A 236912-nucleotide genomic window follows, 5' to 3' on the forward strand; every position below is an offset into this window, starting at 1 on the left:
TGGATTGCCAGGGAAAAGGTATTGTGCCAGACATTTCAGAGATTGCACAGATCAACTGGCACAGCTACACTAAAGAAGTCTTCTAAAAGGACGCGTATCTAAGCCTGGCTGCAGCATTCTTCATTTGCTAGCAAGTTTTCCTTCTGCATGACTTTATGCATACATGCTGTTATTTTTTTTTTTTCTACATTATAGCTGAGGAGTGTAAGTAACTGATCTGAACCTTGTTTTTTGTTACAAATTTCAGGAGACCAAGTCCATTTTCATGACTCCTTTCCAAGGTCATTATTTTTATTTTGTTGCTTTTAGAATAAGGCATTCCCTATGTGGGCAAAACTCTCCTTTTATTTGGAGAGAGTGGAGTAATCCCATTTGTGTATTAAGGTAAAATATTTTAGCAACTTCCTTACAGAATGAGTTGCCATTTTGTGTGAATTTCATTTTTTTTCTAAAATAGAAGAGACTTAAGCCTGACAACTCACAGATGCTCCATGAAGCAGGTATTTTCCTTGCTGATGATTGCTGACAATGCTGACTTCCAAGGACAACTGAGACACATAGGAAGAGAAAATCATGACAGGTCGAACGCAGGTATGGGAAGAAAAGTTCCAAGTGTGGGAAGGCTTTGAGGGCTTTATAGATGTGGAGAAGCCAGGTTTGAAAAGAAGAGAAAAAAAAAAAAAAAAATAAAAAAAACAAAAAAAAACAAGGAAAAAAAAAAAAAAAAAGATGCAAAACACTCTACAAGACAGGGAGAAATTAAGTACCTGTGTGGAAGAACAAAGATGACCCAGGACATAGAAGGTGAGCCTGAACAGGAGAGGATTTAAAGGCTCTGATTTTTATAATGTGTGCAAAAAGAATCCCATTGATTTTAAGAGACTTTTGATTGTCCGCAGTGAGAAATCAAAGTCAGGAATGCTGTTTCTGCTCTACTAAAAAAGAAAGATGACTTTAGCAGCACTGATGTTTCAGATAAGGATTCTTTCAAATCATCTTACTTCAAAACAAAAATAAGACAACACAGAGATAGAAAGCATAAGTTAAACAATATTGGAGTTAGAATAAGACATTAATGAGGCAATAAATGCAGCAGAGACCCTTACTTGAGCTACAGGGATGTGACTCACTATTAATTTAAGAAAATATTTAGGAAGGAAGCAATGCGTGCATGTGAGAAGTATATAAAAAGAAAGCTCAGAACCTTCGGAAGACACCAGCCCTGAAGTACTCCTAAGATCTATGCAAGTGGAGTTGTCCCAGAAACAAAATGAAGCAATTCAGAAGGGGAAAAAAAGGCATTAAAAACAAAAAATCTACACCAATGTAGTAGATAAACCATGGAATTAGATGAGATTCTACTAAGAACATAATGCGTGGAAAAAAGTGTGGGAAGGGGAAAAGGAGGGAACTAGGATGGTGTTGCAGAGATATCATTAAGAAAATTTGAATCCAGGACAGCAATGGATTAACAGCATCTCCTCCATAGTCACGTGATCAGTAGTTTTGGCTGTTTCTGGTTAGTAAGTGCTAACAGATCACCAAAAAGGAATTTCTGTAAGCAAATTACTGCCACTATTTGACATTAAGTAGCAACTTCAGTAGCAGTTCATGTTAAGGAAGGTAGTTAAGGCAGCAAACTGTATGCTGTGGTTTGAGATGATTCAGGGTTAGAATTCCTAGTTTAGTTTGCAGAAGTAGCCCTGGAGTCTGTCTAGGACTGCAGGAAGCTTGGAATCAGAGAAATTTGTATGGCTGAGAAGCGGTATCTTGTGCCTCCAGCACAGGCAAATCCTATCTCTTCATGGTTATCTTCAGTGCACAGGCATCTTGGGGGACGATACTGGGAAGAAGACAATGCTATGCACACACCAGTAAGTTACCCTACAAAAAAATATAGTGGATGTTCACAAGCACTGGCCTGATAATATTGCAAGGGTTAAAATCTAGAATGGTATAAAAATGCAACCGATCCTCTTCTGTTCAGAAACCAAAAGGATGGAGAAATTGCCCTCATGGCTGTAGCTGTTTCTTTGAACTACCACTCTGCAGTTTAATCATGCATTTATACAATTAATTATAAATTAGCAGAATAATCAAATACTGAACGCAAAATGTTTTTTTAATCAGCTTAATAACAGCAAGCTAAAAGTTCTGTAAACCATATTTTATGATATATTAAGATGGTTGTTAAATAGAGATAAGCTGTATTTTCTTTGCACTATACAAAGATTACATACGACCTGTACTTTACAACAGATTTTATTTTCTGCGTACAAGATGCATGTGCTTTACTGACCTTAACATTACTTATGTTTTTAAAGGCAAATACAGATAAACCAGACAAAAAACCATTAGGCCTTCTTGGTACTCCAAATATGTTTATCTTGATACTTCAGAAGGTATATATTAAGGTAAAGCGAATATGCTTACAACTTTCAATTAAGGAAAGGAACATAGCCTGGTGGCTATGTTCAATGCAGGTACATTTGCCCTGTACTTACCCACCTCGTTGTAACAGCAGGTTGAGTAAAGATGATGATCTATCTGTTTGTTCCCTTTTGCAACAAAGAGACTGTTAGCTTCTACTATGCAAAGTGTCCTGGGTACACTTACAAAGTTTTTTAATAACAGCAGCTAGAGTACCATAGTGGAAACTACCCAGTTTTTCCTGCTTATGTAAAGATACTAAAATCATCTGGAAAATAGTGTTCTTACTGTGGAACAAATTACTGAGCTTCCATTTAGTAGTGAATTTTACTGACTGTGATATATTCAAGAATACAAGCTACACTGGGTATTTGATAGAGATCAGTATCAGGACAAATTAACTAAAGCCTGGACAACTATAATAAACAAGAATCCTCATGTGGATTTGCTGACTGAGCAGCACTTTCCCAAACAGAAATGGCAGCCATTCAACCTGCTTCTGCTGTTGTGAGGAAACTTCTTAGAGATTGGCTTTTTCTTTTTATTTTTTTTAATGAATGGATGTTTATTGACTTTCCAGATGACATTACTAATCCACGTAAACAGGATGTTTACTTTGCACATAATAGAAAGTGTAAACAGAAATATGAGCATCAGTATATGCTCACTTCTTCAATGGTGACCCAGCACTCGCCTTCTAAAAAACAAGTCCTCTTGTTGTCAATTTGCACTTCCATTCTGAACCATTTGTAGATACTCCTTGTGTAGTTTTTCTTGGGTTTCATAAACTTTCTTTAGCTTCTTAATTTGTCCTTTGCTGAGTTCTTTGCCTTCTGCATCATGCGTGGGAAATCCCTGAAATATAAAAATAATATTTAAGATAAATTCTTGGACTGTTTTTGCTCCTTATAGAATTCTCTTCTCTGCAGATGAATCATGTTTGAATAAGATAGGAAGAAAATGTCATAAGTAATGACAAACTGTCAGGGTAGGGTGCAGCATGGTTAATTTTAGTCACCCAGAAGTTTGACAAGTAACTTGGACTACTTGCTTATGTTCCCTTCCTATTTTCTGTCCTGGACTAAGGGAAGTTTAGGCAACTAATTTCTAGATGGTTATAGTTAAGAGAATAATAATCCCTAAACAGATGGTTAAAACACCACTTTTAATTATACTAAGATATTAAATCCAAGGCTTAAAGCAAAAGCAACAAGAGAAGAGATTTGTGTTCTTGATGGAGAAAGTATGATCACAGTTTCTAGGAGACCTTCTCCTTGGCTTACGTGCCTATTTTCCTTATTTATACTCTATTCTTACTTGCCCCCAGGGCCTGAATTTGAATGGGTGAAGAGGACAGGCAGAAATAGAATCAATGTCCCAGATCAAGCACTCAAGTAACAGTACTTTGTTTTTCCAAATAATGCCTTTTATCCTCACAGGAGCAACCAGAGCCAAGTTGCCAGTACAGCTCCTTCAGAGATCCCTTGCCAGGGGGAGCAAAACAGTGAGCGGAACCAAAATGGAAGCACAGGGTCTCTCTGAAAAACATGCCTGTTTACATCAGTTCTGGCAGAGCTGGGGAGCTTGAGTGTAGAGTGTAGAGCTTGCCCTGAATCAGGATAATAAATCTGTGAACAAATATTATGCATGATCCTAGCCACAAATCTTCAGGGAATGTTGCTTTGTAATTGGAAGGCCAAAGGAGACCAATGTACAATGAAAATACCCTTGAAATGACTATCAGTTTGATGGTCTTGCTCCCCAGTGCAAGGTATGTGCAAGACAATATACTGCTTTTTCTTTCTCCCTCCCCTATATTAATAACACTGCCTTAGAGGTTTTGGAACAAGATCAGGTATGTACACATACAATCAAATATGTACAGGTGGGGTAGGAAAACTACTCCCTATTTAAAGAAAAATCTCTTACATTTTCATCAAACATAGAATATTTGTCGCGCTCCAGTTTAAACATTTCATGTGGTGGAATCTTCATTTTTGCCAGTTTTGCTGCCTGTAATATAAAGCATGCATTAACTGCATTAGCATCACAATTAATTACTGACAACCTGGTTTTTTTAAATAGCCATCTCTGAATGTGTGCAAGTGGAAAAATAAATAATTTGCAAATCAAAGAACATTTAATTCACCATTATTTATCATGTGAAAATAAACTTTCAGTGAGGAACAATTCAATAAATCATAGCTGTGCTTTTCTAGGAAATTAAAAAATAAGTTTGTTTTAAATTTGGGCAGAACAACTTAATACAGTAATTGCGTTGCAGACATGCAAAACAACTTGCTTATACTTTCAGAAAACTACATCCGATTTCTGCTCATTTGGTTCCTTAGTGTTTTAAGTGTACACACAAAGCAAATACTGCTATTTATAAAAACGTTAAGCAACAACCTCACTGCAAAGGGAACCACCTTTATCAACATAATTCCCTGCTGGCAAGAACAAGTTTCTGTGCAGGTCACAGCAGGATCAGGATCCAAGTAATTGCACTGAAAATAAATTGAACTTTCCTTTATTTGTGAACAAGCACATCTCAGAATCCTTTCCAAGTAATTTATGCCCAATGCAAGGGAATCACCTTCTTGAAAGAATGAAGAGAACTACTTGCAATCTGTTGACGATAACTGCTTTTTCCCCCCCCCCCCCTCTGTATGTGATACTCTCTAAAAGTTTACTTCCTCTTTTAACTCAAGAAAGCATTTCCTGTACTGTTAGTCATCAGCATGCCAAACAATCCTTTCCTCCTCCAAGTTCACCTACTCTGGCTTCACCCAAAGCCTAAAACATTTAAGTGATCACAATTCCAGCTAGCGAGACTAAATGTGCTTTTAGAAAATACCGTATCTCAGAGTTCAAGCATAGGGAACAGAGATAAGACAACTCAAAGATAAGACAACTTGTTTTTCATGTATATGTGACACTGGAAAGGGAACCAAATTGTAAGTGACACAACCAAAATCTTCTCTAAAAGGATAAGATACTGCTTTGGCAATTAATAAAATAATACTGTCTATAGACTGAATTATTTGCTACAAGATCTGAGAAGCTCCTGCTATCTTCATTCTTGTTTTGAAAGATGGCTGCTCTATAATAACAACCATTAAGGGGATGAGTATTCAAATTGCAAGCCAAAGCCATTCTGAGCAGGAAAGTGTAGAAAAATAAATAAATGGAAGCCCAGTTAATGTTGAGCTGGTGTTCTAATGCAGTCTTTCCTGCACATGACTACTGCTGTTAATTCAAAACCCAATTAAAGGAATTTGAACACTTACTTCCTGCTCTTGTTTTTTCCTGGCTGCTTCTTCTTTCTTCCTTTTTTTCTCTTCTTCAATCTATGAAAGGCAGTGTTAATGATCAAAAGGTAACTATTTCAGGTAACTACTTCATTTTGTTGTTTTCTATGAATCTGAGCTGGCTAGCTAGCTCCACTGGATATCTAATTGCAGACAGAACTGGCAGCGTAACCTACAGCAAAAACACTATGCCTTGTAATTAGGATTGTCTGATACCTCCCACTGGAAGACTTTGTTTTCATTTGCTTTTATGCACAGATAAACCAGTTTTAACTGTTCAGAATGTGTTTTGCATACAAAGTGTATACCTATGAAAGAATATAAAACTTGCAAAAGAAATGGTCCTGCCATTTCACAGGGAAAATGTTTTGCAAATGTCTTTAATAAGACCATATTCCTCTGATATTTTAAGCTCTTGCCTCAAACTGTGAAGATATTACAGTTTCTCAAGTAGTTGCATCCCTTGATGTTCCTAGGGAAACGACTATCCAAATTTAACCAAGTTAAAAACCTTTTTTTAAAATAAATAAATAAATAAATAAATAAAATAAAAAAAAAACCTTGTACTTGCTTAGGAGACCCATTAGTTTTCTAAGGGTTCTGCCAGTACTGAACATAGCACTGTTTCCAGGGAAAACGTACTGTAGCTGCAGATTATATACAAACTGCCCTCAAATGCCTTTTTGATGAAAACACCTGGAACTGGCTGCAATCATGTCTTATTTTTCAATTTAAAAAAAATCCACAGGGAAGGAGAAATATTGGGAAGTCTTCCAAACATTTCTAGTCATGATAGAATTTTTTATCTGTTAAAACTGAAGCATTACTTTAAAATACTACAGAATCAAACATTAACACTAAGAAGTGCAAACAGGAGGGTATCTGTACAGACCTTTTCTATGTGATTTATGATTCCTGATGTTTACATAGCAACATGTAATATCTTGCCCTCACACCCTGAATATCACACTTACTCATGCCACATTAAGATCTGGCCAGTGCATTTTGTTTTCATATAGCAAATAAACACAGTCTAGTTCTATTGAAAATGCCAATTTCATTTGTACAGATAAAAAAAGTCAGAATCAATTCTTCATTGGAATCATTCATTCAGAGAGATAAGACAGTATGTATGCAATACTCAACATCCCTTAATTAAATGAAGATGAAAAAACAACAACAACACACCTTAGAGGTATTCATTACATACCATAAAGAATTTTCTAGCAGCTGCTGTTTGAAAAATCCTTTTCCTGAACACCCTTCTAAATTTAGTATGTACTCTGGAGTATTATTTCTATTATTATTGCTAGGCTTACAAACTATCAGGGAAATATAAAGGTGTCCATAGGTTCTACATTACTTTAAACATTAAGAAAAATTGAATGCTTAAAATAACAACCTTTTTCTTTTCTTCTCTTTCTTTCAATAATGTGTCCTTATCCACTAATTTAACCACAGTTGGAAGTCCTGAAGAAGCAAAAACAGAAGAATGAGTTTCCAATGCTTGAATAGTGAAAGATAAGCCTTATATTACCTTATCAGCTTTTTCAAGCTGAATGCAAATACAACAGAATGACTACTTCAAAAACTAAGCAATTAGGTACTATAGAAAAAAACGGGATATACATTTTTATTCTATATATATTCCAAAATACATGTACATAATATGTACTTAAAAATGAAATCCATTATGTTATAGATTTGCAGTCCTTGAGTATTGTGGATTATTCAATATTAGTCTTGACACCTCTTTTTCTCGCAATAAAATAAGATTATAAAACCAGGTACCTAAAAATTCACAAGATACAGAATTGGGTACCTTCATGATCTTCAAATCGAACGCCAAGTTCAGGAAGGATGTCATCTCGAAGAGCATCACTCAACTGCAGCACTTCAATTACTATGGAGCATGAAAAATACTTTCAGTTAAGTAAGATTTGGTGAAAGTATACTTCTATCCTGATACATACTTATTTAAATGCAATTAAGAAATGGCCACTCTCTCACATATGTTGCACAGAAAGGTCTTTTGTTTTAAAGCGATATATGTTCTTAAATAAATTCTGCCTTCTTTCAGCTACAGGGAGAGGAAGCATGTTTCTTTGCAGGAATTCATACATTTCCTCTAAGATACCGCTATTGTTCCTGAAAACCATAATGAGAATTTCAGTTCAGTACCATAATCCCATCAAAGCCCCAAATCCTTCCTTTCCTTACTAAAAAAAAAAAAAAAATAATTTAAAAGAAAAAGAAAACAGGAACTTCTAAGTCTGTACTTGTTTGTTCTCTATTACAAGAGCACACTGTTAATTCTCTGTCTCACCACTTCACATTAGGATGAAAAAAGTTACACTGTTGGAACACAACAGATTCATATAATGAGGAGCATGGAAATTACTGAACTGTAGTGGATTGGAAATTAATTAATCCTACAACCCAATGCTACACACAGAGAGTGTTCCTTGCAGTGTAAGTTCAATACTCCATGGAAAATACTTATACTGTATAACTCTGGATATTTTAAATACCCACATAAAATATGCAGCATACCCATTAAAACAAATTTTACTGAGTTCTGAGTTTTAATTTTTTATGACAATTTTTTGGATTAAAAAAAAATCATTTTTAAGTTCCAAATTTCACCGAAGGTCCCTTTTGCCTTGTGTTACGAGACACAACCTTACTTTCATAAAATTAATCATAACTGTATACATATATATACATGTATACTTCTGAACTAGTTCTCTCATTTGTTTCCTGAATCAAATTTGTCACTGTAATTTCTTTCCTCTCTTTACAAGACAGAAAGGTTTTGCTTACAAAAAGTTGAGTTTTGAAAAATGTACCACATGTAGAAATGAAACAATAATATACACGTTTCAATTAGGAAAACAAAATAGAGGAAACTAGATGTTGTTACTGCAACAGAAGGCCAATACAAATACCAAGCAAATTAAATTGTTTATCTTGTCCTGCTCTTTACTGCCTTCATTACATAAAAGTCTCTCAAATCACCAATTAGATAGCAAGATCCCCTCATGTAAGCAACAACAACAAAAAAATAAAAGTTTGCCATAAATCTCAGTCACACAATGCAGCAGATGTCAGTAACAAATGTTAAGCTATGAACTGCAAGGAAGGAAGCTATCTTTGTTGTAAAAGCCTGCTTTCAGTTAGGAGGAACATGCTAACTTCACAGACAGGGAAATTAATGTAATACACTTTGAAGAATTTTCAAAATAAAGGTAACTTAGTTCTTTATTCATTTTAACTCTGCCACAACAAATCTAACTTCTCAATCAAATGTACACTAAGCTACCTCTAAAATCTATTCCCAAACCCTTGAAACAACTCCTCTGAGCTTTGCTGAACTATGGAATGGAAAGGGAAGAACAATTTAGAGACAGGAACAGTTAGTACTAACAATGATTTTTCACAATTCATCAAGGCCATAAAACACATCTTCACTGTTGGTTTCCATTACGACAGTTTAGTTACTATTGTGATGGGCAGCTTTGCAGGCAGGACTGCCCATTTATGAGTTCTGGCTTGCAGAGAGGGTATATACAAAGCTGCAGAGGAAGTCAGGCTGGTGACAGTAAAAATAATTACACAAGGCTTACTACATCCCAGATTCTTGCTTGCTTACCTACCCAAGCATTTGGAAAAATAACCCCCAAAACATCACATCATGTCATAGCAACTTTTCTCAGTAATACAGTTGTGCAAGGCACTGAGAAAGGAATTAATTTTTAAGGAACAGGAGGGGAAACAGGCAAGAAGGGGACAAGAAATAAAATCCAGGCTAGTTCAGGAATGATGCAACAAACAGTTCTGCCAAGGTACAATGGATGGGTGCAGGACACAGGAAGATGCTAATGGCTGCTGGAGGATTTCCGCTAAGAAAGGTTAAGAAGAATCACATGATTTTGTATCCTGTGCTACATCTAGCAGTGACTTTGAAGGATTAGTATTTTATTGTTTTGCTAACTACACATAAATTTGTCAAAGCAATTGCAATCCAAACATCCTCTGGTTCTACAGATCTTTCCTGTTGTGTCTCTGCTTATCACCTGTTTGGACCCAGCTGTTTTTTCAAGCAAGACAGTTGCAACAGAACAGTTTGAATTTGTGTTTCTGGATGGCATCCTGGCTACAGAGAGCAAGTTATTAGGAACTCAAGATTTAGCTGAAGTAGATGCTATTAATTCTTCAGAGGAAAATTATCTTCATACAACAGATTTACTACCTATTTACTCAGGTAAGGAATTGTATCAGGTGAGAAATAGCAACACAGTTACAAGGAACCAAATGGACCATGAAGATCCTTGTATGTTGCCCTTATGAACTCAATTCAGTAGCAGTACTTGATACACAGTCTTGCACTTAGGAGGAAACACAAATATAAACAGATAGATTGGGTTAGTAGGTAAGTGTTCTTTCTCCCTTTTAGCAGTGACTCTGAGATGGTTAAACATAGGCAGTAATTAAGATCTCAAAGCTAATAATTCAGGCAGTAAAAGCTTCCACCCAGACACTGGATTTAAGCACTGCATGTTTTAGTAGCATCCCTTGGTCTACACCTTCATCTCTTCCATAATTGAGCCTCAGAAAGCTGAACAGTGGACAGAGCACTGACTACCCCAATACCATAGAAAGGAACAGCCACATTGCAGGGCAGCTTTCTTTTCTGGGCAATCAGCAGAATGACTCTTCGGATGACAAAACATTGAATTTTATAGGAGCTGTTTAGTCTGCTGAGAACTAAGTCATTACTTTTCTTTGCCCAGAGCAGTTACACACAGTGAACCATGCTGATGTTTGATGCCACTCTAAAGAAGCCATTAAGATAACAAGCAATAAGATTATCTCACTGGTTGTTAACACTAAAAAGAGTTGACTCTGACCTATGCAAGGGAATTATGGATGTCTTATCAAGGGTGTATCAGATATACTTATTGCTTATTCAATAAAACAGCACAATCAAAGCTTTTCAAAATGGGATGGGGTGTGTGTGTCAGGTGGAGCCCACAACAACTTCAAGGAAACTCCCAGATGAATTTCCAAAAGAGAACACAGAATTACCATCTTTGGTACCACAATTCCAATTGTGCTAACAGCTAAGAATGAACATCTCAGCCTATTTAAACACAGACGCTATCACTGTGTAGCAATCTACATTTCTAAGAGAATGTGTTCTCCCTGCAGGAGATGATGGCTACTACTTTCATACCAAGAAAGCAGGGAGTGCCCTGAACTAGAGAAACAACAGCTCATCCTCTTCATTCCTGAACTTTTGGAGTCTTTAAGCAATTAAAAGAAAATGAGCTGAGTAGCCTGTAAATGATTCCCAAATTAAAGAGACATGTAGCAGAGGCATAAGTATTCAAAGCAACTCTGATTTAAAATGCCTTACCTTTATTCTCTAAGCAAAGAAATTGCAACAGCCAGATCCTCCCTGTCCTCTCCAGTCCCACATCTCCCAAGTCTCATGTGCAACAACACAGGAAAAAGTAAATTCTCACCTTTTTTCTCTCTGGCAATTTGTCGCACTCCTTCTCTGAACTCAGAGAGAACTTGTAGGTATGGCATCACTGTAGATTCAATCTGTAGGGTAATTATTTCTACAGTTAGCTAATCATAATTTAGATTTAAAACAGGTCCTTATCCACTTCATATTTATGTGCTTTTGGATAGAAGTTGACCCTTAGATAGTGTCATTGTTCTATTGATGTCAAAGGAGAGATGATAGTTTGCATTAACTGACAATTCTCCTTTTGGGCTGATAAAATCACCTTGCCTCTCCCCATTCCTTTTTTCTCTCTTTGCAGTTACAGATACATCAGTTCCACGCGGTTATGCTATGGCCCAGCTGACTATAATGCAGTACACCGGGGTAAAAACAGCTGCCAAAGATATGCAGAAGAGCTACACTCGGATGAATTTGCCCCTTCATGTTCCATGTTGTCTTACTTAGGTGAAATTGCTTGTCACAAATAAATCAAATGAAGCTGATGTTAAGACTTATTTGCATTAGAACATATCTGAAATATCAGCGTATCCTTACTGTGTTTGTTTCCAGTACAGTGCAGTTGTCTGTACTCCCCCCATGACTCCCTGCTCAACACAGAGCACGGGGAGACTACTGGACTACTGTTGAAGTATTTCAGGTGTGAATAAATGCTGTTCATGAAAGCTCAGACAAGTCATCCTGAGAATCCTGCTTTCAGCGGTAGCGAATAGCAACAGCAAGCTGTCTGTGAACACAATGAATGCTTACAATTACAGATCAGTGCTGTTTCCCATCACATCTCTGGAATCCCAGGAGGAGAAGCTGGGCACCCAGGGGACTGCTTATTTTAAAAGTTTAATTACTTTGAAGTGTGGGGGAGAGATAGAGAAAAACATAAACACACACACTTCTGTTTCACCTACAGTTTCTAAGTGTCTCTCCCATCTGTTAAATCTCTGTGACATATTTCTGTGCAATGTGCAGCCCAGAGAGGATGTTATGCTCTAAAAGTACCCACGCGAAAGGACCTGACAAGCTCAGATAAAACTTTTTGTAAATGTGAATGCTACATGATCATCTTCACAACCACAAGAAAGTGGTTGTGCTAAGTCTGGAAGAAAGAAGAGACCCTGGAAACTACATGAGCTACCACCATGTCTCTGCTACCCTCTTTATACTGAAACTACCTCAACATGCAAATGAAGTGGCATCAGGAAAGCATGTGCCACCCTTACTTTATATACCAGACATATATATATACACCAGACATCATATATATATACCAGACATCAGATATCATATATATATACCAGACATCTAAAGATGAAAAATTTTTATTTCCAGAATAACTAACTTGACAGAAAAGCTTAAGTCATTTGGAAAATGAGACTATGGAATCTAAGGTTTTCTGACTGCACATCTCTCCAATTCCCTTTCAAGTCGATCAGTGAACCATGGTAATTATGCTAGTTTTTCTCTCTGAGCTTTTGAAGAGGATTAAGTCTTTTTTGGAGATAATGACTTTCAGATCTATTGATTCTTTCATCTTTTATTTGGACACAGAAGCAATAGGCCTGATCCACAGCTTTCTGTTTTAATGACAAGTTTTCCAACTCTGAATGTTCACTTGGTAATTTTTGCTAAGAAAAGTAAGTATCTGCAGATTGAAAGAGCCTATATAACAATTAATGGAAGAGCCAAAACATTGTTGATATTATGTATCTTTATGCTATAATGATTAAATCAGGAATGTCTTGGGTGATAAAAACAGGTTTGTTTGTTTTTTTCCTGTAAAATGCAAAATAAGCTGCTCTGGGTGGGTACCTGAATACTGGTTTTCTTTGAACTGACTGCATACAAAAACAAGAACAACAAAAAACATATACGTATTTCACTAACAGGTGTTGAAATTCCTTTTCTGCACCAGATTCTTTTGACTCTACTAACCTCAACAACATTACTTTAAAAGAGTGTAAGGCTTAACTTCTTGTTCCAAGCTACTGCCAATCTTCCTCTAAAGTTCTTACATATACTGCTTGAACAATGTGTTAAATACATAATTAATTTTCATATTACCTAAAAAGATAAGTGTTAAGATGCTGTCTTTCTCCTGAAATTCAAAGTAATTTTGAAGTAAGCTAAAATTCACTACTGATGGCTTTTAGCATGGAATGCTGCGCATCTTCCTTATCCTTTGTATATCATTATTAGAGATTTCCACAGCACAGTAATGTAAGCATTTGCATGAGCAATTGCTAGATGAGAATTCACTGACATTCAGTGACAAGCAAGTTTTTCTCTTCCTCTGGTGAACTAAGGGGTTTTGTTCGTCTTTTTGTATTGCATTTGTTTTAATTATTCCTTCTAAGGAGGAACAGAAAAACACATGATCACAATTTTGAATGCAAAACTGCATGAGACCAGCACTAGAAGCTACTCAATATCAGCTGTTGTGCCATATCAGCATCCTTTCTCATATCAAGATTTTCTCATGAACAGAAAGAGCGAAGTTGATGGCTTTTCAGATGGAGTTATTTCTCCTGCCTGCCCCACGAAACATTACTAGTATTACGGGGCCCATCAACACTCTCAGCAGGCATCTCCCACATATTTCTAGGAAAATTCTGCATCACAATGGTACTGCTGAGTGACCAAAGCAAAACAGCCTTCAAAAGCCAGATAAATACTGTGGCTACAAAATGAGATCAGAAAAAGAGATTGAACTGAGGATGAAACTCCGGCTGCCTCCAGGCTGGTTTTTGGTGTACCACAAGGAACTTTAATCAGTATAATTGTATTTTTGAAACTACTTAATATACAAATCCTTGTAATGAGTCTTTATACGGTAGCATGTGCTGTCTGTAGTTAATGTGGTTTCTTAAACAGATTCATCATTCAGAAGACAAGATAATTCTTTTTCTGGTTGCTGTACAATTTGTCTGTCATTAAGTCAAACAAACCTATAAAATAACAACTGTCATAAAAGAAAAATCCCACTTCCTTAGCCAATTAATTATATTGTTTCTACTTATAACATTTGAATCTGAAGTAACTCAGCTACATACCAGTAATGTAATCCCTTTATCTAACCTAGACTTTCAAAAGGACACAGATTAATTTCATGTAGTGTACTTTGTCCTTCACTTACATTTATGTTTTGACTATTCCCTCCAACAGGAAAACCAATTGCGTCATCACTTTCTATGGCACCAAAAATCTGGTCAAGGGGAAAAAAAAAAAAAAAAAAAGGAAAAAAAAGAACAGGTTGTATACATCAAGTCACAGGTATGTGAAGACTAAGCAAAATCACATGTACTAGGGTTTTGAAGCCGCCTAGTTCATTTAACCCACAATTTACTGTGTTAGTAATAATTTGTTTTGCTTTTTAATTGATACAACATATTAAGCATTGGCTTTCAGATTTAGGTTTAATGCAGTCAGATTGGACATTCTGACTTCATTTTTTTTAATGTCTAATTTTCTGTGTATGTAATAGGGGCTTTCTACTATTGAGCAAAACATTAGCTGAAATTATAATGGACTATAAAGGGTTCCAAATTGTTTGTGCTGCAGCATGCACTGCAGTTTGGGATTGTTTTGGTTGGGGTGCGTGTGGAAGATCTCTAGTTTCCTACATGATAAAATCTGTTTTTCAGATTTTATGTATTTGAAAAATACATCCCTACGTATTTGAAAAATAAAACAGTTAAAATTGCACAGTGCAATAGCAACTTTACTACTTTGCTATTACATACCTTTAGCATTTGAGTGAGATAGGAACTGATGTTTTCTAAAAGAAGTCTGTTTGGCATTTGTCTGGAAGATTTCTTTGCAGCAATATAGGAGTTTGACTGACTGACTAACGAACGCATTTCTTCTAAGACAGAGCGAGTGTCAATATTGTCACACAGTGCTTCATGAATTGCTGCTTTCTTGTCGTAAAAACTAAGAAGAAAAACATTTTTTTTTTTTACTATTTATGTCAAAAGTATCTGCAATCTACTCTAAAGAACTTCTGTTAGAGGAGTGAAGGGAGCCTAAAACTGAGATCGTCTTTTGTTGGCCAGAGTTTATATCTGAAGGGCAAAAAAAAGATGAGCAAGAGAAAGGCATCATCACCATGATGCAGCTGTTTTGCTACTACAAACAAAGGCAGGCAGGATAATCTAACTGGTAACAACTATCCAAACAAATTACATCTAATACATTTTCAGCAGCTGACTTTTTAATACCAGTTATTAAAAGAAGTTCAAATTGCTTATTTAGTACTTATTATATTTTTTAAAGTATTGATCTCCTAACCCTAGGTACCAACTTAGGAATCTGTTTACCATCTTTCTAATGTGGAACACCGATTTAGAAATTAACTTACCATAAAGAGTAAAGAAGAGTAGCATTATGAAGCTGCTACAAGCAGACACAAGGAATAAATTCATGCAAGCTATGTAATGTTTATAAATAGGCATAATAAGTAATGTATTATATTAAGCACTGTTTCATCACACATGTTAAGACTTTTTCAAACAACATACTTTTTTTCCAGAGAAAAGCAAGTGAGAAGTGGAAGATAAGACAAAAACAAATATTCATGAAACATAATCTTCTGTTTCTCCCATTTCTTTGTCCCTTTCTTTTGGCCTATTACCTATTCCCCCACACACACCCTTTTTATAATTTTAAAGGATTCTCTCTACCAACCCTGAAACGAAGATCGAGTTTTCACTGAACAGAAGCATCTGCACTTGGTCTTACAATAGTCAACATCTCTGTTCATGACAGTGAACTGAACTAGGAAAAGTGTTAGTACCACATCACAAGAAGCTTCTTTTTTAAATTTTGCATGTAATAGAAGTCATATAGGAAGCTGTTCATATGACAAACAACAAGGATAGTTTGTTATAAATGTGAAAGACTGCTACATTGATATCACTGTTTCTCTCCAGTCAATAACATTTTCAAATATCAGCACTTGGATCGTTTGTACTTTTAGTTAAGTCATTTAACTTCTGTTTGTCTTCAATTTAGTTACTCCACTTTGAAATTAGTAAGATATTATTTTTATGGTTGTAAAGACTGTATAAAAAATATCACTCACTTCTCAAATAGGACAACAGCATCTCAAGTAGTGAAGGAAATTACAACTATCTAAGAAAGGGTTTCTATTTCCCTACACAAGTCATGAAATGTACTTAACACAAATGAAAGGAAAATCAACAATTTCATCTAAACTTCATGAAGCTGCCTCAAGATTAAATTCACTATCTTGTATAGAGCTGAGATACTCAGTGGAAATGCTACCAGACTTGTAAATACCACTAGTAAGTCATTTTGTAAAGCATAAAACATAAACATGCAGCTACACAACTATTCAGAGAAGAAATGGGAATGCTCCACTCACTTTTTATTCAGCTCTGCTTCCTGATTTTCCCATTTCTGAAACTGGCTTGTCACATCAGTGGGAGCTCGAAGAATATCCTTCACATTTAAAAAGAATTCCTAAAGAAGAACATAGTTCAAAACCTATTTAGATTACACACAAACAGTATTTACTATTTAAAAAAGGCATTATTTTGAACTTAGCCTTGTAAAGCTTATGGTTTCAATGCTATTTTGGCTAGAATCTACTGAATAGCTCTCACAAGAGGGAACCCCCGACTTTTCACATAACTCTATAAATCACAGTCAGACTAATTCAGTTCTGTGTCTCGTCTGTACCACTGCCTGATACAACAATGATACTCTAACATTAAGCTGCTCAAATACAGTACCATTTAAAAAATAATTACATAGGAGTTCTTATGTCAGATTTTTATGTGTTGCCAGGAATGTAAACAAGGAATAAAAATAGCTATATAGCAAGGCTTTTTTTCATGCAGGCATCCAGCTTGGTGAAAAGTCATTTTCACTTATTGTGTGTCCCAAGCCAAACATTTTACGTAAATAGCAGAATAGCTTCATCTGGAAAGACCAACATCAACAATCTCAAAATGCTGTACAGCCTCCTTGTGGGAAATGTGTGTTTAACTCACTGCTCCAAACTATGCAGGGATAGAAACTGTGCCTGACCCCTCACCTTACAGCTGACAGGAATAAAGTCAAATGTTCGATGTATGTGGTGAAGAAGACAACATAGGAATAATATAGCCCTTTGTCTATATGTGCAAAGTCTGATCCGGTAGAGAGTGTCTGTTGGACTCAGCCCTGTAAGCAAGCTAAACTGAGAAACTATTCTTGCATGTAAGTGCCAAGATGCTCAGAGATATCAAAACTTGGACAGAGCACGCACCTGCAGAGAAATGTAGCTGTGGAAGTTATGTGACTTGAATGTTCAATGGTAGCTAAAGAAATACTGTAAGATCCCAAACGATGAATTCAGAAGGCAAACGTCTGGGGATATTGGCCCGTACTTCCTTCGGTTCTATTGCTTGAAACATGTTACAACAATACAAAGTTTAGAGAGCCAGAGGAAGAATTGAAAGCTTACTTACATTCATAAACTTCTCATATTGAATAGCTGACTCCATGGTGTTGTTTGAATAATCCAGTGTATCCTTCCAAGAGTGCATGAGGAAAGCCAACCGTAACTGTCGTGCTATGAGGAGTTTCAAAATAAACAGGGAAAATAATAATACACTAAATAAAAGTATTTTTATGGCCTCCAATACTGTAATGGCTAAGTACATCACAATTTTTAGTATTCTTACTCTCAGTACATCTACCAAAAAAACAAGACTGTTATTATCCATACAGATACCAATGAGGATCAGGGTAGCTGTTCTAAAGTGACTGAAGAAAAGAAATAATACCTGCAGTCAGCCAATTCTGGAAACTCCATTATGAATTTCAATTACCATAGTCATCACTCCAACTGTATCAAAAGTACTCAAATTCTCACAGTTCTGAAGTAATTTTTACCTGTATGTTTCTTCAGTGCATCTTTTATGGTGATAAAATTCTTCAAAGATTTGGACATTTTACAGCCAGCTATTGTTAAGTGGCCAGTATGCAGAAAATACCGAACCCAGTGATCATTTTCAAAGTATGCCTGCAGCAAAAACAACAAAAAGACAATGCTGTACACATATATACCATAAATTACGATAATTTTGGAATAAAATATTGAGGGGAGAAAAAGTTATGCTTATATGAAACATCCACAAATTAAAAAATAACACAAAAAAAGGATGGATTTGTGTAAGTTACTGTCAAAGCTAAGCACACAGCTTTGTCACTACAGAAACCGAAAGTCAGTGACAAACAGTTCACTGACCTCAGACTGTGCCAGTTCATTGTCATGGTGGGGAAATCGGAGATCAAATCCTCCTCCATGAATGTCCATCGACTCTCCCAGAATGGATCCAGCCATTGCGGAACATTCAATGTGCCAACCTGGCCGGCCCTGTTAAAATAAAGACATTACTTGGCTAACAGTTAATTGTCTTCCTCTTCTGCCTATGTATTATTAGCTCGTTAAATCTAACATGTCATGTACATCTGTGATGCCTTAATTATCATCCTCCTTATTTTTGATCACATGGAAAAAAAAAGGATTGAGAAATCTCTGTAGGTAAAGACTACAGAGAAATATAAGACAACGGACCAGTAAGAGTCATCATAAGCCTGCATGCTGAATTCTGTTTAAAAAGTATTGAACAGGCAGATTGAGCATAGCAACGGAACCTATTGAATGTAAGATCCTCATAATCTAGATATTAATAATGAGGTGAGCTACAGTATTTGTTTAACATAAAACATGCTATTTAATAAAGTGTAGAAGATCTAAATCCTGTAATGTCCTTACCTTTCCCCATGGAGAGTCCCATGAAGGCTCTCCTGGCTTGGAGGATTTCCACAAAGCAAAATCATTTGGAGAATGCTTCTCACTTAGGCGATCAGCTGAGATACTGAGGTCACCTTTCAAGAGAGAAAAAGTAAACATTGACATTTTATTTAAACACCAACATTATTGATTTTTGGTCTCGCTGTGCCTCACACCATGTGAGGTTAAAAAAAAAACACTCAGCACTTGCAAGTCCTCATAATTAACTGTGACAATCCTTTGGTTTTTGATTAATGTTTGCTTGACAGGAAAGCTGACAAGTACCAGCTGCACTGCTTTCTAAGTTTTGACATGAGATTCATCTATATTCTCTCTACAGACACAATTCCAATATTCCAGTTGCAGAAGGAGAAATATTGAAATAATAATAATAATAATAATTAAAAAAAAAAAAAACCCTCTGTATTTATAGACAAGTAAGACTGCAGAATCACTTCAAAGTTATAAGTATCAAAATTAGGACTAATTAATCCGTCTTAATATGCACACACAACATGATCCTAGGGTATCTCTTGTATGCCCTCTCTAGGCCGCCCCACAGAATGGCTGGTAGCTGTTCAGTATCTACACATTTACTGTTACGTTTTTGTCATAGATGAAGTGTATACTAGTTGCCCTTAGCTCTTTATGATCTTTTGATTAGTACTCTCATTACAACATCTTTAAAACACTAGGAATTTTCCATTTCTTCAGTACTGCTGAAAATTACATGTGGTTAACAATACCACTTAATGCATCAAAACCGAGACAGAGATTAAAGCCAAACTTGTCAAGGGGAAACTTGTCAAATAATTTTGATGTACAGGTTGAGATACCTGCAATCTCAGTCTTTTAGAACACTTTATGTTCAAAGCACATAATGACAAGTAGTATTATACTTCTATACTTCTATATATACTTCTATTTACATTAATTGCAACTTCTAAAGTTTAGCATTTCTGCTCCCTCTGCTAGTTAAAATGACATTATCTGTTAGGATATGGACAATTATGACAAATAAGTCAAAGCAACTGGGCTGACAAGAGATCTAGACATATGCGTAGTCTCAATTAGTTACATTAACCACTCTGCTTTAGTTCCTATTTGCAAAAGCAGATATTGTTTATGTGGTGACAATGATGCATTCATGTTGACGCAAAGACAATGGTTTAAGCTCTCACCTTTTATTCCACATATACACAGAAAATCTCAGTTTATAAGGGTTTCAAATAAGAAAAGAAATCACATGCAGTTTAATGTTCCATCTCAGATACTGCCAGTTACCTTAATTTCACCTACAAGTGTTATATAAAAACCTTCTAATATTCTTCTGATACATTTTGTGGATGATTTTCTACTAAAATGGTACAACCTTAGGAAGAGATAAAATGCTCAATGAAATGTGATTGATTAGTTAAGCTAGTCTGCTGTTAAGGCTCTAATTAAAAGATCTATATTTGGATTTAGTTCAACACAACAAGGTTAACAAAATAAAGAGTTTTCAGTACGAGAGGATAAAAAAAAAAAAAAAAAAAAAAAACACAAGACCAAATATTTGTCATAAAAAAGCCATAGCCTAGCAGGGAGAGATTTCACCTGGCACGTGGAAGACTCGGCTTCAAGTCTTTGCTCCCCATACTATGAAGCAGATGAAAAGCCATATAAGTGGGCTGTACTCAAATTGGACCATTCACAACCTCCTTAAGATAATAAATAACACACAATAAATAAAAATGCGATCCTAGAATGAATAAGATTTGTTGCTATTTTCCAGTTACAAACTTCAAGCGCTGGCTCAGGTAAAAAAAAAAAAAAAAAAAAAAAAAAAAGGAAAGAAATCCTGAGGCAAAGGAAGCAAGCAGGTAGACCATTCAAGTCTGACAATAAGTTTGATCCAAACATCAGTAGAATCATCTGAAGAGATCAACACATCAGCCACTTAAGCAAACATTATTTCCCCTTTTTACCTTCACCCTCTTGAAGAGCTTTCTGATCACCTACAGCTTCAGGAACCAGTTTAGCATAGGAGTGTTTTTCACTGGAATCAAACTTCATAGTATCAAAGTATACAGATCCATTGGAAACATACCTGAAAAGTTAAAGATAATTATTTAGCTAACTTTCTAACAAGACTTAAGTAAACTGTACCCGCAAAATCACTATCCTACTTTTTCTAGTGAACCCACATACAGTATGGTACTGTTCACTGTGGTAAAGATGACTTAGGTGAGCCTAAGTTTGTTTCAGAGTCTATTTGTCCTCCTTCACTTTGCTGATTTTGTCCTACTGCTGCCATGATAAAAAGTCTGAGACAGAAGTTTTAGTACCACCATGAACACTAATAATTCAATGTCAATGATTTTAAACATTTTTTTTTTTAAAAAAAAAAAAGAAAAACAGATTTTAAGCAAGAACATGCAAGAAAAATTATAGGAGTCTGAACAACAGGTTTGCTTTTTCACAATGAAAATATCTTAAAAACTTTAGACTAGTAAGAGAAAGGACACTCAAAAATGTCAGTCAGGAATGTACTATGATATTAGGAGCTTCTAGACTATTAGCCTGACTTTCACAAGCATTAGACAACGTCAGAATATCATTTCAAGAAGACTTTTTTTTTAACCTATGTTATTTACAACTGATTTCCAGCAATCCACTCAGGGATCCAGTTTTGAAATCCCCTGCTGACAGTTAGAAGTCAAACCCAGTTCAAGTGAATTGGACTTTGACTATTTATTTTAAGGAATGAGGTTTTCACCCTACTAATTTTAATAATCTAACCTGTTTCTTTGTAAGACATTACCAGAAGTATATAGTAGCACATTTTCATCAGGTTATACATAACAGATCTTGCATAAAGGAATTTGAAATTTCTTTACTGCATGAAACACTACTGGAAAAGAATATTGTTGCATATGAAAACAGTGAAAAGAGTGTTCACAGTAAGTGTTGACAGCAGTCTAATACAGTATAAGCATACAACAAAAACACTCAGTAGTGAACTTACCCATAACCATTATCCACGATCTTTTTCACAAATGCTACAATTTCTGGCACATATTCACTAACCCGCGTTAAAACATCTGGAGGTAAAACCTACAAATAAAAAGTAGCATTTTATACTTAGACATATGTAAATACATGTGTGTGTATATATATATATAGTATATATTTGAAAGTCTGTATATATCTCATACATTCTTCAAGTGACTTGCTCAAAAGCAAGAGACAGTGGAATCTAGGACTCCTATTTCAAGCTCTATGCTCTGCAACAACGTGCTGTGGCATTTTTTTTCTCAGCCTCTAAGGTGACGTTATCAACACACTACTGCAGCAGATAGCCCCTATTCCATTTACTGCACTTTTGGCAGAACAGGCAGTGTGTCCCTATGATTTGGAGGTAAATAAATAAACCCTCATCGATCTGATCCACTGCATATGACATAGTATTTCACCTGGAATAGACAAATCTAACCTTGACTTTTGTCACCGCCACACAATTTTAAGAGTATTCAGTAGTTGATCTACATGCTTAGGGTGATAGGGCTGTCTTGTGTACCTAATGAACTACCTGAAACTTCTGGATCCGTTTATAAGCCCATTTTAGACCAAGAGAAAAGATGGAGTATACACACCAAACTTATCTCCAGCTCACTTGCACTGGTAACATGCACAAAAGTTTTAAGATAATTAAATAGCTACCTATTCACATTGAAGATTAAAGGAAATATGTTATCAATACCATTGAAATACAAGGCTTTTGAAAGCTATTAAAGGGTTTGTATTGTATTCTGGGTATTATGAGGCACGGCATATACACTTTCAAAACAGAAAATAGTTTTGTTTTTTTTTTACTTACATTGAGAGCTTCCATATCTTTATGAAATTCCCCTTCCCAGAATTTGGGGAGCTTTGAGAATATGGAATTGTCAGTCACCTGACTGCCAAATTTTGAGTCCAACCAGTCAGACAGCAAATCTTTGGCTTCTTCCAACATTATCTATAAAACAATTTTAAGTGCAACTGATGAAAGACTTGCCTTGTTTAAACTGCACTGAAAGATCTTACTCTGAACAGAGAGGTTCACTTAAGGAAAAAGACACTTGGCTACGAATACAGTCATCTGTGCTTCTATCACATTGTCCTTTATATATATGGATGAAACATGCAGAACGCAAACTGGTAACTGACATCTGTTTTGATATCAGTCACTTAAATAAGCACGTGGAATTTATATTGTAAACACTGGATGGGCTCTGCAGTTACCATACCACCCATTCCCCCCCATAATTGCTGGACAATCCTAACAGAAGCCTTTCTGTGCACATGAATAAAAATTGTTTGAAAGACTGATTTGAACCTCAGCAAGGACGCATTTCTCAGTCCTATACTAAGAGGTGGATTTTTAGTTATTTACTTATTTACAACAGCATATAGCTCAGAAGGTGTGATTGTTTAGATTTTAGTTGCTTTTCAAGTTCTTTCAGGTCACTATGCACTTTTATAGAGATTCGACAATAGATGGACTTTTTTTTAAGGTGAGTTAGAGAGAGGTACTTCTCTCGATAAGTTTTATATATTTTTTTCTCTCATCAGAGACAAACTTTTGTGTAGAAAACCACACATAGTGGAATGTCATATACAACTGCACAACAATTTATAGTACAACCGCTACTGAAAACAATTTCATCCACCAAAATACTATTTAAAAGTAACTATTATGAAAATAATAGTTACTATTATGAAAATAATTTTAAAAGGAGCTCAAACTGACCTCATGACATCTATTGATCTCTTCCGCAGGGAGTTTTGCTTGCACAGCTGCTTGTAGAGGGTCAAAAGCGGACTTCACTGCATTTTGAATTTTTTCCAACATTTGCTTTTTATCTGGGTCTGTCGTCTCATTTAATTTAACTGAAAAGAGCTACAAACAAAATAAAAGGTTTAAAAAAAAGCAACTTTCAGTACAGTAGGGCTATGTTCCACACACAACGTACTATCTTTGCCATATTAGTACCTTGCTTTTGATGAATAATATGTTATGCTTTGGTATCAGACTACTATAAACAGCTTTGATATCAGACTACTGAAATGTAAACACATGTATTCACTAGTCTAAGAAATGTAGTTCATATCTCAATTTAGTTTTTCAAAAACTTTATAAATCACTAAACCTTAATTACTGTTGTTTAGTAATTTTTACTTTCTATGCAGTTGATCACTTCAATTACATAGTTAATTAACCCAAATCTGAAATGGAGAAGCTTCAATTTGAAACACAAAGTGATTAAATGCTGTGCTTAAAAAGTATGTCAGACAATGACAGCTGGGCAAAATTTCCAGGCCTCCTAATTCCCAGGCCTGTATTTCATTCATTAGACCAATAATCCCTTTGTGATCTGTAGTTCTAAAATGACCAGAGAATCACCTTCCCCCACGTTTAGTCCAGCATATATGAATTATTAAATACTTTAAGCTTTCAAGACTTTTTGCTCTTTCCAAGGCCATCAGTGGTACAAAAGGGAAATATCACAGATATCTACAGCTTTAAAATGTTATGGACCACCATTTGAAAGCCTATTTTAAAAGGCTACTTTTGAAGTTTGCATTCTAACAAATAAACATACAAATGTGTTTTGATTTTTTTCCCCCCATCACATCAACACCATTATACATGTTTACATACATGGTATAAAACAATATACAAACAACTTTTCTAGACATAAAAAGTCAGGAATGCCTTTTACATGGATAGTTCTTGTCAATTCTAAGATCAGTGATAAGCTATTCCAGTAACACTTCTAATTTGTGTGATAGCAGTTCAATAGAATAAGTGAAACAAGCAGAAAGTTTAAACCGGCAGCAAAGTCAGAGGCATTTTTTAGATGCTTTGCTATGTTACTGAGTAAGAACCTAAGACACTAGCAGGGATTAAATATTGAGCCCACCTCTGAGGCAGTTTTAACATCTTCAAGTAGCTGAGCTGGTGTTATTTTGTTCTCCCTATACTGTTCAAAAAGGTAATTCTGTCTTGCTCTCTTGATGATCTACAAAGCAGAAATATGGAAATATTCTTGTGAAGCAGAACAATAGTTATAGAAAGTGCAAATAAAATCTAATGTTATTAGATATAAAACGCTTTTCAAGATCCATACCAATTTAACAAGACACAAGAATCACAAGCAGTATTATAATGTAAACACGCCATATATAGTTAATTAGCTACCTCAACAGAATTAATTTGGCATGTCAACAACAGACAGTGAAAGAGGCAAATAAAATAAGTTATCTTTGTAAAATGTTTACTCTTCGTGATTTATAACAGCTCTCGTTTATATATGAATAGTTTGCTAACACAGGAAAGTCACAGAAATAAATGACTGTGTACAAAATATGTCTCAGTAAGTATATTATTCATCTTGGCTTTCCAAATAGCAATTACACAATTCTCTGACTTCCATGCACAAACTACAGTATTTTAGATTACAATTTAAGCAGGACTTACCTTATCATCAATATCTGTAATGTTCATACAATAGAAAACATCAAATTTAAAATAATCCCTGAAGATTCTTCTCAGGATATCAAATGAGATGTACGATCTAAAAACAACAGCAACAAAAATTAGCATTAATGTTTAGTGAATACCTCAAATGTATTTCTATTCCATGCAAAAACTATTTCAATATCAGACAATAACTTTACAGCAGTTTCAATTCTCCCTCATCCTCTAGCAAGTTTTCCCTCACACAATGACAAAACATAATATGCTTCTAACCTTAAATCTTGATCATTGAGACTAACAAGACAGTAATACACTTATTAAGGAGAAAAATGTAGTTTATTTAGATCTTTGCTTACTTATTAGTGCTGTTACTACTTATATCAAGTGCTGTTATTACTTTTATCAAAATAAGCAACTACAGTACCTGGCATGTCCCATGTGAGAAGCATCATATACTGTTGGGCCACAACAATACCATGTCACCTTTTTTCCATTCTGTGGCTGAAATATTTCCTTAATTGAAAGGGATGGTACAGTGAGTAGAAAGAATTGAAGACACATGCTCTCAGCGAAAAACACCACATTTGGAAAATCAGAACATGAAAAACATGGATTATATATATATTAAAAAAAAAAAAACTTACTCACTCATAGTTTTACTGTAAGAAAAGATCATCACTAGCACTTAAAAGCCACCACACATAAGCCGCCACACCCTGTTATCTGCACCCTCATCTATCGAGATAATAGATTACTAAGATTTGGTTAAGGTAGGCCATTGTTCAAGATGTGTTCACAAGGAAGATCAGTCTTTCTTTTGCATTGAAAAAGGCTATACACTATTGTCATTCCATATATTCTTGAATATTACATACTGAATAACATTAGTATTCCTAATATTTCCTCTCGTCCCCCAAGAACCTTCAGCCAAGGCCACAGGAAGTTTTACCTCTCTGTATAGCAATAATATAATTTGCAAGATTATTTTTTTTTTAACACAACATCTAAAGAAAGAAACTGTGTTTCTATTTTGTTCACACTGCCTATGATTACATGTTTTACAGTTGAACCACTGGCTATTTTGCATGATGATAACTTGCTATTGCATGATATATATTAAGCAATACACACATGCATACACATACTTGTATATTTATTGTGTATATTGTAGCACTTGCCTCACCAATCACACTCGACTGAGGCAGGATTTCTGGCACCTGCTTGTCAGAATCCCACAAAATAAACCCCAGAAACCTGTGTACTAATAAGGAAGACGCTTAAGAAGCAAACATTTGATGACTCCTCTGTTTGTATTTTTAAGGAGATCCTCACATTTCCTTCATTTAGTCACCTTATTGCGAGTCAGGCTGTTGTAGAGGCAGAGTCTAGAATGTTTTGTCCCTTCTGGGGGAGTCCAGGGGGGCTGCATACGCTTGCCTTTACCTAGAGGAAAAACAATTTAAACAGAACTGAAAATATAAACAGTTTTGCAGTATAACATTTCCTTCTTATCACATCATTAAGTTAGTTCAAAAGAAAAAAATATATAGAATTACACAAAATAGCTCCAATCTTAGTAATCCAAACTACTTTTATTAGAGCTAAAGCCACTAAAAAGCCACTAAAATATTTCAATCATTTATTTTCCACCCTCAGCCTTGCCACACCTATTACCTTTGACTCGAGTAACAGGAAAGAAAAGGGTATAAAAGTGAGAACATGCAATTCAGTTAAAGCATTAACAAGAGCTTTGAAACTTAATAAAATATTAATAAAGTGCTAGGGCAGTCCTGGGCTTTCTGCAATGCTGCTGACTGTATGTACTGAGACAGCATATAGATATCATACAAAGAATTTGCAAAAAATCCAGAGACCAGACTTAATCTCTAGAGCCAATATTGACAGAGTTTGTGTACTTAGCGTGAGAGGGAGAGGAGACCAAAAGGTTTAGAAAGAGCCTCAGCTTTTAATCATACGTGGTTGCTATGTACACAAGGCATTTCTGAGCACTCTCATTTACCAAATACGCTCCAGTTCATCAGCAGGTTAAATTTTGCCATTAGGGAAAACAGATAAAAATCTGAGTAATATCAGTGATAATATTCAAAGGAGATGGGAAGAACTGCAATTGCTGTTCTTTGGGGAATTTCAACATTTTGAAAACTGCTTTTGACCTAAATAGGAATAAGCATTCGATACTTTTTAACTTTGAATAAATTCTTAAACAATGTTACACATACACAAATAGTGTAACACAAATTACAAAGCAAAAGTAAAGTGTTGTCAAAACAGAAAGTTTATATTTCATCGCTACATTTCAAAGTATTTTTTGAAAATTTTTCATTTTTTTCCTTTGGTGTTTTTCTGCATGAACATCACTGTGATAAATGTATTCAGAAAAAAATCTGATTTCAACAAACCAGTGTCCACAGAACTACAAGGGTTTGTTTTAATTCATATTAGGCCACCATCATTTTAGGTGGCAGGACAGTAAGCCAAAGCACCACACTTCAAAACACTGAAGACTCACTCAACATGGAACACGCTGTATGTGGGTGGGTTTTGGACGCATTTCAGTTTATTTTTGGAAAGGTGGCATGTCCCTTTTGTGCTGCTGCTTTCAGCTCTTCTACTCTGCTGCATGAACAGTTTGGGAAAGTGCAGGCTTACTTTTGCATTTTTTTTCTTTACAATTTTTAACACAATTGTTAAATGTGTTTTCAAAGAAAGTATGGGCATGTCATCTGTCAAAGAGCTGCAGTTTGCTATGCACAGGGCTGCTTGCAGCTGTAATGATGTCAAGCTAATCATCAAATTAACCAGGAATGGTAGCAAAACAGGAAATTCAAAGATACACCAAAGGTACCAGGCTAATACATATAGTACTGTCTTTAGGAATTCTCATGGTAGGCATTTTAACCGCAATTAAAATATTATACAAACTATTTGTTTTGACAACAACATTGCCTTTCTGATCCTGTGTTTCAGGATGCTGCTATTCATTAACTCTGTTTCCCTAAAATCCTCATATGAAAATTTAGACAGAAAACCTACAAGTAACATACATTTCCACAGTATTAAAAAAATTAATCTCTTCCTCATCATCTTTGAGTAACTGCCTAAATAAGAAAAAAAAAATGTAAAAAATGACTTATTTCTGTGGATCCGTAGCATGCAGATTAAATTACGTGTTTATTCTAAATATTTACTATATGTTACTGACCAGAACAGTTCAAGTACAGTAGCAGTCTCTCCATAACACAGGCCAAGGTATGGATTTGTTTACGCTTTGATTTACGAAGATTATACTGGTATGCTTAATTGCGGCTAATGTTTCCCTCAGGGAAGGAAGCCTATGTGGGTTACTCTAATAAAAGATAAGTCACTAAAGCTTTTTTTCCTTACAACCACACTAAACACAAGGAAAAAAAAAAAAAAAAAAAAACACAAGCTAACAACAACAACAAAAAAAAAGATAACTGACCCTTAAAGGTCTCAGTTTATAAGTTGTGTCACATATATATATATATATATATATTTATATATATACACACACGTTATATATACACATGGATACCAAGGACAAAATAAAGGCATGCTGTTCAGTCTGCTCAAAGGCATCCCTGCCTGCAGCAGCCTTCCCCTGGCTGAACTGAGGTTCATTTGCTCTAACCCACCTCTGGGGCTCTCAGATACATCCAAAAAACCACTGTTAATATGTCCAAGGCTTAAGAAGCATGGCGGATCCATGCATTATTTCATCCTGAACATTGCAGAACACCATTTCAGGACTTCTGATAAATATGCACAGACCAGAAAATCAGAAAGCTAATGAGACGACTCTTCAGAAAGAGAGACTTAACATTGCAGATTTTATGGACAGGAAAAACTGAAGCCTTTTCTCTGCTTGCCCCACCCTGATCCATGGCAAACATTCTGCAGACAAATTGTAGTTAGTGGTGTTAAATCTGCTACCAGAGCCAGCAGTACAGCTGAGATCCCTTCCCTGCTGGAAGGAAATCAATGACCAGCACAAACACATGCAGGCACACACAAAATCCACTCTCAGCAGCCTGATTTTAACTGCTGGTCTGCTAGGAACTGAGAACACAAGATGACACGTTGTAAGAAGATGGCATTGGAGTAGTATTAGTCAACTGTCAGCCAAAATGACAAACACATTATGCATTCATTTACAGATATTGCAAGCACTATACAACAGCTCTGTGTTATTATTATTAATTACTTCATGACTCCCTGAGGCAGGCTCTCACTATAAAGTAATTAAGTTAGGCTAGCTCACTGGAAATCATGGCAGGAGTGATGCAGCTCCCAAAAATGCCAGCACCCATGCTTACTCAATGACCTAGATCAACCAGTTAGTATTTCCTCAAATCATCAGCAATCCCTAAATTACCAGGGTTAAAAAAGAACCCATAACATTCAAGTGTTAAGAACCCCCCCAAAAAAACAATGGTAATAAAATAACCTTAAGAAGCAGCATGCAGTTTACTTTATTATGAATTTGTACATTATACGAGAACTATTTAGTTACTCCTGCATGGAAAAAAGGGTGGATTGAGAAAATCCTGATATTTTAGGGAACAAAGCAAAACCCATATACCCATTTACTATTCAGTTGCTAGCTTTTTAAAGAAAACACAAATAATCAAATTCTGCATATTGAAGAATTTTAAAATTAGATATGGAAACAGCTGTAACATTCAAATAGTTCACGATCTGAGTATTACACAGAAACAGTATGCAAGAAGAATTTCACGAGCTTGAATACTAATGGATCGTCAAATTGTAAAGTGTGACAGAGTATGAAAGGGAACTTTTAGGACTGCTCAGCAACAAAAATCAATACAATGTCATCTAGTCTACAGCCTGGCCACCAATTTCATATTACTCACTTGTTTGAAGTTTACAAGGGTCATTTTTTTCACTGCTGCCATCATAGATTGCTTCTATGTGTCTGTACCACCGGACAACATGGAAATACTGGTCCACAGGTGGCCCCGAAAACTTTCTGAATACCTCCACATCTGCATGTGAAAATGTGAACCCCTGGATATAACTACGAGTGCTCAGGTACTCGTTCAAAGCCTTCACCCTGGCTTCCTCTTCACTAATGCTCAGAATAAAACTGTAGCTGGAAGCTGTAAAGACAGAGGCACAGGACATTTGGTGAGCATTAAAAGAAGGAGATCCCATGACCAAAATATATCCTTATACTATACATCACCCCCTCCAAATCAGCTCTGGCAACTGAGGAAAATCTTTGAGGAAAATATTTTTAATACAAGACACTGAACAACTAAATATTTTCTATTAATATGATTATGTTCACACCATGGTAAGTTTTTTGGAGAAGTCTTTACAAAAGTAGTAAGGACAAAAGCACAGGTCCTTTTCCTGAAGGAATATTAGCTACTTGAAAATGGAGAAAAATCTCCATGCACAACAAATTTAACCAGTCTCTTTTCCATGCTGCTAAAATACTCATGCAGCAAATATTTACATATAATTAATTTTATACATTGTGGATAGGCTGTGGATACTTCTACTGAGCTGAGCACATCCTGAAGTCTTTACAGCACTGGTGCGAATGTGCAAGCTCCCAGCACCAAACTGAGTTACTCCCACTTGCTCCAAAAGTTGCAAACACTTACGCTGTTGCTGTATAACCCCACATTTCTCCCAGACCATCCTCTCTCCTCAGAGGCATGAGTAACAGAGAATACAATGAAGAAAAGGAACAGAAAAGATATTAAAACATGCTTCTCCCTCACAGTATTTTAACGGCATGATTTATTTGGTACACAGGCAATGCAGGTTTAATTGCACCTCTTCTTTGCAAATGCAGGAACGTCTTCCTATGGAGGAAGCAGCCAAAGGGTTCTGGTAGGGATGCTCACAGTAATAGCATGCCTTGTGCAAGTCAGTGGGTACAAGGCCTAACACTGGTGTTTCCCTACAGTGATTCAACATTTGTAACTCCATTGATGTTCAAAGCAAAGTAAACATTAAACCAATGTCCTGCTTGGGTAGTCGGCCAAGAGAGTAATTTAAGACATAGTCAAGGACATTGTGCAATAATGTGAGAGAGAGGCAGTATCAGAACACCTGCCCCTGCTCCCAAAACCCATAAGGAACCGCTGTTACAAGTGCTGCTTCTTGCATTGGTAAACACCTTTTTCTGCACACCAAAGAACTGGAGGTGCTCTTGGAAAGAGAAGGATGAACGGGGACAGGGGAAGAGATGGTTAGGAGAGGGCGTGAGTAATTGAAAAGTTTTTACAAATGCATGCCAATATCATCAGATAGAACTTTATGAGCAGCCCATTTCCCCTATGGAAATCAATTATTAAAACATCCTAGTAAAAAGTAAACAGCTGCTCTCAAGGAGAACAGGAACTCAGATAACAGCGAAATGGCAGCTAGATAGCAAGTACATTTGTGTTTGACTCTTGAGCATTAGTAAGTCCAAGTGGCACACCACTTCAGAGGCCAGCAGAACTAATAAATGAACAGTGATAGAAAAAATAAAAGGTCACAAAAGATATTTAAAATACACACACAAATGCCAAGACAGATTTATGTAAGTTCTCGATCCTTTTCAAGAGCTATCCACGCAATTGTTCATTAAAAATAAGGAATAAAGAATAAATAATGGTTCACAGCTAGACCTTACGAGTTAGTCTTACCCAGCTGAATGGGATTCAGCTTTGGCTCACATAGTTAATTTTACTATAAACTGTTCAGGTTCCTAAATATTTACTGATGTTTATCATCACAGGACTTCACATGTTTATACACAGAAAATAGTTTGAAATAGTTATGTTCATTAACTATGGAAACCTAAGACAGAAGTGAATTTTGCATCCATGTATCATATGAGGGAACCCCCCCCCCCCCCCATACTGCAGGAATAATCTGTGCAGAAGTGAAACTGTATCTCAAAGAAAATATCTTTAAAGATCAGTTGCAAGGAAAACAACACTCCACTGGCAAAGTATTATTAGGGTTATTATGACCATTAATCATACACCAGGCTGCTAATGGGAAGCAACTCACTGTATCTGAAACAATGTAAGTGCTTTCCAACCACATCTATAAACCGATCTAAAAGGGAATTTGTACAAACTAACACACAAATAAAACAAAGATGACAGAACCTATACATGCTACTCTTAGTGAGGAGAGGTAGCAAACACTGTCTGTGATCGTTGGTACCAGTTCAGCCCTGATAAGCAGGGCAGACAAAATTACTTTGAACACTCTTGGCGTATGCATTAATACCTGAAATTATACAGTTTGACGTTATGTCTCGGGGTAAGAGCAGCAGACTTTAAAGTGCAACACATCAAAGAAACCAGTTATCCCAGGGGACCTCATAGGAGGATGTCTTTTTGTTGAGACAGATCACTGACTCAAATTCATCCCGAACTCCCCACCTGTGATTACACACCAGGCAAGAGTCACACAGCATGAGCACACCTGGGCAGATGTTGCAGGGTTTTTCAGGGAGCTGCAGTAGCTGGGCCACAGCAGCCTCGAGCTCCCAGCAAGCTTTCTGCACACATACAAGTTCCCCACGCTGGTTTCTCAGGCTGCACTGAGCTCTAAACTTCCTTTTCTAAACCGAAGGCTGCTTTTCAAACCCTGACAACTACTGTACAGCTAGCGGGGTTGTACTCCACTACACTCCAGTCAGATTGAGAGATACAAGTACATCTGCTGTGTTGGAAAAAGTGCTGAGTGATCTGTGTCAATACGAGCATCCCATTTCAATATAGACAGACCAAAATCATTCCCACTGCTGGCATTCATGTGAGTAGCTCTGACTTAGACTGAACTAACAGAATGAAAACTCTTCTCCTGAACTACAGGGCATTCTCCTGGGAAGACAGAATGAATACAGTAACAGTGTATTTGGAAGGCAACAAACCACAGGGAGGTAGCGTCACTTCTTTATGTGAAAGAACTCAGTCAAAATTATCTTTATATAGAAGTCTGTTCCAGTTTCATTGATATCACTACTAAAAACAGGAGTAGTAAATCTGCAGAAGCTTTTTTTTCCTGTGATTTACATCCTGCACCCTCAATTCCTGCCCATGAGTCTCACAGTACCTTTAATTCATAACACACTCCCACTGAAGTGTTTCCTGTTGTCTCTTAAGTGCTTCAGCCCCTCTCCCCATACACTTCGGTATCTCCAGCCTCTCGTTTCTCCAACCCACCTTTGCTCAGTGTGCCAACTGCATGCAAAGAGCCACTGTTGAATTTAATTAATACCAATTGATGGATTCAAAAGCTACTGAGGTAGAAGGGTCAGTGGACCACATAGGACCAAGTCTCCTAACCTGTCTGCTTTAGAAAACTAGGCTAAAAATCAGCCTCTCCCTTGGACTGTCCTTTTTTTCCTTTCCTACTAGAACAAAAAATACAGTTGCTGCTACTCAACAGCATTAGGAAGCGTCTTCCTGACAGCAAAAAAAGCAGGAATACTACAGAGCTGTTGCATAACGCTGGTTGTTAACTAATGTGAATGGAATGATCCGAAGACACCAAGACATCAATCGAGCAGCTGTATTCAGAAAACAAGCACCGAGCATGAGTCTTGGAGAGGGAGCAAAATAACCTTCAAAAATCCCAAGAATGAATATTACTGATGTGACACTCTCCCAGCATTAAAAAGTTGTTTTCAAAGAATTCCAACGTAGACATTTAATACAGTTCTCATACAGTAATTACCAGTGTACAGTTTGGACAATATAATTTGTCACACATTCTTCCTTCCATATACAGAATGCTTTGTTGACCGCTGGAGGACACGAGGAATTTGTCTCGAAGACTGCAGCAACACGCATAGTCAAAGGCATAAGATTGTTCCTGCATTTTATTTGTATATAAAACAGCTTTCAAAGTTGACGATGCGAAACCTACACAATATCAAATTTGATGGAAACTGTTCTCTTTTATTAACCTGAAAAGGAAAACGTTCTTCCAAAGATCTATGTTCCTTGAAGGAGTTGACAGCAGAGTAAATACAAAAAAGCCATAAAGCAGGCAGTAAGCTAGACTAAATAAAAACAGGGAGTTACTTTGCTTCAGGGAAAAATTAGTCTTCCTGGGCATCCCTGAACCTGCTAACCTTGTCAGTCATACTTAGAAGTCAACTGAAATGCTCCAGGATTTCTGCAGACGCATTCTCTGAGGAAAGCCCTTAGGCTTTTCTGAATATTTCTTTTCCAACCGGGCTTTCGCAAAACAAAATGATTAATAACAGATAACCGTAACATGTCAATATTACTGTGGTCTTAAACTGGGGAATAGACCATGGCTCAGAACTGGAGAGAAAGACGACTTTTCAAGACTCACACAGTGGGATCAAGAGGCTTTTAGCAGAACTAGGATTTTTAAGATGGGAGTAGCCTACCACAGAAGAGCTTCAGTCATGTTCACTTCAGCCCCCCTAGTTCCACTTTCATTTTTCCCAAACTGAAACCAAGTGTAATAGCTGCAATCCAATGGCTACTTGCCCACTAACAAGTTTAACTAAAATGTTTCTTAAAGTACTCCTGAACTGAGCCTTTGTTGTCCTCCCACTACCGCCCCTTAAACAAAATACAGAAGATACATCTGAAGAAGACAGTCCTTTGAAAAGTATAAGCATTTTTGGACTCCCTTGCACAGGAACATTACCTGTGATAAGCAGAAAGGAAAATAACTCCCAGCAATAAATAAAAGGGGACAAAATATTTGAATCTACAGATCCTTAACTGGAATGACAGAAATTTCTAAACCCTTACACACCATAATGGTATTTCACACTTGTACGACTGGTACGCCAAGTTCCCATTTGCTACAGTAGTGCCAAAAATTACAGGACTACCCCAGTCCTCCTTCCATATGGAAGGCAGCGCAACCCATCATTAAAATACGGCTACAAAAAATAACAAAACTCTGGAAAAAGCCAAAGTTCAGAGCCGAGCTCAGGGGATAACAGGCAGAGATAGGGAAAGAGAACAGCGGGGAAGAGGGCAGGTGCCGGGGAGCCCCAGCGCCGGCCGGCAGCAGGCGCCCCCACCTCAGGGAGCCCGCGCTGAGGGGACGGCCCCGCGTCACCCCAGCCCCGCCGCCATTTCGCGCCCCGCCGCCCCCCGCCGGCCGCCATTTTGCGCCCCCGAGCGCCACCGCCCCAGGGCAAACGCCCCCCGCACCGCGCCCGGCGCGTGACGTCACGGCGCCCACCTGACGCCCTGACAGCGCCCGGCCGTGACATCACCCCACCGTCAGGGCGCCGTGACAGCCCCGGCGGACACTTGCCCGCGCCTCATCGGGGTCCGCGGCACCAGCCCCGCGCCTTACCCGGCTCAGCCGCGGCCGCTGCCATCCCGCCGCTGCCTCCTCCTCCTCTCGCTGCCGAGCTGATGCAACAGCGTGCCCGGAAGCAGCACCCCGCCCCGCCCCGCCCGCCCTACGTTACTTCCGACCGCCTCCCCGCCGTCACCGCGGCAACGGCAGCCGCTGCCTCGCGCCGTGCCGTCGCCTGGCCTCGCCCGCCGCCATTTTAGCCGCTGAGGCAGCCCCTCAGCGCCCGCCGCCCAAGAGCCAGCCTCAGCTTTTGTTTTTACAGCCTTTTTATTTCAGTGCTTTGAACAGAACGCTTCTTCGCATACCGCGTGCTCTCACCACAACAAAATGCGATTAATTCGTAAACAAAAACGCAGTTCTGTCAAAAACAAGAGCAGGCACTCTGTTCTCACAGAGCACCCGGCTCCATACAGCACACGAAGGAAGGGTCCTTCTTCACAGACTCTTGAAGACAAGGCAAACTAAAACTTCTCACTCCCACGTTGCCGTCCAATGCTTGAATTTAATACAGTCCAACTCAAAAAGCACCTTAGTCAATGTTGCAGACGGAGCCTGTGTCACGATTAAGCATTGACTGTTAAATCACTTCTGACTCCCTGGAGGAAGGTGAGGGCATCACGTCCACACTGCCACTTCTATGAGCAGTTTTTGTCATCCTTAATTACAGGAAGTTTGTAGACATATATATGTACAAGAGCATTTTTTAAGTTCATTGAAAATGTTAATCTGTAGCTACTATTTTACTTATAATGTTATTACTTGTTAAAGTGTTCATTACATTATCATAAGCCTTGGTATCTAGATACCTTAACTCCTCCAGTAACTTTATAATAGATTGTTTCTCTCCCAGTGTGTTTCTCCAGATGAGAAGCATCCGGTAAGATTGTTCTTCTGTGTCATTAGGCCAGTCATACATAATTTTATCAATATCATTTTCCTTCAGGTGAGTTCTCATAAAACGCCTCCATTTTTTCACTGGTACTTCATTTATGAAAGCCCAAAAACTATCTCTCAGTTCTGGGGAGAGGAAAAAACAACAACAACAACAAAAAAAACTTATCAGTTTAGGTTCTAAAATACAGATTTATTTTTTTTTTTCCACAGATAATATACACATTTTCCAATTACTTTTTAGCAAATACATGTACAGACCAAACAGTAGCAGCAAGGCTGGGTTTGGGACCTAAGAAGCAGAAGGACAAATAGGTCCCCTATTTATCTTAAGAAGCTAAAGACACCACTCTACATATCTCAAAAGTAGTTTCTTCAGATGAAATACCATTCAGTAAAGGTGGTTTGGGGGAATGCATGTTTCTGCGTACCCTTAATAAGGCTACTCAATAGTAGCCTTTAACCACCTCAGTCAGCTAACACTACAGGTTTGCCACACCAAGACCAGCATTAGCAAAGCCATCACTTGGCCATTTCAGCACGTCAACATATTAGTTACTAGTACACATATGTGGTTTTGATGCAGTCTTTCATTTAGCAGAGATCTGACAGAAAGACTTCCTGTTCTGACCTACACCTCAGTCATTAAGGCAGTATCCCACTGCCGCACCACAGACTTGTTTAAAACACGCAAACAAATTCTGTACCGTGCTTATTCTTAAAAGCACAACTGCATTACACTGCCAGAAAAAGGCATATTTTAAAGTAGATCAATCCATCATCACAGTGATTGAAACTTTTCTTAAATGCAGTAATAATCATGTTTCAGTGTATTTTACAATTAACTGAAAACCTTATATCTTTAAGCAATAGTCGCAAGCCACTCTAAACTATTGCTTAAGTAGACTAAAGTCAACAAGAAAAAAAATCAAAGTACTGACCATTTATAGGATGCTTACCTTTTTGAGAGAGATCTTTAACAATTATTTGATATTTTTGTTCTTGTACCTGTAATACAAAGTTGGACCATTACTTCTGGCATGCCAGAACACTTAATTCACTTATGAGTTTTTCCTGAGCTATGTGATAGCTTGCTTTCACAATACACATGCCAATAACGGGGTGGGTCCGATTTCACAGTACAGCTGAAAGTGAGCATGCTGAAAACAGCTGTGCTACTAGCTTGTAAGTGAAGCAACAAGACAATGTATTTTGTCATATTGCTAAAGAATGGCTTCTGGGTCAATATTGAACGGGAAGATGAGAGAGGTACAGCAGATTAAATGATGGACTGAAGTCTGCTTTCCCAAGATATCACTCTCCCTGTGTTCTGTGATACCTTTAAGACAAAGGTTCCTCTATCTTATCATCCTGCCATCTATTACTCAAGGAATAGTTAAGAACTCAACTCAAATTACATATATCAGAGAACATATGATGATATTTTTCCCCCAACTTACCATATGATTTGCTGGCATCCTACCACTCAATCCTTTAGATTGTGCATTCTGGTAAAAAGCAGGATTCTGTCCAGTTTTTGTAGATAATGAAGTGTCTGAAGTGATCTTCTTCCAACAATCTTGTATGGAACACTTCAAATTCTGCAGGACTGTGCCCCTCCCAGAAGGCACAACACTGTTTTGCTGTGTTTGGCATTTTACATTCAAGTTAACACTAGCTTGTTCTTGGCCTTCTGGACTCTTAACAGAGTTTTCACCCTCTGGGTTGGCTGCATTATTTGCAATTTTCACTTCTGATAAAATTAGGCTTTCAGTACTACTCTCAGTTGCCTGTAAAAAATAAAATATTTGGGAGACATTTCATAGGTAGGTCTTCAAGAAGAGTTTAGGTGAAGGAAACAGAATACTTGAAATCACCAGATGTCAAAGGAATAATAGAGCTGCTGGTTTGTCAAAATGAAAAGCATTTGGAAGCCACAGCTTTCCAATTGTTTCAAAGCCTAAACCTTCATCTTGCTGGCTGTTCTGCTCCCACTAGGCTATGTAGTAAACACAGATTTTTTCTCCTCAGGTTTTCACTGGCATGCATTATTGCTTGCAGTATCTCTGGTTCTGAAAGTTTTGGTCTGGAAGTACATGCTCCTCCCAAGGCAGGAAGGAATTAAGTTGCCATGGTGCACCCAAGCTGAGCTGACCTAGCAGCCTGCTAACAGTGACCTCAAGCCTGTTGTTCTGTGAAGGCTGATGCTCTCAGAGCTTTTGCTGAGCTGATAGAGCATTATTAGTTCCACATAAAAGTACAACCTTGGGGTTTGTTATTATTTTTTGCTGAATTAGTTTTCCTCAAATTCACACAATCAACTCCGTTCAAAGTGGGTATCAGAGCACACTACATATAGCTTTAGGGAGGGAAGCATCAGTTCCAGTATTAGCAATATGTTAAACAAGCCTGTGCCATGGAGTTTACATCAGGCTGATGGTGACCCACAAAGAACAGTAAAAGTATGAAACAGACCAGGATATATCTAGCATATCAGCTTTTGTTGAAAGTGGAAAGTTTTAGGCAGGTTTTATTATTATTTATTTTACAAGTAGAAAATGAGGGCAAGTATCAACTGTTTCTCCAGTGTGACTTGAGTTTAAGGTACATTTCCTGCATAAGCCAGTGTGATTTCTGTTTGCACAAGGTCAGTGACCCATGTGACATCACCATGTTAGCAGCATGTGTAGGCAGGGATGTGACGCTACCGCACTCAGCACACATAATTGTACACCCTTCTCCTTGAATTCACTTTGAGGGTGCAAACACGTTAAACAACCTGCTTCCATTTATACAGCACAGTTCTTAAATAGGTAACCTAGTGACTGAAGGTTTACAGCATGGCTAATGTAGCCGATCAATTTTGGAAAGAAATCGTGCAGGAGCAATATATTTACAATATATATATTTTACAGCAGTGTAAGTTCACTGGTACTTCTTTGGAAGGACAGCATGCTGGTGCCAAAATAACTAGTCTCAGGAATGTATCAGAATGCAACTCTCCAATTAACCTTTTTACAGTAGCACAAGTACACAGGTATTACAACTTAAGCTCACAATAGTATTATTTTGTGATAGTATTATTTCAGACCTATATGTTACCATGCACCATTCATTATTATATTATTCTACTACAGTAGATTCAGAACGTTCTGTCTGCCTATTCCTATGCTACAACACTTTGACTAGGTTTTCTGTCATGTTCCTTCATCAGCTTCTATGAATGTATGAAACACTGCGAATCTGGCCTGGGTGCGGGAAGAGAGACAACCCAACTAAACCCAGTGGGTGATTCAGATATTTGAGCCACTTACGGACCTTAAAAAAAGAGAAAAGTTTAAGGTAATGTTTTTAACTGATCTTCCAGCACCATTCCTTCAGTTTTCAAACATTACAGTTAAAACATTTAATTGCTTGAACTATTTTACTGGTAAGTTAAGTGAGCTCATGCATAGAGTACAACTTGCTTTGGGTGTGGGACAAGGAAAGAAAGTAGCAGGGGGAAGAATGTGCTATGTGTGCTATGAGAAGACATTGGATCCTTAAAGATCTCTCATCTTCAAAATCTATTTTAGAGATTGATGCTATGTGCGATTAACTACATTAGTCAGAAGATCAAGCTCATTTCTGCCCTGTTGAGCAGTTAGGAGTATAACTTCTAAATAGAAAAGCTAAATACAAGAGTACTTAACTAGTCTAGCTTCCTCTTTCTAAATAGAAGACTAGCAATAATAGTTCAGTTAGAATGGACCTACAGAGATCATGCAAGTCCAACTGCCTGACCACTTCAGGGGTGACCCAAAACGTTGGAGCATATTAAGGGTGTTATTGACCATGTGTAACTGTAAGATTCTAAAATAGTCTTTGACCACAAGAGGCCAGGGTAAAACTAGCTTTAACGGTTGAACATGTGTCAGCAGTCAGCCTTAGCATGGTAAACACTTTTCAGGACATACTTCTGAACCAACATTCTCTGAGCCCTGATCCCCTTGACTTATGGGACAGCCTGTGATCAAGACATTGGACTACAAGGTCCTGGTCTGTAGCTTGAGATGTAAGTTTAAAGGCAGGACACTCAGACACTTTGTCCACTGGATCAAGAGAAGTAGTCTTATAGATTGGTGTTGTAGCTTTCCTTGCATTTTGTATGAAACATCACACAGGAAATTGATAGCTGTCATTCCCTGGGGACTATGGGCCTGAAGCAGTAGAGAACTAGTTGAACGAAGGCACCACTTAGCAACAGTTTGAAGTGAAAGATAGTGCTGCTCATTTTTTCCACTTTCCAAACATTCTGGCCACATGCTCTGTAATGTTTTCAATGCAAGTACTAGAGAGGCCAACTCCACTGGATGCATACAAGTAAAGAATGCATGAGGCCCTATACGAATCAGGGCTTGTTACATTTCAGGAACATGCCCTACCAGACATCTACAGCAAGATAAGAATTAAGAGCTGTGTAACAGGGAAAATTAATAGTGCTTTAGTTGCACAAAGCTTTGAGATAAAACAGTATATCCATTATATACTTACCAGGCCTTTTTCTATTTTGTCAGGTGAAGTGGCTGGAAAATAAGATTAACATTAGGAGACTTACTAGGAATTGCTGCAAATTAGATTTCATACAAGATTTACATACAGTAGAAGCTCTTTACACAAATCAAAGGCCCACTACAAGCCATATAGTTCCTTGAAGTGTCCAAAGTTCCCTAGGAGTACCCCTAGCTTCTGTCTACAGTGGAAACACTGCCTTCACACAGGCAAGCTGTAAAACATAAACATTAAGATGCAGCTTGGATTTTAAGCCCCTCTTTCAAACGAAAGAATTCCCAATTCCTGCACCCCTCTCCCCCCCAGCCTATGCTTCTTAGCATTCTCATGGGTTATTGCAATACAAAATGAGGCAGTAAATTTGACTGCAATACATACAGTAAATCATGACTTGAATAAAATTTACCTTTAAAATTCAGAAGTGCTTTCAATATCATCTAAACTAGTTGCAAAAATAGCTTAATATTCCGTAATGGAAAAAAGTATTTATCAGCAGAAGATATCCATCTTCACAAAAAAAACACTATGTGCATTCATACAGGGCTAATCAACCTAACGCTAGGAGGCTGAAATGATGCAAGGACAATGATGTATTAAAAAAATATCTACAGCCAAATACAGTGAGTGAAAAATCAGTAGTTTGATACTTCTTGTCCCATGCCTCTGAGCTCATGCACAGGGTTTTCCTCACTCTTTACTAAAACAGTGCAAGTAGGTGGGGGGGGGGTCCTTTTAAGGACACTGTGTTAGCCTTTGAGGCCAGGGCATCTGTTCAGTTAAAACTTATGCATTTTGTTTACTGAACAAAACTAGTCTCAATTTTACTTGAGTTACTTAATTGAATCACAGGCTAAACAAGTTGGAGCTTATCTATTAAAGAGATTCCCTATGAAGTAACACCAACAGAATAGCCTTAGTGCGTGTTCTGCCTAGTTCTGGAAAGTTTATGGGTAGTAATCAAGCAGAGTTACCTTTATCATGTCTCAGCTTTTTAATTATAAACACCACCACCACCACCAAAACAGCAACCAAAAGAATTGTAGTAATCCAAATAAGAGATGTGTTTCCTGCAAAGGAAAAGGAATAAAATAAATGCCTGAAATACTGAAGCAGTTCCCACATACGACATTCTGAAGCACATTCTTCCCTGCCACCCTAGAGAACAACCTAAACTCTACATTAGTAGAAGGACCCACCTAGCCTGTCCTAGAAAAGGCACTGGGACTATCAACTGACCTGAATCCAAGTACCGGTTTCATTGCACATTATTATCCCAGTAGCAGTGGGGGATTCTGTACAGAGCTGCAAAGAAAACTCTACAAGGCTTTCAAAAGAAACATTTAAGTGGAAGAGGTATGCGAAGGATGGCAGATTGATGTGCTATAGTGTTGGTAGGGCCCATTCCTTCCTTCTCTAGTTAGGAAAAGAGGAAAGTCACACTACACACAGATTCTCAGACATGCTAAGTATTAATGAAATGTTTGTACTGGTCCTAACTTTTAACAGTGAGGATGTTGCAACTCTGAAAACCCTGGCAATATGTATGGCTTTTGACCAAGGTAGGTGCTCTTTTGCTTGAGGTGAAGTTTAAGATGGTTTGTCTCCACCAACCCCTTTGAGAACTTGTCTATAAGTAATTCCCAGACTGACATACAGAAGCTCTTAAGTATGCTACAGAGGAATTTCAAGCCACTATTTTTACAGACCATTTCTGTGTTATTAGCTAGAATTCGTACACCCACCAGACCAAGCCAAGCAGTATTTATATTCCAGACCTTGATCAGGTAAGCCACATCCTAGGTCCATTGTAGCATTGCAATTCTGCACAATTTCCTTCCCTTCTGGACACCTGAAGTGGATGGCAAAACAGTTTTATCAACATTTCTAGAGTGATATACCAAACCTGTTCACATTCAGGCAGAGCTTAGAGACATAAGCAGAACACACAAACAGATTTGTTAGAAATGCACCTTTTAAATAACCCAATACCTTGTAAGGTTAAGTAGAAGCAAAACAGCTTATGTATGTTGCCTTTAAGTGGAACAAAAAAAACTACCAACAACACATGTAGTGTATGCATTATTCATGCATAGGGAGTTTTCCCTCAATAAGTGGTTCTACCTCCTAAAGTTCAGGAGTGGCTGATACAATGCTTATCCAATTGTGAATGTGGGGAAATACTAATCTGAAGACACAAAACACATAAGCATACAGATATAAGCAATAAGCACAGTGGAACCAACAATCTGTATTATCTGGGTCTCAGCTTCATGTATTTTGACACCTAGAATTTAGATGTATGAATAATGCTATTTGGCTTTGAGGGAATCATTCAGTCTAGAGTGACGTGGTAGGTACTAACACAGATCGGGCCACAGCTCTGAAGTCCACTAGAAAGAAAAGATTAAATTAAGAGATTAAAATTGCTTATGTTCATTATTGAACTTACGTTTTAGTGCATCTTTGACATATTTCACAGCCCTCAGCAGGGCAGAAGTATCCTTGTTTGCACTGGCATTCAGTGTCACGCGTGAGAGTACAGGCTCTCAAGGTTATTTGGTCTAAAAATAAAAGTTAGAAAATGAGTATAAAAGTTGTAGCTTTATACAACTGTGCTTAAGTTATACCCTGGCCATAAAGACAACATTTTCCCCCAACTTCGTTATTCTCAACAACCAGAAGTGCGAAAAAAAAAGAGCACTAGGCTTTTTGCATTAGATTAAGGGCACAAGGGTTACAGTTTCATTTACAGTACCATCTTTGCACTGTCTGCACAGCAAGCATTCTTCCAAGCCATTTGCATGAGCAGTATAATCTTCCCCCTCGGTGCAAGAGACACATCTTCCTTTTGAGTGTGGAATACTGCAGTGCTGAGCAACGTAAGTACCTGTGGAAGTGAAGAACCAGCAGCAGCAGCACTCTCAAGGGATTATGCAACATACAAGTTACCACAGCAGGATGTTACAATATAAAACCATTTTGGTTAAAGTCCAACCCTTCCTTGCAAGCAAGTAGCACATCACACGGGAACTTATGTGACGCAGCATGGCCAGGAGACACACCTGAGCTTGCTGCTCAGACAAGGGGCAGTGGCAAAAAAGACAGCCATGGCAGGCCTGCACTGGGACACACCAGGGAGCACACAGGATTCACTGCAGCTGCTCAGTGTCACTTGTTCAGCCAGCACCACCTCACTGGAAGGGGTGTAATGGCAGACATGGAGAGAATTGCTTGTACAAAGAAAGACTAACAAGAAGACCTCTTGTCCTTCCTCTGAAGGCTCTTCAAATACACCAGATAGCCTTGTGATACTACCCAAGGGCAGTGCACTTCTTGGCACAAAGCTGAGTTAACTTCACACATTGAGCGAGGCAGGGAGAGCACAGCAAAGCAAAGTTCTACATACAGAAATCAGAATTCCTGACTATTGTTAAAAAGCAAACAAACAAAAAACACAGAAAAAGCAGCCTGACTTTGAACATTTCATCCCAAAGAGCAGGCAGAGACTTTCTGAACTGCTGCCAAGATATCACTCCCAGTCACCACGTGTTACGCAAAAAGCTCTCACTTAAAATGGAGTCCAGCACCAGGAAGCCATCACAGCATCAATTGGGCTTACAATTCCACCAACTGGAGTGTAACAACAATAATGAATCACCTCAGATGGTGAATACGGAGACTATTTGTCCAAAGTCTTACCTGCTGGGCACAAGACACAGCAGAGACCTTTGTGCAAGTACTCTCCCTCTCCACAGTCCTCTGCTCTGCTTCCAGACATTATCAACAGTGTAACCTACAGCAAAGACAGACAGGTGTTTAAGTGATTCAACCTGCCAGGACATGATACTAATCTTGGGGAGATGTTCCTGCGAAGACTTGAAAACATATTCAGATGTTCATGGGAAGCCACAAAGGAAACCCAAACTAATTTCTGCTAAGTGTGCTGTTCACAGCAGTAATTACAATCACAAAGGATGGGTTAGAGCAGCACCACACGGTTCCAGAGCAGCAGCTGAAACGTTTTAGGAAACTATTACCCAAGTCCCCCACCTCCATTTTAACTTCTCTCTTCCTTTCACTCACTACAAGCAAACTCCAGAGGCCGAGGTTTCTGCCTGGTGCAACGGATTTGTTCCAGTAACCCTCGGCCCATCTTTAGCTTAGAAAAGTTAGAAGGGTCGAAGTCTGCCTTCAAGAAAAAAAAAAATAAAACGGATACGCCCAACGAGTTTTCACGCCGCGTTTCTCACTGGCTCCAATCTTCCTCAGAAAGCAAGTGAATGAGTCATCGACAACGAGAAGCAGACACCTTATCCTCACTAGAGGACCACCAGGAAAAAAAAAAAAAAAGTCTTTTTTTTTTTTTTTTTTTAAATAAAATAAAAATCCTGTGCGACTACAGTCGCCCGAAGCGCCAAGGAGCGGCGGCCCCGGACCGTGGCGGCACCCGGGCACAGTGCGTTTGGGCCCGGGCACGGCAACAAGAGGGAAGCGGCTCCCCTTCTCCGTACGCAGCGGATTTAAAGCTCGCCCTCCCGCAGCTCCGCTCTTCCCACTTTCCCCTTACGGGACACCCAAAACCTGCCCGATAACGGTGGGGTTCACAAAACCACCCTCTTGGCAAGCGGGACGGCGGGGCTCTTCGGGCTGGCTACAGCCCCCAAACCTTCCCCCGACGGAGAGCAGAGTCCGGACCGCGACCCGGTGCGCGCCCCGGCCCCGTTCGCCTCCCCAGGAGCGCTTCGCGAACTGCCTTCTCACCCTCAGCAAGCACGAAGTAAAAGCGAGGTCCCAAAGGAACTGCTGAAGAGAAGGCAGAAAACCGCACGGGGCAGGACGCCCGGCTCCCCGAGAAGAAAGATTCCCGCCCCCCATACACCCCAAAAGGAGAGAGCTAGGGGTCAGGTCCCGCACTCACCAGCAGCAGCCCCACCGCCCTGCCTCCCATTGCGTCGCCCAGCGCTTCCTCAACGCGTTCCCGCTGCTCGCCCGGAGCAGGAGATGGTGCCACCGCGCCTTTATCCGCCCCGGGGCGAGCCGCCCCCGCCCCGCCCCGCCGCCTGCCTGCCGGGAAGCGGCTCCGGTGCTCCCCTTTTCCACCCTTTCCATCCCCTTTCCACATCAGCCGAAGCGCTGATTTGCAACGGCAAGAGGGCAGCCAGGTAGCACGGAAGGGACTGGCCCCAGTGCGAGCAAAGTGAGGAAAAGAGGGTAGAGCGGTAGGATGTATCCTGGTGGCGTGCTTCATACCGACTGGGAGCAAGAAGAAACTTTAGGAAACGGCTCAGCTCCTGGCTTCCTCCCAAAGCTCGCGTCTGGCTGCTAAAGGGCTACTTGCTGACCACAAAAAGGAGGGTAGAAGAATATATATATATATATAAAACTGGCTGCAAAACCGGGTTTTCTTACTCCCCCAAAGAGTTCTCATTTTTTTTTCAACAGCAGGTATTGCTCTGAGAGAGATAGCAACAGCCATGATTTTCTTCAAGAATAGTTTTCATCCTCCGCATGCACATAACTGGCATGTAGGAACATTCACCTCCAGATGCTAAAATTGGATTAAAATTAATAGCACAAGGATGCACAGAATTTCCTTTTGGGATTATTTTTAATCCCTTGCAGCAGTGGCAGTAAATGTTGGATTCTTCTCTTCTGCTGATGTATAATTAGTTCATATAAGTTAATAGTTTCTTTCACTGAACTGCTCCTCTCTTGGTAATGTTTGTTTTATATGACTGCAGTAATAAGTCCTAGTAAAATCCCTGTGGGTGCACAGTTTTGTAAAATGGAAAAGATCCAAAGAATGTTAAACATTCACCTAGTAATGGCTTCCTGTTCAGCACTATTTTTTTTTTCAGTAACTATGTTCTCAAACCCAGATTATATGACATACCTGACATGTAAATATCCCCACAGAAGAGGAGAGGCTCCTTGCAGTAACTTGAATACATGGTCCCAAATGGGGGCATGTCTGACAAGGAAGGCTGTGCTGACAGGCCAGAGATGTGCTGACTTGCTGAAGCATTTAAAGTGAGATTTAGGCAGGAAATTAGTAGACATGCTTGCACAACTTTAGGAGCAAAATTTTTAAGGCCCGTACAGGACTTTGCGTAGCCAAACAAGTCTTAGGAGTGACTGGGCATTCTTCCCTACGTAAAGGCCAAGGGACCCACTCCTACCAAGTTTTAAAGTGCATATAATGCGTGTCAGACTTCCTTTGAAAAAGGAATGGACAGGATGCTGTGCTTCAAAAAGGCATCCGATCTGGATTGAAAATGGTGACATTCTTCAAGGATGAAGAATTCTTTGTTTCTCTGGAGACTTTTTGCTAATAATGAAATCACTCACTTCTTACAACTTGTGATTTGTTTCTTACAAGAATGTCATCTTCTGGGCGCTGGCTTGTATCCTGTCCATGACAGAGACCCGTGGTTTTCTCTCCACACAGCTATCCCCTATTATCAAGCCACCCCCTTCATGTAAAGGTTTTCTAACTCTTAAGGCAAATCTGTACATTTATGTGTGACAAATAAAAGTCATGCACCATCACAGGCACCACTTCTACTTTGAGGAAGTCACTATAATTAAAAGACATGGACAGTTTGAGCCAGATGCTTAACCATGTAACAACATGCTATTGCTGTTCCAAATTACTGAGTATATATCTGAGATTCTTGAAGGCCTATTCCTGTATTTTTTTTTCCCTCTAAAAAGCATGACCTAAGAGTGGTTTGCTTGTAAAATGCTGTAAAACACAAAACCATGGTCAAACACAAATAATTTCTCAGACAAACTGCCATTGAAAGTTGTGTGTAGTTTTATTTCAACATATCAAGCACAAACAGGTATTCCCTACTTGGGGAATATGACGAGGAATGTAGTTAAAAATTTGGAAACATTTACACTGAAAGATAGCCCAGACTGGCACCACCACTAAATATTTTAAGGCTGTATATATAGCAGTACTTACCACTTGGAACTAGAACGGCTTAGTATTGTCTGCAGTCTACAGGAAATATTGCAAATCTTTAAAAAATGGTGTAAGGAAGACTATTAACAGATTTGAACAATGCAGTGGCACAATCCTTCCTCCTTTCTGACCTTTGACAATAAAAGTGCCTACAACCAAACACATGTACACCCATATTGCTCCTGTCCTTCTCACCTATTCTGGGGCAGTGATTCCTTTCTACAATGCATGTGTGTGGTATTATAAAACAGCCATATAGCAAATAATAACAATAACAGTAAGTGACCGGGTTGTACGAATAGGTTTGTCTGATGTGACGCTCCATGGTCCCAGTCCAGGACGCCAATCAGCTCTGTAAAGGTATAAGGAGCTTTCACTGAACACTTCCTGTTTCCTGAAAAGGAACGGTGCTAAGAAGTCACACATATTTACAGTCCATGTGAAATGGAAAACATAACATCCTGAGGTCCCGTTCTGTGTGTGTGTGCTGACAAAACAAATTATGACCTAATATCCTGGGGGGTTGATTTTTTGGACCAAGTGTGCTCCATCACTTAATTAAATGCAGCCAGACAGGCACTGTGAACATCAGTTCTTTACAGCTCCCCAACTACAATCCCTGTCTCACAGAGCTATAAACCACGCTGGTGTGGCTTTTCCAAAACGCTGGCATGTTTACCATTTTGGGGTACCAATACTGTTGGGTAATTATTAATTGCATCAGAAGAGGACAGACATAGAAAACAAATTGCACAATTAAAGCTACATTTGGCTTCAGCATTAAGGCCCATACAGGTTAAGAGGTCCTTGAAGATGTACATGTAAAAGGCAAAAATGACATAATCTGCAGGAACAAAGTTCCTAGGTCCCTTTTCCACCTTTCAACTTTCTTCCACCTCTGCCGCGTTGGTTCTAAAGTGCTTTGGTGCCTCGCTGGGCTCCTTGCGTGAGTGGCCCCCCCCTCCTGCAGCCAGTAATTCTTATTGCTGCCAAACGTAGTGCTTTTATTTGAAGACATAATTAATGAATAGTTGACATGTAAGAAAGATGCAAAGGAGAAACCAGTAGCGAGAGTCCAGGAGGAAGCTTTCAGAAGAGACCTTCCTGTGGAAGGATTTTTTGTTCAGTGCGCTGAGGTTTCTGGAAAAGAAAGCAGTATGTTTATTTGTGTGTTTGAGGGCGTGGCCAACACCCAGAGCCCCAGAGTTTCCACACAGACAGGGATCCCATGACTTCTGAGGCACCCTAATGGGTATGGCACTGTGCCACATGGACTCTCCTCCCCTCTTTTTAACAGAAAAAAATGAGTACTTCTGGGTGCTGCTGGGACAAGCAAAGCACAATGGCTGGCATGAGAAGATGTAAGGGCAAAAAACCCTAGAAATCTCTTTCCCCAGCACCCATTCACAAATGTATGTCCTAACCTTCCCAAATGCAAGAATCAGCCCTGGACACCTCAAAGAGCAGCAGAGAAGAGCTAAAATCATGTCACCAATTCCTCCAGCTTCGAGAAACGGTGGGCCTAGTATGTGATCCTGCTCCACTGATGCTTCTGTAGGGCTGGATAATATGCCTCACGCCTGAAGGATTCAGCAGGGCTCCCTGGATTGGATGTAGCAGCTAATACCTCCCCTACCCTCCCCAAAGGAGTCTGCAGTGCAGAGCACCTTAACAGCAGTTGGTTAAGCATCTGTGTACACCACTGCCCTCAGACGGCAACTAGCAATTTACACAAGAAGAGGGAATGTAGTGCTTTTCACCCTGTGGAGCTCAGTATTCAGACCATGTGCCTACGTCTCTGCAGCAAACTGAGCAAATTCAAAATATACCCAATGGCTGATAAGAAGGGAGATCCATGCCTTCTGGTGCAGCAGAGTTTTATTTATAACCAGCAGAGCCCAGCCCCTCCCAGCTCCTGCAGCTGTTTTGCAGTTGGGAGTGCCAGGAAATGCGTAACACCCTGAGGTGATACTTTTTGCCCCCATAAAGAGATTCTTCAGCAGAAGAGATTACTGTTTCAAGTCAGGGTTTTGCTTTTCTCATGCATAACCTTTTAAGGTTATCTATTGAAGCAGTTGTTCGCTGCACCCCTGCAGCTGATAAGGACACTCCAAAGGCCACAGGTTATTTTTAGCCCATTAAGATAATTGCTTTGATGAGAGAAAATGGTTACCTGTGTATGTCCTGTTGGGCTCTCTGTAGGGATAAGACAGCTGAATGAATTTCCTTCAGGTGATTCATTTCTTTCCCACACTGAGTGCACAGACTTCCAGACCCTGAGGCAAAGTATTAATGGACATTATGTTTTACATCACCATCTCTGGTGGCCGTGATGAAACACAAACCAGGTTCACCCAGCAAGTAGCTGACTGTGATCAAATTGTCACAGCTAGGGGGGGACACTTTCAGGAGGAAACATGGGAAAAAGGGGAGTGGTGGCCGAATCTTCCACCCTGAGGACAGAGGTCAATGGAAGGGGTCCTGTGACATTAGTCTGGGGCCCCTTCTCAGCTGTCACAGAACTCTTTACAGCAGTTAAGGGGAGGGGGATAGAGTGCTCACATCTGCTTCCATCTCTGAAATATTCACGGTTATCTTCATCTCCCCAAAAGGGAATGAGAAATGAAACCTGTTTCCCATCTACTGGAATTTCATCGTATTTTCCCAGCATATTTTTTCCAGCTGTTGGGAAGCCCTTGCCAGTATAGATAGCATAAGGCAGAAAGAGGAGTGCATAAGGGAAGTACAAAAGCAGAACATTCTCTTTGTTTGCCCGTGGGCAATGGGCTTGCACCAGGCTGGCAAATGTCCAAGGAATGTTCAAGGAATAAGGCACCAAAGGAGGACAAAAATAAAAAGTCCAGCCCAATGATATCCGAATACTTGCCATCATCATCTGACAGCTCCTGTACGGATTCTGGTGTTGAACAGCTGCTCTCTGTATTCTGGCTGTGGTTGGATGGCTGATCACTGGTTTTGCGGCGTCTGCAGTCTTTGGCAGATCTCTGAATAAAACAAGGATTAAAAGACTCAGTCACTATCAAATTGAAGACTCTTGTCTTTAAACAGTATCCTGTAAGGTGCTGAGGCATATCTGTGAGGTTGCAAAGTTCGATTGCTTTTTCAGCAGCTCCTACTAGTTGGACTCCTGGCAGCTAGTTACGGATATTAAAAGCTCGTTAAGGGTATTATACACATGCCCCGTACAAAAGCATTTCCTCAAATTATAACATCCTTAAAAAACCCATACAAATTATTTTTGTCTTAGCTACAACTGACACATACTAGTGATGAATTTTATAGTTCTTTCACTGAGTCATATAGCCACCACACAGATACATAAGAGAATGGGTGAGAAGAAAAACTGAGAACCAATTTTCCTGTAAAAGATATTTCAGAAGGTGACTGAAGGATTTAAACACTGAAGAACTTTTATACCTGATTTCTTCAAGTAGATTGGAAAGTTTTTCCCGACATCTTGAATGGGTAAACCAAACCCACTGTTTCCTAAGTTCTTATATGAAGGCCTGAAAAGCAGTTATGAATCTCAGCTTTCCCACTATTTGAGAGGTGTTCAGATTTGGGATACTATCAAATAGAAGCCTATGTTCCTAATAAGACACAAGTTCTTTAGTGTAATATGGATTATATCTTGCTAGTTCAGATGTTCTACATTTACAAAGCATTTTATGAGTAACATGAATTACTCCAAAGATGGATGCAATGGTATCATTCCCACTTAATGTAAAGGATGGACACAGGTTTCTTGTCCTAAGAGGAAGCAAGTGATAAAGGCAGATGGCAAGGACTGAAATTTAAATTGCAGGACCGTGGCTGTGCAATCCAATACCTTGGTCACATCCTCACTATGGAAAATTTCCTGTTTGGAAACTCTGAACGGTGAAGCTCAGCTCAGTCACATGCAAAACCCAGTATAAGAGTCAGTAACACTGTGTGGGAAAAAAATACCAGAAAGGATAGGACACATCAACCAAGAATTACAAATAGTTAACGATAGTACGCTACTGCTGGCCTAGAGTCGTAAGCTGTATCTACCCAAAACAAACCTTTCAGCCTATGCTGTGCTTACATGGAAATGCTGCAGAAAAGGGCTAACTAGCTAAACAATTATATAAAAAATATTGTATTTCCCAAAACAGGCCTTTTACCTTGTGCCGTGTAATTTGATTGTTTATGCATGTTGTTGTGTGGTTTGACATCCTTGTAGATAAGTGTCTTTCCATGGTCTGCAGTATCCCATTCTTCTCAAATTGGGCAATGTCATTCAAAGGATCCCAAGGTCTTAAACTTTCGAGACCAAAGGAGAGAACATCAGAAAAGCAAGAATACCACTAGGTGCGTTAAGATCAATGCACCAATTCCACATGCATCAGGGCAGACATTCATCCCTGACAGTAACAAGACTTTCCGCAGATGCAGTGTGTGGAGTAACAGACACTTCCTGCATACACAGGTCCTAGCAATGAATGAGGAGCTCCAGTCACCAGAGGTTTCACCCTTCATGTCAGGAGAGGAGAGCACAGTTGCCAACTCTGCCTGCACAGCACAGAAAAACTCTGCTAAATGATTCCACACTTGATTGCAGCAATGTGGATTTATACCAATGGCACAGCAGATTTTCCATTGCCATGCCCTCAATTCCAGCTATGCTCAATTTGTATCAGGAATACGCACTCCAAGAGAGCTCAGGAAGCAAACCCAGGGCACAGTATGGGGAATGGCAGGACCAGAATTACAGGTCTGTAACCTCACTTGCAGCCCTGGGAACTCAAGCAGAGAGGTCTGCTCATAACCCACAACCCCTCCACTCACTCCTCGTATTTGTAGTGCCATTCGTTAGTCATGGCATCATGCCGGAAGAGCAGCGGTTTCCATTCCGTGCCATTCTCTCTCCGCTCCCGGGCGGCATTCCTCTGCTCCTCCTCCAGCACAAATTTTTCCTGCGTTGCCTTGTGTTGATCACCTTTGTTTATTGCACTAGTAACATGCTGCCAAAGCCTACAAATAAACAATGAAAGAAGTTAATCTGCCTTAGAAACAGCAATTTATTTTGCCAGCTGGAAACTTAGAGCAGACACTTTTCTGGTCTATTGATACTCCAGAGGACCAGTAACAGGATTACTCAACCTCAGTTTTGGCTTGCAAATTAAATGAACATTATGAGAATGGCAACAATGAATGCTGTACATAATGATCAGGGAACTTCCCCTTAGATAACATCACCTACAATATTCATTAAAACCTTCAGTGCTGTCTGTGTGAGTTACAAGGTAGTTATTATGCTCAGTTCATTGAGGTTAGTGGCATCTTTAGAGGTGATTGATATATAATGAAGAATCTGTTATCTTCCTGTCCCTTTCAATCATTTAGGTTTAGAAGTCTTTCCCTTAATGTCTATCCCTGAATCAAAGACTTTATATTTAAAATTTAGAAGCACTGGAATATGAATTAATGTGCAAGGTTTGCAGCTGCACATGCAATGTTGTACTTCAATACAGGAACAGCAGCCAGTCTGTAGGAAGTCGATTCAATCCACAAGAAATGGACACATGGTTGTGCACACAAACTAAAAGCACTGAAGGCTTTCATTCACACTTCTTTTCAGCTGCCAGAAGATTTGTGATCTGTCATGTGATGTCTCACTGAGCCTCTGCATTGAGGAGAGGATCTGCCTTTTGTAAGAGAAAAAAACATTACTTTCTTTTCACTATAGCAAAGATGTGATAGCCCTCTCTGAATTTCCTCTAATCAGGGCACTCTAATCTTAATTTCAGATTGGATATACTTCTGAAATTAGCAGTGAGTCCTCCCAAAACATTACTGGATGGTTTAGTGCTTAGAATAGGGACTGGAGATCCAGGCTGTTTCAGTATTCCCAGCTCTCCAAAACACCAGTCCTGCCTTTAAAAAAAGTGATTGCATTATTGCATTTCATTTGGAGCTTGCCGCGAGGCTTTTAATGTAAAAGGGGTACTGATGATTTCATTGTATTTCTATCACTGTATACTAAAGCAAGACCCTAAAACAAGCAGCCGCTTAGATGATTAACTGGAGGCAGAAGAACACTTTCCTGTCCTTTTTGGCACATTACTCCCAACGTTCTTGTGTATTAATCTTTTCTCCCAGAAATAAAGGAAAGAAACTCAATTCAAACTCAAAGTGACGGTGGGGGAGGGAGGAGCGAAAATAACAGTTTGATGAAATAACACCATGGCATGAAGTCAGTTCTAAGGAATGTGGTGTGTAAAGAGCGAGTCCTCAAACTGCAGAACTTCAGAGGGACACAAACAAAATCACTTGACAAGGGCAAATTACTCCATCAAGACTTGTATGTGTCAGCAATGAGACCCACCATGGTGAACTGCATAATGGTAAAGCTTCAGAGACTCTCCAGTGTATGTGAAAATAGGTGATTTTCAGCACTGCTGGAAAGACTGTGCAATTCAGGCAGAACATTGCCTCAATCAGATGGTAATTTATTCACAAAAATGCCAGCAAAATAAGGAGCTCAGTGGAATGTCAGGGATCTTCAAAATTTTCCCTTCTACCTCCTTTCCCTGGGTTATTAATTTCACTGTTAATTTCTACTATAGCAAAGGGAGTCAGCTCTGGCTGTACCCTGGTAAACAGAGAAATGAAGATTCTTTGTCTCCAAGACTAAGATTTCTCTTCTCTTTTAAAAGAATCTTCTTCAGAAGTTTAATAGAAAAACATGCTCCAGTCTCTTCTGCAACTATGGCAGTTTCACCAGTATAAGTTACAAACACAGACTTTATTGCCACTGCTGTCCAGATGAAGCTAACTGCTCATGTGGGTTTATTTTCATTCATTTCCCTTCTCTAGCACGAAAAGGGGAATCTTCTTAGTGTGACTCAACGCAGAAATTAGATGTCCACAGGCAGGTGGCCAATCTACTGCAGAGGGAGGCAGCAAACTGCATGTGCTGGCTTGGGATATTAGCTGTTTTTGGCTAACCGTGTTGGTGAGATGCAGAAGTAGATGGTTTGAAAGAAGTGCCACGTGACGTTGTTGCTCAAGCTGTTCTTGCTCAAGAACTAGCTCGGGAATACTCTGCAACCCCCTGCATCAGGTAGTCATTCCTTCCATTTCCTAAGTCAAATGCCAAGACTGTACTCTCAGGTAATGTGGATTACCCTAAAAAACATGGTGCAGACTTTATTTGAGATCTCAGCTGAGATTGTGAGGCACAGTTAAACATCTCTTTAATTGCATTCTCATAAAATTCTGTTATGTGGTTCAAAGCACTGCTCTGCTCATGCCAAGGCTCTCCACATGATTCCTGCAACTAGTTTAAGAGCCTGTGGTTGAAACAACCTTTCTTAACAAGACATCTGACCTCACATTGACATCTTGCCCTTCCACAGAATGTTCCAGCAGTTTTAAGAGACTCTATTCATTTTCTCTGGACTCCAGGGAGAGTTGTTATTTTAGCAGATATTTATTATATTTATTTATATAATAATTGATTTATATATTTATATTAGATATTTCTTACTTTAGCTTCCATCATTTCTTGGCCCAGCTTCCTGGTTATTTCAGAACTATACATCACAGAAAGACTCCAAAGTTAATAGAGTGGAACAAAACAGGTAAATGGATGGTAATACATGCAGGCAAGGCCTTTCCAGGATCGTGCTGAGGAATCAGAGCCTTCACAGTCCCTGCTCAGTTCCAGTGGAGAAAGCAGGAGCGAGACATTTCCAGAGCTTCTTACCTTTCTGACTCAAAGTCCGTCTGCTCCTCAAATAACACAATATGGCGCTTCAGTCTCTGCCTTCGTACTTCACTAGTTGGGTTCCAGAAAACTTCCACATTTCCATTTTTCAACTCATTTATATGTACTTCCCCATCCTGAGAAGAAAAACACAGTGAAATGGTTAAGGACAGTCAGAAACACAAGGAAGAAAATAATTCTGACAAACGAAAGCTGAATCCAGATGATGGTCAGGATAGGGCTTGGTTAGAGGGCTTTTTTCCTCCTTTCGTCCATTAAATCTCACTCATCATTTCCTGAAAGTTTCTAAATTGAGTGAGGAGAGACATTCCCTAAAACACTGGCTGAATTAATCAGAGAAGAACTAGAAAGATACCAGGTTCCTTTTGTCAGGCTAGTGCCCAGACAAGGGTACCTATAAAAGCCCTAATATGTTCTCCATTCCCCACTACTCCTCCCAGGTACCACCCAGGATATGTAAACAAGACCCCTAGCTCCTTTTCCAGTCTTTCCTCTCTTCGTCACTTCTGAAATCTCATGCTGAGCCTACTGAAATACCATCTTTTCTAGGAAGGAAAGCTAAAGCTGAGCTCTTTTTCAGACTATTTTTTCAGCTTAGTCAGCTTATTCTATTATTGCTGCTGAATTTCATTTAGCACTTCACAAAATGCCACAGGTCTTTCATCCTTATTCCTTGCCAATATACTTGGCAACCAACTATTAAACAGCAGTTCTCTGATCTGAGGCTGCCCAGACAATTCTGCTGTGTCCCTGCTTAACTAAGCCTCTTGCCAGCCTTGCTCACAAACACAGCAATGCCATGGAGCCAGACTGAGTAGGTTGCAGAGCATATAGTGAACAGCACGACAGTGACTGCAAGTGGAGAGAATCAGAGGACTACAGCTGCTGAACAGTGTGTGCATTGGTGCCATTCAGCTGCCTGGACATGGTAGGAGTGTCGTGCAAATCTTAGTTAGGTCACAGCTATTTACTTAACCCATCACTGCCTCATTTCCTTGCATCCCAGCTGCTGCATTTCTTCCCCTGCCACAGTCCCTGATGCATGGCTGTTTTTCAAAACCTCACTGCCCATGTCTTCAACTGTGAAATTCATTCAATTCCAAGGGTCTCTCGACCCTCCTTGACATCTGCCTCAGGGAGAGGGATCATATGATTCTGTGATTCTATGATTTCCTCTGTCATTTCCTGAGGTGCCAATTCCAGGACAGATCTCAGCTCCCCAAAAGCCCCCCAGCTATGGATGGGAGGAGGCAGGCATTATCAAACTTTGCTATGTGCATCTCTAATGGACACATACAAGCCTTCAGCTGCTGCTTTGACTTTATGCAGGTGGGTTTCAGGTTCTGGGGCAGAGAATTAGCTTTTAAGCTGTGAGGATCTCTGTCAGGAAACCGGATGGTGCTGGAAAAAAGCCTTCAGAGCTCAGGAAAGCAGGCCAATACTCTCAGCGGGGAGGGAGGAGAACAAACAACGTCCCTACTGCTGCACAGCAGCTACTCTTATTCACAGCATGCAACTCCAAACAGTGGCTTATGGAGCCACCCATTCAAAGCCATTTAACTTCTTTCATACATCATTCTAATTTTGTGCACCACAAACAACCAGCACAAAGAGCAAGGGAGGAATAAATTATTTTCATGCTGATAAAACCCAAACATAGAAGGCTGGAAGCTGAGCAGCACGCAGCCCTGTGGCTCAGTGCCCCAGGGGAGCCACTCGATTACACGCTCTCGTGGATGGTGCTTGCAGGACCCACCGCAGACAATGCATTCCACAATCCAGCACAACTCGAAGTTGCCAAAGCTCATCTGGCAGGAAAGGTAGCTCAGAATGGAAAAGCTACCCAGGCACAGGAAACAAATGTCCTTGTGCACATCCAGAATGGGCAAAACTCCCTGATTTCAAAGTGGTCATTAGCTTTTTATGTAGAAAGAGAGATTGCCTGGGGGAAGGAGTCCAGCTGTGATTCTCTAAGACTGCTTGACCAAAGGCTACACTGTGGTTAGGATGTCTCTGTAAAAAAGGCTTTATCCAGGCACATTTCACCTGATCTACTTTCAATACTTACTTCAGGGTGAGACAAATCTCAGAAGCAACAATTTCTAAGGACTGAAAAGGGACCACAGGTCAACTGTAATGAAAATATGGATGTATAAACGTAGCTGAGAATAAGAATGCAGCTCAAAGCAAGGGTTCACCACTTTTGCCTCAGTTACCAGGAGTTCCCAACTAAAGTTCTAGTCTGCACCCTTCACCATGCAATTTTATTCCTGCTGGACTCTGGCTTAAGGATGCCTTTGAGTGATGTGCTTGCTGAGGCTAGGCATGCAAAGGTGCTGGCTGGTCTGTGCTTTGAGCTGTCCTTCCAGCAGACCCTCACAGAATCCATGTCTTTGTCCTTCATCTTATCAGCAGAAGAGTAGGAGTCTTTTACCATAAAGACTTGCTGTGAAAATAATGAATTTAAAACCCCATGCGCTTCCCTGACACTGTTGTTGCTAGGGAAGTACTAAACTCAAGGCAGAAAGAAGCCTCATGATTTTCACAATCACTCTAAGGCCAACAATTGGCCTTCTCTTGTCAACTGCCTTTGGGGCCTGTCCTAAGCCTGGAACCCTAAATACAGAGCCACTGGTTTCAATGCATATGCTCCTCACTGGTCCCAGCTTTGGCCCAGGCTCTGGAAGTGCAAGTGTTACCCACACTGCAGGTGGATGGGACTGTGGAAGCGTATGTGACCTTGAGAGGTGTGGCCTGGAAAGCTCTACATGCCCGTGCTCTCAAGGGGGGGATGACGCGAGGAGGCAGGATGCGCGGGCCCTCCACGGCTGGGAGCCTGCCAAGGGCTGCCAGTCCTCCCACACAGCCCGCTGCCCCTGCACTTAAACTGTCAGCAACTTCTATTATCGTAAGTTACCCAGTGTCCATTGAGACTTGCTAACACTTCTTCTCCTGATTTAATCTTCCCAGAGATTTGATTAATGCTCGTGCTGCCTCCGAAGAAGGGCTGTCAGGGGAAAAAAGAAATAGAAAATATGATCAGCCTAGTGAGAACTGGAAGGGAGCCAAAGACAGTGGTGCAGCAGGGTGGAAGGAAAAGTGCAACCTGGGGAAAAGAAGAATGAATTCTAACTTGTATTTTCACTATCTAGCATTGCACACTTTTCCTTTTGTCCTTTTGTCTGCAAAACTGAAAGCACTGTAGGAGCTGCAGAAGAGAAGCCAGCCTTCTGGTACTTTAGTATTCAGCAGTGCAAGGCCTCGCTTTCATTGCAGATTAGTTTATTGTTAACTAGTTATCAGGATGAACGGACACAGGCGAGTTTTTCCCATCATCCAGAATTGCATTACAGCTTGCACCATTTTACTTGCAGCCTTGTCCAAAGGGAGCAGCAGTAATGTAGCTGGTGACTTTTCCTGCTTATGGGACAGCAACAGCAGCGTGGCACTACTTACGGCTGCATCTGTGTGAAGTCTCCAGTGTGAAGAAGCTATTGTCAGCAGTGAACAAAAAAAGAATAAAGGGTATTTCCAGAGTCAAGGAAAAGATTCTCAGAACAATGGAAAATTCCCCTCACCTTCTGCCTGCCAAACACCGGAAATAGTGATCGTGTGACTAGTTCTTCCAATTCCTACCACACAATATTTCTTCAGACATTTTAGCTGCTGCTTTCAATAATGTTGTGAAAAGGAATTACTACTTTTTAATAACAAAATACAATCAAATCTATGGCAAAAGCCATGGTAAAAGAAATCACAAGTGTTTAAGAACCAATGTACACAATCCAGTAGAGTACGGGTATAAGTCCAAATTAATAACAAAACTATGGGGTTTATGTTCAACTGCTCACAATTCTACTGAAAATGATGAATTAGAAATACTCGAAGCAGAACATGTAATTAAGATACATGGACCTCTCTGCATTATGTCTGCACTAAGCATCTTATTTTCAATCCAGAAAATAATGGTTTGCATTTTAAGTGCTGAAATTGCTTGTAGATTTGAGATGACACTGATTAAATACTCCATCAGCCTCAGTACTGTATGGAAACTATGTGCAGTACAGGCTGTGAAGACAAGGACATGGGGAAACAGTTTACTTTGTAAAGGCAAATAAAGACAGAAAAATTTTATTGCTCTCAGAAAAATGTAGTCTGCAAAAGACTCCCCTATATCCCATAATTTCTCACATTTATGTCAGGTAATGCTGCAACTATAAAATCCTCCAGGCTCTGTTTGCCATGTTTCATTTTATGCGAAGGCAAGAAATTTTTGGAACAGAAAAGAAATGGATGCTCCTTAAAAAGCAAGTTAGCTGTCCAGGAAAAGATACAGGTCATAACTTTCTCTCCCAAGTTTTAACATGTCTAAAGGAAGGTCTAAAGACATCTCCGTTTTATCTGCACACCTTAAGTTTGCATTACCAAGGTTTTCTATGGGAGAAAACTGCTATGTGAACGAGTCAGTACAAGGCAATGACAGTGCAGCTCTTGAGCATGATAGCCACCCCAAATCAGATGGCTGAAAATGGGCTGTTAATCTACCTCGAGGCAAGGTCCTGTAGCCTTAAGAAACACAAGGTGCAGTTCACTAGCAGGTGTTAACCTGCTAGGTTTGGGTATGCATGTGACAGTTAACTGGAGAGCAACCTTGAAGATCCACATCAAGACTTGTCTTGAAGTACTCTGCACATCTCATTGTACTTTGCAAGCAAAAATAATGTTACCTTCTGAAACAGAAGCCATGTTGTCATTGCCAGGATTTCACAGGAGAGTCTGGCCAGCAGCCAGCTGGCAGTGAACAAGTTGTGTGTAACTCAGGCTTACGAGTTACTGGGTTCTGTCAAATTGCACCACGCAAGTGGGATGCCTGCAAGTGGGAATGCAAATTGCACCAGGCACTGACTGTGGGATGACGCCTCCTCTGGAGTTAGGCCACCCCATGGTGGGGGTACAGAAATAATGCGGTGTATATGCCCATGCCTTGTCTGGTGTACAGGGGCAAGCCTGAGATCCGTTCAAAAGGGAACCATGATGTCTCTTACTTTTAGCTTGAATTCCAGTTCTGCCCTGTGGTTTGTTTTCTCACAGTCAATGGTAACTTTCCCTCCAAGCTCCATTGTCATGGTACCATATAAAATTCCTGAAAGGGGAAAAAAATAAGAGAACTAAGAGAGGCCCTAGTTGAAGTGCTTTTTTCTGAATTCAAATTAGTCCCACTGATATGCTGTGAATCTACTTGGCGTAACATTTTGAGAAGATGGAAACCAAAGTTTCCAGGATGTATGTGTTTACTCTAAGCATGAGTCTGTATTCCTCATTTACTACACCAGCTGAGCAACAGCTTGACTCATGGGTACTGATAGAACATATGAAGCAAGATGAAATTGGGACAGCACAAATCAAAAAGGGTTGTGCCCAGTAATTTCATTTATGCTAGTGCTTGAACAGACCAGACCTAGCTGCCTCTCACAGGGTGGATGGGGCAGAGAGGAGCTGTAATAGGATTCAGCAGAATCTGGGGGACTAGCAAATGTGTAGGGAACTCCTTTTTACACATGCTTACCGTTTTCTGGAAAGGTCATTTGCAGAAAAAAATGAAACAACAACAGAAAGGTTTACACACAGGAAAAGTTCACAGAGAGTACGATTTACAGATGTTACTCTTTCAGGTAGCTAGACCTCCCATTAAGATTAACTTATAGGTCAACATGCCAAAATGAAAAATATGCAAGAAGCAAAATGAGATCAAACTGCTGCAGGAGTGATTTTATTACTTTGGTTCCAATGCCACTAAGGCTTAGCTTTCTAAGAAGAAATGCAGTTACTGCAGTGAATCAACTGGCAGCCAACCCAGGGGCTTCAGTGCACACCCAGATCAACAGAGCTGTGCCAGTATTGTACCCACACACAAGAGCAAGCACCAGCCTCATGGAGGCAACTGGTACACTGAGGAATATCACAGTTTCATTAACAAAGAAATCGTAAGTTAGGAATTTTTCATCCTTTATTCTTAAGAAGTCAGAAAACATATTAAACAATTTTTGTCATTAGAAGAACTTTACATCCTCAGAAGCTCATGAACTCTTACTCTTTCCATCTTCATTCTACCTGCAGTGCATATATGGAGTATTTTTAGTTTCTATGTAGTGCTAGAACTTAGTGTGGGCCTAATTCTGTCCTCAGCTCTGTACAAACAAAGCAAAAATACTTCAGTTACTATCACTGCTCCTCTACTGACTCCCATGACTCACATACAGAACAGATGCTTCCTGGAAATGCCAGTCCCTGCGGTTTGAGGTGTTGGAGTGGAAAGAAGAGCCAGTTCAAAGTTAAGTCATTAAGATTAAAATATTACTACATTATTCTTTTTGTTTGCTTCCTATGTGAACAATCGTGTCTTACCTTTACAGTGGGCATATGGCATAGTAATGATATAATCTTCGCCCCTGTTTAGAAACATAAGCTTTGCCTTCCCATCCAACAATGCAGAAAGTGAGTTACCTGAAATTTAAAGGAACAAATACGTGTATATTAAAATGCTCATTATGCATGGTCACTCATCTTATCCTACTTCAGAAAAACATCTACATTTAAATGTAGGACGCTAATGGAAGAAGAGATATGAAACAGCAATAATTCAGGACCTGGCAAATCATTTACTGCTGAAGGCAAGCAGTTCTAATAAACTCTGCTGCATGACCTTCATTTGCTCTGACATTCAGCCCCTGTTGCAGAAAGGGCAGTAGATTAAGTAAGCCATTAGTGGGATGCACTAATGAAAGCAGTTCCAATGCTTCAGAGCTTTTCCAGGTGTTTCTGTTCTCACAACTTCTATAATTGCATAGGATCCCAAATAACAAATTAATTTGCCAGAAAGACAGAAATGACAAGTGTTTCAACAGATACAGCTACAAGAAGACAGTACTTAAGAGGTGTCTGACTAAACAGAAAAATAATTTTAAACAACAACACTGTTTCAGAGCCTGTCATTCTGCTGTCCTTCTGGAGGACATCAAGGTTAAAAGATCTAAAGACACTTTGAGGCTTTAGGTTTGAACTCTTAAAAATCTGTGAGCTAGATAAAGCAGTTACATTTATATGGAGACTGTTGCAGAAGTCATCTGGATGATCAGATAGTTATAAAATGCCTCATCTGTGAGCCTATGAAAAGTATCTTGACAGCTAATTGTCCATACATCCTCATAAATCTTCACTTTCTGAAAACCGGGTTTTTAAAGGGCTCAAGATTTCTGAGCCCTTTATTATTAATTTTAAGCAAACATTAGTGTGATCTCCCATTGAAATGGTGAAAATGGGGAAAACCCAGAAGAACCCAGACAAGGGATTAAGGCATCCTGGTGGTAGAGGCTCTAAGCATTTTTTTGTTCTTAACCCTCAGCACACTCAGGAGTGACTGAAAAAACAAAACAAAAACAATTTCAAGATGTTACATGGAAGGTGCCTAGTCTTAATGTCTTACCATAAAACTTGGACCTAGCAAGAATGCTTCCAGTAATGCAAAATCCATCTTTCCTATTGCTGACGTGAAAAGCTGACACTGGTGGATGATGAGAGACCTAGAGAAACAAACAAACAAAAAACATACAGAGACATTTACAGCAGTCTTTACAAGTTAAGCAGCATGAGGGATGAAACACAGCATCCTCATGAGGTCTTGCACATTCCAATCTGGAAGGTGCAAAACAGAGGCCACAAAACTGAACAGAGTCCTCTAAGCCCCATTCATACCATTAACCTCAACATTAAAGAAAGCAACATTATATATTAGAGACAGAGTTCCTGTATAACCCTTCTATACCAGGCCACGCTTTCTTTTCCCTGTGCATTTGTGTATCTGTGTACTTGAGATCGTTTTATGGCTACATGTACACAGATCTTTAACACAATAAATGACAATGTTGAACTTTTGGGCAGCATCTGAATAACCTCCATAAAATGGATGCAGTTGCTGAAATAAAGTAAAACAAAAGACATTTAAAAATATATATATTATTTGTATAATGTGGAAAAAACAATGTATGGGAAACAGGGAGTCCCTGTACCAAAGTCAATGTGGTCCTCAGATTCCTTTATTAACTGTAAATCTCAAACTATATTTAGTCAGGCCGGTTTTCTCATGAGCTCTGCCTGTCACTTATCCCCAAAGATATAGAGATAAACCTTCAATTTACTTCTATTAAGGTCATTATGGAATGTTTAGAAATAAAGGAAGGCAGGATTTGATTATCCGTTTTATGCCCCTTTTGACAGAGGCTACACAAACCACAACAACATTCTCTTAAAAACAAACAAACAAACAAAAAAACAGGAAAGCAGATTTCTGTGGCAAAGGTCTTCATGTTATATATGGGACACCTGCCAAAGCTGAAGGTAATCTCGGTAAATTTAAAGAGAAAAAAGATCAGCAGCTAGTTTTTTCCACGTCCCACTCTGATGTTTAAACAAAACTTCAAGTTACTCTCACAGGGTGAGGTAAGGAGCATGTTCCTATGCAGGGAGGTGTAAATGGGCTGCTGCTTGCAGCACTTGAACACCTAAATAATGTGACTTACCTGTTCTGCTATGTAAAATGTGTGACTGTTCGTCTGAGGGTGAAACCAACAGCAGCGAAATGTCTCTCCAAGAATAGGGTTGTATGGCTTTTTTATTCCCTGAAAAAAAGAAAGCAACCAAAACCTGCTACAAATCTGCAAGTCAGCTTTACAGATATGGCCACAAAACAATGTAGTAATTTTCTACCTAATGTTAGATCAAGTCAACTACAAGAATCAAAGCCTAAGAACTGGTTACATATATCCTCCTGCTCTAATCTCCTCACCCAAGCCATGGATTCATCTGTAATTCAGCCGGCTTAATCTCTGATACTGCCCAATCAAGGCTGTACAAGATGGTCATACTTCATTATTTCTGTTACTATATGCAGCAGGTACACAATTCTGTGGAAACATGACACTAAGATACTGGAAAGATAAAGGAGAGACATGCTTGCAGCGAGGTAAAACCCCTGCATCCAAGGACTTATTAATTATTGATAACAACTTTTGTCTTCTAAATGTCCAGTGCAAAAGCTCTTAGGTTAACCAACACTATTTGGCATCCAATATTCACTCCCAAACCAAATACAACGTTGGTTTTGAAAATAATTGTCACAGTAATTTGAACAACAAAAGAGGTAAACTGTTAAAGGAAAGGCAATAAAGAAATACACAACCACAGCAGAAGTTTCCAACATTCATTAGAACCCCAACCACAAGCATTCTCTTACCTTTGGCTTCTTGTAGAAGCCGGACAGATACCACCTCAAAACTTGCTTAATTCGACTGTATGGATCGTCTTCAAGAACAGCCCTACAGGACACAACATAAAACGTTTTATCACATGCTCTTTATACTGTTCACATATCTTATTCATTTTATACCAGTACAATTATCTTATTTTCAACACTATTTCCCTAGTACTAAAGGGAAGTAATTTCTGTACTGCTGCCAGTGACAAAGGCATCTGCCAGCAGCAACTGCTTTTTAGTAATGTACATTGTAAAACACACACATAAACACTTAAAAAGTGTTGATCCTTGACCTAATTCCTGCAAAAAAAGCCTAATAAAGTCTCTGGAGTGTGTAAGGTTTGATTGCCTATAACTCCAAGTATGTTAATGTGGGACAGACACACTAGTTACTGCTAACAGTAGAGTGTAATAGTAAAAATAACAATATTAATCCCACAAAAATCAAAAACAATTATATTTTTCTCTCTTTTTCTTTGTTTTCACCTTCCTTAAAATACCTTTAAAACTGCTGTGGTGTATGGCCTTTTTCAGTCCATGTATTTTCATACAATAATTTAGGTTGGAAGGGGCTTCTTAGGGCTGTCTCATCCAACCCTTTTCCACTCAAAGATGATGTGGGAAGTAAAGTTCCTGGCATTTCCAACCGTTTAGTCAGATTTGAAAATCCACCTGCTTAAGTTCTTGCAAAATCCATTTAGAAGGAGCAACCACGCCACAAAGAGGCTTATTAAAGAAAAACTTCAAACCCCTTAAAGCTTTTTTCACATCTCAGCACTAAGGAGAATCATTTCCTTAACTTTAGATTTCAAACATACCACAAACAAAACTTGAAAATACCACAACTCTAAAATTATCCAGAAACAGCAGAATAAACATGAGTAACTAGTGCTGATATTCGAATACTTCACACACTGGTTTTAAAATACACCAAACATATCTCATTGAGAAAGATGGTCCTATCTGCAAGCAGAACATTTTCTATTTTCTACTGTGGTGCTCCCTGCAGGTCTTTCTGCTCAACTGTGTTAAAAGGTGTTTCTTATTTATCATCCAAAATAATTATGCTGCTTTTGGGACAGAAGAGCTTGCTGATTCCACTGTTTGCTCTCTGTCCTATACTCCTTTGTACACAAGTACACCAGCAGGTGGCACAGCTCTGTTCCGAGCTGCTCAACGGAATGAGCCAAATCCCCATCAGTTCCAGCCTGTGCTGGAAAGGACGTGTGTGTGCAAAGGCAGCTTTGTCTGGAGCTTAACTGTTTTCCCTGCTTCCTTGCCCTTCAGGGGCAGCAGTCCATCTGAAAAGGTCCCGGCAGCTGGAGCCTGAATTGATTTACATTGAATCCCAGTGACCTGAGTGTTATTTGGGAGCCTTTTGAGCACACCTCAGCAAGCACCAGGCTCATGCTTTAACACTTTTTCACACTAATAAGAGACGTGCCCATGCCAGGCATGCCCTGTGTGCTGCTTACTGGGAGAGCAGGTCAGCATGGTAGTAGTAATCAGAGAGCTTGTTCAGGAATGAGCGTGGTTCCAGGATGAAGGTGGGCAGCACCACCCGTGACAGGTCCATGCCGGGTCGCAGCTGCTTCAGCAGGATCCACATCAGGCTCTTGTTCTCCTCAGAGACGGTTTCTGTTTGAGATGATTCACCTGTCTACAACCGGAAATACAAGAAGCATACAAGAAATTCCTCTCAGGCCCATCCTCAGCAAGTGAGAGACTGTAAGATTTACCAGTACACACATAGAAAAAATTAGGAGATAAATGAGTAACCAACAAAGAACTGAAGCAATCCTCCAAGTTCAAAACAGGACAAGCTGATAGTTAAGGTACTGCAAAGGACCCACTGCCAGTTTGTGTGCACAGACTACAGCTCCCCCAGTGCTGCGTAGTGCCCTTTGCAACAGAAGCACAGTAACGGTAAAAACAAACAAACAAACAAAAAACAACAATAAACTACAAACAAACAAAAAAGCACACACAAAAAATCCAGGCAATACATTGTGGTTTCATCTGTAACTGTGTAGCTCCTCTGTTCAATGGAAATACATGAGGTATAATATGGTGGAATGGGCCTTTCAAGCCACTGGAGAAAGAAAATGAAATTTTGAAACACGAATGTTGTTTTAATGCAGATGTTGGTTATCTAGACTTCTGCCTAACACTCATCCTAGGCATCACAATTTAACAATGAAAGAGAATACATATAATTAGGCTTCCTATTGTTTTTAGGCAGGAGATTTCTATCAGAAGAAGGGCACAGTTCCATTCAGTTGCATTTCTGGAATGCATTCTGCTTCAGGAGAGGACGTGCAGCGTACCCCAACAGGATCTGCAGATGGTATATATCACTAAACGCTCATTTTCACTACCTGAGCATCCTCAGCACCACCTTTTTGGCTCCCTATCAGCCCTTTTACTCGTTGTGCACAAATTGTGAGTAGGCCTGTAGGCTGGGGAGAATTTCAGACTGAGGCACAACACAGCTCTTTTCATTTCATTGCTTTTCCCTGTACCGTTCTTGTGACAGTCTGATGCAATACACAGCTCACACCTCCAAGTGGAAATCATTTTAAGAACGCAATACCACAGCGTCCTCTAGGGGGTACAATATGTATGGCTCTGTCAGAGCTTTCATTATTTATCTAGGTTTCAAGTGTGCATGTACTGGCAATATACATTAATGCCATGTTGAAATTGCTGTACAAGGTGTTACTCACAGTGAGTAACTGCAGAAGGGATAGATGAAGAGGGATGAAAAAAGACGGGCAGGGGTGTGAGAGTAATTTCAGGTTGTTTCTGTTTGCATTCCCATCAAATATCTCACCCTCAATACTCCTTTCTTAAGCTAGCTATAACTAAAATACATTTAAAATAAGTTTTTGTCACTTTTGTTACCAGTCTACCTACTGAGAAGGTGTCTTTTTTACATTCTAGGACAACTTTTGCAGTATCAAAGTCCTTTTGACACCTGCCTCTGCCTCCATGTTCCTACTGCAAACAGGGCAAGGCATCCACACAGATGCACCAGCACGTGCCTTTTTAATGCATACAGATGCACATACATATATGTGCGCACATTTCAAATGAGCTTTCAAAGCCACGCTGCAAATTTAGCAGTGATGGTTTGCATCTGTGATCTGCAAATCTGAACTGTATACAGAGGGACAGAGGCAATTTCAGTTTAAGAAGCCAGTTAATGTTATTAATTGGCATGTGTTTACCTTGATCCATCTGAGCCCACTGCTTATAGCAAACTACATCACTGCCTACAATTTACTTTTCTTTATGTTACTGTTACCATTGGAATAAGATTTAACAGCCAGTCTGATCTCTATGTTTCAGAGGACAACAGTCCCACTTTGCAACCAATAACAGAAATCTAGTAAAATCCCTAATGGCCAAGGCTGCACAGGAACTTTTGAAAGCTCACTGGAGTTACTCAGCCTGAACAAACACCCTAGCTTTATTTTACATTATCCAGTATTGCTATCTACTGTGGAAATGTAGTCCTTCCCTTTTGATTTGTACTGCACTGTTTTTATTTTTATGGAAAACTGCAGTCTTCCACATCTGCTGTGTGTCTGGGTGGGATTTGAGGGGAGAGATGTACAAAAGGGATTTTTTTTTTGGATGCCTGCAGACAACAGTTCTGTTCCGAAGCACAATTTTTACAGCAGGGGCTTGCACCTCATCCTGACATCTGAAATCCCAGCAAACGCATGCAATTAAGAAACATCTTTCCAGCAATTTTCTTTGAAGCACCAACAAGACTTCAGCTTCCTCTTTCAAAGCAATAGGCAAGGGAGTGCTCTGAGCCCTCCTGGTGCAGGAGTCCAGCTTCTCTGCTGCTTCCCCGGACTGACTCTCACCCAACAGTGGGTGCCCCAGTTGCTCTACAGCTGCCTTATTCAGAGGTGTCACAATGACATCCAGCTAACAAAAGCTCATACGGAACAGAAATGCATCCTTCTGCTGTTAAGTGACATGAGAAATAGCTTTTCTACAAGAAATGGCCCTTAAGGAATCAAGTGGCTCAAATGCTCCATTAGGACACACAGAAAGGATGTTCCATGCATAATGAAAAAAGGAAAGGATCATATTTTGTATCATGCAAGGACTGAGCATCTTAATTGACCAGGACACATGCCCAGAATAATAATTCTCCCTCCTGCTGGCTCCACAAAGCCCTGTGCCAATGCTATGCGACTCTTCACTGCAATAACTGGTTAAAGCAATCGCTGATGCTGGACACATGCCAAAGCAAAGTAGCGGAGCTGCTGTTCATAATGCATAATTATTAGAGCACATGATAATTCAACATAATTTAGCAGAAAGCTGTACATTGCTCTATCTGTAAAACACTGGAACCCACAAAGCTGATTCTTAGCTGTCATGCATCTAAAAACCCGGATGACAAATACTATGAACAGAGATGTTTCAGCAGGAACAGGCAGTGATTAAAATGTTTTTATGGTTTTGTTTGTTTGTTTGTTTGTTTTGTTTTGTTTTGTTTCCATTACCTCCCCAAATTCCTCATAGATCTGTTCAACATAAGTCGTCCCTTTCCTTCCTGGAGAAACCTCTCCATGGATTTCTGACTGATCGCTTTCGCTTTCATTTGTCTTCCGGCTGTTCTCATGTGTTTCATTCTCTGACTCTTCCACGTTGTCTCTCTCAGACTTGTCCGAAAAAGCATCATTTTCCAGGTGGTGGTGGTTCTCCAGGGCTGATTCATTCAAACTGAAACACACAGTTCATTGCTCACTTCAATTTGATTTACAGAGCTAGATTACTTCAGGCCTTTTGGATAAGGTAAAAGCACCCCCAAGGACTCAAAACAGGGTTTGCAGCCCAGGAGAGCCCAAGACATTGATTTCCTGAATAGCAGGGTTTTCATAATAGGAACAGCGAGATATTTTCAACCAAAATTCTCCCTTCCAAACGTCACTTTGCAAAATCTTCCATCGAGCTCCACTTACTCACCCTTACAGAGATTTGCCATTGGCTCCAGATGGGAGCCCACACACCAAAGGGATACAGAGCACCCACTAACAACTGTACACTGCGATTACAGAACTGAAGTGTGATCAGGAGAGATTTTCCCTTTACAGAAACAAATCTGAGGAATGCAGAATATGGGAAAAATATGAAGTTACGGAATACATTCTCTTTTCAGTATAACTGCTACTTTATTTCAACAGATGGAGGTCCTAAGTCAGCCCTACATTAGAAAAGGAAAATTTAAATATCAACAGAAACAAGGATTTTCACAAAAATACACACATACAAACTAACCTGGGGAATGTACTGTCCCCAAATAATGCAAGAACTCAGTTCAAGGCATGGACTGGATGACTACACATAACCAGAACACCCAGACTATAGCAGCATAAAAAAACATGGAAGGAGTAGTAAATTGCATATTCAGAATCAGGAGAAAGCCAAAAATATTCTCTCAAGTAGCTGGTAGCATCTTCATTTGAAAAAGCAAATGCAGGTTGTACAACAGGTAGCAAATCTGATTAGATGGGGCACAGGTCAGCCCTGAAAAGTATTCACTAAATGTCTGTTTCTTCAAGGGGAATTTAGCATGGGACTCAGCTTTCCCTATTCGTACACGGCTTTGCACATGTCACCTATTTCATAGCTTAGTCCAGCTCTCAGTTGCTGCCCACATCTTCCTCTGAAAATTTCTTACCCACATCCTCATGGTAAGTTGCTCCTCGCTGGAACAATAAGAAAAGATTTCCAGCATTTACAAGGACTTTAGAGAATCTAACCGGGCCCTGGATCTGGAAGAGTTTTGTTGGTATAGTCCACCTCCCTCTCAAAGCAAGTTTTCTCTTCTCAGTGCATGAGAGTGCTTTGTTAAGCTTTAAATTTCTCTGTGTCAGAGCTTTTCTCAGGTCATTCTGGGCATATTCCAGTTTTGGCTATAGATTAATGCTGGAAGTTCCCATCCCTCGTTCCCTGCTCCTTGGTTTCTGTTTCTTAGTTTTAAGACAAATAGGCATTAGTAGTCAGAGCCAGACTTTAAAAAAATCAAGCCAGAAAGGAGTCAGAACAGAGAATTGGCATCAGCTTTTCAGAAGATCTCAACTTCCAACTATGCACTTAAATAAGCTCCTGATTTTTACCACACGAAGCAAGCCACATTGTGGTAATCACAGCTCAGTCTCCAGAGAAGCCCAGCAGGCTGAGCTCTTTTGAAAGTGCCATCTACAGCTTTTTGTGCCTTTACAAAATCTTTCTTTTAACTCAATTTGCATATATATACACACATACACAGACATATAAACTACAGCTTCACTGTAAAATAAACCTACAGTCATAAATTAGAGTCAATGACACACATACTCCAGTCTTAATAACTTGCTGTTAGGCATTACATATCTACATTGTTCTAATGCCAGGATCTCTTTTCTTTGTTTTAAATAGCAACCACCAAGTGTAAAGACTGATAACCAAATACACTGGAAGCCTCCAGGATAGCATATGCATGAGTTTAAGGCAATAAAGGAGAAAAAAGGTTAGAAGAGAGCTGTCAAGAGCAGTTATCCCATGACTCCTCAGCACGGATACTTCCTGGATGGTAGGGCATGTATTAGATGCTGACTGTTCAAAGATCTAATTTGTTTCTTAATTTTTCAATGATCAGTTAAATATGTGAGTGTTTGTACATGGCTGCTATGCTTTCTCAACTAGTGAAGGCTTTTATCTATCTATGGGTTATACACACTTCCAAGAAAAGTTCATTCTAAGACTTACGTTTCACAGCTGAGAAATAGCATGTTTCTATTTCACATTTGTAAGAATAACAGGAGTTTTAAAGTTTCACCTGCCTCACGCTTGTAGGATATTTGAAGTTTCATTGGTGTAATTGACTGTCTTAGTAGTTTTTACTCTAAATTTACTCCAAAGGGGAACTAAACTGATAAGAAATCCCATTGGACTGTGCATGATTACTCAGCAGCCACAAACAAAGCAAGACTTAACACATCCAGAGCAGAGGAGCTGATCTGGGGAACCAAAAAGAAAACAGATGCTCCTTATTCTGAGTAAGAAATTTGAGATGTTGAAGTGGAGCCTGTCTCTTCCATTCCTCCAAACAGAATCATCAGTAAATATATAGAATATGCTAAAAAGAAAAAAACAATCCATGAGCTCGAACTAAAAACAATGTAAAGACTTCCCAGAGGCTTCCAATGGGATTTGGACCAGGCTTGAAAAGCTAGGAGGGAATGACTATGATAAACGTCAACAGCAGATTTCCATTTTACTCATGAATGTGAATAAGTTGCAACTTTTCACAGCTAACTTAATGCTTCAGCATATTGGATCTGTCTGGACCAGTGCTTTACTCTCTAGGGAGTTCCTGGAAATGTCAGTGACCACGACTTCTTTGGGTTTGATAACTGCTCTTCTACAAAGGGCAAAGAAAAGCAAAAAACTTTGGCTCTTGTCAAACAAGGAAGCAAGCCAGATTCCTGGGGTTGCTGGACATGGAAACAACAAGAAATAAAACTTCATATGAGGAGTACCTAGTGCCCTAAAGTCCTCTTGTCTAAAAATCACAGATTTGCGTAGTACTTTAGCTTTTGATTCAGAAGCACACTTGCACAGTTCTCTCCCTCTTAATTTTTATATGCTACTAAAGACATAGATTTCAAAATCACTGTATTATCTTGATTTCTCTCCCAGCAGGAAGGGAGCAAAGCAGCCAGCAGACAAATACAACTTTGGCTCAAGGGAAGATTTGCCTTTGCCAACTCCCTTGGGTTTTGTTCTCCCTGTATTATCCATCATCTTCCTTTCTTTTTCTTTTTCTTTTCTTGACAGAGTAGTTTGGCTAATTTGAAGATAGAGTTAAATGTAATTAACTGGCCCCCTAACAACAGTGTGCCAATTTAATTGGTATGACTCCCTGTAGGGAAGGCATTTAATTAGAATGATTGAATCCCTGTGAGGAAGCCACTGTCAGTGACAAACCAAAAACCCTTTGCTCAGCACTTAGACAGTTTTGGTTTTATATTCTCCCTTGTTTAAATGTGCTTTATTCCTCCAGGGACAACAGAAAGTCATTCCCCTCTCCCACAGCCATCAAACTCCCCTGGGTTGTAAGCACTGGGGAAAGTCTGGGTACACATTAAAACCCGTGGTAGAACTCAGAAAGGAGAGTGAATTGTCCAGATACTGAATCCCCAGCTTGAACCAGATTCAGCAAAACTCTGAGCTTGTCAGAAAAATCTGGTTCCGATTGTGGGTACTCTGCACTGCTGAAAACTCTGCCACGTGTACTATTTCTGAGCCCCATCCAAAAGAACATTTAATGCTGAACAACTAAGCAGTGAAGCAGAGGCATCATTTAAGTGTCATTTATATATCATATGTTAGAGAAGAAATACTTTAAATACATGTTTAAATCTATCTTCTGCACTTTCCATTTTCAGTAGCCATTGGTCTGCCTGAATGTTTTCAGTGTCACAGGCTCCATTTTAGTATTAGATTTCTATACCTATATCCATTAGCTGAAGAACAAGTCCAGTGCATTCCCAGATTCATTGTCACAGTGAGCCCAGTCCTAAGAGACTCTCTCTTTGGAAGAAAGAAAGTAAAGTATTACAGAAGAAGCCCAAGAACAACAGAAGAATTTGCTTAAGTACTAGAGCAATGCACACACCCTAGTAACACATCAGATTGCCTTCTCTTCTCCATCACTCTTCAGTAAAGGTCTTCTTCAAATTCTAGCTAAAAAACAAACAAACAGGAGGACTGGAGAATGCACTCTGGCAATACCAGAGCTTTTCAGAGCAAAAGGCGGACCAAAGTTGCTGCCATCCAACTTTGGTCCCATGGGACCAGAGATACGTTCACACTCTGCAGAGGACTCAGATCCCTACTGTTGTTATACTTGGAAGAGAGCCAAAGAAAACAACCCAAACGTGAGGTCCCATTGTGCTAGGCATCATCCATGCAGACTGCAAGAACTGCTACCCTAAAAACTGTCTGACCAATGGTGCATTGCCATGAGCCCTAAAAGTCACATTCCTATCAGCAGAACTAGAAGTAGACATGACTTCTTCCAGATCCCACTCCAAGGGCCAAGTGTCTATATCAGAGGGATTTTTGAGGTTGCCTATTTAGCTATAAGCCACAGATAAAGCCTGTTTATGTTTTTATGCTTATAGAGCTTTGATGTGAGTAGTTCCAAAATGCTGCAGTATTACTAGGAATATGAATAGAAAGAAGGCTATGGGGACTTTTTTCCCTTATGTAAAAATTTATCTGATGCATCAAGGAGGAAATTGGAAACCACTCAAAACCCCTGTAGAGAGGGAAAGTAATTATAAAACTAAGGAAGCAGTGTGTGCACTCTGCTGACTATGACACAGTATTATTAGCAAAGAGAACACATTAAAAAACAGATCAGACTCCGAGCCATATGTGCTAGCTGACAGACAGACACTGTAAGTGATTGTGTCTGCCTATCCACAGGTCTACTCCAGCGGCTAGACTCTGCAGTCTTTACTCATTATTCATGCCAGCATCTTCAGAGAGCATTTTGGTTTAGGAAGGGAATAGAAGAAAATTGTGTGCATGAACACAGCTGAGGTTCCTTCCAGTCTGTGTGCCCAAGCACTAGCTGACAATAGATTTCATATTCTCCAAAGCCATAGGTTAGTAATGGATGCAGCAGCAGAACATATGGGCTATTTTTACATAGGTCTCCTTTATGGATTTTGGCTAGATTATCCTAAAGTTAAAAGGATGCCCAAGTACGAGCCATGCAACACCTCCCTCTCTGTGCTCTAAGAAGCGAGAGCCACATCTTACTGGAAGAACTCCTGGTCTGAGAGAGGGCTTGAGTGCAAGATGTTGTTGAGTCCTGCATGTGCTGAATCACTCGAGCAGTTCATTTCTCCATCCTTTCCCTGCTTGGAGGCACTGAGTCGGAAGAGGCTAGAGCAACGCAGGGCAAGTTCCAGAGCATCCAGCCAGCATCGACCTGTGGAAACAAGGGCCATTATTTAAGGACAGGAGAGGAAATAAGACAACTCATGCATTGCTTCTCAGAAGCTTATTACCTGCAAGCAAGCCCGTTATAACTCAGGAAGTCACTGTGTACAATTACTTATGTTTCATTTTTCATATACATTAACCCCTCGATTATTTTGCTAAAAATAGTTTGTTTTAGTGGCTGCACGAGTGATAGATCTGCATGGGTAACTCAGGAGGGAGCTCACCCCAACTCCCCCTTCCTCTCGCTGGTATAGGATCGCTGAATTAGAAGCTGGCTTGTGGGTTGCACATGGGGTGTAGTGTTCCAACAGCAATCAGTCCAAACAAGAGCCAGGAAGATCAATACTGCCAGAATGATTAGGAGTAGAGGGAATTGCTTGGCAGGCTGTTTATTTTCCTTGCTCTCTGTGTATTACTTTTCCCTTTCTCCATTCCCTACCGCAAGTCCCTCAGGTAATCAGGGCGGAGCATGAGTTTTTCTTATCTTGCCCTAAAAAATTTGTACCTGAAGGGCCTACTTTGCAAATACAAGAAACTATAAGCATGGCAGAGAAACCACGGTTCCTGTGCACAGCTTCACTGGATAATCTTAAGGTCTGCACTGGACCCACAGGCAGGCAGCAAATGAAAAGCACGGGAACTCAAAAAAGAGCCTTGGCTCTTCTTGCAATGATCCATGCACATCTACAAAGCTGTGTGATAGCATTAAAGGCTAACCATCACAATGCTGGAGCCTCTGTATTCTTGGAAGCACCTGAAAACAGCCTGCTTCTGAGTTCAGAGTCTTTAACGAGGCCAGGACACCTGCAAGTTGGCTGAACTTTCAAGAACTGAGGAATCGAGGGAGTTATCCTCTAATTTCTAGCATGTAAAACAGAGCTCTTCATTACACTCCTCAGAATACATTTTGCAATAATTATTAATGTGCTTGAGAAGCAGGTAAGAACCCAAAGGGATTTTCAGTCAATGGCAAGTGCTACAAACAGGTTCCTCCTGGACCACATCCACTCCTAGGTCCCATTTGGGAAATGCTGACATCACATTCAGTCCTATCACACTCCTAGCATCAAGCATATTTGTAAACCTCACTGGGATCCAGCTGTTCTCTTGGGCAGTACTCCCATTGACTTCTATATGACCGAAATCTGGCCCTACAAGAAGATCAATGAGAGTTTAAGAAAATCCAGATCATATGCACATAAAGAAGTGTTTATAAATGTGAGCAGCTTTCAGTGCTTACTTTGATACAAAGCTGCAACCAGTAAGAGAGAGAAAAAACAACAGAAGTTGCAGAATTCCACTTCAACACTGAGCCACAAACACTGCAGAGTCCAGCCATTTATACCAACTTCAACCCATAAATTCCTTCTGCATCAGCTTATGGTTTAATAATAATGCCACACATAATGGTTAATAAAAGATTAGGAAGGCTGAAGGCTGTTGGAATTGATTTCACACTATTTTGTATTTAATGAAGATTCTTGCATTAAGGCTTTACACGCAGAGATTTATTCCCTTCTCACCATGTGGAGGATTTGCATGGCTAACCCATTACAGTTAATGGCTGTGCTGAGCAAAAAAACACTCTCCCCTGCTCCCACTCCCCATCAAGATGAAAACCTGTTTCAGGCTATTCCATACAAGGGAGTACACTACTAGCGCTCATCTTCTTTGACTTTACTCTCTCCTTGTTTTTCTTTTCTTCTCCTTTCCTGTCCATGGATAGTGAGGACTGCACCGTTTGACATTTGGAAATACTGCAAATGTCAAGATATTTTTATATTCAGTGGGGTTGTAGACGTAGGTGCTGTGATAGGTAGCTTGATTTGCAGCAGCACGAGCACTTTGGAGCAGTAATGGAGTTCACATCCTCAGCTCTCTGCGGCACTCTGCACACAAGATGTTCTCTTTCAATGGCCACGACAACGCGCTGCCTACATTTATGCTTTCTAACAAGGGTGACAAGGGTCACCCCCAAGTCTCTCTCAGGCCAGGACCCAGCCATTTTCCATCCTGTGCCCCTGCAGCTCCCTCTCCCCGTGGCCCGAGGCACAGCAGGCCAGCCTGATCCCACCGGCCCCCACAATGGCACTGCCAGGGGTATCTGTGGGTACCAACATGTGCAACTGTGGGTACCATTATGGGCTTGGCCAAGGTCTCCGTGTCCACCACACTGCCAGAAGCAATTCCTACGTTCCATGTTTAGGTTTTATATCTCTTTAGATGAATCCCAGGAAGTGGTTATGAGTAACTGGAATCATTTTGGAAAACTAAATTAAAAAATAATAATATTAACATTTATTTTAATATTTTAAGGCAGAGACACAAAGCTATAAAGGAACTCACGCTGTAGGAACCTGCTGTGCACTAGCAGTCAGCATTACTTCTGCCCCACAGAACACAGGAATGACATCAGAGTTTGCCCGTGTATTCACTTCTTACAGCAAGTGAATTCAAGGGATGCCCAAGCTAAGAGACCTTCAGCCATCAGGTGGTGCTGTGAGTCCAAACAAATACATGCCACAAAAAAAAACGACATAAAATATAGGACTTCCTCTGAAAATAAAAATGTTACGTTCTCTGCAACTCAACAGGGTGTTAATTGCAGCGTAACACCGTAAAATGATACCCTGTAAATTTCAGGGATTGTGTGCGAGATAAACCCGTTTCATTGCTACAGGCCTACATGAAATGTTTTTACATTTGAGTGATTTTGCTATTGAGTAATATTCATCTTTATTGTGAAAATTATATGAAAATTCTAGCACTCGGATTACTTAATTGCTTACATGACGAGTTTACTCCCTCAGGAATTGCAGAAGGAGAAAAAAGTATGTGGTCACGTAATTAAAGGCTGTCATCCATAGTCATGGCAGTCTGCATGAAGGCTTCATGCATACCTTAATTCTTACATTTTCTAATTCTGAGTGGTTGACTCAAGTCATTTTTTTTGTATGCAAGATAATTAGATCAGAGAAGGATGCAAAGTGTGGGTTCCTTCAGAGATGAATGGCAGCCTGATACAATGCATATAAAGGAAGCAAAATAGAGCTGCAAAGGAATTACAATGATAGTCTTTCAGAACATTTGAGGTTTTAAAAACTGTAATGTAAAACAGTTATCAATTATCAGCTGTAATCTTCTATAGATGGCTTCAAACAAGTGTATATTTAAATTCTGAAGGAAAACCCAAGAGCATACTGGCAGCCTACAGCAGAATCTTTCTATAGGCTTTTAAGCACGTTTTATATCAAATGATATATTACTCTATCCACTGCAATGACACTTTTGAACAATTTCTGTGAAGATTATGTTGCCGCGACACCTGCATTACCTCATTTTGCCTAGGAGCCACAAACTAAGTATTCCCCTTCAAACATCATCCCTGAGCTTGACCCTTTCTTTGTATTTAGCACTGTCTGCCCAGCCACTCTTGTCTCCCTCAAGGAACGATGGGGAATGAGTGAGACGCTTAGACACAGCTGTTCCTGAAGTGCCACAAGCAGTTGTCCTACCAGAGCACTGGCACTAGCTTGGGTTCCTGCTCTCTTCTGGAGCAGCCTCTCACCTTGCACTGGCCATTGGTTTGGATATCTCTTCTCCTACACCACTTCAGCTAATGATGACCACAAATGCACATAAGGATGCATTTGGCATGTGGCAGATGGCCTGGGAAAGTGGGATGTCAGAGGAACACACCTGCACATCACTTAGCTGTGCTCACTGAAAAAAAAAAAGCTAAAACAGAAGTGTCTCCCCTGAGCAGGCCTTTAACTTTGTTTCTCTGATTTATGTGTTTACAGTAAAATGATGGCTGTCAGTGACAATTTCAAGAAGGAAACTCTTTGGAACATCTTCTAAACACAGCTGGGTTCCGAAGTTCCTTCCTTCTTGAAAGGTTTCGGGAAAAAAAAAGAAAGAAAACTAATAAAGGACACGTGTTGCCTTGACTTCTCAAAAACAAAGCCTAACATACATCCCACATATGTTTTGAAACCTTCTGTATGCTCTTGCCAGGCCTTTTGGCTCAGCAGACTGGAAAAGCACCCTGCAGTCCTTTGAGATTGTTCCTGCGGTATAGCTGTGCAGACAGGAATCACTGCTGCTCCTTGCAGGACGCTGGCACCACAAGGAAACCAGGAGGTTGCAAGGCTGAACAGGAGCAAGCTTGCGAGCTTGCACTTGCACCAACTCTTTTTTTTTTTCCTGGACAAAAGGAACTACTAAAACCAAGTGACAAAAAACACTTCTCCACCTTGGAAAAAAAGAAAAACAAAGGTTGCTTATGCTACTAAACCAGGCTTGGTTCAAGGAATTCCTTCAAGGAATAACTTGAGTATGTCCCAGTCTTCAAGTCTTAAATTCCAACAATATCCCACAGAAACAAAACAAAACAAAACAACAACAGACAGTATTGGAAACATAAAGCTGTTTGGTTTTGGAATTCCTTACAGTTACCATCATTTCACCTAGAACAACTCATAATTTGATGTGCCAAGTCTATCTCTGCAATAGCAGATCACAGAGAAGCCACCCAATGTTCTCTCAGCACTCACCAGTAACATGAGTATGCTCAAGATAGAGTTATATCATGGCACATGAAATCTCAGTCCAGGACTAAACTTTTTTCTCCATTTCATTCTTAAAGTTACAGAACAGCTGGGATGAATCTCTTGCCAATTAAGACTTCAAAAGCCTCACACCTAGTAACCATACATTCCTCCAGACAGGCATCACTAAGGGAATATTATTCTTCTTGAATTATTAAAGTCATCCAGCTTTTGGCCTCATGCCTCACACCTGCAAGATAGATGCTTTTCAAAATCAGCCTGAAGTAGACTGCCACCTGGAAACAATGAATTCTTGCTCAAGTGCACACAAATCACGAACGATAAGGAAGACTCAGATTTGGTTTAGTCAGTGAACATTAAAGTCACCGTTTTCAGCTGACTGCTACTTATTTTGTGGTACCACTTGCGTGCCCCACCTGTATGATTTTTTTAACTTGGGCTGTCAAAATGCAGGGATGTGATCCCTCAATTAGCTGCAGGTGCAATGTATGCAGCAAGCTATACACAGTCAGCTTGCAAATGCCTGGATTGTAAACTGCTGTGAAAGGTCTAAGGAATATGAAGGGCAGACACAAAGCTAAATAGACAACTTCGACTTTTTCCAGCACTGCCAGGATCCAGTGGTGTATTTCATTGTGAAGATATTTTCAAATTTCAGTCTTCCTCTTGGTTTGTTGCTTCTGTGTATGGCCCTTATTTCAGTAAATTAATTTACTCCCCAGATCAGAGCACCTGTTTTGGGGGAAGGGCCAAGTGCCTAGCAAAAACTAAAGAAACAACAATACTGCAAGGCAGGCACAGCTCCATCCACACCAGGCTAAACAAAGCATGCCTGGAGGAGGGGAGGGACATAAGCAACTAAGTAAGTGTTGTTTACAGTCCTACTGTCAAGTCTTTAACCCTAGGTAATCTGCTGCTTTGAGCTCCCCTGGTAGTCCCTTTGGTGGCAGCGCCTATGGCAAAGCAAAGAGCTGCAATATGAAATATGAGTGGGTGTAGGATTGGTTTGGGGATCTCAGGGACAGCCCCAGAATGGTCTGGGCAAGAAGCTCAGGACAGGTTTCAGCTACCAATTCTAAGCCACTCATCAGCATAAATCTGAAATGCATACACAGTCACTGGTTTGGAAAAAGCAATTTTCTTTTCTGAAAATGCTAAAAAAGAGAGACCCCATGCTTGTGCAGAATCAGCCTTGTAGGCTGATTTGACCTTCCAGATGTCTTTAAAACACATCACAAAGCAGACTGCTGCTGAGGTCTGCGAACATGAAATTTACTGTATCTTGGCAGTGGTTCTGCAGGCTGTCCAGAAGTCAGGACCTTAAATCCTACCAACAGTCTGTCACAGATGGTATAGCAGAGGGGAAAAACGGGATTCTGAAATGCTGAGAGAAAAAGTAGGCCATGTAGCTGCTGATCATGATATAGTTGCCTGGATAGCAGAACTGTACAACTAACATATGCTGTAACTCAATATTCCCCAGCAAGTTGGAGGCCTCCATGAATTACTGTTAAATTCACCAAATGCTCTGTGGTTCATTTTCCACTATTAACATGGGAGACTGCATTAAAATGAACATGGCCAGGACATCTCAGAGACGTTGTAGATTCACACAACACTGTATCTACGGAGGAGACGTGAGCATACTACAAATACATGCTAACATTCTGCAAGGGAACAGATTCCGCTGGCCCCATTTATGTCAGCTAGCTTAGCTCGTTTCATTTTCAACTCCTGTCTCTCTTGACTGTAACTGCATCCTCTACAGTGTCCAGCATACTAAGAAGTGAAATAAACTCAAGCACACCCTCCTCAAGATGCCTGTTCACAACAGGTAAACCAAATACTAGTCTACAGCCGTGTCAGTAGTGTCTCCTGGGCTTAAAATCAAATTGTATTAATTATGAGTACAAACCTTAAATTGCTGCATTTTATACAGATTTCTTAAAACTCCACAGTTTCTATTCCTTGTGTCCTTGCTTGCCCATGTGTTACACTACCTACTGATGTGTGTACCGTTTCCAAGTCACTGATCTCAGAGAGCGACATCCATGTGTTTGGCTACTCATCAGCAAGTCTACACTGCTCAGTGGAGCCACGAACCCTAAACTACTCCCATGGAGCCCAGCTAGTGAACAAAAGGAGCGTAGCACAGTAACCATGCTAGGACAGCTCTTGAGTTTGGGAGTTCTTCACTATTCTCTGCAGATTCTCATCCTTCCCTTCCTGCAGAATGTACAGACACTTCTCACAGCTCACTGACCTCAGCTGTGAACTCAAATACTCTAATTCAGCTGAAAATTACACCATGTTTCATGCTAGTATTTCTGGTTCAATGTTACATCACAATTTTTTTTGTGAAGTTCACAGCAAAACGGACAGATCCCAAAGCTTCCCATGTCAGCTGTCATGGTCACCTCCTCGGATTAATTCTCAGAATCTGCTAAGCCATAATGTGCCTGTTCCAAATCTCTGCCGGTGGATCTAGGCCATTGCTAGTGCTGTTTACAACATGTACTGTTTCATCCTTAACCAAAGGTCCTAGCTACTTCCCACAAACAGATTTCTGATATTTGACTGAGACGCTTCTCAGTCCCTCCTTCCTCTGATCACGGTAGCTTTCCATCTAACTATACGACCCTACTGTAGAGAAGCAGCAAAGTAAATGAAAAAGCGATTCTACTTTGACCTGCCTGATCTCCGTCTGCTTCCCAAGAATCTTGGCCAATATCTTAGCTTTAAAAATAAGTTCCACTAAGTCACTATTTTAAGCTCTTATGATACCACTGACATAATAATTCACTGGGCAGAAAGCTTCCCACAGGCCTTTAAATACTGAAAATGCTCATGTGCCAGACATGGTCCCTTTTGTGCTTTTCCAGCATTACAGTGTATGACCCAGTCAGAGAGATCACAGACAGAAAAATCTTACCTCTGATGATCTCCTGGGGACTATAGCTAGCTTGGGAGCTTCATGGCTGAGGGTAGTTAGAACAAATCTAAAGCTATTCTACTCCACATAACTGCTCTATGACAGTCATCATAAAAAGAAAGATTAGAAGTTCAGCCACAAGTCACTTTGCCAGGCTGGCTTTAACATTTAATCATTAGGTTTCCCCCAGAATTAAAGTTTTCATTTAGAAGACAGTTAAAATGCCACAAGAAAATGACATTATCAGACAGCAATTTTTCTTGAATGCATGCAATGTCTACATTGCTCCCTTTGTGCATTTTCTAATTACGTTAATGAAAAGGCAAGTTACATCAATCTCTAAAGAAATAATACCTTAGAAAATCTGGATTGTCAGACAGTTAATGAAGTTACTCAGTTGCCTAAGAACCCTGTAGAACTCTTCTATATATATGCTCTGCAGGCCATCTGTCTAACCAGGGTTTGAAATGCCTGTAATTGATCAGCTCTACCTCAAAGGCACTTTTTTTTTCCCCTAAGAGACTATTGTATCAATCTAATCCTCTCAAGACAGGTGATATTTGGAGCCATGTAAAATCCTGCATGCCTTTACACAAAGAAACTGTGCTGTTCCATAAGCTACAAAAGTGTAAAAAAGAAATAAATGTGCTTCTACAGCTCTATACAAGTTCCACTTACATCATTTCACTGTATTGGCAGCTGCAAGCAGCTTTCACTGTCGAGATGGTATACCTCACTGTGAACAGCCGCAGGAAGAACAGCATGCCAAGCCTGCAATGGAAGCAGCTTTCCTCCTGTTCTAAGTGCCATGTTAAAGCTGCATTTGGCAACTTCAAAGTTCCATTTCTAGCCTTTAGGAATTTATGAAACTTACCAGCAGCATTTTCCTTCTAAAGTCCACTATGCTCCATAAACAATTGTTGTGTCCTTAAAGTCAGTCTAGATGAAACCTGAATGAGCACATGGGCTACTTGGGCAACCCAGTGTGATAGGTGAAAAATATCCATAAAACAACAGTCTGGGTTAATTTGCTATGGCAAAAAAAAATTACAGCAGTCTGAAGGTCAAATGAAATGAAAACATTATTTTAATCTTCTTATCTACTTATAAATCACTGATATTTTAGGTCTGCTAAAGTCATTTAGAGAGATTTCACATAGCAAGCTGGCATGCTTGTTATCTATTGACCTGAATTTCCCTTTCATAATTTTCTGAATTCCCAGAACAGTATATTACAGGAGGAGTCACTAGCATCTGGCTGGACCTGCTACAGCATTAGCCCCAGTTCAGCAAATTTACAGAATTCTGGTGGTTGAGAGGCATCTATCAACAGATCTTCAGTATGGCTATGCCTTTTTCCTCCAGTAGGTCCTTACCTAGTCTAAGACCTAGGCAGAAAACCCACTAAATTCTCTGCTAAATTGAAGAAAGATGCAAGTCCCCTCTCATCCTGATTTCAGGATGAAATCCTTTCATCCTCTAGTATTTACTGAGTTAGTGTTTTTTCCCCTCATCTACAAGCCTAGATCCTTCCACACACATGTCCAGAAAGGTGGCTTTTCAGTGAGGAATAGGAAATTTGCCTATAGCCTGCCTGACCTATTCCGAGCCACACTAATGGGCGTCATCTCGAGCTGGGTGAGCTATTACTTGTTCCTTTATGTGCCATATTTTTTTGCATCAACCTACTTTCTTCTGCAGTCTTGAAGTCCACACTAAACTTTGCCTCAGCATTCACACTGGTTACTGGAGAAAGGAAAGGAAGACTAAAACTTACCATCTGATTCAGAGGCTGCTCTGAAAATCAAGTAGCTGCTGGGAAGAGGCTGAGTGATCGAACCAACGTTTTCTCCTTTTGGGCCCTGGAAATGAACACAGACAAAGAGAAATAAGTCACTGAAGATGCAGTGGCCATTCAATGTCTTTCTACCCTTCCCGGGCAGAGTGTGTATGTTTGTGATAGTCAAAAAAAAGGAAGGAGCAGATGGAGTAATTTAGAGAGATTCATTAGTAATCATGATATTGCTGCTGTAGCTCCAAAGCAGCAATGAGCTCTGATGTTAATTGGGCTCAACCTAACCCTTGCTCAGCTCCCAGATTACTCTGTTTATTCACATCCTCAGAAATGGAGAAATTTCATTCCTGTAGCTTGGGACAAAGACAGTCAAATATTTGCCATTAGCCGAAGGAAGGAAGAAAGGAAACGGCAAACTCCATCCAACAACCTTGTCTATGGGGAGCAAGCCCCACTGCAGGAAAGGAGAAGGCAGGGAAAACCACAGGCTGGGGACCAAAGGTTTCCCATCACAGATACATGTTTCTGGGTTGCAGCCCTTCACTTCTACATCCAGACACTTTGAGAACCTTTACACTGGGGCGCCTGGGGCGACAGCTGCTTCAGAGAGACTGGGAACAAAACCAGGCTTCGCCTGTTTGCTGCCTTTAGTTTAGGAGCTGTAGCAAAAAAGATTATAGTGTCTTCTAAACATCCCACCAGAATCCCTTCAGCTTGACTCTCCAGAAATGATTCACAGGGAGACAGAGTACATCTTGAATTAGGCACTTATTTGAGCAGAACCACATGCCTCGATCTCCTCCCTGTTTTCTCCTCTTGAGCTGTGAAGAAGGACCTTTTCCTCTGTCCAGTGTGCACAGCTTCACAGTCTCCATTGTATATGCTTTAAGTCACAATATGCTTGAAATAAGAGAGTCCCTTGCATTTCCAAAGTCACCCACCCTCCTCCAGTTCCTTCTCTTCCTCACCTTGTAAGATACAACATGAGAGTGTATCAAATATGTCAACATTTCAGGAACACATACAGAACAGAAAACATCACCAATACCCACATGTCCACTAAGCTAACTGCAGGGTGGAACAAGCAGTTTTCTCCAGAAGTTCTCAAATACATATTTACTTTAGTTTCTAGAGAATACCACACACAATACTTAAAATCTGTAGGGAAATGTCTGCAGTCTGAGTATGGCTCTCCTTCCTTGCATGGCCCTTTACAGCATCCCATCCTGCTCCTTGAGAAGACTTCTTCCCAATAACAGTGAAAGCAGTGAAACTGTGACTGCTACTGAAAACTGCTCCTGTACACAAGTGTCTAGTACTAGTTAGATGGTGGTTTCATCTGGATTTCTGTTTTCGAGTTCCACCCAGGAAGCAAAAACTTGGAAAGGGTGAATGAAGAGTGAAAGCATATGACTGACACACATCAAATTGTATCTCAGTCTATGTCACAAAGTTGTAGGGCTGAGAAGACAACAGTTTCCAGTCTAGTTTCTTGTCTCTATATCCACAGGGTTATTCTGCTGCCAGGAGAAATTTGGATCCTTGTTATTCACTTATTTCTCTACTCCTCTCTCCCACAAGAGGCTCAGGGTTCACAAAATTAAGGCTGTTTGAAAGCTTAATAGTCAGGACCAGCAAAGCTGGGATTTGATTAGTGATCCAGAGCAGAACAGCATTATCAGTGACATTAATGCAATCAGGCAGCATTCCCGATGGCATTCTTCCTTTCACTAGCTTGCAGCTGAACAGGACATTCAAGAATTGTAGATAACACTATTAGTTGTGTTTTCAGTGTGGAGCAAGGTATTTGTTTTGTTGGAGGAAAACCCCCACAACCAAATGGTACAGATACAAAGAACCAATATTACAAAAAAAAAAAAAAAAAAAAAAAAAGCCTGGGGGTGGGATGGGTTCTCATGAAAGGATGGGATAGCACAAGGTTTTAACAGACATTTAGGCATGTGGATAAATACAAGGAGCAGCTAAGTCATTGTATCAAGGAAACGTATTTCATGGTAAGGCATGCTCATACGTGGAGGGGCTGTTTCCCACAAAAACAAAAGGAGAAGAAGAAAAGAGAGAAGGCCGTAAAAATAAAGTCAACATCTCCACAAAGTAAATGAGGTTCTGTATCTGCACAGAGGAGATAATGATGCTTTCTGTCTCCCAGCCTTTGAGCTGTGCGCCTGTTTCGAGTTTAGACTCTAAACCTTCAAGACAATGACTGTCTGTCACTAAATGTGAATGTTACCCCTGCTATACGGGGACATGGAGCTCAGCTCAGCCTCTAGACAGTACAGCTAAGAAAGGGTTATGTTTAGACCATTCCTGTTTATACATTTGATTTGAGTCTCAAAGGCACTGACAAACGGGGTGTTCAGGCTTTGAAACTGGAGTGGATTCACTGTTTTATATAGCACAGCAAGACATCTCATCTTGGAGAGTCATAAAACAAAGCTTAAAAGGGGGAGGAATCCCTTTAATTAACAGTGCTATGGATAACTGCAAGAATAAAGATAAAAGAAACTGTTACAGTATGGAGGAGAACAAACAAGGAGTAAAAGAAGTAGCACAAGCCCATTACTAGAACTTCTTTCTTTAAAGAAATGACTCCAAGCTCTTAAAATGAACAAAATTAAGGTTATATATATTCCCAGATTCAGCGGGTCTGATCCCAACTAATTTACCAATTTAAATACACGCCAGAACAAGATGTAGTCAATAAAAGCCTTCCCACACCATGCTGTTCAGCTATCTCCTGAGCAAGTTCAAGGAGAAATACAAACTATTCTAGGATATTTACTTGGGACTGCTGGGCAAACCCTGCCCATTGATAGCCATACATTGACTCTGCGAAGAAAGAGGACAGATGCCTGCACCCACACACTAATTCCTAGGTTGGCGTCCCCCTGTTTCTAGAAACCAGAAAGCATTATAAGAAAAAAAGTTCCTTGGTTCATATATTTAAATGCCAACTATAAGCAATAGACTTATATCTTACCTACCTACCACATGAAAGGCACCCCAAAATTCATCCTGCTCTAGCTGAAGTTAAATAACTGCAAATCGAATTTAATTGGCTGGCATGACTGTAAACACCTAGGGCAGTGCTCGACCCAGATATCTGTCCCAGGGCTGAAACCCGCAGTTAGATGCAAACACCTGCAGAGCACCCAGGATAACATGTACAAAGGTGCTTGTTACCCTGAAGTAGCTGGAAGCCCATTAGTGAGAGTCAAAACCAGACCATCAACTGTACTCTGGAAAACCCTTGAAAATTTCACAAGCCATTTTAGCTGGAAGTGAAAGTTTTTTAGCCAGATCTTATTTCTATCATGATGGACAGTAACTTGGGCTTCTTGTCTAAGCTCAGGCTAATCTATATTTCATGAGAAATAGTCTTTCTTCGCACAGTTACACATAACCAATTTAGATTAGTCAATTCTGCTCCAGTTACTTTAAAAGAAGGCCGTGAAATGACATAAAGCAAAACAGTATTTTTAGCAGCTTCAGCCTTAAAGTGCTGTCAGAGTGCAGACAGCTTCTTTGACATCAGGCAGTTCTGGTAGATTTTTTCTTGATGTATATTTTAGTGTTCACCTTGTGGCTGGAAGCCATCTATCACACAACAATCCCAGCTGAACTCAGGTTTCTTACTATGCAGCTTGAACATAGCTTTCTAAACATCTGTCTCAGGTGACTTAGAATATTACTTTGACTTAAAACTCAAATCTCTTGGGACTTTCTCTAGTACAGAAACATTTTCAGAGATATATTCCTTTCATATTTAATATATTAATTCCTATTTGAGTCGTATACTTTTCTGAAGAAACACAAGAATTAGATACACATATACACATAAATACATATACACATGAATACATATACATATTGATAAAAACTGCTCTTTCTTTTGGATGGTTCAAGGGAAGGTCATACTGGCATAACACGACACTTCAAGTCTGGCAGTGACACTACTTTTATTACCTGACTGTGCTTTTGATTCTGCTTTTTCCCTACCTCTCCTGACTGTGCTTTTCAGAAGAATTCAGTTGGCCTGTCATGTCACAGGGACTATTTTTGTTGATGGACAGCAGAAGATTGACAGCCTTCTTAGGTGCGTGCTCTGAATAAAACAAGCAACAAAATTCTCAAAGCTGAATAAGAAGCAAGGTTGCAATAAAACCTTTGGGATATAAAGCTAAAACAATGCATCTGGGCATTAGAGCTGAATGAAAAGAGCAGCTCTTAGGACTGATTGTTAAAGTTCATTTTAATTCTCTCCTCTTACCCTATTAAAAATTGCAAGACTTTTTATACTGATTGTATAGCTGTGTTTAAAACTGTTTAATTAACTGGAGGGATGAGCAGGAGTAAGGTTTCTTAATCTGTTCCCACGGGATTTCCCCTCCATTTTGTTAGACCTTCCGATGCCAAAGACAAATTCTGTCATCACTCTTGCATGAATCTTTCCAAGCAGACTTTGCTGACCACCTTGCAGCAAAGCAGTACCTTGTAAACCTTGTTTGCACTGGTGTTGTCTCTTAGAGAATTTATGTCTTCAACAATCCTGCTGAGTCGGTATTTTAAAGGGGAAAAAAGAGCTCAATTTAAGCTGAGTTCTGTCACTTCAGGGTATCCAGCAGATGTTGCTCTCAGTGCTTTTGAGGAAGTACTGGAGTCTTCCTCTTTGCTCACAGGCATTCATATTTTACTTTTTTTTTGTTTTTTTCCCAATCTTAAAGGGAAGAAGAAAAAGAAATCCAGCTTTTCATAACTAGCAGGGAGTTATTTCCAAAAGGGTGAGAAACTACTAATCATCTGTGTTACAGGGAGATCCAGAGGCCACTGCTGGAGCTTACGTACATACAGCCTCTGGGTAACAACAGCCTGAAGAAGAAGGACTCGAAGGAGAGAAAGTCTTCCTAGTTCCATTTAAAAGAGAAAACTAAGACAATGCACCCAAAGTCACGCTTTTGTGTAACAGTCAGGGCTTAAGCAGTACACCAAGTTCCAAGTCCATCACTAACAAACCCAAACCTCAGACATCAGGGGAAAAAAAAGACATTGTGGTCATATCATTCATCTTTTTTTTCTGTCACTTTGCAAGCCCTTTTCCAGTGTTGTGCAAAGCAGTGCTGTATATCCTTGTCTCTGGCAAGTCATTTAGTTGGGTCTGGTCCTCATCTAGTTTTAAAGATCTAGGCCATGGCTTGATACAGCTTTATACTGCTTCTACACTAATGCATTTCCCCTTCCCTCAGTTTATGCATACACCTATATATCAAGAATGATACGTGTGTATAACCATAATGCACCGTGTTCCTTTGATGTCATATCACAACGAGGCTTCAGCGTCATCTTTTTATGCAGCCAATTCACCATCACTAACAGCAACCAAATAACTGAGAATCTAGATGCTGACAACGCTAGATAAATCTAGCTAGTGCTCAGACACTTTGGTGACCAAGAAGAGCTCATCAGGGTTGTTACCTTTACAGCCCAGATTGACTGATCCAAAGGATGAAAAAGTTTAAAACAGAAGCCATCCTTTTTGGAGGGTCTCTCAATCAGCTCACAAGAATGGAGCAAGATTGTCCCAACCCACTGTCCAATCTTTGGCGTCTTATAAATCAGCAGCACTCCTGGTTTCAGAACACACCACAGTTTGGTCCAACTCTTCAGAGTCCCACGAATCTGGAGGGAGGAAGGGAAAGAAAAAATGTTACCCTTATGTTGCTCCTTAAAACAAAACCAACATTTATTCAGTATTTATTCAGTATTTCCAGTACCCATTTCTCCCACGGCTGCACTGAGATACACTTCCTTACACAAGTATACACTGCATTGTCTAAACAGTCTTGGGGATCTCATACCAAAATCCCAGACCACACAAATCTGGCTATCAGAGTCTAGTCTTCATATTTTTATTTCTGGCTTGTTGTTTGCAGCTTGCTTAATTTTTTTAGGCAACCAGCACTGCTGGCCGATGTAAGAGTGATTTGTTAATAATCACGGAGGACATGTGAATTAGGATACTGCATAGAAATTTATTATAGCTCGTCTAACTGGACTTCAGAGCCATTTTAATAATGTTCAGCAGAACAGAGCTATTAATGGGTTTTGACAAATACCCCGTTTCTTAAATGGGGTACTTGACAGAGAAATAAACCTTCTCCAGCTGGTTTACTTCTCTGTCAAGCTCAATGCATATTCTCTGTTGTATAGAAGACATTAAATCTGATAGCATGTATTAAAGGTAACAGCTTTAGTAATGAGAAGTTTCTCAGTAAGGTTAGGTTTTGCCTAAGGTCTTCTCGTCTCCAACATATGTAGGCTGAACCTCAAGTCTTATGTTGCTGTAGTGTTTTTGTGGGCCAGCATCATTTGTTTCTGAGCTAGATATTTCCTTCCACAACTATGCAGCAAGTATTTTGTATTACAAAAACCAGGATTTATCTGTCATCAACACTGAACATGACTGAAACATTTTGTTGCCAATCTATTTTCTCAAATAATTGATACACATCTCACTTATCTGGCTTCTGACGACAGAATAATGTGAGAGGTTTTTCACACTGGACAAATACAATAGTATTTTTTCATGAAATCGTTAATTTATTTCTTAAAGAGCTGTTTGTTTGAAAATGTTTGGAGATAAAGTTTTGCCATTATAAAAGGGGCAACCGATTCATAACCAGTCAAACCAGACTAGATGCCCCTAAATGAGGAGAAAAACACTGGTCAAAGATAGTCTCTTGCAATGTCAATCCACACGTACTTTGCCACATACAAAGTTTCAGGACTTCAATGAGAAGCTGTCACTAGTTGAGTCCTTACACAAGGAGAAATTACAGTTGTCATCAGGTCCAATATGTTTCGTTCTGTACTGTGGCAATATAAAATCCAACTGTCAATAGAACAAACTGTATCTGCCCATTTCCAGGCTATTACTCTATCTATTCCATCCTCAGTACAAAAACATATCTACAGGAAGAGGTCAGCAGACTCTTTCAGAGGAGGAAAGAAAGAAACATCATAATTTCCTTTTGTACTATGCAGCTTTTGAGACCTTGTTCATACTTAAGGACATAAAACAGACAGACTCATTTAGGTTAAGATGAAAAGTAAAGATTCCCCAAACGTAGTTTAAGCTTTACAGCAACATCGACTCAAATTTAGTCTGTCTTCTTTCACTCAGTGCTAGACACAGCAAGTATTTCTCACTTATTTTTGTCTAGAGTCTCAGAATCAATGGTCTGTATTAAATACCTTCAGCCAGTCTGCTGTGATCACTACACTGGGATCCTTTAGAGCACTGAAGAGTTGTTTGGTAGCTCTTTTCTTCTCCTGTCTGTAGTTTTTTTTTTGTACCTGGTTCAGAACAGAGAAAATATAGCAGCTGTAATCATGGCCTCTTTGGGGGAGGAAAGAACATAATGCATTAAGGACAGCTATGTATAGCACAGCTAGAACTTGACCCAGCACAGGCTCCCCAGAAATGAGCACACAGAGGAACAAGAGAGCAGATACTTTCTTTGCTTTTGAAGTTGCAATAAACATAATTTAACTTTGCTTTTCTTTGGGGGTAATGGAGAGAGGCTGACTGGTGAGTCCTCCCCACCCCTCAAATTAAAGAGAATTAATATTAAATCTAATTTCATCCAAACCAAATTATTTATACTTTTGGTTTGGGAGACAAAGCCAGTGTTCAAGCAATAATTTACTGAGATTGCCTAGGCATATTCCTCCCAACAAGGCCGATGAAGCATTACAGTCTTCTTGAGGTGCCTTATGGCTCTGGAACATATGAACAGAGCAAAATAATTACACAGATTTGTTCTGCTTGCAATATATAATCTAATCCTGTATATAAAGCCCATTAATGCCCTTGGCCTGTAATGACTCTTAGAAGAGTCAGAGGCTTTTCTGGGTCTTGGGAAATGACTCAGAGCAGTTCCCAATGGTTTGTTTGAAAGGTACTACTTGTTTTGTAAAGGAAAGTCAGCTGATGCTGACTTGGCCGCTTTGCACATACCTTCAGTGTTTCCTTCTTAGTGGATTTGGCCGTGGGAGACACACACTCTTTGTCAGACCCATTGCAAAGCTTATATTCGATCTAAAAAAAGAGGGAGAGAGGAAATAGGAATGTGTTAACACGAAGATGTTCAAGCTAAGCTCTAATGAAGGGTTGTTTATATCTTCCAGGAATCCATGAAAGAGCTGACTGCAAGCTTCAGCAGAACACTAGATTAGATAGGCTCAGAAATGACATAACTGTAGTGTGCTCTGAATTTCCTATTTATGTGCTCATAGTTAGTTGGAAAATTCCCCATATTTTTCATATTTCTCCCAAGCTGACATTAATTTTTATTAAAAACAAAACAATTCCTCTATTCTTATTCCTAACTTAGAAAACTACTCATATATTTTCAAATCTTAAATTATTTCAATTACTGGAATAAAAAAAATATAAAAGCTGGTAGAGATCCTTCAGAACTAGACTTGATATTGGTAATGACATTGTCCTGGCTGAAATGTTCAGGAACATAGTGAGCAAGAAATGACCTAATCATGTTACAGATAATACAGAAAATCATCATCATCTTGGCCTAGAGAAGCCAGGCACAAAATACACAGTCACTTCAAATCATGTTTGATACTGTCAGTGCTGTTTAAATTCATTTTCAGAGGCTGAAGACCGATCTCATGTTTGTGCTGATGGGCTGAAAAAATGTTTTACTTTGTTAGACATGGTCACAATATTACTCTTCCCAAACCAATGTACACTTAGCAAGTGTAACTCTCTGGAACCTGCCTCACAACTACAACCTCTACACTTGGATAGGCACTTGTCCAAACTTGGGGAGGGTTAGTGGCATGAGAATTATGGTCTGGGTTGGTCTCTGCTACCTTCTTAGGTGACGTTGGGAAGTTACCTTCTCTCTCTGTACTTCTTTTCCTTCCAGCCTTTCATGTTTGGGGTCAGACACTGTCTCTACTTCTTTTGCACAATGGTTTTATGAAAAAGTTCAGTCCTTGGCCAACTTGATTTAATGAGTACGACACAAAAAGGAGCTGTAGTAAGGATAAAATGTAACAAATATAGTTCCCATTTACAAATTTACTGCTATGATGTGAAACAAGCCCAGTGGGCTCTCAAGCTCTCCCTCCTGTATGTCATGAGTTGATGTAATCGTATTACAGTGCCTTCAGTTTAGAGAGACCCACTTTTCTTTTTCCCTCCCAGTGACACAGAAACCTCTCCAGCTACTATAGCCATGAACCGTGCTGAACATCAGTGTCAGCAGGGATGCATTTAATGGTAGCTGGATCAGTTCTTTACACATGACTTAGATGAAAACATGCAGATGACTTAGATAAAAACACGCAGATGCTTCACCATATCGCAGCAAACAGATCATCAACGATGCTTTGGAGAGTGTGGCAGAAGCAAAAGTAGGAGATGAAGGTGAATTCCCAACTGAGAATCTCTAGAGCAAAACTCTTTCTGGATGATGCAAGGCTGGGGGGGGGACAGCGAGTGCAATGTGCAGCAGAGCCAGGGTCACTAACGAACCTGTTACTTGTTCTTACATCCTTATAGTAGTCTTGCACTAAAACCAAAACGACATGTAACCCTTAAGAATAAAGAAATGAAAACTCTAAGAAGGCACACAGAGACCAGTGAGGCCCCTGATTTGGCTGTCCAGTCTACAAGTCCACTTTACATTAAACCCACTCAGGGAAAACACCAGCTCTGGACTCCTGCAAACTACTTCATATTTGTCTTTTTTTTTTTTTTTAATTGAAAGCTAAACCAGTCTTCTCTACCTGCAATGCAGTCTCTGAAGCATATTTTACATTTCTGTGTATGGGACTTCCCTTTAAAACCACAGGATCTGCAGTGAGGACAACTACACAGATAAGATGTTTGAGCAGAGAACTGTGCCCACAGGGTCTTTGTCACATTTAAAAGGGCAGCAGTAGACATTTGAGAGAGACACTATAAGCTTTTCTTTATGAGGAAACATTTCCAAGTGCTTATATGTCTCTGAGCTAGAATCCTCTGGAATTAAGAGATTATGCTTTCATGATTCGAGACGTGTGTCCTCTGAAATTGGTCATGAGAATTCTCCTCCTTTCTCCCAGTCAGCAGGGAGAATGTCCTGTCCTTGAGATACAATTATGAGCCAACTGTTTATTGGTAATTTCACTCCCTCCAGCCTGAAAGATCAGACACACAGAGAAACACTGCGTACCATCCCTCATTAGCCAGCGTGAGAAGCAGAAAAAGCACAGATGTCTGTGAGATTCTAGGAAATGCTGTTCAGGTGTCTGCAAAGCATCAAGATATAAAGAATCTTTTGTGCTTAATGAACAAAAACAAGCTAGTCACTTGTTGTCTAGAGAATTACATCTTAGCACTCAGATATTGGATAAAAATATGTCCCCTAAACTCACTTGGTTCGAGGAAATCTCCTTGAAGATCAAGTCAGAAAAGCTTCCAACAACTGCCACCAACCATGCAAACCTGAGCCCTAAACCCATTGCTCATGGGCAACCAAAGCTAAGGCAGCCAGAGGCATTGTCACGACTCTGCCAGCCACACCTGCCTCCTGCTTGGAGTCTCTCCAGGTCACGCTAAAAATAGAGTTAAACAACCACACAACTTCAAACCTGGGTGGTTTACACAGAGAGACATTGATGCTGCCTCCTCAGGGGTGCTGGCTCCTAGCTCCACGCCCAGGGCTGCCAGCCGCCAGCTGCTCTGCTGTAAAGCCCCAGTGCACAACAGTGGATGAAGGGATCATCTTCCCTCCTACCACTGCAGTCTTTAGGAGCTCAATAAATACAGTGAAACTCGCCCAAAGTCATTACAAACCGGTCTTTCACTTGGTTAAAGCAGATCGATTAACAGCCTTGGAGGCTGCTGCAGTGCGCTCCTGAACTGCTGCATCGTTTCCTTCAGGCACTGCCTGCCCCATGACTGAGCTGTGTCCAGACATGTCAACTGCAAACATGGCCACCGGGATGGTGCACATGAAGACAGGCTTTAGAACAGATGAGAAAGAAGCAGTAGGTTATGACCCTCACTGCTTGCATAAGAGTTTCTAGGTATGGGAAAATAAATATCTGTGCTGCCACATCCCCAAAACAGTGATGAGAATGGTGCGTGATGGACAGTGCAGCTCCCCAGGGTGGTTATAAAATGGCCAAGCTTTATGAAGGGAGAGAAAATCTTACTAAACCAAGCCATGTAATTAGGAGGTGTGGCAAAGCTTTCAGATAGGCGTGACTTGGGACTTCTGTTTTCAGAAACTTGACTGTTCCCTGGGTGCTCTTTTAACTGGGCAAACAGATTGCTTCTCCCTGCCAGCTTAGCTTCTTTGTGTGCTGATGAGATGAGGATGCATGATCACAGATCCTAAAGGGCACTTAGCTTGCAGGTGATCTCCAGTTCTACAGGGTGAAAAGCACTGCATCTTGGTTTTTAAAGTTCCTGTCTTTACATGGGACAGGAATACATACCACAGCCCCACCCGTTTTTTCCAGGTTTAACCTGCCAAGTGTCTTGAAATAATATGATTTTGTGCTTTTGCATGAAGCTGTTGTAATAGTTTTGATTGCACCTCATGGTATATATAAGGTTCAGTAAATCCAGGCCGTCAGCTGTGAAGATCCCCAAAACACAGCAGGACCTTACAAGGGACATGTCAAGAGAGTGTAATGATGTCCTTCTGTTGACATGCCGTTCTCAGCCTGGCAGGATACTACAAGAAGCCTTTTGTCACCACAGCAGTTATGTCAAGGACAATGGGATAATGCTTGGGCAAGCAAGCCTAGTGTGGCCACCTCTGCAACAACACGTGAACAGCATGAACCAGAGAAGAGACTTTATACAATGGGAGGGTAGGGAATTGGTGTGCTTTGTAAAATGAAAAAAGACACTGTAGTATTCTAATGAGGAAGTGTTTTTGTATCTGCTGTTTCTCCTAAGGCTAGAAGGTGGTTAATCTGCCAAAAACTTTTCCAGGGCATGTCACAGCACTTGTGAGGGTGAAACGTGTTGCCACTCCCAGTTCTCTAACCAGATCTGTCCTTTCCAGGAGTGAGTGATGACCTTGCAGGGTGATGACAAGATGTACTCCGCTCAGAGGCACACTTCTTATCCCTGCTAAGTCTCTGTTGCCTTTCATCTGAGTTGTGCAGCTCCTGGGATGTGCTGCTGATCGTCAGCAGTGATCACACTACCCTCACGCTTTGGCTAGGCTCTGCCGGAAGGCAAACAGCGTCCTCACAACAGCATGCTTCTGCTACAGGGTCTTTTAGTGCCTTCGCTTCCACGGGGCACCAAGCCATGTCACAGAACAGTCTGATCAACTCTGGCAGGGGGATGCCAGCCCATGGTGCCCTGGATAATAGCAAGAGGAATATATAGTTTTGTTTAGCACAAGCAATCCTTGCTGCATGGGATGAACACAAAATAATGTGAACTGAGAGACAATCAGACAGGATTACTCCAAGTCGGACGTATTTAAATAACATCATTCTCAAGCTATGGTCTACATGTTAACAGCAGTGACTGCTTACAAGCTTCAGTTTTTCCTTCTTTGTATCCAAGTGAGAGAGAGACAAAATCGGATGGAAATTTGAAGGCAGAGCAAAAGTAGCTGGGGTCAGAAGTTATGTTTCACAAAGCAAAACTGGTCATCACATTGGAGACATGTCCTTGCTCACGTAACTTCTCCAGTATCTTTACATTTAAAATTGCTACAGATCTGTACTACTGAAGGAATAAACCAAATTAAATGAAAGCTCCTACAATGGTATCAACACTATGGAAAGCCTGAACTACCAGAAGCAAAGAGCTTCTTGCTGTTGTTGTGAATATTCACAGGTACCTCAACTGTATTTAAACAACTTGCTTTTCAGTTTACTGTAAACAGTTCTTTTGCAAAATGGTAACTAACAGCTCATCCAAAGCACTTTAGAGTCAATGAAACGATTCTTACTGATAAACAAGCTTTGGATTAGGGAAGATTACCCTTCAATTAATATGCTGGTTTACAGCACAACAAATGATTTTCACCTCCAAATTTCTGGCTGCAGAAAACATTTCCTTATTTCAACGATGTTACAGAGACACAGTAACTGTTTACAACACTGCCACAGCACAATGATGAGCCTAAACTGAAAAGCCTGTACAAATAAATAGCTGAGGTGACAGCAATATCTAGGGAAAATCATCACTGAAAGCCACCTATGCAAGCAACTCAAAATAGCAAGCTACACTACTGTTTAGTGGAGTGCTTTGCTCCATTGCGGCAGATCACTGTAATTAAAGAAAAAGTCACAGGCCTCGTGGGATGGCCATACAATCATCTTAGTGTGCCTTCCAGGGGAAGAACATTCTGCAAGTTTAGAATATTCAAAGAACATTTTAGGCCAGATGGAAAGTTGTGGACTGAGAAAGATGCTGTTTCATGACTGTCAGAGTTGTATTTCTAAGCAGAAACCTGTAGCAGAGCTTTGCTTTCCCCTCTAGCTGTAGCTACTGCTCTTGTTCCTAGGCTGAGTTTAAACAGATGGTGAATGAGAGCAATGGAAAACAGCTGGACTTTAAAATATGCTCTGCTAAATCGTTGAACAAACTGTTTCAATTTTAGCTCCTCCACTCATCCTCACCTTAGAAAGACCAGAGGAAGGAATTCTGATCACCACTGACCCAAGGTGACAAAATAGGTGCTGGGGCTTACCCGAAGTTACCAGACCTGAGACTTCAGCTCAGCTCCCACTCTCCTCATCACTCTCCATGAGGCACCTGGGAGTATCAGGGCTGGAGCTAAATAACGCAGGGGTGCTCCACATTTCTAACCTCACAGTACAAAGTCCCACGCCTCTCCTCTGCAGTTTTCCCAGGATACTCCATCTCTGCTCACCTGCAACCGGCTGCCAAACACGCTGTGGACCACAGCGCCTGAAGAAGCAATGCATTCCTGAGCACGGGAGCTGACCATGAGATGTGACAGAGACAACTAGCTCCAAAATAATTACATCCACAACATCCACAGCATAAAGTACGGTAATGAAATGTTGGCAAAGGTCCAGTTTGGTGTAACGCCATGTGGAAGGGCCAAGGTCTTCTCTAAAGCTGTGCTGAGCACACACAGGGGATGTTTCCTTCCTGGGCCCCTCACAGCTGATTCCTGCAGCTTCTGGATCTCTCTGACAACTGATTCCTTGGTTTGCTGGCATTGGGACAGCAGAGGGAAAAGCACCCTGGTAGGTTGTCAGAGGTGTGAATGGTCTTTTCTGATAGTGCCAAATGCAGCTGGAATTAACTTGGAGGTTAAAAGCATGTTTCAATGAATAAAAGGATGAGCCTGAGACAGCATAGGGTTTGTAGCTTGCTCTATCAAATCTCAAGTGATTGGTATGAGATGTTTAAAACCACTTTTCAGTTAAAAAAAAATATTGCAGCCACTTAGATTCATATTTCAGATTACAAATCACACAGTTAAGTCTTGAACTACTCAGGCATGTGGAAAAACACATTCACAATGAACAAAGCAATCAAAGCTTTGCCCTCCTATATGTCATACAACCGTGCACACAACAACCACACTCCTACAGTGTGGTAATTTTAGACTTCACTGTGGCTTTAGTGTGGGACTGAAAATAGTGACAGCCAGCTTTAAGTCCCTTAAAATAAACTTCAATACTTTGTGGGCTCTGCATGCCTATCAAGAGATGCCAGCTGCTTTCTGGACAGTAGTAATAATAGGTGAGCATAGGGAAGGAAAAAAAAGAGAAAATGCAATGCTGCATTTTGCAATAAAAGGTGTCTTAAGGGATGCTAACAATGCTGACTGAGAGCTTGTCATGAGAGGAAGGCATCACCTTTCAATATCAGGCATGTGCTCACTGCACTACCCAGCTCCAGAGAAGAGCCTGAGGCAGTTCTGCCATATTTTCACACCCCTATGTGTGCTGGGCACAGACTACAAGACTAAAGGGCTCTAAAAAATAGAAGCTAGTATGAGCAACAATCTGAAATAAATGACCTTTTCTTTGTCGTTAAAATAAGCTGAAAGAGACTCCTCTAAAATGCAATATATAGCTGAACTGTGCCTTAAATTTTTTTTTAATAAAAATAGGAATGAAAGCCACAACTGCCACCAAAAATAGATATTACTAAAAATGCACAAATACTGAAAGTGAATGTTCCAGCATCCAGCATTTTACTGTCTATATAGACAGAACAATCTGGATATGCTCACATTTCAGGAAGAGACCAGCAATCCATCTAAGAGTTCAAGTACAGTGAAGTGTGTTTGCAAGCCAAAGGTTTATAGAGGTTTTCATGGGATATCCTGCTTGATGTCTGCCAACCTGGGAAACCTGCAGCCTGCTCCATCTCACAGTTTGGATATGTGTGAAACATGGGACTGTTTCCACGTCACTGATGAAGATGTGAAACAGAAACACAATTCATCTGCGTGGGGAAACACAAGGACTGCAGGTCAGAGCTGGGAAAGTCCTAACTCCAGTCTGGGGGATGAATCACTCGGCCAGCTTTGCTTTCCTTCTTCTTACTGGGTGAACAGAGTCCATGAGTATATTGAAATAGCACTGCTGAAGGAACACTGATTCACAACAGGGTCTGTTACATCCACTCTGGCAAACGTAGGGTAAGTATTCGTGGCATGGGTCTGTTACCTAGTACATTTACTACTGAAGCCATTAATTAAACCTGCATACCCTAATACCCTACAATTCGGTTACTAAAATTATCCCCCCCACCCCTCCGCTATCAGGAATCTAAACATGACCCAATTAGCACACACTCTTTCCTTTGGTTGAAGTATCTGGAATTGCTATTTATTTTTAAACTGAAATGCCATGACAGATCCTGACATACAGTGCTGAGCATCTGGCTGTAAGGTTTTGTTTTACAGCCTTACAGCTGAGTGGTCGTGGAAAGTGAAATATTAAGCAAACCAACTTCCACTTTGCCTAAGTTTTTGAGGTGTAAGACATGTCACAATAGAGACTCCCTGCTGTCACTGACACTGCAAAGCAAGAGAGAAGAAATACTCCTTGGCTGGAAGTGAAGAACCAGGTGCAAATAGCACAGCAAGGCATAACAGCGTGAAGTGAGAACAACAGGCGCTACCAGAGAGGTCCAGTGAGGTGGAAAGTCACTGAGGTCAGCCTCTGAATCAAATGCCCTGTACTCTGGCAGAACATTTAGGTATGAAAGAAAAAGTTAGCTCCGACCCATTTGGTAGCCAAAGTAATTGCCTGCAACACTGGAAGTCAGTAGGTGAGTTGAAGTTTGGGGCTTTGGTGTCTTACCATCCTTTTTTTGTTGTTATTTATTAGTGTTTCAGAGGAATTTTGACTATCCCCAAGCCAAAGTCTTTGGTTGGTTAAATCAAAGCTAGTGTGCAGGGTTAGCCCTCCATTTGTTTTGACTTCCCACTCTGATGCAGCTGTTCTGTGCTGCATACTTTCCCTCACTGCTCCTCAACCACTGCTCTTGCCACTGTCCAGGAGAGACCCACTGATGCCTCCCAGGTGCACACAAAGCATGGTGGAAATCTGGACGGGCACCGAATCTTCCAAGGGCATCTCTCCTTTTCACAAACACACCTGTAATGGATTACATAGCAAGGCAGGCCCTGAGGCTGGGAAAACACAGCTTGGCCTTGCTCTCTCCCAGACAGCTCTCAGAAGTACAGTGTACTCTCATGTTTGTCCTGCATCTCAGAAACCAAACTTCCATTCAAATAGCATTTTGGTGCTCTGAGCTGTCCTGTGGCTTGGCTGACCAACATCACATCAGAAACTAAAAGGAAAAGTCCTCCTTCTTTACACTCCTAAGTCCCTGTGAATTTAACACCACTTCTTGTAAGGCGTGCAAAACATCCAGCCTTCAAACAAAGCCCTGGACACCATCCTTTGCTCCTTTGGCTTCTGCACTGCCAGGATAAGTCAGCAGATTCCCATCAGGAACATGCCCCAGAAAAAACAAAACCAAGGTTGGTATGCATCCTGCCAGGTCCCAGCAAAAGCAGAGGATGTGCACACAAGCCCTTGCTCTACACTCCCAAAGCTCCTCTTGCACTGGAACCCTGTGCTGACCCCTGCAAAACAGCCTGCAAGCTCCAGCAGGCACAGCCAAACGTGTTTGAAGATGCAGAGTCTGTTTCCATGTATTATAAGAAATCACTTGTCTCCAGATGCTCTCTTCGTGTTGTATTTTAATTTCAGCTTGTGTTATTTGCATTTTATAGCTTCGTAGTTGAATAAATTTAGTTAAAAATTTATTAACAGGCCTTGCTGCTATTTCTAGTTACCCTCCAGAAACATGTCAGGGAGCTGCAGCTAAAAAGCCTGCACATGCATCTCAAAGCCATATCTAATTTAAAAGGTCGATTCCATCTCTACAGGAAGTCAAACCCAGGCGCAGAGTAAGTCTAGATGTAGAGCCAGGTCTTGAAAACCCAGATCCAGAGTCTTTAGATCTACTTTCACCTCTCCGTAATAGCTTGGATGGAAATGCTGCGTTCAGGATGTCTAGGTTAGTGTGTGTTCCTCTCCTGCTACACCAGCTCTCAGAGCTCTCACCCAGGATCTCAACTCTCAGTTTCAGATGCCATGCAATATATTAAATATTAGAGCTTTCTGTTCCAAACAATTAAGCTTTATGATGGCCTTGCTGGTCAAGAACAGCAGGAGACACCTCTGCTGACAACATCAAGCTTTCAACCATAATTATTCATATCTAATTACACTGCCAAATGAGGCCCAAATAACCAAGGCTCTGCTGGAGTAGGTGCTATTAAGTCAGAGGCAAAAGTGGGCTTCTCTAGGTTATCCCCACAATCCCAAAATGCTCTTTTTCTTTCTCTCAAAACATGCACACACGGTTTCTGTCATTCTCAATGACTAAAAAAAAGACTGCATGATTAATAACAGCTTGAGAAGAAATGAAAGCAAGGCTAGGCTGCATCCCTGCCCCACAGTACCTTGCTAATGGAGTTCGGTGTCTGTGGTGTCTCATCCTTCAGAGTTGATGGGCTGTTTCCTTCCACGTCTTTTCCTGCAACAAAGCAATGCAATTCAGAAAGAAGAAATTTGGGGCAAAATCATGGCTACTCATGGCCCTAGAAGGGCTACTGCTAACAGGAAGCAAGAGGAACTACCACGTGCAACAGCAGGCACACCAAGCTCACAAAGAGCGATTTTACACAGCTTAAAATAGCCTGGATCCACATGCTTGGACCATGCGACATATATTGCTTAAAAGTTATGTCTGAAAACCCTCTGGTAAACCACTACGATGGTTGCAAATCTGGTGTATGAAGGCAGGAGAACACCAGAAACAAGGTTGTTTATGCATCCTTAATCACCCCCCTAGTGTGCCTGCATTATGATGCAGTCTTTAATTACATTACCACAGTCTGCTTTTTCCTTACATTCCCCCCATGCCTCCTCCAATGCACATAATAAATGGAATTCAGTTAATAGGCAGCTATTCAATATGTTATTCTCCTTGGTCAGTATCTGGCAACTATAAACAATTGCACTTGATAGCATGTGTGCACTTGTTTGACAAATAATAACCATGACCATAAAATGTTACAGAAGACAGAACAGCATCTAGACATAATTAGTAAAATAAAATACTGCAGAGTATCAGTATCTTCTGACCAAGTTACTGTTACGATAAGAAACTCTTTCAATTAACAAGTAGTATTTACAAACTGTAACATTTCCAGTCATTGTAGAGATATATATTTTCCATTACCTAAATACACTAAACTTGCAGTACATCATACACATTATATACTAGAATGAGCATGTCTGGTCCCAGTCTAAGCAATGAAATGTAATGATAAATTCTGTTCTTTTTGCCAACCATAATCATGTCCTTACAGTAAAGAAAGCCTAAAGCTTCTATTAAAAAGCCAAAAAATAGTGTCTGATGAGACAAGCTTTTTAGTGCCAAGACAGTCCTTGTTATCCCATTGCAATGTAGTTTTCTCCTCAAAATTGTTAGCAATCAGAGCTTCAGAATATTGGACACAGTGAAGAGCCACCAAGGCAGTGAAATACAATCCATTTGTAGCACACTGCAAACATGGCAACTATTAAAAACATTTTTAAAGATTCTGAGGGTGAGTCTTGGAAACAACACCAAATCCAAAACCAGCAAGGGAAAACCCTGATTCTCTTCAAGTCAAGCAGAAGTTGCCACAGATGTGCCAGAAGCCAGAATGTCTCCCAGAGTATTCAGAGGAGCTGTGCAAGAAGCCAAGTGCCATTAGAAAAGCTTGCTAGAGAAGCTCAGTGAAAAATAAATATCCTCCTAGTCGTGTTCTGCACTTTCACCATGGGACATGCTGGAGAACAAACACATCCCTTTATAACTGGAACCGCAACTGCGCTACAGGGTTTCACTGGTACAGAAGCAGAACAAACCTCTGCCTTTTCTGCAGGCATCAACCAGCAGTTAGGGGCATCAGACTGTAAATTAAAACAGGTTCTTTCGGGCAACTGTCCCTAAAAGGGTTCACCTTCCCATGCAGTGACCAAAGGCGGAGGGGGTTCATACACGTTTCTCATCCTGTGGCACAGTGCCACACCATGCCACTCACACAGTAAGCACTGCGGTCATAAGCATTGCTGGTCATGGATTAGGACCTGAATTCCTGTGTTTTTTCTTCCTCTGATGGCTCTTTCCTCTCTACATTCTCCCTGATGGAAGCAGAGGAGGTTGGAATAAACTCACAAAGCCATGCAGTTACTGTACTTGCTTCTCATGAAGAGTTTTTTCTACTCATGTATGAGAAAGTAACATACGGTCTAAAAGTTCAAGTAAAGTTAATGGCAGTCAGCTGCTGCTTGCTCTGAGGGAAAGGCATCTATTAACATAATCCAAACCAATCTTTACTATATCTCACTTCTTAAAGTTTACCTCCAAGCTGAGATCCATATAAAAAGCCTGCACAAGAGACTTCTCTTCCTCTCTGTAATACAGATAAAAGGTTTTGCACCTAAACAATGGGATTTTAGGTGCTCCTGAGGTTCTGGACTGCCCCTCTCATAGGGTGTTATGAAAAATGTGAACATACAACTCTTCACTCTTGGTCATACCATTTACAAGGATTCATAAGATGTGTTTATGGAGCAGCATATCCCAGTTTCTTGCATCAAATCCATTAAGCCTACTGGCACTTATGAGGAGAGACGCGGTGTTTTTTGTAGGAGCACTATTGCAGCTGTCTCAAGCAGACCTGATGCAGCCGTGCGGAGGTAGAAAGCCAGTCCTCATTTAGAAAGCAAATTCCATTGAAACCATGTGCAAGCTTCTCAAACACCTGCACACATAGTTACGTGCACAGAAAACCCCAAAGAGAGTCCAACCCAGAGCACAAAAGACATAGCCATCTCGAGAAAACAAATAGGAAACCACAAAATAAAAAAATACACAAAAGGAGCTAAATATCAGCTGGCTATATAAGCTGAAGCTCTTATCTCCCTGATCAAGAAAACATAATGCCCACAACAGAAACAGAGCTGAGGCTCTTTTGACTTCAACTGCTGGCTGCTAACACAGCATGCTAAGAAAGGTCCTCCAAAGTAGCCCAGTAGTATATGGCAAATAATTAATGGGATTTCAGGAAGGGAATCAATGGTGCTTCTGGAAACAGCCTTCACCACATCACAAAGAAAAATGCTAACACTCCAGTCTTGCAGTTACAGAGATGAATTACTGATACCTTCTTTTATCCCATTACTGTCATGCATAGGAAAAATAGAGTTCCTTTCCAGAAGAGTTAACTATTCCTTTTGTTTGGCTTTCTGCTGTGTATCCACCCTATGGGTACGTTTGCCTTTTCTCCTTATAAAGAATGATACAGCAAGCGTGACTGATCAATGCTGAGACAAAGTAGAAATACTGGGTTATTACAGAATTCATGATGAGCTCGTTACAGCATGAACTATTATTTCACAGGCTTTCGGATAAGGTATCCGTATAACTACCAGAGAAAATAAAGGCTTTGATGTGTAGCAAAACTATCATGAATAAAACCTGTCCTGATGCCATTAATGTTACTGCAGCTAATGTCAGCCACATGGCCTGGCCCAACGTGTGAACCAGACTGAAATTTAGTTCCACGTATCTATCACAGCAAAATTCCCATATTCCTTAAAGTGCATCTTTTCAGATGCAGATAGGCTAATCTCTTTTTTTATTATTATTTATTTAAAGACATGGAGTAATCTCCCAGCCTAGTCAAAAAGAAAGATTCTCTAAAAGTCATTTTAGCTACTCCCCCAATAAATGTCCTACCTTCTGAACGAGAAGAGATAGAAAGATTCTTCCCCCTTATTGCTGCATGAAAGAAAGACTTGGTCAAGGAACCTGAATTCATGTCTCTAGTTCATGAACTTTCTATGAAGAGAAAACATGCCCTCCTCTAATTTCTTTTAGTTACCATAATCACTAGCATTTATGTATCAAGAGGCAAAAAGTCCATAGGGTTACTTGAGATAGTGCCCTCTGCATTCCCCTATGTTTCCTTCAAAACGCATTTCACTGAATTAAATCTCCATAGCATAGCTTGCCCGAGGTGTAAAGTCTGTCACTCCCATCTCATGGAATTATTTACTTGAACACCTTCGTTGCTGCAGGGCTAATCCTAGGCATTGGTGCTGCCCACACTGCCTGCAGTCTCCACCTGATGGCATCAGGCCCACACCCTTGAAAAGAGAATCTGCTGGGGCCAGGCAGCAAAACATGGGCCACTAAAAAACCCTCAAGAACTGAAAGTTCATGTTAAACAAGAGAGAAAAGTGAGGGATAGAAATATTGGATGTAGCTTGTGGATGTAGACTTGTGGCTTATCTATAGTTTCAGTGGCATCCTTCAGAGGGCATGCAGCAGGTGGGAGGGAAGTACACGAGGCTCAGAAGGAAAAACAAGACAGCAAAAGCAGCAAAGGAGTTAAAGAAGAGCCTACCATGGAAATAGCAACTGAATGCAAAAAATGACAGATACTTCTTAGGGGAAATGTGAGCAAAACAAAGATATGAGGCAGCTCTGTGGGGACCAGGAAAGAAATGAAAGGAGTAAAAATATGTAAAGCTAGACAAAAACCCAGACTCTGCAAGAAATCCCCTGGCTGAAGCAGTAAGTTCTGTTAGTTTAAAAGGGATATTTTCTCCTTTACAAACTCTTTGGCCTGTGATTTTCCTTTACATTACAGAGGGCCACCTCCGTGAGGACGGTGCTGGAGATTGCTCTGTGGCTCAAGGCACTTATCCTGCTGAACCCAGCAAAGACTGGTCCAGACGTCAGCAAGGTTCAAGGAGAAAAGAAGTGATGTGGGAAGCTGAGGAAGTGACAAACTCCTCCATGCTCAACTTTCCCTGGTTTCTGAAAGATTATTACAGCACTGAAATACCCCAGTGAGGAAGTCAGTAACTTGTTTAGCAATAAAAATGCTGGTAAGAACTGAAGCATGGGTAAAAAAGTTAAGGATCTCCACCTCCCTGAAGCATGGGGAAGTGACTACAGCCTGAAAGATCTGCTGGTCCTTCAGCACCCAAAGATAGCAGAAGTGAAACAGATTTACTTACCACACATTTATATGGAATGCACTTACAGGCAGTGAGCTTTTCACAAGTCCCTACAGATATGTAATGTATGAGATTTTGAGTGTCCCCTTTGAAGTTGTTTTCCATTAAATTATCAAGAAATTGTTGATGCTTCCAGTGACCTCGGTGACAGCGAGGATTAGTCAGCACTGCTCAAAATTGGTTCCCTGTTGCCTTGAAAAAGGCACCCCAAAATAGAAATACCTGCAAAATCAGAAGTCCTCAAAACCTTTGCACTTAAAGACTCTTAGCTCAGGAAACCCAGGCCTAGTTTTGCTCCCCATCTGCAAAGCCCAGCAAGTCTGCCAGGTGCTACATTTATATGAACACTGAAACCTTTTGACATGCTATGTTCTTTTTCTAGATATCAGTATTTTAAGAGCTCACAAAGGTGCCGTGAGGTTTGATTATTTAGCACTGACACGGCAACTGTGAATGACAGCTCTGCAAACTTGTGACTGTTCCCTGAAGCACTTGTTTACAGACTGGAACGGAAGCATTGTTTGCAGACTCCAATCAAGGAAAGACATGAATGTTATTGTGAGCAACGAATTCTGAAACAACAAAGTGAGCCCTATTTCCTTCAAAAAGGGTGCTGTCTAACAAATTCAAAGCACAAGAGACGTAAAGAGAACGCTTAAAGCAAGCCTGCCATTCACTGCAGCCTGTCAATATTCCTGGAGCTTGTAGCGCTTGTATATATTTACAGAACATTAACTACAAAAAGTCTTCTCTTGTAATATTTATCTTGGGCTCTAAATCTAAACAGGGAAACCTGCTGTTAAACATTTGCAAAGGGGCCCAGACGACAGCTTAAAAGAGAATGTTTAGTGTGAAACACATCAAGTGCCTCAAAGTGGAAATGCCCAAAAATGTTACGTCATTTCTGAAACGCAAGGCCACACAGTGCTCAAACAGTGATGCGTACTAACTCTGACGCCCTCCGTTCCCGCTTAATGCCATGGCAGTGAAAGACAGCAGCATCACGGACACAGTGCTGGCTGGGAGCCAGCAACACCTGTGTTGCAAGAACAGCTTCTCTCTCACTCTCATATTCACTTGTTTCTCTTTGTTTCACAGCAGCGTGCTAAAAAAGTCTACTTGCAGTCAAGCACCTGAGGTTCTGCACCCAGTTTCACAAGTGCTAGAAAAGCAGTACAATAAAGGCAAGACAAGATACATTCTGCACTGACACAGCAGAAACCCACCTGGGCTGAGTGGATAGATGTCATTGTCGGCCCCAAAGAAGAGATTGCGCGTCAGCTTGCGAGGATCGACCTTCTGAGGGGTGGACGAGGCCGGACAAAGGGAGAACCTGCGACGAAGAAAGTTCTCTTCCTTCATGGCATGAGCTGTGGGGGTTTTCTGAAAAGGAATGATAGAAATAACAGTTCATTTCAAGACACAGGAAATCAAAGTTTCACACCCAGATGACTCCGCTGCTTCAAAGCTGCCTAATCCTAAGAAGTGTGCCAGATCTTTTTATAGACTGCCAGAAGGCTAAGAAAAAAAGAAAAAGGAAAGGATATTAGTTTGAGGCTACAATTACTGATTTGCTGACTCTCAGCATTTGCAAACTGCAGGGAAGCAGGACACTTCTCCTTGGTGAATCCAGGCAGTAGAACTCCCTCCTCTCTACAAGGATCTAAGTTAACAGTTTCTTACTGGGTGTACCCAATGTATAGCAGCTAAAATTCCCCCTTTTTTTGTTTGCTTTTAAGATTTTGGAGACTTTTTCATAGAAGTAACTCCATTGGTGTGAGCAGAGTTGCACCAAGCCTGCAAAAATCAGCATTTAAAATGAGCGGTGTGGAGGATGACCAGCTGCGTTGGCTGCAGAGATTTGCAGGGAAGTGGGTCAGAAAAGCTGCTGTCATTCCTGCACTCATTTTCTATTAGAGCACATATAAATATTTTCAGTTTTCTTTAAAATGATAGATCAGCCTGGCAGTTTGATCAATACGATAAGCCTTGTTGCTCTGCAAGGGTAAAGAACAGCATTTGTGTCCCTGAAGCCCTCCGTGCATCCCTGCACAGGAGCCGGGTGGTACTGTGCTCTTTACCACCACTTGGCTGATGTGTTAGACCATCCTGACTGGAATTAAAGGTTTCTTTTATACCCATCCAACAAGCAGCTCTTTCTTACCCCTTACAAGCAGATATTATGACTATCGCCTTCCTGAGTTACTAGCGCTATTCTCTCCCCGTGTGCAGCTCTGATTGGCAGGGCTCTTGCTAGCAAGAAGAAGCCTTAAGCCAGCCTTTGGGCTGGCATCACAGGACATGAGGTTTGCTGCTTCCCCGGGGGATGGTCACTGTGCAAAGGAAAACCCTTTGAGATGGGACGCATTTCCTGAAAAAAGCCTCCAAGCTTTCCCGTATCCTTTAGGCTGGGACATCCTGCCCTGCTCTTCCTGCCCCCAGAACTTCTGCTTTCGCCCAAATGACCAAGTTTAATGGGGAACCTCAGTGGGCTCTTGGAGCTGGGGCTCCACCTGCATGGTTGACGCAGCACACGGGGGGATGCTATGAACGTATCCCAGTGTGAGAAACTCCACTCCTGTGCTTCATCAGAGCACCATCCCTCCGAGTGCTCTGCTAACCCCAGGAGAAGGCAGTCCTTGTAAGAACATTTTGTCCTTTTTTTTGCAGCTTCATTTATTTACACAGCAGGTTGTGCTGACTTTATAAACTAGCTGTGATTTACAAGGTGAGAGTCTGTTCCTTCTTTCCCGCAGGAGACAGCCTCAGTGCCCAAGACCTTAATTTGATACAGCCTGAACCCTGTTGCTGACCATGGGTGAGCCATCAGACGGGGGTGTCTGTAATATCCAAAAAGGGGTGAATGGCTACCAGCCAGAGATAGCCCCAAAACAGGACATGTGGGAGCAATTTGTAGGGGACATGTGTCCCCCACTGGATCTGAATCATCTGCAGCAGGAGAATTAAGGTTCAATGCAATGTGAATAACTTAGCTACCTAACCTTTGGCACCTTAAATAACCTTTTTTTTTTTTTTTTTTTGCATAGATATTCTTGACTGCAGAGTGCAGGGTTGTGGGGCAGCAAAATTAAAGCTAACCTAAAACACAAAAACAGAGAAGAGGAAAATACAGCTAGTTACACGTCTCAAAGCAAAATATTTAAAAATAATCCAGGTCTAAATAGCTGGGTTTGGAATGCTAACACTGAGCTATTTTCTGCCCTTGTTCCCAGCAAGGCCATCTCAGCTCTCCACTCTGGAACTGCTCATAAGCAGCTCAAAGGAAAAGCAGGTCCGTGGGACACTCCCCAAAAAGCAGCGATCTGGCTTGGCTGTGCCCATCACACAGCCAGGTAGGAATCCCTGGTCCATCCCCACTGGGGAACCAGTCACAGGCACAAACAAGCCTAGCAAATGAGAAAGAGGACAGTCGAAGAGAGATACCTTGTCTTGATCTGAATGCTCCAGCTGATACAGAATCCATGAGCTCTCTTAGAAAACTAACTTCCTTGGGAAAAGCTCTTCACCTTAGCTCTTGAAAGAATTTATCTCAGTGTTAGTCCTGTTAGAGTAAAAACCCTGTAGTTTGCAGCACCGGTCACTTCTGGCCATCGGTTCTGTGGTCCTGATTGTAACAACGCAGGAAAGGGAATACAGAGAGAATGGAGAGAGGCAGTTAACACACTGGTTTTCAGGATCGCCCCTTTAGTGTTGACAGCTCTTAAGGCAGTAATGTGCTGTTAAATGTGAGCTGTTCACTGGAGCTTAAACAGGAATAAATAATTCAGTAGCAAGACATAAACTTCTTGCTAACCCTGTCTTTGAGACTACTTTATCTTTTAAAACCAAAAAATAGAGCAGATGAAAAGCCTGCTACTGTGAAGCACAGGACAGTGAAAGAGTTGAACCGAACAGAGTGTAATTGCCTGGTGGGACTTTTGCTCGCAAGCAGCGTCAGCAATAGCCCAGGGAAGAGCAACATGGCAAGAATAATCCTTGTTTTACCAGCAAACCTCATGGCTGCCACTGAAGTGAGTGGTAACTGCCAGAACTCTCTGCTTCTGACACTGGACCTGTTAGGGGTGAAGGCTGTGAGTAACACAGTGACAGACATTACATGTTAGAGCAGAGATGCCTTTCACATGGCTGCTCTGCATTTTGAGCCTCTTGTGCTTGCTGGGAAGACAGTGGCAAAGGCTTTGGGGGATAGAATTTTCCTGGCTCCATCTTTACATTTTCTAAGTTGCTGATATATATAATTACTGCACAGCTAAACACTGTGCAGACATTATCCTGCCCCTACCCTCTGCAAACCGGTGGGTAGGTTGGTTTGCTTACTCTCACGTTCAACATTTTAAAATAGATTGGAAATATGCTCTATAAATAATAAGGTGGTTGGTACAGTCAAAAAGGCTGTGCTAGTTAAGGGGATTCTTAATTTATTCAAGACTTGTTTCAAACAACCTTCTCTTTTTATGGTCACTAAATATTTCCCAGAAATCAAATTAAACCACATTTTGTATTCACAGCAGCCATTCACTCTAGAATCTGCATCAATAAGGAAAATTAAATCTAAAGATACTGACATTTCCTGACTCAATTAACCCTGAGGAGGTAAAATTTTCATGAATGAAAAGGCAAATTGTTAGCAGATACATTCTGGCTTTTACAGTCCCAACTATTCACGGGGAAAAATGGCAGCTCAGATCTTCAGCAGGGAGCAGGGGTAAATTATTAGTTCAGTGGTGCACTGGTGATTCACAACAGGTGAAGAACTCCTGATCAACCCAGAAAGTCTGTGAAATCTGTTTTGGGAAGCTATTCCTAAAATACCTATTTATAAGATGGGTAATTGGACAACCGGCCCCCTACTTACAGTTAAATAAAACCTGACAGAGTGAACCGTGCCTGAGCAGGCAATCTTTTCTTTGAGTTATCTACAGTTTTTGGTTAGGGGCCAGGCAGAGGGCAGATGTTACAGTGCGCAAGGTTTCAGGCTGTCATGCTGTTAGCTGGAAGCTGAGCACACGAAGTGTCAGCCACTCCCCAGAACTATTGGGGCCAGCTATTTCTCTGCTGTGCTGCCAAGGGGACCACTCCTCAGCAGCGGTGGTCTTTGGTATGTTCCTCCTGGACAAAGTCCTGCTCTGCCAAGTCCCAAGCCAGCCCCACTCTTTTCATCCTTCCTACGCTCCAGATACAGGGAAGTGCTGCTGCTGCAGGACTTTAAACCCTCTGCTGGGTGCCATCCTGCTCAGCTTGACCATCGGTTCAGAGAGGGAAAAAAAAATAACACGGGTTGCTGAAGACATCTGTCTGCAAGAACAGAACCAAGTTATGGAAAGCCACATCTAGAGACTGCTTCATTATGATTACATGAAACATGAGGGATTTTTCTCAGCTGCTTCAGTAGGCTCTGGAGTGTGGCTCATTCATTCCTACAACCTAACTCTGGGCTCATGTGCTTAAAGCTGCCTCTCTCATGCTGTTTGTATGGACGATGCCTACTAGAGCCACCCTCAGCTATTTATCTGCTCTTGCTCTCTCCCAGAACAGAAAGACAGTGTTTTTCTAACCACCCTCTGCTTATCTGCTCACCTTTTCCTGCAATGGGCAGGGACAGTAATGTAGTAATCAGGAGACAAAACAATCTTCTCCCTTAATTCTTTGTAAGATGCCTTGATTAACATTTTCTTTGTATACACTAGTTAAAACGTTTGCAGCTCGAGGCACACCAGGGGTGCATATATGTTTAACTGTCTCACAACTAATCTCTCTCTGCAGGGAGCTTTATGAACAGCGGTCCCAAGCAGCACAGCTATAGGAATTGCATGCCCACACTGGGGAAAAAAAAAATCCCAGATCATTCATACTAGGGATCCCCAACCTGGGACAAAGACAGGGGAAGGCAGAGTCAAAAAGTGCAAAACATTTTCATTTGGCATGCCGGAAGACCTCATCTTCAGAATCACCTCTGGTTTCAATAAACATCTCCTGTGTGCAAACATCGTCCCATCGCTAAAGCAGTGGTGTGTTTGGGAGCGGAGTCTGCGATCTTACGGCTTGGAAATGGGGTTTGTGCTTTGCGATAAATACAGTCCCCTGGTGTTTTGTCTTCAAATACTTGCCATTTACTTTGTAAACATTATGCTGGAGTTTACTTTAGAGTAAGAATATCAATAAGTTGGTCTTTGAAATGAATGCTCAATGATTTTTATATCCACCTCCACTGACCTTTAAGCTGTAAATTGATTGTTATGCAGAAGGCTATTAATTTAACACAGCATATTAAATTTCCCACTAGCACTGACAGGCCTCTCCTGGCTTAGCAATTCCACTGGTCTTTCCCCTTGCTAACTGCATAGATCATACCTCTCTTGCTGTAATTATGACTAGTACCGCAGCATTAATTATTTCCCCAGCAACTGCAGGCAGAATTCCAGGTTTTACACATACGACCAGAAAGATAAGAAAGCCCCTGGCATTCAGAGAAAGACAGCAGCGAACAGCTTTCTCGCAGACCTTTGTCTTAGTCCATCACTTTATGTTCAGTAAATCATAGTCTGCACAATCTCCTTTAGGCCCTGATTTCTGAAGGCATTCCTACTGAATAAAGCTCATGGTGTTTCCATCAATTTCTGCAGGAAGGTAAAGTGCTTTCACTGAATCCTCTTCAGTACTTTAATACCTTGTTCTAATATATTGAACTGAAGATGAGCAAAAGGTAAATCACAACTGTTAAGCATCCATCAAGCACCTGTTAAGCAAGCATCAAGCACCTGAACACTTACTCATCTCACTGAATTTTTATTTGAAGTTTACTATTATTTATTACTGATATTGGTGATAGCATTATTTTAAGCAGGGGAAAAACAAGTCAGAATGCAGATTAGCAAAGACTCGTCGCCAAACCAAAAGGTACAATCACGTGCATCCACAACATGCAGGAAAAAACGTGCCCTCACACACCTTCTGGCACACTTTTTGTAACATGCACTAGCTAAGCAGTTCCACTAAGGATCCACTTTGAAACAAGCCCAGGAGTCAGATCTCAGCCTCTAAATTTCTGTGTTATCTAGAAGCATTTGTGTACTTCTTTAAACTGAAGTTTCATATGGATGATTAGGATTCCCGGGGCTCTCCTGCTGGAGTCACTGTGACTGGCCCCGTACCAGGGCAGACAGGGTGTGGGACAGGCCCAGTGCCGTGATGGAAATACAGGACCAGGTACACAGCAACATAAATGAGAAATTCGTTTAGTTGCTTGATCTAAAGCTCTTGGAGATTTAAAGCCACGACAAGAACACGCCGCTTTGGATAGGTGTGCAGTTACCTCATTTGCAGGCAGGCCACATCTTCAAGGTCAACCCTTGTCTTGATATTTTTCTTTAAAAAGAGCGTATTAAGGAGCATCATTACAGCCTCACATTGCTATCTAAATCACATAATGAGATCATATTCTCTTTTAATGGAAGGATCCTACTTCAGGCTTTAATGACATTTATAAAAAACAGTCTACTGCAAGCCTCACTGATGGCTTTCTATGATATCCACCTCTGCCTTTATATAATTAAATCTAGAAAAGACCGTGCCTTGGGGCTACACTCCCACCACACAATTACTAGGAAATACCAAGCTAATTTTAAGACCTGTTTTCATGCTTGATAGTGTCCTCCTGACAGTATTCCCTTGTTTGTGAAATATTGCTCCTTTGTAACGCAGCAGCAGAAAATCAGACTTATTATCTCAAGTCCTGCTGAGCCATTTGCAGACTCAGGCTCAGAAAGTAACTTCAGCAAGCCAGTAAGGCACATGTAGTGGATGTTTGCAAACCAACTTACAAGAGAAAAAACAACTGCTGTCCAGTTTCACAAATATTTCCCAGAATCAGACTGAGATTATTTGTTATCATTAGCATCCACCATATCAAACACATGCTCACAACGAATGAAGTGGACGACAAGGATTTAAGACTGGAAGTATACCTTCTACCTTGACATGCTGTGCAAACACAAGCCACACTTCTGCCCAACGGCTCCGAACACAAGCCCACTAAATTACAGCCGAACTGGCTTATAAATGGCTGACGAACAGCTAAGTGACAGAGAAATGACTGCATCCCATGACATGGTGCTCCAGCCGCTGAATTTTCCACTTCTCCACTTTGTTGTTTCCCCTGTCAGATTCAAACGGGCTCTGTAAACCTCTGGGGCCTTCACAAGGAGGGCTGAATAAACAAGACCAAAGAAATTTTAAGGAAGTGCATCTATTTTTGAAAAGATCCTTATATGCCCCTGTTTAGCTTTTCAGGCTTCTGGGTGCTGTGGCATACCGAGAGCTGCTGTACAGAGGTTTAAATTTAGCATCCACCTATACTTCCTCTGGTGCAGCCGCTCTCCCTCGAATTCTAAAGGAAATTAATACACTGTGTATTTTTTGCATAAACTTCACTGTTTCTCCAGAGACAAGAGCATCAAGCTCTTCCTTCAACAATAGTCAAAAGACGGCACTGCGGTTATTTTGGTCCTAGATTTTTAATTAAAAATCTCTGTGGGAGGAAGGAAACTAGACAACCCACAAAGAGCATTAGGGTGGAATTTATGCTGTGTTAAATGAGCCCAAAGGACTCAAACCGTGCACAGGCCGATGCGGCATGCACAACAAAATCCACACTCAGTTCTCGAGCTCACAACCTTTCTGTGCCTACCTCTGTTGTTCCTTCTCTGTCAGTTTATCTGGGATTTAGCTGGAGAAAAGAAGCAGCATGGGTAAACTGCACTGTCACTTCAGCCAGAGTGAGAAGCAGGTGAATGAACACGTGGCATGTGAATTTAAGCACCTATTTGTCTTTGCTATCTCCTCCTATCTGCTTGAATAATACTAATCCGGTATTTCCGCTGGTGACTGCTCCGGTATCGACACGACTGTCTCACTACCCATGCACTTGGTTGTGTGCCGGGCAGAAGTCAGACAGAAACTCTTTGTGTGAGATATCAGCTATAAATTAAAGCCCGGGAGAATCCCAGCAAGCGAGCAGTTATGACAGAGCGTACATCTTGCCCCTGACTTCATTTCAGTGACAAAGGTAGGTCCCCAAGCAACTTACATGTGCTCCATAGTGATTGCAAGCTTGCTTTTTAAAAGGATCCAATACATTTCATCAGTAAGTATTTGGAAACACCTGACACCGAAGACCTGAGTCCCCTTCCCCTCATATCACTTTTATATTGAAACAGTACCACTGGTGGCACGAAATTCCTTCTTGCTGACGGCAGTGTAAGCCAGTGCAGGACCTGTCTCCCCACTTTGTGGGCAGCAAACCCGACAATGCAGCTCTTGACAAAAGACAGCAAATCTGAAAGCCATGGAGCACAGGAAAAGGACTTTTCCCATCACTTTAAAGCTAACCTATACTGACACCAGCTTTTTTGTCCCTGAATGGAAAGCTCCAAACAAGAAAAGCCCCAACTGAAACAAAACAATGCTGCTGAGCTCCAAGCACTCCTTCCTACAAGCACTGGAAATACAAGGGGGCGAAGCAGCCCTGCTTGGAGAGCTGCAAGGCTCGCAGCTGGTGAGGCTACAAGCTAAGCACGCAGCACACTGTCGGCACGAGGGCATCCATGCCAGCTCCAGTGCTGCCACAGGGGAGGGCGGAGAGGGCAAAGGAGGATCTTGAGAACCAGGGGCTCCTGCAGACCCCCGCCTTCAGCTTTATGGATCACACTGACCTTCAACAGCTCCATGCTGAAAGTGTAAATGTGGCTTTAAGCAAAAAAAATAAAAATCTTTGCCTCCTGAACAACTGGGGGCTGAGGCCCGGCACAGAAGGAAGATCTGGTCCAGATTGCCCCTGGCTGAAAGGAAGCCAAACACAATGCAGCCGATTCACAGCATTTTCTTTATCACAGCGCTAAGAGCAGCCAGACAATGCTTTCCAACACAGACCACAGCAATTCATCACGAAGAGCCGGGGAGTTAGCAGGAAACGCTCCCATTATCTCTGCTACAAAAAGGAAGCAGCGAGGAGAATGGCTAAAAGGTGACAGACAGATTTTATGAGGCCAGACTTGAGCCATGCTCTGGGCTGACCAGCTCATCTTTTCCACACCAGAAAAAAGCGATAGGCTTCAGCTGCACGGCTCTAACAAAACGGGAGTCAGAGTTGCTGCACTGTGGCTCTTCAACAGAAAACAAACCAAGACAAATGAAAATATTTCAATAGCAATTGTGCTGCACCAGATGCCCAGGCTGTGTAAATCAGGGGAGTTTTGTGGCCTCCTTAATGGAGTGATGCTGACTTAGAGCTGTAAGCACAGGGCCAGGCATCCGGCAAGTAAAAGGGAGGTATCTCGGACCTGTGAGGCTGTAGGGAAGAGGTGGAGGAGAACATGAGCCCATGGTGCTTTCTGGCAGTAATATGGTCTGCATTACGAAAGTAGGCTTCAAAATGGTTGCTGCCTACAAGCTCCAAACACAGAAGAGTTTATAAACTTAAAAGCCCAGATGGGAAAGATTTGAAAGGTTTGGGAAGGTAACAAGGGAAGGAATAAACAAATATCTCAGAAATTAAGTAAGGAAGTACTTAAAATGGCAGAAGGCTAGATGGCCTGTACAGACTTTGTGGTGCCTCTGAAAGGTACAAAACCTTTAACATCCCACGGCTGTGCACAAATACTTAATTCCCCTACAGGGCATAAACACAGGCTGCTCTTACCAGCTGCCAGCAATAAATAGTATTGCCCAGCCATTAGCAATCAGTCATTACTGCACCCAGAAGTGCTAGAAGCTGTACAAACACATAGTAAGTAATTGCCCCGCCTCAAAAAGCATACTGGGATTCTGGCTCAAGCAGCCACTCGGACCCAGACACATTTGCTATGGAGCAACAGACCATGCCAGCTAATGTCTGAGTGAAACAGAGAAAACTAAACAGCGTCACATTTTATGTCTTTCCCTTGATCAAGTCAGCTCATTCAGCACCTTTCCCAGCAAAGTTCATCTTCCACTGCAGTCAACTCTTCATCTTTAGGGGAATATATAAACACTGCTATTAATGACTTCTCCCCTGCACAGCTCACAGTGCATAACTGGAGACACCAGTGATGGGACTGCAGTAAGGACGATTAGGTTTTTTATAATGAGTAGTTTCACATCTGGTTAGAAGTGTAGGTGATGAGACAATAAAAAAAAGTGATTTCCAAAGCTGCTCACCAATGGATTCTGCAGCCTCCTGTGGGAGCGGGGCTGAGCTGATACCGTGTCTGTCTGTAAATCTGACGTTAAGTGTCCTGACTGCGAGCCTCACTGCCAACAACTGCAGGCAAGGACCTGGCTGATGCCTCTGCCTCTCTTTCCAGGGCTGCCGACGTTGCTGGACTCTTTGAGGAAAAAGATCAGCTGCTGACAGCTCGCGGCTCCTACCCAAGGCAAACAGAGCAGGCAAAAACCTTGAGTCAGCCCAGGGAGAGAAGTAATTTATACCAGCAAAAGAACTGCCGCAGATCACCTTCCTCACAGAAAGCAGCAGCAAAGACCAGGGCGAGCTGGATGCTAAGCTGCGTTACATCCCAGCTGTGGATTTGTCCAAGGTCGGCTGTTTGCTCCCCGATGGCCCTGGGCAGTATGGCATGACCCAGCCCCAGCCTGTGCACAGAACCACCTCTGCCAACCCCGTCCGAGTCGCAGGCAGTTGATGAACTCAGGAAGCAACAGCAAAGGTTTTCCTCCCTGCTCTGCTGCTGTCTGGAAGGCTGTCTCTGAAGCAGTGTCTCTAGCAGTCTGTAGGAAATGAAGGCAAAGACCGCAGCACTGAAACGGCACTTGCAGTAAGCAAAGGTGGGAATTAAATGAGACAGAGGTGACTCTAACGCACAGGAAGGGGGAAACTATTAGGTTCTGCTGATATTTATTTCCCACAACAGTGCAGCAAGGTAACTGTGCCAACAAACAGGTTGGTGACTGTAAGCAGCATAAAGAAAGCACATTCCTCTGAGCACGGTTTTGCAATCTTCTGAGAGCACCATCTTTATGTCTCCCAGACTCCTTCACCTCACCATCCCCTGCCTCAAACCCACCTCTTCTCATGCACAAAGGGTCGTACTGGTTTATTTGCTCTGTGGCAGAAGAAAATCTACAAGTTTTAGCTAGGTCCCATGTTTCCAGATACTGGTCAGTCATGTGAAATTAGGACAATTGCTCTGCAGAAGACCGTAGCCAGTTGATGGTACTGCCTTCCCCCAGTTACTCTGAGTACAGAGTGTTTCCTGTACCGTATGTATTTTTGCTTTGCCTGCAAAGCCTTTCCTGTATGGTTACTGCTCATCATCCAGCAGGGCTGGGAAAAAAGCACAACAATCAATAAACCATGATATTATCTGATAGTATGATAGTATCTGACTGGAATTTTTAGAAGTTTCCCTCTGTACCCGTTGATCTCAGGACTGCCCTGCCCTGCAGGTGGCTGAGGCAGATGACTGCAGATACAAATGCCTAGTATTTCTCTGCTACCAGGCACTCACTTTTCACTGGTGCAAGGAGCTTTTCAGGATGAAGATTTTCACCACTAGAACACCTCTGTATTTCCCTGGCAGCTCAAAGGTACTTCCTAGTAAGCATTATTGTAATCTGCACCTCTGCCATGGCCCTCTTATATTGCCAACACGAGGCAAACAAAAACACAGGCCAGCCGCCAGTCTGGAAGTGAAAAAAGTCTTACGCACTTTATTTAAAAATAAACTACAGCCAAGACTCACAAGTCATGACTTTTCAGCCAACACACTGCCCAATTCTTGGTTTCTTACCTGTGAACACACAACAACAGGCAAAGCAACGTAATGTCTTTCCACTGTACCCCCGCTCACAAAGGCATGATCACAAACACATGGCATATTTGACGCTTGCTTGCAAGGAGTTCTGGAGGCTGTGTGCAGACCAAGACTTGTTCTGCGCATGACTTTGTACCAGTTCACCCATCTAAGTTAGCAGCACTATTTGCTGATGTACTTCTGCCAGTAAAACAAAAAGTGTGGATGGAGTCACAGCCAAATAAAGGTGCTCCATACTGGAAGAGCTTGTTCTCCTTTCCCACAGGGGAAAAAGCTGCACTGGAATAAGCATGTTCATACTAGCAGACCTGCATTTGCACTTGGGAAGGTTACAGCAGTGCTACAGAACTGTAGGTGAAAGTAGTACAACCTGTAAGCAGGCAAGACCCAATCTCACAGGGGATTCACTACTCTTATCTTAGCTCACTTGTGAAATTCCTGATTCTACAAGCAATCTAGACACAACGCTGAATCAGGCTGATCGGGGTTTTAGCTCAACAAAATCCACCAGAAGTCCATACAGACTGCCTACAAGGAACAGCAGCAGCGTAAGGCGAGGCACGCTTCCAGGTGGGCTCTCACTAATACTAGTTATCCCTAAGGGACTCCGGCCCCTTAGACAGGTGACAAGTTCCCCAAGTTATTTAGCAGCAGAAGCTAGTGAAACGGCCAACCTAGCTGTACCAGAACAAATTCCTGAAAATGTCAATTTATGAAGTTAATCAACGGATGCCGCTGCCACAGCTGTTTCTAGCAGAATTCAGACCTCAAGGGAGACTAGTGCTTGTGTTTCTGAGCAGACAGAAATGCAAATAAGGCATTCAGGTACTTATAAATCCATCACAGGCGATTCCTGCCAGTCAACAGTTCTCAAGGCATAAGGCTACAAATGTTCAAAGAACCCACTGCATTTGCATGAGACTGCATCCAGCCTCAGAGGCAGGGCAATGGAAACAAAGAAAGGAGAGGAGGGGTATGAAAAGCGAGGGGAGAAGAGGAGGGCAGGTAAAAACGAGAGCCCGGAAGGACTAAGGAAAGAGTCTACATGAGAGGAGATTTTAAAGAGCTACTGAAGGTTGGGGTAGGCTTTGGGAAGGAGGAGGAAAAGACACTCACCTTGGTGCTCGCTGTCTCAGCCGGCAACCCTCTCCTCTCCCACGCGACGCCTGCGCTCGGGGCAGCCGTCCCCTCCCCAAACCCTTGCACTAGGCGCACGCAGAGGCTTTCCAGCCCGCTCCCACACGCGCCGCTCCTCCGAGCTGCGGATCAGCGCAGGACCCGGGGCTGGCACCCGCATGCCGAGCTTCTGCTCCGGGGGCACATGGCAATGCAGCACGCCTCCCACACGCTGCCGGCACGCCGTCTACGCGCCCAGCCCTGGCTCGAAAAAACAGAGCAACTCCCTAAGCGTGGTGGCTGCGGAAGAAAATCCTCAAAATAAGCGCAGAGCGATTCGACCCAGCGATGCGAGCGAAGAGAAGCTGGAACAATAGCCCTGAGGGGTGTGATCTGCCCAGTATTCGCCAGGGGAAGTTTAAAATGCGATGCTACTTGAGACAATTATTTAGTTGTCAGCGCTGTTAACAGTTTCATTGCTGATCAAAGCAGCAGGGCAGCACAGAGGGAATTAGAGCCACTGGGAGCCGCTTACCGAAATGGGCCAGCAATACCCAATCTGCAACTCTACTCCTGTCATATGTAATCCCTCCCACCGTTTCTCTTTCTTTTTAGAAGCTCATTTGCATACACCATCGCTGTGCAATAATAACAATAATAAAAGAACCAGTTCACCCTTTTCTGCAATTAATCTGTAAGGGATACAGTAAACACCTGCAACAGCGTAGGGGTGGCAGTGGTGGAAATCCTTCTGTGCACACCGCGTAGGGCTCAGATATACCCATGCTGGACAATGATTTCTCAGCTGCTCCAGCATCATTTTGGAAGCCGCGCAGAAGGTGCCACGCAGAGGCAGGTTTGCCAAGCACAGGCACAGCCAGCAGATGCTAGCACAGAACTGCTGCTTCAGCTTTAAGAACAGTCAGATAGATGTTGCTAGTTACAGTATCCCATAGAGATTGTACACATATTTCAGTAGGCAAGCATGTTTAATTACAGCTCTGCTTCTGCATGTATCATTCAGATTCTGGAAAATCTCCAACTGTTCTCCTTTCTTGGGTTTTCCCAATATTGCTAAATTAAGTAATAAGCAAAACTCACAAACCTCAGCCAAGGCTCGCCCCCCTAAGGCTCTTTGCTTCGCAGCTGTTCTTCCCAGCCTGAGCTCTGCCCTGGCCTTTGCAGCAAAGGGAGGGCTTTGAAAATAACATATATATCTGTCGGTGCCCCCAGCTGTAGTGTAGCAGCCGGTGTCTTTTTGTATACAGTTTTCTAGTGACTTGTCTGGTTTTGCGTCAGATCAGATTCCTCTGAGACATCTGGCATTATGTGACTGAAAACAGTATGAACTAAAAGCTTTGGGAGAACTCCCACTTGTTGCATTGATTTCTCATGAATAAGTGATATCCCAAACAGTGGAAAATTAGGATGACAGTGATAATAGTAACAATAAGAAGCTAGCATTTCCGAGGTGTTTTACCCCTTCAAAGCACTGTGCAAACAAGGATTAAAATGCACGCACCAACACCACCTCCTGCACTTGACAGTCCATAGCTTGATGAAGGCGCAGCATCTGCTGAGACGTGAAAATCTTTTATTAGATCAGAAATTTCAGCTACCAGAGATGCTGTCGCAGTGGGGAACTGCTGAAATCCTTGTGGGAGGCAATGCTCACGTGTCAGGCCCAGATCCTGCTGCCACTGTGGGGCCCCGTGCGAGGAGTGATGCCGAGACCAGGGGACCACGGCGAGTTTGGGGCCTGGGAGGCAGCGTGTACACAAGGGTGTTTCTCTCTTTTTTCAGTGGTTATAAAAGAAACACTATGTGGGTGGGTATTGTGGGCCCAAAGGAAAAACTGGGATGAATTTGAAGAGAAAGGCTCACAAGTAGCTGGCAGCACAAGCAGTCTGAGGTCTTGGAGGAGACAAGGGGATGCAGGCAGGCTCCTGGCTGTGAAGGACACCCTGAGGATAGGCAAGGGCTACAGGGGATTTTTGAGGGCACACCAGACAAGACGCTGCCAGGAAGAGTTTTGCCCAGGAAAAAGATCTGATGGTTTCTCAAGGTCCCTTCTGGCCCTACGTTTCCCTGGGTTCCTAGTTCCCCCCTTCCCGCTAGCCGGCCCTACAAAGACAGGTCAGCCTTTCAGCACTCACTAGGGTTGTTTGCTATTGGCAGCGATGCCAGAAAATGCAACTGTCCCATTGCCGGTCGCCTCCAAGAGCTGGGGGATTTCTGAAGCGGAAGATGCAGAGGCAGCTCTTAGCGACCCCTTCTCCCTACCGAGCTGCTGAATGTCAGAGCAGCCTGCAGTTTTGGACCACGCTCTGCCCTTGGCAGCCACAAGAGCCGCTGGCTCTGCGCAAGGAGCAACAAGGCAGAGAGGGAAACTGCCGCTGCATCGTTAGTGGGCGATGTTACATCTACCTCTGCCATCTCGGCCACGCCAAAACAACAGGAAATCCTCAACTTTGTTCCCAAAAGGGAGCTATTCTACCTTCCTTCTAAAATGTCCTGCCTCTTCCTTACGCAGCCCAGTGCAGGATCAACTTATTTCTGCTGAACTGGTACCTGGCTGCTCTCTTGAGAGCTCGTCCTCCTCAGCTGGACTTGGGTCAGCAGTGGTTTGCTTGGGGTGAGTGCTGATGTGATCAGTCTTAACGCTTCTTGATCTTAAAGAGACTTGCTTGGAAGCCTTTTTCCACGTGCCCAGTAATCACATCCCCACTGTTTCTTTCTTTGTTTATGCCCGGTTTCTGCTGAGCAACAGCTTCCTTCCTGTACTTGGAAAACTACGCCTGGGTCGCAAAGCTTATGTCAGGTGATTTTTGTTAGAAGTTCGGCTGAACTGTTTGCCTTTCTAAAAAAGCAGAAAATGCATCTTCATCTTCAAAAAACAGGACAACGGTCACATGATCACCATGAAATGCTGTTAGAGAAAGGCCAAGTAGCACACGCAGCTGTGTGTTGCTAAATTAACAACATAAATACAGTTTCAGAGCACACTGCCACACTTAAAATCCCCCCAACTTATGATGCTTGCAACAAATCAATCGCCTGATCAATTGACGACTTGAAAACAACCAAGCTGTAGCCTGGATGATGTCAGTAAGTTCAGCTCCCTGAAGCAGCTCATGCTACAGTAGAGAAGGTGCTTTCAAAGACATCACAAATTGGGAAGAGATCATTAACCAGTCCAGGAAAATCCCAGCACACTCCCACATCGAGGTCTATGCCAGTGCTTTTCCCCTGTGCCCGATTTGCTCAGCCCCAGCCACAAGCCCACATAGCACAAAGTGCAGCTTCTTCCTATGACCCAAGCAGCTAAGGCCCAGAGGCATCTCCCTTTGTGTCTTCTGATTTCCTGGGGAAAAAAAAAGGCACACCTTTTCCCTTCAAATTCCTCTGAATCACAGGGAGGGCAGGCAGCTCTTAACCCTCCTCTAGCTGGACGAGGAGCATGCTAAAGCCCCAGTGCCAGCCCAGCCTCCTGCAGTGGCTCTGGCAGGGATGGTTGTTCATGACCGAGCCCACCGGGCCTCCCCGGATCATACAGTCTCCACGGGGTGTTTCTAGCTTGAAAAACCCAACCAAACAGAAATAACTTAACTTTTTCATTCCTTTTTTTCGGGCCTGGAATCCTCTTGAAATATCACTGAGGCGAAAGAGATCTGAGCTTCCTGTTTTCCTGTGCTCACAGAGCACAGAGACACACATATAGACACAAAAGGAACGTGACTGGCTCCGCAGTGCTGCCTTCCCATTAACCAAGAAGCAGAGGAGACGGAGGAAGAATTGCTTCCTGCTTTATGCCCTGCCATGCCTTCCCACTGCTTCCAGGCATTAACTGCACGTTTCCACAACTGCATGACTGCGAGGACATGGGCAAGCCTTTCGTTTGTAGTAAGCAGCAAGTAAAACCATTTTATAGCCAAAACTCTGATCAAGAAAAAACTTGTGATTTTGAGTCCATGTTCTCAAACGTTCTTATGATTTCCTTCATGCTGTACCTTCTCACGCAATTTTCAAACTAAAGCCAGTTTTTTAACAAACACACTTCGTTCATCTGTGCTCTTAAACTGCATCCAAGATGCTCTGTAAAGAGGGCCAAGTCTTAACCAGCTCCCTATCGTTCCATAAAAAAAATAATAATGTAGAAACTAAGACTTCAAATTTCCAAGTAATATATGGTATTACTGTTGTGGTTTAAGACAATTCCACAGACAGTGCCAGTGGCTTTGCCTAGACAGCTGACAAACCAATCTCCTGCTGTTCCCCTAATTAATTCCCTATACGCATCTCAAGCCTCTCTTTTATATTAAGTGGCTGCCACAGTTTTTATTTGACGTTTGGATCTTTCGAGACAACAAGGTGTGAGACAGAGGCCGCAGAAACCCAGTGAAGTTCTGCCAACAACTTCAGTGGTAATGGCATTTCAGGCGAGGGGTACTGCTCATCTCTCGGCTGGGTGCAGTACCAGCCTGCTCCCTCAGCTTCTCCGAAGTCACTCCTCATCTGTAGCACCGAGGAAATCAGCATGTGGGGCAGGGAGGGCGCCTTGGGCTGGCTGAGCCCTGGCTGGGGAAGGAGCTCCTGACACCAAACCCTCCCTGCTTCACAGCTGAGGAAGCCATGAGTCAGGTTGGAGGGAGAAGGCTGGAGATACGCCAACTTTCCTTTATGGTAGCAGTCCTGCTAAAGGGTGCTTTTTGCCCAAATATCCCCCTTTTCAGTTCATGAATTATTAGGGCCATGAGAAGTGGGTTAGTGATGGTAGTGAAGCATGCTTGCTGCTTTACACGAAGTGTAGTCTTGATGGGATGTTGTTTTTCACCAGCAACGCAGCAATGCTGCTGCTATCATCCATTTAGCTTGTGCACAGAAAGCAACCTCTCTAAACCACAGCACGCTCATTCCTGAAGCCCAGCGCCATCAGGAATAGCCCAGAACCAGGCCTGCTCCATGACTGCAGTCCCCTGAAAGGATCTGAATTGAGAACTTGGCTAATTTACAGTGTTAATGTCTATAATAAAACACAGGACCGCCCTTGCCACCACCTCTACCAGTGCATGTGAGGCTTTGCCGTTTCACTACAGAGCTGACTTTTGGATGAGCCAAATCTTCCTGCTTTCACAGAGACTCCGCTGTACCTAAGCAGTGAAATATTGCAGGAATGGGGTAGAAAAGGGGTACAAGGACAGGCATTATGCACAGGTAGCAATGAAAGAGAACGATCAGAATGGTAAGATCTTACAGATTCAGACACACTTGAAGATGCCCTTTTTTAAAAACAAACAAACAAAAACCAAACAATCACTGCCAGTATTTCTTGCAGTTCAAAGAATGCTGGATCCCAAAGTCACAGAGACATGCGAGGACAGCTAGCCAGAAAACCATCTGAAAACATGAGCTATCAGGAAATAATCGAGAAGCCTGAAATGGCAGCAGTCAGGGAGAACTGAGGGCAGCAGAATATATTCACCATCCATCCCTCCAGGCAAATTACTCTTCTCAGGATGTTTCTTGCTAACAGGCTCATCTTGGAAATATCTTTTTTTGCATATTCAGTGTCTGTTTCTGGGAATACAAGGACAAATAAGCCTGTCAGAAAGTAGGAGTAGGTCTGGACCTCTGCGGCCTAGTTTAGGAGAAAATGCAGCCCTTTTTCCAAATATGCAATTAGGTCCCATGATCCAGGAAGAAGCGAGAATACAGCCAGCGTGCGTTTATAAATCTGGCCACATCTGATCGCCGTTTCCAAACTCTCCATTAACAACTTGGTGAACATCCAGCAAAAGGAGGTTTTCCAGGGCTAGGACACTGAGGAAATGCTGCTGTTGAAACATGCTCTATTGTAATGATATTCCCCAGTGACACGATGCAGCTGAGACAGGATTTATGTTTGCTGCCCAGTCAGCCTGAGCTGCTGCCCCGCCGCCAATAAATGGCAGCGTTTGGTTTTGGGGGAGTTGTTCTTTCATTCGGTCTATTTCAATGCACAAAACCTTCAAGGATAAGACTTTTCTTGAGGGTGGACAGCAAAGCTGCAGAGAAGAAAACAGGATAGCGTTTGCCTTTGCAAAGTAAAAGCCACCGCAGGCCTGGGAACCAAGATATAATTTTTACCCCCTTTAAAGATGGGGGCCAAGGCTATTGGGTCCCAGCTGGGAGCCCCAGATAAGGGTAGGACGAGGGTGCTGCTCACACAGCCACTAGCGAGCACAACAGGGGCTTTATATTGAAAAATGTGCTACAGGGCAGAGTAAACTTTCTAAACACGCTGAAATATTGTTCTTGAGCACAGCTCTGAACTGCCTGGTGTAACTTTAGTTAACTAAAGAAAGGAGGAAAAAAAATCACCCATGAGTTTTACGCATAGTGTGAGAAAAAGGCCAGCAAAAGGGATGAAGAGGAAATTGTTTTTTCTCGTTTTCTCATTGCAAGAGCTGAACCCCCACTGACTTCTGCTATTAAGAGAGAACAAAAAAGTGCTGTATATTAAACTGTAAAATTGTAATGCCATCCACAGCTTTGGTGTGTTTTCGGATTCACACCTAGCGCTTGATGCCAACAAGTTTTGGTCTAAGTACTTTGCTATAGTAACCGACACCAAAGGACTTCTGGTAAGAAACAGGATCCCAAATGATGAAATGGCAGAGAAAAAGAAAAAAAAAAAAAAAGAAAGATTTTATTGATGAGATGATTTATTCAGACTTTGCAATTTCCAGAAAAAGACAAGTTTGTCCAACCCCTCAGAAACTCAGGTTTCACTGCTTTAGGAGGAAATTCTTCACTCAGAGGGTGGAGAGGCACTGGCACAGCTTGCCCAGAGAAGCTGTGGATGCCCCATCTCTGGACGTGTTCAAGGCCAGGCTGGATGAGGTCCTGGTCCTGGGCAACCTGATCTAGTGGGTGGCATCCCTGCCCACGGCAGGGGGGGCTTGAACAGGGTGATCTCTAAGGTCCAACCCGACACATTCTATGAATGCTCAAATCTTGCCTTGTTTTTATCAGAGAACGTGGTAGATGGGAGTTTTGATGCCGCCTAACACGATGATTTTGGTATTTGTTTACAGAAATAAAAAACCATACTCCAGCCTACTCCCATAACTTGTTCAATGGTCAGTTTTTCCAGCACAGCCAGTACTGACTAGATGAATGCACTGGGCACTTACATTACACATTAAGTTTAATTTGCATTAACTGTAACTGCTTAAAGATGACTTCATTAACTGGAACTACATGAGGATACCATGCTTTGTTAAATTAGACAGGAAGGAAAAGGAAGGAACACAAAAAGCAAACAGCCTAATTTCTTCCAGCACTCGAGTTTTCATCACAGCCTTTCACAGACAAACACTGTACAGGAGCTTAAAGTGAAGGCAGACCCATGAGTCTGCACACGAGGCGATGGATGTGTCAGCCTCTTTTGAATCCAGCTTGAAGCAAGCAGAGTTGGAAAGAGCCGGTTCTGCTCATTTTCATGAACCCTTTTCCTTTAAAGTTTTCAGATCTACATGGTTTTGCTTTTAAAAAAACAGTTCCCCCAAAGAAAAAGATGCCATACAGCATGGTAAGAAAGTCAATAATGGAGCCAAATGCAGCGAGGAACAACACTGAGGGAGTCAAAAACCTTCATGAGGTCACTTTAAATACCCTTATCTCTGCTGGTAAAGAACATAGCAGACATCAGGAGCCAGACCCACAGCTGGTAAACCAGCTTTGATGCAAGTGAGGCTACTGACACTGTCTTTTTTTCATTTAGCAGAGAAAAAATCTGTTTGAGAAGACAAGTGTGAGGCTCCAGGCTGCCTTTGAAGAGCTAACATACCCTTTGATGCTACAGATAGCTGGATATCGTGTTTTGCTGGCTTCTGGTTTTAAACAGGGCTCTGTGGTTAACCAGAGCGGCTGCACAGCAAGGAGGGAAGGACTTGCAACCAAAGAGGAACGCCAGCGCCTGCACTCCAGCCAGGAGAACATCGTACGTGCCAGAGGCTCAGGGGTACAGCACGTGGCAGCCAACTAAAAGTGAAGACAGTAGGGCTCCAACCCTTCCATTTAGAAAACAGCCTTTATTTTCCGATTTCCCTTTAAAGGGTGGATGCCCAAAGGAAGGCATCCTCAGGCCCCAGATCCGCTCTCCACATCAAAGGTCTTGCTTCTAAATCTAAAGCAAATGAGAGTGTTCAGAATAAGTGTTTCTGAGAGAACGTGCCATTTTTAAAATGGCAAAGCAGGAGGGTTGTCAAAGGGTTTTCTCTGAAGCCACGCCTGTTGCAGTCACTTCTGCCAAGAAAATCCATTTCTGCAGCTGTGCAACTCAGACTGCTTGAGGCTGAGTCCCCAGACTTGTTCCCTTGGTGGCCCAGTGACAGCATGGACGAGAAGCAGCTGGAGAGGGCAGGGAACCAGGGCTGACACTCAGGTCCAAGCCCAGTTGGCTTCTGGATTATCTCCTCTTGTATAAAAACAGGCTGAATATATAACTGAATGGATAATACAGAGTGTGATCTGCAGTCCTATAGCTGGAGCACAGCTGTGGAGGAAAAACAACAAACATCCTTTCTCTGCAGCTTCCTGCAGCACTCAGCAGGTGACCACAAGTGGAGGACAAGATCTCTGCAGCCCTCATACTTGGTCCTGGTCCCGTGTTTCACAGTTCTTAGGAGTGGACTGACTTCACAGACTGCCATTATTCGCTGGAGCATCTGGCAACAGGAGAGAGTGCGAGCAAAGTGCTTGCCCAGGACAGGCAATCAGGAAGTGAGACAAGGCAAGTGTGTGTTTAATCCCCTCCAATCAGGCTTCAAATGTTGAGTTCCCAGCTGGTGAGCCCTGAGTCAGGAATAGCAGGGGTGTTAAATGGCCCTGGGAGAGCTAAATGTGGTCTGGGAGGGCCAAATGCATGTTATGAGCAGAAGGAGCAGAGCACACCCACGGCTGCTTTGCAGGAGCATGACATCAAGGTGGTGCCTGGGGGCAGCCAGCCCGGCCAACACACAGGGTTCTGTGCTGCTTGCACCCAGCCCACGCAGACCCGTGGGCAGGACCTGCTGGGCTCGCTCCATCACACTCCTCAGGGATGCAGCCTTCCTCGCCCTGCCAAGGGCCAAAAACCGGCACTAAAAGCACAACAGAGGCGTTACTGTACAGATGAAGCTGGATAAAAAGTATGCAGGAATTAGTTTCGGCTTAGATCTGTGACTACTTGATGGCATCCACCATACTCTCATTGTTCAGTGACAGAAGGACCCCATGTAATTAAACAGGGCTGCACACAGAGTCACAGTACTCATTTTTGCAGAAGGGCAGCAAGACCAACCCACAAAGTTATGCTGTGGCAACGATATCTTAACTGATTGCTATTTCAAGACACTGTCACTGGAAGAGATTTATACCCCTACCACTGTGCCTGCCCATGCAATCAGTCTACCTTTGTGCAAAATATTAATGAAGAGAATTTATAATAAAAAAACATTCACAGGAAAAAAATGTAGATACTCGTAACAAAAGAGAAACGTCAAGACTGATAAAGTTTAATCCTACAGTTCTATGCATAAAAAGTATAAAAAAATTCAGATTAGTGCCTCTGTACTTACATATCCTACGTACAAATTTTGTGCCTATAAACAAAAAAGATCATTGCTATTTAATGAGCAAAGCAACAGTAAACTTTGGCTTGTGGTGTGCAGAGAGGCATCATTTACCTTATGAACATACATAAAAAGGAACTTTGAAGTGACAGAATCAAACCAGAAAAATCCATCACAACTGTAAAAATGTATCCTCCACAAGAGCTTAATGTCAGCTTGTAGGTTCCTCCAGGAAACTAAAATGGGAAATCCCCCTACCATGAGCCTCCAGATGGACAAACGGTATGGAGACAGGAGGGACTACAGACAGCTTCTGGTGGCCCCTAAAAGCTTCCTCAGCCAGGCCGGATGGGGAAACCCAGTCATGCAAACTGCAAAGAAAGTGAACCAAAGTGAATATACAGCCTGTGCCTTTCAAGAGGAACACTTCACTGGAGCTACTCAGTATGACTGAGGATTTGGCCCCAAACGTTGACTGCTCTGGATTGTGCCGCACGGGATGTAAGTGAAACATTTTGCATTTGTTTCACAGTTCCTCTGTTACAAAAGTTAAACCTGACTGAACTATGAATAGCACTAGGCGTTCACTCTCCCTAAGGAGAGCTGTGGCTAAGTTTCTGCTAGCTCAAGCAGCAGGTTGCTGGGAATACTCTCTTACTGGGAGCATGGCACAATGACCTTCCAGTCACCCAGCTGGCAAAAGCTCCTCTGATCCTCAGCAATCAGCGAGCTGCTGCTACATTTAAGACCACTATCTGGTTTTGTATGAAGCCACTGCTAGGATTTTCATGACGAGAAGAGGGCTTCCCTGTTCTTCCCTCAACTCACCTCACAGTCCTTACGTGACATTTGCACAAAACAGAACAGCTTCAAAAATAAAAGCCTGTTGTCTTGGCATCTCACCAAGCCTGTGCACCGAGTTCACTCTTCTCAAAGCAGAATAAAAATTCACAGCAACTCTTCTTGATCAGAGCACTCAACTAACAAAACCGGGCATCTTCAAAGCAAGAAAAAAATGTTAATTATAAATTGAGCTTCCTCCAAAGAGAATAGCACATCAGGTATCCAAGAGCAATTTATTTAATCCTTCACCAGATTCGAAGTACGTACGGCACTTCAGCAAAAGCAGAAAAACACATCAGGATGACTACAGGAGCACTTGCACAAAGCATCAGGGCTCAGGACCCTACCCTGGTGAAGGCTGGAAGCACAGTGCTCTGAAGAATCCACACAGGTTTCTTTTCCAGAAGAGCCCGAGGACGTGCAATTAAGCTGCCAGCAGAGAGGTGGCTCTGAAGCTGCCACAATGGGGCACTGCTCCATTGAAATCATCATTCATTTACAGCAGGGAGTCCCTTTTACAAATATTTCCCAAATAAATGAGGTGATCCCATGAGAAACACTCTAGTCCAACAGAAATCTTGTTTAATAGAGACCAAACTCTGACCACCTCCCCCACACAGTGAATAATGCCACACTCCACAAATACTCCTATTTGAATGGGTGGTCATGATGAGTAAGGCACTACTCAGGGAAAAAAGGTGAAAAATCTGCTTCTTCCTGGTTCTCAAAAAGAGATGGCCACCTATTATTGCAGAGATGAGACTAGCAGTATGTAGGGAACTGACTCATGGTTATGTTTGCCTTACCTTTAGAAAGGCTGTTATACCGAGAAAGAAAAAAATTGGATTTTTACCTCTTATACAGCACGGATTCAATGTCTTTAAGCAGGGAATGCAACTCCTGTGCTTTATGTGATTTAAATGACAGATACACAGACAAACATTGAGTACATGACAACTGCTACAAGTGCTTGCTGATGGAGATACTGAGTCAGTAAGTTTCAAATATCTAAACTGGGTATTTGCCATGTTAATAAGCCACCATGGAGCCAGGGCTTTCTGCCGTCCTCCCACCAAACAACAGACCAGGTCCTGCCCTAAGGAGCCCACTTACCCACTGCCCTACACCGTGCCCTGGGGTGGTCTGACAGCAGCACAAGTATTCTGTGTAAACGCCCATAACAGGTTGAATGCATTTATCACCGAGGTGATAAACAGCATCATTTTGCAGGGAAGTACATTTTTTTGCATGTGCTATCCTAAATATATCTATTAGCCCAGTACTATGCAGCAGAAGTGTAAGCATTTGAATGAAGTGAAATCCTGCAATGCTTCCCAAATTTCTTCTCAGAATTACAGTACTGATGTTTCCAGAAGTAATATCAATTCAAGAACAAAAAACAAACACTTTGTTGATCTCTGTAATTTTTAAAGAGAATAAGTATTTCCCACTTCTACTTCTCCCTCAGCTTCATTCTGGCTACTTGAGCTTTGTTTGCACCTTAAGTGCAACCACTAGGAGGAAGATTCAGCCAGCTCACTCAGCACTAACCCTGAGTACCTAAACGGCCACACGCAACACCCTGTCATTCAGTCATGTAGATCTGATGGTCTTGGGAATATCACAGTGGGTTGGAAGTTAAAAATAGAAAAACCCACACCATCTGCATTTTTGTCTTCAAGCCCATGCTTAACTGCACAAACTTGTAGGGCGGGGACTTTCACTCTTCCTGTTGGGCAGTGTGGGCACAAACACATTGCAATTCTGGTCTCGTGAGAAGTCTTGATGTTCTGTCAGGCTTGTTTACCAGGGAAATAGGCTTGTTTACCAGGGGAGTTATTCTAAAACTGGCAGCCTTGGGCAGATGCTCTTCATTTGGAAGAGTGACTTTGTCCAAGCTGTGTTCACCACCCAAGTGATCAGCCTGGTAGTAAGTCATTGCAATCATTTTCCAGATGTGGTGGGCTTTCCAGACAAAGACAAGCTAAGGTGTGCCAGCAGCTCAGCTCTATTTCCCAGCTTCCTTCCTCCTACCTGGAACTGTCACGCACCATGCAGCAGAAGGCATTACACCGAAGGCCCTTTTCTTTACACTCACCCTGCTCCCTGGCAGCAAGCCATTTCCCCAGCTCTCAGGCTGATCCATCCACAAATAAAGCTATAAATCTCAGACTGAAAAGGGAAAACTGCTACACAAGATAAAGAGTTGAAACGATCAGTACGTGGAATGGAAAGGACTAAGGAGGCATCTCATGCCTGGAGAAACAGCATCAAGACAACTGACAGAAAGCAAGCAGCAGCCCAAATCCTGCCCCTCCTTTCTTCTCTGGCTCTCTGTTGTGCAAAGCCCTGACAAACAACACCAGCAGAAGGGGAACTAGGCGAACTTGCTCCTACCTGCAGGGAGACCACAGCACAGGAAAAATGATGCCCAGGCCTTCCAAACAGCCAGCTGCCAGGAACAGGCGAGGGCAGCAGTGCGAACGCACATACATTGAGAACAAACCCAGTTACGCACCAGAACACACAGGGCTAATTCTGGTAACAACTAATGGCAAATTCAACCCCAGAGCATTTTAAAGCAGCCTTATTGCTGCTTTATGGTTGCTCCAAATGATGCCCCACCTGCAACAGACTGCAGAACTGTACATCCAGTAAGTACCCTAGCAGTGCTTTTCTCCTCTTCCAGGAGGATCCAAAGATGTGATGCAAAATCACCACCTCTGTGTCTCTCTCTGGCTCTCCAGCACCAGGCTAATTACAATCTTTACCCTCAGGAGTACTACCAGAACTCTGATCACCAGCACATCATCATGCAGATGCAGCTGTCCCAGAAGGTTTCCATTTGGTAGGCACATAGCAACAAAGAGCAGCTGATGCCCGTCTCACCCAAATGCTTCCTTCAAACAAGGCAATCTCTGGTCTGTTCCAGAACAGCTGCCAGTACCTGCACAAAGCCACAAGGGCATTCAGCAGAGCACAGCCCATTTGTTGGGCTTTCTGAATCTAACTCCCTCGTGTCTTTAATCTACTACACCTGGCAGGGAAGGCCAATTAACCATAGTTACAGTGCTTTTTTAATAAGGGTCTGCAAGAAAAAGCAAGTTACCACTTAAGGCAACATTCAATATGGAGAAATGTGAGAGACAGAAGAAAGGTACGTGAAGTGGTTAATTTACAATAAATTCGTTATCCTACCACCCCAGGCTGGAAGAGAGCTCAAGAGTCCTGCATTATGTTTTTTCCTCATTTCTCTGCCCAAAGCAACATAGTATACCCAGGTCACGTCTGGCAGGTATTTCTCCAGCTTGCTTTTCAAGACCTCCAGTGAAGAAAAGTGCACAGCTTTTCCTCCACAGCTTCTTCCAGTGATTCATCATCTCAACTGTTACATGGTTTTTCCTAATGCTTAATCTGACTCATTTATTTACACTGAGAACATGAGTGCCATGGGCAGCAGTAGACAAACTTATTAACATCGTTACAACAGCTTATAATTAGAGTTACCCAAGACTTCCCAGTAGAGAACTGCTACTCAACTGAGTTTCAACAATTTGTGCTGAAATTCACCAATCTCAGTCACCTTAGGGCCTGCTCAAAGGATATTTCAACCAGATATAATCAGTGATTTCTGTGAATGAGTTGAGATGTTGTGGTTTTTGCATGCTACCCAGAGACCTTCCCTTTGAAAGCTTTAGCTTACACTCCAGCTTTCCATCCCACCAGTGAAGGGGCTCAGTGCTGGCACAGTCACTTTGAGGCAGGGGGTTAAAGAAGGTAAAATCCAGAGCAGCTGAACCTAGCTCAGCAGACCCCAAACAAGCCCCCAACAGCTCAAACACCTGCAGGTGGGACAAGAGGCTCATCTTCCTCACTGAGCTCACTGAGCCTTCCCTGCTGCTAACCCAGCACACCCAGGCAAGGCCCTGAGGGCATACTGAGTTCAGGTAGAGTAAGGTACCAGGGAAGATGCAATCAAATCTTCAAGACGACAGCCTAGGACCCGATGCCATCCACTCCCAGCCCAGTGGCAAATCCCCTAATAACCTCAGTGGAGCACAAGCTGGCTCCCAGTACTTGCAATCTGCACTCCCACCAGCCCTGTGATCCTTCCAGTTCAAAAGAGAAGGTACACTGGCAAGGCAGGGCAGCAGAAAAGCATATGCACAGCTTTGAGTATTGTAATCTGTCTGCAAATAAATCGAGTACTGCAGTCCTGAGCATGCACCCTTCATGGGTACAGAGTCCATGAAATGAACAGATCAATCAAGCTGAAGGCATAATATGCTCCAACCTGCTGCTGTGACCCCCATCTTGCAGATGCCTGGCATACCCTATTAAGTCCCCCTCTCATTACCTCTTCCCATCGCAGGGTACCGAACAGACTGCCCCAGGCACACTGCCTGGAGGGTCAGCCAGCACAGCAGCCTGAGCTTCTCACAGCTGGAGCAGGGGAAGGGGCACAGATTGCATCAGCATTTTTTAAAAGGGACCACTGAGGAGGAAGTTCTCAATTTGCAGTCACTCAGCAAATAAACAAGTAAAACCTTAAATGGGCTAGCAGCAACTTTGGAGATAGATAAGATTCAGGTACAACACGTGGATGTCTCTGTGGTGTAATGAAACAATATAAAACAAGTAAACAGAGGAAGATCACGATCACTATAGAAACCCAGTACCTCGAGATACCATCATCCAGCTTGCCTGCCTGTATAAAATGCTGCACGACAGTTTGCACCTTGAGGGGTTTCTAGCCAAGATACAGCATTTCAAGGTGGCACACAGCTGGAGCTAACCTCCACATCTTTTCTTCATTCCTGGTTTTACAGTGATGAATAACTTCACTTCTGTGATCATTCCCCTCTGAGTTTCATCCGTGTCTATACCTACAGCTGAATCTAACACGGTGTTTATGTATACAGGCCTCTGCATAGGTTAAGCTTTCCTTGTCCACTTTGCTCCTGCAGGAATGTTGAGTGACAGAAACGAAACCTACGCAGGCTGTGTCCAAGACAAAGGAGGGGAGTCCCCTCAGATTGTTTTTCAAACTAAAACTCCCTCAGGTTAAAAAACCGAAACCCTCCAGGCTTTCCTGCCTCTAGTCACACCAGAGAACTTACTCAAGTGTGGAAATGTTTGCAGAAGAGGGGCCTGTTGCTAAGCTTCCCCTGTGTGATTATAAACCATAAGACAATGAGGGCATCTACATGCTGTTCTCACATACCCACAGCAGGATATCCTGGGGCACCTGGGTGTGTGAGGGCTGAAGTAAGCACAGCTGTGTTTGGGCTCAGCCACGTGCCCACTGGAGACCATGCAGGACTCGTACCTCTGCCATCTGAAGAGCAGGAATGTGGCTCATGGAAAATTTGCACCCCCAGAACAACTTCTTACAGACAGCTCCAGGTGCCTTCCAGGTGCCTGCCCTTGTTGAAAGCCATGCAAATTTTTGCAGACAAGTTTTCTGTATTTTTCAAGTTTATAAATGCAGAAATGTGGGAAAAGTGTTGTTTTGTCACTTCAGAAGCTCAAAAGTGATGACGGATTTCATTTTTTCCAGTTCAGTAATTGTCCAGGTGAGCAAGCACATGGGAAGTTGGAAGTAGCTTTTTGGCACTAATCATTCCAGTGTCATTTTAATGCCAGGGAAAAGCCTTTACTGGAATTTACCTTCCTCTTGAAAGCAAACGGACTTAATCCTGCAAGAGGCCTTCTCACATTTTCAACTCTTTTAGCATGTGCTCACCAATTTTAGCGCTGGCATTTTGATAAGGGCCAGATATCCAAGCTCACAATTTCCTAAACTAGCATCTTGTCAGCTCAGAGCTACACACAGAGGAAGCTGCAGAAGCAAAACCGCATGCTGCGCCACAGTATTTTTAAAGCAAGCAGATCAGAACCCACCACTTCTTCATGGGGGAACTTCTCTGGTTTCAGAAGACACCAGAACCGACCAGAGGGAAATACCTCTTTCAGTGACGCACAGGGCTATTTTCCGTGATTTTACAATTCATGTTTGTCATAGCCTGATAACTGTTATGCAGATTATGTAAGCGGATTTTAAAAGGAATGAGAAAATATGCAAAAATTATGCAGCCATTTTTCATAAATAGCTGATCAGTAGGTATGTATTCATACAGAAATATCCTCAGCTAGCAATTCCCCAAACGCACCAACAGATCTGGATGGAAAGCAAAGTGAAAGCTCTCTGAGAAAGGCTGGCATTTCAGAAAGCAAGCTGACGTTCCCACAGCCTTGCCTCGCACAGAATGACTAAACCTAAACAAACAGTATCTGCACACCATCAGACATGAAAAGTCCCTGCAAAAGGTACTGCTGTTCAATACACGACGACCCTCCCAGAGCAGCAGCCAAGACCAACTTCAGGCTCGTTTTCGCTGTACTGCCTGAGTCAAAGAGGTTCCTGCTGATGATGGAAGGTACTGGGAGGAAAAGGCAGCTAAAGCAAAGTAGATTCATTTCCCTAACTGCCTCTCCCACCCCTTGCAAGCAGCTGAGATTGCTGCACAGCAGAATGAGCCCAACAAATGAAACAAGAACAGTTCTACATGCAGTGATCCCAATCCTCTTCTTGGGTAAGAGCTACTCTACAACCCCAAATGAAGACAGGCAGGGCTGAGGGCAAGGTCAGGATATGGTTGCCATATATATACATGCACACATACATGTAAGGACTGTGACTAACAGCCAGCAACAGCAGTTTGGGCAGCAGCAGACAAGAAAAGCCTCCTTGACTTCTCCAGCTTTCAACGCAGTTTTCTGGAGCAGCAGCACGTGGTGACACCCATCCAAACAGCTCAGTCCAGAACACAGGTTGCCTGACCACACAAGCAACTTCGTTTGCTAACAAAAAGCCAAGTGACCTGGTGTCTAAGAGCAGCTTTGGTGCCACACAGCTTGGAAAGTGTCTGTGAACCGATGAAGACAAAAGGGAAAACTGAAAACGAGAACCAGAGGTAAGTAGCATGTGTTATGGTACAGAGGAGTGGTAGGATGTTCAAACCAGGCCAGTCACACCAGCATGCCAGCCTTTCAAGCTTCCAATAAACTTCAAACATGGGTTTCAGTCCAGGTTTTCTTTTATTTCCCATTGCAAGGCCACCATTCCCGACTGGTCTTTGGCTGTAGAGCTCCCCAGGTGGCTACTGGATTTTATGACCCAGTTACCTTCAGCGGTCTGACAGGGCTCTTGGGATGGATTTGACTGCAATACACAACAGGTCCTTCCCCCAGTCAGCTGTCTAAATCTCAGGGTGATTTTTGCTGCTTTCTGTCCTGCCAGCATTCTGCCGCTGCCTATGTTTTGTAGCGGGTCTGGGCTACAATATGAACTCCCCAGGGCAAGAGCCAGACCACATCTCTCAGGTACAAACTTCACTTAGCAGGACAGTGACCAGGAAAAGCTGTGACACCAATTACAGTGCAGTTGCACACAAACATTGGAAAAGAAAACACGCTCTGGGTAAGTCTTGAAAATTTCTGCTACTGCAAGTGACTTGCTTTCTGTTTTTTCCTCGTTCAACACATGCAAGTGATTAAACAGACCTCTTTCGGTACCCAGCTCGCTTTGTGACTTGAAACATTTTCTTTCCCATTGATGTGACTTTTTGATTTGGTTTGGATAAAGTGCAAAAAGGAAAGTCATTCACTTAGAATAGCAGAATTTTGCATGACTCACGCTGAACTCAGGACACCTCTGTTTTGGTCCTGCAGCAGGACCAACTCTCTGCTTGCTAGCAGCTGTGCCCTGGCAGTGTCTGGGACTGCTGTTTTCCACACTTCATTCATCATCTCCTGCAAAAGTCCAGTGCTGTCAGCCCATCAGCTTTGCTGCAATAGAAGGGCAAACTAATAGAAGAACACATCAGCGATCTCGCTGAGTCCATTCCTGGAGCACATCACGAGAGGACAAACTAACGATCTTCCCAGAGGTATTAAACTTACTGGACAAGTAAGATTCTGAAATCATTTGCATCTGAGAACCAACTCAGCACTGCTCCCTCGGGGGCAATGCAACGCTCCCAACTCCTTTCCTCCTGCCCCCTCTGACACCCAGCTTTGGTGGGTGCAGCCATGCAAATAAAATAAGCTCAGTGAAGTACACTGCATCTCTCCTTTTTTCTCATATATGAAGATGCATATATGTGTACACATGGAGAAGAGGACACAGATACCAGCATTAGACTCATGCTTAAAGAAATTTTGTCCCATGGTACCTGGCTATGCATCCTCAGTACCCTGACTGCCAGCTTTGGTGAGCCAGACCTCCAGCTCACACCATACGAAGCAGCTCAATGTCCAGCTTCTACACATCTGCATGCCATTGACACCAGTTGAGGAGATTTAAGCACCTTATAGAAGCTTATAGACAGACATGTCAAATCATTTTCAGCTGCAGTTTGGTCTGGCTCTTAAATCGCCCACTGAATTTCTGATTTCAGAGGAATTAGGCTGAATTCATTCATCTGAGGACCTGATCCATCTACAGATATTCCAAGCGGTGCCTTACATTACAGATAAGCAGAACTGACAGCAAAAAACTAGATTTGCTGACTACTGCCATTTATTTTATTACAGGTTATGTCCATTAAATCCAGGAAACCTCTGGAAAAATAAAATGCATTCAAGTAGAAGCTCTTTCAACGGCACATTAACAGAACTTTACACACCACCATCTATAGCACTATATAGTGTCTCAGCCTCTTAATTTGTAAATGATTTACGCTCTCATTCTGCGAGGACTGATGGATGGCCTGGATGTGTGACACATGCATGACAAGTGCTCTCAAAATGAGCAGGAATGTGTGCACTGCTCAGCAATTGCAAAGATGCTCAAAGCAGAAGGACTCTGAAACTAGGAAAAAAATCCCAGGAGAAGCATCTTCACCCATTCAGCAGAAGCCAAAGAAATGCTGCAACCACCAAGACAGCCACCTATTAGGCTGCAACCAGAAATAACTTCTGCTAAGCCTTGAAATGCACTGTTTATATTTATCTTTGGCTGAAATTCGTCTTCTCTCCCTTAGCTCACACTGTATTTCAGTGTGCACAGAGATGTTTGTCTCTGTTAAGATCACATCAGCATAAATTTTGAGACAAGTTATTTACACAAAAAGACCTTCTGGTCTTCTCCTGGTTACATGTTTAAAAAAAGCAAAGAGACTTTGGTGGTCAAATTTAAGTATTTCCTAAAAGCTGCTCAGAATCTCAGAGCTGCACATCTATGAAGCTCTCCTCCTCTTCATGAAAATGATTAAAGGTTTAATGTCTGCATTTCTGCCATCTAATGCAGACCATTAGGACCACTTTAAGGAGATCTGGCTGTGCTCTTTTTAGCAATGTCTTATTTCTAAAATTGTATTTAGGACCAGATCAACACTTCCATGATGAGGACTCACTGTAATTTGGAACTTGGTCTTTACCTGGTGCAAGTAACATTCCTCTTCGGCTGAAGCTTCGCACAGGTTCCCAAAACCAGGAGATATTTTTTACTTTTTATTTTTGTCCAAAACTGAAAAGAGATATTTTGCTTTTGTTTTTCTGTTTATTTTTTGTTACTACAAGAAGGACATGTTTTTAATGTCGTAACTTTCTCATCTGCTTTCCTCATAAACCGTAATAGGGCCCATATTCAACAAGCTATTTACATTCTTAATTTCACCACTTATTTCATTAGAATGAGGCTGTGTTTCAATGGCTTTCCCACTTCACTGAAAATTAAGAACCTAAGTAATCTGCTGTATCTGGCCTAAATTATCTGTTCTATTTTCCCTTTTCAAATCACAGCCATGAAGTCTTCTTCCAGCTCTCAGTTTCTCCCCCTGCTATTCCTGGTTACCAAAACCAACTCCGAAACAAACCCTAAGCCTGTAGCGCCATGCAAGTCTCTCCATGGCCAGATATCTACGTTAACAGTGTTTTATAAACTCCACAAACACAGTTGGAGATTATTCTCCTAGGATTTGCCAGCCTAAGACAGAGTTAATGCAAAACACTATCTCATTACTTGGGGCAGAGGAAAGGGGCTCGCTGGGAAGACCTCAAGTCATTACCTGTTTTGTGTCTGGATTGACAAACAGACCTTGGTTACAAAGGCTAAGTTGCTCTTTGCAGGGAGTTTAAGTACTCTGAGAGCACATCTTGCTGGCATATGAAGGGGCTTCAGACCAGAATTATAACACAACAAGATGTGTAAAGATGTGACTGGAGGCACAGAAGCAGAAGAGAAGGAGAGTACAGTTGTCAGGCAAAAGTCATGTCTGTGACATGGAAAATTCTGCCAATAGAAGCAGTAAGGGAAGAATTTGGCTACAATTACTGTCCTCTAGGTCATGATTTGTGCTGTTATCACAGTCTGTTAAAGCCACAGAGTGCAGCTCCTCTGCCAACACTGTCCTGAACAGACAGCAGTGCAAATTTTTTCTGGGCTCTCTGATTTAAGAGGTAAGATGCTTTGTTCACTACAATGCAATGAATCCTTAACATGGTGCCCTGAAACCACTCTCCATCACCTGGGATCGATAAGCAGCATGGATCAGAGGTGCTGCCACTGACTTGCTCTTCAAAGCTCTGGGGAAGACCCAAAGAAAAAAAAAAAAGTCAAGACCAGGCCTAGAAATGGAGCCCCACACTCTGAGGTACAGGATTCATGGAATGTTTGTAGGAAGGCTGCCCTGCATCAGGAAAAATCCAGACTTCACAGCTCTTCATTGAGATCCTTGGCCATGACTGCTCTGTGCAACAACAGCTCACAGGATAGAACCTCTATTTAAAAAAGCCCAGCCACCCATAAGCTTCCTTTTCCAAATGGAAGCTTCCTTTTCTTCCAGAAAAGAAACAACATCCCATTACAGAATACCATAGCACTAAGGAAGAGCAATCTGCCCAGAATATGGAGCTGGTTGGCCAACACTGCTCTGCATTCCTTGTGGAAGTGTCACAAGACAAGAAGGGGAGCATCATAGAAACTTGGAAACTATGCAGTTCCAGACACTGAGGCATTTTCCTTGCACAGAAAGACTAGAATAATTATGAGGCTGTATTTGCCCTTCAGCGTGACTCCCCGTGATTGCCTGGAGACTCCCGCATGCTCACAGAACTGCCAAGCCACAGCACGACAGACTCATGAATCAAACTGTAAAACTCACGAGGCTACCCTATAACACTAAAAAAGACTTTAAAACACAATTCCTCTGTTCTTTTATTTCCTTCCTGTTTTTCAAGTAAGAGACTCAAAATACAATGTTGCAGCGTCGGTTGCAATTCTGTGCAGCCTCCCAGTTCCCAGTATCAGGGCCTACAGGAAAACACCAGTGATCTCAGATCTAACCTGACAGGAAAAGGAATGCAACAATTTTGCCAGACACTCTTCTGAGACAAGTGTGTGAAGTTGGTTCTTGGTCCATTCAAGTCAGCTGGAATCATACTGTCGACAGTAAGAGAAGCCTCCCTGTCTTGGTGCTCATTTAAAATGCATCTTGATCCCACCAGATAATTTGATCTAGTTGATATAGCTTGCAAAAAACGGCATTTCCTAAGAACAGTTTAATAAAAGAGATGTGGCTTGATGTTCACAAACATTTCACATTCTCTCCAAGTCCAAACACCCAGGAGAACAAAAGCTCCAGCAGGTGCCACTTCAGCTTTTTCCATGCCTCATCAAAATCAAAAGAGGCAGCCTAAGAAAAATCGATCAAGCTTCACATTGGTATATCCGAGAACATAACATTAACACCGCAGTTGTGTCCCATCTTAAACAGGGGCACTAAGTGACCTGATTTTAAGAATCTCCTTATGGCAGCTTAAGAAGTGTTTTTGGGCTGAGATGCTAGATTTTCTACTGAAGCACATTTCTTTCTGCTATTTCCGCTATGGATTCAGCATTCCCAGTAAAGAAATAGGCAGAGAGCAGGGAGCAGTACCTTTTGCATCTGCAGTAGCAAGATAGTCCAGAGCTCATCCATCAACATCTAGAAGATACAGCACAACAGAATGCTCAGGAAGATGATAGGACTGTGTAAGGGAAGATACCAGGCACTCCTTTAACTAGCCCAGCAGGAGAACTCAAACAGATATGATTCATTTTTGCCCGTATCCTTGCTTAAAAGCATTTTCAAGGGCTCATTTCAGAATTATAAACTGCAATTGCAAGCTGTATGTGCACTGATTTGCAACAATTACTGAACTTCTGAGAAAGAGGCTGGGCCAGGTGCTTGCCACTATATAGCGTGCGTCAAAACAGCTGGGATGATCTGGAAGGCTGGGGAGTAAGTACTTGCGGTGGAAGGTGACAGTGAGATTTAGGAGAATAATTACAAAAGCTGGCTGTAGTCTGGGCATGGAATCAGCAATCACCTCCTGCAGATGATGGCTCTGAGAAGCCTGCCAGCCCTGGTCTGCACTGCTCCTTAAGACAACGCTGCTGACTGCAGGGATGGGCACAGCTGGTCTGGTGCACATCCTCCCTGCCTTTCTGCCACCCCCCAGAGCCCCCATCCAAAAAATTCTGTCAAATAGACAGTTTTCTTTCTTTACCTATGAATAAAGGCTTAGTTTGAAATCAAGAATGACAAGTTTGAAACAGCCCCCATGCTCCTCTGAATGCAACTAATGGCCTTACCTAGTTATTTAAGAGCATGTCATATTCCTCTCTTTGAAGAAAAAAAAGATTGGGCCATTTCTGGTACATCAGGGTGAAAAGCAACTAGCAACTCAGATGTCCAGGTGGAGAGGATATAAAAGACCCTAATTTCAAACAGCTCAGCACAATTCGCCAAGCCAGGAACTTCTCTATGACTTCAAGTAACATAACAGACTTAAGATAACCTGAATTAAGGTTACTTTGAAGTTTTAAAAAGTCTTTACTTGTCCACATCTGTGGATCCTTTTTGACTCACAGTGGATTTTCCAGGAGAATATCCTTCACTCAGTGAACGAAAGCCACAGACTTGGAGACCGGATTTCAAAAAAATGTTCCTGATGTAGCTGTAATCAAATGGAAACCAAGAAGAAAGGACACTAAAGGCTTCAGTCTGAGGAGAAAAATTGTGACTCTGCATTTACACCTAATGAAATGAAAGCAGGAAAGTGAGGAAATAAATCTTGAGACCAATTGTTTGAAACAATGTCCTCAGCTGAAAATAAATAGATTTTGTGAGGTGCCTTAGGATCAATAAACATTTGACTCAACAAAATAATATTCTCAAAAAATGCCTCAATTAAAAACTAGAATTAGAACAGCACAAGAAAGTGACAATGTAACAAAACAGCTAAAGTCCCCTAACACAACTTCTGGCATAAAATGATCCAGAAGCATCTTTCTCTCAAGTATTAATTGCAGTGTTTTGTTCAGAAACTACATGAACTCAATTTATCACACCTTAGGAGGGCAGCAGTTTAGCAACATATTCAAGTGTGTGCTGAAATATTCCAGATCAGTGAAACACTGAAGTACCTGAACACACAGCAGGTCAGCAGGATATAGACTAATGCAGCTTATATGGACCAAACTAGCACGTGCACCAGGAATGCACTGAGTAGGACTGTTTGCCTTAAGTCAGGATGCAAAATTGTCATCTACACTAGCCTTCAGTACATAAAGGCCTAGAACTTATCTGAGTTCTGGGATATTATTAGGCACATGCAGCCTTGAAACTTTCTCACCTTCAGTCAGTGTTTCTACGACAACCCAAATGCTAAGTATTTTCAGTCTTCATGTCTAGTCTGGAAAGATGGATTTCAACTGGATTTTAAATACAGTTTGAGGCTCTTATTCAGCCTAATGCTGCACTGAAAGGAAACTGCAACTTAAAGTTATATTTTCTTTTCTTTCAGTTGATGTGTCCCAATCAGGAGGCCTACCATTCTTCCTAGTTAAGCCTACCCCTTCTTCTCCTGGTTAAGTTTTAAACACACAAGCATATAACCAAAACCAACTCTAGTAACTTTGCTGCACTAAAACAAAGCTAATAACCCCCAGCTAGTGCCAAAGTTATCTTGGTGTTGGCCAGATTACAAAAATTGAATGACCTCTGAAAGCAAAGGGGACTTCAGGAAAATTATCAGCAATTTCCTTTTTATATAGCTTTCTGCAGGTGATAAAAGAAGTGAAAGGACCTGGCCTTTTCAACATCAGTGGGAGTCTTCCTCTTTGCCTTGCTGAATCTTACACATTCAAGGATGCAAAAGTAAATAGTCAAACCACGCAATACCAGGGGAAAGAAAAAAAGGAATTTTGTTACTGGCTTCAGTGGATGTGAGACCAAAGTACAGGTGAACACAACAGGGGATACAGACTGAGGGGTAAGGATAACGCAGTCCTAATTCCAGAATGCCCAGTGATGTCCAGTGATGCCCAGCTGTACGTGTCTAACTCCACATCTGCTCACCTGAACAAAACAAGGCTGGGTTTCAGAAGTCAGAGCAGCTGCAGATATCACTGACTCCAGCAGCTATTGCAGGAGTCAGCACTTCTGAAAGCCAACAGATTTTATACAGCTACCTACCATACAGATGAGGACACGTTGGCTCCAAGGCACCCAACCCTGAACATCCTGTATTTCTTTACTCCTACTGAAAAGCTCAGAGATTGGGGTTATAAGGCAATACATACAGTCAACAAATAGTGTTGGAAGTGTATTATTTACTTCGTTGTGAAGGCTTGCCACTTCATTACCACCTGAAAGGGATTTGGGATATTGCCTCAAGTCTATGCTCTTGGGGACATAGGAACAGGAACCATACTGGCTTTCATTAAAAATACATGGGCTTCTAGCTCATGACAAAAACATAACAATTGAAGACATAAAAAACTGGACAACAAACTAAGATTGTTACAACAGCTCAGGTGCTGAGGAAGCCTAGAGAATGCTTTTTTACTCAATTGGCAATTCAGTATTTCCTATTCTGCCTGGACTTGCAGAAAAACTGAAATGCTGAAGTTTGAAATCTGAATTGAGGGGAGAAAACTCCCCACATGCTGAAGTGTTATTTGCCTGCCTGCTCATCATCTGATTTGGGTTCCATTTTGAAAACATGGCATTAAAACAGATGAGATGGGAACAAATATAATTCCATACAAAATTCAATGGCTTCAGCTCCTGGAAATTCAGAGAGTTATGTTAATGCTTGCATTTCTGCATACCTCCAGAGGAAGGAAACATGCTGACAAGATTATAATGACACAGAGAAATCAATGTGAAAAGCTGTAAGCTGTCCTCACAGCAGCAACGTGAGCCATAAGGCTGCCTGCACAAAGTTCAGCCCCCATCATAACCATAATATAGATATCTTATCAGACAGCACTGGGAAAACACACAAGAGAAATAAATCATACCTACATGAGCTGACTTGAAAGCATAAGTCAGGAAACAGCAGCACCTGATTTTTCTTTAAATGTGATTAAGATTTAGAGCAGAGTGACTTCTACAAACGTTTCCAGTATCACATATCTCTATTAAAAGATTATTTGTCTTGGCAGACAGATGAAAATGGAGTGTAATTCTTGTTTACAGCAGCAATTACTTTCAACTGACCTCACAGTGTAAAGAAACAAACGTAATTTTCCAGATTTTAAGATCCCTCACTGTGCTGCAGCAAAAACAACAACAACAACACTCTTTTTAAAGAGAAGTGAAATGACTTTAAAATTAAATGTTACAAATAGGGGGAAAAACATAGCTAGTATCCTGATATCCTTTACAACAGAATTAATCTAAAAGCTGTTTCAAATAAACATACCCATTAAAACCTGCATACATCTAATTGCAAAAGAAACAAACAAACTGAGGAGATACCACAGTCACGTCTTTCAGGACCTATCTTAAATTTCAGTGATCACAGGAGAGCTTCTGGTACAAACAGGAAAAATGAACAGTAACCAAGTCAGGACTAGATGCCGTTCACTTGAGAATTTTAAGGGAACTCAGTTGAGATAGCTAGATTACTAGAAAAATAAAAATATGAAGCTTTTAGAAGAGATTTTGTGAGGACTGGGGGGAACTACAGGTCTGCATGACTAACATTTGTACCTGGCAATTTTGTGAAGATTACAGAAGGACAGACACCCACATAAATACAGACTTGTTGTAGAGCCAACACAGCTGCTGTAAGGGCCAGTCAGGCCTTCCAAACCTCCTGGATTTCCCCCAGTAAGCAAGCAGCTGTGTAGATAGAAGTGTAATGTAATTTAATGTGTATGTAAAAAAGTGTAATGTAATGTAATATAATCTAGATTTCAAGAAGTGTTGTGACAAAGCCCTTCATCTAATGCTCTTGAAAACTAAATCCCTCGAGTGCTTAAACAAAAAACTAATTTTTTCAAAAGATAGAAATTGTTTCACAGGATAGGAGTAAGTTGTTAGCAGTGGAAGGAGGTAATCAGTAAAGTTAATTAGGAGCCTATGCTGGGAGCAGCGCTGTTTGCTATGCTACAAGATGACTCCAAAAAGAGGTCAAGCAAATATGCAAAAATAAAATAAGGTAACAACACAAAGATAGTCAAGGGAGTCAATAGAAGCACTGACCACAAAGAACTATGGAAGTATCCTTGCTGAAGTACTCCCATTGCTAGACAGTTGTAACTGTTTATGAAGAATTATGCTTTGATAGCAACAGCTCGGAGCCTGACAGTCAAAAGGCAAACAACATGAATTATTACAACGAAGTACAGAAGACAACATTACACCACTGCAGTAAATCCACAGCTAATGCACACATCAAATGCTACATGAAGTTCTGGTCCTCTAACCTTAGGCGAGATAAATCAGAGCTGGAATATGCTCATGGAAAGACAGCAATGATCAAAGGTACTGCTTTGCCTAGGAACGGCTCAACAGCCTGAGACTCATTAGGCTGCAGGCGAAGCAGGGGTCCATGAGAGGATGCCTAGTATTAGTATGGATAATAACTGCTCTCTTTTCCAACACAGGACCTTGAGGCTATCAGGAGAAGCAAACAGCATCCCGGTTCTTCACAAAGTAGTATCATCCTCTGAAAGGACACTGGGTGCAAGAAGCTCACACAGACTCAGGAGGAGACTGAATCAGGAAACCAACTTTTGTTGTACAGAGTGCTGCAAACTGCTCCCCAGCTTTCCCTACTCAACCAGGGCCTTCGTTTTTGTTGTCTTGAAGCTGGGCCGGTGAAGCTGTCCAGGCACTACTGCAACACAGAGACCACGCTAATAACATCTCCTGCAGCAAAGCAAAAGGAATCCTATGCTGAAGCTTCTGCACAGCCTAGAATTGTTTTATCTTCAATTCAGATCTCTTCTTCACATCTGTGAGTACAAAGCCAGATGCACACTGACACGGAAGCTGCAATGTTTCCGTATGCTGCACTAGGGATCCAGCTGATGTTCATTCTGCAGTCCCTACCTGTGAGATGAGCAAACAGCACAACAGGAACAGCAGCTGCTGCAGAATTGTTGCTCATCTCTTGGTTCATCCCATTTTGACTAGAAGGCAAACACAGCTTTGTCCAGCATATTTGAAGACACAGTAGGAGCTTGCTATAAATGCTGTTCGCATATCTCCAGCTTCACTGCAGGCTCCTGGCTGGTCTGGAAGCAGAAAGCTCATTAAACATGACTTGTAGGTCTAGCAGTTAACTATCAGGACAATGGAAAAAGTCTGCATTAGCTCAGTGCAGAAGGTGGCTGCACTTAATTGCTTCTTTCATCAAAGATCTGTTCCTTTGTGAAGAATGGTAGAGAATTGCTGATCATGATTACCAATTTGCTGAGACACTTAGAGCATCAATCTCCTTATACAGAAAGCATTTGCTGAAATTATCACCATTTACACTGTCTGATGAGCTTTTGCTCCTCTTTCAATTTGGAAGTAGGCCACCCCATTAATAGATTCCTCGACAGGTTTAAGCAGGAAGGCATTAGTGTGTCCCCGCTAGTACTAACAGTATTGCGGCCTAAGTACCAGCGAGCCCACTGAGAGGCACTCACAGATGCGTCTATAAGCTTCCCGTGCACTGGGGCTTGTACACAATTAAATTCAGCCACAGAAATTAAAATCAGGACAGGATTGTTTGCTTAATGAATGGCTGAGGTGTTACAGAATAGTTTTGATTTTAACAACCTGAGGATAGAAACACAAGAAAAGTGGGTATTTGACCCCCAAACGAGATGGCTCTCTGGTCCCTGCTGATTAGGATGGAGCTAATGGCCCGAAGATGATGCACTCAGGTCCCGATTTGTGACCTCGTTCCAGGTACCCCTGCTCAGAATTACCTTTGAGAGATGCCTGGAGACCAGCAACAGACCCACACCCCTCACAGCTCATTAAAGTGCCTGAAGTTTAGGGGAAGGACTGGATCTTCATTCCTTTATCCAACCTACCCCAAATTCCCCTTCGAGCCTAGCAGCTGGCTGATAGAGACAAACCAGCCATATTCCCAGCTCCTTTTCACAACTGTGTCCTCAAGAGTGAGCATTTCAGCACGGAAAGAAGAGGCATAGAGTAACTAGCACCAAACACAAATGGCAGATTTTCTTAACTATGGGCAAGTCAGGAGATGTTTCTACTATTTATCACCACACTGAAATGCCTCACAGTCCTAAAAGTATCCTTAGTTGTTTTCCATGTTGCACTCAGTGATGTTAGGGCCATAGGCAGGACCATTGTGATGCAAGAACAAGAAGCAAAAGGTACCAAGAGATAACGGTCCAGGTGGGTATTCTCCCAAACTCTGACAAAGCTTTTTTCAGCACCCTGGACCCATTACCGTATCGTTCCTGTGGCAAGTAGCTCATTTCAGAGCAGTTTAATTCCACCCAAGGCTTCCATGTAACACTGGAAATCATTCAGGTAGCTACTACCATCTTCCTCCCACAGACCCTCAGCATGTGAGGCAAAATTCAAAGCCTATTTTGTTATTTTCTGGATGAAGTTATGCTTTCAAAAAACCACGTAAAGAATTGACAAGAATTTTTAGGTACCAGAACATTTGGGTCTCTTTCCCCCCCACTGAAAATGAACTCTACGGGACTTCAAAAGATGTAGTATGCACAAGTCGCCCAGGGGCAGCTACAGAAGCCAAGCGTTTCCAGAGCCAGAGGGGTATTTTGGAAGGAGAGGAAGGCGGGTGCAGCTTTGGCACGGGGTGCTACCCACCTGCATGGCACCTATGCAGCCTGGCAGGCTGTCAGGCTCACATGTCTTTCATGAAAAAAGTGAAGGAGGCTTGAGTATGAAATAAAACAACAAATGATAACGCAATACATTTGCTCAGCTTTGGCTAGCTCAAATATTAGCTACTCAAAAATCAAAGGAGAAGGACAGTAACCAGACCCACTTACGGTCAGGCTCATGGAGTAGGTTTACCATCACTGTAGTACCAAACAACACAAGGTGAAGTTAAGCAACTGCACGTTACAGAGCACCGTTTAAAGTGAGCTTCCAGTACAAGGCATGGAGAGCTGTGACTTCACCTGCAGCTCAGATGTTAAACCTGAAGACAAATGACTTCAAGTAATAAGCATGTAACTTTCACCCAGTTTTAAAATAAAGCTACTCTACAACACACACAGAAGACAACTGTCTTGCAGAAGCAGGCGCAGTTAGTTATGGGCCACATGAAGTTTCTTATCAGCCTGTTCGTTTTCAGCCCCTTTCCTCTTGCTTCTCAACTCCACCCACACAAGTCAGTAACAGCTCTCCTGAGCTTCACATGCCTCAGCTGCTATCTCCAATTACTCTGCAATTCAAAGCACCCTAATGGCTACATAACACAACCCTCCTGGCTACAGCCCCTACAAAGGTGTATCCTAGTCTAGTCTGCATTAGGGAAATCATCTCCACTACACACTTCTGTGGCAGCTTCTGCTCAGGACACATCTTTCTCTGCTAGGCTGGAATAAAACCCACTGGACCAGCACTTCACTAGGAACATGGCGGGGGGGGTGGGGTGGGGGGGGGGGAGAAATGCATCATTTCAAAAGGCATGGAAACAATTATGAAAGTCAAGCAAGGAAACAAGCCTGGATGTGGTGAGACAATCCAGACCCTTGAGAAGTAAAAATAACTCATCACACATCAGCCCCGGCTGCAGGCTTCTGCTCCTGGGTTCTCCCTGGGACCACTGCCACCTTGGGCCATCACCACGGCAAGTCACAGAGGTGCAAAGAAAAGCCAACTGCCTGGCACGTCTGGGTCCAGGGATGCTGTGCTGACTAAAGTAAAGCCAGCAAACCTCTGATATTAGCTATTCTGAATAGCTACCCTAAAAAATGCCTTCTGTAGACCTTCTGTTCTGCTCAAAGGCGGAGGGACCTAAATTTGGATCTGTCTGCTAAGCCTGGCACATCTCTGCAATTAAGCTCACCAACAGCAACAACAAAAAGCCAAGTGTGGGAGCCAGCAGAAAAACAAAAGTGCGGGCTGTGCAGTTCCAAGGTGGAAGAGAGATTTGCCTCCTTGCTGGCATGAAAAACACACTGTTGTTCCAAAAAAAGAGGAAAAAATCCTAAAACAAGACAGCAAACAAAACAAACCTGACCCCACAAGCTTTAGGCACCCTCCTATTGAGGCTGATTATGCACAAGCTGAAGTTTTCCAAGGACACCAGCAGGCTTGGATGGACAAATCCCAACAGTATAGGCAGGCTTACTGAGAAGGCATTTAAGGTGAGGAAGATACCGTTTAAAGCTTCCAGTCCCACAGGAGGGGAAATTCCCAGACTTAGTGCTTGCTAGGACACATTCTCCTTTCACTGTGGTACTCCAGAAGCGACTCCGACTCACCACTTTTCCTGCCCACTGCACACAGTCAGCAGGCTTGGGCCTCTCCAGCTTTTCTATAACCCCCTTGAAGTGGCTGGGGAAAAGGGTAGAACAAAATAGTAACCTCTTCCCATCCACTGGGGATGCTCCAGTACAGAGCCTGCCACATTCACATCTGCTCCTATTTAACGTCGTCTCTTTCAGCAGGGCTGCACCCCAACCAGCCACCTCCCAGCCTGGGATGATGCTACCGGCCAGCTCAGTGCATGCTGAATACTCAGATTCATCCAAAAACTATAACCACTTCATGCCTTTACAGTCAGTGATGCAGCCTCTTGAGAGCCACTAAGAGACGCTCAGGCCTTGTCCAAATTCAGAGGATACATTTTACCAAAGTGCATCATGCAAACTTTGCATCTGGGATTTCCTAATTTCTATTTAAAGAAGCCTCTTATACCCACGGGTGGGTGAAGATGGCTGTGGTTCTGCAAACAGTAGCCCATTCTGAGCTGAAAAAGTATTTTCCTAAGGCAACCAGAAAAACAGTTTGATGAACGTCCTTTACTGAGGAAATTAGCACTTTCTAGCCAATGTCATCTTTTGTTTTGCAGGCGCAAGCCTCTGTCATTTCAAGCCGAGACAGCTGGAGCGCCCTGATCATTGTTCATTAAATTACATGTGAATGTTTTCCTGTTAACTTCTTCCATCCCTTCTTGTCGCTTTAAGGTAAAACTGTACATTCCTGGGACAGTGAATACTTGTGGTTTTAAATAAACTAGGTCTGTGTAATATCTAGCACAATGGGGCTTTGATCCCAGATCAGAAGCACTAGGTATTACCATACAAATAAATAATAATACTCAACCCGGATAATAACAGAAGCCTAGATAAGCAAGTCCCAGCAAATAGCTGCAGTGGGCAGAAAAGCAAGCACAAAAATGAAAAATAAAACCACAAGGATTAGAGTGAAATTGCAAACTTCCTCTTGAATATTCTATTAGAGCTGACAAAAGACTCAAAACTCTGAACAGAGTCTCTTTGTAAGTCATATTTCCTAATATCATTTTCTAATAGCTGGTTAAGCCCTCCAACCCGACAAGCCACGGCAGAATGCTATCAGATCTCTGCTCACACAGATTCCGACTGTTCTCTTGGGTACGTGGGCTGCCTTGGTGGATAAACCAGAGCATAAGTTACAGAAAGTGACTGAGCACCATGTTCCCTGTCACTTGACTTTTCAGTTGTATTTGTATAAAACCACACAGGACAGCAAAATATTTTTGGGAGTAGGAGGCATTTAACCACTGCAGAACAAGCAAGGTTGAAGGCCACAAACGCGCCACCTGGCAAACCTTGCTGCGCAGCAGCGGTGCTGAAATGGGGGCCAGGCTTCCCCCAAGCAGAGGGGGAAATGCTGGTTTCTGACAAAGCATTTCCAAATTTGAGCACTTGCTCCCACACTTAGGCATGAAGAGTCATTCCTGCATTGCTTCCAAGCAGTACAGGCAATTTCTAAAACGCTTTAATTACTTCTGAGATATTTGCATGAAACTGGGTGATGCCCAAGCCCCGCTAACTCCAGCAGGGCCTGTGGTTTCAATTCAGTGAGGAGACCTGGGTGGTACAGTCGGGCCTTGGAGGTATGGGCTCCTCCTTGGTCAACATGAGGACAGACAGGACGAGCTGCCACTTCAATCTACAAAATGATTCAGCCTGAAATATCTGAACTGCAGTTGCTAGGCTCAAACCATCTCGTCTCCTTCTCCTGTAGCAGGAGGTCTGCTACTGATTTTTAGGGGAGTGCTCTCCAGGTCTCATTTCACCAAGCTGACATTAGAAAGCTAGAGCTACAGGAGAATAACTGAAGCCACAGGCCTCAGAAAACCCCTCCAGACACGATCCTTAAGCCCATGAGCCCAAAGGGTCCCTTCTGTGTTTGTTAATGATGGCATCAGCAAAAGTATCAAGCAAGAACTACTCCTTCACTAAAATGCTTCACCTGAAGAGGCTGACGGTAAGCCAGACAACCTCACTCACCTGCCTCCTCCTTTTTCCTGAGCAGCTACCAGCTAAGTACCATGCACCAAGTGCTTGCTTACCTGGAACCTCCAGTCCCACCTGGGTTTCAGGCTCTCAGGGTGCAGACACCCTGCTGTTTGCAGTAGCCTAAAAGCCATTTAGCACAGCAAACCAGACCCCACACAGCAAAGCACTGTCGCACCCTTACTCTGCAATGGCAGTTTCAGGCTATTCAACATGGAGAAAGCCCTGGCAGAAAAAATAACCTGGTGAGAACAGCATGTAGAAGTACACAAGGAGAACGAGGGGGGATTTTTATTTTGTAATTCTCTCAAAACTAAGAGACAACCGGGAAATCACAACAGTTATGCTGCCACTTTGGTTAATTAACTGAGCAGTCACTGTGCTCAGCCTCTGTGCAGTGCAAGGGAGACCAGGCTTTGCTCTTCTTCTGCAGCCAGGCTCTAATGAGGAATGCTTTCCAGTTTCCTCCCACCACCCCCCAAAGCCTTCATTTTCTCTCCTTGCACTTGAACATCAAAGGTACACCTTGGTGTGACACTGATCTGCATGTGGTGCGATGTCTATCGTTAGGGCCTTTTCTCACAGCTGCTACCAAAGGAAAATCAAACAGGGTTCTTCCCAGTTAATTCTGCTGCTGAATTGGCTGGAGGAGTCAATACCGAGCACAACTCTTCCCCACCACTACAGAATAGTGGAAGACAAACGCCAGGGCTCTACTATGTTATTTATTCACATCAGCAAACATTTGTTCACATAAAAGGGCTCCCAATTTCAGTAAAATCACTTCTGCAAATATGTGCACTTCAGTATGAGTGAACATTGCAACACGAAGGCTAAAAAACAAGAGATGAAGGCACAAAATTTAAATCACTGATCCCACACTTGCAGTACCTCACATTTCTCCTCACAGAGCTTTTTCTCCTTTCTTGCCTCACGATGTAGCTTTTAGCCTTACTCTAAAAAAAAAAAAAAATTGCCAACGCCAGCTCTGAGGAAGATACAGTGACCCGACTGCTACTCTTAGAAATGCAAAGAAATTCAGATTTAATTCTGCCAGCCACTGCTCTGCTGAGAAAAGGAAGTATCAAACCTGATCAGACTTCTTACAGAGTTGCACAATAAGACATGGTATTGTGCAGCTAGTGGGCTAAGCTTCAATAAAGTGAAGAGTTGCAAAAAAAATCACAAGTATTTTGGTCTGAAACCATATGGACAGCTTGGAATTAATATGCTGGCTGGCACCTATCAACTATGATCAAAGGTGTATTTTAAAACTCACCATAGCAACACCAGGATCCAACCACTCACTGCCTATTTCTGAGATGAACAGAGGGGGAAAAGAAATAGAGAAGCTAAGTCACTATTAAATGCATTTTAACATTGCTGCTCCTCAAAGCATGACTCTTTTAACAGAGCTGGTGCAGATACGACAGAGGGGTGTGAGGAAGAGCACTGTTCACCCAGAAGTTTGCCAGCTGTACCTACATTTTGGATCTATCTTGAGTTAGCTCAGCCCCAAAGCTACAGAGACACTCTGGTGCCGGTGCCTGGATGGGTTGCAGCGCAACCTCTGCTCAGCACCACTTGTCTCACCCTGGGGAGGCTTAACGCTGGTGCTGTCAAAAACACAAAAGGGGAGAGCAGCCTTTGTTCCGCAGCAGTTACAGTGTGGAGGTATCGTGTATGGAGAGGTCCAGGGAAAAAAAAAAAAAAAAAAAACAGAACTGCAGACACGTAAAAAGGAGTTTCCTTTTATAATACAGAGCGAGGAAAAGGAGATTTGTTCTCCATCAAGTCCCAGAGATAGCGAACAAAGGATGGTGAACAAAAAGCTAAGAGACCCCATCCCACATACAGCTAGGAGTTGTTTATAAGTATGCTGGCAGAAGTCAGACATACTTTCCAGATTTTAATTCTCAAGAGTAAGCCAGGATCTCCAGGAGTCCTGCTGCCAATTCAGGCACCCAAATACATGGAAGTATTTGTTACTGAGCAAGTCTGCCTTGGACACAGACAGTGCTCATATCCAGAAGTGGGCACCAAAGGTGGGAAAAACCAACACCACCTCCAGGCTTCAGCTTCAAAGATATCACTTCCTAGGGCCCATTTTTACTTGGCATAACCAAGTTTGGGGTCCGTGTTTAAACTGGCTTCTGACAGTGTTTGACTGAGCAGCAACAGCCAGACAGTAGAAGATGAAGATTGTTTCTTAATTCAGTTTGTGCCTCACAGAGGACAGGGCACATAGCCAGATGGAGCAGAGCCTGCAGTACATTTTCCTGGGAGTTGTGCAAGGATGAGTCGACAAGCAACAACTTAGACTACACCAGCCTGTTCCAGCCCAGCAGGAGCAACTTTCTACTTGCCAATTGCCAAAATAATAAACTATTTCAAACAAAACCCTGCAGATTAAAGGAAAAAAAAGGATTGCAGCATTTCCTCATGGCAACCAGTTACTTGCAATACCGTTTGCATGGCACACAAGAGTGCTGAAGAGGGGCTCCACCACCACCCCTCAGGAGCTTCAGTTAATTTTAATGCTCTTGCAGCTTCTGCTGCAGGATGTTGTGAGGTTATCAGTCAGTGCTCCTGGTTGTGCCAGTGACATTTACATCAGGTTTGCCCAACAGTAGGAAAACAGGGAAAGCTCAAGGTGTTAGTAAAACATAACCTTTTCAGCTGAAGGCTGAGTGCTACTTCTGATCCACACGACATTTTACACCAGTAAGAACTTTATGAGCAGAGGATTTGGGAACTGAGGTCAGCTGGAATGGTCCCACTAACATCTCTACAAACCTTATCCCACAGGTCTGGTGATATATGGGGAGCTCATGGAGGTCTGAAGGCTTGACAGTGCATCCTTGCAGCAGACAGGGCAGTAACCTCCCAGAGGACGGAGAAAAGTGCCTGCAGAGGGTGTCCCTGCAGAAAAAAGCTCTGGAAGCAGATGAGATGCTGCTGAGCTCCTGCCCTCTTTCAGAGGCCGTTAAAGGTTTTAGGAGCATTACACAGAGCTGACACAAGCTCTGGCAGGGTTAGATGTTTAAAGCTTCCTGGCTTAGAAAGGTATGAGCAAACGGTTCACGTGGCAAACAACTCCCCATCCAAGGCCAAGCCGAAAACACGCTGTAATGCTAAGGCACAAGTACTGACCGGGACGCACGGCGACTGCACAGCAGCTGCCCGGCCTCTTCCACCCACACCCAAGGCTAACACTGCTTACCATTTTCCCTTTTGGGCTGGTAGGGATTTTCTTCTCTCCCACAGAAAGGAACATGGGTGCAGATTTCTGGCCTTCAAGCTGAATGATGCAGGACTTCCCAAGTACACCACTGCTGGAGGAGGGACATCAGGACTGGGATCCAAAATGGGAATTCTTAGGGGCACAGACTGCAACAAACCGGGCTTTTACACAGCCCAGGAAGATGAGGGTCTAATTGCACTGGCATGGCCTCTGACACTGTGTTAAGACACTGTGTTCTGATTATATGAAAATAATCAGAATAGCTCAGTCTAGCTTGGTCAAATTCAACTCAGTGTGACTCACAGATGACTTCAAGCTTTACAGACAACATAGCCAATCTTCTACAAACTATATTAGCACAGTGGTAGGGGTGCAGGAGAAAAATCTTTTTTTTTTTTTTCTTCCCCAAAAGTTATCCTCGGACTTTTATTGAGTGAGGCTTTTATTGAATATCTTCCCAGAAATACTCTTCCCTTTACGTGCCTCATCCTGGAAACAAGAGCTGCTGGGTTTCCTTTGACTTACTGGAAAGGGATACTGGCATTTGAAATGGGGGCTCACATGACATTTCTAAGAAGAAAACTGCCAACATTGCCAAGTTGCTCAGAAAAAGCCACTCTGTGCGCCCTTCAGCGCTGGACAGCCAGCCTCCAACAACCACACGGCCACTTCTCTCTGCCACTCCCTTGGAGAGCTGAACAGTGCTCACGCCCTGCCTCCTGGTGAAGGGGAAACCAGTATTTACGTTCATACAAAACAAAAAACAAAAACCAGGAGTGGAGGTGGTCAGGTACACACACTTCCTTCCACAGAAGGAACTTGTGCACATTGAGCCAACTCAGGGGAGTTGAAGACAGGTGTGACAGAACAAGAACTAGAAAAACAAACTTTCATCTCCCCACCCTTTCTTACCTAAAATGAATCAACACAGGAAAGATTCCAAGTCTAAAAGGAAAAAGCTTATTTAGAGATTAAGTTTATAAATGAAAGTCTGCTCTTTGTGTACTTCGCTGCCAAGACAATTTTCAGTACTCTACATTTCCCCTGCGATCTTTGTGGGTAATAACTACACTGAAAAAGCATTGGAGCACTATCTGCCATAAGTTTAGCAAGAGAACACAAATATTGAACTCTGATTTGGGGAAGGTAAAAAGCCCTCCGGTTTGTCCTGGAGCACAGAAGACCCACAAGAACAAAGCTCAGCTCTGACGTTTGCGGGTCAGCAACGACCTACCTCAGTGATCGCATAACAACAGTGTCCCACTCTGCTGGGGCCAAACTTGGAAGTGAAGTGACAGCCTGCAGCACTTCAGCCCTAGAAATCTTACACCCCACTTGTGAAAGGCCCTCAGACAGCCTGGCTCCTCCTGGCTCCCACACAGCACGCAGGCCAATGACTTTAACACCAGGCTGATTTCTCCAAGGCTGCTGATGGGCTGACCTCTTTCATAAACACAAAGATCCACACTTGTGAACTATAATTACTGAGACTGCAGATGAATCCAGATTGGGGAATCAAGTTCCAGTCCAGAGTGAAACCTGTCCTATCTTTTCTGATTTTCATAAACAGTTGGACCATAATTTAGATTCAATGAAGGCAATTCAGTTTGCATACTCTGGGGCTGCTCCACAGCATGAAAAAAAGCACAGGCAGCAGAGATCACTCAAGAAGTGGAGACTATCTGCAAAGCACAGTCTTCATCTGAACCACAATGCTTCTGGAGACACCCTGAATCCCCTCCCACTGCAGAAGAACAGCCTGCAACCTCAAAATCGGATGACACCTAAGGTATGTGCTACACTCACGTACATGCTATCATTCCAGTTGGGCAAACGCGTGTAAAAGCAGGGAGTTGGTTTTTCGTTTCCTTTCTGAGACCATTCCCATAATGCACACAGTCACACCTTGCAGCCCATCAAATTGAGATTGAGAAAGCCACCAGAGTCAGGACCTTGAGGCAGGGGAAGTCAGAGCTCCCTGCTGCTGACACCGCACACAATTTCTGCGCGGGATCCATACACGTTGGAGCACGCAGGTAAGATGACGGGAGAGCACCCACTCTCCCAACCCCGTAACTGAAAACAAACACGACAGCCAGAGCTGCAACTTGAGCTGCTATAAAGGGGCATGTAGGTTTGGGGCTTCAGATGCAACTGCTCTGCAGGGGCTCTCCCAGTCCCTACACACACAGCACTGTAGCAGGCAGAGAGGGGAGAGCATCGTAACTCTACCGGGAGGCCCATGAGCTGCCTCTTGGTTGCCTGCCTCGACCACAACAACTGCACCTGCGCGCCTTTGGCTGTCAGGCAGCAAGGAAGGAGCTCTTCTCCTTTATTGAGCTGCTCAGAGTGAACTGCCCAGACTCTTCCTGTTATACTGCAAGACACAAAGCAAATAAAAAAAAATAAAAATTCCACATTTCATGGAACAAGAAGACAAAAGCCTATTCTGGGAGACAAAGGCCTGACATTTCCAAGTGATGGATCTGTGGTCTTCGCAAGGAGTCAGCCTTGCAGTCTGCAGCCCACGCTGCAGCACTCCGAAGCTACTCACGCCAGTTTGCCAATGCTGGTATTTGTGTTTGCGTGCTTGGCACTGCTGGGCTATTCCAGGTCTTCCCCCAGTGCTGACGGTACACATTCTTCACCACACGAAGACGGGTGACCCACTGCCTCGGGCAGGGGGAAACACAGATAATTGCTTTTGAGAAACAACAGCCATGTTTCTGGCTTGTGGGGGAACGGCTCGACCCTGCTCTCCCATCCAGCAGACCACAACAGCTACATGAGCTCAATGCAGCTGCGTGCTGCCTGGTATTTGTAAGGAATTTGACATTTAGATTCTGATTTTTTGTAGAGTAAAGCCCAATCTGTTCAAAGACCTGCTTTATGCCACTGGCATTGCCCTCTTGCCCAGTTGGCTTCGGTGCACACCACCCAGCACGACCATGCATTCCTGTTTAGCAGCAACAAAGGGAGCCCTGAGACCCTGTCCCTAACACCACCAGTCTCATCCCCTCCCGGGGATGCTGTCTCAGCCTCCTCAAAGCAACAACAGCTCTTCTGATCATAAATAGTTAAAAACACCCAAACACCACATCAAAAAACTGACAACTATGCTAATTTCCAAAACATAACATTAATAGGCTTTGCCCCCTCTGGATTTAGCCTGCTTTTATGCAATTACAGGGTGCCTGTACTCACAGCTCTCCAGTGCTGGCAGATCCCTGTGTGAGTGAGATGTGCTGGAAAGCCTGGCTTCAATTACATGCAAGCAGTGGGGTATTTCCACTTGAAAAACCCTAGTGTTTGACAACAGCATTTTGCCCCTTACTGAACAAAGCCCTTCAGGTTTTCCAAGGCATTTTGTACACACTAATTAAGCTTACAGTGCCTCAGTGACAGAAGGGAATATCATCCCCAACATGCAGAAAGAAGCCCAAAACAGAGAAGAATGAAAATTACTTACAGATAGGGTAGAAAGGAATCAAGTGGTGACTCTCCCTGGATGGATCAGCAGTAAGGAAAGAAGCTGCTGGGAGGCAGTTCCCCCAAGAAACTGACTGTGAAGAGCTAAATCAGCCAGCTAGGCTGGAGAGCAGAGGGAGGAGCAGAGGAGAGAAGAGGCCAGCAGCCAGAGCACCCACGCTGCTGAGGGCTGGTGACAGCACCTGCTAGCTGGGCTGCCATAGCACTGCAAGCCCACTTGGCCAAAAGTGGTGGGTCTCAATGCTTCTTTCTACACTGCACTGGGCTCCAGCTACCCTTCCTGTTTGAAGGGCCAACCTATCCAACTTGTTCTTCGCAATAAACAAGCTGTTAATGCTCAGAGATAGCTATCTTTAAGGTTATCAATTCCCTTCTACATGCACGCTTTCCAGGAGAAGTGAGTGCAAACTGTATGATGGCATTTACAAACTGAGGTCTCCTTCTGCCAAGGAACATAGATGGAAACAGATAATGAAGTCAGTAACATCCAGATCAGGACCTTCTACCCTAATCTGTACAGGGAAGTGAACACCATCTCTGCCTGCAAACACTGCCATTTATACATAATGATGGTATTAACAAAAAAGGCTAGATACAGAAAATATTATACTTATATTCTACTTCAGATATTAAAATGCTACATACAAAAATGGGGGTGATTACGCAGCAGCAAGGCAAATGAAATAAGATAGAGGCATCTCTTGGGTTAGCACCACAGGCCCTGTGTCCCACAGTCTGCAGCCTATCACAGATTTATAGCGTTATTTTTCAGATACTAAAATGAAATGTCATTTTCTGGAGAGCCTATATAATGTATGTGCCAATAACTGGGGGAGGGGAGGGAAATATAACCTAAATATGAAGTGAACTGAAAGTGATTTCACAGACAGAAAACAAAATGACTATGAGATGCTGTCTGGTTAGACAGACAGAAGGCAGAGAGAGAGGAAAATGACCTTGTGCTGCATGGAAGAGTGATTCATGTGTATAAACCAGATACCCCAAATTACCAGCTACTAGGAAAATAACTTTATTGCAAATGCAGCTCAACCTCCAACTTCACAAGCGCTGACTCAATCCTATCTGTAAAATGAGAAAACATGGACAAAATAAAGTCAGTCACCTTTCTGAACTTGACCATTTCCCACCTGATAAAAGCGTAGCAGCATACAGAGCCAGAGCCCCAGGAGGTATAAATCAATACAGCTCTGTTGGCACCATGGATGGCAGAAGGTAACAAATTTTTGCAGGAGTTCCTCTCTTACAAAGCTAAGCATATATGCACACATTGCTTGATCTCTTCCAGCAGCACGTATGCCATGCAGGTACGTGGGCATAAACACAAGCAGGTTTCAGAAGCCCACCCCTGCCCTGCTGAGTGCTTCAAATTACGGGGTCTGAGCTCTGCCCTGCCCTGGTCCTCTTCTGGGCACCAAGGGGAGAAGACTGCCTGGATGACAGATGGAAAAAGCTCTTCTTCAAGTTATATAATGAATGTTTTCTATTAGGGAGCTTTAAGCTGCAAGACTGACTTTCACTTTCCAAACAGTGCCAGTTCCTGACCTTGGCACAGCACCACAGAAGACTTGCTTCCACTCATATGGATTAACTGTCACCGAGCAACTCACCCGGACTAATTGGCACAGCCACTCCTCTGCTTCAAAGCTGGCGCTTGCTCACCTATTTTTCCTTCCTCCAATGAGTACATGAGGTACAATCATGTGCACACAACATATAATAGTGACTTAATTACCACCCTACCAATCGGGCAGGGCGTTATCCTGAATAATGACTGCCAGTCCCACTGGGAGATGGAAGCATGGCGCAGTGCTGCACAGCAGCCAGCCATAGGCAGGGTGCCCCCCATATTTGATGGGGTTAAGCTTGCTGCCACACACTCTGCCCACCTCCTGGGAACTGAGATGGAGCAACCCAGGACCACCTGGGCTGGATATGAGGTAAGTGCTCCTAATCGCCTCCTATGGACAAACCCATGTTCACATCCTTATCTGTATCCATCTATACAGTTTACAGTGGTTAAGTCCAATAAGTTGATCTCCTACCGAGCAAATACCTTCCTCTGGCACTAAAGCTACCATTCATAAACTTGAAAGGTTTTGGTAGTGTTTTTTAAAAAAAAGTTGGTTGTGTTTTAACTAGGGCTGCTATGATTTGCTGTTTCATAATCAATCCCAGCATTTTTTTTTCATTTTAAACACCAGGGGATTGCTTTGAAAAATCTTTGTTTGTAAAACAGGAAAAAAACCCTTCTCTGGTCGCAGAGAAAAGCTTGGAAGTGTGTGCTGAATGCAAGCTAGCATTTTGAAAATGTAACAGCAAAGGGCTCCTTAACTCCCTCATTCCTTCTTACAGCTTTGGGATCTCAGACTGGCAATACCATCATGGATATTTAGTATTACTCGGAACAAATGGATGGATGAGCAAAGTACTTATTGAAAAGCACTGTCCCAATGTTTTGACTACATTTGCATACTAAAGCTTTAGTTTTGAACATCTAACTGTATGTAATCTGTCTCTGCAGTCTTGAACTGATTTCTGTTCAAGCTGTAAAAAAAAAGAAAAGCTGGAATAAGGGGCGGAACCTTTGAAATTGCGCAGTTTTGCCACTCTCCCACCAGCAACTTTTAATGGGCCTTACTTCAGTGCTACACCAAACTACACAAACCAGACTTTCCCTGTCCCTCCTCTCACCTTGCACCCAGTGATTGTGGCTTTTGGGGATGCCCCTCAGTTTATCAGAGGGAACGGGGGCAAGGAAGTCAAACGATCTCCTGGGAGAACTAGGGGTCCAGTGCTCACTGCCTTTCAAGGGTTTTTATGTGGCTCTGGAAGCTTCCCTTGGTAACTCTCAGCCCGTCAGTTAAAAACAAAGTAGATGGTGGAAAGTTAAACGCTGCTATTGTAAAGCACCTTCTTAATTTTGAGCACACCTCTGAAGCTAAGTAGCAGCAATTAACAGGCCAGCCTTCTAATTACAGCACAGGAGCCTGTCTCCACGCTGGCAGTTAGCTGCCCTCCATCCCGCTCTGCTACTGTCCTTCACCACCTCTGGGACCTGTCTGAGCAACATCTTGGCCTCACCAAGGCTCAGGACTTGGGGCACTACTGAAGGCTTAAGAGGAGCCCAGCATGCCAAATATCTTGGTTTGGATGAATTGAGGCAGCTGGAAAGGGAAGGGAAGCAGCTAGGGGAAACTTTAGTCACCACCCAATGTAATCTTCCTTGGCATGACCCAAAGATGAAGCGGCAACACAGCCCGATCAGGGCCCATAACCATTTGCATCCTGACTTGATTGCTCTACAGCCATTTCTTTTCCTGCATCTGCTCTTCAAGGCTCTTCTAGGCCACTTGGTGGTGAATTTTATACAGTGAGTGGGCAATTTCCACTGCAGTGTATTACAAACCTCTCACAAACATTCCTCCCTGCTTCGGGAAAGAATGCTCATCCATCAAACACCTCGGTGCCATCCTGGCTTGCCATGTGCCGCTGTTATTTGCTTTGGCACTGCAGATCTCTGGGCAGCAGGCAGGCATGATCTTATTTTCCCCAGCGACAACATTGAACAAGGAAAGCATATAAATCATAGCAGTCTTGGGACTGCGTTCATTTATCCTGCAAAGAATGAGATGTTTATGTCTCGTACTTTTTTTTTTTTAAATAATGTTGTATTGCTGCTCTCATCTTTTCTTGCCTTGAGAAGGGACAGCACTGAAAACTTATCCAGCCTGGGCTCCTCTGAGTGAAAAGCAGCAGCTTTACCAAAGAAAACTTCATTTCCCACTCCCCTAGTGCTCCCCAGCCTGCAGGAGTCACCCTGGTTATCATCAGTGCTGTATTTCCATGTGTGCATGGCCAGATGCGAGCTCCTTGTTCCTCCTCTGCCTGGTGCAGATCCTGCAGCCATGAGCTGCTTCCACCCTGGCCAGGGGAAGATGAAAATGTAGACAAAATACTGTGCAATCCTGACCATGATATGCTCTACCACCTCAAATACAACAGAGGAAGACTGCACAAGGTGCCTGAGCCCTGTATGCCCTGGGGGAGACTGGAAAACTACCAGGAATAATGCAGTGCAGCTTTCCAAGCAACCCCTGAGGTGGCCAAAATGATCAGCCCAGGAGATTCTGCAAGAGTTTCTTCCCTGTGCAGTTTACAGTTTTCCCAAAGCACTTATTTTAATCCAGACCACCACCACCACAGAGGAAGACAGCATCTCCACAAAGCTTGGGGAAGAGAATACCCATATCACAAAGCAATACAGTTGCTCCAACACAGTTCTGAGAGCAAATTTCTCTTATAGGGAAAGTTCTCTTACAAATCCTGATTTCAGGCCACCGAACCAGGCACCACACATTCAGAAAGCAGAGCCAGGGCTCAAAGCATCACTTCTGCTTGCAAACAGGGCAGGTCCCACTGTCCTCCAGCTCCTCTGCATCACGCTGTCAGCCTGTGAAGCGCAGATGGCTCACAGAAAACAGAACCACAGTGAAAGCCCAAAGGCGTGCAAAGATACTGACTCCACATATTCAAGCAATAGAGTACAATCGTGGGCCCGATTTCATTCCTGTTCCCACATATTTGGGTTTTTCCTTTGATTTCAGTGGGATTTGGATTGATATATAGAATCTGAAAGAGCCATTTTGAGCTAAGGAAATACTGAAAACACTCTCACCTTCTTTGGGAGGTATTTAGACTGCCTCTCCTGCAAGGACTGTGCCAAGCTAAGGAAAGTAATGTACTCCTACCTGAGTGGGGCGCCTGGGAAAAATAAAGCAAAGGCCCCAGACTGTTGCAAGGCTAATAGACAAAACCTTGATTGAATGGTGACTGCAAATTTTATCCTGAATTTTATTAGTAGTATTAAGGGGAGCTGCTGAAGCATTCTTTGTTTCCTTAGCATCTTATCCAGTAGTCCCTGGAATGCATCTATGTCAATTGATATTTTTTCCCTGGGACACACATCTACACTGGCAGTTTCTAGCTTTGGCACAACAACACATCTCACAAAGGAAAAAAAAAAACAACAACAACATGAGAAGCTAAAAATAACTGACTGAAAACAAGAGTGTTTCGCGTGCCGTGGATTACCCTCCCTTCCTTTTCTGCGACCCTGATTTTCTTCCCAGTGACCAATGAGACAGTTTCTGATATTTACACAAGGTTTTCCCCCAAATAGGAGAAGTGGAAGATACTTTCTTGAATTACATTTATGAAAAATGCAGACATATATTTTAACAATCCAAAGTTCCAAAGTCTATGAAGATCTAGTGAAAATATTAGAATGCCAGACTGTGAATAGGACCAGAGTGGCAGCCCTTCCTCTCCACACTTTCTAGAAGCTGCTCACTGAGTCCAGCCTTAAGCTGGGGCGGAGACAGGCCACAGAAACTCCCAGGGTGAGCTAACACCAGTATCTGGTTAAGAAGAAACGTGACAGCCATCAGCCAGACTGGGAAGTTACCGCAAGCTCGTGCACGCAGGCATTTCACCAAGCATCTGCCCCACAGCGCCCTGCCCACTGACTCCCTTTCTGCTGAGCTCCAACCATCCTGAAATTAGGACCATTTCTGCAGCCTCATTCAAAGGCTCCGCCTTTATAGCTCAGCTTGTCTAAAGATAGTGCTGGCTAAACAAAGTTTAGCAGTGGAAGTGACTGTATTTGATGCAAGACGTATTTCAGAAAGCAGAAGGACCAGCACACAAGCCTGAAGAGGAATCCTGGATGCTTTCATAAGGGAAACTGCCTGCATCCTTAAAGAAGAAAGGAATAGAAGGAATGACCTTGAAATGTAAGTCATCCTTAAAAAAATGATACTTGCAAGGTTAAGTTCAAGATTTTTCTGCTTTATGTGCTAAATGTAAACCCTCAGGGGGTTTCTAATAGGTCTGTTTAGGCACCCTGCACAAATTTGCTGGGTGAAGAGCAACACATTTGACAGAAAGCCCATACAGTAACAGTGTGTTATTCTGCACAAGAACGACAAGCTTTCTAAACACTTATACAGGGCTAGAAAAGCAGCCATGACAGTACCTCCCCCCCATGTCTCTTGCGATGGCAGGAAGCTGGGCAAACTCCTTCAGGCCCTGCACAGCCAGCAGCTCACCCCAGTGCAGCATTTTCTAACACAGCAGCCACTGCCAGGACCAACATCTGCAGCGTCTCAGCACACATGATGCTCTTCAAAGAACTAAAACCCACTGGGTTGCCCAAGAATGCTTGGGCTGAAGTAATTAAAATGGCAATACAGTACTTTTTGGGGGAAGGAATTCATGTCAAGCAGCTCTGGCTCATTTCCAACACCAATTAATAGCAAATTGAATTCTTGTGCAGCTAAATAACACAGCTTCTGCCCACTGAACTTTCAGGTAACAACATTATATAAAAGGCTTAAAAAAAATGGACTCAGCCAGAGACCATGCATGCTGTTTCCCCCAGTACAGTCCATTCTATTCTCCCTTTTTTGAAAGTATTTGCATTTAAGTTCCTTTTGAGAGTGGTTTGGCAGCAGTAACTACAGCACACAATTCCACTGTCCACTCTAGAGATGTAATTGTTGTAATTTGGCTTTCTAGGCATGTGTTCTTAGATATCCAAGAAGGGGCAGCAGCAAATGCTGCCTAACAAGAAAAGCAAGCCAGTGCTCCCTTGCAAGACCCTTTTGTTTGCTCCCTTGAAGAAAAACGCACCAGCTGCTCCACGTCTTTGTGGAAAACAACAAAACTCCTTAAATTCATGGCACTGGGACTGGTAGCCCTGCATGGAGCTGGCACCTTCCTCTCTGAGTCCACACGCGCCCACCTGAGCCCCCAGTGGCTGCAAGTGTGCTGCCAATGCTTGCCCACTGCTCTGCTGGGGTTAGGGCACAGCTGTCTCCAGCAGGATGATCTCTGCATCGTTCAGGGCTGTTCAAGCATACAAGAAAAACGGTGGTGGTCGCAAACTGGGGTATTTCAAAGGGAAAAAATCAATAGGGAAATCTGGAAGCAAAGAAAAAAGGACACAGCTTGGTATTTTACTGTTACTGTAGTTCAGACATAGCAGAGGCTTAATGGGTAACGTAGAAAGCCATTCACAAAGTTAAAAATATTTCAGACCCTGCGAACCAGAGGGCAGGAAGATGATCCCAGCATTCTCCAACTTAATCTCATTTTCTAAGCACCAACTTCTGATCATTTCTTTTCACTGCTGCATACAGTACTTGAAAGTTTTTTGCATCTTCACTATACCCTTCTTTGTGTACCAGTGGCACACAAAGGATACTTGGGATGCTCTAACTTATTTCCATACGGTTGTACCAGCTGGTAAGCCACCTTTTACACAGCTGTAGATAGCTGCAATTTCATTGCAAGTAAGCATGCTCCCTTTAATAAGAGCAATCAAATACCAGGATTTGTAGGAAGTAACTTTTTCCCTTGACCTTTTTAGTACTGGCCAAATGTCAACAGATTATTAAAGGGCAGGGAGCACAATCTATGATAAATAATCTTTTGGTCTGGTGTGCAGCAACACAACGCCCCCTCCTCTCTGTCCAGACACGTACTTGAGTTTTCCAAAACAGCTCTGATTTATGGATTATAGATAACCAACAGAACCTGAGCGCCAAGTGCAATACCGTGGGTGAGCAGGGCTTGCTCAATTCCTGGAAGCCTACACAAGGATGGGAAAAGGAACAAAGAAGTACCAGCAAGAACATAGCCTTACTTCTGTAAGTGGCAGCTGCAAAATCACTGCTGGCATAACACATGCAATCTTTACCTGAAATACACCACCGTGGAAAATTGGAAAAGGCACAAAAACCCACGAGGCTGTCTCCAGGTCTTAAATCAACTGCAATGAGAGATTTAAGATTTTCAACCTACTTAACTAATCAAGGGCACTTAAAGCATCACCTGATCATAGACTGCAATTACTTACAGGGAGATGTCAGAAAGCTAGAAAAATGGAGCTAGAAAAAAGCCAATTAAAGTACACATCTTTTATTGTAAAGATAATTACCCTTCGAGTACTTTACTGAAGAGCACAAAAGAATCACCACCAGTAATTAAAATGCACTGCATGCTTAGGATGCATGCTGCAATTCAGCCATTAGTTACCAAACTCCAGGTAAGAATCCTGGGCTGAAACACCACAGCTTGCAAATGAAGTCAAATGAGATGGAGAGAACTGACAGCTCCGGCTTTAAAATCCAGGATGCAAATGAAAAAGGCTGAAGGGCCCAAAAAGCAAGCACCAGTCTTCCCATCCGAGCCTTCTCGGGCTTGCCCAGCACCACAGCCCACCGCACCGCGAGCAAACAGCAGGGCAGCCTGTGCCGCTTGTTGAACATTTCCAGCCCCTGAACACCGCTTTTATGCTCCACTTCATTCTGCTAAGGTCCATTTCCAAATGAGCCTGAAGAAAAACTGCTTATTGACTTCAGTAAAATAAGCCTTTTATTATTTCATATGCTGTTTCTTTTAGCGATATTCCAAACTAAAGAGTACAGATATTTACAATAGTGGAAGTCTCATCTGTAGTTCATCTCAGAGAGGCTCACTGAGCCAATGGCTTATGGCACAGTAGGACTGCCCATTAAAAATAGTACGGTATAATTCAAGGCTTCCTGCAGGCACCGTCTGTATGTGCAGCTCAGCTCATGCTAGAAACATTATTAAGAGCTACAGTATTAAACTCACCATTTAATTTTTATTTGATGTTAAATGAAAGCAAAAGAGCATGACTAAAAAGCAGCAGTGGAAGAAAAAACATAGACCTGAAGATTCCCCACTAGCTTTATCTAGAGAGCAAACAAACATCCTCTGCCTCGGAGGGAGCAGGCAGACGAGCCCAAATAACCTGGCAAAGAGATCAGACCCTCTGAGTCTTGTAGGTGAACAAAGGTAAACAAATAAAACCACCACCCCAAAACTTACTTGGCGTTCATTATTTTCCTGATGGAGACAGAAGTTCAGGGATGGAAGCCATCTCCCCACAGCTATACAAAGTCCATGACAGAGGCAGGAACTAACCCTGAACTCCTGAATCCAAAGCCAAACTCCTTAACCACAAATTGTCCTATTTCCAGTGCCTCAACCTGTCTGAGTCCAGAAGTAGCAAGCTACAAGGTTGAGGGAGGGAACAGAGAATTTCTCAGGAATATTTTTGACCCACCTAGAAGCAGACAGCAGCAGTATCGCAGCCAAACTCATCGGTGCAAGGCTCCCATACTGCAGCCCACAGAACAAGGCAATGAACTTCGAGTGCTCACAATCCTCAGCTTTCTGAAGTTCAAGTGGGGCTGACGCAGACACCTATTGAAGCAGGCAAAAAGCCCTGTGTTGCTTAATGCTCTTTAAACAGGGCACTGGAGAGCTCAAGAGGTGAAATCACACTGCCTCCCCCCGGAAGCGACTGTTTCACATCCAGCCTGGATCATAAGGGTCTGGTGCAATAACACAGGCTCCTGACAGACTTGGAGAGGCAGGAGAACAGCCCAAACACAATTCCCAGCAGACCAATACTCACAGTGGACAAGTCCCTCTGGATCAGCTTGGCAGCAGTCCTAGGAGGACAGCAAGAAGAGCCAGCAGAGGGACTATCACAGAGAAGTGGTGTCCTGGCCCCCAGGGTGGCGAGGTGAATTACCAAGGGAGCACACTACAGCCTCCACTTAACAGCTTCAGCTTCTGAAGACAGCCCAGTGAAATCCTGTCCCAAATAAATCACTTTTATCCACATGGAGAGGCAGGGCATGCTTGCAGCAGCTTGACGTTCACAGGTGACCGCTGCCATTCCCGTTGGCACTAAGCATGCCCAAACAAAGAGCTGGTGAGCTCCCACAGGGGCTCCACAACCCTGCACGCACTCCACCTTGTGATCTGGCAACCAAGCAGGGGAGCCAGGGGGAAGCAGCCATGAGCACAGGCTGCCACAGCTCCAGCCTGCAAGAGCAGCGGAGGCAGGCGCTGGCAGCTCGTACAGGGACCTGAGCTGTCGCAACCCGCTCTGAGCACGGAGCGGCAGCCAGCTCCACCTTGCCCTGCAGCACGGGCAAAGCACAGGAGGGACTGGAGCCTCCAAGGAGCTGTGTTGTGACCCAGGGCCTTGTGAGCTGACTCCCACAGCAGCATTTAGGGCTGTGCACCTGCTTCCATAGCTCCAGGCTAGGCTTGAAGTCACAGACAGGTTCTTCGCTCTGTTTCCACCACCACTTTCCCTCAGAGCACCTACTGTTTCCTTCCACAAACTGCTGCAGCCCTGAGGTGCAAACGGCAGCAAGGTCTTCTGGCAAAACCCAGGAGGCAGCGATAGGTCATTAAGGACCACATTAGGGCAGATTTTCTTTCCAGCTGGAGCAAAACTTCAATCTCATTTCTTTCCTTGTCACAGCTATGGTAATACTGCACAACTACTCATTATCTTCATCTTAGCTAGAAAAGCCCCTTTCAATTTAGCACTTAATATAATTATGGAAAATTAAATAGTGTTTAGAAAAAACCCTTACTTTTCCAGACCTATTATCTTACCTCTGTGAAACTATCAGTTAGAAGTGGATCTAACTATTAAACAATAGGGTTTTGTATCTATTCAGTGAACAGAAAAGTGAGTTATTAGACCAAAAATCATTTAAATTCTGTGTCCAAATTCAATACTGCATCTTCAAGGGAAAATGGTAGAACCTTAGTGATAGCACAATGCCCCTTTCGCACTGTGGAAACCTGAACACCAATTCTCTGTTCATGTACCATAGTGGAGCTTCCTTTTTTTCTAAGAGGGAAAGATTTGTATTTCACTAAATAACAAAGCACATAATGGCAATTACTTGCCTTCAGCAAAAATTATCTCTGGCTAGAGATTTATTGTTGACTTGATTTCTTTTTGAGACACATGCAGGAAGAAAGCAATTGGCTGCTATGAAGTCAGCGGGAAAACACACTGAATCCCAGGGGGTCAGGAGATCAAATGGGGGAGATTTCCAGGAGGAAATCAGGTAAGGAGCCACATGCATTGACATGTCACCCTATAAACTAAGTGGTAAAAGCTTGGACTATTCAGCTCTGCAAGCACTGACAAACAGTCAACAGTCTCACAAACAGTCTGGTTCAAGCAATTCAATGCAGTCAACGTGACTTCACTTGCAAGGACAAATTGCAGACATGGATTTCATGCCTTCATCTGTACCAGGGAAGGCTGTGAAAATCCCAAACGGAACATTCCTAGAAGCACAGCCAGTTTTAAGCAATTAATTTCTACACCACTATTTGAGGGAAGAGGGGAAAAAAAGCAATGCATCTAACAAGAGGTATCTAAGAGGCAGACAGATCTTGGTAGGGTCAATCTATGTTCTCAGAAATCAAACACTGGCCTGTAATACAGGAATTGATATGAGAAGCATCATTTTGAACACAGTGCAAGCATACCAGCCACAGGGAATAAGATATTAAGCAGGAAGCATCCTTATCATGTTGTTGTTCAACAATTGGAAGAACATTACCAATAATTAGAGCCAGCACCAGAACTGCTCTCTGCCAACCAGGGATCTTGTTGGGAACAGCAAGGTTTGTATTAATACAATGAAGTCAAACGACAGCAGCTTTATAGCAGAGAGCAACCCTGTATGTTTCTGAGAAAAAGAATCGTTAGCTCCATGGGAATTATTGCAGTTAAATTGCTTCTGAGTCACATTGGTTGTTGCTCAATGTCTCTCACTTGGTGCCTACCTACCTTTTATTTCCTCATGAGGATGCACCTGTTCAGAGAAGAGGAAAAAATGGCACTGCTGCACCCTCTCAGCTAAATGAGTTATCGTTCAGTATCTTGCTGACAAAATGGGATTATTTTCATTTACGTTACAGAACAGCCTTGCAGAAGCCAAGGGCATGCTACACTAGTCATTGTGTGAACTCACAGCAGGAGAAAGACCTTGACACCACAGGACCTGTAATCCAGGCAGGCAAACCAAGACAAAAAAGGCATGTGCAGGTGACATAACCTTCTCAGGGGCATCTGTGGACAGAAAAGGCATCCACACTTCTCAGGCATGCTCATGGCTACAGCATCCTCCTTCACAGTGCACCTCCTCCTCTTGCAACAGACAGCTTTCAGCACCTACGCTGAGGGCTCCACAAGCCAGAACACAAACACCAGCTAAGAAAAGCGGGGTTAGGTGCCTGACAGTCTGGGCTTTGCATACACAGCCTCTAGCCCTACCCATAGCCAGAGTTCCCAGGGTCTACTGCAGTGCGTCGGTGTGTGAATAGGTGAGCAGAGGGTACTGCAGTGTGCCTTCCATGGCACTGAGTAACAGCAGAGTGATTACAGGCAACAAAGCCTGCGTGGATCAGACAAAAACTTATGGCCCATTTGCATTCAGTGAGCCTGAACTGAACACACACAAAAAAACAGTCCGTTTGTATTCATCATTTTCAGAATGCCTCCTTTTCATGATGGTGCTGCTGACAGCAGGACAAGGAGGTTGGACCAAATTAACAGATGCTAAGAGAAGAAAAAATTTAAACCAAACTCAAAGCCACCAAGATAGCATTTTTCATGCTTAACACACTGAAGTCCTGCTCTAGACTGACAAGAACAGAGCACCACAGAAGGCAGCTTAAATTACTGTTGTGCCCACTGGTGTTGGAACTGGTATGGTGCATTCAGCATCCACTGAAAGCTTCATAATCCAAGTGAAGATTCAGTACTTTATGGGGAAAAACCACTGGCATTGCTCAGACCTGAACAGTCCCTGACCCACTTATGAAAGGAAAGGTCGTGAAACAATCTGCAAATCCAGGTTTCTTTCCTTAGCAAGGTAAGGAGAAAAAAGTTATTCACTATCAACAACCATCAGGATTGCAGCACTGTCAAAGTGTTTTTCCCCCCAAAGCAGTATAGCAAGAAGAGGCAGAAAGATTTATCTTAGAAGATATAAATCTCATCTGTTTGCATCCGTGCCAGGAGCTTACCAGAATAAACCCCATTGGCCCAGCATTAATTCCAGTGGTAATTTCACATTCAGCTTCCAGGGATTTTACAGATGAGCCAGCAGCAATTCCCCAAGCAAACTGCACAATAGTTGATAGAGTGTCAAAAAACCTCGGTCACCTCCCTCTATCACATAAGGGATTCTCTCCTGATGCTGAAAGTCGTGCTAAAAAAAGAAAAAAGATGACTTTTAAAGAAAACAAAATAATCTTCTCTTTCTGTCAAGATTACCCACAGTGAGTAATAGTTACCCACACCGTGCTATGGAGCAGAGCTCCCTTCCTCTCCTCAATGGGACACAGCAATTGCTCACTGCCAGGAGAGAATTCCCTGTCACTGCCATCTGAAGAAAGAGCAAGACAATTGAGCAGTGTAACACCAGCGTAGGTTTCTCACTCTTAACTGGTACTGAACAACACAGGTAACAAAAGCCAAGCTCTCTGCAGCACTGAAGGTGGGAAGGAGCAACAACGCTACCAGCTGTCTGGAACAAACTGCATTAGCATAGAAATTAAAAGTACCTTTTTGAGCAACCTCATGTTTTTGCTGTAGGCAAACTAAAAAGCTACACGACTCCACTTTTGTGCTCAAAGTGCTGGGTTGGGAAGCAGAAAGACCAAGTTCATGGTGAAGCTCTCCACTCAACAACAGAACGAGGCATCTCTTCACTCAGTGCCTCTCTTCTGCATCTTACATGGATAAGCAGCAAGTCAGCTTTTATCCTAGCCTTTGCTGATCAATTTAGACAGCATGTCCTTTGGGACTCTACTACAGCAGCATCCCACTCAGGGAATACACAGAGAATTGCTATTGCATTATTCCTTGGGGGTACTATTTCACATTGATTGATTCACTGACAGATTAGAGAGGATGCAGCAGGCAGACTCGGTGTTTTTCTCCACAGCGGTAGCTGCACACATCCGAGCTTATCAAGGACCCTTGTATTCCTCTTTTGTCTCTAGTCAAAAGATTTTACACCGATACTGGAACCACGAGAATAGCCACCATGTTGCCAAACGTCAAAATTCACACAGCCCTGCAGCCCATTCACAAGCAGCCAGAGCTCAGCCAAGAGTTTAACAAAACCTACCCCAGGATTTGTTGTTTAGCACACGGTTATAGAAACTGGCCCACAGCATGGGCCTCAGTGGCACACCAGTTCAGACAAGAAGCCTTTAAGCATTCATGTACAGACAGTAAGAATAATCTTGTCAACCTAGAACAGCATTTATTAATTAATGCATTAATTTAAACATTTAAATCCTTTAGTTCAAGGGCAGCATAAAAGAAACAATGGCACAACTTCAACTGTAGTTCTGCAAGCACAGCACAAAACCACCTGAACCTATAGAACAAGGGATATGGCTGGATTTTTATCCAGGTTGCAAAAACAAAGCAACTGGACTATTCTGACCTGAGAATAAATCCACCTCTCACACTGCTGTCCTTTTGTGACGGCAAGAAACCACGTAAGAGTAACTCTTACCACTCTGCTGGCAGCTGCTTCCCATTTTGCAGAATTCCCCTCTAACGCCTTCATCTTTTGGTATCAGCCCAATGCAAGCACAAAACCTCAACACCTTGGAACAGTACTCCACTACTTCAGAAGCGTGGACATCAGTGAAGCAGTCTCAGCTTTTGAGTCCTCTGCGATAAAACCCTTGCGGTCAGCAGCATTATGGCAGGAACACTTTGCTGGCTCACCTGATCTCACATCTGGAGGAAAGTGTTGACAAACTCACTGTGCTCCAGCCACCTCCAGGGTCATAGCAGACAGAAGCATTTCAACAAGGAGTGTCAGAGCTGCTGCTGTCTGAGGGCCGCCTTAAAAATACTCAGTATGCTAAGATGTGTTGTGTCCAATTAGCATCACAGCAGAAGCACATGGGTAAGAGATTTTGCAGGCAGGAAAGCTGTTCCTGGAGAGCAACCAATCAACACTGGAGGAGGCAGGCACAAGGCCTTCTTCCTTCTCTCCTTCCAAGAGGAAACCAGGGCAGCACATAGCCAGCTTTGAGGAGCAGCACTCAGCGTGGCCTCTGGGACCCAGCCCTCCGCAGAAGGCCTGGGCAGGCCAAATACTGCTCCTCAGCCCTCCGCAGAGGCTCAGCTTATCAAAGGGTGTTTTTCAGGATGACTGTCTCCTTCCTCACACAGCCAGAAGAAGCCACAGCACTGGGGAGGGGCTGGGTGAGGCCAGAACCTGTGATTTAGACACAGCCCGGTGCAATTAAACGTGCCGCAGCCACACTGCTCCATAGGCGCTGCGAGCTTCACATGCAGCAGTGGCGCCTGGGAGCAGCTGGCTTGCTCTGCCAAGCCTGGTGCTGCGCAAAGCAGAGTCGGCACCAGGAGTAAGCAAACCCAGCCTAGTGCTGGGGCTGGCTGTCATATCAGGTCGCTGTCATTCCTGCCCAAACCCACACACACCTGGCATGTGGACTGTCTGTTCCCCTTCCCTGAGCTGCTGCTTGGGTTTCCTTTACCTTAGTAACCACGGCAGGGGCACACCGACACCTCCAGCGCACTGCCAGAGATGTGTCCTGTGGAAGAGCGGAGGTGTGAGGAGTGGCGCTCCTGACTGACTGAGAAAGCACTGTGCTCTCAAGGCTCCAGAGGCAGGCAGGCCAGGAGAAGAAACACCAAATGCTGCCTTTTACTGAATAAGACAGCGAGGTCAAACAGCACAAACCCATGCAGTTGCAGAGGGAGTTCAGTGCCCCTTGGCTCAGAAGCAGCTGACATACATCAGGACAGTTTCATTTTTCAGGGAAGTCTCATTTTTGCCTCTTAAGCCCCTGATCCAGCTGTAAAGCACTGGCAACGCTGACAATCTCTCAGCCACCTCCTGCGGACAGCAGGCCCCTTAGATATGAAACAAGTCTGACCTGATCCAGATTGATGTAACAAAAATTTCCACCATCTACGAACGTAATATGAACTTAAGTCTGAGTTTGCTCTGAGCACACACAGCTCGCAGCTACAGACATCGCCCATCGCAGACTCCAGGAGCAGCCTCTCCCCAGAGGCACCCCACACTGCAGTGCTGCTCTGGTCACCGAGCCACTCACCTCCTGCTGCAGCCCCAAGAACACCCCGCTAATCACCAGCACTGGAAACCAAGCCACCTGCACTGCACACGCCTCCCTCCCACTCACCTGATGAATCAGTGTTGCAATACAGCACTGAGAAATTAAATTAAGTACCATGAAAAGATTACAGCAGTAAATCCTCCTTTCGGTTACATTCAAGTAACACCACGATTAAATCATTCCTTAGCTTCGCACTCTCTGCTTCAGACTTGAACAAGCTGTGGGCAGAGCTAAGGCCTGCGTTTCTTGCCTCTAATCACAGAGCTGCCATCCCTGCCTTGGGCAGTGGCAGCACAAAGTGACCCCTGGTGCCGCACCTGAGTCCCCCGGTGCCCCCACATTGCTCAGAGCTCTCCCCACCGGGCTGAGGACAGCATACGTGCAGGGTCACCTGCCACCCCACCGAGCAGAGAATGCCCATTCTCCGCTTTCATAGCTTGCCACATGCAGAGAGGAGCTGCTGCAGCACGACTCAAGGCTCATCTCATCTCCCTCCCCATCACACCTCTGGGGACACCTGCTGCCAAGGAAAGGTGGCAGCTGGGGACACATCCAACACAGGGGCTGCTCTCTGCTGCACACACTGTGCTCAGTATCATCATCCTGTGCATCTGCACGAGAGAGGGCAGGAAAATTTTGACCCGAAAGATATCACTGCAGCTGGATGAAGCAAGGAAGTAACTGTATGGCTTACAGACAGTTTCCTCCTCGCTTATGTTCAGCAATTACAGAACTTGAGGTTTGTGCAACAACATGGTTTCTTATCCAGCAGACATTTAAGTTTGTGCTTCATATCTCCAGCAATACCGCCTTGCTTCATGCAGCTCAAGCCAAAAGCATTCCCAAACTCAGGTCTACGATCTACCTGGTTTATAGACAGCGGCGTATATGGTCTCCAGCACAGTATCCTTTTGAGTTCCTATAGGAAAGGTAATTACCAACCTCATTTACACTTAAGCAATTAGTATCAGTGAAGACAGCCTCCTGTTTCCTTGCCATCCTGGAAGAAGTACCTTACAAACAGGCTCCACCAACCAGATGTGCCCGTGGGGCTGAGAAAGCAAAGCCCCCCCGAGAGCCCATAGCCCCCCCTGTGCCGGCCACTCGCCTCCACCCAGCCCCAGCGTGCTGGGACCCCACCCAGGGGGCACCCCGCAACTCCCACTGCCAAACCCCAACCCACAACAGGAGCACGTTGTACAGAAAAGCGGATAGCCTGCCCGTGCAGGGGAGACAGGCTGGCTTTGGGAAGAATGGGTCCATGGGGCTAATTTGCTTTTAGGGGTTATTTTGGGGTTGAAGGCTTTGGGTGGCATTTCCTTAGGGGGTGGCTTTTGGGAGGGATGCAGCCAAGCTGAGGCTGGAGGTGGGGGATACCCAGTATGCCTTACCTGGTCGGGGCGTCCCAGGCCCCGTGCGGTGCCACCTTCAGCACCCTGCACCCCACCGTGCCGCTCACATCGCCGCCAGGACACACATGGGTTCGGGTGGGGGGGACACGCGTGGGCCCCCGGAGCAGCGAGCTCAGAGCGGTGGCCGCAGCCGGACAGCTGCTCGGGGGAGGCGGCGGTGGCAGGAAATACCAAAAGACTGATCCAACCACGCTAGGGAGGGAGGGAGGGAGGGAAGAAAGGGGGGAAGAGAGGGAAAAAATAGAAGGGGAGGGAAAAAAGAAGGAGGAAAAAAAAGAAAGGAAGCGTGCAAAACGCGGGCGGGATCAGCACGGAGCGGGCATGGAGCTCAGCTCCATTCTCCCCCTTCCCCCCAGCTTGGTTCTTCCTTCTCCCAGGCACAGGGAGAGGCTGAAGCTAAGGCAAGACACAGGGTAAATAAACAAAAGCAGGAGCCCTGAACAGCAATGAGGCACCCACAGCCCCGTGCAAGCGGACAGCTGCCCTTTGGTGCAAGGGAGCAGAAAAGCCAACCCAGAGAAGCCCCCACCCCAGAGCCCTCCAGCTGCAGGAGGGCTTGGCCCCAGCACCCAGCCACACATCTGCCCCATCACGGTGACTCAAAGGTGCCTGCATGATACTCGACCATGAGGCACTGGCATGCTCCTAGCCCTATGTCTGTAGCTGGAGCAATAAAATCAAGCCAGTGGCGAGCACGGACTCCCAAGTCCCTCGAGATAAAGGCACCAGGCAGGCTGTGACAGCCCTGGTGGCAGCCTGTCAGCCCCCCAAGAGGATGCGGCTTTACAGGCAGCACGGTACCTGGCACAGGACCACCGTCTCTGAGCTGCACGACCACACGCAGGTTCCACAGCTCAATGCTGGACCAAGAACGGGAGGCAAAGCAGGACTTCTCTCTGGAAGAGAGAAACCAAATGTCCTCCCCGACTTGTGGCAGCAGCAGCAGAATCAAAAGGCACCCAACTTTCTGAAAGCAGTATCACATGAGGGGATGTGACCAATACGCACATCTGACTTTCGTCGCTGGCTCTGAGTCACCCATTCACAGCTGAGCCCGCAGTGCAAAGTGCAGCGTGAAGCTCAGACTCACGCTTCTGAAACCAGAAGTGTTAAGCCAGACGCCCCAAGTGCTCCACTAGTCTGTCCTCTGCACATCAGCTAGATGTATTTTCTCTTTAGCATGTGCAGTCCCCAAGCTGAGACCAAGACCCATCAGCTATGACACGCCTCATGATGCCAGCAAGCCAGCTTCCAGCTCTGAAGAGCAATGACTCTCCTAAATGAAAACATCTCCCAGACTTAAGAAAGAACCTGGAATTCATCCAAAGCTGCAAGCTTAGTTTGCACAAGGACAGTTTCTCCCATCCACAGCCTCTGGCCAACCCATGGACTACAAAGGGCTCACCCTGCACCATTTACACCCACATACCTAGCGTTAGCCACTAGCAGCAGCTGATCTCCTGGGGAGCTTGGCAGGACACAGAGGAAAACTCACTCACTGTACCTGGCTGGGAGCATTTCATGACATTGGAGAAAAAGTTCAGCATTTATTTTCACTCTTTCCTAGAAGTTCTAGCACAAGACAGAACTATAAACAGGTCATAAACTAGACTATAAACAGATCAAGTATGCTGGGGCTGCCCTCTATGCTCAGAGAAACTGAGACCAGCCCAGTGCTCTGCAGAGCACACCCACACTGGAGGCTGCGGGCACAGGCACTGACTGCCCTCACCCACAGCAAAGTGCCTAGATCCATGCGTGGGGACCAAGTCCCCAGCCCCAGCATCTCTTCTTCAGATGACGGGCCAGAGAGAGAAAACATCCAGCTGAGCCTCACAAAGAGGCCAACAAGCCCAGGAACCCCTCCATGCCCACTACTACTCAGGGAGCTGTCCTGGGCCTTTTCTTCCTATTAAACAAGCCCCAGAATCACTTGCATTGGCAGGCAATTATCAAATTCACCTGTAGCCATAGTGATTTCTGCCATGATCTGCAAGGTGTAGAGTGTTACCAGGATTCCAGCTGCCTTCAAGTTGGTTGGGATTTTGTTCTAATCCTCACCACAGTTTTACCCTTAGGGCAAGCCTGAGTGATGTGGCAGGGCATGGAGGTGCCAGGGCCCTCTCGTCCCCCCAGCTCAGGGCACCAGCAGGCAGAGCCACTGTGCTGGAGGTGAAGCAGCTTGCCCCTGGTTGCTCCAGGCCATGCCACACCGGGTTCTTCTGCATGTCCCCACGCCCTTTACACTTCTTCACTCAAATGTAGCCAGGAAGTTTGCCAGCACCTTGCCTGGTCCAAATGGCTTTTCTATTAAACCATGGGTTTGAATCGATCCCGCTGTCTGTATCCAGAGTAGCTTTAGACCAACTTTGGCAGCGGATGTGGCTCCTTGGCTACTGTCATTGATACAGAGGTCTCAGGTTTATAGCATCCCTACATGAATCACAGCAGGATTCAAAGTCCATTTCCTAAAGACTGCACTTTTAAAAGTTGGTGGCATTTTGGCTAAAGCTTTCCAGTAAAAGGATTTTCTTCTCAGGAAATCATTCCACAATTATTATTTCACCTGCTGACTGCCAAGTCACCACACAGAACTCATTTGATAAAACCTGAGCATGCAAAAACGCTCCAGTAAAAACAGCTAGAGGTCGTGATAAGGCACACACTTAATGCTTTCCTATACGCTCTAGGATGATGCATGTGACATCAGGAAATAAACAAAGCAAAAGGTTTGCCAGTTAAACTGCAAATGATTTGTAAGTCACACTGAACCATTAGAGCAAATTTACATCAGACTGATGTTTTGCATCATGTGGCCATGGTATTTCTGATGTGGTCCAGGGAGCCCTGAAATTGGATTTGCTGTGCCTTCAGACCTTGCACCAGACGGGTCCTCGGACTCTGGGTTAAACACGGTGAGTTACACCCGTCGCTTCCCTGCCTGTCTGCCAAAGACAGGACCTGGACCTGTGCTCTCCCTTATAAACCCCCCACAGAAAAACCACACGAGCACTGATATTTTTAAAGACTGCTTTCAACAGCCCCCTAGTGTCTGTTTGGTTAACAGCTATTCAGAAGTTTGGTCTCTGCTGCTTATGATTGCCCTGCCTGCACCGTCCGTGCAGCTCTACCTGTGCTGGCCGTAAAACCCTCCTGCAGCAGCTGTGTATTACAGAGCTCATGGCCCCACTGTCTGTGCTAACAACACCTGAGCTTCCTTGCTGAAAGCAAATTCATCAGTGTCCCCAGATATGATAAATCCCTTTGACAAGAGACCTGTGACGGATGCACCCACCAGTTAGGGCTGAGATCCATTTTGGCTTCACTTCTCTTTTGCAAGAAACCAACCCTCCTTTTAGAGGGTCTGCAGCTGTGATATTTTCTTTGGGCATTTGCCAGCGTTCACAACACTTACCTTTCGCACCACAGCAATAATACTCTGTCCTAAGAGGGCTTGTAAACTGGTGTGGGCTCTATGATAATCAACAGTAAGGAAAACAGCAAAGCACAATAAACTGTAGTGCTGGGAGAGTGAAATCAGAGTGACTCAGTTGTGTTGCTCCAGACCTTCCAATCCAGAGTGTAATAGTCTGGGCACTTAAAAATGACATCTAATGTATTTTTAAGACAATCCTAAGGAGATATGTGACAACACAGTATCAGTGCTGTTTAAAAACTGTGATAAAGGGAGCCAGAGAGTTGAGCTGCAGCAACAGACATCACTCAGTCCTTTCAGGTCCTTTCAGCAGCCTACCGTTTACTCTAGGAAATGACTACAAGACCTTTCTCTGCATCTTCCTCCTTGAATCCTTCACCTTTTGCTAACTGCTGAGCTCCTCTTCACCCAAACAGAAATTACCTATGTGAAATGCAAATACGTACTCATTTTGCAGTGTCCACAAGACACCAGTTATGCTTTCCTGTATCTCACAACATATCTACAGCAGTTTTACTAGCTCCTGCTTATGATTAAAAAGGTTATTAAATACCATAAAAGCCATCAGATATATTTATTAGCCTCCATTAAAAAATGGAAATTGAGAGGAACAATCATATTCATATCATTATAATTAGTACAACGTCTCTATATCCATAACCACATTAATCAGACATCACATGAATGGCTGTTAGCATTGCAAGATGCTTGCCCTTAAGCCCATGACACACAGCGAGACAAGAAGCAGGAAGCTTTAAAACAAATGAGTTAAAAAAGAAGTTATTGAACACAAATCTTTATCTTTAGGCATAAACTTGAACACAGCTGTATACAATTAATGATATGAAGAAGATCACTTTTTACCCGCATGCGTTTTCCAGTGCAAAGCTCCTTGGCAAAAATATTTGATGCCATTGCTGGATAGAGCAGGAGTCCCTTGTTAACAGGTAAGTGCTGTGTCTGTTTAAAGCTCAAAAAAAATGAGTCCACAGCAAAATGTTTGCTTATTTTACATTTTGAAAAACAGAGCTACTGCTAAACCAGGTTCCTAATTGCAAGTTTGCTAGAATGGGTCTCTGGGGAAGTCAGAAAAAACACAAACAGCTCCCTGGGAGCTGCTGGAGATTGGAGTCCTCTTGTGGCAAAAGGCAGAGGAAATTTTTCAGAAAATGGTGACTGCTGAAAGTTGGGGCTCTACACGGGAGGCTGCATGGTGAAAAACAAATACAGGGAATATCAGCTTGGCAAAGACTTTCACGTCACGCTGCAGAGCATAAAAGCATCAGCGCGAAGATTTCACAGCTGGCAGTGGGCAAGCATCAAAAGGAGCAAGATGCCACCACGTTTTGATACTGCAGGCTGCACTTCTGTTTATTTTAGCAGCTCGTGTCTGTTAGCGTGTGTTCCCTGCTGAGATTATGTTTCTGGCTGTTTTTTTTTTTCCCTCCGTCAGCAGAGGTAATTTTTCCTGAGTGTTTCAATAGTGAGAACTATTCTCCTGGCTAATATATTCACCATGCAATACAGCAAGCCAGCTACTGTCCTTCTTCTTGCCAGCCTGCTGCTGAGTTGGGTGAATAACGCAATCTGAGTATCTTGTTTAGATCTCACTGCTCTGTATTTTATCTTTTCTGCTGCATCGTTTTCTACCTGCAGGGACTACCTGCAGTCCCTGTGGACTGCCTAGAGTTCAGCTTAGGAGACGTTGTGTGTGAATGATGGATGTTGACCATGCTGGCGCCCTGCTCCCTGCCTGTGTCATTTCAACTACTTCTACCCAGCCCTCATCCTAGAGAAGTCTTTTGTGATCTTAGTTATCTTATATTAAAGGAGACTTCTTGGGCAGATCTCACCTTCCCTCCTGTCACAAGGAGGCTCGCCCTCAGGAGTACTACGTGAAGGGTGTGCTGGGAGGTAAAAATGCTCTTGCTCACACCTTGGTTTTGCTATGCCTGGAGTCAAAGGAGGTTTACTTGCGACTACCTGAGCTCCTCATTTCTCACTGCTCATTTGAAGGTTGTTCAAATCATGCACCACAAATCTATTTTATTTTCCTCAAAGTGTTTAGGATAGGAAATTAAGCTGAATATTGCCATTATGGCTCTGGTGTGAAAAACATATTAAAGAGTTAGTTTGGTAGCTATCAATCTGCTCCTGCAGGCCTGGATACTAACTGCAGCCCAACACACTGAACTGATTTGGTAAGCAACACTCCTTCTGCAGCTAGCAGTGGGCTGGAAAGCAGCCGGGATATCCACGATCTGACAAACTGTCCAGTGAAATCTGGGCTGGATTTCAAAAACCTTGATAGGACAGGACATGAAACCAATTTGCTATTCAAAACATTCCAATAGCCTTTGTTCCTGGTAATATTTCCAGCTAATTGGTAAGCAAACTAGCTGTTACAAAGCCTTGAGGGATAAAACTAAAACATACACGTATATGTAAATAGACACATACATGCATACAAACATGTATGTAGATGAACTTTTTGCGTGGCGGGATCAGATTGCAACACCCTCATCGGTATGGATAGCTGACATGTTTCTGAATGATCACAGATTTCCTCAACAGCTATTGGGAAATGTCCATATAAAGTCAAATTTTAAAACCTTTTTTTTTTCAGTTTCTTTTTCTTTCTGTTCCAAATAGACTTTGGAGCAGATGCCAACAAGCATAATCTGTCTGGAATGAATGCTGTTGTCATGCAGGAAACATCACAGCGAGGAAAAACATAAACACATCTCTTTATAAACGGTTTGATTATTAGACTCACAGACCCAGACACACGGATCTTCACATAGGCCACTATCAATCTCTCTAGGGCTATCTATTTTCTGACTGATCGATACTCTGTCCATTGATAGAACTGGATCCAGGCAGACAGTCACAGCTTAGTTCTGCTTTGCTCATTACTTCGTTCTCTGCAGAGAGGGGTATTTTGACTTACAGACAACTGAATCTAGTTTCTGACACCCAACGCATGCTACTGATCTGGAAGTCAGGCCAGACAATCACAAGTCTGATCTATCAGTAGCTTTGTAATAACACTACGTCATATTCCAGAGCTTGTGACTGCTTCCTAACATTACAGGATGTGTTAATTCTCATACTTGACCCCTTTTATTTTGCCTGACTCTTGAGTCATTCTCACCGTCAGCTCCTCTCCGATAAATTACAGAACCTCTCACTGCCTCTTTCTTGCTCTGTACTCTGAAATCCATCTCCTGTCTACAACTGTGATCAAGCAAAAAGTCTCCTTGACTCCTGCAATTAATTTTAAGGATTCTTCGTTATTGCTGTTCCCTCTCTTGAACAGGATACCTGCAGTTGTCACAGGAGCTTGAAGGAGACTGGGAAGAGAAAGAGTACAATGGTATTTTCCGCTACTCCTGAAAGACAGCTTACTGGTTAGTCTGCACAGAGGATTGCCAATATTTTTTCCACCTTTTGCTTCAAACAGGAACACCTGTCCAGTGCTCCTGTCACAGATTAAATGCAGAAGTAAAACAGAGAAAAGCCTGAAGAAAAAAAGTTTTCCCCCAACAGATCCAACATCATCAAAGCCCATACTCTGACTTACAGCCCAAAAGGGCAACACACAAGGTTTGTTCCAGAGCAGAAAGTCCACCTCTTTTATGCCAGAGAGGACCTGATTTGAGCCCAGAGCCACTGACTAGATCTGTGCTATTGAAGTCCAAACACAAGGGCAGTCTGGCAGAGGATGGATTTAACTACTAGTTGAGTCTTGACACTATAGAATAATAGCCTGGGAGTATGAGGCCACTGCAGAGCTGTAGATATTTGCTCCATCACTTCGCAAATAAAATTATTAATGTCCCAGCTGCTTTCAGCCCTGATGAGTTTCATTGTTCCAATGCCATTTATAATGCCTCCTGATCTGCTCTTACAGTGAGATCAGACTTGCTGTGGCGCATGGCTTTCTAATGCTATGGCTACATTGGCAAGTAGGAGCAGATCTGTAGGGCAACCACTTGGTGTTGAGGGTGCAATATCCACACTATTTGCATTTCAGAAGGCTGGCTTTGGACTAGACCTGTCCTACCAAGTCAGCACCCAACAGCGGTTGCAGTGAATCAGGTATGCTCCTAGAGTACCTCTTCCACTGCTGTTTCACGGAGAAGGAATCCAGATTCGTGTACTCTGAGACCACTCTGGCTATGAATCAAAGAGCAGTAAATAAAGATGATCAGGAGGTTTACCTCACAACCACATTGCTCATTTGTCTGAAAAACTGAGTGACATCTGAGATATGAGCAGGATGCTGACTGAAGAGATACTGGGGGGGGGGGAATACTGCTGAATGCAAAGAGGCGGTTGTAGCATGACATGTCACCTTAGCTACTGGCTGTTAGCAGCTCCTTAGGCTCACCCATTGCTTAGTCCTCCCCTTGATTACCTAGCAGGGAGGATCAGGGTCCTCATTCCCCGTTCATGCCTCAGGAATGATGGCAGTCATAGGGCACCCTGGAAGCAGAACCCACAGCTGGGGCACCCTGGTCCCATACTCCTCCCAGGTCTCCACTGAGAACAAGCCAAGCAATGGGGCCTAAGGCTGCTTTTTTCAGTTGGCCACTGTCACTGTTTTTATGCTACCATTTTGAAGATGAATTGTAAATGTGGCAGTCATCCACTTCGACTCTTCACGGTAAAGATACAGGGATTAAAAGTGAGACCAACTCCTTCAGACAAATGTCTTCCTGACAAAGCTGTCCATGAAAAACACACCACAGGCTTGAACAACAAATGCTCTCTGTGGTTACACAGACCTGACTACAGGACTAGAAGGGTAACGCTGATCATGCATACTTGAATGAAACCAGAGTTCAAGATGACCTCTTGCCACCCAGAACAAGAAACCCTCAGGGACTCTGTGACATGCAATTCATCTTTGTCCCACTGCCCACTAGATCCCTCAGTACAAGGGAGAGAGTAGAATAAAGAAAAGAGTACGATAAAGTATTCTCTTTAACTCATCTCAAGAGGAGACAAATAATTGCACTTAAATATGATGAGCTAACTTTGCAGTACTTTGCAAAAGTGCCTTAAGTAATCCTTGGCAAAAGTGTTACACGGAGGGGTTTTTAAGCAGAGCAAAATCCAAATAGTTTCCTGGGTGTGGGATCACAGTAAAACCCCTCAGTCCGTTTTCATCAGAGCCATGCCAAGCATCTCAGCCAGATTGTGGTTTTGCAGCAAAACTCTGTGCTCCTCGCAACTCCGTCAAACTTTCCAGTGAAACCAGATGAAACTCAGCAGTTCTGGACTCAGCCAGAGAGCTCTTAGGAGGCCGCAGCAGCATGTAGGCAAGGCTGTGCTGGGTAAAGTCAAAGTGAATTCCTGCCTACAGACTGATGTCAGCTAGGGGTTTGGAGATCATTATGTGCTTTTTTTTTTTCTTTATCTGGGAAGATTGTGTTGAAATTGGATCACTGGATCATGTCAAATGGGTTGGTAAAGTTTAGGGATACTCAGGCAGAACTGTTTTATCTTCTCTCAGATACACCCCACCTCTTACAAACCTTCACATGTACACACAGTTTCTCCCTGAGCAGACATTACTTTTCACAAATTTAGGGGGTTATCATCTGTGAGGAGTACTAAATAGTTTCAAAAAGCCTATTCTGCAAGCTGCTGCAACGCACAGAGCCCAGGGGAGAGAAAGGAGGGCCTGGTGAGGAAGGAAACAGCCTCATCAGACCTGGTCCCACTGCTGAGCTCCGCTACTGAATTTCTCTGTGCCAACCTTTTACCTGTTCATAGCTCTTCATGGCACAGAAGGCAGCCCTTCCCACAGACTTTGTTTAGCTACGTTTTAAACTCTTAATATCAATGGACGTTTTACCACATCTAGAACTGCAATTACTCCTATTCTGATATAAATAACATTTTATTTCAGTCTAGTATTGCACATTATCACTGGTAGAAACACAGTCACTGACTTGCTCTTCTCTATTGCTTTATTGTGAGTTTATTAGATTTTTCCCTTAAAAAAAACAAGGAGTTTGTAGAAGTGCCAGTGAGTTTTTAGAATGGAAGATATTTTCTAAAACTCAAAGGACCTGCAAAGAAGAAATGTTGCATCTCGTGAAGACAAAAATGAGTCAGAAAAGGTGTCTCTGTTTCTGTGTTTAGTCTGTTGGCTGTCTAGGGAAAAAAAAAACTAATAAAGGTTCTTCTGTGCTTTTTTTTTTAACAAGAGAGCCTGTAAAATATACCCTAAATTACGTACCTCTAAAAGCATAAGGCCAAGAACTGGTGGTAATTTATCTTCCCCTATCCTCTCCTTTAACAGGAAGAAAAGCTTACGTGGTATTGGAGTTGTATGCTTAGGAGAGGGAGGCTGTGGGTGGAAATGTAGGGGAGTGTGGGACTCTCAACTCTTATCCAAAGCACAGGTAAATGGCATCAGCTCCAGAAAACACACAGGATTTGACATCTGGCAGTTGTGTGGCACACTCTCAGCTCACTTGCAAATGAAATTCTGTTCCGTTAAAATGGGAAGGGACCTTTCTAAACACAAAGTGAATATAAAGAGACACCTGTGAGCTTGTCTATGTGGATTTTGGTTATCCTGGTCTAAGTAAACGGTTCGTGTTAGACCAGGGTGGACATTCTGATACAGCTCACAGCTGAAGACTGGTTCTTGTCAGGATAGCTTAAAGAATTCATGCAGTAAAATAAAGTGAAAAAGGCAAGCCTTGATTTTAGAAAAGGAGTGCTTTCCTGGGAAGTGCTGCTGGTTTAATTACAGAGGTTACAAATCTCTTCCTTTCCCTTTCTTTTGCAACTATCCCATATCAATAAACCATGTTTGAAGAGAGTCTGAACTGATTGCTCTACTCTATTATATTTATTTCCCTTCACCTGAACAGATGCCAGATCAGCTGACGAGCATTGTAACTGTACCACAAGTAATCACTACTTCACTTCTCAAGGAAGAGCACAAGGAAATCAAAGGACCAAAGGATGGTGACATGCAAAAACATTTCCTACAATGCTGAGCTTGAAGGGCTGCTGGTGTATGGAAGATGAATATATTTCAATATTTTCGTGTATTTATATTTGAATACATTTAAACTGTAAGCAAGTGGGGAGAGGGCACCAGCTGAAGTCATGTTTCTGGAAAGGGGCAGAGGTGGGCTCAACTTTCAAATGCTAGAAAAATAATACTCTCATTACCAGCTCAGCCAGACACCCATCTCAGGTTCTGGAAAAAGGGCATTTCCAAGTGTCCCCCAAAAGGTGTAGCACTGACCTGGTGGGCGGACAAGGGTGGTTGGGGTGTTTTTGATGAGCCACAGTGGTGTTCTCTATGGACTTCTCGTGCTTCAGATGCTGAGAACATTTTACCTTAAAGCGTGAAAAGGAAGAGAAGCAAAAAAGGAAACATGGCCAGGTGGTCTGCTGAACTCATTGCACTGCACAGAAATTATGCCATGATGCACTCAGTTAACTGACTGCTGATAAAAATAGAAATTGTAAAATGACTGACGTGGGTATTATTAACTGCTCTGAATGAATTATATTCTGTGTTTTTGGAGGACTTGCGCGAGAAGCTTTCTCTGAGAGTTTCAGAGAATAATTACTGTGACTGTTCTGTGTATCTTGTGATGGAAAAACAAAACTGTGAATCACCTCTACAAAAGCACGTAGATACAAAAGACATAGTGCCAGCTAGGTCTGAATACCTGTCTTCTACCTCCATTCTTCCAGAGTCACCACAGCATCCAACAGGCTCACCAGTGCAGAGTGGGTACCTGCTCAAACCCTCACCCAGCTGAACAAGTTCAGCCCACTGCACTATAAAAACTCCCCACAGCTAAACCAAAAGGAGGGCAGCTCCTATCTCCATGAGAGAGCGGCAGAAACAGAGTTACCACTGCAGTTATTTCACAAACTGAAATAACTACATGAAACGAGGGTCTGAACTCTGCAAGAATTTGCTTACAGGAGTAAATCTTATGTCCCTTAGCAAACCTCCTTGGAGGAGCAGGACTGCTCTGCTGTAGCTGTTTGACTGGTACCACATAAACACGGATTTAGTGACTGTACGTTGTTACCAACAGCGCTGCTTTTTGAGACCTATTTCCAGCTAGGAGGGCAAACCTTTAACAGACAGGAGGAGGATGTATGTGCAGCAGAAGGACAAACTAGAGAGAAACAAACTTTACTAAAAACCATCTAAATCACAAATGAACTTGGAGAGGAAAATAAGCAGTCTCGTGGTACTTTGTGCCTATTGCTCCTGTGAAGGCAGGGCTGGTGGTTATTCTTAAAGTGACTTAAAAAGTAAGAGTCCAGCTACCATGAGGCATGTTAGACCACTTGAAAAATCAGTGCAGCTCCTCATCAAATGCCATGCTTTGTGAAAACCCAGAAAGTCCAGATGGAAAAGGCCTATTAAGTCAGCCCACTGGGTCTTGGTCCAAGCCTAAAGTGCAGGATTGTTGCTGGTCCTTGCTATATTTTCTTGCCCCACATCCCCTGAAAAGCCTGGCTACAGCCACCTATTTGCAGCACGAGGCTGCAGCTGCTCAGGGCTGGAGACAGAGACTGGAGCACAGAAAGCCTGGGAAGAGGAGCTTTTCTCCACACTCTGATAACTACAACCAAACCAAACTGCTCTGGGGCTTTTTTTAAAAATAAATAAATAAATAAATAAAATTCTTTAACAATATATATAGGACAAGGTTTTATTTGGACAAGCTGCAAGAGGGAGAATTTCTGTCAGATAATATGGCTGGCTTTTCATTCAAGCTGCCCTGGCAAGCCCAGCTATAGCGCAGCAAAACTCTCCCTCTGGTCAGATCCTGAAAGATATTTTCTCTGAGAGTGTTCAGAATCAAATGTGCATTTAACTCTTCTCTCCATTTCACACTCCATTTCTAGTGATTAATGCTTGAAAGCTGAAACAGATGTTTTCCCCTCACAATGCCATTCTGATAACCCTGAGGTAAAGGCTGCAATCCTTAGCAGATTAGTGGCCCAAATAAAAAATGGATAAATAAAAGTGGGGAAGACAGGTGAATACACTCAGGTTTTACTTCAGTGGATAACAATGCACGGTGGCTATGTAATCTCCGAACTAATCTGCCAAAGGAAAGATTAAATGGCAAAATTCCAGCACTGAGACCTGCAACCCTCATCTGCTGGACCATCTTAGTGGTCTTTTTAGCACAATGACACTGTGTATACCTTCTTATGTTGTTAAAAATTGGGTTTTCTGGGTTGTTTGCTTTTTATTGAAGCAACAACACTAGCAAAGTTTATTTCTTATACATTCTTGTGAGTTTATTTCTGCCACTTACAGCCACTGGGTGGTTTAACTAGGGAAGAGGAAGTTAGCAAAAGCATTTCAGTTTTCACTACAATGTCAAATAGGAAGACAAACTTTTAGGGAGTTCAAAACAATTTTTATATCCCTTCCTTGAGACGTTGGAAGTCCTTTTACACCATGAACCTGGCATAGCTCTTTAAGACAAGGAGGAATTTCCAAGAGTCCCCAACCTTTTTTTCTTTACCTGAAAGTCAACAACAAGTCAAATTTTAAAATATTACAAAAAGCTACGTGGCAAAGCTTCCAATGGGGAAGTACCCATCTGTTAATGACGTTTCTCGCATTGTTGTTTCGTGTCCTGGCCATGTCTGCTGGCAGGAAAGGTCACACCAAGCTGCAGTGTATTAAGTTACAGGCAAGATAAACCAACTCAGCTGAGGGCATGCAATTGGAAATAGAGGGGAAAGGATGAGATCTGCCACATCAAGACCCTGAAGAGTGGAGAACTGGCTAGATATGTACCAGCCCAATAACTCAACATAGCTGCTAAGACACTCCCCTCTTTAAAGCAGAGGGAAGGCAACATGGATTCCATCACCCAGTTCATTATCCTGCCTCAGACAGCAGCAGATGTTTCTGGGGAAGGAAATAACCTGCAGTGGGCTGGTATAGGATAATCTTACATCCACATCAGTTCACAGCCTGGTATTCAGGAGTTAAGGGATGGGCTTAAAGCAGGATATTTAATATTGAGAGGTGTTCCACTCTGGCTGCAATAATGATAGATTTCCTTCCAACACCCATCACTGAGGCAGGTACCCTAAATATCTCTGCTTTATGTATCCGAACAAGTCTCATAAGACACTTAAAATTGGAGAAAAGTTCATTACAAACAGTAACTCAAACTGCCTTTCCCAAGCGGAGAGAAGGACTTTCAGCTGGCAGCGTGCAAACCGTTATTCTTGGCTGAATTCACTTTGTGAGCTCCTTGAGGCCTCTTCCATCACAGACACTGAGTGTGAGCCAAGATCCCAAGGTCCCATGAACCTCTTCCTACCCCTCTCAAGAATCATTTAGTTTTGTTAGAGCTCATAATATGGATTTGCTGAGGAATAATACTGCACTGGCAGTTTCTGGGTATTCATCCTCTGATGCAAAAATCTTCAGATCTCCGGTCTCTAGGTAGCCACAGGAATCCCTGGTTCCTAACTGCTTTTAATCTTCTTTAGGCTTCTCTTCACGAGGCTGCAGTTAGGACCCCATTTGCAGGCACAAACCTTTCACCTGCACCTTTCCTGGCTCTTCAGTGACACCTTCTGGGACTAAAATTACCAAGCCAATCTTAGGTTTTTCTGCAGCTGTTTTCCCTATGCACAGGAGTCAAGTGAGATATTTCGGAGCTAATTCCCAAGAAACAGTGAGCACAGAAGAAATCTTAGCCAAGTACGCTGCTGCTGCCTGTACACAGCACCCTGAAACGTGAGATCTTTCCAGAGACTGAATAGGAGATGAGTCCCATAGCCACAAATCTGTAAGATTTCACTTCTCTCAGCACAATTTTTTTTCTTGAAATTGCTAATGGGGTGGGGAGGCTTGGGGTGTTACACTTAAAGAGCTAGATCCTCACAGTAAGAGCAGCGAAGATGAAGGTGCAAGTTTATATTAAAATATTTTGTTCTTAGTGAGATTGATCTCACCTTTGTTTGACAGCAAGTTTTAAAGCAGCTGTGGTGTGAACCCCAAGGTGTAACACTTGCATTTCACTGTGACAGAAGCACTGTAAAGGGCCGGGCTGCTGCTCCCACTCCCGTGCAACTCCAGTTGCAGAGCAAAGGGGCAGAAATGGAGGATTCCCCAACCGCAGAAGAAAACTCCTCCTGGTGCAGTCTCAGGGAAGATGAGCAGGCTGTGCCAGGCAGGGTATTCGCTCACTTGAACAGGCTGGAGCTCAGCTGAGAAAGAGACTGTGTTTACCAACAAGCACCGCGAGCATTTGTGCATGTACAGCCAGGGGCTGGGTGATAACGTACAAATTTACAGCCACTCAGAACAGAAGGAACATCTGATTTTCCTATGTGCATAGCGCATCTCAAGTAAATTTACCTTTGATCTCACTGTGCTCCATCAATGATCTACTTGGTATTTTCTGGCATTTTCAGTCTGCCTGTCCTGTTTAATTTACTGATCTACAACATAATATCAAACCAGGCACCTTGGGCTACAGTTCTCCACGCCTTGTGCAGCCGCCGACTGTTTTGCAGAAAGAAGAGACACTGGATGAAAAAAAAAAGACTTAAAAATCTGTGACAGTCTTCAGGTATGGCACACCATGCTTTCCTCTGACCTGAACAAAAGGTGAGCCAGGCGAAAGGCATCCCCTCCAGCCAGGGCAACAAGCAGTAAGGCGATGCTGCCATAGATACTGCACTCCCGAAGGCGGCAGGGCAGCACTAGCAGCAGTACATTAGCATGACCTCCTCTAGAGTGTTGATGAATTAAGCTACTCTGCATAACTCCTGGCCCAGCACTGACTGCTTTCACCAGCTCTCATTTTCCTGAAGCAGTAGGGATTCCCCGTAAAGGAGGTGTAGCAGGCATGACGCATCAGAGCCTGGAGAATTTACTTGTTATAAATGGAGTGCTGCACAGCTGAAAACTACCAACAAGGTTGACAGCATGCAACATAAACAATGTGTTTGTAATCGAACCAGAAAGTTGTCACTCACAACCTCTCCTCTGCACTGGTGATCCGTGCCCTTCTGATGGAGGGATGATAATGCAACCCAAGAATCATGCATAGTTTGAAATGAATAGAGGACCAAAAAATACCTGTGCTGTTGCTTCCCCTTATTTCTTCTCTGTAGCAGGTAAAAGCTGATCTCTGTCTAGGTGTTAAACTTACAAGATATTAAGTACACTGCCATAAACCTGCAAAACGAGGAGAGAATTTCCTGTGTGTTTCTGCTCACTGTGTGCCTCTGGAGCAAAGTACAAACCTCTACCTGCTTCTTTCCTGGCTGCTGTTTCTAATCCCAAAGAGTAGCGTAGCTGTGTGTGTTCACCACTGCATACGAAAGTTGTTCCATCAGCATCAGTTACTACTTGGGGTCCTGAGTAGGTGAGCTCTTGCTAAATAGATAGGGCTGAATCTGGGATTTGTCCTCTTGCTGGGGCTCTTGGTTTGGGCACTGAAGAAAACAATGGCCCTCAAAACCTCCCCACTTCCCTTTCAAACTAGAGGATTACCTCCTTCTTATGAATCCCTAAATACATATTCTGGGTACAAGCCTGACTTTTTATTACTTAGGCAAGATTATCTATGGGAAGCCACAGAGAGCATTTCCTGAGTATTGTGTTCTTTCAGTATATCAGAGCTTACTGCACATTTGAACACAGTTTGCTGTCAGCCAGTCTTTCAGGGTTAAAAGACAAACACCACATAAGCTGTAAGTCTTTGTGACAGTAAGAATTGCTCAGCAAGAATATTTTATGGCCTTTTCACTTTAAAGAGAGATGATTTTCTGATTGTTCTTCACCAGGGATACTGAAGCAACCTGGCCCAGACTGGGGCCCCAACCTGTTGGGTTCCTCCTGTACAGATGCAGAATGAAAGCAGCTCTTGAAAGCAGAACATTTCCAATACAAAAGAGTAAGATTAACATTTGTCCTCTTTACAAATTGCTCCCAGCTGTCCTAAAGGGCTCCAAACATTTTCTTTCTCGATGCAAAGTGCCTCCCTGCCCTGCTTGCGGGGACGCGCTCGCCTTGGGCAGGGAACAGACTGAGCTGCCTCTGCTCACTCTGGAGCTGGTGAATGTGTGCCACTGGCACAGGGCATTTGGCTGTCGATGCATATTCTGCTCATATTTTAGGAGCTCTTTGCAGAGATAGTATCATATAGCTCAAGGGCATGGTGCAAAGCACTGAGACTTCAGGTAGAATTACAAGCGCACTCAGAGTGACTGACTGTGTGGTGTGCCAGAGGGCCTGTCACGGAGTTACACCTTTTGGGTTAATATTTGCCATCCGCTATCACTTCTCAACAGGAAATGCAGTGTTTTTTATATGCTTCAAGATAAGAGGTGAATGAAGTGTCCTGATTAGCGTAATCCAGTGACTGCTGGGCAAGGTTATCTTTATTTTCTACACAGTTATTGATTGTGAGGGACTGCAGGCTGACCTGGCTCTGGGAAGGACTCCCCACCTCCTGCACTAAAGCTTTATTACCAGCCTGGAGTAGCCACAAAGCTAAATCCTCAGCAAAGCACCAGCCCTGGAAATAAACTGAAAAATAGTTTCCTGGGTTTTGGTCAAGTCTCGGCTGCTCTACTGAAACTGCCAGATAGAGGGCCTCTTCTGCTAGCATTGAGGGGACAGCAGGACAGCTATCCCAGCAGCAGTGGGCAGAAAGTACCATTTACATTGACACCCGTCAGCATGGCTAATCAGATCTCCTGGTCACCTTGGAAAACACTGGAGCCATGAAAGCCCAAAGGCTTTGGGCTCCCCTTGTTACCCCCACCTACAGAGCAGAGGAGGTGGCTGCACGCACTTGGGGCATCCTGCAGAGGCTCTGTGACAGAGGTAACTGCCCCATCATCTCTAATTATGAGGCCTGAAGGCTCTCAGAGATTTAAAGCTTAAAAGTATCTGCAGACATCAATCTTTCCAAAAGAGATGTCAAGAAAAAAGCAAAGCTAAACAGAAGTTTCAGCAGAAGAACTGCTATAACAGCTACTGAAGGTCTAGTAAGACTGCTAAGGAAAGATGGAAGGCACATGGATTAAATTTGTTGTCATAAATCTGGGGACACCAGCTTAGCTACAGAAAACACCATCAAGTCTTTGGAAATCCAAAAAAAGATAGTATTTTAGTACAGAAAAATAAGGAAAAGAGGAGGAGACAAGAAATGGAATCTCAAAAAATAGGTACCTGCCTTATTCCATATGTATTTGTGAGCTCAATTTTCCCCTTGCATAAATCAATGAAGAAGTAATCTTCAGTTGCATATCTAAGTACAAAATTAGCTTTAAGTACAGGCTTCGTTCTGATTGAAATCAAGGTGAGTTTAATCACACTGCTGTGTTTGTGCCTAAATCAGAAGTCTGCTAAGGCTCTTATAAACTACACTGGTATAAAATCGGTATAAGAGGACAAAATCGGCTACTTTAAGGTGGAGAAGTGAATTGCTACTGCCAGTGAGCTGGTAGGACAAATGGTGTTATCTTTTACCAAGAAATCACACTGTCCTGTGTTATGACAAAGGGAATTTGTCTTCTCAGCCAGTTCCTGCTTGGGTTCCCATTAGCTGACAATGTTTCCAGGGGAGCCAGAGGACAAAATAAAGCCCAAATTCTGAGGACAAAAGCTAAAATGCAGCAAATCTCAGATACGACATTAAAAGATGCTTAATGAATGGTATGAACTGATCCCACAAATAAATGCAGCAGCTGGTAATTGCTAGAGTTATTCAGGCTAACCAGATATTCTTAGACCCTTATTACTGGAAATATCAGAATAGATGTTGCATGTCTAAATCATAAATAACTGCAGTTCAGCAAAATACTTGAGTATGTGCTCCACTCTGACTGAACTGGAGCCGAGATCAGCCAACAAACCTGTTAGAGGCAGCTTACGCCTTAATATCACTCAGTTCTGCGAAGAACAGCACACTAATTTCTGGAACATACAACAACTGGAACAACAACTAAGAAATTCACATTAAAACGTATATATAAAGTAGTAGAATTGGATTTGAATATACGTTTCTCAGTTACTCATTGTAATACATTCTCACCTTGATTTTCCTTTGTATGCTATTATTTGTCACTCTTCAACCAAGACAGTCAACTTCTGACTTTGTAAACCAGAAAAATCCCTTTGAATCTTTTACAAGAAAAAAACACATGCCAAACCCTCCCGGTACTCAGAAGCAGCCCCTTTTTTAAACCCAAATAAAAGCGTTGTCACTGTCCAAGAAGAGGGTAGGCTGATACAAACACCTCAGACCCAAAAAAAGCCTGGCCTCCAGATAACACCTGAGGGCTGGACCCAAGGTGGAGCCACTGTGGAGCAGCTGCCCTGCTGCTGGAAGTCAAAGAGAACCATGATTTCTACCTGGGAAATTAAGCACCTCTCGTAGCTTAGCTGCACATTTCTCGCACGCACCAGCCTTGCCACGGCTGGCCACCACAGCTCACTTTAGGCCAACTCATTCCTAGTCAGCTTGGCTACCCCCTGCTTACAAAGCTGACTGCCAGAAACAAACTGGGAGTGATTGAAAACAAAAGCCCAGGGGACGGTGCTACTTTTGCACACTCACGTTTCTGACTCGTGTAGGAGGCACATCCAGAAATGCCCCATGCACTGAAACACAGCCCTGTATAGCTGGAGGCATTCATGGAGGTGCACTCCAAGTTCCGCTTGAGGAGGGGGACAAAGTGATTAAAAAACAAGACCTATTATTCAGTGGTATTTTCCCAAATTATGCAAAATGTTTCATTTAAAGAACTATCCCAAGTCTTTGCTCAACTTTACTCTTTAGCTGAAATAAAGCTATTTGAAATCCCTTCGCTGAGCAGCTGCTCTTGCAATGGCTGCTACAGCTACTTGATTCCCCTCCCCAGAATCACAACCCGTGGCCTCGGGCTTTTCAATGTTTATTATTCATTTAGTTCTTCCTTCGTGCTTCCTTGGTGGGCAGGAACAGACGTGTCCCCCTGCGCAGAGATGGGGGGAAGCTGGGGGGCTCTTCTCTGCTTGCCTCTCCTCGCCCAGCCGCACACGCAGGCAGCGATGGGACCAAACCCGGGCACGCTCCCGGCCCCCTCAGAGGGGAGCTCTCAGAGCTCTGCAGGGCAGGCAGCACAGCCCCAGCCAGACCCCAGCCCGCTCCCACAGCTGACTGGCACGGCCCCGCAGCCCTGCACACACACCCGGGCACCTTTTCCACCGCCCGGCCCGGGCCTGGGCTCCGCATCACCTGCTGCCACCCCCCAGTGATGCACTGCCCATGTCACAGCAGGCACGGGGTGCCCCATGGCACAAAGGGGGGACGACGACCTTGCCCCGGAACACTGGCCCCAACGCCCCAGTGGCCACGCAGGCCTGCGATGGCTGCCCGTGCTGACAGGGAGGCTGCTCAGCTGCCTGCTCCTGCTGCTCCAGCCTCAGCTCCGGACACAAATTCAGGCAGAGGAATTCAGCTCCTCTCTCCTCAGGCCCTCACCTCAAACGGCTCTCAGCGCCCTACAGGACACTGACCAAACTAAACCACCGCACACTCCTGGCCACTCCTTTCCAGCACAGTGCCGGACAATTGTCCATGCCCTACAGGACAGGTAAGATCGCCCCAACCCACACCCACTGCTGTCTAACAGCAAGCAGGAAGGTGACACAATTGGGCCAGGACAGCAGTGACCGCTGCATCAGGATGACAGAACACGGACAGGCTTGGTGAGACACTAGAGACCCTTGGGCACAGAGGCAGGGGCTGCCCGTGGTCACAGGGGGATGCTGCTCCATTTGGTGCTTCTTCTCTTTCAGCCAGAATCACACAGCGATGGGAACTCAGCTGGAAGGAAGAGCTGCCAACGCCCTACAGGACAGGTAAGATCACCCCAACACCCACCCACCACGGCCCACAGCAAGCAGCCAGGTGACACGATCAGGCCAGGATGACAGTGACCGCTGCATCAGGACGATGGGACACAGATGGCCTCGGTGAGACGCTAGGGACTCTTGGGCAGACAGGCATGGGATGCCCATGGTCACAGGGATGCCGCTTCGTTTGGTGCTTCTTCTTTTTCAGCCAGAAACACACAGTGATGGGACCAGACCACAGCACAATCCTGGCCTCACTGCCCTCGATCACTCAGCTGGAAGGAAGGGCTGCCAATGCCCTACAGGACAGGTAAGATAGTACCAACCCACACCCCACCATGGTCCACAGAAAGCAGGAAGGTGACACGATCAGGCCAGGACGGGAGTAACCGCTCCATTAGGACGACAGGACACAGATGACCTCGGTGAGACACTAGAGACCCATGGGCACAGAGGCAGGGGCTACCCGTGGTCACGGGGATTCTGCCCCGTTTGGTGCTTCTTCTCTTTCAGTCAGAATCACACAGTGATGGGACCAGACCGTGGCACGCTCCTGGCCTCACTGCCCTTGAGAACTCAACTGGAAAAGGTGTCAGTGCTCTCCAGGACAGGTAAGATCACCTCAACACACACCCCATCACAGTCTCACAGCAAGCTGGAAGGTGACACGCTCCAGCCAGTACAGGAGTGACCGCTCCATCAGGATGACGGGACACGGACAGGCTTGGTGAGACACTAGAGACCCTTGGGCACAGAGGCAGGGGCTGCCCGTGGTCACAGGGGGATGCTGCTCTGTTTGGTGCTTCTTCTCTTTCACCCAGAATCACACAGTGATGGGAGCTCAGCTGGAAGGAAGAGCTGCCAACGCCCTACAGGACAGGTAAGATCACCCCAACCCACACCCACCAGGCTCTAACAGCAAGCAGCCAGGTGACACAATCGGGCCCAGATGGGAGTGACCGCTCCATCAGGATGACGGGACATGGACGGACATGGTGAGATGCTCGAGACCCTCGGGCACAGAGGCAGGGGGAGCCCGGGGTCACAGGGGGATGCTGCTCCGTTTGTTCCTTCTCTTATTAAAGGAAGACACACACAGCGATGGGACCAAACTACGGGACACATGAGCGATCCCCAACCCACACCCCACCACCATCTCACAGCATGCCAGAAGATGACACAGCCATGGTCCTACAAGTACACCAACGGGCCCCGCAGCTATGGACAAAGAGAGCTCAGCACGCCTCCGCGCCACCCCACCCCACCCCAAGTCTCTCTCAAACCTTGCTCAAATAAAGATTCTGATTCACAATCTCATCGGCTGCTTTCTCCTGCCCTTCTTGGGGAAACCTCGGGGGGGCTTTGCCTTTTGCAGAAGGAGCGAGTGCACCAGCCTCCGCTTCTTCAGATGCTGGCATCAAGAGAATTTCAAAGCAGATTAAGTGTCCTAATCTAAGACCAGAGTCTGCAGGCGTGGGTCTGGAAACCAGCATGCTCCCTCTTTCAGCAATTTGTTCCCTCTTTGACCACAAAACACTCTCCCGGGGACTCTACAGCTCTTGGACTAAATTTCTCCTTTTTTCCCACACCGTGCTGGTGGGACTGCTGCTGTCAGAGGAGCAGCAGCACCACTTATTACTGCAGCGAAATGAGCTTGCTTACAAGGCACGCTTGCTTCCTCATAGTTCAGGCCTTGTGTATCTGCAAGCTCCTGTGGTGGCTGTCTGTATAGAGCATCAGCTTGCCTGGGTCATGGTTTGTACCTGCGCACTCGGGCAAAAAGCACCATTCTTGCGGGGCCGTCAGGGCACTTCAGAGACATCCTGATGGAAAGTGTGAACCCAAACATTGGAGACAACAAACGACATAAACTTGAAAATAGAACTGCTGTGGTTTCATAGATTCCATCTCCCTACTGCCGCCAAGACAGAGCCCTCCGTTGCAAAGGAGGGAAAGAAGTGGGGTAAATCTTTTCAGGTTTCAGTTTATCATTGAGGACCACCCAAGTCAATTAGGGCACGAGCAATGAGGTCTGGTTGCAGCCCAGGCAAGAACATTTAAAAGAAAACCCTCATCTGTTGTGATGGAGCTGCTTGAGGAAATTCCCCTTCCTGACATGGATTCTGGAGAAGGAAAAATAACTCAGTCTTCATTGTTTCTTTCCTGAGACAAGTGATTTTTTCTTCCATGCTTTGTTTTGAATGTAATCATTTATACAATGAAGGTCAAAACATTTACCCATTACTATCCCCGCCAACCTTCAGTTCAGTAAGTCACTTCCAAATATTAATCCTCACAGATAACATTTCAATGAGGTTGCATTCAGAAATAGCCAAAGTTAGCCTTTTTAAATTTTTCCTCAATAAATAGCTTTATATTCTTTCAAGGAAGACAGACAAGAAAAGCATTGCAAAGGCGGTTATGGGTTTCAGCAGTGTAAGCCGCTACCTAAATCACTTTTGAATGTTAAGAAGTCAGCAGCTTTAAGGTACTTTCATCAACTTTGACAATTTTACCCCAATCTGGAACTCCAGCGATTTGCAGGAACCCGAAGAGATGAGTGACCCTTTCACACAGCCCAGAACAGCCTGTCAGACATCATTTTAGCTAGCTGCATTTAGGAAATCTGCCATCTCCTCTAAGAGCAGAGGTAGTGACCAGCATCTTCCACGTGCCAAATTACATGTTCGCTAAAACCTGTACCAGTCATCTGGATTTATCAAGCATTTGCAGAACTCTCTAAAGGGAAAGCAAAAAACCAAGTGTTTATAAACCTGCCATAATCTAGCCTGGAAATTATAAGCGTGTAACATCAGATAGAACATTTGTTCCAAAATCCTCCCTCAAAAGTCAGCTGAAAGGAGAACCCGGGTATGTCAGGGAAGTATTTTATGTATCAACACTAGAGTATTGGGTGCAAGGCCACAACATGCCTTCTTCTCAGTGTTTTAAGTGCCTTATATTCGAGTTCCATGAAGTAGCAACTTAAATGACTACCCAATCCTTTCCAAAGCTCTTCCCCTCCCTTTGGTTACAAGCATGGAGAATGTTTTTTTTCAGCTTTCTGCCCTGCACCGATGCTCTATGTGAGAGCACATTCTAGCCTACATTCCCACAAATTGCCATGCCTTAATGATTTCTTCATCAAAAGGAGCAATGCCCATCTGGACGCACTTGGCTGGCAACGCTTTATCACACATACAAAACGATGTCCAGTATGGAAAAGCACCGTCTGCCTTGAGTTTTAAGCTATCATCCAGGGGGCTGACAGTGTTGCATCAGGTTATGAGCGGTCATAGTTTGCTGTCTTACTGATGAAGCTTTCCTCAAGTGAGATCAGTAAGCGTTCCCTCCTCTCCTTCTCCCTGCTTCCTTCCAGCATCTCCTTGCCCCTGGAAGGATCACATGAAAACTGTGAGGGAGGAGACCTCATTTTTCTCTCTTGTGTTCAGGGAAACAGAAACATACATACTCACATGCTTTGTAAACAAATGAACTTACATTAAAGACAGGAGCTGTACATAATCAGTACCATTTTCTAGCACAAACAGCCCAGAAAGGCCCCATACATGGGCTGCCCACTCAGATCTAAGTGGCGACAACTGCTACACCAGCAGGGAGGACTTGAGCTGCTCTGGAGAGATCTTATCACCCATCCATCTGCTGCGACAGTGGGTGTAGAAAACAGGGGGACTGAATTGTCGCCTAGCTCCTGCTTTTTCCCCGTCAGCAATGCTCTGAAGATAATACTGAGCAAACTTCAGCAAGCTGTGCTTTCCAAGATGGCATTTCCATGGAGATGTTCCTGAATATCTCCAGTTGGTGTCCTGGCTATGGATTTCAGTTTTGCTTCTAAAAGGTATGACAAATACTCTGACTAAAAGCAAATAGACTGTCTTTATTCCGAGGTGTGCAGGTTACTAGGGGGGAGTGGTGTCTGTAATGCATATTTCTCACACACAAAGAAATTCTAATTTTGCTTTACTTTCTATTCTAAAAGAAGTCCTCTTCTCTGGTTAGTTTTAACCAATCCGTGCACACAAGACATTCTGGGATCTAGCCTATGCACCATGGAAAAGCCATCTTCACACACTATGTGAAATAATTACATTTTCTGATGGGGAAAAAAACCCTTCGTGGTTTTACCCAGTTTGTTTTGGAACATGAGGGAGTTGCTGGCTCTGCTGCTGGGCTGTGTGCAATATGCACCAAGCCTTCAGACTGGAAAGCGCTGCACTACCAAGTACCTTTTCCTGAAAAGTCCAGTTTCTTACTCAAGACATTCCTCTGGTCAAAAACCCTGCATTAAACGTTATGTTCTGTATTCCCTGAAAACAAGTGCTTTATTGTTGCAGGAGCTGCAGAGCATGTGATCAAAGGATGCCATATGGGCCAGTTATTAACAAAGAAAAATGAATGCACCATTCGTCGGGCTGTAATTAAAACTGAATAATAGTTTTCATTCCCATTGTTGATCTGTCTCTTTGTACCACAAAGAACAAACAGCTTCTTGCCTTATTACTCCTAACACAATTCACAGCTCATCAGGTCTGTGAATGGATATGGTAGTAAATGTTTCATATTATGACTCAGTAATATGCTGATATATATGGGTAAGCACATTGCCTACCAGCTTCCTACTTGCACACATGTTAATAGGATCATGTTTATATACATATACAGAAATACAAATTCCCATCCAAACTAACACAAAGCCAACCAAGATAGAAATAAAATCACTGCAGTCAGTTTTCATGTCGTTCTGAATTTCAAGTGCTTTAAAATATGACTGTAATTTGCAAGTCCACATTGTACACTAGCATATTGCAGAACCACTGCAGAAAAGCCATTTTAAACTGTCAAAATAGATACCATTGTATTCCCACTTTCTTGACTCACATCTTAATCTAAAAACAAAATCTTTCCAAGGAAAATTTTTAGGTGTGAGAATCATAGTTTTCCCTCAGATTCAATTCTACAGAACTGGCAAATATAATCATTAATATACACCGCAAGATTTATAATATTTTGATTGTCTTTCCTTCTGATATTTTTTTCTGCCACCACCACACACCAAAAGGTCTAGAAATGTCCTTATCCTCATCTGTTCCAACAAAAATGAGAGATCAGGATCCCGACACATTTCCAGGACAGCCGGGTTGCTGAGCACCATGCCAGATAACTGCCAGCAAAACCCCAAAACGTGGCCGCACCATTTTGAGGCTGGCTGCAGCCACGGCCCTCACACTCCCATGAGCTGTGGGTAGCCCACAAATGGGTGTTGACCCCACGTCACCCATCCGCCTTGCCTGCCCTCCCACAGGGCCCCGGGCTACAGAAATACACTAGCAGCAAACCAGTAATACAGAACCGAAAGGCACTTTGGAGACTCAAGTTATGTCCTTGGTAAAGCTCCATTGGTTGCATTCAGATGCTTCCAATTTAACCTAAAACTGGCAGAATTCACATCTTCAGACACAGCTTCCCACCCTTGTCCTTCACTTTTAGTGGCCTAACTACAACAGCCGCAGCTTGCAACTTCATAGATTCATTTCCAACATTAATTCTAGACAACCTCTCCATCATTCTCTGACTTATTCCTCTCCACTGAAATTTTTCCTTACTTCTTCAAGTGCAGAAGAAAAATAAAATAACTAAAGGGAGGGGGAAAGAGCTCAGCTAGTGCTTAGTTGCAAATTCTGAATTCACAGCTTTATTTACTTATTTATACTAAACTTTGCAAAGGGGCTATGGTCTCCCTTCTCCATTTTTGAAAGCTTCTTTGGAAGTCTTAAAAGCACAGACACAAATGAAGCTAGTCACTACAGAGTATTTTTTGCCCTTTCTGACCAGACAGAGTATTCAGTACAGCCTTTCACTAAGAGGGCATTCTTTAAAGGATGTTTGTATCGCTAACTTTTGTTGTTTTCAACATTACTGAGAATGGCACAACAGGTTCAAGTGGTACATGACAATGAAGGCATACGAGCCTCAAAATATGAGCCCCTCAGAATGAGCTTTACAGTTGCCTGGAGAATGCCAGATCCTCTCTGAACATGGCAGTACAAACAACCACCACTCGCACCTACTGACATCCTTGTGATGTTTCCAGTGATTCGGATCCTTAACAGAGAGAAAAATGTACTTGAAAGGTATCAGTGCTGGTTTCCAACAGCACTTAGGATGATCTGCACAAATGCTAAATGAACCTTAGGTCCTTCTAAATCACAAGCTGAACATTTCTCTGAGATGAACAGTGATAAAGCTTATACAAATATTCCTGCATAGGCCAGGGAGGGAGCAATATCAGTATTCTGTGTGTTAAACTATAAATTCTAACCTGAAAGAAGCCTTAACTGAAATTCTGCAATAAAACCAAAGAAAATCACAAACAGATCTATAAAAATCAGATGCTTCTGTTCTACAGAAGCTGCTTCTCCTTCCATATAACAGCAGTGCCTGCGATTTTTGGAAAGAATGTTTGAAATCCACTGAGTTTGAATGTCAGCTTCCCATGGCTCCCTCAGAACCCTCAGCCAGCAAAAACTGGAATAGGAATAGTGCAGAAATACGGGAGAAAGTGAAGAAGTCATTTAGAATATTTACAGGGCCAATAAAATGAATGCTTAGAAGACACAGCACCAGCGTTTGTCAATGCTACCTCGCACAACTGCACTAAAGTCATACTAAAACACATTTGCCTCATCATCTCTCATTAAGACGAGGTCCTATTTCATTCTCATTCCTGCAGCTGGTAACAGAGCTACGCCGTTTCCTACACTGCAGTCCCACTTGTCATAGAAGCCAGTTCAACAAGGTTACTTATTCCCGCAGCTGAAACGCAGCTAGGAATTGCACCAAGTGAGGCCTCCTCTTCTCCCCACTTGGACATAATGGGGAAACTCTTCCTTACAGCTACAGCTGCAAACAGACACACGTCTCTCCTCCACCTGCAGATCTTGGGCTTCCTATTCCAACCTCTTCCCATCCTTCCCAAAGCAGCACAACAACAAAACAGCTTGGAAACCCTGTCACCGCTTGCTGGCTCCTTAGGGGACCCACTGCACCCCAGGCCAGCACGGGACTGCAGAGCTACTCCAGCCAAGTACAAAAAGCATCAGCACAGGTGTGCCAGGCACAGCTCACAAGTACAGAAAGTTAAAGCTCAGGAAGTGTTTGGGAACTGTATACAGCTTCACTCATCTTTAATTTAATACTCTGTCTTAGCCCTGCAGATGCTGTATTGTCCCTGCACACCACTCCACATAGTTTGCAGGAAACACTGCCACCCCACTTTTTCCCTCTATCCTAAACAAAGAATGATGGAACATCAGAGAGAGGTATTTTGAACAAGTACAGTGGTAAAAGGTTGCTTCCCAAAGCTGCCAAGAAGCCACAGCTCCCACCCCCACGCTGGCTTGTAGAGGCGCTGCAGGTTGTTACAGTGAAAATTCAAATATTGAGTATTATGTCTGAAGCAGCAGGTATGTTGCATTCTCGCGATTAGCTGCGTCTTTAAATGCCACAGACATGCTGCAGTCCAAAAAGCTGCATTCCTTTCAACCTGCGGTCAGCCATCAGTTCCTTAGGTAGCAATAGTTTTAGAGGCTCTTCCAGAAATGTTCGTCTGGAGAGCAGTTTGCAACTGATGTAGGTGCAATGCAGCATCCTGCCACTTTGAGCACAAACACTTCTGGGGGTGCATCTAAAACATCCTCTTCCTTAGCTCTGTCCTATTTTTGCTCTGTTGCAAAGCACAACTGGCAAAACAATCCATAGCATCAAACTTCACAGAAGTTATCCTCAAAAAAGAGAGGGCAAGATTAATCAGTAATTTTTAGAAGACTTGAGCAAATATTACCAAGCAGCTCTGGTATTTTGAGTTCCTACTAGCAAAAGACCAACGCTGAAGAAAATATTTTAAGATCAACATCTTGCAGCTGTATTTTCTTCTCTCATAGCAAAAAGCTTAAATCAAGGTCTTGCAGCACAGGAAATAATCACAGGAGGAGACAAATGCAGTGTTTCAACTTAGATCATTGCAACAGTTAATTGAGCATTTTGAGACAGCAAGCAATTTAACCAAGTAAATTTTCACCTAATTAAGCAGCAAATGAGATGCAGTCCACAGGAGCCGCACATTTAATTGTGTCAGCAATTATATTATAAAGGACTTTATGCACATGTATGTGCCTATACATATTGTTATATACTTACCGTACAGCAAGGCATGGGTGTTACGTCGGTCTCGAAACAATTGCTTTAGAGCCTCAGGCAGAGCAACCTTCCTCTCACTCTCATCTCGGGCAAGTCAGTGTTTCTGGAAGGTGGCCAGGCAAGATCAGATTCATCAGCCAATAAAATTGTCTAAAGCTGCCGTTCCACAGGAGACCGCTCCTCCGTCTGCAGACTCAGGAGCAGCCAATAAAGAAGAAAATCAGCGTCAGGGTGCGGGTGAGCATTTTGCCCCATACTAAGGGTGTGCTCACCAAAAAGCCAGCTTCGCTCTGCCTGTGCTGATATACACTGTCATCCTGCATGAAAAACAACTTGCACTTGACTTGCCTGGCTAAAATAGAAGCACAGCTATTTGGAACACTGGCAAGGGTAAAGACATCAGTCAGTCGAGCAGGTGCCTGATGAGCTGGGAAGCAGTACAGCGACACCCGGAGCCGTGAATTCATGCTATGAGCGGGGGCAGCATCAGCCTCACTTTGTAGGGGGAGGTGGGAGTTGCTGCTCCAGTAACTGAGCACTAAGCTAAGGACAGAGATGTTGTTTGTGGTGGGCACTGTGGAGAAAAATCTGAAATCTTACCTTTCTTGTGTCTTCTGGAGCTGGACCTGCTGCAGTGACTGTGTGAAGCCATCCCACCTTCAGCTCCGCACATTTGTCCTGGACTTCACTGCCGCTCAGAAGAGCCCTGGATTGCACCCCGCCAGCCTACGTCAGCAGAGACACATCTCGGCATGCAACAAAGCTTCGTGGAGGTGGCTGACGTCCAGGGCATCCCTAGGCCTTGCTTTCACTAGGAAAAACAAGATATATCAGCCTTAGTATGCATTGGCTAAGCTGAAGTAAATCCTAAAGATGACAAGGCGCTTGTTGCATTTGTACTTGTTAGCAGGTCAAAAGCCTTTGGAGGTGTTCCTTCTAAACCAGCACTAGGACAAAGACCAGGCCGGTTTGAAAATATGTATTTTGACAGGAGAGGAACCATTTTGCTATGAAATCCCAGTGGATAAAAAAATACAGGTGACATTCACCTCTGCTAACTTCCCTGAGCTAGAACCTATTTGCACTTTTTTCCATATAAGTTTTGCATCGAGGTGCTTCACCTGCAAAGCCAGCTCCCCACCCGATGTGAGGGTGGCCCAGCAAAGGCCCACATTTCCAGCCATGTTTATTTCAGTCAGCTGACACACGTGAGAAGCACACACCACCCAATCTCCACTAGTGCCATTAAAGACCCTCACCTGCACACACGGAAGAACAAAGCTGTCTGGAGTGCAGGCAGCCCCTCGGAAAGCTATGGCTGCAAAAAGCTATACCACCTCTTGAAATGGGTGGGGTTTCTTAATGAAAAAGCACATGGTAAAGAAAAATGGGTTAGTTTAGAATAGGGTCAGCAAGACTGTCATTAACAATAACCGCTCTTCCCTTTCACGTGCCTTCAATCTCCTGTTTTGCTACAGATATATTTTCACTTATTTATGCAGGTCAGTGCTGCCTGTGCTCTCTTTACACGCTGGTACTACAGCCCTCTGGGGGACCACGAAACAGAGATGTCACCCTCGGAGCTCTGAAGGCCACGTTACATTAGGGGAGCTGGAAAAGAAGCCCCAAAAGCTGCTGTATGCTAAAACCAGGCAGCACAGAGGCATAGCTTAACCGAATTCAACAGCCTGGACTTTGTACTCTGATCTTGGAAAGCTCCATGTGCAAGCATTTATGGTCTGGATTTCCCTTTGATGTTAATTGGCATAGACCCACTCAAATTCACAGAGGCTTTTCTGCCAGCTGTGGGAACGGCTGCTGCCTTTGGAAGGTGAGGGGTTTCACTTTAGGCCCCCGTACTGCTCACTGCCTGCTGCGTGGCACTACCGGGAAGTGAGCACACCTCACCCCGAAGGCAATTACGTGCTGGGTGCTCCCTCAAAGCAAATCCGGGTGCTGCGGGAGAGGCTTATTGAGCACAGCTTAGGAAAAAGGTGTCTTGGCTGCAAACAGAGGTAGGACACGTACCTACTGGAAGCAGGAGTCTTAAGGAAACTAAGGGAAACATGACGAGCAAGCAGGGAGCCCCGTGCCTTCGGGAGCAGGAGAGCACTAAGCCAGCAGCAGGCCCACAATGGTGGTACACAAGAGGAGACCCCCCACAGACTACCACAGCAGCCTGCCTCCAGAGCTGCTAAACTTTTGTACAGCTGACAAAAGAAAATCAGCTGGGCAGGCAGCTGGGAAGGCACCAGAGGTCAACTTAACCTGCAAGTTCTGCACACCGTGCTAGAAATGGAGTAAATAGCTACATTTTCTCCTCCTGTGCATTTGGAGTGTGGTCAGACTTCTAAAACAAAGAATTTGTTTTATCACTCATCACGAACTCCAGCTTCAGTATTTAAATGCTGTAACAGAGAGCATTTTCTAAGCTTCTTTCTACACATATTTGAGGTGGTTTTGGCTCTAATTAATTTGGAACAGGGCAGGGAGTTCAGCAATTTTCCTTTTCTCTCTCACATCCGTGTCCCACTTTACTTTTAAAGTGGTAGGGCCCATCTAAATCAAATCACCAGGAGATGAAGAAAGAAAAATATCTAACTGAATTACAGACCGCTGACAGAGCATTTCATCAGCACAATCACGTGCTCAGTGCTTTTCAGAATTCATAACGTGAGTGGCCATGCAAATCTGCGGTCACTGCCACAGCTGAAGGGGAAAAACCTTACACACATACAGAGACAAAAAGCAGAATTCTGTTCACCCGCTGAATCTGCTCACTGAGGAGTTTCCATAGCATGCTCGTGCTTTGCCTGGCCGCAGCACATTCTTATTCTCTTTAGCACATTTATTCTCAGGACAGCTTTGTGAAGTAGGGCGTTACTTCTGGGAAAGCTACATTACTTACTTGCTACTCTTACTATCAGGAAAGCCCAGGAGCCTGCAGGAAGCCTGTACCAGCCCAAGGAACTGAAACACATCTTTGTAGTTAAAGCTAACACCATTAAAACTGCATCTTGCTTCTCATAACGCAAGATCAAAAGCTGCCTTTCTCTTCCCCATCCCTTCCAGCACATGGATGTGCAGCTGCATCTGTGCATCCCCAAAGAGGGGGCTGTGCAGCCTTAGCCTTTTAGCAGCAGTCTCCTGTTTACGCATATTTTATGGGCCCAAGATTTCCATGGTTTTTACATATATACATACATAAATGTGTGCGTGACCTCAATGTTTAAACAGAACTTCCTGATTTTGGGGGACAGCTATTTTATATGCAACCCCTCACACCTACTTTGAGCACAAGTGGTAGCACAACGGTGTCACTTCCACAGCTTCAACTCTTCTAGCACAGCATGATTATAAAAAGCACGTATAGAAAAAACGGTGAAACAACCAGAGGAACACAGATTACTTTTTTTCTACCTCAATCTAAGCAGTCCCTGATTGAGGGTACTGTTCTGTCACCTCCAGAAGGAGAAATCCATGGGCAGTTCTAAGCAAAGAACTGCAACGTGCACCAGAAAGCATGCATCAGTCCTAAAGCTGAAAAATACAGCCTGTAGAGAGTAACAGAGAAAACTATTTCCCAACGTGTTGTTCACACCTGTGAGAAGATGCCCTCTCTTGGAGCAGGCAGGTCAGGAGGCACCACATCCTTGCTGAAAAGGGGAAGGGAGAGGGCAGAGCATGGAAGGAGAGACAATATCAATGGATGGTGTTTCAGTAAGCCCTTGTGTGAAGGGTGCAGAAGGGGTAGGAAAAGCTCAGTGCTCAACTCCTGGTGGCTTCACACAATCCTGCTCTGGGTGCAGGCCATGATGAGCAAGGATGGTGCCAGCTGTGTCAAAGCTTGACTTTTTGCGCCACAGAGCAGCTGCACAGCTATCTGTAATAAACACCTTCTGTGCGTGTGCTGTCCTGTGATGTATCATGACAAACACCCAGATTGCCCATTAATACAGAAAACAAGACTAAGCAATGCACAAATTTAAAAGAAAAATGTGTTGCTCAGAACTCACTTTGATTCAAATGAAGCAACCTTGCAAGTCTAATACTGCAGCTTTTGGCCTGGAGTATTACTGACAGGAAAACTGAATTCAAACAGAACTGCCTGAGTTTTTGTTTCTACACACCAACACCCTTAAATCAGTTTGATGCTCCAGCACAGAGTCAGTGCCCTCTGGTTGGCAGTCCCGTTACCATCTGTAATGAACGTAACACCTTAAAACGTAAATAATTTATGTTGGAACAGCAAATACAGTCTGAAAGGAAGAAGGTAGTTGTGTAAAGTGGAAGCAGAAAAGGCTAGAGTCCATGTGGGCCTCTCCAACGTGGGCTTTCATGAATTATGAGCATTAATTACCCTGCCTGCCTCACCTGCCACCGAAGCGCACCCCATGAGGCAGGAAGCCCACGGGGAAGCCCAGTACTGCGCAAGGAGGGAGGTCTCCAAGGCAGAGTGCTGTCCTGGGACCCTGCAAATTTATTTTCCAGCTCAGTTCCAGATTTTTGCCCCACCCTTGGCAAAACTCCTAACTGCACCAGGGAGGAAATCTGTATAAATAAATTAACAATTTTAATAAACAGCTGTTCTGGCATAAATACCCTGTCACATCCCATTTTCTGCTTGTAGAAACAAACTTTACCCGTGCTTCCTCTGCTGCACTTGGGCTAATTTATCATGCATTATTCATGTTGCTCTGTATTGGCGTTTAATTATTCACAACTCCCTCCACCCTCACCCCCTTTCTCCCTCCATTTGCGTGAGGATCAGTCCACACCGTTCACCAGCAAAAGCCCTCGCACCAACAAAGGCGAGGCTGGGAATGATAAACTTCGACCAGAAAACCCCAAACCCCGTATCTCACTCACGGACCGGCTTGGTTCACGCCTCAGGGCGCCCTGAAGGGACTCGGGAGCCACCTCAGCGTCCCCTACCCTGCCCCTCGCCGCCTAATGCTCGCTGAGGGGACACGCGGAGGAAAATGGCCGCCGGGGGAACGTGCCGCCGGGCGCCATCAGAGCTAGCTGTGCCCTTGTGTTTATCTTTAAAAGCTGCAGCATTCTCCTCCTTTTAGTAACACCGTCCCCTAGGGACCGGCCGCCGGCTGCAGGATACTGCCCAGCGATGGAGAGAGCGGGCCGGAACGCAGCGATGGGCGCACGCACGAGAGGTGCGAGGCCGTGAAGGCGGACAGCAGCCCTGAGGCGAGGCGGGGCTGCTGAGGTACCGCCCGCGCTTGGCGCGCGCCCTGCCTCAGGGGGCGGCCGTGGCTGACGGGGGTGAGGGGACAGGAGAAATCAGCTGAGGAAAGGGCAAAAAGTGAGGAAAAAAATGGAGAAAAGTGCGAAAAACGGCTCCGCGGGCGCTTGTTCTTTTATATTTCCTTAGGTTTATGGTGTTTCTCCGTTGTTTATTCATCATTTTTTAACCTGTTGTATGCGGGGAAGATCTGCACACATTACTGTCTCCAGCACGCGCTCTCAAATTGCTCCACATCTCTGTACTTCAAGGTGAGCTTCCTCAGGGCAACAAATACACCTCCATTTCCTCAGTAGCACCTCCACTATGTTTAATCCACTGTTTCAGGGTACTCTTGGGTATAATCATGTACAGTGCTGTTGTGGGACAGTATTTTAAGAGCCATTCTCATCTGCTAGTGCCACAGGAGTCCTGTTTTGACGGAACTTCCACTAAGCTGAAAACTAGAGTCTTTTTCCCCTTAAGTATGCACTCAGGAGAAAACTTTAAAAAAGAACCAGCCCCTATGCTGTTGCAGGCTGATCAGAGGAGGCACAGTGCCAGAGTGGGGGTCTTTTTTTATCTACCTTTATGTACCTTGCTAGGTACAGGGTTGTATTCAGCAAAGTCCTCAAGCATGTATGCTTAAATATTTAGTGGCCTTCTGCCTTCAGAAAGGTTATTCACACGTGCTTTAATTCACCTTTGTACTCAACAGTATCGTACGTAAGGACCATGAAACTTTCCTTAGAAGAAAACCTTTGATGTTAGTCTGCTCCTGAGTCAGCTCCCCAGATTTCAAGACCAAAGGCACAACTGAACCCAAGAATGGTAAGAAGATTATTACTGGCTTCTGTAGTTGAAGTACTAGGTACCACTACATGCATTTCATTCCAGTTCCCATTTCCAAACAGCCAAAGCAGGTGGTGGTGGTGGTGGTTCTTTTTAAAAGCTACAGCATTCTCCTCCTTCTAGTAACACTGACGTATGGTTGTGTACAATAGGTATAAAACTGCTGGTCCTGCTTCCTCACCTCTGCTGTATGGCGATTTCACAGAATGCCTCAGTCAGCATCACCAGCAAATGCATCAATTATGATGTGCTTTTTTTTTTTTTTTTTTTTAACTTTTAAGGCTTCCCCTATGGCTCGTATAACGTAAAGCGCCTCAGTTGCTTTTATATAACAAGAACCAGATCAAAAAGAGCCAGGCAAGACACAGAAGATTGATTTACCCCAAATCTCTTCCCCCCCCGGCAGATTTTAGCACAGGTCCTCCCATCCTGGCCACCTTCATGCCTGCTGCCCGGGACCTCGTGCAGCTCTCACCCCCACCTTATTTTTCAGTCTCATCATTGAGACTATTTATTGCTGTAATCAGTTGATTGATTTCTCCCATATGTGAATACTGACCCATCCTGAGACTATCACTTGAAAGAACTTTTGTCAGATTTGTCACCAATAATTAAACTGTCTCCACACAAGCAGACTGTGCTTTTGATCAAGAATATGCAGTTTCCTCCTGACTGTGGGCCAAGGAAAGCCATGATTTGATCACAGTGCTGGCAGATGTCCTAGCGAGCAAAGGAAGCTCACTTTGTTATGCTTAGCAGCTCCTGCCTTTCAATCATGGGAAATTATCATTTGCCTATTAGTGTGGAAGAATTTTCCTTGCACGCCAGCGAAGTTAAAAGGCTACAGTCAGCTTTAAGTATGATGCCTATGCAGGTTGATGAGAGACTCATACTTATCTCACCTTCCTGTTTGCCTGCTCGTTTTTGGTACAATCCCAAATTATTAAGATGATGTATTAGTTGCAGTAGAATTATTTAACTGTGTTAAATATTTTTTTTTATTTCCCTTTTCTGTGGTGTGATGTAAGAACAGGAGGCACCACAGCCTCCCTTCTGCAAACATTTGCACTGCACACCTGCAGTAAAACATGCAGGTTTTTTCCACTACAGTCCCTCAGCACCAGCACAGCAGAAGCGGGCTTTGCTTCCCCCAGCCCATGGGAAAGTGATTCAGCACTGCAATGTGGCTGCTGGCAAAGCCGTCAGTTCATTTTGCTAGTCATTTTTGTAGTATTTTAATGGTGATTGGGTGTGGTGATTTTTTTTTTCCTACAATGCAGAAATTCATTGCTCAGGCTTTGAATCACCTACAAACCTGTCTGATTTTATTCCTATTCTATCTGTTTTGCTGAAAGAAACTACTTGTGAATATTTTGAAAAAACAAAACACATTTAATTCTATTCTAAAAAAAAAAAAATCTAAAAAGAAGTCCAGAAAATGGTAGGCAATTGCAAATTCTGTTTGCTAGGGTGACCATGGTCATCACACTGCTATCTCATGCTCCACTCAGCTATTAGTTCTATTCATCCGGTCACGTTGTGGAATATAAAGTCTCACCAGGATGGGTCCTTCCCTCCTCAGTGGATCTGTCCCCCCGCCCAAAAAGCAGCCAGGTCGACTCCCAAATAGGCACTCTGCCTTTTCTGAAATAAACTTCCAGGGTCTTGGCTATTCAGTTTAAATGTCTGCTAAGTGAAAGAAAATTCAGCAAATAAATGCAATAGCAGGTTTCCTCTGAGTGCTGTGAGAGCAGCCTCTGCAGACCAGGGTGCTTGTTGTGTCTTTACATAGATTCTGGTTCTACTTAGTAAAAGCACTTACAATTTACTTTGTGCAATAAATTATGACTGTAGTCGTGTTTTTCTGTAATGAATTGCCTGTATTCTACAGAATAATATCTCTCTACATCATACCTCTCCTAGCATCATTTAAAGCCAGTGACTTTCAAAGAGCCTTTTGACTCTGTGTTGGAAAAAACACTATGCCTTCCTCAAACTGACTTGTAAAATTCCATCCTGTGCAGCCATGCACACCTACAACACAGTGGAATAACTTGGCTAGATGGAAAAAAACAAACACCAAAAAAAAACCAACCCTCCGTTTTCTCTCTATGAAATAGAAGGTTGAGGACCTAATACATGTGACAGATGGCTCAGTACAGTGCTCTTCAGGAAAAAGCATGTATTTTCTACAGCTGCTTAGAATAACATCCTAATATACATCTATATATAAGATAAGAGAAAGCTGTCTTATATGTGCTGACCTATTTCAATACCAAAATCTGCATAAAGGAGAGTTGTCAGCATTACTACAATTTGTGTCCAGTTCTAGATAGCAACTCAGGTTACCATCTGCAGAAAGCTTAAATGCATGTTACTGACTGACATCTGTGTATTTTTAGAGTCCCTGGTCTATGACCCACCATGTTCTAGCTTCACATTTAACTTTGTTTCTTAAAAAAAAAAAAAAAAAAAAAAAGGATGCCCAGTTTGTCCAGGCCACGTTCAAGCTGTTTGCTCTGGGTGTGCCTCTTCCTTCTCTGTCTGACTAGCAAGAGGAGGGGAGCAGGGTTAACATCACGTTCCACATGATTGGAATTGGTGCTTTCTTTGGATTTTTCAGGATTTCAGTCCCCTTGACTACAAAATGTTTTAAAGAAACTAAAATGGCATATAATCTTAAATCCTAATTGAAACAATCAACGTTCATCTTTACTTGAAATTGTTTTAAAAACATCCAAATGGTGAAAAAATAAAATTGAAAGAAATTCCCAAGAAAGCTTTTTTACAGGCACTGTGGAACTGTTCAAAGCTTTGCTTGATGGGATTTTTTTTTTTTTAAAGGCAATGCTTTCTAAAAGCCTAAAAAGCTCATTTTCAAAATACCAAGTTGCAGCATCAGTGGCAATGCTGGCACTGACCTTGATGAATGAAAATATTAATGAACTTGACAAACGAAAATATTCACTACAATTAACACTGTAAAAACTATTTTGCTGGCACCCCAGTAATGTTTTAGGAAATCAGCATGTGGAAGAACAATTCATTAGCTTTAGGCTTGGCTTATTATTAAACTACGATGATTTTAAAGGCTTCTCTGATCCTTATTGTTCAGAAATTTTTCTTGGTATTTTGGTAAGTGGCCTACGAGTGGCCTCCAGTGCTCAGCTTTCCTCCTGCACATGCCTAGCTGGGCTGTCACCATCCGTGCTGGGAGCATCACTTGGGCCAGGACTAGCACCCAAGAACTGTTCGGTCCCGGCAGACCCTGCCCAGAGCAGATCTTCCCCAGGCCTGATGCTGAATTATGAGCACGGGACGTTTGGATGTGAAATGTTATTTCTTGTTCTGATTTATTCCTCACTGAAAGGTGTACGGGTTTGTAAGCAGCTGGGTGGATTTAGATGTGTATTTCAGTAGATTTAGCACATTTGCTGAAGCTCCCTTACATGTCTATCTCCATTATAGCTGTGCTTGTAAAAAAAATAATAAAATAAAAAGAATCTGCCACTAGAGCTTTGCCTTGACATCTCACTGTGATTCAGGTTGGAGACAGGAGAAGCCAAAGTAACTCAGCAAATGTTGCCAGATGCTTTAAAAGGTGCATTTAAAGCTTCCCCAAGGAGCTATGTAAGAAAAGGCATGGAACAATCATGGTTAGTGTTACACATGTGCACATAAACAGATCCATTAACTGAAATAGCCTTTTAACTGTTATCCTTATTGAGCAGTACAAGCAAGCACATCACTGTTTCCTCTCTTTATTGATATATCTGCACTGTGTTCAGCAATCCTATAAATCCGTTATTGCTGGGAACAGCTGCAGAGCAGACTGATAAGGAAAGGAAATGAGCACAGCTGATAATCCTGAATAACCAGCTCCAGACTGGTCCAACCAGAGCCATTACACCTTGGACTAGGTACACCATCAGAAAGTGTCTAGACATTGCCAAGACTCGAGTGTAAAAGCAACTTCTCAAGGAAGCAAAGGCTTGTTTGACGTAGTCACCAGCTACTTTGCATCGTCAGGCTATTGCTGAATTTACAGTTTCTGAAACACGCCATCTAACCAGGGGTACATCTCTGTAGACAAGCATGCTGCATCTGGCTGAACCGCTGACGTGAGCCAGGGCAGGTGGTGACGGGCTTTGCACCTACAGCACGGGGAGAAGGAAGGGGAAACAGCACATGGGGTGGAGGGAGGTTATCGGCGTCTGGGAAACGGGAGGGAGAGTGAGCAGTTTGGCAGGAGCAGCTTTCCCTAGAAAGAACGATGGTATCGTGTGCCACCTGGAGGCTGAAGACAGAAATGAACAGGATACATTGTACAATTCCAGCCATCACCTTCTAGGTGGACACGTACCTTAATCAGAGCAGATGTTAGATCAGCCTTTACCACAGAGCCTGTTATCCTTCTGTAATGCATTCCCAGCACTGGAAATACCACATGAAACAAGTGTCAATCAAAAACAAGTCCAGAAATCTGTTACACCTTTTCTTAAAATTTCAGTACGTCTTCTTGCCCATGCTGCTCTACATCAAAACAGGGACAGAAGCAGGGCAGCGTGTTAAGAGCGCTGTCTCTCTAGCACATGGCAATGTGCTTGCAGTCTTCTCACAAGCACTATTAAAACACTAGGGATGTCCACAAAACACTAGAATTATGTCCAGAACATCACTCTAGAGAATCTGGCTCTTCCCCCATCACTTGGAAAGCTGAAGGAAAAAGAACAGGCCTGGATCCTGAACCCTGAACCTTTTTCTTCACATCTAGGAAATGGGCTGACGGGGGCTCTCAGATTCCTCCCCTTGTGAGACGTACAAACAGCCCCTTCCCTTCTGCCAGCAAAGCAAGGAGGAAGCAGCTCCTCCTGGTGCTTTCCAGGTGGGTTTTGTGCTTCATTTACCTCCACCTGCACAGGCAGGAGGCTGGCGTGGGCAGTTTTTTCACCAACACTAAAGGAGCAAGAATGGAACAAAGCACAGCACTGAGGTGACCACGTTTGGCACTAACTCCACAAACATTTCTGCAGATTGCTGAAAACAAAACCATTTAACGTCAGAGGTTTCAGCAACAGGAGGTTTCTTTGGTTGTGTGATGATTGAAAAGGACTCCCTGAGCAGTGCCACAGTAATTGAAAAAGAAGAAAACTAACTTCTCTGGTGGATATGAGAAGTGGGAGAACACTGTACCTACCTCAGAAGTAAGTAAAGTGTTGGTCTCTCTTTGTTCCTCATTCTGCCCTTGGACAAAAGCAATTGTATTTACTTTTTTTCTCTCTCCCCCAGATCACCCAGAAGCTTTTAAGGCCTACCAGCTTTCCCAGCACTAAGAAGATTTTTCTTTTTGCTTGAGAAAAGCACAGTGTGCAAAATTCTCCAGTGTTTTTCCCTCCCAAGCCCCCATTTTTCATTCCCGTTCTGCAAGAACATCCATATCTGTTCATCTCCAAACTCCATTTGCTGCCTGGTAACACCCAGCCAGGAAGGGCATGAAAGAGCAGCAGCATTTCTGACTGCATCCCATTTATCAAATAAAGAACAGGACAAAAACATTACATCCTTCTCTCTGACCTCCAGGTCTTTTGTCTCAAAGGCAGTAAAACTAATAAATGACAAGACTAGGTACAAAATGTGATTTCCAGATACACTGGCTCAACTCTACCCACCTGAACAGGCTACTAACAGCTGGTAAGACTGAATAAACCCCTGCCTGCAAGAAATGTCTGCAAAATCAAGCTGAAAAAAGACGGGTTTTCATAGTAGTCAGCAGACACAGAAGTGATTTCAAGAACTGTAGCAGCAAACATCATATATTAGAGGTATATTGCTCAGTTACTCCAACCGCAGTTTACAGTGAGGATGCACTTATGCTGTCCTGCCTTTGGTCAGCATGCAAGAGACATTTGCTGCCAGGTGAAACTTTTGTCATCCGGTCAGGCATAGCTATGTAATAAATGTGAACAGTTTGTTAAAACAGATTCATCATACTATTAGACAGTCATCTATTAGTTATATTTATAAAGTGACAGGAGCTTCTATGGTAATTCACCACCTGTTAAAACCTGTACGTGGCAGAAACAGTAACAGTGCTATTTTGGAAGCCGTGAGCATGCGTAACTCTAGGTAGCTTTCCACATGCCCCATGGTCTCTAAGGGCAGCCAGAACAGTTTGAAGTATTTGAATTTCAGTAAACCAAATAAGCCTATGTGACATATGGTAAAAAGTGAGGCATCTTGCTCCCTAAAAGCCTCCCTGATACTTATTGCCCATGTTAATGGTAGTCAGCTGCAGTGGAAGAGTATAAGACAATCACTTTGCTCTTATCTCACCACTCAGTCATTTCAGAAATTGCAGCAGGGTTACCATGGAGGATTACAAGATTTTACAGTAAAAGTCGGCACCCTGGGATGAACTGGAGAGCTGCGGAGTGCCAGAATCACTCTCTGGGCATGTGATCTTCCTGGAGAGTGATTTGGATGATGCTGACGAGGTAGGGAGACTGAGAATTTTAAAAGAAATGGACTTAACTGAGGTATTTTGTATGCATCTACAGTCAGGTAATCTGTAATCAAGAAGTCAGTTATCACAAGGATATTTCTTTGTAAGTACCCCTTTCTATGCTTTCCCTCATGACAACAGAACTTCCCATTCAAGGGATGAAAAAGTACTCACTCTTGTTTTTCTAGAAGTATTCAAGTCCTAGAAACAGCAGTCCTCACCCACGGCTATTTCAGTGAGTAGAAATCTTCTGACTGAGCTCATATTAAGGTATTGTTCCTTTAACTGGTGCAAGCTCTTTGTTTAGAGAAACGTCATGTCCTGGTCCTGCCATGCAAGTCTCAATGTCAGAGTAACAACCTTTAGGGAGCCGTGACTGTAACACAAATCAGCTCATAATCCACCTTAAAGGGTTGGAACCCACTTTCCCTGCACATTTTAAAGCCTTTCTAAATTAAACAGGTATTTTGGCAAATTAATTTTAATTCAAAAGAAACTGAAAAGAAAACCCTAAGAAAGGAAACGACAAACTGCTCTAGGATGATAATTTTTAATTGTTACTTTTATATTTTTAAAAACAAATCAATTAAAAACATTATAGACGTGCTGAAATTTCCTGTACAACAAATAAGAAAACAATAAAATTTGTACATAATATCAAGATATTTAACTAACAGTCACTTATTTGAAACGCATCAACTTTTCCCTTCTTAAGCAGGCCCCAAATGGGAAGAAGTGTAAAACAGAAATGCAGGAGATGTCATTGCCACACAGGAGGGCTTTGAGCCTGGACAGTAAATCGGTTTAGATGAGCAACAGCAGGAGAAAACACTGAATGGAGAGAGAGATCTCAGCAATTATAACACAGCGAACATCAGAATGCAGGGAAAAAATATTTGCCAGGATTCAAGTCATATTGGCCAAAAAGGATCTACAAGAGACCCCTAGTAGAGGGTTACGTGTAATCCTGTTCTTCCTGCATAGGTATCCTATGAAGCATGGCCTACTTACTCACAGGGACAATAGAGCCAACTTCATTGAAAAACATGTTAACCCTTACCAACCTTTCTCACCTATCCCTGGGATCAACAGCTCATTTAGTTCAAGCTTCTGTCTCTTCTCACAATGATTCAGTGTTGGGAAATCACAGAAGTGTTGAAGTGGATACAATGGTATTAAAAATGGATATTTATTAGATGCTGACACGAGAGACTTTGGCACCTGCTTCCAACATCAAAGGAATGAGACCGATACTTTTGTTTTCTGCAAGAAAAGGTGGTTGGGCAGAAACACTACACCAGCTGGTTCTGATGTTCCACTGCAATATAATGCAAACACACAATCTAAAGTAGAAGATTAATCTCCCTCTCCTCTGTGTTGTATAAAACAAGGACCTCTGAAGCAACAGAGCATTCGTTCACCACCCTAAGGCGGCAAGTTCCTGCAGGACCTGGAATAAGGAATACCAGTTCTGTGCTCTGCAATTAGAAGACTGAAAGGAAGAAAAAATAACATGACTGTAAGGGGCAGGCCTTTTCTTCCTCCCAGTTCCTTTGGAATGGTTCTGTTTGGTCCCAGTGGTTTACTTCTGTTTGTCATCTGACAGCAGCGTAGAAAGAATGCTGGGTGAGATCAACTATGTGGACTGCCATTTTGGATGGAGTTGGGCAGGATTGCTAACCTCATGGTTAGGTTTGGAGTTTTTTGTTTTGTTTTTGTATGTATGTGTACTGATTTTAAAAAAAAAAAAAAACAGAGTAAGAAGAAATATTCAAGAACCTACAAGTGGCTGCTACAAAAACAAACAAACAAACAAACAAACAAACAAAAAAAAACACTCTGTAGTTTGTCCTCCAGTTTTGCTCACCTAGCACACCACATTTTCACACCGGGTGTTAAAAATTCCTCTGGTTATCTGTAAATTTACAGTTGTACACCAGGAATTCCTACATTTTCTTCTGCTAACAGTGGATTCTGCGAGGTCACCAGGTTCCACTGTAATACCACATATACTCCTAATATATGTAGCTATTTTTGACAACTCTGCTAAAAAAAAAACAAACAAAAAGCAGCAGAACTTCAGGGACTCTGGTTATTAAACCTTCACAAGATTTTCACCACTTTAGAGCTATTCTATAGCATTATTCATAAACTTCATATTCCTTTGCAATGCAACCAGTGCAATGATCCAAAGACAAAAAAACAATACACCTGCAAACTACTTAAGAAGTCCTTCATTGGTAGTGCCTTCATAAGTCTAGCAGTTATGTACCAGCAAAATCCAATCAAATCCTTGGCTTGCAAACATCAGCAAACTAGGGGTTTTCTGCTTGTTTGTTCTGTTTTTAAAAGGACCAGTTAAAATAACAGCAGCAGTACATTGCAAACAATTACAAAACAATTACATTAGATCAATGAGATGCAGGCAGGTAAGATATGTCTCAGTTTTGAACGGCAACCGAGAAGTTGGTCTTTACAGCAGAACTTTGTGCAATTTGTTTTGGTAGAAACAGTAAAGCCAGTCAATCTGTTTGGGAGTGCTTGGACACTTGGAACCTTAGCTCAACATTTTCACAGATTTATACATTTGAGGAAAAAACAACAACGATAAAAAGACACCAACCTGAGTAAAACTCTATTAGAATAGAGTGATCATTATTCAGTAAATCATATATTGCACCTTTAAATAAATCATTATAAATTGTATAAAAACAGGAATATCAGCCAGGAACAGGGAGGGGCTATTCTGTCCTTCATACGCACCCCACACACACCCCCGCGCACACATTCACATACTCACTTGCTCAGTTTTTCACTATAGTTAAAGCTCGGAGTGACACACCACACTCCTTTTCCTCTAGCAGAGGCACCGAAACATTAAGGCAGGGGATATTCATGGTGAAATGCAAAAACAAAGCTCACCTCCAAACTTCTGGAGAGTCCTGCCAACAGTGCAACTACAGTTAGGTTTGACATAAGCCTTATTTAAAAATCTGTGTTCTCATTAAGAGTTTCAGTACAAAAATAGAATCTCTGCTGTTTTTTTTTTTTCTAGAGTAGCAACTAGAAAAGGCACAATTTCCAAGTACAAATGTCCATTTGGAGGAGGTGTTTGTACTCCTTTTTTAAATAAAAAGGAACACTCAGAAAAAAAAGATCACAGAGGCACATATCTATTAGCTAAGTAACCAGATACAGTAGATAAAATATGTTCCTGAAACTTATAATTAAATATATTAAAACAGCCCACAAGCCTGGTGTCTGTAAATGAAATCATATAAAATTGTAATAAAAAGCTTGTGTTATTATTTTAATATTGAAATTCTAGTTCATTGTTCGTACTGTAAATGCTATTTCACCTATCAGTACTGTTAAATTCCCAAGAAAAGGCAAAAATTCCTCTGTTAACTTTAAGTATTTTCTTTTTATAACAATCCTTGGATCCTGCCAGCACTGTTTTTGTCCTCCTGTAGATCACATCTTCATGTAAGGACAAAATTGGAGAAACCAAACGTAAGACACTGCACACAATCCCGGAAAACACACGTAGAACGTCTCCCTTTTTTATGTGCAGACAACACCTCTTGGAGACACTGCTTTCCTTCCAGGCTATGCATGGTAGCCGTTAGCCTTCCCAAAGCCTGGCTCAGGTGTGAAATTTTCATAGATTGCCATTGCTGTTGTGTTTTGGTAAATAAGATCTGTTTTCTTGTCTTTCTGGGATCTAATAATATCCATGACACACTGGTTTAGGAAGACGTACTGGTCCTAATGGGAGAAAAAGAAGAAAGGACATTAAGAGAGTTCTAGCAAATACCTGATTTTGGAAGTAGTTCTGCTCCTGAATATAAGTTATAGTTTTTGGAGGTACTGCACTAAATGTTTTCACACACAATCTATTTATTTTAGAAGTTGTATGTATATAGAAAGTTGGACTAGAAAGGACCTCATGATGTCATGTGAACCCTCAGTAAAAAAAAATAGGATCGAATTTACTGTGTTGCCTAACATCTTCTTAAAAGACTTTCATGATGGAGATTTTACAGCCTTTTCCAGATCAGCTTGAGTTAATCCACATGCTTTTTCAGATGAAAGCAGTACTTCCAGCAGGAACGCCTGTGTTCCTGCAGAATACAAAAGATGCATGCAGAGACCTCTTGACGGAAAGTAATTCTGGCTTGTGGCTATAAAGATAAAACTCACATGGGTTGAACAAGCTTAAAAGTAACTTTTTCAGGATTTAATTCTTTCTACCTGCAAATGCTAGTCCAACAAATTACCCTTGAAAGAGATTGCTTGGATATACTACAAAACCCTTAGCTGCAAATACTTTTGAAGGAAGAAATAGGGCAGGAAGCAGGGAAGTTTAAACGAGGGTAATTTCAGATTGCTCTGTAAAGTCCTATCTTCCTGTAATTCGGAGCTACAGTCTTTAGTCTACCCTTCCGGATTATTATGCTTGTTTGAGAAACATGCTGCTGGATGAAAATCTGGATCTTACCTCAGTTTGCACCATTAAAGGTCGATGCATTCGAAGATCATACACCACTCCATACACATCCACAGTATTCTCCATTTCAATCTGCTGAATCAGGCGGTCAATGGCAATGAATGTCCCTGTCCTCCCGACACCAGCACTGCAATGACACAGGGAAGCCATTTACTGCTTTCTCTCAATGATCTGCTCACCTGTAGCCTAATAAAAAGCCAGTGAAGTTAGTAATATGCTTTCTATTATTTCAGTGGCACAGGTATCAAAGCCTCTGCAGTCCAGAGAGGTGGGTTTTACCATGACCAAGATGGAGGAAGGACACCCTTCTGGGACTCCCAGAACCACACTGAAAAAGAACTGTCCTTAAAAAGTCACAAGATGAAAGCATGTCTAACATGAATTTGTTCTTCATACCTGCAGTGCACTAGAACAGGAGAGTCAATAGGATTTTGACTGCTGTATTCGTGAACATGGTGTCTGAAGTTGATGAGCAGGTCTGTTGTCTCCGGCACTCCGTGATCAGGCCAGGAGGTGAAATGGAACTGACGCACTATACGGCTCTCCTGTGTGTTGGCCTAGAGAAATACACATTGAAAAAAAGAAAACAACTGAGCTTCAAAAGAGCAACAGAAGGGCTTCCTGCCATACGTCCTGTGCAAGACTTTTCAATAAAATTGCTCGTTACAAACTGTGCAGTACTTTGATCAATGATATTCCGATTTCCCTCTTCCTTCCCTGATAGTAGAGAAGAGTTAGAAATAATTTCCTTTCACTCTTCACTTGACTCCAAGATCTCTGCCGCATTACATTTGCTGACAGAGATGGTGCTAATTGATCAGGTTAGCAGATATTCCAAATATCTGCATAAAGCATGAGTTTTTGCGGAGGTCTCAGGGAGACACATGCTGAAGGGTCACTGATGGGGAAACCAGTAATTCCCATTAGCAGGATGGATTTTGCCTCTGCTTTTATCCCTTCCACTCTGATAACTTTGAATTTGACTAAGTTTTAGTGAAGTTACTACATTCTTGCTTGACATATGAAGTCAGACTCAATAAACCACTTCCACGCATATCTGTACACAACTAACAAGTGGACAGCCACTTACATTTTCTACATTGAAGTCCCTTATTGTCCATTCTGGAAGAACAGTCTCCGAGACTACTGTCACAGCAATGTCACCATAGATCTTACTTTGTTTGTCTGGCCAATATTGCTCACATTTTGTCTAAGAAGAGAGTTAAAAGGTTCAACACATTACACAGAACAATGAAACACAGGGAAAAAACAAAAGGTCGTGGCAAGGTAGTTTCCTGTGACTCCACCTTTGCCTTGACTATTAGTTTTAAATAACATGCCACCCTCAATTGAGGCTGGGAAGCATTTCACCCTTCCCATTCTCCTATCCTAAGGCAAGAGCAGATCTACTAAAAAGATCTACTAAAATCATTCTCTATGGAGAGGAACCAATCTTAAAAATGGAGATCGCACAACCCTCCTGAGTCTGGTAGTCAGGAGATATAAAGGGAAAAAAAATATGGGCTCCTTGAATTCAGAAAACAATCATCCATTAACTAGATGCTTGTTTTAAGAGTGATCAGTCTCCAACTTATTAGGGTAACAACAAAATTAGAAGAGATACAACCGTCTTCAAGAGATGGTTCAGTTTTCATATTAATGCTAAACAAAACAACAACAAAACCACCATACCCGGGTTTGTTCAACACATTTCGTCAACATAACAATAGAGTAGATATTCTTTTCCCAAATCATGCGCCAGAAGTCTTCTATAGTATTGGATAAAGGACCTTGTGCAGCAATAAATGCCTTCTTTGAGATATAGCCCTAAGAAGAAAAAATATATATACACATTCACACCTTCATCCATGAGCCATAAAAAGTCGATTTTATAAATCATATGATCTGTTAAGCCTCTATCACAAAAATACATGTTATTTTTCTTCTCAACTAATGAAGCAACTTACAGGCATATAGTTTGCATTAATATAATCGTCAGTTGCAGAGTTTAGATCTGAAAGTTTAACACGAGAAATATCATCTGCAGAAAGAAAGGAAAAGAAAATTATGAATTTAAGAACTTTCAGAAATTTTCAGCAAAATACTGCAGTTCTAACACGTTTTCTAAATAAAAGGTGTTTTAGAACGATGGGCATTCTAAGAATAAAAACATAACCTTAGGGATCAGACATAGCAGTAGTTCAGGGTTTTATAATGAAGGTCTTCAGAAAAAGGATTGGCTAGCAACAAAAAATTCAGAACACTGAACATATTTTTAAACATGGTTTGTTTTCTTACAAACACAAAAATCTGTATTTAATCCAATTCTTCCTTAACACTTTGCTGGGATGTCTACAGATAGCTTGGCAGGGTTCAGGTTCTTAGTTTGCAAAGGTGTCCATCAATGTCTTAATATTTTTTACAGTTCTGATAGATCTGGATTGCAAGTTTCTCACAAATGAAAAATGAAAACAATTTAAGGAAAATATTTTTATAACTTTTAAGGAAAGCTCCTTAGGTTTGTTTGTACAGTGATTTTACACTGGCACGTTCATACAAGGAAAATAGCAGCCCAAATTCATTTTTTTCCAAATTGGCAACACTAATTCCCCTTTGAAACCTCCTACTATTAAAACAAAATTAGCCAAACCCAAGGTTTTTCACCTAAAAACTCAATTAGTAGAAGTGACAATATCTGAGAGAGTAACTCACATGGTAAGACATTATTGTATCTATTTTTCCCCCTGTTCTCTGGGATTTCAGCAGCAAATTTGGGCTGATGAACACCAGCAGACTTGAGTTCCTACAGTGAAAGAAAGATTCATGAGCACCTGGTCCTGGTTTAAGAATTGTACAGAAACATAACTGAAGGAAATACTCCCAACACCCTTGGCCTTCGCTGTAAAAGTAGGCATGTAAAACTGGGATAAATGACAAAAATCAGCTTTCTACAAACAGAGCAGGAGGGTGACAACAACAAAGCTGATAGAGATAGCATTAGTACAGAATGGAAGTGTAATAGCATGCTTAAAGCCCAAAAGTGGGCTTTAAAAGCCTAGAAATGGTTTTGTAGAAATACATTAACGCTGACTCTGCACACTCATTCTAACTCCAAGGCAGCAGATCATTTAGCATGAGCTTTGCTGGCATTACAGAGAGAAAGGGAGCAAGTTATATCATGGAAGGACTGAAGAAGGAAGCAAAATCTGAGAGGAGGGCAAGGGTGGAGCACCAGCCTGCCAGGTACAGTAAAAGGGAAAGATTTTGTTCTGGAAAGAAGAATATCTGTGAGTAACTTTGAGAAGTGGAAAAAATAAGATTTTTTTTTTAACAGCAGACATGACAACACAGAGCCCGTCGGTGATGACAGCTGATTCCCGTCTTTTGTACCCTATATCAATTAAGCTTTAGCGCACTTCACAGAGAAACAGTTATGGTTACTACAGAAATCCTAACTGTTTTTTCTCTGACTGCTTATATCCTTCAATTTATTCACAAGTGTGGTTTGCAAATCACACGTAATGCATTAAAGAAGCCTGCTATTAGTGAATGACCTGTCTTACTGTCTAGGAAAAAAATGATCAAATAAAGTGCAGAGAAGGTAAATTGCATTCCCAGAGTGCAAACACCACTAGTGCAACGAGGGCAAGGACTCTGGAGGTCTTGTTTACAGCAAGAGCTCTGAGCAACAGGCCATGCTATAGCTCACAGGCAGATTTAATGGTACAGGATGTGAAGAATTTATCATGCACTTCAACTAAACTTAGAGCTCACATGCAGCTTAATAATGTCTGTTGTAGAAGGTCCCTTATTCTCCTCCCCTTCAGTGAACCTCACATACACTCCAAAGGAAAGCTAATTTGCTTTCCAAAAATATTTGTCACAAAGCTCTCCCGACTGAGGACACACACCTCATACTCTTCAGCAAAACCACAGTTGGAGTCTGCTTGCTGCTTCTTAAAGTAGGACTCAAAGTTCTCCACTTTAATCATTTTTGATCTAAAATGAGAAAAGCCATGTATTGGTAGCTGTTACTAGGTAAATAAACCATGAATTCAGTTAATGCGTTACAAAATGTGCTTTACTTACTTCTTTACTCTTCAGGGGAGAGCAGGGGAAGGGAGAAAGAAAAAAGGATGATTAGACACATGCAGTTGTACTTTTCACTATGAGAATCTAAGAACAAAAGCATGACTGTTAGTAGCACCCCCAAAACTGCATTTACAGGGGACAGGATATCAATGCAGAGCATTTAACTGATCTGTGCCAGCCAAGAAGAGAACAGTGCATCCTGTTGACAAGAAGGATATGACAGAAGGTGTCAGCCAGCAATTTCTGTGCTCCCCTTCCATCGGATCGGCCCCATTCCCTCGTGTATTTTATACCAATTAATGAAGTCTACACAGGTGGGACTTCACAGCATGCTCAGGCCATGCCTTTCCATCAGAATAAAATAAAATTGGTGCGTGAGTCAATAACCTGGTTCAATTGCTTGTCATTTCCAGTATATTGTGGCTACCTATTGGTGGGCTATTACAATCTCAACATCATCTGAATTAACAGCTCAGTGCAAAGTAGCCATAAAGGAAAATTCAGTGCAGATTTTTGCTTATGAGCTCTTCACCAATAATTTGGATTGCTTCTTTAATGCATACAGAAGCTTGTGTTTCATGCAAACATCCTATTTTTCAAAACTGCATGGGGCATTTGTCTACCTAATTCATGAAGCAAGTACTTAGATCACTGTAGCAGCTGTGGAAGTCTTGATCAGTATGATTATTTCTAGCCTTCAGGCTTGAGTCTTTAAGTTTCACGAGGAGTTAATAATGCAGAATTGTATGTAAAACTGCACAGAAAACAAGCACCAGGGTTCAGAGTAAGTTTTGCACATATCACTTGAGTTCAGAAAACACCATCTGAAACAATATTGACTTACTTAATTGGAGAAAAAGACACTTCAGTATTCCTTTTATCTTTCCTATGAAGAGAAAAAAAACACAATAGGCTCACAGTAGAATTTAATGGAACATATATGAGATTTCTGATGACAGTTACTTCATGTGCTTGCTCAGAACAATTTCTTTTAAATCATCTCATTCTGTGCAAAAAAAAATACTGAGGCAAACCTTATACCTGCAGTAAAAATAAAATACTTCTTCATTCTTTCAATGATGTTTTGCAATTGGATTGTTTCTTCCTGTTGGAACCAAAGCAAAACTATTCAAAACAATGGGTTTGAACAGTCATTTAGCTAGTCTGATGTATCAGCTCTGATATATAACAAAGATTTTGAATAGAATGTATTTTAAAGCATAATGGCGACAGTGTACAGCAACAAACACCTTTTTTAATAAAAAGGTGCAGAAGTGAAATATCGATATTCCTCAACACAACAAATAAAATAACAAACATGTTGTTACCTTCTTCTTGTCCAGAATATGTAACCCCCTATAGCGACTACAGCCAATATGGCTAAAAGGCATCCAATAACAGCTCCAGCAATAACACCTTATAAAAGAGAACGAGTATTACTCATCATTGATTTACATCTGACAATGCTCTGAATCAATCAACATACTACAAGAGAACCTCGCAGGTGACAGAACACACTCTACTCTCCTAAGTGTCCTCTCTTCTTTAGTGTATCCTTTGGCAGTACCAGTATTGAAAGCTCATTAAGAACAATAAAACAAGGATGATAGATTAATAAAAAAAATGAATCAAAAGATCAGTATTTGCATTCCAATACATTCGGTTCTAATTTACAGGAAGTGTTAGAACAACAATTGCTTTTGCTGTTTGTTTCTGTACTAAAGTCACACTGTGTCTGTCACCCAATCCCTTTTAGCACACTGTAAGTAGCTAGGTTTTGGTTACTTCACAAATGGAAGTCATGTATGGAAAAAAAAGAAGTCATCTGCAGAACTAGCAAGTTATGTATTTATGGAGCAGTGGCACTGCAAAGCTAGAAAGGAACAGTCCATTGCAGACAGACCAATGGATGTTTTGCTATCATGAAACTTGCCATTAATTAAGGAATCTCCACACACAACATATGTTCAAAACTGCCAGCCCTGCATTAACTATACCTGGATCCTGGGGTAACGAAACCTTCTCAGAACAGGGTGAAAATGATACATAACTATGTTCTTCCATAATGATGTTTTCCGCAGTAAAGCTTATATTAGTGAAGCCTGCAACACTTGCCCTGTTAAGAGAGGAAAAAAACAACACATACATGACACGATTTTAGCAGCCTTAAGCAAGGTTTGTGAGCTCTTCAATTAGAACTCTTAGGTTTCAACTGCAGCGAGATAAATACCTGTATGAATGAAGTGGAGTCAATGGTCCATTTTTATAGCCATACGTGGTGTTTCCCTTGCCTACACTGATGACATTCTGAGAACGGAAAGAAGGTGTTTTTGCCTTCTCTGTGTCTGTGACATAAGTCACATAGGTGCCTGTCTTCTTTTTCTTGAAATCTTCGTATGTGTAATTCAATTTAGACTTCAAAGGTGGACAACCTTCAGGAAAAAACAAGGATGTAAGTGGTACATATCACACACTGTTTTCATAACCATCAGCGCAGTTGGAGAGGGTGTCACATAAACCACAGCAGTGATTGCTCCACAAGTACTGCCTGAAATGAAAGGCTGAGGGCAACAGATAATCTCAGAAATTCCCTCTGCTGCAGTGCAATTTACTTAACTTTCCTTCTGCTCCCTGGTGTTACTTGGTTTCATCTCCTTTTGGTTTTACTTCTACCATGTACGGTGGAGCTTCTCTGTAAAGGCATTTGAGTGATGGACTCTGGCGTCCTTGTGGACGACTTTCACTACACAAGTCGATCATGTCCAAACCCACTCCATCAACTACCAAACGTAGAGAATACTACACACTGTATAAGGGCAATTTGCGTTTGATAACATCAAGCTTCATTCAGGGTGACGCTAAACTCATCCTGGCCTATACTGTCTGCTGCGTCTGACAAAGTCTCGCACTTAGGCCCTGAGAAATGAAGGAGTTACTTTCTGCTTTCTCTTGCCACAAGTGGGACAAAACAATCAGTGACCAAAACATTTTTTTGTCTGAAAGACGCAGAACAGGATACTGCAGTCAAACGGTGACCAATAGGACACCATATGCCAAACAACATTGCTTTGTGCAGTGTCTGCTGGTAAAAGACGAACCCTAGAAATTTGAGGAAGATTTTACAGCTGAGGCATGTATGACCTTAGACATGGTAAAACACCTCACACTACCAGCTGTCTGACAACTCAAGGGCAAGCAAACTAAGAAAAACATCTTCCTAATTTGGCTGAAGTTTGCTTATATTGCTTTCTGCTGATTGCTTTACAAAGCTAAAAGCTTCTTCTAGGAAGCTGATATAGCATTGAATTCATCATTAAAAAGGAGAAGCTGCAAAGGGGCTCTGAAAGGTAACTAAGTGGAAATGCTCTAACAAGTTTTCTACAGTCGCATAGACAAAGTTTGATCTGATATTCACTGCAACCAACAGCAAAGCTCCCGTTAGCTGTAACTGTGCAGGAACAGGGTGCAACGTGGCTCCTCTAAAGCACTAATGTGGTTACATTAAATGCAGCTGAGGCTGAAATTAACTCAGTTGCCTAGAAATGGGTGTTCAATACCACCTGAGATGTCTTATCTGGTCCTTCATTTCAATTACAAAAGGATGTACATCCTGAGCAAATTGTGAATGTCTTGGTTACCACCTCAAGGCACCTCACATCCTGAGACACAACTGCGTGCACAAATGCGTAAAGTAATGATGTCTCTCCTTAAGGTAATGATGTCTATTTTAAGACGGAGAAACCCTACTCAAGCATATTAATACTATCTGAACACTACAAAGCTGAAGTGATGGTTGGCCATAAGGATGGTTTTCTGCTCCTACCAAAGCACTGATCTGATTCCATACCTACATAGGGTCTTTTTTCGTTTTTTCCCTCAAATCTTGAAACCACCTTCTTGAATTCCTTACAATCCACACAAAAATGCACTGAAGCTTGTCAAGACTCAACAGGACTAGTTGAAAGTACAAGCAGAGCTGTCACTGTGTGGAAGACACTGACTTTCAAATCAGCAGTTCCAGGGAAGCTGAGTTGCACATGAAAAAAAAATGAATTTTCTGCACTGACACACCATATGTGGCTGGGTATTTCTTGGACATATATTGTATGGAAAAACACACACACAAAAAAAGATCTACAAACTGCTGCATGATGAATTTCCAGTGCTAAGACAAAGGATAAGCAGGAATGTCATATCCCACTTGGAGAAAAACTATCTCCATCACCTGTGTTATTCCTCCAATGCACTGTCAGAAATGAAAAGGTCAACTAGAACCTACACTGCAAAGAGATGTTCCTTTACTTTATGATTTGTCTCTAGACATTCATGAATCAAAGAAGGCTTGATGCTTTAAGGAGTTCAGTTTTATAGAATACCATCTAGCTTTCCCTGGTGTTCTACTTCCCATGACATGTAATGCTGACAATGTTATTCAAGCCTTCCAACAACCACAACCACACACACACACACAAAAAACCACCCACAACAAAACCACCATCCTACTGCAGAAGTCTTCCAGCAGAAGAGATGGAGAAAAACATCCCACATTGCAGAACTCTTTATATTTCTAGCTCTGAAAATTATTCTCTTGGGAAGAAGGATACTAATCAGTCTTGGGGCAGTAACCATTGGCAAATCGAGTAACCACTGGCAACCACTAGCAACAGCACAACAGCAATACTTCAACGTCTTACATACAAGGATAACTCAGGCTGAAAAAGGCTGAGTGAAAAGAGTGGCTTTGTGAAAACAAGAAGTGATTTGGCTTCAGTCAATCACGGTATTTGCCTCATGATTTTTGAAAGGTGATAGAAAACAGATCAAGCTTTTCCTCTCTCCATTTAACACCTATTTAGAGTTTAAAACATCTGATATTCATCACAGTAATTTTTTTGTCCTAACATAATGCTATCTGATAAACTGTTTCACACAGCTAGGAGACAACATTTTAAAGATCTTACCTTCTTCTTCCGTTATGATCATTACTGCATAGGCTTTTAATGGTCCATAGAGTGTCTCAAAATCAAAAAATTCAACAGACAACGAGTTGTGACTAAGCACCTTGACTGTAGGAGGTTTTTTTGGAGCAGGTGGATCTATAAACAGAAATATTTTTTTTTAGTACCTTAATGTCAGGTAAAGATACTTTTTTCAAATAAAAAAATATTGTAATAATGACATAATTCATATCATGCATATTTATCATAAAATCATTTCGGTTTGAAAATACCCTTAAGACCACGAAGTCTAACCATTCACCTAACTATGAACTCCACCACCAGGTCATGTTGCTCAGTGCCACATCCTCACACCTCTTAAATACCTCCAGGGCTGGGGATCCACCACCTCCCTGTGCTGCCTGTTCTAAAGCCCAATCACCCTTTCCATGAAGAAATTCTTCCTGAGATCAAATCTAAACCTCCCCTGGCACAACTCCAGGCTGTTTCCTTGTGTCCTATCACTTGTCACCTGACAAAAGAGACCTACATCCACATCACTGCAACCTCCTTTCAAGGTGGTTGTAGACAGCAATGAGGTCTCCCCCCCTCAGCCTCCAGACTAAACAGTCTGGAGTTTTCTCCAGACTAAACAGTCCCAGCTCCCTTAGCCGCTCCTCATGTGTCTTGTTTTCATTCCCTACACCAGCTTTGTCGCGCTTCTCTGAACGTGTTCCAGCAACTCCATGTCCTTCTTGCAGTGAGGGGCCCAAAAGCAAACAGTGCTCAAGGTACGGCCTCACCAGAGCCAAGTACAGGGGGACGATCACGTCCCTTGCCCTGCTGGCCACACTAGGTCTGGTACAAGCCAGGATGCCATTGGCCTTCTTGGTCACCTGGGCACACTGCTGGCTCATGTTCAGCCAATTGTCAACCAACACCCCCCCCAGGGTCTTTTCTGCAAGGCAGCTTTGCAGCCACTCTTCCCCAAGGTTATGTTGCTGCATGGGGTTGTTACGTCCCCAAGTGCAGCACTGGCATTTAGCCTTGTTGAATGCCATACAACTGGACTCAGATCACACTTGGCATTAATGTAGTGTTCTATTCATAATCTGCATTGACAACGTACTGTGTATCAATTATGCTATTCTGCAATTGTGCAGTTAATGTTTTGGTCCTGTAAATATCTTCCATTCTCAGATCTCAGTGCTTACCTGTAATGCTGGTTTTACATGTTTCCTGCACTGGAGAACTTGTATTACCATTTGAAACAGTTGTAACAGTAACATTATAGGTTTTGAAATAATCCAAAGGTGATGTTTTGAAGCCTTCTCCTGAACAGGACTGACTCTCTTCTTCTTTTATAACCTCTAAACCTCTAGATATTTTAATGGTGAAGCCAGAATAGTGACCATAAGGACATTCCCACTTCAGCATTAGGTAAGACATATTAGCCACCGATTCACACTGAAATGAATTCACTGAGGAAGGAACTGCACAAAAAAAAAAAAAAAAAAAAGGAAAAAAAGTTTTTTATTTATAAGCTCTTCTGTGTATAAGCATTTGTAAAACATTGGTATTGCTTTCCACTTTTAAACAGACGAAGCTATTGCCTACAAAGAACTTGCCACACAATCAGGAATAAGAGTGTTTAGCACACTGTAAGTACACAGACCCCCTTCTGTACCAATTCCTCTGCAGACAGGTTTATTGAGAAAATTGGGGTTAGATAGGTGTTTGTCAATATCAGCAAAGCTTTCCAATACCGTTCAACCATTGAACACGAACAATTTTTGACTTGTAGACAAACTAACTCCCTCTGTAATTATATTAAATGCTTAGTGGCCAACAAATAATAAAAAAAAACACAGCCTTTGATATTTGTAATGTCCTCAGTGGTTCACGGATAGCTGGACCAGATCTGACAAAAACTTAATCCAGTCATCTATCCTGTCTCCAGCAATGGATGAGCATGGATACAAATAAAAGAATGCAGGATTGAAGGATGCAGACATGCTAGCATGTAAAGGAGAGGTTATACATGGTCCCATGGGGAACGTAGACGAGCACTACGGTCACTGTACCTGTAGAAAGTGACTGGAGAACACACCAATGATCCAAGAGGAAATAAGAGTGAATCCAAAGAAAATGCAAAGGAGACTGAAAAGAACCACAAGTGATCCTTCATCATGGTGCCAAACAGAGGAAGGGGGAGACCTAGCAGAGTTACAGCAAGAGCAGCGTGTGAGCCATTCCAAACAGGCTCTCTGCTGCCCTCCCTTCAGGGAAAGGGAGGGAAACTGCTCCAAGTCTCAGGGGTCGCTCTGTGACAGAGGGTCTCGCTCTATGACAGGACCCCAGGGGTCAGGACAGGGCAGACTAAGCCACTTCCTTCAGGTCTGGGCTGTAGCTATCCCTGGCAAGACAAGACGTTGTGGTCACCACTTAAAGGAGCATAGGCTGCTCGAACCAGCGTAAAAGACTGGAGACCAAACAACTGTACCAGCTCGGTGAAAGGAAAGACAAGACTGTCATTAGTCACAAAAGTTTGCTGACAAAGACCAAAGAAGCAGAGGCAGAACCACACCGGACTCTTTTGCAAAGACTAAGTAAGCATTATGAGCAGCCAACCAGCACGTTTTAAGTGCCAGAGACACTCTTAATGGGTTCATCATGAGGCACCTCTGGAAATCTCAGTAAGAACCTCTGGACAGATTCACTTCACCTCAGTTAAAATTAGACAAAGCAAAGGAAAGGACAACGCAATGCAACAAGGGGAAAATATCACAGTGCTTAGCACAACGAACACAGGACCACTTTCATCTTCACCACTCTGCTGAGGAGCTGAGTGAAGCAGCATAGACAATAGCCATGCAGCAGTGCCGCCACGACTCAGCCACAGCCAAGCGTCCTTCCAATGGGTGAAGTTCTGCAGGGAAAATACACCATGTGGGAGCCCTTCGAAACAAGGGTGCAAAGCCCCAGACCAAAAGGAAGAGAAAGCAAAAACATGATCCACACAACCCTTGTCCACACAAGCATGACCAACAACAGGTGGACGTGTGCAACACCTATGCCTGCAGCAGTATTTCACCCGTCAGGAAGAGCCCCGGGCTGCACAGCACAAAATGGCCCACACAAACATGACTGCAAGCACCTGAGACTTACCTGTGGATTGGTTTACAGTCACTCTTTCTCCTTCCGTCTGACCATCAGCCGCTACTGCAAATACCGTAAAATTGTAGTTTGTCCCAGGGATTAACTCAGTAATTTCAGCTTCCTTGACATTCACCGTCTTGCTCCTAACAGAGGTACCATTTACAGCCTCTATCCTGTACGTGTAGGAGTCCGAAGCATTGTCGTTTGCCATC

General features: G+C 42.7%; 4 protein-coding genes and 1 long non-coding RNA gene across 11 annotated transcripts in view; 1 reads left to right on the plus strand and 4 right to left on the minus strand.

Annotated features, from left to right (window-relative positions):
• Positions 1–2246: 2246 nt before the first annotated feature.
• On the minus strand, positions 2247–36084 carry CARS1 (cysteinyl-tRNA synthetase 1). 2 transcript variants are annotated; one of them, XM_035327367.1, is made up of 23 exons: positions 35958–36084; positions 30497–30742; positions 26932–27023; positions 26005–26093; positions 25581–25677; positions 25024–25122; positions 23850–23999; positions 22935–23075; positions 22083–22171; positions 21043–21164; positions 19058–19170; positions 18527–18655; positions 18172–18301; positions 17745–17848; positions 16655–16752; positions 15012–15201; positions 14405–14473; positions 11270–11351; positions 7564–7644; positions 7144–7211; positions 5721–5780; positions 4360–4443; positions 2247–3285 (listed from the first exon to the last, which is right to left on the minus strand). In XM_035327367.1, the coding sequence occupies exons 1-23, from the start codon at positions 35980–35982 to the stop codon at positions 3151–3153; spliced, it is 2493 nt and encodes an 830-aa protein (XP_035183258.1). In that variant the 5' UTR covers positions 35983–36084; the 3' UTR covers positions 2247–3150. The 2 variants fall into 2 exon arrangements, with proteins under 2 accessions (XP_035183258.1, XP_035183259.1); XM_035327368.1 differs by lacking the exon at positions 30497–30742 and having other exon boundaries at positions 35958–36082.
• A 127-nt stretch (positions 36085–36211) lies between these two features.
• On the minus strand, positions 36212–46461 carry LOC118167681 (tumor necrosis factor receptor superfamily member 6-like). Its single transcript, XM_035327375.1, has 10 exons — positions 46324–46461; positions 45105–45198; positions 44161–44292; positions 43855–43966; positions 43181–43254; positions 42377–42472; positions 41388–41419; positions 38315–38644; positions 37814–37862; positions 36212–36980 (listed from the first exon to the last, which is right to left on the minus strand). The coding sequence occupies exons 1-10, from the start codon at positions 46351–46353 to the stop codon at positions 36685–36687; spliced, it is 1245 nt and encodes a 414-aa protein (XP_035183266.1). The 5' UTR covers positions 46354–46461; the 3' UTR covers positions 36212–36684.
• A 1738-nt stretch (positions 46462–48199) lies between these two features.
• On the minus strand, positions 48200–207652 carry OSBPL5 (oxysterol binding protein like 5). 6 transcript variants are annotated; one of them, XM_035327363.1, is made up of 23 exons: positions 122184–122200; positions 111515–111521; positions 108675–108831; positions 102828–102901; positions 92828–92908; positions 92062–92163; positions 90283–90486; positions 84772–84856; positions 75306–75477; positions 69992–70211; positions 66938–67122; positions 65442–65523; positions 64729–64827; positions 63636–63732; positions 62558–62656; positions 61198–61295; positions 59070–59159; positions 56132–56268; positions 53209–53394; positions 52545–52683; positions 51263–51380; positions 50549–50651; positions 48200–49515 (listed from the first exon to the last, which is right to left on the minus strand). In XM_035327363.1, the coding sequence occupies exons 3-23, from the start codon at positions 108808–108810 to the stop codon at positions 49380–49382; spliced, it is 2643 nt and encodes an 880-aa protein (XP_035183254.1). In that variant the 5' UTR covers positions 108811–108831; positions 111515–111521; positions 122184–122200; the 3' UTR covers positions 48200–49379. The 6 variants fall into 6 exon arrangements, with proteins under 6 accessions (XP_035183254.1, XP_035183251.1, XP_035183252.1 ...); XM_035327360.1 differs by lacking the exons at positions 111515–111521; positions 122184–122200 and adding an exon at positions 207410–207652; XM_035327361.1 differs by lacking the exons at positions 111515–111521; positions 122184–122200 and adding an exon at positions 178833–179040.
• LOC118167682 lies at positions 195013–200309 on the plus strand. The gene is made up of 3 exons (XR_004751224.1): positions 195013–195239; positions 198811–198930; positions 200073–200309. It is a non-coding gene; the product is annotated as an uncharacterized LOC118167682 (long non-coding RNA).
• Positions 207653–220536: 12884 nt separating the features above from the next.
• The window catches only part of PTPRJ (protein tyrosine phosphatase receptor type J), a 40006-nt gene continuing 23630 nt past the window's right edge, over positions 220537–236912 (minus strand). The window contains exons 3-18 of the mRNA XM_035327369.1: positions 236710–236912; positions 234756–235034; positions 233566–233700; positions 230835–231036; positions 230602–230720; positions 229933–230020; positions 229449–229490; positions 228602–228610; positions 228424–228511; positions 227225–227315; positions 226480–226553; positions 226205–226339; positions 225603–225722; positions 224909–225069; positions 224504–224639; positions 220537–223770 (exon numbers count right to left, since the gene is read on the minus strand). Of these exons, the coding sequence (XP_035183260.1) occupies positions 223612–223770; positions 224504–224639; positions 224909–225069; positions 225603–225722; positions 226205–226339; positions 226480–226553; positions 227225–227315; positions 228424–228511; positions 228602–228610; positions 229449–229490; positions 229933–230020; positions 230602–230720; positions 230835–231036; positions 233566–233700; positions 234756–235034; positions 236710–236911 (2040 nt within the window). The 5' untranslated portion in view covers position 236912 and the 3' untranslated portion in view covers positions 220537–223611. The remainder of the gene's footprint in view (positions 223771–224503; positions 224640–224908; positions 225070–225602; positions 225723–226204; positions 226340–226479; positions 226554–227224; positions 227316–228423; positions 228512–228601; positions 228611–229448; positions 229491–229932; positions 230021–230601; positions 230721–230834; positions 231037–233565; positions 233701–234755; positions 235035–236709) is intronic.

The sequence above is a fragment of the Oxyura jamaicensis genome, chromosome 5, assembly GCF_011077185.1.
Source record: "Oxyura jamaicensis isolate SHBP4307 breed ruddy duck chromosome 5, BPBGC_Ojam_1.0, whole genome shotgun sequence".
In the NCBI taxonomy this organism is placed as follows: Eukaryota; Metazoa; Chordata; class Aves; order Anseriformes; family Anatidae; genus Oxyura; species Oxyura jamaicensis.

Excerpts from the sequence above, each read along its gene's own strand:
- CARS1 (XM_035327367.1), bottom strand. The coding sequence starts at position 35,982 with ATGGCAGCGGCCGCGGCTGAGCCGG. Across the intron at positions 23,076-23,849 it reads AGATCAATAGATGTCATGAG|ATAATGTTGGAAGAAGCCAA; the intron begins GTCAGTTTGAGC and ends ATTGTTTTATAG. Across the intron at positions 11,352-14,404 it reads GGAATAGTCAAAACATAAAT|ATTGAATCTACAGTGATGCC; the intron begins GTAAGTGAAGGA and ends ATTACCCTACAG.
- LOC118167681 (XM_035327375.1), bottom strand. The coding sequence starts at position 46,353 with ATGGGAGGCAGGGCGGTGGGGCTGCTGCTG. Across the intron at positions 41,420-42,376 it reads AAAGCTGAGACATGATAAAG|CCACTTCACCTGACAAAATA; the intron begins GTAACTCTGCTT and ends CTTATTTTCCAG. Across the intron at positions 37,863-38,314 it reads GGATGCCAGCAAATCATATG|GTACAAGAACAAAAATATCA; the intron begins GTAAGTTGGGGG and ends TTTGTATTACAG.
- OSBPL5 (XM_035327360.1), bottom strand. Across the intron at positions 90,487-92,061 it reads TCACAGCAGACTGGCTGAAG|ATTCGTGGGACTCTGAAGAG; the intron begins GTATTTAATACA and ends TCCTCCCTCCAG. Across the intron at positions 70,212-75,305 it reads TCAGACCAGGAGTTCTTCCA|TTTGAATGAATCAGCCCTGG; the intron begins GTAAGATGTGGC and ends TGTGTGTTTCAG.